General features: G+C 51.1%; 16 protein-coding genes, 3 long non-coding RNA genes and 1 other non-coding gene across 40 annotated transcripts in view; 9 read left to right on the top strand and 11 right to left on the bottom strand.

The window, feature by feature from the left end:
* Eci1 (enoyl-CoA delta isomerase 1) overlaps positions 1-9910 on the top strand; it is a 19980-nt gene extending 10070 nt beyond the window's left edge. The window contains exons 4-7 of the mRNA XM_052759119.1: positions 6383-6529; positions 7999-8120; positions 8196-8374; positions 9647-9910. Coding sequence (XP_052615079.1) covers positions 6383-6529; positions 7999-8120; positions 8196-8374; positions 9647-9813 — 615 coding nt within the window. The 3' untranslated portion in view covers positions 9814-9910. The remainder of the gene's footprint in view (positions 1-6382; positions 6530-7998; positions 8121-8195; positions 8375-9646) is intronic.
* A 1516-nt stretch (positions 9911-11426) lies between these two features.
* On the bottom strand, positions 11427-14902 carry Dnase1l2 (deoxyribonuclease 1 like 2). The gene is made up of 7 exons (XM_052759120.1): positions 13880-14902; positions 13679-13767; positions 13509-13592; positions 13332-13432; positions 13143-13255; positions 12786-13037; positions 11427-12480 (listed from the first exon to the last, which is right to left on the bottom strand). Exons 1-7 carry the CDS (start codon positions 14021-14023, stop codon positions 12427-12429), a joined length of 837 nt encoding a protein of 278 aa, XP_052615080.1. The 5' UTR covers positions 14024-14902; the 3' UTR covers positions 11427-12426.
* Positions 14903-15032: 130 nt separating this feature from the next.
* On the bottom strand, positions 15033-26658 carry E4f1 (E4F transcription factor 1). 3 transcript variants are annotated; one of them, XM_052759113.1, is made up of 15 exons: positions 26449-26550; positions 25974-26052; positions 22971-23122; positions 20942-21053; positions 18421-18614; positions 18212-18332; positions 17892-18044; positions 17629-17795; positions 17093-17302; positions 16619-16727; positions 16309-16526; positions 15973-16171; positions 15755-15897; positions 15625-15687; positions 15033-15545 (listed from the first exon to the last, which is right to left on the bottom strand). In XM_052759113.1, the coding sequence occupies exons 2-15, from the start codon at positions 26029-26031 to the stop codon at positions 15189-15191; spliced, it is 2256 nt and encodes a 751-aa protein (XP_052615073.1). In that variant the 5' UTR covers positions 26032-26052; positions 26449-26550; the 3' UTR covers positions 15033-15188. The 3 variants fall into 3 exon arrangements, with proteins under 3 accessions (XP_052615073.1, XP_052615072.1, XP_052615071.1); XM_052759112.1 differs by lacking the exon at positions 25974-26052 and having other exon boundaries at positions 16619-16724; positions 26449-26658; XM_052759111.1 differs by lacking the exon at positions 25974-26052 and having other exon boundaries at positions 26449-26657.
* A 14138-nt stretch (positions 26659-40796) lies between these two features.
* Positions 40797-43561, top strand: Pgp (phosphoglycolate phosphatase). The gene is made up of 2 exons (XM_052759117.1): positions 40797-41515; positions 41609-43561. The coding sequence occupies exons 1-2, from the start codon at positions 40876-40878 to the stop codon at positions 41932-41934; spliced, it is 966 nt and encodes a 321-aa protein (XP_052615077.1). The 5' UTR covers positions 40797-40875; the 3' UTR covers positions 41935-43561.
* Positions 43562-43691: 130 nt separating this feature from the next.
* Bricd5 (BRICHOS domain containing 5) lies at positions 43692-45992 on the top strand. The gene is made up of 5 exons (XM_052759122.1): positions 43692-44743; positions 44932-45087; positions 45160-45261; positions 45517-45670; positions 45765-45992. The coding sequence occupies exons 1-5, from the start codon at positions 44612-44614 to the stop codon at positions 45857-45859; spliced, it is 639 nt and encodes a 212-aa protein (XP_052615082.1). The 5' UTR covers positions 43692-44611; the 3' UTR covers positions 45860-45992.
* On the bottom strand, positions 45824-49648 carry Mlst8 (MTOR associated protein, LST8 homolog). The gene is made up of 9 exons (XM_052759118.1): positions 49518-49648; positions 48856-49057; positions 48643-48694; positions 48398-48560; positions 47992-48067; positions 47757-47909; positions 46881-47005; positions 46599-46762; positions 45824-46504 (listed from the first exon to the last, which is right to left on the bottom strand). Exons 2-9 carry the CDS (start codon positions 48982-48984, stop codon positions 46386-46388), a joined length of 981 nt encoding a protein of 326 aa, XP_052615078.1. The 5' UTR covers positions 48985-49057; positions 49518-49648; the 3' UTR covers positions 45824-46385.
* Positions 49649-56455: 6807 nt separating this feature from the next.
* Positions 56456-58177, bottom strand: LOC128123096 (uncharacterized). The gene is made up of 2 exons (XR_008222568.1): positions 57989-58177; positions 56456-57760 (listed from the first exon to the last, which is right to left on the bottom strand). It is a non-coding gene; the product is annotated as an uncharacterized LOC128123096 (long non-coding RNA).
* Positions 58178-58373: 196 nt separating this feature from the next.
* Positions 58374-78027, top strand: Caskin1 (CASK interacting protein 1). 2 transcript variants are annotated; one of them, XM_052759071.1, is made up of 20 exons: positions 58374-58659; positions 65577-65628; positions 65734-65831; positions 66026-66171; positions 66254-66349; positions 66460-66590; positions 68195-68303; positions 68397-68505; positions 68588-68682; positions 68830-68947; positions 70072-70173; positions 70266-70354; positions 70434-70518; positions 70603-70700; positions 71474-71584; positions 71675-71776; positions 73141-73279; positions 73362-75377; positions 75853-76267; positions 76449-78027. In XM_052759071.1, the coding sequence occupies exons 1-20, from the start codon at positions 58566-58568 to the stop codon at positions 76546-76548; spliced, it is 4305 nt and encodes a 1434-aa protein (XP_052615031.1). In that variant the 5' UTR covers positions 58374-58565; the 3' UTR covers positions 76549-78027. The 2 variants fall into 2 exon arrangements, with proteins under 2 accessions (XP_052615031.1, XP_052615032.1); XM_052759072.1 differs by lacking the exons at positions 71474-71584; positions 71675-71776 and having other exon boundaries at positions 58375-58659.
* Positions 78028-78224: 197 nt separating this feature from the next.
* On the bottom strand, positions 78225-97271 carry Traf7 (TNF receptor associated factor 7). Of its 5 annotated transcripts, none has more exons than XM_052759076.1 (21): positions 97155-97271; positions 89240-89355; positions 88929-88986; positions 86388-86482; positions 84450-84566; positions 83821-83913; positions 83573-83606; positions 82793-82976; positions 82555-82683; positions 81663-81880; positions 81512-81585; positions 81281-81329; positions 81079-81206; positions 80821-80903; positions 80057-80096; positions 79834-79950; positions 79620-79742; positions 79323-79442; positions 79098-79229; positions 78891-79010; positions 78225-78719 (listed from the first exon to the last, which is right to left on the bottom strand). In XM_052759076.1, the coding sequence occupies exons 2-21, from the start codon at positions 89315-89317 to the stop codon at positions 78705-78707; spliced, it is 2007 nt and encodes a 668-aa protein (XP_052615036.1). In that variant the 5' UTR covers positions 89318-89355; positions 97155-97271; the 3' UTR covers positions 78225-78704. The 5 variants fall into 5 exon arrangements, with proteins under 5 accessions (XP_052615036.1, XP_052615034.1, XP_052615033.1 ...); XM_052759074.1 differs by having other exon boundaries at positions 82549-82683; positions 86388-86479; positions 97155-97270; XM_052759073.1 differs by having other exon boundaries at positions 82549-82683; positions 97155-97269.
* A 380-nt stretch (positions 97272-97651) lies between these two features.
* LOC128123095 (uncharacterized) lies at positions 97652-98164 on the top strand. The gene is made up of 2 exons (XR_008222567.1): positions 97652-97827; positions 98027-98164. It is a non-coding gene; the product is annotated as an uncharacterized LOC128123095 (long non-coding RNA).
* On the top strand, positions 97867-97949 carry LOC128123552 (small nucleolar RNA SNORD60). The gene has a single exon (XR_008222727.1). It is a non-coding gene; the product is annotated as a small nucleolar RNA SNORD60 (small nucleolar RNA).
* A 355-nt stretch (positions 98165-98519) lies between the features above and the next one.
* Rab26 (RAB26, member RAS oncogene family) lies at positions 98520-103705 on the bottom strand. 3 transcript variants are annotated; one of them, XM_052759081.1, is made up of 9 exons: positions 103355-103705; positions 102176-102286; positions 100343-100384; positions 100196-100262; positions 99942-99994; positions 99554-99619; positions 99413-99469; positions 99237-99340; positions 98520-99130 (listed from the first exon to the last, which is right to left on the bottom strand). In XM_052759081.1, exons 1-9 carry the CDS (start codon positions 103550-103552, stop codon positions 99028-99030), a joined length of 801 nt encoding a protein of 266 aa, XP_052615041.1. In that variant the 5' UTR covers positions 103553-103705; the 3' UTR covers positions 98520-99027. The 3 variants fall into 3 exon arrangements, with proteins under 3 accessions (XP_052615041.1, XP_052615042.1, XP_052615039.1); XM_052759082.1 differs by having other exon boundaries at positions 99237-99313; positions 103355-103704; XM_052759079.1 differs by having other exon boundaries at positions 99237-99469.
* A 10989-nt stretch (positions 103706-114694) lies between these two features.
* LOC128123090 (uncharacterized) lies at positions 114695-118352 on the bottom strand. Its single transcript, XR_008222565.1, has 2 exons — positions 117271-118352; positions 114695-115006 (listed from the first exon to the last, which is right to left on the bottom strand). It is a non-coding gene; the product is annotated as an uncharacterized LOC128123090 (long non-coding RNA).
* Positions 118353-118542: 190 nt separating this feature from the next.
* Pkd1 (polycystin 1, transient receptor potential channel interacting) lies at positions 118543-171598 on the top strand. Of its 8 annotated transcripts, none has more exons than XM_052759066.1 (46): positions 118543-118950; positions 140200-140271; positions 140383-140454; positions 140631-140800; positions 141051-141722; positions 141838-142021; positions 143312-143532; positions 143795-143910; positions 144416-144542; positions 144840-145072; positions 145434-146186; positions 147329-147460; positions 147669-147844; positions 148179-148312; positions 148916-152538; positions 152709-152858; positions 153904-154047; positions 154132-154411; positions 154480-154693; positions 154763-154922; positions 155227-155379; positions 156283-156427; positions 156513-157133; positions 157453-157609; positions 157785-158037; positions 158164-158359; positions 160183-160353; positions 160430-160573; positions 160674-160884; positions 160968-161094; positions 161529-161642; positions 161750-161799; positions 162038-162222; positions 162316-162409; positions 165361-165479; positions 165557-165759; positions 165831-166025; positions 166428-166567; positions 167205-167317; positions 168362-168503; positions 168637-168762; positions 168975-169149; positions 169260-169550; positions 169635-169769; positions 169846-170151; positions 170246-171598. In XM_052759066.1, the coding sequence occupies exons 1-46, from the start codon at positions 118736-118738 to the stop codon at positions 170711-170713; spliced, it is 12882 nt and encodes a 4293-aa protein (XP_052615026.1). In that variant the 5' UTR covers positions 118543-118735; the 3' UTR covers positions 170714-171598. The 8 variants fall into 8 exon arrangements, with proteins under 8 accessions (XP_052615026.1, XP_052615020.1, XP_052615025.1 ...); XM_052759060.1 differs by having other exon boundaries at positions 154745-154922; positions 161529-161672; XM_052759065.1 differs by having other exon boundaries at positions 144837-145072.
* A 7-nt stretch (positions 171599-171605) lies between these two features.
* Positions 171606-208969, bottom strand: Tsc2 (TSC complex subunit 2). Its single transcript, XM_052759068.1, is given in 43 exon segments — positions 171606-171901; positions 171997-172095; positions 172183-172274; positions 172340-172418; positions 173359-173498; positions 173673-173859; positions 174499-174585; positions 174771-174846; positions 175079-175569; positions 175905-176035; positions 177091-177159; positions 177781-177984; positions 178735-178792; positions 178794-178948; positions 179456-179568; positions 179657-179806; positions 180002-180166; positions 181440-181568; positions 182693-182787; positions 182997-183099; positions 183303-183396; positions 184121-184310; positions 185410-185544; positions 186020-186142; positions 187250-187400; positions 187591-187697; positions 188413-188535; positions 190662-190778; positions 191963-192118; positions 193197-193278; positions 193578-193681; positions 194150-194287; positions 195168-195311; positions 196320-196446; positions 197503-197576; positions 197938-198063; positions 198359-198407; positions 199643-199760; positions 200987-201131; positions 201987-202097; positions 205766-205852; positions 208224-208390; positions 208849-208969. Coding segments are annotated over 42 exon segments (5427 nt in total). The 5' UTR covers positions 208362-208390; positions 208849-208969; the 3' UTR covers positions 171606-171736.
* A 36-nt stretch (positions 208970-209005) lies between these two features.
* On the top strand, positions 209006-215032 carry Nthl1 (nth like DNA glycosylase 1). Of its 2 annotated transcripts, none has more exons than XM_052759069.1 (6): positions 209006-209166; positions 210227-210465; positions 211094-211267; positions 211998-212157; positions 214601-214706; positions 214793-215032. In XM_052759069.1, exons 1-6 carry the CDS (start codon positions 209064-209066, stop codon positions 214914-214916), a joined length of 906 nt encoding a protein of 301 aa, XP_052615029.1. In that variant the 5' UTR covers positions 209006-209063; the 3' UTR covers positions 214917-215032. The 2 variants fall into 2 exon arrangements, with proteins under 2 accessions (XP_052615029.1, XP_052615030.1); XM_052759070.1 differs by having other exon boundaries at positions 209011-209166; positions 211097-211267.
* A 487-nt stretch (positions 215033-215519) lies between these two features.
* Nherf2 (NHERF family PDZ scaffold protein 2) lies at positions 215520-226168 on the bottom strand. Of its 2 annotated transcripts, XM_052759056.1 has the most exons (7): positions 225800-226168; positions 223284-223484; positions 218188-218367; positions 217826-217979; positions 217718-217761; positions 216900-216962; positions 215520-216695 (listed from the first exon to the last, which is right to left on the bottom strand). In XM_052759056.1, the coding sequence occupies exons 1-7, from the start codon at positions 226010-226012 to the stop codon at positions 216537-216539; spliced, it is 1014 nt and encodes a 337-aa protein (XP_052615016.1). In that variant the 5' UTR covers positions 226013-226168; the 3' UTR covers positions 215520-216536. The 2 variants fall into 2 exon arrangements, with proteins under 2 accessions (XP_052615016.1, XP_052615018.1); XM_052759058.1 differs by lacking the exons at positions 223284-223484; positions 225800-226168 and adding an exon at positions 220860-223267.
* A 7813-nt stretch (positions 226169-233981) lies between these two features.
* Positions 233982-235474, bottom strand: Npw (neuropeptide W). The gene is made up of 3 exons (XM_052758261.1): positions 235433-235474; positions 234681-235237; positions 233982-234191 (listed from the first exon to the last, which is right to left on the bottom strand). The coding sequence occupies exons 1-3, from the start codon at positions 235472-235474 to the stop codon at positions 234080-234082; spliced, it is 711 nt and encodes a 236-aa protein (XP_052614221.1). The 3' UTR covers positions 233982-234079.
* A 7811-nt stretch (positions 235475-243285) lies between these two features.
* On the bottom strand, positions 243286-254226 carry LOC128123085 (uncharacterized). Its single transcript, XM_052759055.1, has 2 exons — positions 253904-254226; positions 243286-248912 (listed from the first exon to the last, which is right to left on the bottom strand). Exon 2 carries the CDS (start codon positions 248434-248436, stop codon positions 244504-244506), a length of 3933 nt encoding a protein of 1310 aa, XP_052615015.1. The 5' UTR covers positions 248437-248912; positions 253904-254226; the 3' UTR covers positions 243286-244503.
* Positions 254227-257908: 3682 nt separating this feature from the next.
* Znf598 (zinc finger protein 598, E3 ubiquitin ligase) lies at positions 257909-270729 on the top strand. Of its 3 annotated transcripts, none has more exons than XM_052759047.1 (12): positions 257909-258130; positions 265266-265378; positions 265738-265867; positions 266113-266324; positions 266486-266703; positions 267223-267331; positions 267689-267876; positions 268002-268086; positions 268195-268952; positions 269311-269467; positions 269572-269722; positions 269808-270729. In XM_052759047.1, exons 1-12 carry the CDS (start codon positions 257909-257911, stop codon positions 270159-270161), a joined length of 2697 nt encoding a protein of 898 aa, XP_052615007.1. In that variant the 3' UTR covers positions 270162-270729. The 3 variants fall into 3 exon arrangements, with proteins under 3 accessions (XP_052615007.1, XP_052615006.1, XP_052615008.1); XM_052759046.1 differs by having other exon boundaries at positions 267223-267340; XM_052759048.1 differs by lacking the exon at positions 257909-258130 and having other exon boundaries at positions 265742-265867; positions 267223-267340.
* The last annotated feature ends 4973 nt before the right edge of the window (positions 270730-275702 follow it).

The raw sequence follows: 275702 nt of genomic DNA, 5'->3' as shown, positions 1-275702 counted from the left end.
CTTGTACCAGGCCTGGACAGTCCTCAGGAACCTGCTGAGCAGTCTCTGTGGAACTTTGTCTTCCCAGGAGCCCCCTGAGGTCATCTGGTCATTAGCAAATGTAGCCAGGGGCTCCCAGGGCACCTCTTCCCCAGGGGCTGCTGGTGCCTGAGCTAGCCCCAGCAGGGTACATGCCTTGAGAGCAAGTATTCTACTCACCTTTGGGCCATCTTAGGTCAGGTATCAGAGGGCAGATTCTGCTGCCCTCTGAATTCTTGAGGGGAACCTGGGCATTGCCTGCAAGTGCCGGCAAATGCCAGGCTCGGCATTGGTGAGGGCAGTGTCACTGAAGTCAGTAAATGGTCATGAGGGGAGGTTGTACAGTTGGAAAGGAAGTCTTCAGAGGTTTGGTCTCTGGCCAGACTGAGCATCACATCCCCTGCCCTCCTCAGTGACAGGACACAAAGTCACATGTGGATCGAGTTCATTTCTGCCCCTATGTTCTTGTTTTTGGAGTTAGGTTCTTGTATCCCAGACTAGGCTCCAACTTGTTACATAGTCAAGGCCAGAATGCCGCCGTACCAGTCTGCGAGGTGCTGAGAATCAAGCCCAGGCCTTGGGGATGCCAGGCAAGCACTATAATGATGTTGGGGGCTTTTCTTCCTTTCTTGGGGCTAATGCTGGAGATTGAACCCAGGGCCATCTGAATATTGGGCAAGTGTTCTGCCACTGAACGACTTCCCTCAGCCCTTTGGAATGACAGTGCCACTACCGTTTAAAGTATGGCTCCCTATGCTCTGTGTCGCAGTGATACAGAGATCACACTGGGCCATTGGCCAATAGCATGTCAGCATCGGCACGTCAGCATCATGTTCAGTAAAGGTGCAGGAAGCTGATAGTCATGAAGCCCCAAAGGGCCAGGAGGGAAGCGATCACTACCCATTGGGGTTTCAAAAGTTCAGGCAGGCACATGCTTTTAATCCCAACACCTGGGAGGCTGAGGCAGGTGGATCTTTGTGATTTCAAGGCCAGCCTGGTCTACAGAGCAAGTTCCAGAACAGCCAAGGCTACACAGAGAAACCCTGTCTTGTAAAAGAAACAAAAAACCACCACCAACACAAAAGTTCAGGCAGGAGCCTGGTGTGGTGGCGAGCACACCTTTGATTCCAGCACTCAGGAGACAGAGGCGAGCCTGGTCTTTAGACTGTATCTCATTAATTCTTATGCTTATTATCATTGAAACTGTTAGTTTATTTATTCAGTTCATGGCATTGGCAGTTGTCTCACAGCTAATGTCACAGCAGGCCACCTTTTGATGCATCTAGTTGTGGTGCTATATTAGTATTAATAAGCATTAGCCCACCAACTGCCGCAATTACATTCATTCTTCTTATCCTATTAACTGTCCTAGAATTTGCTGTAGCCCTTATTCAAGCCTGTTTTTATCCTCCTAGTTAGTCTTTATGTGATAACACACGCATACCACATAGTTAACCCAAGCCCAATACCACTAACTAGGGCCCTGTCTGCCCTTCGTCTGACCTCTGGCCTAGTAATATGATTCCATTTAAACTCTTTTTATCAGAGGGCTGAAGAGATGGCTCTGAGGTTAAGAGCACCAACTGTTCTTCCAAAGGACCTGGGTCAATTCCCAGCACCCACATGGTAGCACACAACTGTCTGTAGCTCCAGTTCCAGGGGACCTGACTCCCTCACACAGACACACATGCAGACAAAACACCAATGTTCATAAAAATAAATAAAATTGAAACTCTTATCTAACCATCCTTAGGTCTTATAGCAAATACTCTTACCGCATATTGATGATGTGACATACCAAGGCCACCTATTCTGCACCCCTGTTGTATAGAAAGGCCTTTATTACGGAATCATCTTTTTTTTTTTTTTAAGATTTATTTATTATGTATACAATGTTCTGTTTGCATGTATCCCTGCAGGCCAGAAGAGGGCACCAGATCTCACTACAGATGGCTGTGAGCCACCATGTGGTTGCTGGGAATTGAACTCAGGACCTTTGGAAGAGCAGCCAGTGCTCTTAACTGCTGAGCCATCTCTCCAGCCCCGGAATCATCTTATTTATTATAACTGAAGTCTCCCCAGCCCCACCCACCCCTGCAGATTTTTTCTGAACTTTTTTGTTTGTTTGTTTTTTGTTTTTCAAGACAGGGTTTCTCTGGATAGCTTTGGAGCCTTTCCTGGAACTTACTTTGTAGCCCAGGCTGGCCTCGAACTCAGAGACATCCGCCTGACTCTGCCTCCTGAGTGCTGGGATTAAAGGCATGCGCCACCACTGCCCGGCTTCTGAACTCTCTATCACTCCACCTTGTGTCTGCACATGACCTAGGTGGATGCTGACCACCTAGAGGAATTGTTCCACTTAACACACTTGAAGTCCCCTACTTACTACATCAGTCCTTCTAGCATCAGGGATTTCAATGCCATGAGCCCGCCATGGCTTAATAGAAGGAAAGTAAAGTCACATAAACCCAGCCTTCCTTAGTACAGTCATGTCAGAACTACACCATTCCCCGAGCCTCAGAACACTTCCAAACATCAGTTGGTTTGTTACTGTCCAGCATTTGTTGTCATTTTTTCTTTTTTCTTTTTCTTTTTCTTTTTTTTTTTTTTTTTTTTTGAGATAAGGGTTTCTCTGTGTAGTTTTGGTGCCTGTCCTGGATCTCACTCTGTAGACCAGGCTGGCCTCGAACTCACAGAGATCCGCCTGACTATGCCTCCCAAGTGCTGGGATTAAATGCGTGTGCCGCCACCCCACCCGGCTTGTCGTCATTTTATCTGTGGTAATAATAGCTGGAGGCTTTGGAAACTGGTCAACCCCCTTAATAATCAGAGCACCTGATGTGGCATTCCCCAGAAGTGTCGATGACTATTTTACGGAGAGGACCTTTGTTTGGAGGCAAAGACTTCTCAGATCGTAAAGATTACAGTGAGATGAATGATCCTGTGGAGGATCCCACATTTTGTTTGGTCTAAGTGTCTGGATAGTCAGAGTAGTGCCGTGGTATTCCTGAGAGCCCTAGAAAATGTTGAGGAAAAAATGTCATGTTTACTTCTACAAATATGATAAGAAATGAGCTTTTGATTATGTGTTGTCTAGAGTATACCCTGAAAAAGGTGGAAATTGGTGGACAGAACCAGTCGTAACAGTGAAGGCAGCTCGGATAGAGAAGACACGTGGACGGGAGCAGGAAGGATGATATCGAGAGGAGAGCTGGGAGAGAACAATTCCAGTGAGGCCCCTGTCTTAGGGTTTCTACTGCTGTGAGGAGACACCCCAGCCGTGGAATTGCTTATAAAAGGAAAAACATTTAATGGGGTGTCTTACATTTTCACAGGTTTAGTCCATTATCATTATGGTGTAACAAGGGGGCATGCAGGCAGACATGGTGCTGGAGAAGGAGCTATAGTGCCATTCCCTATGAACTCATGGGGGCCAATTACATTCAAACTTCCACAGCCCCTTGTTGTAAATAGGAAAGGGAAACCTAGGGCTCATAGTACAGCAGTAATGTTTCCCTGTGAAGTGTAGCAAGTCAGCTAAAACTCTAGTTCGAGTAGCAATAATTGTGGCTGAGGTGAAATGAACTTGAGTGTGTACTTCAAGGCCTACAGGGAGTATGTGACGACCTCAGAAGAGAAATCCTAAGAAACCAATAGATACCATAGCTCAAACTAGTCCTGTATATCCGAATGGTTCTTTTTTGCCTGAATAATAAATAATGATATGGAAAATAATTCTGAAGCCTGGAAGGATTAAAATGTAGACTTCTGATTGGCTACAAAATCAGAAAAGATGTTGCTAGAAAATAGTCTCTTCCTCCAGCAGAATCAAAGAAGATTGTGTTTTAAGTTTCGGGGAATTAAAAGTACAGAAATTCCTGCAGCAGGGGCTGGGGGGGAGGGAAATGGGCTGCTGTAATTAGGACAGATCACATGAATAATGGGGATTGATACTGTGTTATGGCTGGTGGTTTTATATTGACGATGGTAGTAATAAAGTCAATTGCACCCAGTATAGATGAAGCGCCAGCTAAATGAAGGGAGGAAGTAGATCTGTGCATGTTCCCGTGCAGGCTGGACCTCCAGCTAATGGAGGGTAAACAGTTCAGCCGCTACCTGCTCCCGCTTCCACTGTTGATGCCAGCAGGGGGAATGAAGGAGGAAGTCAAAAGCTTACGACGTTGCTTATTCATGGGAATAAACATTAGACTCTTCCTACGTAGGCCTTATTCACAGATACTAGAGGTAAGAATTGGAATGTGACTCAGGAGGCCACAGTTCACCAACAAGTGTATTGTCTTCCCAGATCACAAAAATGGGCTGACGCAGAACCCTTCAAATCTGTCTGGTATAACCAGGAGGAGTACTTTAGTTTATCTTTCCTCACACAAAATCTGCCTCTGGGGGCTAGAGAGGTGGCTCAGTGGTTAAGAGCACTGACTGCGCCGGGTGGCGGTGGTGGCGCACGCCTTTAATCCCAGCACTCGGGAGGCAGAGCCAGGTGGATCTCTGTGAGTTTGAGGCCAGCCTGGTCTACAAAGCGAGATCCAGCACAGGCACCAAAACTACAGGAAGAAACCCTGTCTCGAAAAACCAAAAAAATAAAAAAATAAAAGAGCACTGGCTGCTCTTATAGAGGACCTGGGTTCAATTCCCAGCACCCACAAGGGGACTCATAACCATCTGTAACTACAGTTCCAGGGCATCGGACACTCTCTTCTGGCCTCTGCAGGCACCAGGCACATGCAGACACAGCACTCAAATACATAAAACAAATAAAAATTTAAAAATAAAACCTAAATCTGCCACTGCCTTCCAAGTGCCGGAATTACAGACATTCGCCACCAAGACCAAGTTTTCTGTGCTCCTGTTGTTATTCCATGTGACCATTGTCCTCTCAGCCGTGTCCCTCTGCCATCTCTACCCAATGTGGAGATGACCCACAGGTCCACTGTACACAGTGTCATTAGAAGCATCTGAATAGGCCGTGCGTAATGGCCTTTATCTTTAATTTAATTAACTAATCCCAGCACTTGGAAGGCAGAGGCAGGAGGATCTCTATGAGTTTGAGGCCAGCCTGGTCTACAGAGTGAGTTCCAGGACAACCAGAGCTACATAGTGAGACCCTGAGGGCTGGGGGAGCATCTGAATCTTGTAGCCAGAGTTTTCCTGCCTGGCCCACAGTCAGGACAAATCTCTGTCACCCGCCAGTCCCACAGCCGCTCAGACCCAACCAAGTAAACACAGAGACTTATATTGCTTACAAACTATATGGCCGTGGCAGGCTTCTTGCTAACTGTTCTTATATCTTAAATTAATCCATTTCTATAAATCTATACCTTGCCTCGTGGCTTACCGGCATCTTCACATGTTGTTAGTCCTGGCGGCGGCTAGCAGTATCTCTGACTCAGCCTTCCACTTCCCAGAATTCTTCTCCTCCTTGTCCCACCTATACTTCCTCCTGCCTGGCTACTGGCCAATCAGTGTTTTATTTACTAACCAATCAGAGCGACACATTTGCCATACAGAACATCTCACTGCAGAATCTAGCAAAGTTGTCTCTGTTACATTATAGAAGAGGGATGCATTTCATAAATACACAAAGTGAGATCAACCCACAAGTATTGTGCATCATCAGTTCCTGTTCAAGAAAAATGTACTCAGCTGCACTGTGACTCCAAGGTCCCAGAGGATGGATGTGTGTCTGTGTCCACTCCCTCACCTCTTGACAGGAGGTGCTGTTGAGCAAACAAACATCTAGTTCTTGCTAGAGCAGGTGCTGCCCTGCACCAAGTCTACCACCCATGAACTCAGGCCTGACTAAGAAACCATGCAGAGGGGAAATCCTAAGTGAATTTTTTTACCTGGAACTCCTGAGCCACTTCCCAGGATTTGGTGCTGACCCTGGCACGTAGCTCTGTCCTTAATGCTTTCCTTATAGCCCACTGGCTCTTCCTCCACCTGTGCTCCCCTCACACCTCCTCTGGTGGCTGTGTCAGACCTGAGGCATCCAACTGAGGACCCACATGTGTGGCTATGCAGTTCTTCTAGATCTTTCTTCTGCCCCAGCACTTTCTGCCCTTGCTTGACCTTGGGAGGTAGAACAGAACATGTGCCTGGATTACAGAACCAAGTACAGAGAGGTGTGCTCAAGTGTCAGACAGCCTGGTACATATGTGTCTTGGAGTAGTACCCACCCTTACCTGTTTGGTTCTTTCTAGTTTGAAGCTAGAAAAGGAGAGACATTCCAGAAAGTAGCGTCAGTCCAGGGGAGGGTCCAAGCTATGTCCTTGACACCCTCAGTTCTGGATTCCTCAGAAGCAGCGTCTTACTGGCCAAGCATGACCCTGGCTTCTCCCGGCAGGACCGGCCAGGTGTTTTCTCAGCTGGCCTGGACTTGATGGAGATGTATGGCCGGAACCCAGCCCACTACGCTGAATACTGGAAGGCTGTGCAGGAGCTGTGGCTGAGGCTTTACCTGTCCAACCTGGTCTTAGTGGCTGCCATCAATGTGAGTGCCCCCACCCACACCCCCACACCCACAGTTCCCAAGGGCCTGCCCAGAAGCAGGAGACACTTAGACTCTGACATTCCTGGGCCAGACAGATATAGCAGAGAAAAAAAATTGGGGGGACCAGGGCCTGGCTGGCTGGAATGAGCCCTGAGCAGATCGACACTTTGGAAGTGATATTTTGATCTGACCTTGGAAAGTAGAGAAAGGGGGCTCAACTTCTAAAAGCAGGGTTTTTGTGGGGTGGTGGTGGTGCACACCTTTAATCAGCCAACCTGGTCTACGAAACAAGTTCCAGGGCAGCCAGGGCTACACAGGAAACTGTCTCAGGGGGGAAAAAAAAAAACAAAAAATGAAAAGAAAAAAAGCAGGGTTCTCTGAGGGGATAGCTCTAAGGATCAGAGTCACAGGAGCTAAAAGGAAGGATTGAAGAGAGGAAGTTAGGTGACAGTGTCCAGGCCTGGAGATGAGACACTGATAACCTGTCTTGGTATGGGGCACTAGGGTGCATGCAATGTGGACACTGCCATTTGGGAGTCCCCAGGCTTCCTGGTAGGCCTGGCTGCCAGGTGTGGTAACAGCCCTGTCTAAATACTTATTTTGAACATTAGCATCAGATAAAATCTACAAAAGGAGAGCCAACTTGCTATCCTAAAAGTCCTTTTTTGGCCCCTAAAAGCTAAAGAGTCACATGCCAAGGCCTTTGAGCCCATGGGCAAAACTTGAGGCTTTTAAAACCTCAGCTGCTGATCCCTGGGTGGCCAGTCTTGGTTTATATACCTATCCAGCATACTTGGCCCAGGTGCCAGTGCAGTGCCAAGAGCTCATGCCCACCCTCAGCCCTTGGAAGCTTGGGCACCTTCTTTCTACCTTGTCTAAGGAATATTACTGGGAATTGGAGCACCTACCTGTGGTGATATTTTGTTGTACTCTAATAAAACTTGCCTGAAGATCAGAGGACAGAGCCAGCCACAGAGTTAAACAGAGAGTCCAGGCAGTGGTAGCACACTCCTTTAATCCTAGTACTGGGAGGCAGAGATCTGTCTGGATCTCTGTGAGTTCAAGGCCACACTGGACTACATGAGACTGATCCAGTCTAGGAGAGAAACAGAGCCAGGCAGTGGTGGCACACACCTTTAACCCCAGTATTTGGGGAGCACACACGCCATTAATCCCAGCACTAGGAAGGTTGAGACAGGAAGTGAAATGGCTGGGCGGAGAAAGGTATATAAGGTGTGAGGAGACAGGAACGAGAGGCCCTTTCAGCTGAGGACTCAGGCTTTCAGTCTAAGGATTCATGGAGACAGGCTCTTCTCTTTTCAGCTGAGGAGTTGGTGAGGTGAGAAGTGACTGGCTTGTTTCCTCTGATCTTTCAGCATTTACCCCAATATCTGGCTCCGGGTTTTTATTATAAGACCATTTAGGATTCAGACAACACCTACAGACGGAGTCTCTTGCTTCCTCTTCAGGGTGCCTCTCCAGCTGGAGGCTGCCTCATGGCTCTTACCTGTGACTACCGGGTTATGGCTGACAACCCCAAGTATACTATAGGATTGAATGAGAGCCTGCTGGGCATTGTTGCCCCCTTCTGGTAAGACAAGGCACTGCATGCATACTCAACAACATCCAGCCCCCAGCACAGAATTGAAGGATGTTTTCATTCCAGGTTAAAAGACAACTTTGTGAACACCATTGGGCACCGAGCAGCAGAGCGTGCCCTTCAGCTGGGGATGCTCTTCCCACCAGCAGAGGCCCTCAAGCTGGGTGTTGTAGACGAGGTGGTGCCTGAGGACCAGGTACACAGCAAGGCTCGCTCAGTGATGGCCCAGTGGTTGGCCATTCCAGGTGAGGAGCAAGCAGCAGGCAGCTTTGGGGCAAATAAGATGGATCACCTTGCCGGGCGGTGGTGGCGCACGCCTTTAATCCCAGCACTCGGGAGGCAGAGCCAGGCGGATCTCTGTGAGTTCGAGGCCAGCCTGGGCTACCAAGTGAGTCCCAGGAAAGGCGCAAAGCTACACAGAGAAACCCTGTCTCGAAAAACCGAAAAAAAAAAAAAAAAAAAAAAGATGGATCACCTTTCCCATTCTGGTGATCCATCCTCATGAAACTAAAAGCTCTCACAAGTCAGGTCTGTGAAAGTGAGCTGTTTCTGTGATGCTGTGGAGCAAGTGAGCTTCACAGGTCATGAGATTGCTGTTGAGTATGGCTCTTATAGCAGCAGGGGAGCCATCAGGAACACAGCTGTGCCTGTGAATCTGCAGGCACACCAAGACTTTTTGGTGTTTGACCTTTTTAAGCAGGGTCACTGTGTAGCTAAGACTTCCCTGAACCAACCTACTTGCCCCAGGTCTTCAAATTTGGAATCCTCTTGCCTCCACTTCTCCAATGTTGAGATACAAGCATGTAACACCAGTTAAGACACTAAAACTTTAATGTCATGTATTTCCCAAATGCTACAGAGTATCCTTTTGAATTTCCCTAAAAAGAGCCATCTGGGCAGACCTCCTTGGAGCCCTCTTCTCTTATGAAGCCAATAGCCAGTCCCCACATGCATAAGCAAGTATATACTGATATGGAAAATGTGGTCAATAATACAATTCAACAAAAATGACATGTTGGTTATTTGAGGTGCTGGAGATGGAACTCGACCTGTGCACATGCTCTACCACTGACCTGTGTGCCCAGCCCTAACAATGACATAAAAAAGCAAATTTTAAGAGGCAGGCATAGTGGCATGTGCCTATAATCCTAGCACTCGGGACTAAAAAAGAAGGCCTACAAGTCAAAGACCACTCTGGGCTACAGAGAGACAGTCCCAGCAACATCAATAACAAAAGCTCTTGCAGTACCCTCCTGTCGGCTCCTACGTTTTATTTATGTTGGTTTGTTTAGACAGGGTGTTCATTTCAGGCTGGCCTTGAACTTGCTGTCCTGCCTTAGCTGCCCAAATGCTAAGATACCCAGTTTTCTCTGTGATTTCCTAAACTCTAGGAGTCTCTGTTTTAATGCTTGAAGAAAGTATTGTGCTCACCACGCTATCATGAGAGTTGGTAAAAAGCAAGGCATGGCCCCACATTCTCTGAAGGTGAGACTCACAGGTAACCCCATTTTCTTTAGACCACTCTCGGCAATTGACCAAGAGCATGATGAGAAAGGCCACGGCAGACAACCTGATCAAGCAGCGGGAGGCTGACATCCAGAATTTCATCAGCTTCATCTCCCGAGACTCTATCCAGAAGTCCCTGAACATGTACCTGGAAAAGCTGAAGCAGAAGAGGGGCTAAAGCAAGGCTGTCCCACAGTGTTTGGTCACATGTGCCTTCTGGGGACCCACTGGTCCCAAGGATTAGAAACAAGGTATTTTTTAACTTAAAAATTCTCTTTGCTCTTGTGTTCCTGACCTTAAAATATCCTGTTCCAGGACGGAGAGGTGGCTCGGTGGTTAAGGCCACCAGCTGCTCTTGCAGAGGACCCAGGTTCAATTCCCAGCACCCACATGGTGGCTCACAACCCTTTGTCACTCCAGTTCCAAGGGATCTGATACCCTCTCTGCTCTGAGGGTACTGGGTGCACGTGGTGCACATACACATATGCAGGCAAAGCACCCACACACATTTCACTTATATATATATACACACACACATATATATCTATACACATACACACATATATATCTATACACACACATATATATCTATACACACACACATATATATCTATATACACACATATATATATCTATACACACACATATATCTATATACACGCATACATATATCTATACACACACACATATATCTATACACACACATATATCTATACACACATATATCTATACACACACATATATCTATACACACACACATATATATCTATACACACACACATATATCTATACACACACACACATACATCTATACACATACATATATATACAGTCCTGTTAGCTGGGGGGATAGGTCTGTCAGTATTGTGCTCACCATGCTATCATGAGAGCATGGTAAAAAGCACGGCATGGTGGATGCACTTGTAATGCAGTACTGGATAGACAGGATCAGGCAGATCCCTGGATTCTCTGGCCAGCCAGTCTACCCTAATTAGTAAGTACCAGTGAGATACCTTGTCTCAAAACAAGGTAGATACCCCCTTGACCCCTGGCTTATACAAATGCACACACTCATACAAAGAAGCTGTTCCTTGAAGCCTAAGGTCCTACGACCCCAACCACAAGCACCTTTCTGCTTGGTGAGCACAAAAGTCACTCTGGACGCTCTAAGGTCACGCTGCACGCCCATCTTAAAGAACTGTGAACAATGCCTGCAGGTTGGCCTAACCCTGGCCTTTACTGACTGTCTTTTTGGAACCTTTAAGGCCAGACAGTCTCTGTCCTCAGTTACCCACCAGGACCTCCAGAGGAAATCCTTCTGGCCACATACGTTTTCATTGTGAAGGAGTAGACAGAGGAGCCTGAGGAACAGGAATGTGGAGAATAATGACTAAAGGGTTGCTTCCTTCCTTCCCCTGACCACCGCCATTCCTGCCCCAGACAGGGAGGGTCTCATGTCCCCAAGGTGACTTTCACCCTGTTTAGTTGAGGATTGATTGTCTTAAGTCCCCGAATCTCCTGCCCCCACCTTCTGAGTGCTGGATTACTGACGTGCACCACCACCACTGGCTTCTGTGGTGCTGGGGATCGAACCCACGGCTTCAGACACGCTAGACCAGCACTCTACCAACTGAGCTGCATCCCGAGCCCAGTATTGCTGATTCAGTGGCAAGAGCCTGAATGTTACCATGGATTTGGCAAGAACCAGACTTGTAGACTGAGCGTGCGGCTTGGTTGAACACCTACCTAGTATGCTCTGGCCCTTGGTTCAATTCCCAGAAATGCCAAACAAACAGAACCAAACTTTTCTAATTCGTCACGAGGGATTTTTTTCCATGTGATTCAGACCCATTTCTCTAATGCCACTAAAGATGTGTTATTGACCGTGGGACACAAAGATGAGAAGTTTTAACAACCAGAAACCTCATGAGAGCCTTGTGTCCACAGAGCTATTTCCTGCTCCTAATGTGATGGCCCACCTGAGCATAAAACCTCCATCCTCCCAAGGCCTTGCCCAGCCCAGGACTTCAGGGAAAAAGCTACAGAAGACACCTTTGAAGGGTGCAGGCTCTGGGCAGGACTTTAGTGCCAAGCAATTGCTCTTGTCTTGCTGGAGTTCCTTCCCAGAAAGTCCCAGAAGAGCTCGCTCACTGAGGAGGGGTGGGGGGGTGCAGCCTCTGCTTCAGATGAGCGTTTTAGGATTCCTGAAGGCAGAATGAGCACACCCCTCTCTGAAGTCCAGTAGGGTCCAGAAAGCCATTACTACCCAAACTGCTCTTGGGGTACAGTTAATGGAAGCATTTGAAGTTTGCACAAAGGAAGTAAGGAGAGGGAGCTGACGTGGTCTAGAGGTGGCTACTTCCTACCAGGCTGTGCAATGGACAAGCTAAGCCATCCAGTTCCCTGAGAGCAATGGAAACACAGATACTGGGCCTTAAGACCAAGTTTTGCAGCCTAGGGATAGAGGTCTCAGAAAGCATAGAGGCCTCATCCAATCTGTGGGTAGTCCTGGCAAGAGCAGCTTGTTTATTAAGCATGCAGCTATGTTCTTGATGCTGCTCTGGTACCTTTCGTGGGTACTCCCCACAGCAGCCCTGTGAGGTAGGTGATACCAGCACAGATGAGGAAATGGGCTTGAAGTAATCCTGTGATGTGGCCATAGCCATTGTCCACACCAGCTGGCCCTGCCCTGTGTTCTCAATGGGTGGGTAGCCTGCCACCCAGCAATCCATTATGGGGCCATTCCTTGTGGCCGGAGTCTGCAGGCGGTATATCCTGGAGGCCTTAGCTGTCAGTGAGACTTGAAGGTCACTTCCACAGGAAAATGGTCGCTGATGGCAAGAGCCTGGAAGGAGAGGGGTAGAGCCTCAGCAGTTATGCAGAGCAGCATGTCCCTTAGCTGTCTCCACCTAAGAAGGGGGGTGGTGAAGTCTGGGTGGCCACCCCTGGACCTCGTAGTGCCCCCATGTGACAAAGAACAGAAATCCACCAACAGTCCCTCTCTGGGCCCCTGGCACTCTAAGTATCCTTGGCTACAATTGCCTTTGCCAGAGGGAGCAGCAGAGCAAACTCAAGTATTTCTATGAACCCTCTCCCGAGCCGGCTAGCGTATCTCTGGATCCATCTTTACCCGCCCTATCCCACACTCACCTGGGTCTGATCCAGGCCAAATTCCTCCTGAAAGTTGTGCACAGAGGCTGACTGGGGCTTCAGGCTCCTGCGCAGGTGGGCCCCACTCACGACAATCCGGTCGTAGGCACAGTCTGAGTTTCCCACCGTGGTGTCCGCGCTGTCTGGGATGAGCCACTTAAATACCTCACTGCTGCGCAGGCGGATCGACCCCCAGTCATGTGCCTTCACGTACTTGCAATCAGCATTAAAGTCACCTAGAAACAGCATGTCCTGTGGGCAAGCACAGCAGGTAAATCTTAGCAATGCTCAGGGGTCCAGACCTCTGAGCACACCTTTAGTGTTCTGGGACGTGAGTTGGGGGTGGGGGTTGCCTACATCGGTGTTCCACTTGTCAATCACATCAAGGTACACATCGTAGAGGGCATCAATCTCTGCCACCGCCTGGTGTGGTGCTGCATGCAGGGGGATCAGCACTAGCTCCTTGGCAGCTGTGGAAGGTCAGAGTATGAGAGTCAAGGAGGGCCTGGCAGAGGGAGGTCTGGGAAAGGACAATATCAACCTCACCAGAGCTAGGAGCTGAAAATCTGACCACAAAAGGCTCTCGGCTGAAGGCATCCTCTGGGTCTGGATACTGGTATGTGCTCACAACCGACACTGTGTCTTTCCTGGGAACAGAGGACCAAGTTGTCTGTGGAGCTGGTCACCTCTGCCCATGTCCCCTCCCTTCACCGCACCCCTCACCTGTAGACAAACAGATACATTTCCTTGTATTGGTCGCGTCCGAGTGGCTTGCTGCTCACAAAACTGTATTCATGCTTGGATATTCTGTGAAGAGATAGGCCAGTCCCTGGTCAAGGCGCCAGACAAGCTTGTCACTGTGGCTGGGGTTGTGGTGCCGGGCCCTGCCACACCTGTTAATTTGCTCCATGAGCAAGGACACCGCACTCAGGTCTGGGTCTCGTACCTCCTGCACCAGGGCGATGTCATAGCCAGCCAGGATCTGAAGGAAGAAGCCACAGATGCGCTGTCCCAATCCTGGCCCCGTCTGCTCCAACCCCCCTCCCAAGCCCTTCCGTCCTCACCCCACCCTCCCCCACCCCTGCTTGGCTCACCTGTGCTATGACACTGCCGCAGTCTGCGTCTGACACTTTGTTGTCACCAAAGCTCTGGATGTTGAAGGCTCCAATGCGCAGTGCTGTGGCCCCCATGGCCCCCAGTGCCCCAAGTGCTGTCAGCAAGGCCCAGGGCCAACCCATGGCAAAGCAGAAAGCCTGGGGACAGGAATGTCCCAGAGTAACACCAGATCAGAGCTTCTCTGTAACCAACTAGGTCTGGTATCCATATTGACCTGCATTCCTACATTCTCCATGTTTCTTCAGAGTGTGTGTATGTGGGGGAGAGAGCATGATGATCTCTCATTGCAAGGATGGAAGGATTCTGTTCCCACCCAGCCTCCAGCCCAGCCCTCAGACTTACCTGGGCTGTAAATAAGGTAGTGTCCTGAGTCAGTGAGATTCAGTCCAGACTGAGGGCCTCTGTGGCCCAAGACGAACTGCAGTCTTGGACCTAAGGTAACTCTGATTCCAAAGCACCTACAGGTATTTGAAGCCCTGGACCAGGAAGGGGCTGGACTATAATGAGAACCGCCCCTTCCATGGAGTGGATTCCAGAACTGGCTCCCATTCCAGAGACCCAAGAGGGTAAGAGATGGGAGCATCTGCTTAGCCAATTCCACTGACTTAGAATCATGGCAGAAATCCCTGGGAGCCCCCTGGAGGGATCTCAACACTACAATGAGGGACATCAATGCCCACAGCCAGCCTCTCGTTGTCTCCACCTCTCCAGAAACTAGATGGCCCAGCATAAGGCACCTTGGGTGGCCTCCCATCAGGGAAACAGGCATGTGAATCAGGGAAGACCAGCCCCAGCCTGCTCTGTCCATCACAGAGGAAAGCATCAGCTACTCAGGCTGATCCAAGGTCCCAGGTCTTCAGACCAACCCCCTAACCCCTGGCAGTCCTAGATCTCATAGGTGAGAAGGAACACTCACACCTGTAAAAGCTGGAGTCACAGATCCTGCTAGGTAGGGCAGCATCAAGAGGCTGTCTGTCAACATGCCAGAGACACCCACGCGCCTTGAGGCGCCACCAGGGCTGGAAGCCAAGTGTGGCTAGAGGGTGGCCTGAGCAGGCAGGTGTGTCCAGAGGGTACCTATGAAGGCAGTGGTACCCGCCCAGAGGCTGCCTCAACTTCAACATCACAAGCTGCAGGTTTTCATGTTTTATTGTAAAGCAAAAACAAAACAAAATACTACATATTCACATTCTTATCTCCTTTGGGTGCCTGGACTTCAATGTCTTCTGACCAGGCAGGTGTGGGCAGGCACTCAGGGTCCTCACTACCACAGTAGAGGCCCTCAAGCTATACGATGACTGTCTGCACCTCAAGTTGGCCCTCTGGGGAAGCAATGACCAGCTCTCCTCCATGTTCAAGGATCTCTATGTCCTCTGATGACACCATTGTCACAGTGGCCTGTTCAGTACTGTTTGGACCTGCATGGGCTGTGAGCACTGTGCCCTCACTGATTGCTGAAGCCAGTGTCATGGCCACCTGCTCAGTCAGACTCTCAGGAGTGGCGATGGTGATGGTGTCAGCAGCAGCCGCCTCTGAGCCCAGTGCCGCCTCCTGGTCCATGGTCACGTTCTGCACGATGATCTGGTGCCCGGCACCAGCCTGGTGTACAATCTGCTGTACCACCTTCATGATGTGACTGTCCACCTGCAGGGACCACGGTGCAGCTGGAGAGGCTGCTGCTCAGCAGCCCGATGACCCTCCCATGCCTCACCCAGACCCTCACCTCCGTCTGGGTGCCCTCAATGATCTCAGTGGCTTCACTGGTCTCCGTGTCATCTGCAGTAGCCTGGAAAGTCACTTAGGTCAGCTCGGGCTGTCCTGAGTCCAGACCTGCCCATCAGCCCTGTACCCACCTCAATAATGTACTCTTGGGTGTCTGCTACCACAGATGAGAACTCCACCAGCACGGTGTGGGGGTCTTCTGCAAGCACGGTGGCAGCTGCAGAGGGGCTCTCCTCAGCTACCAGCAACTCCTCCACTTCCAGCAGGCAACCCCCTGCCGACAGGGAAGCTCAACTCAGTCAGGGCCAGCTGACCCCAGCCCTCACCCTCCTGCCACTGCGGCCCAGACCTTTGGTGCGCAGGTGCCGGTTGAGTGTGCCATGCTCCGCGAAACCACGGCCACACTTGTAGCACTTGAAAGGCTTCTCGCCCGTGTGGTGCCTCACGTGCCGCACCAGTGAGCCCTTCTCTCGGAAGCCTCGGCTGCAGAACTGGCACACGTGGGGCTTCTCTTCCAGATGTGTCCGGAAGTGCACCTGCTGGGCATTCTGGGGAGACCCTTCTCTGTGACATCCTGTTCCTAACCACAGCCCCCCACAGGTCTAGGCTAGAAAGGTGTGACGGACACAGCCAGGCCCCCAGTTAGACAAGGGAGGGCACAAGGATTCCAGGACCAAAGGCCTACCTTGGTTTTGTAACGCTTGCCACACTGGGGACAGGGGAAAGGCCGCTCGTCTGAGTGGACGCGCCGGTGGCCCCGCACATGCGCAATGGTCTTGTACAGCTTCCCACAGTCTCCACAGCGGAAGCGGCGCTCGTGCACGTGCACCTCCTGGTGCTTCTTGAGCAGGTAGGCTTTGGGGAAGGCCTTGCCACACTGTGTGCAGGTGAACGGCCTGGGCCCTGAAGCCACACCCGATGTTAGACCGTTGTCACCACCCACAAGCCCACCAGTTGCCAGCCCACAGGCCGCCCCCCACCTCCCTGCTACCCACCTATATGATCTCTCTTATGAGCCTCCAAGGTGGCTGCTGTTGGGAAAGTCTCACTGCACTGAGGGCACGGGTGTGTCCTAGGCACTGCTGAAGCTTCGCTGGCCACCTGCTGGGGGACCACAGACCAACCTCTAGCACCTACTGTAAGCTATGCTCCGAAGTGCCAAAAACAAGAGCCAGCCCTCTTCTCTCTCGGCCTTAGGTAAGGAAATTAACGGAGGACGAAGTTACGGCAGAAAACAATGCTACTTTCCGAGCTGGCACAGTGGTGCATGTCTGTAATTCCAGCGCTCAGTAGAAGCAGGAGGATCAAGAATTGAAGGCAACACTGGCTCCATAGTAAACTTGGGGCACCCTAGGTTACATTAGACTGTGTAAACCTGAATGCATGAGGGGGTGGCAGCCTCCGCTAGCATGGTAAGCGGACCCTGGCTCAACCTCACCAGAAGGGTCATGCCAAGAACAGAAACCTACTGTCTCTATCTGTTCCACCTCCAGCAGTGGCAGTTCTGGGGGTCCCTCTCCCAGGGACTGGGGGCTGGACCCAGAGGGAGGGGCTGGCTCCAGAGTACTCTCCTCCCCAGCAACCCGCTCGAGGACGATGCCAGAATTCTGCATGGCCTGATGTAGCAGGTTCTCACGGCTGTTCTCACTGGAACAGGGAAGCTCCTCAGGGTCTGGGGACTGTAAGGGAGGTAGAGGGAAAGAAGGAAGGAAGGAGGCCTGCCAGGCAGCCCAGCACAGGGTACCCATTCTCACCCATTCCATATGGCAGACTCATGTCAGGCCCATCCTTGGAGCCCCATGGTGCACTTCCAGCTGCCTCTGTTCTGAGTAAATTCCATCCCACTCTCCCTAGACTTCACCTCATTCCATGGCAGCTTCCCTGCCTTGGCATGCTATCTACTAAGGAGTTCTCCTCCCAACCCGATGTGCTTCCCAGGGTGGGCGTGAGGTGTAACTGTCCTGGGCCTGCTGAAGGCAGTTTCTGAACCCAGCCTGGCACCTACCTCAGGAGTCAGGGCTTTCATGCCCAAGGGAAGCTCCTGCATCTGGACATGGACTTCATGGATGACAGTGCCCTTGGCATCTGTCACCAGGTGAATCACAGGTGATGTCTCCATGGGTTCTCCTGCCACTGATGACGTAACTGTCCCCACAGTGGAGGCACTGGACCCTTTAAGGCAGAGTTCAATGACTCCCTGAAGAGCCTGAAAGCCAGTTTTGGCAACACCTGTCCCAGGAACTCAGGCAGCCTCCCCACCAAGCTGACCTGCAGGCACTTCCTCTTTGCCCACAACTGTGTCCTTGCTCATGCTGAAGCGGATCTTTTCTGTGCACGGAGTGAGAGATTTAAGGTGCCGAGTCAGCGCGCCGGACTCCCTGAAGCTCTTTCCACACTTGGCACATTTATAAGGGCGCTCATCTGTGAAAGCACAAGCAGCCCCCAGTGGGGTGGACAATGTCCTGCATTGAAAGGATTCCAGGCCTGGAGCTCCTGTCTCTTCATCCAGAAGGACACGGGCCAGCTGCAGGGTGCCCCCGAGCCAGTCAGCAGGCTACTTAGTGTAGTTCTAGCCCCAATTCACTCACCAGTGTGCCGCCTGTGGTGCCGGATGAGCGAGCCCTTGGTCCGAAAGGAGGCACCACAGAGCTTGCACTCGTGGTCCTTACGGCTGCTGTGTGTTACCATGTGGGCCTTGAGGATGCTGCCCTGTAGGGGAGGGGCAGTAAGACTCAAGGCACCTCCCTGGATAGGAGTAGGCAGGGGAGCCAACGGGCCCTTGGCCCCAGGGGCTCACCGTTTTGAAGGTCTTGTGACATAGCACGCACACGTAGCGGCCTTCCTTGTTCACCAGCAGCTTGACTTGGGCCTGCTCGCCCTCCCCAATAAGCCCAAGTTCCTGATGGTTAGGACTGCCTGGAGCCTCTGCCATCTCGCCATCCCCTGGCTCTGCCTCAGCAGCCACAATGACCTCTTTGATGTGCCCACTTCCTGAGGAGAGGCAAGTTAACATAAGCCTCGAGACCTATCACTACTACAGGCCCTGCCCATAGGGACCCCTCCACAGGAATCCACTGGAAGCCACAGAACTGCCTAGCCCACACACCACCCCAGCCCTAGGGCCTAGAACCTGGATCCACTCTGCACTGAGGGAAATCTATGCATCAGTTATTAGAGGCAGCCTGACATGTGGATAGACCATCTTCAATTCAGTAGAGCTGCCTAAAGATCAGGGCCCCCAGACTGTGCCCAAAATGGACACTCTCCCTGAGGAGACATCCAGTCCCCTAAACCAAGAGACACGGGGTCTTCTAACAGGATGCCCAGGTAAACAGGCAGTAGACATCCTAGTTCAGCTCCCTGCATTTTTTCTGCTGGATGCTCCAGTCCCAATATAAAGGAAAGATAATTCTGGGTGCTGCCCATTGGCCTGGGCTGCCAGTAGGTAGGCAGGCAGGCCTAGCCAGATCCCTGCCTAGAACTGACTGATAAACTAGACACCTGAGATGGCTAGAGAAAAGGAAGTCAGGTTTTTGCACTTCTCACAGGACGCTGAGGAATCTGACAATGTGCAAAGCCGTACTATAAACATACTTCACATTTTCTACTCACAAAAGTGATGAGTGGGAACTAGCTGTGAAACTACTTTTTAGAAACCATCTCCATCCAGCTGGTCTTGTTTTGACAAGCCATTCTCTCAAAACAGAATGAATGAGCACCATGACTCAGAAACAATTAAGGGCACTTCTCACCCATACTCCAGTCCAGTGCCCCAAAAGTACCTTCCCAAAGGACAGAGCCTGATGGGCGAAGAATACAAGTACACCAGCCCAAGAGGAAACTAGGCCAGATGCAAAAACCCTAGAGCTGCTACAGCCACTCCAAGCAGGCCTTCAGACCAACCCACCTCCTTCACTGCCCTTTCTTTACCCAGGCCATCAGCAATACTGGTGACCCCTGTCTCCCCTCCCCTTGATTCCTACAAAGGGTACAGGAGAAGCAGAGGGTCCTTGAAGAAAGGACTGTTGTGCTAAGCAAAAGCTTTAAACTACTGAAGGCTGGGAGTGGGTGGAAAAGGACCCAGCTGGCAGAGCCTAGCTATACACCAGAACCCAGTGAACTTGTTTTCCCAAATAACACCTCCCACCACAGAAACTAAACTCTGTGCCAGGGCAGGAGCATGGCCCCACCCCCACATGACAACATTCCTAAGTCTGACTGGCAAGGGGTGAGTCTCCCTGTTGCAGAAACATTGAGAAGGCAGTGGAAACTCAGGCAGGTGTCCAGATGCCTCCTTGGGAAGGGTAATGTGCTCAGAGGCTCCCTTCCCAAGCCCAAGGTTGGCTTTGTCAACAGATCCTCCCTCTTCCTGCCCCAGTTGATTCTCATAGCTTCTCAAGGTCAAGTTCTATCCATTGTCCCAATCACTTCCTGTCCACCTGCCCATTCACCCATCTGCCTTGGTCCCTGCAGGGCAATGATCATTCCTTTCCCAACATCCATCCACACTGGACTCAATCCAATCATCCTTCAATGGCTTTTGAACACTCAGCCAATCATCCCTTTCCTGAACTCAGTCCCTGGCTCTATTCACCTGTTCAAGCCCAGAATGCCCTTTGACTGCCCCCTGGATACTCAGCAGTCTCCAATTAATGAGCACTTGACCCAACCTAGGCCTCTCAGTAGCCCCTCTTCCCCTGCACATCAGTGAGTCAACTGAAAGCATCAGCCATTCAAGAGGCTTGGCGTTATATGCTCATAAAAAGAATCAGGGCAACACTCCACGCTAGTGTAAACAAGCAGAGGTATAAAACCCAAGATCAAGCCGCAAGTCAGGGCCAGCTGAAGCATCAGCAACACCCTGTCACCCCACTGACCCTCCAAAAGCAAATGCTGGGGCAAGGGGCCATGTTGGGGCACATTGATGGGTGCTGCGTAGGGGCAGGAAGGATGAATTGGGGTGGCAGAGAAGTGGAGAAGATGATAATAAGAACAGGGACAGAAACAGCCTGCAAAAGCACAGAAGAGGGACAAGTCCATGATGGTTCACAGACTGAAGATTCCCAAATGCTTCCAAGTACTCCAGGGCAGTAAGGAATGTCCTGGCTCCCCTTCCTCAAAGAGCATAATGGCTACTGACCCTCCTCCTGAAGGCCTGCCCAGAGGAAGGCTCACCCAAGGCATGAACCACTCTGTGAACAGGCCTTGCTCTTGGGAGAGTGGAGGATGTGCGCTATGGAGACCCTCCAGCCCTGACTACAATCAGCCATCAAGTCAATGCCTCAGAGTCGAGGGTGACCCATGGACAACTGGCTTACCAACAAGGTCAGGAGCATGGTTGATGTCTGCTGCCAGAGAGGTGGCCTCTACCACGATGTGGGCCACAGTGATGGGCTCCTCTGGACCTCCCTCTGCTGCAGATGGCACCACCTATCAATGGGGCCAAAAGACAAATGAGATGTGTCTGTGGGTTCCAGAATCGACAGAGAACTGCCTTCTGTGGAAGAGGGGGACTTGGGAAACACAGGCCTGGTCCATGTCCTACAGGAAGGCTGGGGGGAGGGGCTCTCCTCTTCCCTCTAAGGAACATGGCTCTAAGCCTGACTCACAGCTGTGTGTGTGTGTAGTGGGGGGCTCTCCTCTTCCCTCCAAGGAACATGGCTCTAAGCCTGACTCACAGCTGTGTGTGTGTGTAGGGGGGGGCTCTCCTCTTCCCTCCAAGGAACATGGCTCTAAGCCTGACCCACAGCTGTGTGTGTGTGTGTGGGGGGCTCTCCTCTTCCCTCCAAGGAACATGGCTCTAAGCCTGACCCACAGCTGTTGGAAGGCGGGGGCGGGGCGGGGCGGGGCTCTCCTCTTCCCTCCAAGGAACATGGCTCTAAGCCTGACCCACAGCCTGGCCCCAGAGTCAGGATTAGCTCCATCAGTCTACTGCCTCTGACCACCATGGCCTGGACACAGATCAGAGAGCGTATACAGCAAGGGACTCATAGCAGGCATGAAGCTGGGCGAGCTACAGGAGTGAGGGCACAGTGCCCACACACAGCTCAGCCAGCTGATCAGAAGAAAGGACCCCAGGGCTGTGGGACAGACCTTCCTGGAGGGCACTCAGTGAGGGGTAAGTAATAAGTGCAAGGCTGGAAAGTTAATCCTTTTCTAATGTCGCCTGAACAATTCCCTGCTGGTAGCCTGAGGCTACTGACTTTTCCTAGAGCAGTGGTTCTCAACCTTCCTAAGGCTGCGACCCTTTAATACTGTTCCTCATGTTGTGTGACCCCCAACCATCAATTATTTTCCTTGACTGTAATCTTGCTATTGTTATGAATCATAATGTAAGTATCTGTGTTTTCTCATGGTCTTAGGCGACCCCTGTAAGAAGGATGTTTGATAACCCAAAGGGGTTACCACTCACAGGTTAAGAACCACTGTCTAGAGCGAAGGTACTAGACACTGAACCTCTGTGCAGGTTAAGTAAACATTCCACTACTGAACTATATTCCTAGACCTCTTTTCATTAATAAACACATAAAAGATGTATTTATTTTTATGTACATGAATGTTTTGCTTATATGTATACCACATGCATGCCTAGCACCCACAGAGGCTGGGAAAAGGGCATCAGAATCCCCATAACTGGAGTAACAGATGGTCGTGAGACACCATACAGGTGCTAGGAATTGAACCTGAGTCCTCTGAAAGAGCAGCAAGTGCTTTTAACCACTGAGCCATCTCTCCAGCCTCCTTTAAAATGTTATTTTGAGTCTAAGTCATCTAAGGTAGCCCAAGCTGGCCTTGAACTTGAAATCCTTCTGCCTGAGCCTCCTTGGTAGCTGGGATTACAGGCCTATATTACCAAGCGTGGCCACAGCCTCTTCTAAATTCTACCCACTGATGGGAATGCTGTCTATGTGACAGCATTTAGGAGGACTATGTGAGCACATCCCAAAGCACATCACTGGGATTCAATCAAGTGGGCCATCTTCATATAGGTCCCAGGACACAGTAGGCCCTACTTCAACAGATCCCTAAGAACCATGTGCACAGGACAGGGGATAAGGAAAAAAAACAAAAGTTGCCATGATCTCTTAAGCTAAGATACCCCCTCAGACACAAGAAATGAAGGACCCCCGCCCCAAACTATGTACGCTGCTGAAGTCGAGCTACCCCAAGCCATCCAAAGCACCACTCCACTCCACTCCTGGTGGTACACCCACAGCCATGTCTGCTTTCTAACTGGCCACATGTCATAAAGCAGGTGTTCAGGCTGCCCAAACCACTGTTGCCTCTTCCTTCTGGGAGATGAGCCAAACTAGAGGAGTGTGGATGGGAGCAGCTGGTAGGGCTTACCTCTTGGCCCAGCAGTGCAGTGGCAGCAGGGGTGGTGGGCAGGGCCTCTTGAGGGGCCCTGTGGCAGGTCTTCTGAATCTTGTGCTGGACAAAGTCTTCCAAGGCAGTGAATTCCACCTGGCAGCGGCCACATCTATGCACATCATCCTCATCTGCAATAAGACTCATGTCAAGGGGATTGGAGGCAATCAGGGCCTCATCCAGCTTCCCTTCAAGGCTGAGATGATACCCAAGGATGGCACCCAAACCAGAGCTGGTATGCCTGCTCACCTGGGAGCTGCTGAGGACATACTGGAGTACATTCAGGTCTGGGGAACCCTAAGGTCTAACCTCATCCTTTAGAGGTCTACAGAAGCAAGGCCTAATAGGGAGACCAGCATTTTGCACAGGGTTTTCCTGACCACGAGTTTATCCTGCAAGGGCAAACTGAGGCTGTCATATCCAAAGTTCCTACACTCCAGAGCTGGGGAAAGAGGGGCTGGGAGACATAGGAGCTCACCTAAGCAAGTTTGGGGACAGCAGAAGACCCAGATTTACGAATTACTGGGGAGCTGAGGATGTAGCTCAGTGGTAGAACACTTGCCTAGCATGCATAAGACCCCAGAATCTGGAAAAAAAATTGAGGACCGCTGCTGATTTAATGTGTAGGCATCTCAATTGCCATCTCAAAGTTATCTCCACATCTTGAGAAAGATGAAATGGGTTAATGAGTTATGTATATCTATCTAGAGCACAACAGGGGCTCAGATGGATGTGCACAGAGCTATAGCTAATAGGCCAGCTTTTTAAAAATATCAGGAGCAGAACAGCAGGAGCCCTCACCCGACCAATCTTACTATTTTGTGCATCTGTGTATATGGTGCTGAAAATGAGCCTTGAACATGCTAAGCAAGCATTCTACCAGTGGGACATATCCACACTGTGATCACACTTTTATCTGATGCTACATTGGTCCCCATTGGGTAGCATCCTGCTCCAGAGTATACTCCAAAGATAAAGCGGTCCAGAGTGGCTACTCATCCCAGATACTGCATCTGGGTTCCTCAGTACCATTGCACCCCTTCCTGGACCTGCAGAAGTTACATGATGAGCATATAAGAATTGTTTTTCTTTTTCCCTTCTCTCCCCACCCCCTCTTTCTCTCTCTCTGAGACAGGGTCTCTCTACACAGCCCTGACTGTCCTAGAACTCACTATTTAGAACCAAGCTAGCTTCGAACTCAGAGATCCACCTGCCTCTGCCTCCCCAGTGCTGGTGTGAACCACCACTCCCAGCTGCCATTTTTCTTTCCTTTCAGATTCGTTTATTTTTACTTCAAGTGTGGGTGTTTCACCTGAATGAGTGTGCACTATATGTGTGCCACCACCACCCAGCTGCAACAAGTACTCTTAACCACTGAGCCTTCCTTTCAGCTCAGCACCTAAGAATTTAATCAAATCATTCTAGAACCCTGAGGAAAGGTATGACTAAGTCCATCCTAAAAAAAATTACTAAGGTTCAAGGTCACTCATCTGAACCAGCCAGACTCAGCTTCCACAACAGTCTGCTAGTTTCCACTGTCTTATACTCAGCCCCACATCAAAGTCAAACCCAGCCTGGTACAAGGGAGGAGTAAAGTCGATGACAAATTAACCGCCAAATAAAAGGGCAAACCCAAGCTATGACTGGCACACGGGCACCTGTAAGAGGGTGGTGCCCTCCACATGGCTCACAGGCACAAACCAAGCACTCAAGTGCCTACCATCCTCTGACCCCTCCCATTTACAGGCTGACTCAGCACCAAGATATTGCTACTGGCCGGACAGTGGTGGCACATGCCTTTTATTCCAGTACTCAGGAGGCAAAGGCAGTCAGATATCTATGAGTTTGAAGCCAGCCTGACTACGGAGCGAGTTCCAGGACAGCCAGGGCTACACAGAGAAACCCTGTCTAGAAAAAAAAAAAAAAGATATTGTTACTGAAAGAGCCCATGACCCACCAGAAAAGGACACATCTAGCCCATTTTACAATGAAAAAAGGCCATAGCCAGAGTGGTTCTCAACATGTGGGTCGCAACCCCTCTGGTGTTAGCTATCAGATATTTACATTACAATTCATAACAGTAGCAAAACTACAATTGTGGAGTAGCAATGAAATAATTTCTTTTGTCTGTGTAGCCCCGGCTGTCCTGGAACTCCCTCTGTAGACCAGCTGGCCTCAAACTCAGAGTTCCTCCTGCCTCTGCCTCCTCAGTGCTGAGATTAAAGGTGTGCGCCACCATGCCTGGCGAAAGGAAATAATTTTATGGTGGGGGTCACCACAACATGAGGAACTATATTAATGGGTCAAAGGGTGGCAGCATTAGGAAGGTTGAGAATCACTGCTATAAACAAAGAATCTACAAGCCAGCTGTGGTGGCTCATGCCTTTAATCCCAGCACTCGGGAGGCAGAGGCAGGAGGATCTCTAAGAGTTTGAGGCCAGCCTGGTCTACAGGTGAGTTCCAGGACAATGAGTGTTGTTACACAGAGAAACCCTGTCTCAAAAATCAAAACAACAACAACAAAAACAACAGAAGGAATCTCTAAAGAGATCCTTCTGAGGCTGTAACTGACCCTTTTCAAGCTGAAATAAGGGAGAAAAAAAATTAAAAAATTACAGCGAGACTGAATCCTGAGGGGATAAAGAGCAGCACCCTTATAACAATATTATTTGCCAAACCACTTCCTGTCTGATCACATCTACAGCTCCGTGGAACTAACTCAGAGTAGATATTTGAACCACCTCTGAAAGATACCAGTACCCAGAGAAGTAATCCTTAGTGTACCCAACACAGCCTTCGGCATAGACATGCTTTTAACTCTTTCCCATCCTCCTAGAGAAATTAAAGCGCTTAGGAGGAGTTACACAGTCCTGGCTCCAATCTGATCCCTGACAAGAACAAGATGAGTGACCCAACCATTTTACAATCCTTGAACCTCAATTATCCCTATCTCTGAAGTGAAGAGTAATTATAATAGCTCGCCTTTCGAGGTTGGTTTAAGGAATGGTAAAAGTCCATACAGCGGGAGTGTTCTGCACATTCCTGGAGTCCTTGCTCCACCCTGTAGTGGAGACCCAGGTCGTCAGTGGGGCGGTGCCGCCTCCCCAAGTCAGGTCCCTAATCCCTTTCTGACAGGGCCCTCCGGTCCCGCCCTCCGTCTCCAGCTCCTGCCGGGCCAAGCAAGGCCCCAGTGGCAAAGGAGGGGACGCAGGGCTGGTGAGCGCTGAAGAGGTTCGAGAGATGTTTGGCCCGTTCTACTCCAAGGGGCTGAAGAAATGGGGTCCCTGTGAACCCCTGGCCCTGGGCCCAGCGGGTTGGAGGGGCCCGCGGGGAAGCCCGTGAGAGTTGTGAAGGTTTGCAGACACTCGAGAAGCCTGGATCCTGGCGAGTCTGTACACCGCAGCCCGGGCAGAGCCGCCCGCACCCCGGCCGCACCGGGCTTCTGTAGCCTCGTTACCTTCCTCGCTGAAGGGCGCTGGGAGGCCAAGGAAGCCGCCGGAGGATAAGGCCGCCGCCGCCGCAACCCCGCCCTCGCCCGCTTCACGCCCGGCTTCGGCCCGGGCTTCTGCCGTATGAGCGGCCGTCACCCGCACTGCCATCGCGCCCTCCATGTCGCAACGCGCTACAGGAAGATGGCGGATTTACGACCATGTCGTCATAACAACGGGCCGCACCGAAGTCTGCGTGTAGTACAGTCAGGGGGCGGGACCAGGATGAGTTTGACAGACGGGCAAAGAGGGCGGGGACTGCAGGTTGTGGCCTAGAGCTTCAGTAGAGGTGGAGCCTGGCTCTCAGAGCCGCAAGGGCGGGAGGTTATTGAGGGCGGAAGTGGGCGTGGCTTATCGTGTTCCGTTGGCCGGACTTAGCTGCGGGTGAGCTATCCCTGAACTGAAGAATCTGACCACCCTCCCTCTCTCCTCCCCCCCTTTTTTAAAAATGTGAATGGATACTTTGTCTGCATGTATGTCTGTGCACCATGTACATGCCAGAAGAGGGCGTCTGATTTCCTGGAACTGGAATTACAAAGGAGTTACATGTAGGAGTTGAGAATTGAACCTAGGTCCTCTGGCTAAGAGCCTGTGCATTCTTAGCCGCTGTGCCATCTCTCCAGCCCAGAGAATCTGAACTCTTAGGGTCACTACCCAGCACACAGTCCTGGGCTCCGACCAGGTTTGCAATGTCAGAATTCCCTGATGATTACCCTGGTCATGAGAAGAGATCTCCAGTTGGGGATGGTTCGTGTGCCCCTTTCCAACAACTTTTAATTTTTCATATAGTTCTTAAGTTTTGAAAAGTACACAGAAAAATGGCCATTTGAGATACTTAGTATACCGACAGTATTGAGCACTCATCCCAAAATTTAGTACCCAAATTGATTAGTTGGTTTGAGACAGGGTCTGGCTTTGTAGCTCCCAGTGGCCTGTAACTCCGTGCTGGAAATATGCCTTATTTAGTTCCCAAACATTTTCATCATCAAAACCTGTACTGGGTCTGTAGCTCAGCTGGCAAATGGCTCACCTACCATGCACAAAGTGCTGGCTTCAATACCTAGCACCTAGCACTGCACAAAAAATGAGCAGAGTGGCTCAGGCCTTTAATTCCAACACTTGAGGAAAGTGGAGACAAGAGGATCAGAAGTTCACAATCACCCTTGGCTAAATAGGGAGTTCAAGGCCAGTGCGGAACACATAAGTCTGTCTCAATAAAGAAATAAAATTGCTAATATGACATTGTATGAACAATGCATTTATATTTCATTTATCACATTCTACTTGCCTATATCTTTTTTTTTTTTTTTTTTTTTTGAGACAGGGTTTCTCTTTGTAACAATCCAGGCTGTCCTGGAACTCACTCTGTAGACCAGACTGGCTTTGAACTCACAGAGATCTGCCTGCCTCTGCCTCCTGAGTGACAGGATTAAAGGTGTGTGCCACCGCCACCACCCAGCAACTTGCTTATATCTTTTTGGCTATTATGAAATGAATAGTGTTGCTCTGAATATTCTTATATAAGTTCCTTTTATATTTTTGTTTTGTTTCCAAGTTCCTTTTAATTCTATGAGATATTTAAGTAGCTTCTTGAAACTATTTTGTTGGATTAATCCTTTTAAGTTATCAGTTACTGGGCTGATTAGATAACTGCCTGCCACCGGCCACCAAGAACCTGAGTTTGATCCCCAGGACCAACAAAGAGGAAGTTGGCTTCTGAACTTTACATGCACCCTGTGGCGAACAAACTCCCATACAAATATACAACACTCACTTGCATGCACTCACACAAAAATAAAATGTAAGTTCTTCTGTCTTTGTTTTAAGATACCAATTATTAGAGGGCTCATCAGGTAAAAGCACTTCCCTCCTAGACTGATGACCTGGATTCAGTCCCTGGGACCCACATGATAGAAGAAGAAAACCAACACCCACAAGTTGTACTCTGACCTTCACACTTGTCATGGCACTTCAGGCCCACACATGTACACACAAACACACAAATAAGTAAATAAATAAATAAATGTGCACACACCTTTAATCCCATTACTCAGGAGGTAGAGACAGGTGGATCTCTGTGATTTCGAGGCCAGTCTGGTGTACAGAGCAAGTTCCAGGACAGCCAGAGCTACACAGAAACCCTGTCTTTAGAAATAAATAAATAGATAGATAGATAGATAGATAAATAAATAGGGGGCTGGAGATGGCTCAGGGGTTAAGAGTACTGGCTGCTCTTCCAGAGAACCTGGGTTCAATTCCCAGCACCCACATGGCAGCTCACAACTGTCTGTAGCTCTAAGAGCAGACAAACATGCGGGCAAAGCACCGATGCACATAAAATAAAAATAAATAAATTATTAAAAATATAAAAAAGGGATATAGACAGTCATAGGGAAAAGTAGTTTAAAAATAATAAAGTCTTTAAAGAGAGAGTAAAGTAAGGCCAGGCAGTGGTAGCACACCTTTAATCCCAGCACTCAGGAGGCAGAGCCAGGCAGATCTCTGTGAGTTCGAGGCCAGCCTGGGCTACAGATCAAGTTCCAAGACAGGCATCAAAACTACACAGAGAAACCCTGTCTCGAAAAAAAGGTAGATTGTTGAATATACTTTTAAACAACCACTAGTCTCAAATATTTTACATTGGTATGAATTTTTGCATATTGATACAAATTTAAGGTTATTTTTTGTTTAACTGTGTATTTGTTTCTATTCCTGTTTAAGGTATTGTATCAATGCAGCTCATTTAATAGGTTCTGTAAAGTTTTAATCTTTGAAAGCTACTTAGGATAATAAATACAGGTTAGTAGTCATCTATAACTACCAAACTTATAGTCATGTTAGGTATATTTTCAATGGCCTTACAGAGATATATTTTAGATAGATAGGTGATCTTCAAACATTTCAGAGGTCTACAGAATATGGCATTTAAAATGTTTTAACAACAACATAAGGCTTTTCATGACAATGAGACACTACTGACAGCACCAATTTATTTCAAAAAAGATGCTGGGCATTAAAGAACCTCCATATGGAGTTTGCTTTCTTTATGGCAAAAGCTAGTCATTTGGGCAAGAAACTGTTCTTGCCTCGACTGTTGACAGTATGCTGTCCAAACTGGACCAGCAGGACACAAGAAAAGTGACTGCTGAATTTTGCCAAGACAGAGTACGACAGTCCTTCAAAAAATTCCTGCTTCACAGGAAAGTCTGTCAGATATTCTAGGCCTGTAGGCCGAAGAGGAATGCCCCAGTGTCCAGGCAGCCAGGTGTTTCTGTCGTTTTAGTTTTCCTTAGTTGCAGTTTTCCTTAGTTATAATAAAATAAATTAGGTACAGAGCTTCGGACTCATCAAGATAGAATAAATAATGGAATATTCTCCAAATATGCCAAATACAAATGGACTGGACAATGTTAAGTATAATTCTTTTTTTTTTGGTTTTTCGAGACAGGGTTTCTCTGTGTAGCTTTGCGCCTTTCCTGGAACTCGCTTTGTAGACCAGGCTGGCCTCGAACTCACAGACATCCGTCTGCCTCTGCTTCCTGAGTGCTGGGATTAAAGGCATGCGCCGCCACCCGGCTTTTTATAGTTTTATTATGTTAAAGTTAAAACTTTTTATTTAGACAAAAAGGGAGAAATGTTGTGGAATATTCCTTTATAATGTATGAAGATAATTCACTGTGATTGGTTTAATAAAAAGCTAAACGGCCAGTAGGCAGGATTTAGGGGACAGAGAGAATGCTGGGAAGGAGAAGTTGAGAGAAGCCAGAATGATGAAGAATGAGCCTGACACAAAAATTGGGACAGAGGTAAAAGCCACATGGTAGAACGTAGTTTCATTAAAATATGGTTTAATTTAAGTTATAAGAGCTAGTTAGAAACAAGTCTAAGCTATCAGCCGAGCTTTCATAATTAATAAGAAATCTCTGTGTGGTTATTTGGGAACTGACAGGTGAGACAGAAAAAGTCCACTTACAGAGATGGCTCAGTAGTTAAGAGCACTGGTTATTCTCCCAGAGAACCGGGATTTGAATCATAGAACCCACATGGCATCTGACAACCATCTGTAACTCCACCTAATTTTACGAGATCTGATGCCCTCTTCTGGCCTCCCCAGATACCAGGCATATGTGATACAAAGACATACACACAGAAAAGTACTCATACACATAAAATAAAAATAACTAAATATTTAGACCAGGCTGGCCTCAAATTCCCAAGAGACTCATGTCTCTATTTCTGAATGCTGGGATTAAAGGCATGAGCCACTATATTTGGCCTAGTAAATTTATTTTATTAGGATAAAAATGAATTGGGGTTGGGATTTTAGCTCAGTGGTAGAGCGCTTGCCTAGCAAGCACAAGGCCCTGGGTTTGATCCTCAGCTCAAAAAAAAAAATTGAATAACAAATATATGTTAGTTTTTATTTTTCAAGACAGGGTTTCTCTGTGTAGCCCTGGCTATCCTAGAACTAGCTCTGTAGCCCAAGCTGGTCTCAAACTCACAGAGATCCACCTGCCTCTGCCTCCCAAGTGCTGGGATTAAAAGTGTGTCACACACACACACACACACCCATGAATAACAAGTATCTTAACATAGTATATGAAAGTGCAGCAACATGTTCTGTAAAGGAGGGATGATTGACACGTTTAACTCTCTCTCTTTTTTTTTTTTTTTTTTTTTTTTTTTTTTTTGAGACAGGGTTTCTCTGTGTTGCTTTGGAGCCTGTCCTGGAACTTGCTCTGTAGACCAGGCTGGCCTGGAACACACAGAGATCTGCCTGTCTCTGCCTTCCAAGTGCTGATATTAAAGCTGTGCTCCACCACTGCCTACTTTAACTCTCTTTCTTAGAAAAAAAAAAACAAAAACTATTATTTATTTAGACATATTTATTATTAATTTGTGTGTATGAGTGCTTTGCACCACATGCACACCTGATGCCCAAGGAGGTAAACTTCCATGTGGGTACAAGGAATCGAACCTGGGCCCTTTGAAAGAACAAGCGCTCTTAACCACTGAGCCAACTCTCCAGCCTAAAAAGGTTTTAGTTGATGTGTACGGGTGTTTTACCTGCACACCTGTCTATCCACCACATTTAAGCAGTGCCCACAATGGCCAGAAGAGGGTGTCGTATTTCATGGAACTGGAGTTACAGAAGGTTGTTAGCTACCATGTAGGTTCTGGAATTCAGACACCACCACTCCTTCCTCTGGAAGAACAACCAGTGTCCTTAACCACTAAGCCATCCCTCCAGCCCCAAGGCTGATCTACTTAGAGATTTCCAGACCAGCCAGGGCTTCCTAGTGAGACCCTGTCTAAAAAACAATAATAAATGATCCTACCAGCTAAGGAATTTTTTGTTCAAAATGTAATCCATTATCTCCATTTTGTTGTTTTCAAAAGTGAGAGCGAGCTTCATGTGTGTACATGTGTGTACAGTTGTGGAAGCCAGAGGGTGTCAGAGGGTCTCCTGCACCCCTCTTCACCTTATTCCCTTGAGACAAAATCTCTCACCATTTTTTGGCTAGGCTGGCAGCTAGAAAGCCCCAGTGATCCTCTTGTCTCTGCCTCCTCCACCAGCACTGGAATCACAAGTGTACACGGACATGATCAGTTTAGCTCTTTATAAACTTACATCCTCATGCTTGGAGACAAAGTCTTCTTTCGTTTGGTTTGGTTTGTTTTGTTTGAGTTTCACTGTGTAGCTCTGGCTGTCCTGAAACTCACTCTGTAGACCAGGCTGGCCTTGAACTCACAGAGATCTGCCTGCCTCTGCTTCCTGAGTGCTGGGATTAAAGGTGTGGGCCACCACTGCCAGCTGCAAGTCTTCTTACCCACTAAGCCATCTCTGCAGCCCCATCACCTTTATTTTGAAGATGAAAAGCCTGAAGTATACAGCTGTCAGGATACCTGCCCCAGGGCTGCTCTCAGAACTCTGATCCAGGCTGGGAGCTCAGAGAACTCTGCTAGCCTAGTGACTCCCCAGGAACCAGCAGGATGAAGTCTGAGATCCAGGGTGGATCAGACCCAGTCTCCAGGAAAGATGACACAAAGTACCAGGAAGAGCAGTGGATTCCTCAGCAGGAAGTAGGCAGCTTTGCCCCTGGAAGGGCACCGAGCAAAGGTTGTTTCCATGTTGTGATGTCAATTTGGGAGACTGAGACCTGGGACCTTTGGCTTGGTAGCAGCTGGGATGTATAAGAAACAGCTAAGGTCATCCCCGCTCAGGATAGGATAGACTAATGGTAGAACTGCCTACTGCAGGCAAATCACTCCCTACCACTATGTTTTATCAGAGTGTGTATTTCGGAAGGACCTCTGCCTGCCACCCAGAAGGACTTCAGGACCTAGCCAAAGCAGGAACTGAGCTCAGGAAGTGATGGGCTCCTCCAGACAGAGCTCTCTGAGAAGGGCAAATGAGAGAAGTAGCTGGTTGGGCTAGGTTTGAATGTTTTTGTTTAGTTGGTTGGTAGGGTGGCTTTTTTGTTTGGTTTGTTGTGCTCAAGAGCTTTCAGGGAAGAGATGAGCCCAGAATCCTGGAATCCTTCCCTTAAAGATGTACTGAAGAGTTGAAAAGCCAGCATCCAGGGAATATTGGAGGGAACACTGTCAAGAGAGAGAGAGAGCAGGACATGGGGATGTCCACCTATAATTCTAGCACTTGGGAGGCCGAGAGCAGAGGATCACCGTGAACTTGAAGCTACATAATAATGTGTTTACCAGCCCGGGTTACATAGGAAACCCCTATCTCACATAAGAAACAGAAAACAACTGGGGGGAAAATTGAATAAAAACCAATGGGAGATGACTTGGGTGTAGGTAAACATGCAGCTAGCCCAAGAAGACAGATAGTCTGCTGTGTGGGAACTCTCAAAGGCAGACCAAGATTCCTACTTGGCCACTCCCTAGAGGTCAAACAGGGGACCTTGACTATCGTGTCCTGGGTCCGTGCAGTTCAGGAATAAGTCACTCAGTTAGCAGGCAGCACAGACAGACTCCCTTACCTCAGATGGCCTCCTGTCCTGGACCCCAGCTGGACAAGTGTTGATGTTCCATGGTCATCATAGACAGGAACTCAAAAGTCCTCCTTTTTAATTTTTTGGGGGGCGTTGAGACAGGTTTCTTTATTTAGCCCCCAGAACTAGCTCTGTAGACCAGGCTGGCCTTGAGTTCACAGAGGTCTACCTGCCTCTCCCTCCACAGTGCTGAGATCAAAGGCATGTACCACTGCCACCACCACCACCCAGCGCTCTTTTAATTTTTTAAATTGGAGAATTTTTCTTTCCAGAGGGAACACAGATTTATTAAGGAAAAAATTATGAAAACTCCTGAGAATGGGAGTGGTTACAAGGAAGGAGTACCTGTTCTTTTCAATTTTGAGATAGAATCTTGATAAACTGTTATAGATGTTCTCAACCTCCTAGGATTTGGCCTGGCTTCAGATGTACCTTACATAACTAATCCATGTAGAAGAGTGTGTTCCCTCCCCCACAAGGTCTTATATATCTGAAGCTGGCCTTGAACTCCCTATGTAGTAAATGATGACCTTGAACTTATTACTTTTTAAGATTTATTTATGATTGTTTAGCTGTATGTATGTGTGACTATACCATTTGTGTACCTGGTAGATGCCCTCAGAGGCACTGAATCCCCTAGAACTGTAATTAAAGACACTTATGAACCACCATGTGTGTCCTGGGAACCGAACCTGGGTCCTCCACAAGAGCAACAGTGCTTTTAACCACTAAGCCATCCTTCCAGCCCTTCTGATCCTCTTGCCTCCACTTTCCAAGTTCTGGTATCGTAGGTATGTACCACCACACCCTGTTTTTGCTGGGGATGGAACTCAGGTCCTATCATGCTAGGCAAGCACTCTACCACTGAGCTGTATCCTCAACCCCCGTTTTACTTTGTAGCTGCATGCTGGCCTGGAGCTCACAGAAATCCCTCTGCTGGGCAGGCGAGATGGCAAGCAGGTAAGAGCACTAGCCACTCAAGCTTGCCACAGTGAGTCTGCTCCCTGGAATTCGTGATGGTAGAACCAGCTTTTAAAAGTCGTCCTCTGACCTCACGTGCACACTGTGGTACTCATGTGCTTACACTCACTCACACACACCATGTACACATCATATTCATCTTCTCTCCCTCCCTCCCTCCTCCCTCCCTCTCTCTCTCTCTCTCTCTCTCTCTCTCTCTCTCTCTCTCTCACACACACACACACACACACACACACACACACACACACACACACAGAGTAAAAAAAAAAAAATGAGGAGCCAAGTGTGGTGGTACACACCTTTAATCTCAGCACTCGGAAGGCAGAAGCCTATGAGTTCAAGCCCATTCTGGTCTACATAATAAGACACTATATCAAAAAAATAAAATAAAGCCAGGTGGTGGTGGTGGTGGTGGTGGTGGTGACGGTGACATACACACCTTTAATCCTAGGACTCAGGAGGCAGAGGCAGGCAGATCTCTGAGTTCGAGGACAGCCTGGTCTACAGAGCAAGTTCCAGGACAGCCAAGGCTACACAGAGCAATCCTATCTTGAAACAAAACAAAACAAAATTAATAATAAATAAATACAATAAACCATCTTGCCTCAAATTCCTGAGCTTTGGGATTATTAAGTGTGAGCCACTATGCCTAGCTCTGGCCCTCCTTCGTGCTTAGATCATTGAAGCACTAACACTGATAATAACGCCTACATGTGTTCTAAAGCACTGTACACTTATGCAACTATTACAATTAGTGTCTCTGGGCCAAGTGGTGGTGGTGGTGGTGGCGGTGGCGGAGGCGGAGGCGGCGGCGGCGGCGGCGGTGCAGGCCTTTAATCTAAAGGCAGAGGCAGGGATCTCTGAGTTCGAGGCTAACCTGGTCTACAAATTGAGTTCTAGGACAGCCAGGATTACACAGAGAAACCCTGTCTTAAAATAATAATAATTTAAAAACAAAAAACAAAACAAAACAAAAAAATCAATTAGTGTCTCTGTATTAGTACTTAATCTTAATCTCATCACTGTGATCAATACCTGACAAGCAGAATTTACCATCGTAAGAAGGGTTTACTTTGGCTCCTAATTTGATGGAACACTCCATAATAGCAGCAGAAATGGTTGGTGGTGTAGCTCAGTTGATAGAATGCTTTCCTAGAATGCAGAAGCCCCAGGTTCAATATTCACCGTCGGCTAAAGCAGGCATGGTGTCTTATGCCTGTAGTTTTAGCAGTGAGGAAACGGGGCAGGAAGGCAAGAGGATCAGAAACTAGAGATTATCCTCAGCTCTGTCACCAGCTCTAAGACGGCCTTGGATACATGAGATTCTGTCTAAAACAAAACCAGCTCAGGGTGGTGGTGCGCCTTTAATACCAACACTCAGGAGGCAAAGCCAGGGAGATCTCTGTGAGTTTGAGGCCAGCCTGGTCTTTAGATCGAGTTCCAGGATAGCCAGGGCTACACAGAGAAACCCTGTCTCAAACAAACAAACAAAACCCCCCAGCAATTAACAATGAAGATCAACTACCACAGTCTATCCTGTACCACTGCCTGTACCACTTACGGGATGTTCCTCACGTGGGAGGCCATGACACTGGTGCCATCTACTAGAGGATATATACTGAGTACCAACTGTGCCACTCCACCATGAAGGCCACTGTCCCCTCCAGACTCTTCCAGGACCTTATCCACAGCCATCTTCTCTCCTCTGTACTTCTTCCACTACACAGGCAGTCCCTTTCACTCAGCAGGTGTGGCAGTGTTCAGTTTTGGAGTCAAGAGTGTTTCATCCCTGTTCTGCGTTCTCTAGCTGGCGGCTCTTTGTTGTTCAGTTTCCTCACTGTGACACGTGTGTACTAACAGTAGCTACTTCTCAGGACTGTCCTGTGATTCTGGCGGCAGGAGTGGGGTTTGTTGTCTGCATACTTACTGAGTACCAAGTATAAACCAAGGCCATCAGGTCAGTGTTTCAGAAATCTGGTCCCATCTGTACGCAACTGGCATTTTCCATTGTGGCCTGTACACCAAATCAATTTGGGGTTTCTAAGTGATAAAATCGGTATTTGTAATCTTTTGTTAGGTGCAGCTCTTCTCAGGGTCAGCACAGCTCCCTAAATAAATGTGAAATCAGGGGGACGAAGGAGTTCTCCTAGGTAGTATGTACTTCAGGCAGGAACCCTGCAGTCCCTGCCCTCCAAGGCTGTGGTCCTTGTCCTTCAGGTTTTCCAGGCCAGCAGAGATAGGACGTTCCATAAATAGGACCCTTAGTAGTATTGAGGTCATTGGGTTTGTCTGATGAGTTTGAAGGTAGAAGTGATTCAGAAAAAAACTATGGAGAACTGGGGTTCAAGAGCAAAGCAAGATGTTGACCCATTGGGAATTGGGAGTCTTCATGGCATAGTGTAGGCCCTCAGGAAACTGGGAACTACTGTTATTCAGACACCCAGTCTAGTCAAAGTGATACTGGTACCACATCTCCCCTATGTCCTAGCAACTCCACTCCAAATGATACACCCAAGATATGGGAACATATGTCCACACATTCATACATGTTCAAGAATCTTCACAGGGACATTACAAGAGCCTTAAACTAGAAATGACTGAGTGTTCATCAACAAGAAAACAGATAAAACCACAGGTTTTTACAATGGTCCAAGAGATAATTCAATAAAAATTAAAAGTAAACTGAGGATAGATTTCACAGGCATTATGTTGAGTTAAGCATTATAACCAAGGGAACCTCTCACTTATAAGATGTTCCTAGAGCAGACACGGTAGCTCATGCCTGTAATCCCAGCACTTAGAAGGCTGAGGCAGGAGGACTGCCAAAAGTTCCAGGCCAGCCCAGGCTACAGAGTAGAAAGTTTGTCTTGGAAAACAAACAAACAAACAAAAGGGGTCTGGGGGTGTGGCTCACTGATAGAGGTTTGCCTGGCATGCACACTATCTGTGGCACAAGTCTGTGATCTCAACACTTGGGAGACTCAGACAGAACAGAAATTCAAGGTCACCCTCAGTTACATATAGAATTGAGGCTGGCTTCAGTTTTATAAAGCCCCATCTCCAAACAAACAAACAGGACCAGTGAGATGGCACTTATAGTCAAGTCTGCCAAGCTGATTGGAATCCCTAGGCCCCACCGGGTGGGAGGAAAGAACTGACTCCTGCAAGGTGTCCTCTGAGCTCCACATGCATGGCATGAGTACATATGTACCAAATTAAAAGAGAGAGAGAGAGAAACAGAGAGAGAGAGAGACAGAGACAGAGACAGAGACAGAGACAGAGACAGAGAGGGGAAGGAAGGAAGGAAGGAAGGAAGGAAGGAAGGAAGGAAGGAAGGAAGGAAGATACTTTTCAAAAGATTTTACACAGACACACATTATTATGTTTGTTGAGACAGGGTTTCTCTGTGTAACAGCCCTGGCAGTTCTGAAATTTGCTTTGTAGACCAGGATGACCTCACAGAGACCCTTCTACCTCTGCCTCCGAGTCCTGAGATTAAAGATGTGAGCCACCATGCTGGCCATTCTGTTCTTAGCACCTGAATGAAAGCTTACAACAGCCTGGAACTTCAGTTCCAGAGGAGCTCACTTCTTCTGGTCTTCAAGGTCACCACAAATGTAGGCAAACACTCATATGCAAAAATAAAAAATAGCCGGGCGGTGGTGGCGCACGCCTTTAATCCCAGCACTCGGGAGGCAGAGCCAGGCAGATCTCTGTGAGTTCGAGGCCAGCCTGGGCTACCAAGTGAGTTCCAGGAAAGGCGCAAAGCTACACAGAGAAACCCTGTCTTGAAAAATCAAAAAAAAAAAAAAAATAATAATAATAATAAAAAAAATAAAAAATAAATCTTCAAAAATATTACTTTTAATTATGTGTGGGTATGTGCATGTGTGTGTAGGTGTCCACAGAGGCCAGAAGAAGCCCCCAATCCCTTGCAGCTGGAGTTACAGGCACTTGTGAACTGCCCAACTTGAGTGCTTGGGAACTGAACTCAGGGTGTTCTGCAAGAGGAGTAGAGAAGGGGGGGGTTGTGGGGGGGTTGTGGGGGGATGGGAACATGAGGGATCGGGTTGGTCGAGTTGGGGGAGATATGGAGGGGGAGAGGAATGAAAGAGATATCTTGATAGAGGAGGCTATTTGGGGGTTAGGGAGGAACCTGGTGTCAGGGAAACTCCCGGGAATCCACAAGGATGGCCTCAGCTAAGACTTCTTGCAATAGTGGAGAGGGTGCCTGAACTGGCCTCCTAAAATCAGATTGGCGACTACCCCAATTGTCATCAGAGAGCCTTCACCCAGTAACTGATGGAAGCGGACGCAGAGACCCACAGCCAAGCACTGGGCCAAGCTCCAGGAGTCCTGCTGACAAGAGGGAGGAGGGATTGTATGAGCAAGGGGGAGTCAAGATCATGACAGGGGAACCCACAGAGACAGCTGACCTGAGCTAGTGGGAGATCACAGACTCTGGACTGACAGCTAGAGAGCCTGCACTGGACCGACCTAGGCTCTCTGCATGTGGGTGACAGTTGTGTAGCTTGATCTGTTTGTGGGGCCCCTAGCAGTGGGATCAGGACATGAGCCTGATCCCCACTCTGGGATGCCTGGCCCAGCCTTGATGCAGGGGGAGGAGCTTGGTTCTCCTTCAACTTGATAAACCATGCTTTGTTGACTCTCACGGGAGGCCTGTCCTTTTTTAAATAGGGAGGGGGTTAGATGGGAGGTGAGGGGAGGGAACAGGAAGAGAGGAGGGAGGGGAAACTGGTTCGTATGTAAAATAAATGAAAAAAATTGAAAATAATATATATTATTAAAACAAAAAAGGAATGAAGAACCAGCCTGCCTCTATCTTAGGCTTAAAAGCCATCTTATAGTAAAGATAAACTAGGTTGATTACTATTTATGATTAAATCTGTTTCTCACGGATTGGGCTATGCCTACTTGTGATCTTAACTGCACATGGTTCTGGACTGCCTGTTCCAGGAATGGCAATCATGTCTTTGTTTCCCAAGTTGTTTATAACCTCTTGCACCATACCTTTGTTTCAAAAGGTTATATGGCCACCCGTGACTACCTTGTTATGCCTACCCTGCAACCATGTCTTTGTTTCAGGAGGTCGTTAGGACCTTATGTTCTGTTACTATAACCTGACCTATTTTGCCTGCCAAATCTCCCATTTGGAAACCCCCTACCTCTGAGCTTTATAAAAGCCTGGTTTTCCACACATCCAATGCTGACCTCTTGAACCCTGCCTCAGGGGGAGGCAGCCCATGTACACGAATAAAAAAGCTTGGTTTAACTAATTGTTTGCTTTAGTTAATTTGGCCATGATGATCTGGGTCTGTGATATTTCTCCTCCTGTCTCTGGGATTAAGAGTACGATCTTTAGTCGAAATTCCTCTAGTCCAAAGGCAAGAATTTCAAAAACACTAGAACAAACAAATTAGAGTGAATATATAATCGAAGCCAGAAATGTGGTTGGGGGATATCCGTTATTGACCAGACAGTAATATAAGAGGACTTTTGTGAAATGTTGGAATTATGTTATATCTGATACTTGACACATGAGCATATTAATATGTAAAAATTGAATTGATCTGTACTTAAGACTTAAGCCCATCATTGTATACTATGTCTCAATAAAAGTGTTCTAGTTGATGAGGACGATAATAGCTACCAGTTGCTGAGTATCATACTGTCGGCAATGTCCCCCTGGATCTGAATCCCACTGCTTTGCCATTACTGGTTCATGTCACTTCGAGGTCCTGGGAAACCGTCTTGAAGAACTGAAGGTGGGAACGCAAGTACCTTTGGGAAAGGAAGTTCCCAAAGACTCCAAAGACTCAAGGTTCAAGCGCCGACTTCTCGGCTAAGGCGCTTACGTGACTGCGGTGCTGGTGGCCCCTCCCGCCGTGCTCCTGCAGATAGCCCCGCCCAAGCAAGGCCTCCAGAAGAAGTAGCCAATCAGCAGCCGGCCTGGCCCGGGGTCACTGACCTGGAGTCTCCGTCACCTAGGCTGACCACCAGTTTCCAATGAGCGAGCTACCCCGCGGCCATCCACGATCAGCCTCCTTATGTCCCGTGCCATTCGCGGCCCGCAGCGTTTCCGCAGAGTACGCTTTACCCTTGCCGGTTGGCGCTGCGCCAGCCAATCATTGGTGTTTCCGGGCCAGACAGCCAATGGCCGTCCGCCTCCGCGCCGGCCTCGCGACGGTCGCGGCTATGCGCCTTGCTGCTCGCGGGAAACGGAGGTGGATTGGCGCAAGCAGGGGCCAATGGGCGGTGCGCACGAGGAGCGGGGCCAATGAGCGCTCCAGAGGCGGGGCGGGCGCCGCGGCGGGCGGCTGCGAGGAGCGGCCGGTAGTGGTGGCGGCGGTGGCGGGTGGCGGCAGCGGTCAGCGGTCGGCCATGGCGGAGGCGGAGGCCGGCGGCGACGAAGTCCGCTGCGTGCGGCTGAACGCCGAGCGGGCCAAGGTACTGCTGGCCGACGTAGACACGCTGCTGTTCGACTGCGATGGCGTGCTGTGGCGCGGCGAGACGGCTGTGCCCGGCGCGCCGGAGACGCTGCGGGCGCTGCGGGCCCGCGGCAAGCGCCTGGGCTTCATCACCAACAACAGCAGCAAGACTCGCAGGGCCTACGCGGAGAAGCTAAGGAGCTTGGGTTTCGGCGGCCCGGTGGGACCCGACGCGGGCCTCGAGGTCTTCGGCACGGCCTACTGCAGCGCGCTCTATCTGCGCCAGCGCCTGGCCGGCGTGCCGGACCCCAAGGCCTACGTGCTGGGCAGCCCGGCCTTAGCCGCCGAGCTGGAGGCCGTGGGTGTCTCCAGCGTGGGTGTGGGCCCGGAGGCGTTGGAAGGCGAAGGTCCGGGCGACTGGCTGGCCGCGCCGCTCGAACCCAACGTGCGCGCGGTAGTGGTGGGCTTCGACCCACACTTCAACTACATGAAACTCACCAAGGCCGTGCGGTACCTGCAGCAGCCCGACTGTCTGTTCGTGGGCACCAACATGGACAACCGGCTCCCGCTGGAGAACGGCCGTTTCCTTTCGGGTCCGTGCGCCTAGGGGCTGGAGGTTGGAGGGCGGGCCCAGCCCTTCCGTGTCTTCTGACCCCCAGCGTCCCCTTCCCTCCTTCGCCCTGCAGGTACCGGCTGTCTGGTGCGAGCCGTGGAGATGGCCGCCCAGCGCCAGGCGGACATCATCGGGAAGCCTAGCCGCTTCATCTTCGACTGCGTGTCCCAGGAGTATGGCATCAACCCGGACCGCACCGTCATGGTGGGAGACCGCCTGGACACAGACATCCTCCTGGGCACCACCTGTAGCATGAAGACTATCCTGACCCTCACCGGAGTCTCCAGTCTTGAGGATGTGAAGACTAATCAGGAAAGTGACTGCATGTACAAGAAGAAAATGGTCCCTGACTTTTATGTTGACAGCATAGCCGACCTCTTGCCTGCCCTTCAAGGTTAAAGATCTAGTATCTTTAATCTCTGGAATAAAAAAAAAATGAAAATCAGTTACCTAAATTAATAGGTGGGGCTTACAAATGGCTCAGTTAGGTTGCTACAGGTTAATTGGAGTTAAGCAAAGGCAGTAGTTAACCTTGTAAGGTTAAAGTAAGTAAACTTTGGGGGGGGGTGTTGTTTACAGATGATTGTATTTTAAGATGCACTTTTAAACTTGGAAGGCATTATGGGGTGGGCCCTGGGCTTTATATGTATTGGCAGGGGTGGGCATAGCGTCTCCCCGGGATTCAGGTTACCTGAAGTGGGTCAAGGGTTTTGTGTCGTGCTTTATACTGAAAAATGTTTTCAGAGATCAGACCCTAGGGTGGGCGAAGAGGAAAGGGCGGACTCTTGATGAGACTCGTGTGCCCACCAAGAACTGAAGTTTCCCCCAATGTCATCCTGCAGCAGAGAAGCCTGCTGCTGTGCATTTCCTCACCTGCAGGGTGGGGGTGGGGAAGCTACTCCCAGGTGGGATCACTGTTGTTGGGGTTTAGTATGCTGCCCTTGACAACTTCCACTCACCCCTACTTCCTTGAAAACCTCTTTGATGTCACAATTGTCTGTTTCAGATGCCCAGCACTACAGCCCCTCATGCACAGTAACAGCCTAGCTAAATTTTGGCTCTCTTGTGTGAATTTAAACCCACATGTGTCACTGAGTGTGGTCTGCTGAGCAGCCAGGCGGGTATGGATGCTTGCACTGAACTCCATACTGCTGTACAGGAATCTTAAAACTGTTTATTTTTTAAAAAAATTTTTTTTCTTCTTAAACTACTGAACAACATTGTCAAGTGTGGAATTGGATCTTAAGTGTATGGATTAATAGCTGTGCTGACTCAAGGGTAAATCCAACTGAAGAAATCTCACACCCCAGTCAGCAGCATAGCTCGTGTGCAAGCCAAGGATTGCCTTGTTTCCCAGAGTGCCCTCTGGGTATGGAAGGAAAGAAGTCCTGAGAATAGTCTCTAACAACACATCCAACCTCCCTTGCCTGTGTCCTTTGGGTTGTGGCTGGGTTATATGTCGGTGCTCCACAAAACCATCTATTTCCAGCCAGAAGGCCCACCTTACCAACCAGTTGGCTTCTCAGCATCTCTGGCCTTTTCCTCGGCTCTGCAAGTCTCTGACCTTTAGCAGTCTACTGAGCAGACTGGGCAGCGTTCATGGGGCAAGCCCAGGAAGCTGTTCCTTTTGGCTTAGTCCTTCCTTCCTGGCACCTTGCCCTGTACCAAGTGGCTACTCATGATCACAGCACTTCACCTGTTCACCAGGTTCTCAACAATAAAATGTATCCCATGCCTGAAGCTGCTCCCAGGTCAGGGGTGGCTGGGAGTGGAATAGTGCCATAATTCAACTGAAGGCAGCAGTGCCTGTGACACTGGCGGGGCAGATCCTCTGTGAGGGTGGCTCCGTGAATCTGGGTAACGCACAGACCTGTCACGGCATTATCACCCACATTAGGAGCACTCAGCAGATGCAGCAGCAAGGATTGCCCCTTCTAGTACTGAGCAGCCCGAGAACCTGTGTGTGTTAACTGCTGGCTTGTTTCACTGTGTGAACTCAAATGCACATTAAACTCTCAAACCCGCACTGCCTTCCTCTATCTATTTTGAGTAGCAGCTGTCTAGCTATGGGTGGAGAGCAAGGCAGGAATACTGAGGGTGGGCTGGGATCCCAGCTCCAAAATCTTACACAGTGGACATGACCCTGCAGCCCCACCCTTCTTGTGAGGAACAGGTCCTGAGGAAACAGGAAGTATTAGCATAAAAGCAGAGTTGAATAAAGCTACTGGGTAAAACATGTGGATGTGTGTACAGCTGACCTATCCTGTCAAATAGCTAAGACAGAACAAGGACCAGAACAGTTAACAGCTTGGTTAGAAAAAACATGATAGCGAACAGGCTGGCCTAGACCCTGATGTGCAGCAAGCCGTTGCTGTAGTCCAGCCTGGAGCCCACTTGTCACACACAGGAATATCCGCAGCCCCATCTGGTGTTCATAGGGTCTGGAAAGAGGCTTGGGAGTTTGTGGCGAAAGTAAGAAAGCAATTAGCCTCATACTGATGGTTCATTGAACATTTATTGATGGTTCATGTGTCTAGCTCAGGAGTCCAGATATAACTGACTCCCAAGGAAAAAAATCTGCCCAACCAGACAAAATGATCCTGGACAAGACCTAGCCAGTTGTTCTGACTTCCCACCAAGGCCTGCTTTCACCTGCTCACAGAAACCATGTTCTGCATAGGCCAGCTGTCCAGAGACATGCCTGGTGACCAGTAATCACAGTGGAGAGAGGGCTGTCCTGGCTCTGACCCGGGCTATCAGATACTGGGAGGAAGCAGTGGGATCAGGAGGGGAGGATACAGTTTGACTCATCAAAGGCATCCTGAGGTTTCCCTGGCTGACTCCTCCAAGGGGCCGTAGACAATCAGTGCATTGTCAGCGGCTGTAGCATGGAGCGAGGGCACATCCACACTGAAAGCCTCAGGTCCAGGCTTCTTGAGGTAAGTGTCTCTACCATCCCCACACAAGAACACAGGGATAGATACCGCAGGAGACAGGAGTGTTACCATCCACCATCAACCCTTTCCCTGAGGAAGTGGGATCCCTGGTCTCTAACCCAGAAGCCCCACTGACAGTAATGTGCCCCCAGGTGAAGACTAAAACCTGCCCTAGGGGCTGGAGAGCTGCAGGCCTGCTGCTACTGCTGACACTGGCCACTGCAGGGGCCCTAGCTGGAGGGCTTCTTGGCTTCCTGTACAGCCCTCCCAAGGTGAGCCACTCCTCAAGCCCAGGGGTATACGGAGTGGGAAGGGGGCAAGAAGGCCAGTACCTGTTAATCCTCCCATAGGGCCAGGCCTAAACACTAGCCTTGAGCAGACCGAGAACCAAAAGGAACAAAGGCCTACTCTGGTGATGTGGAAATACAGATGTCAGGGCTGAATTCCAAATACCCCTTAGCCATTGTTGCAGATGCTCCAAAAGACCTTCTCAAGCTCCAGGGTGCCCTGGCCCAACCAAACCACTCTAGTGGACGTGGCCCAGAACATGGCAACTATCGTGGTGTCTCCGCTTCAGAACAACCACAGCTGGGCCGTGCTGTTCGACGGGCAAAGTGTGAGTAGGCTTGGGAGGGGGACAGAGTGGAGGTATCAGGGGTGGCCTTGACTTACCTATCTGCCTTCCCAGGGCTACATCTGTTACCGCCCTGCAGAGCACCAGGCCTGCTTCCTCCGTCTGATGGAAGCCCAAGATTGGGAGACCCTACGGCTGCTGGTGAACACTTCCAGGGTGAGCAGTACCACTTGGCTTGCCGCCCCTCCCACCCACCCCCAAGGCCAGGGGACAAACAAAAGGTCCTCTGTGCAGCCCGGCTGGGCCAGCCAAGGCTCTGGTTTCAGGGGAACAGAAAGCTCTATCTTCCCCTCACTAAGGTTGTTGACAGGAGCAGGTGGAAGGGCCATCAGGCTGGGGCGGAATATGGATGCCCCACCCAGCCAGGACCAAGGAAACACTATATGGTGGCCCACTAGAGTCTTTCTGCAGGCCCAAGAATCCCGTGTACCTGGCCAAGACACCCACTATGCCCAGGAGCTGCTGGCAGTTTTAGGGGGCCATACCGTGGACCCTGCCCAAGTGGGAGCTTCGGTGCAACACCTTTGCGTGGATACTCCCATCTACTGGGCCCGACGAGCAGAGGGTGAGTTGGGGTAGGTTGAGCAAAGAGGCCTATGGCTCCTGCAGGACAGTACTGGGTGGGAGCCCTTGGGACTCATGAGTTCCCTTCTCCCCAGGGCCCCAGAGACAGCGGCTGATCTACCTCTGCATTGACATCTGCTTCCCGAGCAACATCTGTGTGTCCGTCTGCTTTTATTACCTTCCAGACTAAGCCCCCTACCGAGCCCTCATGGCCTTTGGTCCCACAGGCCACTCCTGTCCCTACAGGTCAGCAAGCTGGTCAGGTCACCAGCACCAACAAAGGGCAGCTGACAGTGGGGACAAATAAACCCAGATTACCCGGCCATAGTGGTAATTTCTGGGGGCCTCAGGACCTATACAGGGGTAGAGAGGGACAAAAGTGGGGGGTAACGTACCTGGGAAATGGGCACCAACCTCGGATCTCAACCGTTCCAAGCCCTCTGGGTCTAGCCTCTAAAGGGAGAAAAGACTCCCAGTCCAGGCCCATGGAGTCTGGCTTAGTGAGCCTTCTGACAACAAACTGGGCATGGAGAGTCCCAGGGTAGAGTGGCCAACAGTCTAGGTTGGCCAAAAGGGGCCAGGGTAGTCTGGTCAGGTCCAGCTGGCCTGACATGCAGAGGCTGACCTGAGAGGCCAGGATATTGTTCAGGTACATCCTGTTAGAGCCACTATACCAGGCAGTTCTGACTGCCCAACGCAGCCTCAAGGGGTAGAGGCTAACCCAGCACGCTGTCATTGAAGGCCAAGCAGACGACAGCTTTCTGATGGCCACCATACTCTCTCTTGATCTCTCCAGTCTCTACACACCAGAGCCGGGCCAGGTTGTCAGAGGAAGCTGCAAGAAGGGTCAGGCAGAAGGAAAGCAGCAACCATGAATGACCTCTCTAGAGGCCTAGGCAATCGGGGGGAGACAGGAGGGCAGGGCTCACCTGTGACTATATACTGGGAGTCCCCTGAGAAGGCACAGCCCCACATCCAGCCACGAGATGACTCTCCAGGGTTACTACTCTTGATGCTGAGCTCCGTCATCAGGGAGAAGTTGGATGTCCTCCAAATTTTACATGTCTGGTCAGCTGAACAGGTAGCAAGGAGCCTGGGGTTGGACATTGGGTATCTCAGCAGCTACTACTACCCTGTATCCACTTACCACACACCAGGTAGTGTCCCCAGCCCCTGCATATGCCCCCTCCCCCCAGGACCCTAACACGCACGTGGAGTCAGGGCTGAAGCGACATTGCAGGGCATAGCGTGTGTGGGCTGGGATCTTGGTCTTGGGAATGAGCTGAGTCACCTCGTCACCAATGCCCCCTGTCAGGTTCCAGACATAGCAGTTTCCCTATAGGATAGGAGGGCAGTCATTCAAAACCCAGACCCTCAGCTCTGGCCTTGGATCCAGGGATGCCTGGGCCAGGGTAGGAAGGTTGGCATCTTGGGTCAGATCTATAGAAAGCTTGGCCCCAACAAGGAACAATGCCGAGCCAGCCAAAAGCAGGAGGCCACACAGGCTAAGGACTTAAACACAGCTCCCTTGAGGCTGCTGCTGGCCAACAGAGATGTGCAGGAGAGGAGGTGGTAAGGAGGGCACCCAAATAGATGTAACAACCCAAGGCTGGGAAGAAGGAGTGCAAGGATGTGGAACAAGTGATGTTCTGGGATTTAAAAGGAGAAAATGAGACTAGAGATGAAAGCAGGGATCAAACCAAAGCATCCTGCAGTCCATGAGGAGCCAGAGCACCTTAAGAAGAGTACAGCCTGCCATAAGGCTAAAGGACACTTCTACAGTTGAAGGAGAACAAACCAGGTATCCCAGGAAGGCCACAGAGAAGTCTGTCAGTATCAGGGAAGGTCAAAGTCATGGACAGGAACATAAAAGAAAAGGAGGAATAACCGGCCCTGAGAAATCTGGTGAGGTGCCGAGTGTGGGTAGGCTATGGCAGACAGCAAGGTGGACATCAGGAGTGGTACCCAAGTGCCTGACTTTGGGAGCTGGGTGGAAAACGTAGAGGGGCCTGAGGGACAACCAGGGAGTCAACTCCTCTGCAGAAGAGGAGGGACTAGGTGCTGCTGCACCCAATCCCAGTACTCACAGCACTATTGACGGCTGCCATGTAGCTGGCATCGGGGTCAATGTGGGCAGACGTGATGGAAACCTCAGGCTCAGGGATCAGCTGCTCGTTGTGGTCTGTCTTCAGGTCCCAGATGTGGATAGCACCGCTCTGGTCACCCACAATGAGTTCTGCCTGGGATGTAGTGGGGGTAAGACGTGGCACTATCTCTGCCCTCCAAAGCCCCTAGGTACCTGGCCCCATGAGCGCTTCTCACCTGGTTGGGATGCAGACACACACAGTTAATGGGCGCGTTCACCTGGAAGATGCGTTGGCACTGCAGGTTCCTGGACCTGGGGGTCAGGGTTGCGCACGGTGTCTGTTACCAGTGTCCCACCAAAAGCCCCCTTCCCTGCTAGTAAGAGTTGCTTCCACCTTAGGAGCTTGTGGAATTTGGCTCATCCCCACAGATGGTAGTGTGAGCCCAGTAAAAAGGGAATGAAAGTCCGGCCGCTAGCCTGAAGGCAGGGCTGGCTCTTTGATGTCCATCCTGGTTTCCTTCTTCCCTCAAAGGCCCACTCAAAGCCCCCTTGATTAGTCTGTTCATAGAACACCTGCCCAAGGACAGTCCCCTGGCAGCCCTCTCCCCAGGCAGCCATCCTCTCCAGCCCAGCACTCGACACCTGAGGTCCCAGATTCGAGCCGTGCAGTCCTCTCCGCCCGTGTACATCCAGCGGCCATCCTCATGAAAGCCCACAGATGCAATGTTCTTATTGACTCCGTCATAACTGATGATGGGGTTGGGGTTATTGGAGTTGAGATCATACATGCGGATATGTTGATAACCTAGGGACACAGTCTGAATTGAAGCATGGGTGCCAGGTAGTCCTGCCACCAGGCAAGGGCAGAGGTCAAGAATCTTAGGTACCTGCAGCAGCAATCATGCTTCGGTCTGGTGTGATCTCCAATGCATTCACCTGCTGAGTATGTTAAGGGTGATAGGAAGGGAACCCTGGAAAGGGAGGCCTTGTGGCCATAGGCCATCAAGACCTCCACGACCTGGCCTGAGTTTCCCCAGGCACTTGTCATTCATACTTAATCCTGGCCAGCACCACCCTGCCTGCTCCCAAGTGGAGGATACGGAGTCCTGATGCTGCACTGTTCGAGTGCAGATGCCACTATGCGCCTGCCAAAAGCGCACAGTGTGGTCATAGCCTGCAGTTGCCAAGATGACAGGGTCACTGCCCACTGTGCCTGGGGTGGTGTTCATTGTTTGATAGCAGGGAAAAATGAGGCCTGCACTGGGCCAAGAGCTGATAGGCAAGGTCCAAAGGTCAAAACATCTACAGGAAAAGATGTATGTATGAGAAAACAATCTGCACACTACACAGAGTATTATCTCTTTAAAGATAAGAAAAATGAGAGAGGCGACTCAGCTCCTCTGCTTCCCTGCATGCGCATGCATTCCTTCAGCTTCACCAGCAGGGATGGAGACGTCACCCCGCCTGCAGCCAGCAGGAGGCAGTCACACATAGAGGGCAATCACAGGGGCGCCGTCTGCCGCAAGGGTAGGCAACGCATGCGCAGGGCGACTTGGGGAAAAGCCGGGCAACGCTGCTGCTGCGCATGCGTAGCTGACCGGCATTGGGATCTGATGGGTGGGGGCACTATGTGGCAAGACCCCCGAGCTCCCCTGTGCTGTGCAGACCGCCCTGGCTCTGTCCTACCAGCTTGATTCCCCCGACCGCACCCTCCTAGCCACCCAGCGGCTGGTACGCAGCCCTTGTCCCGCGGCCTCCGTACCTTACACACGCTCAGCACTCTGCCTTGGTCCAGGACTGCGAGGCGAGTAGGAGCGAGTCGATAGAAGCCGGGCCGAACCTAGAGTTATCGATAGCTGCTCTGGGCGAGACCATGAGTCCGGGGAGTGGGGGAATGGGCAGAGATACCAAAGTTCTGAAACGAGGAACTGCAGAAGCGGTCACGCGCGGAGTGGGCGTCAGCCGTGACCCCAGCCTTGTACTCACTGGACATCACAGCCATGGTGCGGATGCCTATTTCCAGGCTTGGTTCCCAGGAAGGATCGCACTGTCGTTGTCCCCCTACCCCTGCGCACATATACAGTCCCCTACCCTACCTATCAAGCTACAATTTCCAGGCAAATACAAAACTTTCAGATTAAAAAAAAAATTTTTTTTTTGTATAGACATATCTCAAACGTTGTACTAAAAGAATTACTTTCTTACAAGAAGCTCAAATGCAACTGGGCATTCTGTACTTCTATTTGCTTTATCTGGTAACCCTAGTCTGGGCCCTTTCAGACCTGTCCAGCCCCAGTCTGACCCTCAGTGCATACAAGTTAGCCTAGGAACTCCTTTAAAACTGCAGATTCTCATGCCTCCATTTTTTTTGTGGGGGGGAGGGAGTTCGAGACAGGGTTTCTCTGTGTAGTTTTGATGCCTGTCCTGGAACTTGCTCTGTAGACCAAGCTGGCCTCGAACTCACAGAGATCCCCCTGGCTGTGCCTCCCGAGTGATGGGATTAAAGGCATGCGCCACCACGCCAGGCGCCTCCATTTTTATTACAGCCCTCCGAACTCCACGAAGTTAGCCTTGTTTTCCCATGATTCCTTCCCACAGCACCTATAGATGGGGCTGCAAACCCCTTTTTCCTCTGACCACAGAAAGGTTGAGTCCAGATCCTCGGCTAAAGCCAATTCCTGTCCATGCACCCAGGTCCTTGATCATAGACACCCCCCCCCCCCCCCCCGCGCTTCCTTTTCCCAGGCCCTCTTTACCTTTACCTCCTTAGCTTGTTCTCTCCCTCCCTCTCTCTCTCTCTCTCTCTGTTTTTTTTGAGACAGAGTTTCTCCGTGCTAGCCTCGAACTCACAGAGATCCACCTGCCTCTACCTCCTGAGATTAAAGGTGTGCACCACCACCACCTGGCTTTGTTTTTTCAACCAGGGTTTGTTTGGTATCCCACAGTGGCTTCAAACTTATGTAGGCAGGATGACCTTGAACTTTAAGTCCCCTGTCCCTCACCGTAGGCTTTGCACATGCTAGGCAAGTACACTACCATCTGAGTGTCAATGCTAATTCCAGCCTCCCCTTACTTAGCGTTTTAGAACTAAAAACAATCCCAATACTCTTTCCAGCTCAACTCTCTCCTCCAAAGAGCTGTCCTCACTGTGTTGGTAGCTCCACTTGCTACCTCCCCCTCATTCCTCAAGCTTTACCCCCAGCTCTTTGGAGAAATTCCTCAAGGCCACTGCCCAGCTTAATCTGCCAAGCCTGGTAGATACTTTCTTTCCACCTCTTGACCCTTGTGTACTGTGGATGACAGAAAATCTCATCTCCTGCTTTGTGCCCTAGTACCAGTACCAGATCTACCTCAATGGGCTCTCTTCCTTTCCCCTCCTCCTCCTGACACTCCCCTTTTCTCTTTGCCTTACCCGAGAGGCTCTGTGGCTTCCTATGCCATCTTTAGTCTGGTGTCCCGCCACTTTAATCTCCAACTTCCAGGCTCTTGAAGCACATCTAGTTCTCTGTTAAATATGGCACACAATGGCCAGGCGGTGGTGGCACACACCTTTAATCCAGATCTCTGTGAGTTTGAGGCCAGCCTGGTCTACAGAGCGAGTTCCAGGACAGCCAGGGCTACACAGAGAAATCCTGTCTTGAAAAACCAAAAAAAAAAAAAAAAAAAAAAAAAAAAAGGCACACAAATACACACATGCCGCACAGAGCACACCACCTCTCATGCCTAGGGTAACCCCTCAGGGACCAGTTATCCTGTGTGAGCAGTGTCCAACTCTGTGTTATAACTGGCTATAATCTGAGTACATCCCTCATCCTTGCCATTTTCAGCCAACGATTTCACCCGGCACCCACCTCCTCACATCTTTTTTTCCCCTAGACAGGGTTTCTCTGTGTAGCCCTGGCTGTCCTGGATCTCTCTTTGTAAGCCAAGCTGGCCTCGAACTCACAGAGATCCACCTGCCTCTGTCTCCCGAGTGCTGGGATTAAAGGCGTGCACCGCCACCGCCACCACCCACCCGCACATCTTGGGAAGCCCTGTTCTAGTCCCCCTTTAACAGTCAGCCTGTTTGCCACACCCTCTTCTTTCTCCTCCTCCTCTTCTTCACATCATTTCATGCATCCCAGGCTGGTTGCTCGGTAACTAAAGATGACCCTGACCTCCTCCTGCCACCACAAGTGCCGGAGTCACAGATGTGCCTGTGTGGTCTTTTGCAAACTGAAATCTGGCCTTATTAATCCACAAGAGTCTTCAGGGGTTCTGGAAACCTTCCAGGTTCCTGGGTCTAGCCCTAATCTCTCCTCCCCTCAGGCCACTGGTTCAGTGGAGGATGTGACAGTCTTTCACCACACCCTGACTTAGGTCCTTTGCCTATGCCTAGGCTGTTCTTCCCTCCACCCCTTCACCTACCCAGCTCTTGGCTCTCTCATAAAGCAACCTTCACTTTATGAGCTTGTTCTTTGTGGGACTTTGTGCTGGTTCAGGTGAAACACACAAAGCATAAAATTGTCCCTTTATTAAAGGTTTGTTTTTATTTATGGGTATGTGTGTGTGTCCATGTTATTATGCATACATGCATGCAGGTGCCTTCAGAGGCCAGGAAAGAGTATATGATCCCCTAGAGCTGGGGGTTACAGGTAGTAATGAGCTACCTGATTATAAGTGCATTGGTGTTTTGCCTGCATGTATGTCTGTGTGAAGGTGTCAGATCTCTTGGAACTGGAGTTACAGACAGTTGTGAACTGCCATGTGGGGGCTGGAAACTGAACTCAGATCCTCTGCAAAAACAGAATTGCTCCTAACTGATGAACCATCTCTCTAGTCGCACAATTGGCCATTTAAATTGAACAGTTCAGGCAAGGGATGCAAATCAGTAGTAGAGAGACTGCCTGGTACATTCTAGGCCATCCCAGCAATACATAAATAAAAACAGAATGAATAATTTAGTCAACATGACAATCCTGGCACTTGGGAACCTGAGTTAGGAGGATCGTGAGTTCAAGGCCAGCCTCACTTGTCTACATAATGAGAACCTGTATTTAAAAAAGAATCGGAGCCGGGCGGTGGTGGCGCACGCCTTTAATCCCAGCACTCGGGAGGCAGAGGCAGGCGGATCTCTGTGAGTTCGAGGCCAGCCTGGACTACCAAGTGAGTTCCAGGAAAGGCGCAAAGCTACACAGAGAAACCCTGTCTCGAAAAACCAAAAAAAAAAAAAAAAAAAAAGAATCGGATCCGGGCGGTGGTGGCGCACGCCTTTAATCCCAGCACTCGGGAGGCAGAGGCAGGCGGATCTCTGTGAGTTCGAGGCCAGCCTGGTCTACAGCGCGAGATCCAGGAAAGGCACAAAGCTACACAGAGAAACCCTGTCTCGAAAAACCAAAAAAAAAAAATAAAAAATAAATAAATAAATAAATAAAAAAGAATCGGGCTGGAGATATGGCTCAGCAGTTAAGAGCAGTGGCTGCTCTTCCAGATGACCCGGGTTCGATTCCCAGCACCCATATGGCAGCACACAACTGTCTATAACTCAAGTTCCAAGGGATCTGACACCTTCACACAGACATACATGCAGGCAAAACACCAATGCACATATAATAAAAAGAAGATAAAAAAAAAAGAATCAGCTGGGCGGTGGTGGCGCACGCCTTTAATCCCAGCACTCGGGAGGCAGAGCCAGGCGGATCTCTGTGAGTTCGAGGCCAGCCTGGGCTACCAAGTGAGTCCCAGGAAAGGTGCAAAGCTACACAGAGAAACCTTGTCTCGAAAAATCAAAAAAAAAAAAAAAAAAGAATCAATTCAATGGTACAGTGACTTAGTGCATTGACACTGTGCAACTACTACCTCTACGTGGCTACCAGATGTTTCCATCCTTCCCTTAAAAGAATAAGCAGAAGCCGGGCGGTAGTGACACACGCCTTTAATCCCAGCGCTGGGGAGGCAGAGCCAGGCAGATCTCTGAGTTTGAGGCCAGCCTGGGCTACAGAGTGAGTTCCAGGACAGCAGGGATGCATGCTGAAACCCTGTCTTGAAGAGAGAGAGCATAGGCAGTTACTCCCACCCTCTTTCCCCAACCCAGGCCCTGGAAACCACTAACCTTGTCTCTGTGAATTGGCCTCTGCTGGACATTTCCTATCAATGGAAAGACAAATTTATAGCCTTTTGTATCTTGTTTCTCTACTTAGCATTGTGTTCTCAAGGTTCATTCAGTGGTATGGGTCACTATGTCATTCCTTTCTGTGGCTAAACAGTATCCCATTGTGTGCATGGACCTCGTTTTATTTGTTTGATGATGGACAACTGAGTTATTTCCTTCTTTCAGCCATTGTGACATAGCGCTGCTATAAATGTTTGTGTATGCAAGCATTTGTGTGCATACATGTTTTCATGTGACTTGGAACTATTTTAGGGATGTGTGGTGATATATTGTGTATCAACTAAAGCTTGCCTGAGGGTCAGAGGACAGAGCCAGCCACTTGATTAAACATAGAGGCCAGGCAGTGGTGGCACACACCTTTAATCCTAGCACTCAGAAGGCAGAGATCCATCTGGATCTTTGTGAGTTCAAAGCCACCCTGAACTATATGAGAGTGATTCAGTCTAGGAGAGAAACAGAGCCAGGCAGTGGTGGCACACACCTTTAACCCTGGTACTTGGGAGTCACACACCTTCAATCACAGCACTTGAGATCTCACACCTTTGCTACCAATATTTGGGAAGCACAAGCCATTAATCCCAGCACTAGGAAGGAAGTGAAATGACTGGGCAGAGAAAGGCATATAAGGCAGAGGAGAGAGGAACTAGGTCTTTCAGCTGAGGACTCCGAGGCTTTCAGTCAGAGGATTCCTGGAGATAGGATCTCGCCTTCCATTTGGCCTGAGGTTTTGGTAGTGGTGAGAAGTTTCTCTAGTGGCTTGTTCCTTTGTCTCTCTGATCTTTCAGCATTTACCCCAATATCTGGCTCTAGGTTTTTATTTTAAAGCCATTTAAGATTCGTGCGACAGGAATGGAATTACTGGGTCACGTTAGCTCTATGTTCAGCCACTGAGACATTTCTCCAGCCTGCTATGTTCAACTTTTTGAGGAACTGTCAACACATGATGAGTGTTTTCACTACATCATACTTAGTGTTCTATAGTGACTTCGCTCAGGAGGCTCAGTCCCCCATCTGGGGACATCTTGTCAGAAAACAGGCCCAGAGCTGCAGAATTGCTGTCAAAGGCTCATGACTGCAAGATGGTGGACCCCAGTTTGGCTCAGCTGCAGTCCAGACCCCACTCTCTTCTGACCTCATCCTTTCTGGCCAGCTGAGGAGACTGATCCACAGGGACCCTGCACCTCGTCTACCTTACTTATCTTCCTTTTGATGAAGCATAAGCTCCCCAAAAGCAGCTCCACTGAAGTTCAGAGGCAGCTATGGTGAGTCCTGGGCATGCTGGATGGAAGAGGAGAGCCAGCATCAGAAGGATGTTTGAATCAGTATCAGTCAGGATGGGTGGGACCCACGAACACAGGAGAAGAGTGGCCAGATGTGTGTTCCTGAGCTGTTGTCCTTTCTTCGGGACTCTGGGTGGGGCCAGGAACTAAAGGCTGGGATGCTGCAGATGGTCCAACTCAGAGACTGCTGTTAAACTGGGCGTGGCCCTGAGCATTCTGAGCAGCTTCAGCATCTCTGTGGGGTAGGAGGAATCTGGAGCGTGTGGCTTTTGAGCCTTTGTGAGATACTACTCACCGGCATAGCACTTCACAGAGGTGATACCCACAAAAATGACACCTGACATATGCTTCCAGCAGCCCATGAGAAGGCACACTCAACATCACCATTGTCTATGTGAGGGCTGGGTACCAGTGCTTGGGGGATGCCCTGAGCAGGCACACAGCTGACAGGCAGAGGCAGGGGCTGCGGGCTGGCTGGCGGCAGCTAAGCATCCGGGAAGAAAGCCAGTCAGGGCTGCAGTGAAGACGCCATCAGCTCAGCAATTCTGCTGGCTCAGCGGCCCCTCCTCCCAGGATCTTCTTCAGAGGTCTGACATCCTGGAGGGCTGCCCCAGACCCACTGCATCCTTTGCCCCCCAGGGGTAGATGACAGCCTGCTGTGCTGCCCTCATCGCCAGGTGGATGGGGAGGGCATCCAGGCAGGTGAACAACTCTGTATCCATGAAGACATTCCCATCAGCCCTCCAGAGAGAGCTGCTGTCCCATTTTACTGACCGAGCAGCTGAACACCAGGAGCTTGTCCATTATGGTCACTAGTTAACAGCCCCTTGGTCTCCTGGATCCCCCCTGGGCTCTAGACTGACCTAGCAGGGGAAGCCTCTGGCTTTCCTTCTGCCACTGCCCACCCTGTGAAGTAAGGAATCACTGGATCCAGAAGCCCACTGGAGTCCAGATGTCCCTTCCAGACCACAGTATGAATATTTAACTGGGACCCTTGAATTTCCTGCCCCAAAGGATCTAGTCAATTTCTGTGGTCTGCACATCCCTCTTCCCGGGCAGGCGGGCGGGCTATACAATGGGATGCCCACACCTGGCCTGAGGAGTGGCTCAGGGGTTCCTGTTTATGGGGTGTAGCTGATGCTGAAGCTGGACAGAGAACAAGAATATGACAGCTACAGGCAAGGGCCAGTTCTTTACCCAAAAGCAGTCCAAGAATTCTAAATTTAAACTTGCCCTTTCAGGTCTTGGTGAAGGTATATTTGTCAAAGGTAGGAGGCTAGAACATATTTTATTTAATAGGTTATTAGTGTGAGTTACAACATTGAAATAGACATTTGGTGAGTGGGCTTCTGTTTGTATTTTTGCCCTAGGTCCTACAAAGATTATTTACCTTAGCAGCTCCAAACACAGCAATAATAGTCATGATAATAGCTGTTTTCTTTTTATATATTTACTTCTTTTTGTGGTGCTTCCTGTGTGCTTGGCACTGTATCATGTGAAGATGAATCCGATACAGTTGCAATTCCTGCAGGGGGACAGACCCACGAACAGCACACTATTCACAGCAGCTATTTGCTGGGCATTTACTATATCCAGGATTAACTGTGAGGACAGCATCACAATTCACCCTGGAGTGGATGGAGGGGATACATTGTTGACCCACCTTTGACAGAGAGGGTAGATAAAAGACTCGGAAAGACAACGTGACCAGTTCAGGCTGACAAAACAGTAAGGAGAAGAACTGAGGCAGGAATCAATGTAGGTTCAAAGTCCAGACTCATGACCTTGAGACCCAGGGACCTTGTAGCACACACTCAGGAAAAATGGGGACAGTAAATTCAGCTTTATCCCAAATGAGCATCACAGCACCTGACCCTGTGAGAACCATGAATTGGTCACTGTAAAGGATTAGAGGAAGGATTTCTGCATTCAGAGACCTCTTCTGAGAGCCCAACACATTCGAGAAGGCACATTCCCTGAGCCTCATGAGATACTCTACTATGATCAGAATTACATGATCCTGGAAATCCCTGTGCCAGCTGCTTCTCCTCCTCTGCCGTCCTGGACCTGCTGTATGGTCCAGAACCGCAATAAAGTGTGTCAGGCGTGCATATGTGAACCCTCACCAGATTCTCTGTACTGTCTTGCTGGGTTGGGCTGATGCTCTGCTCCTGCTTGTAAATAAGGAAACCGAGGGAGCAGAGCCTTACCCAAGACATGGAGCTCAACTAATGTGTGTCCACAGTGCTGCAGGCAAGATAAGGAGAGGCCTGGAGCAGCCCTGGACTCCAGGCAGGCAGGAGAAAGGTGAGACCTCTCGAGGTGTTGGTCAAGCAGGAAGATCCTGACTGGGAACCTGTTGTGGCTGGAGATTGTTTGGGCTAGGCTAGAATGGTGCGGGGCAGGGCTGGGCTGGGCCTTCAGTGATGCAGAAGCTGGAAGGTTAAGTTCCTTCTCGCTGAACACAGACAGTTACATCCTAGTCGATGCTGAGAGTGGCGAAGTCAAGCTCCCTTCCAGGCTGTCCTCGAAGGAGAACTGTCATCCTGCATTGTTGTAGAGAGAAGCCAGAGGCTGCCAGGGAAGAAGGTGTAGTTGGGGGGAGGGGGTACGGGTTCCCTGACACCGAATTCATTATTGGGAGATTCCTCTTCGCAATCCCTCAACACCTCCCACAGGAACCACGGGCCAGAAATGTCTGACAGCCTCTGGAGGGCCGACACCGGTGGCACTGGTGCCCGACTCCCCGCCCGCCCACTGCCTCCGAGTCCCTCCCCCTCAGGTCCCGCAGCCTCGAGAAACCTCTCCTAGGTTTAGCCTTGCGTCGCCGCCGCCGCCGCCGTGTCGGTGCTCCGCGGCCAGCCCCCCTGCGCACCGTCCCCTGTCCCCGGCGGTCATCCTCGGTTCCCCGCTGTCCGCAGAGGCCTAGCCTGACCCGCGCACCCAAACGTGGGGAGGGGGCGTCGGGAGTGGGGGGGGGGGAGGGCCAATGCGGGGGCGGAGCCTCGGAGCCGGGCGCGCGGCCGGCGCGGGCTGACGGAGGTCAGCGGCCGCGGGAGCGGACCCAGGCGTCCGGGAGGCGGCTCAGACGCGGCGCGCCACCGGGTGCCCGCCGCCGCCGCCGGCTCCCGCCCCTGGGCCGCCCCCCGCCCGTGACGCGCCATCCGTCCCTCCGCGTCGGAGCCCCAGCCCCAGTCCGAGCCCGAACCCTCAGCCCGAGCCCGAACCCGAGCCCGAACCCGAACCCGCGGAGAGCTCTGGGCGGCGGGCGGCGCAGGCAGCGCGGTCTGGAAAGGATGCGATCGCAGACGCGGGGCCGCCGCTGCGTCTGAGCCGCCGAGAGCACCGAGCGCCGCGTCGCTGCGGGCCCGGCGGCGCCATGGGGAAGGAGCAGGAGCTGGTGCAGGCGGTGAAGGCGGAGGACGTGGGGACCGCGCAGAGGCTGCTGCAGAGGCCGCGGCCGGGGAAGGCCAGTGAGTGCGGGGGGCGCGCGGGGCGCGGGCGGGGCCCCCACCGCCTGGGTGCAGGGCGGGGAAGGGATGCTGTGGGTCTCCGGGGGTGGGGCGGGGCCAGGAGCGCCCAGACCCTTGGTCCGCGCCCCCCCTTTCTCGCCCCAGCTCTGGAGGAGGGGCGGCAACGGGCGCCGGACCGTCCGCCCAGCCCCCTGCGGGCACCTGCGGCACCCACGGTCCCCTGAGGCCGTTGGCGATCACATCCTCCCTCGGATCCCCTCCCTTCCCAGGCTGCGGGCTGATGATTTCTACTTGGGCTTTTAAGGGCGAGGCGGATTCCCCCCACCCCCAGACACACTGTGGAGAGAGGGAGGGGCCCTTCCAGTGAGGGGCGACCCAGAGGCTAACAATCTCCGTCAGACCTCTGCTCCCCACCCTATGTTTAATAACAGGCTTTGCAGGGAAAGGGGTGGGGGAGGACCACGCTGGGGGTGTGGCTGCCCAGGCATGGCCAGTGGGGGCCATTTACTGATGAGGGAGTGAGGCAGAGGCCCAAGGTCGCCCAGCCCTGGGGCAGGTTGGGCTTCATGCAGGAAGAGCCTGGGGGATAAGGACTGTAGGTTTCTACAGACCTTGGTCATTCCTGTCTTCTCTGCTGGGAAAGGGGGCCAAGGATCAGTAAAGGAGCTCCCACACCATCCCTGGCTTGTGCCCTAGGGGTCCAGAGAAGGATTGGGAGCTTGGAGCTTCAATTCTAGCTCGTAACTCTGCTCATCCTGGAGCCTCCCTAGGGGCCTCTGGAGATGGACCAATGGGTGTGTGGACTAGCCGAGTGTGCAGCTGCGCACGTATGACCGTGTCAGTGTGTCAGGGCACCTGGGCAGGCATGAGCTGGGCTCTGTAGGTCAACACATGGGACCTGTGGGCCTTCACTCCCTACCCACCACCAGAGACTGCATATAAGCTGGGGGAAGGGGAGTCCCATTTCTCCAGGGGGCTGCTGAGACATGGGACTGTCTGGAATGGCTCCTGTCTACTTTACTGTTGGTGAGAAGGACACTGGTGCCTCCAGGCCACACAGGCTGGCTGGGAAGCTCCACTCACTAGGGTTGGCATTAGGGCCTCAAGACTGAGTGGAGGAGCTTCTAGGGAGAGGCAGATGGAAGAGGGTAAGGCACAGCTTTCCACCTAGCGGCCCTGTGTCCTTGGTCTTACTGACTCTCTAGGCCTTAATGGCCTTATCTGTAGGATGGAATATCTGTGGTCCCTGCCACCCCACAGCATTGTGGAAACAGTAAGAAGGCACTGATGAAGAGGAGACACTTAGTTCAGTAAATGCTAATGGTGCTGGCTTTTTTCTGCTGCCAGTCAGTGGGAACCACAAATATGGGGCTCCTCTTCCCTTCCCTTTGGCTGTTGTGGGGAGGTAAGAGGTACCTGGGTCTCTACCTCTGCCTCTGACTGGTGTGGTCTCAGAGACAAGCAGAGGCACCTGTCTTGGCCCTTATGTCTGTACTCTCTGAGTCAGAGGGGCGGTGCAATAAATCAGACAGAGAAATCCCTCCATGAATTAGCTCGGTTGTCATGGCAACACTGGCCTGCTTTGGAGTAAGATGTATTTTGATTTAGCAAAGTACAGCTGGAGTTTGGGCCATGGGGTGGGGGGTGTCCATAAGTATCCTCGAGAGTGTGTTCCCCCACACACACCAGTCAGGCGTAGTGGCGCACGCCTTTAGTCCTAGTGATTGGGAGGCAGAGACACACAGATCTCTGTGAGTTCAAGGCCAGCCTGGTCTACATAGTGAGTTCTAGAGATGCTGTCTCAAAAAACAAAAACAAAACAAAAAAGAGTGTGTTCCCCAGCCCAGCCTAGAGGTTTTCCCACCGTCTTGCTCTTGAGTCTTTTTGGGTGCCCAGCTCTTCCCTCCAGCCCATGGCTCTGTTAGCCACCACCTCACCTCTAAGGGAACCTGCACATGTGTGCTCACTTAGCAGTTAGCCTTGAGAGAAGAAGAGACAACTTTGGAGGGCAGATGTTAGCAGGGGCTGCCCTGCTGCTGCTGGTAAGGGGTTCCTGTCTAGTTTTGTGGCCTAGCCTCCCTCCCCAAGGCAGGCTGAGGACACCCTGTAGGAATTCCCAGAACCTATCTCTCTTTCATCTTGGCCCACTAAGAATTCCCTTCTGGCATACACACCTTTAATCCTAGTGCTTTGGAGACCAAGTTAGGATCTCTGTGAGTTCTAGGCCACTCTGGTCTACATAGTGAGTTCCAGGCTAGCCAGGACAGCATAGTAAGATCTGTGTTTGTATCTGGCCTCAGGCTGGTCTCTGGAGAGCAGCTTGAATTCTGGGGTCACAAGAAACAGGGGCAAGGTTTGTGCACTATTTGTGTGTGTGTGTGTGTGTGTGTGTGTGTGTGTGTGTGTGTGTGTGTGGTCCTGGAGATAGAATCCAGAGCTTCATGAATGCTAAGTAAGCTCTCTATCAGGAAGCTGCATCCCATGCCTGTGTACTGTATTGATGCAGACCCCTATTAAAAAGTGAAAGGGGGCCAGGCTGTGGTGGCACACACCTCTTTAATCCCAACCCTGGGGGGCAGAGGCCGGCAGATCTCTGAGTTCGAGGCCAGCCTGGTCTACAGAGTCAGTTTCAGGACAGGCAGGGCTACACAGAGAAACCCTGTCTCGAAAACCAAACCAAACCAAGTGAAAGGGTCTCTCTCCTGAGGCCTTCATCTCGGCCACCACTTGCCCCCTCCTCAGTTCCCAGGCCACCAACCAGCTATCTTTTCCCCCTGATTCATTCTCAGAGCCTGTCCTGCTGTGGGATGGCCACCCCAGCCCTACCCCTTCTTCAGTACCTTCTGCAGGCACTGGGGATGCCCTGAGACCTCAAACTGCCCTCCAAGCACTTTACACTACTCCCCTCCCTAGGGGACTGTGGATTTGTGTCCTTGGAAAGGTGACCCTCCCCACATGGGGAGCAGTTCCTTTTTTTAAAAAAAATTAACTAATTTTCTTTTGAAACACTCTCACTGTGAAATCCTAGCTGGCTAGCTGGCTACATAGGCCAGGCTGGCCTTGAATTCATCTATCTACTTCTGCTTCCTAAGTGCTGGGATTAAAAGCATACACCACAGTGCCGGGCAGTGGTGGTGCTTGCCTTTAATCCCAGTACTCGGGAGGCAGAGGCAGGCGGATCTCTATGAGTTCGAGGCCAGCCTGGTCTACAGAGTGAGATCCAGGACAGGCACCAAAACTACACAGAGAAACCCTGTCTCAAAAAAAAAAAAAAAAAAAAAAAAAAACCGAGCCGGGCGGTGGTGGCGCACGCCTTTAATCCCAGCACTTGGGAGGCAGAGCCAGGTGGATCTCTGTGAGTTCGAGGCCAGCCTGGTCTCCAAAGCGAGTTCCAGGAAAGGCGCAAAGCTACACAGAGAAACCCTGTCTCGAAAAACCAAGAAAAAAAAAAAGCGTACACCACCGCTGCCTGTTGTTGTTGTTGTTTTAAAAAACAAGCATTTATTTATTTATTTATCTATCTATTTATTTATTTATTATTGGCGCTGACTTTTTTTTTTTTTTTTTTTTTTTTTTTTTTGGTTTTTCGAGATAGAGTTCTCTGTGTAGTTTTGGTGCCTGTCCCGGATCTCGCTCTGTAGACCAGGCTGGCCTGGCCTGGAGCTCACAGAGATCTGCCTGGCTCTGCCTTCCGAGTGCTGGGATTAAAGGCGTGTGCCACCACCGCCCGGTGACGGTCCCATTCTTGATGGAGCCCTCCCTCCTCTCTTGTGTCTTTTTCTGAGTCTTGACCTCTCTACCCCTTAGAACATTAGCTTCTGCTTGTCTGACCTCAGAGCAGCTTGCCTGGGGCTTCCACTCCCTAAACCTGACTGTGTAGCTGCCTGGAAGCCCCTTGGTGGAGGGAGAACAGGAATTTAGAAACCTTGGAGACCCTGAGACCTGACTGTATTACAGTTGAGAAGAACGGGGCAAAGTGTCTTGAGCATGGCTCTGGAGGGGATGCCATGGAACGGTGACATCAGTTCATAGCACGGGACTGTAGCAGACCCAGCGGTAGGTAGTTTTCAGGGCCTTGTGTAAGATGCTAATGTAGGACCCTTATCTGAAATCGAAGTATTCAAGTAGGGGACCTTTCTCAGTAACTTCACAGGTCACCTACCCATGAAGCTGACCCTAAAGATGGACAGAGGGCATGTAGGATGGAGATGGCATTGTTTAGCCACCAAAGCCATGAAGAAAACTGACGTGATACCCTGGGTGGTGAAGAGGTCTAGGGAGAAAACCACAACCAGGTCGGAAAGGGCAGCATTTTGGATGAGAGACCTTGAGAATAGGTTCCATCTGAACGAACTGAAGTGTGTGAAGGAGGGTGTGATGCAAAGGCCCTGTGGCCCTGGTGGCCTGTATGTTAGAGGACATCAAGGTGGCTGTGCAGCTGGAGCAGGATGATGAAAACAGAGGAATGGGAAGAGGTCCGAGCAAAAGCAAGGGCCAATCACGTGAGACATTGCAGCCTCAGCCTCCACCCCAGTGAAACAGCACTGAAGGGTTTCCAGGAGGTCTATGTTGTTGTTTCCCGCTGGTGGGGTTTTGCTTTGAGACAGGGTCTCACTATTTCACTGGACCAGGCTAGCCTTACAGAGCTCCATCTGCCCTTGCTTCCAAGCACTGGGATTAAAGGCCTGGACCACCATACCTGGCTCTTTTTTGTTTTTTTTTTTCCCGAGACACGTGTGTGCCTGCACGTGCCATGGCGCATGTGACGTAGGACAATTTGCATGAGTCCATTTTCACTCTCCACCAGGTGGGTTTCAAGGCTTGAATTCAAGTTGTTAGCCTTGCTGGCAAGCGCCTTTACCTGGTGAGCCACCTCAGGTGTGGCCCCACTCCCCAATGGATTTTTTTTTTTTTTTTTGAGACGGGACCTCATCTGCAACCCCAGGTGAGCTGGAGCTGGGAACCCTCCTGCCTTCACCTCCAAAGTGCTGCAATGGCAGGCACACGCACCACGTCTGACTGTGACTTGTGGTTTTCGGAAGTTTTGTTTTGCCTGCTTCCCTCCCTCCCTCCCTTTTTTTCTTTCTTGTTACAGCATCTTATGTAGCCCAGGTTAGCCTCAAACTTACTATGTAGTCGAGTCTGAACTCCTGATCCCCCTCCCTCTATCCCCTGAGTGCTGAGATTAAACGTGGATGCCGCTATGTCGGGGGGCTGTGACTTGCATCTGAACAGTCTCCGACTCACTTGTGCAGAGGAGAAACCAAGGGTCCGAGGAGTCAGGAGGACACCAATGGGAAGGCAGTGGCAGGGGTCCTGCCGGGAGCACCAGTCAGGCCCATGGTGATAACCATGGTAATGTTGAAAAGCATGGGACCTGGATGTGCTTTGAGTGCATCTTCAGGGAGAGTCAGGGGACTTGCCTGAGAACATGACTTGGGTCCATGAGAAAGACCCCCAGAGTTGAGTCTTTTTTATTTCTTACTTTTTGAGACAGGGTCTGTGACTCTGGCTGTACTGAAACTTTTTTTTTTCGAGACAGGGTTTCTCTGTGTAGTTTTTGGTGCCTGTCCTGGAACTCACTCTGTAGACCAGGCTGGCCCTGAACTCTCAGGGATTGGCCTGCCTCTGCCTCCCGAGTGCTGGGATTAAAGGCGTGTGTCACTACACCTGGCTACCAGGGCTGACCCTTGATGCCAAGGCTTGGTCTGGCTAACCACCGGGGAAGTGGCATACAGTTGATGAACTGGTGCCGCTAGTATCTGAGAATATGGGAACAACCAGAAGGTGGCAGCACCTTCACTCTAGCCAGGAGAGGCCCTGCGAGATGTGGGGTCTGTCCAGCTGCTGTTAGTGGGCCTAGTGTTCAAGAAATGCTCCAAGTCTCATCAGCTCAGGTGACAGGTGCCGTCTTTTCTAGCTCATAGACGAGACCAGTGGCCAAGGCCACAGGACTAGGAAGTGTCAGAACAAAGATTCAAATTTAGGTGCAGCTGGCTTCCCGGACTTCAGGGATTGTCAAGAGACCCACATGCTGTGCCCAGTGGCTGAAGCTGAGCCAATCCGAGCTAAGCCCTACAGCCAGCCCACTGTGACTCTACTCTCTTGGCTCCCCTGCCTTTGGGTCTCCGTCCGCCACCCCCACCCCTGGCCTGAGCCTGGACAAAGGGGCTTCTGTCCTTCTAGCCCCCCCTCACAGAGTGACTGACCCACAAATGGGTTATATAACCATGGCCCAGACAGGCAGGGGGTTGGCAAGAGTCCTGTGGACAAGGGCCCACTGGGATGGCTTTGGTGGGCTCTCTCTTCTGAAAGCTCTAGAGAAGGCCAGGGTGAGGGAGGCCACAGGATAAGAGAGACCCTCAGAAGGAGAGTGTGGACCCTGGTGCTCAAGTCCATCCGAACATTGCTTTTGTGGGCAAGGTGGCTATTGGCATGGGTCACCTGGAGGTCCTTGCCCACAAGCCAACCTCTCCTTCTCCCTCTCCCTGCAGGGTTGTAGGGCTTATCCACATGGCAGCCAGAGCTGGCAGCAGAGTGCTTGGAGATGTAGTCCTTTCCCCCAGAAATACCCCATTTCCGGGTGTTCCAGCCTCCTCAACCACCCCCGGCCCCATCTGGGTCCTTCTGAGAGACAGATGGGGCCGGCTCTCTCCCTCCCACCAATGACAGGTGCTGAGCCAGCGTCCCAAGGGAGGGGTGCATGTGCACATGTGTGTGCCCATGTGGGTGCATGGTCTGATCTGTCGTTCTCAGATGAGGACAGGTTGAGCACCTAGAGCTGAGTCCCTGCTTATCTGAATGCGTGACTATAGACTAAGACCTTGCTCCAACAGGCAGGCAGATCACTACCACCCTCCCCTGCTCTTAAGAGGGTCTGGACCACCTCTCCTCACTGGGTCTCTCTCTCTTTACAGAGCTTCTCGGCTCTACCAAGAAGATCAATGTCAATTTCCAGGACCCAGATGGGTGAGTTGTGAGCTTGGGCAGTAGCAGTGTGGACCCTGGGGTAGGTGGGCCCCAGGGAGGGCTGGGTGCTGCCTTCACTCCTAGATCTGTCCTTCACCTACCCAGCTTCTCAGCCCTGCACCATGCTGCCCTGAATGGCAACACGGAATTGATCTCTCTTCTGCTGGAGGCTCAGGCTGCTGTAGACATCAAGGACAACAAAGGCAAGCCTGGTCTGGGGGGCCTTGAAGCTGAGGGCAGGGGACAAAGTCAAGGGTGGAAGGAATCCTGGCAGCCTTCAGCCCAAGGCATCTGCCTGGGTTAAGACAGAACCTTAGAGATGGTGACATATCCTCTTTAGTGAGGGTTGGATTTAGGGGTCAGGACTTAGTTTCCAACAATCCATACCTGTCCCCAGGCATGCGGCCACTGCACTATGCAGCCTGGCAGGGCCGGAAGGAGCCCATGAAGCTGGTACTGAAGGCAGGCTCAGCAGTGAATGTCCCATCTGATGAGGGCCACATACCTCTGCATTTGGCCGCCCAGCATGGTCACTACGATGTGGTAAGGCCTCATGGGGAGTCTGTGTGGGCAGTCAGGCAGAGGGTTGGGTGACCCCAGGGATAACCAGACCCTTGTCCTGCAGTCAGAGATGCTATTGCAGCATCAGTCCAATCCTTGCATGGTAGACAACTCCGGAAAGACACCTCTGGACCTGGCCTGTGAATTTGGACGAGTAGGGGTAAGTTTCCCCCAGAGGTGGGTGGGGTGCCTCCTGCCTGTCCTTCTCACCTGTGGTGGGGCCAGGGGCAGCCCCAAGCCAGGACCACCTACCTCGATCCTTCCTTCAAGGTGGTCCAGCTGCTACTAAGTAGCAACATGTGTGCAGCCTTGCTGGAGCCCAGACCAGGGGACACGACTGACCCCAACGGCACCAGCCCCCTGCACCTGGCAGCCAAGAATGGCCACATCGACATCATCAGGTACAGCCAGGAACAGGAATGCAGCCAGCCTCAGACCTCCAGGCATGGTGGTATCCAGGGGCACAAGGCTCCTAGGAATTCCTGGCTTGGGAATAAGAAAGGAGCCCCCAGTATGGTGGCACAGGTCTGTTAGGCTCGTCACTTGAGGCAGGAGGATAGAGAGTTCAAAGCTAACCTTAGGCAACTTAGCAACATCCTGCCTGAAAATGAAAAATAAAGGCCTTGAGTCAGATGTGGTGGTACATATCTATAATCCCAGTACTGAGTGGGGGTGGAGCCAGGAAGATCAAGAGTTCAGGATCCTCCTCTGCTACATAATGAGTTTGATGCCAGCGTGGGCCACCTGAGGCCCTGTCCTTAAGGGGGGTGGTGTGCTGGTGAGATGGCTCGGTTAGTAGAGGGCTTGTCATGCAATCATGAGACTTGGGTTTTCCACGTAAAAACCAGACGTGGCAGCAGGTGCCTATGATCTCATTACTGGGGAGGTAGAGACAAGAGGGTCGGTCCCTGAGGCTTGCTGGTCAGCTAGTATTGCTGAACCAGAGAGCTCAGGTTTCTGTGAAAGATCTTGTCTCAAACAATAAGGGGGAGGGAAGCCGGGCGGTGGTGGCGCACGCCTTTAATCCCAGCACTCGGGAGGCAGAGCCAGGCGGATCTCTGTGAGTTCGAGGCCAGCCTGGGCTACCAAGTGAGTTCCAGGAAAGGCGCAAAGCTACACAGAGAAACCCTGTCTCGAAAAACAAAAAAAACAAAACAAAAAAAATAAAATAAGGGGGAAGGGATTAGAGAGATGGTTCAGCAGTTAAGAGAATTTGCTGCTCTTCCAGAGGACCCAATGTTGGGCAGCTTACAACCTCCTATAACTCCAGCTCCAGGGAATCACACTGCACTCATTCACACGCACACACTCACTCACTTGTACAGAGCCATTTGCAGACACATGTACACATACATATAAATTTAAAAAAAATAAAAAGGTGAAGGGTGATTGAAGACACCCAGCATCGACCTCTGACCTCTATACACATGTGCACATATGTGAATGTGCACTCACACACTTGTACATTACAAATGGACATGTATGGACACAAAAAATGGCTGGGATATAGCTCTGGTGGAGTGCTTCCTAGCATTCGTGAGGCCTTGGGTTCAATCCCTAGCACGCGCACACACACAACACACACAAGATACCTAAAGGGAGGCGCAGAGTTGTGGTCACCCGAGTGTGCCCAGATAAAGAAAAGACTGGGGTGGCTGGAGAAGATGCTTCTGTGCCTTCTCAGTCCTGGCTCTGACATGATCTTGCCACCTGCCGAAATCTCATAGACGCATTTAGCCTCCCAGTTTCCTCATCTATAAAGAGGGCCCCCCAACATTGCCTACCCTAGGATTGAACAAAACAATAGCTGTGAAAACTCAGCCATGGACAGGTCTTCTGCCAGTCGTCCGAAATAGCGGACATCATATCATGACACAAGGGCAGGGTGGCTTGTCATCCAGCCCCAGCAGACAGTCAGTTAGAGTCAAGGGCTGGTTTGAGGGTACCGAGGAGAAGGACTCTGGCTAAAAGGCCTTGCCTGCTCTCTCTGCCTTTGCGTTATTAGACTCCTTCTTCAGGCCGGCATCGACATTAACCGCCAGACCAAGTCTGGCACAGCCCTTCATGAGGCTGCACTCTGTGGGAAGACAGAAGTGGTTCGGCTGCTGCTGGATGTGAGTCTGGTGACCCAGGACACAGAGAGGAAGGTTGGGGACAAGTGGGGGCATGGGAACCTCTGACAAGGCCCTGGCCTTTGGTGTATGCAGAGTGGGATCAATGCCCAGGTGAGGAATACCTACAACCAGACAGCACTGGACATTGTACACCAGTTCACTACATCCCAGGCCGGCAAGGAGATCAAGCAACTGCTTCGAGGTGGGGCCTGGGTGGGACTGAGGGCCGGGCCGGGCTGGGGAGGGCGGCTCCCAGGACTGGGGTCTGTTCCCTGTATCTCCAGAGGCCTCAGCAGCTCTACAGGTCCGGGCCACCAAGGATTACTGTAACAATTATGACCTAACCAGTCTCAATGTGAAGGCTGGGGACATTATCACGGTGAGGACAGTTCCTGGGCGCTGTGGCAGGGATGGGAGGGACTCTGGCATGCTTTGAACATCCTCCTGCAGCAGTTGGGGGAGGGTACAGGGTAGCAGGCCTCACCTGCTGAGGTGTCTCCCTGAACACACCCATTTGTTTGGTCAGGTACTTGAACAGCATCCGGATGGCCGGTGGAAAGGCTGTATCCATGACAACCGGACAGGCAATGACAGGGTGGGCTACTTCCCATCCTCCCTGGGCGAGGCTATCGTCAAACGAGCAGGTAAGTCCTCCCCCTCTGGAGGGAGGCAATCAAGGGTCACTCAGCCCGAGTCTGGAGACCAGAAAGGAAGAAGTATACTCTAGGATGTTGGTGGCAGAGCCAGTTTGAGTTCTAGCCGTGGCCAGGACCAGCACCCAGTAACCCCTCGCCCTGGCCCACTCTCAGCAGGGTACCATGTGCATTCCTTCACTTGGCCCACCACGCCTTCCATAGTCCAATATTCTCTCTCTCTGTCTCTCTCTCATTTACTGGCTTTTCGAGACAAGGTTTCTCTGTGTATTCTCTGTGTAGCACTGACTGTCTTGCAATTAGCTCTGTAGACCAGGTTGGCCTCAAACTCAGAGATTCACTTGCCTCTGCCTCCTGAGTGCTGGGATTAAAGGTGTGTGCCACCAATTCTCAGGTGGCCACTAGACACACAGGGTCCCAGGCAGACAGTGGTCTTGTCCTTGGGAAGGAGCAAGAAACTTTGATGTTCACACAGGAAAAGAAACAACCACTTTCACAGAGAAAGTGAAGCAAGGCTTTCCTTAGTTAGGGAGGTCAGAGAAGCCTCTGAAGGGTGTAGAGGCCAGGTCATGAGCAACACCATCCTGGCAACATGAACCATATGTGCAGGGGCCGTGGGGCAGGATCTCAGCACCTAGTGGATAGGAGGCCAGCGTGGCAGAGCACGTGGGAGGGGTGCAGGAACAAGTGGAAAACCCCATTGTATGGTTTAGAGAGGCTGGAGGTAGGGTAGGGATGGGGCTGATTTATCTAGAGTGGCCATAGATGGGAATTAGCGGGTGGGGCAAGAGGGCCAGGTAGAAGGTGTGGTCACCCACATCTGGTTTGATTTGGCCTTAGGCCACTGGGTGGCTCCTTACTTGTCCCCTAGCACAGAGAAAGTCAACATTCCAGTGATCTTCAGCCCCTTTGCCGATAGGGCCGTAAGGGTAGTGGTAGGACACCTGACCCCAAACCTCTGCCACTCTGACCTGGTCTCAGACATTCAGGGTCTCTCGGGTTACTGGAGACAGCAAGGTGGAAGGTGGTATAGAGTAGCCTCTACGCTGCTTCCTCTCCGTGTACGGCTGTGCCTGGGCTGCCCAGGGTTCAGGAAGGCTGTGTTTGGCCTACAGGTTCCCGAACAGGCAGCGAGCCAAGCCCACCCCAGGGAGGTGGCTCCTTGGGGTCCTCTGCACCCCCGGAGGAGATCTGGGTGCTGAGGAAGCCTTTTGCAGGTAGGCCAGGGGCCTCCAGAGCACTGGGGCAGTAGTTTTGCTGCTGGGTACCACTGTGGGGCCAGCATACTTCATGGTCCCTGTCCTGGCAGGTGGAGACCGCAGTGGCAGCTTGAGCAATGTGGCTGGGGGCAGAAGCAGTGGGGGCCATGCCCTGCATGCAAGCTCCGAAGGCGTTAAGGTGAGTGAGCAGGGAGGGCTGGTCAGGTTGGGGAGGTCAGACCTGGAGCAGTGATAGCAAGTGGCCTTTTGGGTTCCAGCTCCTGGCAACAGTGCTTTCCCAGAAGTCGGTCTCTGATTCCAGCCCAGGAGACAGCCCCGTCAAGCCTCCAGAGGGCTCTGCAGGTAAGAGCAAGGATCAGCTTTGCTGGCCTGGCAGGCAGGTGGCTCTTATATAGCCCTTTCTCTGCCACTTTCTCTCATCACCAGGTGCTGCCCGGTCCCAGCCTCCAGCAGCCCATGCTGGGCAGGTGTACGGGGAGCAGCCACCCAAGAAGTTGGAATCTGCCTCGGCCTCAGAGGGCAAGGTACAGGGCCTGGTCAGCTCCAGGCCTGGACTTGGGAGGGATGGGGTTAACAGTCTGACAGGCATACTTGGCCACAGCAGCTACTGCAGGCCTTGACAGACCAGACTCTGTCCTTCTGTCTGTCTGTGTCCTATGTACACGCACACACGAGTGTACAGGTGTTGTCTATTGTGTAGGCTGTGAGCTAGTGTGTGCACATTTGTAGACGTATGTAGGGTGTTGTGTGGATGTGGCACGGTCAACTATGAGCTGGGCATACATGTGTGTGGTTGCATAGATGGAAGGGGATGGGTGTGAGGCACACAAATGTGTATGTGGGTGCAGTGGGTCATGTGTGTATGCACCTGTGTGGCTGGGAGGCATGATCTGATGGCTGAATCCCACACAGCAGAGGAGGCGAGGGACTTCTGACTAGGGCACAGAGCCCACCTTCCAGGGAGCAGTCCTACCTGAAGCCCTCCCCCCAGAGTCCCCTCCTATGGGGCCACATCTGCATCTCTAAGGTGGTATGGGTATCATTGGTACAGACATGGGGTGGGGGGAGGCCACGGCGCAGACTCAGCAGGACCTTCCTGGTGGAGCTTCCAGAAGAAGGCTGGAGGGCTGCAGACGCTGTATCCAGGAGGACAGACTTGGAATGCTGGTGCAATGGACACAGCGGCGGCGGCGGACCCAGCACTCTGGCCGTGAACCAAGCAGAGAAGGCGGCACAGTGGAGGTTGGGGCGCAGCCCAGCAGTGGACAGGCTGCAGTTGGTGCCTTGTGTCTTGCAGAATGCTGAGGCGGTCAATCAGTGGCTTGCCACATTCCAGCTACAGCTCTATGCCCCCAACTTCACCAGTGCTGGCTATGACCTGCCCACCATCAGCCGTATGACCCCCGAGGTGAGCCGCAGTGGGCTGGTGGCCAGCTGCTTCCCTTCCAAAAGGCAGATCCCTTCTACTTGCCAGTTAATGGGCCTCCTCTTTGCCTAGGACCTCACAGCCATTGGTGTTACCAAGCCAGGCCACCGTAAGAAGATCACAGCCGAGATCAGCGGCCTGAACATTCCTGACTGGCTGCCTGAACACAAACCTGTAAGGCTCCTTGCGCCCTGGTGGCTGAGCCAGGACCAGCAGGCAGATGGACAGACAGACAGGCTGCCTCCCTGGCTACAGCCCTCATCTGCCTTCTGGGGTCCTAGGAAGTGGAGTTGAGTATGGAGCCAGGCCTGGTGGTACAGGGACTCAGTACTCAGAGAGGCTGAGGCAGGAGGATCATGAACTTAAGGCCTGCCTGGGCTACAGAGGCGGCCAGTTAGCAGGGAGATATTTGGACAGCCTGTTTGTCCATTACGGGGCCCAACTCCCTAGACAGGCTCATGGCTAAGACTCTAGGGGGCGGGAGGGGAACCTGGAGCCAGGAGGGTATGCCTTCTCTACTCATGGCCAGCACCCCATCGCACTGCCTTTTACTCATGTGGACTGCAGATGGGCTGGTGTCGGACATGCTTGCCACACACATGCACAGGGGTCCCACTGCACGTGCTGGCCTGTGCTAGTGGCTGACAACCCTCTGGTGGCTTCTGCACCCAGTGGCCTTTGCTCTTATTATGAGGAGATGCCGATATATGGGCTTCGGGGCTGAAACTGGCCCTCTGGGTTGCACACTAGCTCTGTTCTCCCATCCATCCATGAGAGAGGTGTTGCTGGCTACCCAAACCCTGCCCTCCCCAGGGCCCTGGTTCTGTTGGCAAGCAGGGCTGCATTCATCTGCCCCACCTCGACACCCAGACAGCAGCACATCTGGGTCTCATGGACCTCGCCTCACTCTGTTACCTGCATGACTGAAGGTGCTGAGTGTGGGTTCGAGAGTGGCATCAGCTGGGAGCTTGGGACGACTGGGCCGTTCTGGGTGGACACCAGGTGTTTGCACATTCCTAGTATGGCTGTGTGGCGAATGTGTAACGAGTGCGTGATCATGCATCTGCTGCGGGTGGGGAAACATTGTGAGGGTGATCGAGAGAGGTGCCTGTGTTTTGTATAGCTGGAAGCAGCATGCAGGGTGTGCAGTGTGTGTACATGCATCTTATGTGGCATTGTGTGTGTGTGTCTGTGTCTGGCGTATGGGTGCGTCTCTTCAGGACACTGCCTGTGGCCACCTGATGAGGCAAGGAAGCACTTTCTTACACCTGAAACTGTGTCCAGATGATAGGTATCCCAAGTGTGTTTGCATGTGTTAACCTGTGTGTATCCTAGTGTACAGATGGCATGTTGAGGAGCTGGCCTGCAGTTCCCACCAAGGCTGTGCCTAGGCTGTCTGCAATACTGACATTTCAGGCCTGTCTGTTTGTCCTTCTGTCTGTCTGTGCCCCACAGGCCCATCTTCTAATAGTCCCAAGTAGGTGGTCGTGGTGTGAGCAGCCGGCTCGGACTGCCCCTCTCTGTCCCCCTCTCCATAGGCTAACCTGGCTGTGTGGCTGTCCATGATCGGTCTGGCCCAGTATTACAAGGTGCTGGTGGACAACGGCTATGAGAACATTGATTTCATCACTGACATCACTTGGGAGGATCTGCAGGAGATTGGCATCACCAAGCTGGGTAAGGTTCCAGCCTGCCCCTCCCTATTTGCCTGTGCCTACAGGTCCTCCTGACCAGCCCCTTCCCCCACCCCCCAACTCAGGACACCAAAAGAAACTGATGCTGGCTGTGAGGAAACTGGCGGAGCTGCAGAAGGCAGAATACTCCAAGTATGAGGGGGGACCCCTGCGCCGAAAGGCACCCCAGTCACTTGAAATGATGGTTATTGAGTCACCTCCCCCATCTGAGCCTGCGGCTGCCGCAGATTGCCAGTCTCCTAAGATGACCACCTTCCAGGACAGTGAACTCAGCGGGGAGCTGCAGGCTGCGCTCTCTGGCCCAGCGGAAGCAGGTGCAGCCGCTGCTGAGAAGGCCTCCAACCACCTGCCACCCACTCCAAGGGCCACCTTGCGACAGGAGTCCGGCCTGGGTGGACGGGCTCGGCACATGAGCAGCTCTCAGGAGCTGTTGGGTGATGGGCCCCAAGGACCTGGCAGCCCTATGTCTCGAAGTCAGGAATACCTGCTGGATGAGGGGCCGGCCCCTGGCACCCCACCCAAGGAGGTTCGGGCTGGCCGCCACAGCCACAGTGTCAAGAGGGCCAGTGTGCCCCCAGTGCCGGGCAAGCCTCGGCAGGTCCTTCCATCAGGTGCCAGCCACTTCACACCCCCACAGACACCCACCAAAGCTCAGCCAGGTTCCCCTCAGGCTCTTGGAGGACCTCATGGTCCAGCCACAGCCAAGGTGAAGCCCACCCCACAGCTGCTGCCACCGACAGACCGACCCATGTCACCCCGTTCCCTGCCTCAGTCACCCACGCACCGTGGCTTTGCCTATGTGCTGCCCCAGCCAGTTGAGGGCGAGGCGGGGCCAGCTGCTCCAGGACCTGCACTCCCAGCGGCACCAGCGGCTCCAGCAGCCGTGCCCACACTATGCCTGCCCCCAGACGCTGATGTGGAGCCTGGGCGGCCCAAGAAACGTGCCCACAGCCTGAATCGCTATGCAGCGTCTGACAGTGAGCCGGAGCGGGATGAGCTGCTGGTGCCTGCTGCTGCCGGACCCTACGCCACAGTCCAGCGGCGTGTGGGTCGGAGCCATTCGGTGAGGGCTCCCGCCGGCACCGACAAGAATGTTAACCGCAGTCAGTCCTTTGCTGTGCGGCCGCGTAAGAAGGGGCCCCCACCACCTCCACCCAAGCGCTCCAGCTCAGCCATGGCCAGTGCCAACCTAGCTGATGAGCCGGCTCCAGATGCTGAGACGGACGATGGCCGGCTGGGGGTCCGGGCACAGCGCCGGCGGGCCAGTGATCTGACTGGCAGTGTGGACACAGGCAGTGCTGGAAGTGTGAAGAGCATTGCAGCCATGTTGGAGCTGTCTTCCATTGGGGGCGGGGGGCGGGCTATCCGCAGGCCCCCTGAAGGCCACCCCACACCGCGTCCTGCCAGTCCAGAACCGGGTCGGGTAGCTACTGTGTTAGCCTCCGTGAAGCACAAAGAGGCCATTGGGCCTGATGGTGAAGTGGTGAACCGGCGCCGTACACTCAGTGGCCCGGTCACTGGACTTTTGGCCACTGCTCGCCGGGGACCTGGGGAACCAGCAGAGCAGAGTCATTTTATGGAGGATGGCACAGCCCGGCAACGGCCTCGAGGTCCCGCCAAGGGGGAGGCAAGTGTGGAGGGCCCTCCCCTTGCCCGGGTAGAGGCCAGTGCCACACTCAAGAGGCGCATCCGGGCCAAGCAGAGCCAGCAAGAGAATGTCAAGTTCATACTGACCGAGTCTGACACCGTCAAGCGCAGGCCTAAGGCGAAAGAGCGCGACACCGGGCCTGAGCCACCCCCACCGCTGTCTGTGTATCAGAATGGCACAGCCACCGTTCGCCGACGGCCGGCCTCCGAACAGGCTGGACCCCCAGAGCTGCCCCCCCCTCCTCCACCTGCTGAGCCCCCACCTGCTGACCTGACGCAGCTGCCTCCACTGCCCCTGCCTGATGGCAATGCCCGGAAGCCCGTGAAGCCACCTGTCTCTCCCAAGCCCATCCTGGCTCAGCCTGTGACCAAGATCCAGGGCTCCCCTACACCTGCCTCTAAGAAGGTGCCACTGCCAGGCCCTGGCAGCCCAGGTAAGTACAGAAAGCCAGCTAAGAAAGAACACAGGGTCTCAGGACAGGCCCCTTGCCTGCTACCCTATTTCATAGTCTGGTTTTCCTTTTTGGGTTTGATGAAGCCCAGGTGGTGTGGGATACATACGACTATCTACAGATCTTATCTGTCCACTGTGGGACAGCCCTGCCACCCTGTAGTGGACATGCCTCTTGTTCAGTGAAGGAGGTGCAGAAGATCAAGACTAGTGGTACACATACAGGAGAGGATAGGTTTCCAGAGAGGCCATCAGTGCAAGGGTGCTGAGACAACCATTTGGCTGCATACATCAGGCCGCATCTGGAGGAGCTTAGGAAACAGTGACACATTTTGCAGTGAAATTGCATACCCTAGCGGCTGCAGCGAGAATAGGGCCGACTACAGCATCTCTCCTGCTCGATGGAGGGAACACAGGGTTGTTATTCCCGGGTACCAGCGTTGTCCTCTTCCATGCAGAAGTAAAGCGCGCTCACGGCACGCCACCGCCTGTGTCACCCAAGCCTCCGCCGCCACCCACAGCACCCAAGCCAGCCAAGGCTGTGGCGGGACTACAGTCCAGCAGCGCCACCACCTCGCCTGTGCCCTCGCCGGCACGCCAGCCGCCAGCAGCCCTTGTCAAGCCGGCTAGCTCACCGCCCTCGCAGAGCGCCAGTCCCGCCAAGCCCCCTTCCCCAGGGGCACCCGCGCTGCACGTACCCGCCAAGCCCCCTCGCGCTGCCGCTTCAGTGGCCTCCGGACCCCCAGTAGCTCCAGACTGTGCTTCGCCCGGGGACAGCGCTCGGCAGAAGCTGGAGGAGACTAGTGCGTGTTTGGCTGCAGCGTTGCAGGCCGTGGAGGAGAAGATCCGGCAGGAGGATGGGCAAGGCCCTCGGTAGGTACCTCGGGCCTGGGGTGGGGAGTTCTGGTCCAGCACAGGGCGTGGCTCTTGGGTGGACTGGTAGGGATAGGCGGAGCCATCCAGCCGGGTTTAAGAGTGGGTTGCTGTGGAGCCACCAAGCCTTGAGTAAGGGGACCTGTGCTGCCCCACCCTACTGATGCATGCCCACCCTTAGCCCCTCCTCCATCGAGGAGAAGAGCACTGGCAGCATCCTGGAGGACATCGGCAGCATGTTCGACGACCTGGCCGACCAGCTGGACGCCATGCTGGAGTGAGGCGGCCACCCATATGGGCCCACCGTACTCCCAGCTCTGGCCCGCACTTTGACCTTTACCTCAGGATGGGCACCTCGGAGTGGTGGGCGGGGGCCGAGTGGGCGGGGCATGCCCAGCTCTGCACAAGCACAACTCCCACTCCTGGCCCAGGCTGGTTGTCAGCCCCCCGGCACGGGGGTGGGCGACGCTCCAAGGGCTCTGGGCAGATGTGCTGCCCGCTGGTGCCCATCCTTGTCTGCTGCCCCCTGTGCGACAACTGCTGGGCCCTACCCTTGCAGGCTTGCTCTGCTTGTGGAGGGCTGTTCCTCCCTTGCCCTAGGCAGACTGAGCACCAAGGGAAGAGGAGGGGGGCGGCCACTGTGGCCCTCTCCCCAATCTGTGGCAGAGCACAGGCCTATGCCCAGCACAGAACTGCCCATTGGGGAACCTCTGCCAGCCGCTCTGGCACAGCACAAGGGACAGGGGGCCAAGGTTGGGCTCGCCCCACTGCACCCCAGAATATAAGCTATCAAGAGTATTAATTTATCGGGAATGAGCTGAGGCAGATTTCCCCAGAGAAACAAAAAGATAACTTTAACAAATATATATTTAAAGAGAAGAAATATTATTGATTCTATAGAAACCATTTACCAACAGAAAGGACACAAGTCCAGCTTGAAGCTAAAGCCGTCAGGCTGAGGCCACCTGTCTGCCCTACTCTTTCATCTAGGAATGGCCTTGTCCTTGGTCCCGAGCACACACCCCGGGGGCACAGTCTGGAGGAGTGGTTCTGCCCAGGGCCTCTCCTCCACTCTTCTAGCTTCTGAGAGTCTGAAGAACTTGAAGGATGTGCCTTGCTCTCTCCTGTTCCTCTCCATGCCCCATAGACCTCGGGGAGGGCTTCTTCCTTCTGGGTGTGGCCATGCCCTTGGGGTGCCAGTGTGAGGGTGCACCCCGTGTGAACCCTGTGTGAACGTGGGCATGAGTGCAAGGGCATGCATGCCACACTATGGGCAGATGTGTGTTCAAGGTTGTGTGTGCCCCCGCCTCCCACAAGGCAGCCTTGTACAGGCAGCCAACCTGCCCATCTTGAATTCCCATGGACAGTTTTGCTCATGGTCTGAGGCTGTGTTGTGTAGTACTTCTCACCCTTTTCCTCCCTACAAAAAATACTGACTGGTCTCCTCTTTCGTGTTTGCTGATCCACAAGTGTTGGGCATAACATTGACATTTCTTTAAAAAACAAAAAAAAAAAAAAAAAAAACAAAAAAAAAATAACTTGCCAAAACCATAATTGTGGTGTAGGCTGGTGGAGGGGGCCAACTAAGGTAGTGTGGACATGGGCCTTCAACTGTCATTCCTGGCGCTTCCTTGTCAGTGAACATGCTGGCCACTCAGCAGCCTCCTCTGTACAGGTGGCCCGGGCTAGGGCTCTAGGAAGTGGGGAGGGGGTCTGGACAGAGAGCTGCTGTCAGCCGTCAATAAACAGCAGAAATCAGAGCTGCCTGGCTCACTCTTTGGGGGCGTGTGTGGTGGGGACAGCGAAGCCCAGAGACTGGAGGCTGGGGGCCAAGGATGACAACCGCCTCCTGCAGGGAAGCAAAGTCCAACCTTCCTCCCGCCCATCTCGTGCCTGGGCACACCCAGCTGCTTCAGCCCTGTGAATCATGGTCCCAGAAGCTATCTCCACTCACAACCACAGTCTGTGCAGCTTTTATTTCAACAGGGAAGTAATAAAATCTATATACAGTCTAAAACCAGTAGAAAAGGTGAGTAAAAAGACCCACGGTCCATCTGGGTCCTGCCAGGAGTGGTGGTGCAAGCCTTTAATCCCAGCACTGGGGAGGTGGAGGCAAGCCTGGTTGACATAGTGAGTTCCAGGAAAGCCAGAGCTACATAGTGAGACCCTGTCTCAAAACAAAAATCTGTGGAGTGATGAATGGTGGGCCGGGCAAGCATCGTACCTGGCGCCCAGAGGTGGCCTGGGCATTTCTCTGGTAGAAGTAAGAGCGGGTCCTAAAGAAGATCCCTCTCCAAGCACAGGGCGGAGATGGCACTGCCTAGCTGTTTGAGCCTGTCTACCTGTCTCCACAAAACAGGCGGAAATTCCAAGGCCATCATGTAGGACCAGCCTGACTGACAGACCCAAAGGGAGCCAAAGCTTGGCTTGGATTCTGTTAGCATGTCCAAACCTGCAAAGAAAGGGTCTGTTTCAGATCCCCTGTGGCCCAAGGATTCCCTTCTGGCCAGTCTAAGTCTCCCAGCCCTCTACTTTTACCTGCCTGGACCACTTGCCCCTCACCCGCTCTCAGAGCTCCATCCTATACAAGCCCTGGCAACAGCCTGAGCCCTGAAGCACTGACCTTCACGGTGCTATCCACAGCCCCTGAGAAGAGCCGGCCCCGGGAAACAGCCAGAGCAGTGACGCTGCCCTGATGGCGCAGCAGTGTCTGTGTGCAGATCATGTTGTCCATACTCCAGACCTGGGGACGGGGGAACAGGGGCTATGAGGGCCTACCCTGGCCCAGCCACTTCTGGACTGCCTCCTCCCGCTCCTGGGCAGCACATACCCTGAGGGACCGGTCATAGGATGCACTGAAGACTTTGGTCTGGTCTGGTGTTGAAATGACTGCCAGGGCATATACTGTGCCCACATGGCCCGTTAGGGTCCGCACCTGCTCTTTGGACTCAATGTCCCATACCTGAAAGGGGGAAGGCCCAAATGAGTTAGAGCTAGGGACCTAAAACAAGGGCAGGAGAGATGGAGGCCTGCTACAGGGTTGCCTAGCCCTTACATGAATGAGGTTCTCGTAGGTGCCACAGACAATGTGGTGATTTGTCACAGCAATGGAATAGACACTGCCACCAGATGTCTGCAGGACATGGATGCAGTCAAGGGTCCGAATGTCCCAGATCTAGGGAAAAGTGTGTCACTTACTCTCAGGCCAGGCACTTACCTTGGGCCTCTGGGATTCAGGAGCAGACAGCCTCAGAGCATGTCCAAGAGTAGGGAAAGGGCAGAAGGAGCTCTAGGACACCCTAAGAAGTACAGCAGAGGGCAAGTCCCTGCCCCCAGGGGTGGCTTGGCACACCTTGATTGTCTGGTAAGAGCCACTGTACAGATAGCTCTGTGCTGCCACCAGGGCCCGCACCCAGTGGTTGAGGCCTGTGAGCTCCTTCTTCAACTTTAGCTCAGTGCCCACGATGTCCCAGACCTGTAGGGATGGACAGGAGCCTGGGCTAGAAAGGCATCCACTGCCCCAGGACCCCCCCCCCCCCCCATACACACACACCCCTTGCCTATACCTTGATGGCCTTCAGGGAGCCGCTGAAGAGCATGTTATGGGAGGACACCAGTGTGCACACAGGGTTGTCGTGGGCACGGATGGTGTTGACCTTCTGCAGGTTCTGGATGTCCCACACCTGTAGGGGGTGACAGTAAACCTCAGGACTCGAGGTTAGCCAGGAAGGAAAGAACACTGGGCTGTCCCTGTCCCTGCCCCCCACCCCCATCCTGCGCTCTACTCACAATGATGGTGCAGTCTGCAGACCCACTGTACAGTTTACACCTGGGGAAGCAAAGTCAGCACGTGGAAGCGAGAGAAGCTACCACACTTGGGCACGATACCCTGGTTGGCCCCAGGAACGAACTTGGCTTGTCCCAGGGCCACTGCTGTTCCCTACTGCTGAGCCCCATTCTCAGTCTGCATAGTTGGATGTGAACAACCAGCCTGGGAAACATTTGATGGCTAAGCTGATCTAGCGGGGAGGCCTATACTGAATATCGAGTCCCAGGGAGGCTACCACCACCAGTGAAAAGTGAGGAAGGCCCTTGCCCTCAATACCTAGTATGACCACACACAGCCCAGCGCAACACGAGAAAGGAGGGCCAGGCTTGGGAAGAGCCTACTGAGAAGTTAAGCATGGTAACTGCCACATGGACTATAAACCAGAGTTAAGCTCAAGGTACTTGTCATCCTGGTGACAGTTGAGCTGTCCTACCCTCTAAGAGTGCTACCTCTGGCTTCTAGCCACCTGACATGCTAGGGCAGGGCCAGGCCCTGCTGTGAGTTCGCAGACTGTCACCTGACATGCTAGGGCAGGGCCAGGCCCTGCTGTGAGTTCACAGACTGCCGTCACTTAGGAACCCAGCATTACTGAGGTGTGAGTGTCCCATAGGTGGATAGGACATAAGCTACCCAGACTCCAATACAGGCCCAGGGTCCACAGGGCATCAGTACAGCACCTCCTGGCCCTGGCCCTGTGGTCAGTAGGTCCAATATCAAGACTCACCCCTGGATGCAGAGCGCCAGCACAATACCATCATGACCCTCCAGTGTCTTTTGGCACTTGTAAGTGGTACACGTGTCCCACACCTGCAGAGATCAGGCCAGACCAGGGCCCCGCAGGGTCAGTCCAGTGCCAAAAGGACAGGATAGCAGCCATCAGGGGAGAAGACCCAACCATGGGTAGGAGGTAGCAGAGGCTGCCATGCAATGCCCACCTGAGCCCAGCCATGATGCGGAGCTTGTGGAATGGGACCCCACTCACCTTGATCGTCTTGTCAGAAGAGCCACTGAAGAGCAGGTCACCCATGGAATAGACACAGAGGCACCAGACAGGGCCCTGGTGGCCCACAAAGGTCCCTTTGCACTTGAAGATCTGCTGAGGGTCATAGGCTACAAATGGGAGAAGTTAGTGAGGGACTGGTAGGGCTCTGGAGACAGTGTTAGCAGCAGTGGGCTATACTCACATCCAAGGATGCCCATGTTCAGGCGTGCATTGATGTGAGAGAGCTCGTCCTGCAAGACCAAGAGCAGAGCAGGGAACGGGTGGGTGGAACCGACATGTGCTCTGGGGAAGCTATGGAGCCCCAGGCTTAGGGTCAGTTCTTCCTGGAACCCTGAGCACTAGGGGCCAAGGGCAGAGGAGGGACTCTAATCTTTCCTCCCGTGTCTCACCACTGCAACCCTCCTACACTCACGTTCAACATGGATGCATCCCTCCGGAACTCCATGAGGTCCTCACTGAGCTTGCTCTGGTTCTCATCAAGGACATCTGAACAACAAGAACAGAAAGGTATCACTGGGGTCCAGAACAGTGCTGAACCCCATGTTCTCTGGACTAGATCTTACCAAACTTGAGCTCAAGGCTCTTCTCCAGCTGGTCAATCTTCTCTGAGAGCTTGCCCAGCATGGAGCGGAGGAAGGCGATCTCTTGGTCCTTCTGGGCCAGCGCCACATGCATCTCATGGAAGCGGTCATCAGTCTGCTGCAGGAACTCCTTCAGGCCCTCAAAGCGGCACGTTTCCAGGTGCGTCTCATATGTGTCCTGATTCCCGATGAATGTGCACCTGGGGGAACAGGACAGCTGCCCACCTACCTGCCTGGCAAGACTGACCCTTAACCTCCCTAACCCCATGAAATCCTTCAAGTCATCACAGATACGCCCATGTCCCCCCAGATCCGGCTACCTTCCCATCCCCCACCACCCAGCAGTTAGATCACTTCACCAATGAAATCTTTTTTGTTTGTTTATTTTTTGAGACAGAGTTTCTCCGTGTAATCACTCTGGCTGTCCTGGAACTCGCTTTATGGAAATCCACCTGCCTTTACCTCCTGAGTGCTGGGATTAAAGGCATGCAACACCACCATCCAGTTCACTAGTGAAATTTTATCACATACTTTCAGAATGCCTCAAGAATCCTTCCCTCCCTGAGGAAAACCTCTGCCCATCAACAGCCTCCCTGCTCTCAACCGCTGGGCAGGATGCTCCTTACCTTTTGTCCCTGCTTCCCCTCCATTCCATTTGTTCAAATCTATGCCCCTTACCCACCTTCCCTGTCACCCCACTTCCAACCTGTTCGGTCCTCTCTGTTCTCCTGGGCACCTGGATATGGGCTGTGACGGCAGTCATTGGTATGGCTCCCAGCTCTGGTCCATCTCCCAGGCACCAGCTCCCAGAAGCCCTCAGCTGCTGAACTCAAACCCACCAGCCCACACCCCGCCCCCGCCCACTCACCCGTACTTAGAGTGGGGACACTTGATGTGCTCGCATTCTTTCAGGTGGGCCTCCAGGTTCATCTTGAGAAGGGGAGGGCAGCTGGGGTTGTTGGGGCAGCGCACAGGCCTGTAGTCACAGCTACTCTCGTGGTCCCTGTGCACATACAGGACATGGGGGCTGAGCCGAGACCCCCACAATGGAGCCCCAGAGAGGTAAATGAGCTCAGCAACCCCAGGGGGATGGAGGATCAGGAGGTACTCACTTCCGGGCACTAAGCTTGATGGTGAAGGGGCAGCCCCTCGGGTCTACCTCAAAGACGCCAGGCTTTGCAGTGCCCGCCGCCTGGCAGCCATGCCGGCAGTGTATGAAGAGCTCTCCAATCTGCTCAGCTACTGCGATGTTGTTCACGACCACTGTCAGCTTGGCATTGTCCACAGGACACTTCTCTGGGAGAGGAGGACACACTGAGCCCACCACCTGCCCAGCCACCTCTCCCCCGGCAGCATGGCCCAGTGGGAAGCCAAGTCTTGGGGAAGGGGGTGCAATGGCAGGACGGGTCACCAGAAGCCTGCTGGGTGCCTTGTCCACTCTCATCTGCCCCAAGGTGCCCGTGCAGGAAAAACTGCACAGAAGACCTCCCATACGATGAGCGGGTAGCGAAAGAGGTCTCTTAGCTGGCCCAGTAGTCTTGGGCAGGGTCAAGGGGTAGTGGACAGAAGGGCAATCAGCTTGGTGTGAGACAGAAGCAGGGACTGCCATGGACAAGAGCATCTGCTGGAGCCCGAGCCTTCACCCTGGGACCCATCCCATGTCCACCACGGCAAAGGCTCTGAGGCTGGAGACACCAGGAATTTGGGGCCCTTCGCCTGCCAGGCTTGGGCCCTTGCAACAACACTATTCCAGCCCAACAAGGAGAGGCCACACATGCCTGGATGGGAAACCAGTGGCCTCTGCTGGCAGATCGGGAAATAGCAGGGTGGAGACCACCCACTACCCACTACCCACTACCCTCCCCGGGGCTGCATGGGAGGCACAGACCTACCTGACTTCAAGGCGCATCGTCTGCAGAATGTGTGCTGTGGGGACAAAAAGTGGACTTAAGGGAGAGTTGTGGTTGTTGTCCCTCTAAGTCAAGGTCAGTGGTAGCCCAAAGCTCACCCCATCCCACACCACTGCAAAGAGCACCTGCCTGCCAGCCAGTTTAGGACTATGAGCAAGGCCAGCAACCCACGGGCCTGAGCGTCAAAGGGAGCACCTGGGGTTGTGGAGGAAGAGGGTCTGTGACCTCACCCCACATGTAGTGATCACAGGGTCCTTGAACACACTGCAACAGAGCTGACAACACAGTTTTACTGAGGGCTGCTCGGCAAATACCAACGGTTCCTAGACAGAGCAGAGCAAAAGTCAGATGATCAGGAGGTGGGCCTGGAGTGCTGGGGCGGGGGTTTCGGGAAAAGACCCTCAGCAACATTAACTACCCAAGCCACCTGCATGTCCACCCTGTCCGGGGCTGTTCTCCAGGGCTGGGCCTATCCTGTTGGAGGTGCTGCTGAATCTGGAGACCCACAAGAGGACCAAGGAGAATAAGCAAGGGGTGTAGCTCAGAGGCCGGCTATAAGCAGGGACCAGCCACACATACAGGTCTGCACATTGTCTCAGCCAGCCGTACTGGCCTCTTCCTGGCATACGGACTAGAAAAGTGCCCTTCTGAGCCCCACCTTTCCTCACTCATCCCCAGGCAGCCTGCAGATAGGAGTGGGAGATGGAGCCCTCGGAGTCTCAACATGGACCAGAAGCCCTAACCAGGTCTCACCTACCCTCACCGTGGGCTACATTGGTGGGCCTGAGGGGAAAGGGCCCGTGCCACGGCAGCGGTGACAATCCTGGAAGATGGTTCCTGTCAAGCCTACCACACCTACCGGCTCCTCCTCCTCCTCAGGCAGCGAGAACGTGGAGCGCAGGGACATGCTGGACTCGGAGTGTAGGGAGCGGACAGAGATGGCTGAGTCAGAGCGGCGAGGAGTGTTGATAGGGGGCTGCAGAGATGGAGGCAGCCCATCAGGGGGTGGAGCCCTGTGGAGGCAGGGGTGCCCCTAAGCCACCCCACTTCCATCAAGCCCACCAGGCTGCGGACTGAGTGGGAGGCTGGTGTGGCCTCGGTCCCTGCTGCCTGTGGTGGCCGGCCCTGGCCTTTGGTGCTGGGCTGCCTGCTCTTGCCTGCCAATTTTCTTTGTGTAAATGGAGAGATTTCCTGCTATTCAATTCTACAGGACATGCTCAGGCTTCTTCCTGCTTCCCGTGAGGGAATGTGGGCTGCAGAGAGGCTGCATCCACCAGCCAATCCTGGGGCAGTTAAGACCACAGATTACTGAACAGAAAAGAGTAGAAGCCTGGCCAAGGAGAGGTGGCCATGAACTGAGCTGCCTTTTTGGCCAGGAAGACACTAGACCCAACTAAGGAGGTTCATTGTAATGACAGGAATGTCCTACCAGAGGCTGACCTAGCCTCCTGAGACCTGAGGGAAGCAACCTTTGTGAGGTCCTGGGGAAGAGAGGCACAGTATCCAAGAGCCGCTGCTGCTACAGCTCTTCCCTTCAGGCTGACAAGACACCCGCAGCCCCATTTGTGAGCAATAACCTGTCTTGGGCCCAATGTCCTGGGCCCACCTGCCACCTTTGAGCCTGGGTCCAGAACAGGGGGCAGAGGCTGACACATACTTCACTCACCAGGGCAGTGCCCATCTCCTTTAACTATGGTGTCCCAAGTGACACCCGGCATGGGAATGCCATGTGGAGTCCAGAGGACAAAGTTAAAGGAAGGGAGTCAAGCATTCCCAAAGGCAGCAGTGGCAGGCAGAGGAGCAGGGAGCACGTGGCAGGAGCTGGTACAGAGCTGCACCCTCTCCTCTGCCGACTGGCCAGAGCAGTTCTTAGGCTGCCACCCTGAGCACAGAAACTGAGAGGTCAGGCCAGTGGGATGGGGTGGGCATGGCTGCCCATCGTCCCACAGCAAACGGAAGATTCCAGTACATCTTTAAAGTTACTGTAACCTCTCAGCTGCCCCAGGGTATCCAAAACCAGCGGCAGAATGAATCCAGTTCTGAGGCCCAGGCTGCAGTTAGAGGAGTGGAGTGGTGTGGTGGCTGAGATAGGTCCCACTGTGGGGAGCAGGAACACAGACGACTCATCCTTGGGCTCAGTGCAGTGCCAGCCCACAATATGCCTATTCAGCTTTTATCTTCCTATTGAAAAGGGAAAAGGGCTGGGCACAGTGGCACACGTCTTTAACCTCAGCACTCAGGAGACAGATAGGCAGATCTCTAAGTTCAAGGACATCCTGGTCTACACAGTGAGTTCTAGAACAGTGAGGGTGATGTAGAGAGACCCTGTCTCAAAAAACGAAAACAAACAAACAAAAGAACACTACCAAAAATAAAAAAATAAAAGCAAAATGGAAAAAAAAAAAAAAAAGTCCAGTGCCTCTGCCTTCTGCCTGGCCTGCCCTCCAAGCAGACTGCCGTTCTGCCAGCTGTCCTCTGGCCCACTGGCAGACTCACCGGAGTGAACCTTTTGTGGCTCCCACCTCACTTAAGATGGAAGCAAAACTGCCTGACCTTGGCCTTCAGGGGTCATCCCTAAAGCCCAGTCCCACAAACTGGCTGCTCCCTGCCTCCATCCAGCTACAGGAAGGAGCTTCCTCTTAGTTTCAGGAATGTGACAAGTGCTCAAACCTCAGGGGGGTTCACTGTTCCCACTCTCTGCTCTCTTCTCAGCTCTTCCCGAGACCTGGTCCGCAGAGTGCGGGGCCTGGTAGGAGACTGAGGAGTCACAGGAGGCTCCTGCGTCGTGAGGACCTACCATGCTGTCCTCTTCATCCCGTGGCGAATAGGCAAGGGTGCTAGAGGAGGAAGGCGTCCTGCGATGCTGTTTGTATGTGCTGGTCCCATCAGCTGCTAAAAAGAGGCCAAGGGCGGAGTGACATGACTGTCATGGAGGGAGGGACTGAGACGATGGGGACAGCAGTCTGCGGCAGAGCCTATGTCTACGGGACCCCTCGGATTGTCTCTAGTTTTCAGCTTCCCTAGCAGCCAGAGGTTCCTGGAATGGGACACGGGTATCTGGGATTGTCTTCCAAGGTAAGACCAGTACTGGCAGTGTGACCCTGGCTCATCAGTCCGGCCCTGCAGATAACTGAGGATGGGTACTGCTAGCTGCCCCACCCCGCTTACCAACTGGAGACTTTCAAATTATTTATTTCCCTCCTCTGGCAGGAGAACCAGGACCGAGCTCACGCTAATCAAGAGTACTGCATCCCCAGCCCTTGTTTTTCTTTTTTTAATTTTATGTGTGTGAGTGTTTTGCCTACATGTAGGTCTGTGCACCACACATGTGTCTGGTACCCACGGAGGCCAGAAGATGGCCTCAATCTCCTAGAATTGGAGTTACAGGTTGATGTGTGCTAAGATCGGAACCTGGGTCCTCTGGAAGAACCACTAAGACATCTCTCTAGATCCAGTTCTTGCTTGAGTTGGACTTTTTGAGACAGAATCTCACTACGTAGCCTTAACTGGTTTGGATTTATTATGTAGACCAGGCTGACCTGGAACTCATAGGAAATCTACATGTCTCTATCTCTCAAAGGGCTGAGATTAGTGGTGTGCACCACCATGCCTGGTTCAGCCCCTGTTTTTTTTTTAAAGATTTATTTTCATTTATTATGTATACAGTATTCTGCCTGCATGTGTCCCTGCAGGCCAGAAGAGGGCACCAGATCTCATTACAAGTGGTTGTGAGCCACCATGTGGTTGCTGAGAATTGAACTCAGGACCTCTGGAAGAGCAGTCGGTGCTCTTAACCACTGAGCCATCTCTCCAGCCCTCAGCCCGTTTTAAGACAGGATCTCTCTATGTAGCTCAGGGTTACTTCAAATGCATTATTTTCCTGCCTCCATCTCAGGAGCGCTAGGATGACAGGCAAGCACCGCCATGCCCAGCTAACACCCTTCCTTCACAGCCTACAAGGTTCTACTCTTCAGCCTGACAAGGGCCCTTCCATGCCTAGTTGGGTGCACAATCAACCCCATTGGTGCGTGAGTGACATGACATCTTTTCTAGGGTAGATCGCTTGGGGACATCTGTTTGACCTTCAAGGTAGCTCTACCAGGCTGAGTTCTCTGACAGCTTTAGTTCAGAAGAGGAAACTGAGGCACAGAGAGACTGAAGGATCTCAGCTAATATAGGGCCAGGTTAATAGGACATTCTGGTAGCCTAGGTCCTCCTGCCTCCTGCCTGGCACAACCAGATTCAGGAACTAGGACTAGCTAGCCTTGTTGGCCTCCCTCCTCTTGCCCACAGAATATCCTGCCCAGCCCGGGCCAGAAGGCAGGGAGGAGCTCCTGGAGAATGAAATGTCAAGGGTCCACATGGGAACCAGAGAACCACGTCATAGACCCTACAGGCTACAGCACTGGAGCCAGGCTACAACCAGCCCAGGTTCAAACAGATCCTGATGTCATAGCAACCAGAATCCTAAACACCTCCATTCAAGATCGGAAATATGACCATCTATCCTGTGATTGGGCCTCAGTTTCTCCATCTGTAATGAGAATGGCCAGATGAGGCAAGTACTGGCACCTCATTGCCTAGCTGATGACCCCTAGCCACCCAGAAACCAGGGTACAGCAGACCACATGCCATTTTGGCTCTGGAACCCTCAACAGTAGTGACAGATACTGTGTAGTCTCCAAAGATAGGTAAGACGTTAAGCAACAGCCTCCTGGATAAGGGGTGTGGGAGAAGAGGCCCCTTCAGAGCCCTCTGAGGTCATCCAGGATTAAAAGACACTTATGTGCACCTGGTAGCCCTGTGCCTGCAGCCATGGGAAGGCAATTAAAAAACCAATTAGTAGCTGGGGCACCCCTGCAGTGGAGTACTAGAAAAGCAGCACATAATGCCCCAGAACCCTGGCCCTCCCTAGCCTTCGGCAAGGATGCTGCCCCACTGCCCCAACCTGTGCTAGGATCTCTTGGAGTACATTGTCTGATAGCACCAGACCACCTTAGAAAAGATGCTATGCCAATCATACCCTCTTGGATGCTAGGAGCCCGTGGCTGGGATGAGGCATGAGTCACTGTGATAACATATAGGTATAACTGGTGGTACTCTGCTCCCCAGAGGGGATGGACAAGTTTTTGGAAAGGAGGTAGGGGGCAACTAATAACAAAGGTGAGGCACAGGAGCGGGACTGCCTGACTCTGCCCAGCTGGTAGTTGAGACATGGCAAGAAACAGGCCAGGAGACCAACAACGCTCCTTCACCAACACAATTACCCACTGCCCATCCACCAGGACATGTCCCTAGATCCCAGTAGAGTACAGATTCTTCCTGATGACAGGCTCACCTTTGGTGATGGTCGTGACGGTCGAGAAGGTAGGCCCAAAGGTCGTTTCCATTCTGGTCTAATAGATAATGGAAAGGACTTAATGCAGTATGAACAGGGTCACACACAGCGACATGCTTACCTGCCGGAGGCTCACCTGCATGCATATACAGGGACACACCGTCAACAGGCACAGGCTGTCCTGAGGGACCCTCCAAGGAGGGAAAGCACTACCAGCAGCTCCGCCCTCAGTGCCAAGTTATACATAGCATGCTGGGGTCTGGGGTGTGGTATGCAGAGGGCAGACCCTCACCCTCAGGTGCCTCTCTTACCCCACTGCTGTCTGGGGAGGGAAGGTTGGCAGGCCCCCCAGAGAAGCGGTTGTAGCGGGCACTCTTGGCTGAGCTCATGCTCTAGAGAGGCATCCAGGTTCCTCGGGCAGTGTCCCCTATGGGTAGAACACAAACGAGGGGCTTCAGAGGTGGCATCCTGGGTACCTAGAAGTCAAGTTTCTCCACCTGGTAGACCTCTGGCTAGTCCATCACAGGGCAGGTCTTAACTTCTTCCTACCTCCGATGCCTTGTTGGTAGTACCACAGTGGGCAAGGGCCTGACTGCCCCCTCCTTCAAAGTTGCTAAGGCCCCAGGTATAGGAAAGGAGGCCCCCAAGGACAGGTGACATTTACTGGTACCATCCATTCAGGCCTGGACCTTTTGAGGAAACACCCAGCTCCATCCCTGAAGTGAAAAACCCCATCTGTGTTGGTCAATCCTCTGGTCCTGATCAATCACTGCTCATCACTTTGAGCGCTGCCAAAGGCTGGGTCTTGATTTCTACCCATCCATTAGACTGGACCTAAGGTGTAGCACACACATACCAGGACTTAGTTGCATGGGGCCCCTCCAGAGCAACATGAATGTGTTCTCTGCCATAGCAGATGCTATCAGTATCCAGCCAGGACCACCAAGACCCCATGGGCAAAGTCACTTGAGCCTGTCTCCCAACTGTGGTCACACAAGGCAAGTCACAGGAAAAAGATGAACCCTAGATCCCAACCCATGGCAGTCACCCATACCAACTGTGCCATTCAAGGTTTAGGGTAGCAGAAGGCACAAGGGAAGCATACAAGGACCATGTCCCTGCTCTGCGCAGAAGATTAGAAAGAGACCCAGTCAGCATGTCATACTCAGGACAGGTCCAGGACACCACCCACCCTGTGACACTACAGCTGTATACACTGCAGGGACATAGCACTGTCAGAAGACATCCCCTAAGGGTTCCCCCCTCAGGACTCTGCAAGGAGCACTACTATTCAATAAACAAACAAGCAGCAGCCTTATTTAAGCCCCAGAGAGCGCCCTGTAAGGAGCAGGGTTGTTGTGGAATAGAACATTTATTTAACTATATAAAGATGTGTTGCTGTTTTACCTTGCCTGCCTAAGGAACCTGATTGGTCTAATAAGAAGCTGAATGGCCAATAGCTAGGCAATAGAGGGACAGGCGGGGCTGGTAGCAGAGAGAAAAGGGGAGCCAGCCAGCCAGGGGCCAGCCAGCCAGACACGGAAAAAGCAGGAAAGCAGGATGGACAATACACAGATGTGGTAAACGAGCCTCAGGGCAGCACAAAGATTAATAGAAATGGGTTCATTTAAGTTAAGAAGCAAGCTAGAAACAAGCCAAGGCCAAGCATTCACAATTAAGTCTCCATGTCATGATTTGGGGGCTGGCGCTCCAAGAAAGCCTACACAGTGTCACAATCAACTGTGCACTCTCCCTCTCGTAGGCCACCTAGTGATTCATACCACAGGCTCACTGCCCAAGTGGAGCCTTTGAAGCCACCTTTTAGGGAGACATGGCAGTGGAGTATCCATTCCACAGCCCATCACAGGTGGCTTGGTTTGTGCCAAGGCCGTCGAGGACAGAAAAGGGACAGGAGGAGAGGGAGCTCAGAGGGGTCTAGTGAACCATGTGCTAAACCTAGGCCCTAGATCAAGGTGAGACAGACCGTTTCTACGCCAGCTCCCTAGGAATACTGCACATGGGCAGCTCCTCCACTTTCTCCCTCAGGTCCTCCTGACTCTGTCTCTTCAGGAAAGCCACAAAGTCTGTCCTGCTTTATTCAGAGGTGTTTAGCCCCACCCAGAGGGCTCTGAGGAAGGGCTGGCTCCCAGCCTGTCTGCAACCCCTGCCGATTGCTGGTCCTTTCCTTTTACTGCCCAGGCCTTACCTACCTCTTCAGCCGCCACCTGCAATTCCATCTACCTGCCATGGACCCACTTAACCTTTGGGCCTTAGGCCTCAACATTCCATCTCACAGATCAGGGGAGCTTCTGGCCCCTGTAACTGGCAGTCAGGCCCTTGCCATCTGTCACTCTAGACACCCTCAACTGCAGGTAAGTGGCTTACCTTTCATGCCACACAGCTGCCATGACAGTTGCCAGTGTAAACCAGAAGCTCTATGGTAATTGCTTCCCTCCCTCCCACTGCACCCATCTCAATACCCCCAGATACCCCCAGGCCCATCTGTGGTTCTAGGGCCTGGCAAGCTCCGAGGAGGTAGGCCTGGTCAGGGATGTGAATAAGGCCTGCAGGCAACCCTGTACTCTTCTGCCTCTTTCCCCAGTAGTCTCCTCCCTGAGCAGGAAGGTCCTCGAGAGCTGCCCTGTTGACTTAGATGAAAACTCCTTTGCCACAGGGACTTCCAACCAGCCTAAACCTGGGGGCTTCAGGCTTGTTCCATCAGTGTGAAAGATTTGGAGAAAACCCAGGAGGTGGGCTCACAGGGTGGTATTAAGAGACAGACCTACATTCCACAGAGTCGTTTCCTAGCACCTGTTGCTTTGGGCTGGGAGCCCAGGACCACAGTGCCTGGCTTCTCTCGGGCTCTATTGTAAGGTTAAAAAAGAAAAAGTACACTTGGCAACATGCAAATCAGCGGCCAGTCCATAGAGCCAGTACAGGGGAATAGAACTAGTCTGAAAGGAAGTAGAGAGCCAAACTGAGCTGGAAAGGAGGGAGGCAGATTGCTCTGGGCTTGGAAAGCAGCTTCCTAGTTCACGCGGTTTCAGCCTCCTTCAGGGACAGAGGGTAGGCTAACCTCAGGCTAGAGTCCAGAATCCCCATCTGTGCACCACCCACAAGGCAGCCACCACCATAGCACAGGATTGAGCAACACACTGAAGGCACTCTTTGGGTCAGTTCCCCAGGGCCTGAGCTTTGCAATAACAGGATTCCCCAGCTGGTGGAGGCAGGCTGAGGCAGCAGGGAGAGCGTCACGTAGGCCAAACAAACCAGAAGCTGGAGCCTACACTCTGCCGAGACTCTGGAAGAAAGCTGTCAATTCGAGTAGGAACTCCTTAGGAGTTATGTGTCCGAGAAGCCTGATCTCTCCTGTCCTCTAATTCCCAGGGTTGGAAGGACAGATTTCCACAAGGTTGGTAGCCTATTCTCAAGCTAGAAAAAGCTATGGGCAGTGGGTTAAGTCAGGACTTGTCACCTAAGCTCCCTTGCCGCTTTCCCAAGTCCAAGAAGACCACTTCCCTGTCGGTGAGCCCAGGACATAATGGCCTAAGAAACAGAATCTTACTTTTTTATTTTGCTGTTTTCCTTGTTCACATTATTTTCCCCCCACTTACTTTTCTGTACGTGTGCATCTGTATATGTGTGTGCCTCTGTCCCTGCCATGAGTGTACAGAGGTCAGAAAACCAACTGTAGAAGTAGGTTCTCTCCTTCCACTCAGGTCGCCGTCTACCCCACAAGGCGGCATTTACTTACTTATTTATTTATTTCAATTTATTTATTGCGTGTGAGCAGGAGCGCATGTGCTATGGCACACATGTGGAAGTCAGAAGACAACTTGGGGGGGCGGGGGGGTTGGTTCTCTTCCTTCCATTATGTGGGTCCCAGGAATTGACCTCAGGTCATCTTTGGTAGTAAGTTTCCATATCTGCTGAGCGATCTCACCAGCCAAAGATTTATCTTTTTAAAAAAATTTTGTTTATTTTTATTATTTTACATGTATGAGTGTTTCACCTCTGTGTGTGTGTCTGTGCGCTACATTCACGCTGGTGCTCGAGGAGATGCTGAGCCTGCCTCCCTGTGGGTGCTAGGAACCCAACCCAGTTCTGTGCAACAAAACAAGTGCTCTTAATCATTGAGCCAACTCTCCAGCCCCCCAAGATTTATCTTAAAAAGAAGAAAAAAAGTGTGTGTGTGTGTGTGTGTGAAAGTGTGTGAGAGAGAGAGACCGTGAGTGTTTAAGCGCGCATGTGTACTGGTACCTACAGAAATCAAAAAGGAGAGTGGTGGATCCCAGAGTTAGAGTTGTAGGTGTTTGTGAGCCGACCACTGTAAACACGAGGACCTGACTCCAGACTACCGCCAGAGCAGAAAGTGCTCTTACTAAACCCCCAAGATTCATTTTGTAAAATTTATTTAATTTTATGTGTGTGAATGTTTTGCCTACATGTATGTCTGTGCACCATAAACAGAGTGCTCACAAAGGCCAAAAGAGAGCATCGGATCCCCTAGAACTGGAGTTACAAACAGCTGTGACCTGCCATGTGCCGAGAACTGAACCTGGGTCCTCTGTAAGAGCAAGTGCTCTTAATCACTGAGCCATCTTTCCAGCCCCGATTTGGTCTTTTTAAAGACAAAAAGTTTGAAAGCCTGAGGCAGGAGAATCGCTTGGAAGCTAAGGCCAGCTTGAATACACAGTGAAAACCTGTGTCTTGAAGACAGACAGGCAGACACAGACACACATATACACACACACTATCTACTTTGGCTGTTACCAGTAGAAAAGTAGCCCAAGGCTTGTTTGAGCTGTGGGTAGCCAACAGGCTGGACCTCAGCCAGAGCATCCTCTGGTTATACTTGCCGGAGTTCCGAGCATATCTCCCGGCATAAGGAAGCCAGTGCAGGGACCTGAAGAATGTCCAGCCCCTAATTCAGCTCCCTCAGCTCAAAACCAGATCTGGCTGCCAAATCCTATAGAAACAGACTTGGTTGCCATAGCAAAGCTACAGACACTTTCCCTGGCTTTTCCCTTGACATCCCCTTAGCACATCTTTTCCATCCCAAACAGGCAGGGCCAGACAGCCAGGGCCGGAGAGCCAGTGTCGGGGAGCCAGGGTCGGGGAGCCAGGGCCGGGGAGCCAGGGTCCCCAGGGCCCCCAGAGTGTCTTTGCTTGCCTCAGATTTGAAGATCTCACAGAATCTCTAAACCCCTAGGCAGAAGCCTGTTCTGATTCCTTCCCTCCCAGCACCCAGCCTGACTTCTACCCCCAGTTTTCCTGCTGTCTACACCCACAGCTCCAACTCTGCCTGGGTCCCTTAGCTGGCTTCTCCTTCCCCAAATTCTGCCTCTTTCTTACAACCTGTATCCAGACTCCACATCTTCCCTGCCCAGGCTGAACCTCTTCAGAGTTCAGGGAGTGAACGTCAACACCTGTCCTGCCAGTGGCACTCGCCTGACCTCACTGTCCTTCCTTCCCAACTCCGTGGTATAGGACTCAGGATCTGTCTAGACAGGCAGGGGGCTTCCCAGAGGAGGAGACCAGTCAGATCCAGAGCAGACAGAGCTCCTGAGGTGTGTGTCATCCCATCTGAGTGCCCTGCTATCTCAAACAATCCAAATGGTGGCAAACTTGTGATAACAGGTCCAGGTATCTGCTTCTCCAAGTGACCCTGATTCCCTGGTGTATTCTTCCCACCCACAGACGCCGGGGTCCAGTCACTAAAGTCCCAGGCGCAGAGACCTGTCCAGCCCTGCCCCACACTGTATACCTGTTTCTGGCACTCACAGCAGCTCCACCCCTCAATCCTGGGTTTCAAGGTTGCTCCCCTGTACCCTCCCACCATACAATGGATATCACCCGTGGATCTCTTGTATGGCCCTATTTCTTGGTTTCTACCCTGTGACCTTCTTCTACCTGCGACTTTCAAGCATCAAGTCCTACATTATCAGCTCATTCCTAGTGATCTGTTTCCCTTCAGCCATATGACTCTTCCCTAGGACTAGTGTTCTGGGGACACTGGGGCTATCTATTGAAGGATGGGGGACTGGCAGGTTCCTCTCCAAGGGTTTCTCATGAACAAGCCAATCAGAGAGCTGATAAAGTGCTAGGTGCCCACTTGCTGGTAAGACCAGACTTACAGGAACCCTGGTCCACAGTAAGATACAACCAGCTGGTAAGTTTTAAAGGTGGGCACAGGCTGGCACTACCCACACAGTACCTGTGACAGAGTGATTCTGACCATGGGCCCCAGACTCAGACAGACCTGGGTTCAAATTCTACTTTACCATTCAAGAGAGGAGTGACTGGGTAAGTGGCGTGACTTTGATGGAGACTGGATTTTTCACTATAACACACTGTAATGGATCCAAGTCTGAAAGGAGCTGTCAGGGATAACACATAACTAAGAGCTACGGATACACCAACAGCAGCAGCGCTGAGAGACTGGAGTGGAGGCTGAGAAAGGTCCAAAGGCTGGCCCACAGACAAGCCAGTGTGGGGACACAAAAAGGCTGAGCCAAGCTTTGTTCCTTCTGCCCCCACCATCACTAACCAGGAGCCCCAGTGCAGCCTCGGGCCAGTCCCCTGCTGAGCTGAGCCAGGCAGCCATCAGAAACTAAGCGGCCTATACTTTCTGCCCATCTTAGATCCTCCACCAGCTGTATTTCCCACACCATGCATTGCTTCATCCAAGATTCATACCCACTGGGCGCTAGAGAATAGGGAGACCTCCAAAGACTGTTTAGTCTGACCCCTGAGGAGCCAGAAGCTGGGAGGCAAGGGTAGAGAGCTCCATTTATTTCTTGTCCATCTGCCACTGATCAGAACTAAAGACTCAGATTTGTGATTCATTTCCAGCAAGACTCTGATATAACCGCTACAAGAAGTTACAGCAAAGAACGTCTCCGATTTGGACATCTCTCTTGGCCACTCCTTCCTGGTCTGTGGTCACCTTAGTCAGGCTGCATACAGAAGTTCTCACTTCCTGAAGTGACAGCGGTAAATAAATGCAGGAACCTCAGGGTACAGAGACTGGAGTTTCCACAGAGAATCATGAATGCATGGAGCATCTTCTAGAGTGTCTTTATGACTGAGGCATCGCGTGCCACATAGACGCCCAAGAAAGATATCTGGGCATAGAGAAGCCCAAAGAAGACTGAAGAACAAGGCTGAATGGTTACTGAATCAAGGCCAGCAGTGAACAAAGGAATGAACCCGTGTGTGCACAGGAAGGGGCTTCAGGAGAGATGAGATTGAAGTGGCAGGTATCTCTAGACTTCAGCCTCATCTGATCATCTTGGCCTGCCTCAAAAAAATCTAGGCTGGGACAACTGGCCAGGTGAGGGTTAGAAGGCGATGATTCAAGCTTCCTCACCTTTTCCTGCATCTCACCTGAATCATAAAGTTCATCATTATGCATACCAGAAGGCTCTCAGACTTTGCCCGGATCTGTCTCCTACCTCACCTATCCCTTCCTAGTGTTTGCTAGCTTGCTCCAAGCCCTTTCTCATAGGGCCTTTATCCCTCTGGCTCCCTCTGCCTGTAAGGCACGTTCGGCAATGTCTCAGGACTGATTGCTTCTCCATTAGGTCTTTGGGCTAACTGTAGCGCTCCCTACCAAACGATTTAAGAGCGCTCAACACTCACTTTAACTGCGCTCAGTTTTGTTGGTTTTTTTCCCCCGTAATATTTATCACAGTTCCTCATGATTTTTAACTTCTGTCAGTCACTCGCTCCTTTTAGAATAACAGTTGTGGAAGGTGAGTCGCCACAAGGAGACATTTATCAAAGTCTTGGGACATTTTTGTTGTAACAAAACAGGGCTGTGGGTATTACTACCGTCCAGGGGACAAATCCAGAAATGCTGCTACAATGCACAGGATTCCTAGAGGCAGAATGATCTGTCTCGAAATCGAGTACCAGATGAGCTTATCAGTTTGGAATCCTGTTCCCTGCCGACTCTCCAGAGCCTAGGATACTTTCTGGCACACAGGCAGCGCCCTATAAATGTAGGAGAGCAAAAGGAACTAGAGAGAGAGTGAAGGAAAGGACTGACAGACGAGTCTACGGAGAGTCAAGCAGACTTAGGAACGCTGAGACCCCAGCAGTTTCAGTCCCGCCCCCCAGGCTAGGCCCACGACCGCTCGTGACGCTCCCATACCAGCCCGCGCCCTGCCACACTGAAGGGGAGAACGAGCCCCAGGTCCAGCGCGCGGCGCGCACACTCACCCGCCCGCGGCTGCCTGGGAGCAGCGGCTACACCCTCCGGCATCATCTTGCCCCCTCGGCCCGCGGCCCGGAAAGGTACGGGATACAGGAGCCGGAAGGGCCCGTGCGCTGTGCACGTCGGAATTTGTAGTCCACGGACTCCTGGAACTCCGGGGACTGCTTCACACTTTGAGTTTCCTAAACTACGACTTCCGGCGACCTCGGCACTGCAGGACCGGACTGGTGGCTTCAGAATCACTCTATGTTGCAGATCGGAATTTGATTGGCTAAATGCACTTGCCGCTCATGTTCTCAACGACTCTACAAAGGGGAGGATCTTCGAGCGACCCAAGATACCGCCTCCAAAAGAAAGTCTACGGTATGATTGGTGGAAACTGCATGATAGCTTGAGGAGCATATCAGCAGCGAAGGAAGGTGGGCACTTCCTCACAGACTGCCCAATCACATAAGGAGCAGTTCTATAAATGCTTGCGCTTCGGCCGAGGGCGTTCTTTTTGGAGAACTGGAAGGTGTCGTTTGGTCGGGTTTTGTGAAGCACGGTTTGCCGTTACTAGTCGCGAAGTGGAACTCGAAGGGCCCCTCGACTGCAGGCCAGCCTTCCTCGAGTGCTGCGGTGGTCTGGGCTCTGCTTTAGTCCTTTTTCCCCCTCCATCTTCTGACTCCCTTTTTGCAGGTAAGACCGAGTCGGGCCTGGCTTTCCTTTGCCGCACCAAGCCTGTGATGAATTGCTTTAATTTCTGACACCTCGTATGAAAACTGCATGTGCAGTCTGATTACATTGCAAGACTGAGGCTTGGGGGCTCTGCCTTTAATCGGAAGGGCCGGGAATGAAAAGTTACCAAAAGTAAAAATTTCTGGTGTTTGACTTTCAGAGCATTGGTGAGTCGGCGGCAGACCTTGACGGTAAATCAGCTGCGTCCAGAGTCTTAACAATGGGCAGGAGGGTTTGCTGGTAAGCTGGGCATCTGTGTATCTGAATTGCTTTGCAATAAAGTGGAAGTCCAATCTTGGTTTTCAAATGTCGTTATTTCACGTACTGCACAAGGCCTAGTTTGTCCTCAGGTGGTCTGCACAGGGCCAAGTCATGAATGTAAGGCCTGTTTAGAGCTCTGCTCTAGGGTGAGCGTTTAGCCTGTTGTTTCAGTAATGGGTTATGGGGCACTCTAATCTTGATAATCCAGGTTCCGTGGGGGACTATTTTGGTGAGGGCATTTGCACATGTGGAAGTCAGAATAACCCACAGGAGTCCGTGCTTCCACCAGGTGAATTCTGGGGATATTAAGTCAGGCTTTCTTGTGAATGCCTTTATCCCCACGAAGCCATCCTGCTGGCCCTGGAAGGTGATTTCCCACAGATGACACAAACTCCAGAAAACATCTTTATTAATAAAGACTTTGGGGATGGGTTTTAACTCGAGTTTGTGGCTTGGGCCAGTCTGCTGAATGGTGACTAGGTTGTGTCCTGTGGTTTCCTGCCTACGTGCTAGTTTCCTCTTAGAGCTCCACAGTGGGCAGAAAGCAGGCTGCTGTGGCCTTGGGGCTAACAAATGGAGAATGATGGGTGATGAAGCCGGTCCTGCCTGGGCAGTATGCAATAAGCATGGTTTTTTTTAGAAGCTCAGCACAATACATGATGCTGTCCTCTCCACCGCAAATGCCCAGAAGAGGGCAGCAGAGTGCCATGGCATGGTTTGTATGCTAAAAGACCATTTCTGTGATGGCCACTGGGGCAAAAAGGGTGAGCATCAGCCTCAAGAGTCTTGAAAATGGGTACACTGGGGGCATCCATTGGGTCAGGTCAAGACTATACAGACTCCATACAACTTAACAAGGCAGGGTTGCTTCCTCAAGAGTGGGACTGAAGTCGGCCAGGTTCAGAGTCGACAGCAGGACACCCCTTGACCCTCCCTCTTGACGTAGTCGTGCAGCCTGAAGTGCGGCTCCCTGGGAGGCTGTGTGGATCGCTGTTTCAGCTCCCTGAAGAGCAGGGGTGACAACAGAGCACAATGCAGCCTGTACAGCCTCTTCCAGGCTTATGCCCTGGAACATGCGGGCGCTGTTTCTGTTCACTGCCAGGACTTACTTTGCTATGGCTGTGAAAGCCAAGTCGACGTTGAGGCCGGTCTTTGCGCTGGTTTCCATGAAAGGCAGCCCATACTCCTGCAAACAGCTGCTGCCAGCTAGGTGCTGGCCGAATGGGGGCAGCCCAAGAGTTACAGCCTTAAGGACACCCTCGTCACCCACCCTGTTTGGACTCACCTTGGCCAATTTCTCCCCATCTTCCCTCTTTACCACGCGTTCTTGGGCAGAATCAACCTGGTCCAGGCACAGAAATTTTGTTAACGCTTGCCCGGCTTGACCTGTTGGGCCAGGCTGGAGAGGACAGGCTCAGACTCCCACCTTGTTTCCCAGCAGCATGAGTACCACGTCCTGCTGGGCATATTCCTGGATCTCTGTCAACCAGGCCTGTGTGGGGAAAGCTGGGACCAGTCTCAAGGCTGGTCTTTGCCCTCTTGTGCCACACCTCTTTGGGTGCCTTTTCCTAGAAGTCCTCCCATGTGTGGACTAGAGGTACCCACCTCACTGGTACCTTATTCAGGTAACCCTGGTGATGGAGCCAAGTGTCACCCAGGCCTGTTGGGTTAGTGACTAACGAACCTGGCCACCATGAGCTCACAGGGGTTCTCTAGTTTCTATCCTTCCTATTAGCAGGGGTTTTTAGAACTGTAGGGACCTTGATGCCATCTAGACAACCTGGGCCCATTCCCTCGCCAGGAAGGCCACTGACCTGGATGTTGTCGAAGGAGTCTTTGTTGGTGATGTCATAGAGCAGCAACAGTGCTGGATACAGAAAGTAATGAGGATATCCCTGGGCCCAGTGGCTCCTTCATTACCCACATACTTTTAGACATTCCAAGTCACAGGACATTACATCACCCTCTCCTGCTGTCCCACAGTGTACCTTCTCACCCCCTGCCCCCATGCACTAGGTCACCCAGACTCCCTGTGGAGGAGAGCTGGTCCCCATATCTATGGGCTTACCATGAGCATCCCGGTAGTAGGCATGGGTGACACTTCGGAACCGCTCCTGACCAGCTGTGTCCCAGATCTGTGGCAACAGGCACTGGTCATACTGCCCAACCTCTCCCTGGTGTCTCCAGCCCCAAACCTGCATCCCTGTAACCTCACCTGTAGCTTCACCTTCATGCCATCCACGTCCAGAACTTTATTCTGAAACAGAACCAGCCAGCAACAGTGAGGATGCCTGCTAACCTCTGGCCTGGGGGCTCCTGAGGTTGAAGTAGGAGAGGGAGTCATGCAAGCCGTGACTGAACCCCCATGAGGGGAGGTTGGGGGACCCCTGTCCCACTTCTACGGCACCTGGTTCTCTTTCTGCTCTGAGAACTTAAACCAGACTACAGGTCACATTTATGTTTAAAATCAGATGCTCCTGGCAGCTGCCTGGTACTCCCTGCCACTGCCTCCAGCATCAACCCCCAGGGAGGGGATCCTCTCAGGTGACCCTGCCTGGGCCCTTCCTCAGATGGCTGCCCTGATAGTAGGTTATCATGGCCAGCTATGTCCACTTTGGGCCCTTGCTTACCCCCACTACCACCACTCCCAAGCACCAGGTCCCACACAGGTTCCGACTTGCCAAGAGTGTACTGGTCAGTGCATTACTAGTGCACTGTTCCTGCTTAAAGACTTCAACTGGCTTAAAGTCAGTGATGGTATAAACGGTACACTGTGCCTCAGTTTCCCCACCTGTAGACAGGGCACCTTTAACTTAGTAAGCTACTGTGTACACTAAGAACTACATCCTGCCTAGGAAAGCTAATTTCACTGCCCACCCCCACTTCAACCACTGGGATACCTATTCCTAAGGTGCTGGACTTAAGCCTGCCTGACTCTGTACTGTGCCCACAGATCACAGAACTATGGCTGGTACATAGGCAATATTCATAAACTTGCTGTCTGCAGGTCTAGACTTTTCAAGATTAGACACCAGGCTGGAGTGCCCACCCACCTGTCACCCCAGAGAAGGGTTGACTACAGGCTGGGGCCATGGGAGGCTAGGCCTGGCTCCCCTTCTCCAGAGCTCCTGCTCTGAGTGCTTCTAGGTCTCCAGGGAACCAGGCTCAGCCATCTGCCTGGCGAGGGAGGATACTTTGCCTTTCCTGCACCCTGAACAGGGGTGCAAACCACACAGTTCTACCTCCCTCACCTTCCACCCAGGAGCCAAGAGGATGGGGGTGGGGGGAGACCAGGATAGGCAAGAAACACCTGCTCAAGCTTGTCCTGCTCTCTCTGGCACTTCAACCTTTACATCATCCTGGACTCCAGGACCTAGAGGGCTTGAGGAGACCTGCAATCCTCAATAAAGAACAGTCCCCACTAGGAGGACCCCCCTTTCCTGTCCCCAGAATGGGCCTTCCTCCCAACCTCCTGCTAACTGGGTCTAATTAAAGGGTGAGAAAAATGCAAATTCAGGATTTGCCAAGAACACACCAGCACCCCAGCACATGAGATTCAGACTGGGCAGGGGGGTTGGGAAGGCTTTGATGCTGGAGCTCCCAGGACCCTGCCTGGGATCCTAAGGAGGTCTCTTCCAAGCGACACTGCATTGTAGGACCTAGAGAGTTCCCAGTACCTCCCATGGCCTTGGGTGCCCTCTTTGGCGGGAGAGCAGCATTGGCCTCCTGAGTGAATGAACAGGCCTTGAGTTCCCTCTCATTGTCACTACCCTAGGGCACAGGTATAGCTCAGTATAGCATCAGCCCATGGTAAGAGTAGAACTCTGTGCTGCAGTTGAATGCAGCTACTACCTTGGGTACTAGGAGGCTTCCCCAGGCCCCTCAGGTGTTGGAAGGCAGCTGGTTTGGTAGCTAAGCTCTCATTCCTGGGCCTATGGACACATCAGGAGGTGGAGAATCAGTGCCCGGGGTACTGGGAGGATTATGTATAAGAACCATCGTACAGCTGGACCCAGTCGGAGCTCAGGAGCTCAGCCTCCATTCTCACCCGGAAGTCGATGCCCACAGTGGAGATGAAGGTACCAGCCAGGAAAGCCCCATCCTTGAAGCGCACAAGCAGGCAGGTCTTCCCCACACCGGAATCCCCTACCAGCATGACCTAGAGCAGACAGGGGTCAGAGGAGTCAAGCTTGGAGCTGAGGGCCTCACCCACCTAAAGATGCTTGTGGTCTGCCTTGAGCCGTGGGGGAGGGGCGGGAGAGGAGATGAGTGTTCCAGGCCTGTAGGTTCAGCATAGCTTGGGGAAACACAGCAGCCATGGTCCCCAATAGTTTAGATGCTCAGCTTTTCTGCCGCTGGTAGTCGCGTGTCACCTCTCCCTCCAACAATGCCACCTCAATCAATGGGGAGTGAGGACCGCTGTCCCCATACAAGATCTTACCTACCCCTCCTCCATAGACATCATGCTTGATCTTGGAGGGCAGCATTTGGGGCCTATGGGGAGCAGAGCACGAGAGTGCAGCTGGAACCTCCTAAGAGACCTGTGGGGACTCAGTGCCAGGGGCTTCTTCAGTTCCAGCCAAGACACAAATCTCAGCAGCAAGGCTCAGTAAAGCTGTTCCAGACACACTGCTTTTGAAGTGAAAGAGGGACTAGGGACGATCTGTGGGCCCGAGGGGCAGACTGGCGAAGTCTCTCCCTCCCCCCACCAGCCCTGCTGCCCAAAGCTCCAAAACCCAACGATGGCCCTGACAGCAGAGGTCAGATTTACACAGCTTCAATTTTGGTCTGGGGGTGGCCTCTTTCCCCTCCCTCCCAGAAAAAGGAGACTTACAGCCCCCTGGAGGAGAGGGAAGGCAGCATATGGATGGGAATTGATGAGAGTGGAGTACCGGTAGGGCCCCAGGGTCGGGGAGACACAGCTTCAGGACTTGATCTTTCAGAACCCCTTGCTTGGTCTTACAGTAGGTGGAGTGGGGGCAGGCCCTGCCAGCTGTTGAATACCCCAGACCCGAGCCTAATAGTTGTGTGTGTGTGTGTACACGCCGGCATGCACGCGCGCGCGCGCAACAATCTAAGGTGCTGCCTGGCTAGCTGAGAGGTACTGCTCTGGTCAGTTCAGCAGCAAGGAGCCGCACGGCCCTGCACTCTTCCCCGAGGCCCTCCCAGTAGTCTAGTATCCAACGACACCTGCTGCACTCCCATGGCGGGGAGGTGCCTAGCTCACCTTGAAAGCAACGTCGTAGAGGTCTCCAGTGCCACCAAGTGAGGGCCGGCCGGACTGTGGGGGCCCGTTGGGTAGCGCCTCCGGGCCAGGACGCGCAGTCCTGGGACCTGCCAGACGGGGCCGATTGGCGGCGGTGGGCAGCGTAGAGGCAGCAGGCACACTCCCCGCCTTGCTCTTTGGGGTCTTCTTCCTGGACATGGTTCTCAGTGTGCTCCTGCTGCTGCCACCGCGCCCTGGGTCGTCCCACGCCCCGTGCCCGCCAAGCCAGACTCGGAACCGAACCCGTCCCGCAGCAGCAGCAGAAGCAGCAGCAGTGGCAGCATCTCCAACACTCGGCGCCTGCCCCGCCCCCGCCTCCCTGGCGGCGCAGCCACTCAGGCCCGGCCTCTCGCCGCCGCAGCCAATGGCCGCTCTGGGGCGGAGCCATGCAAATAACCCGCCGCTCCGGGGGCGGAGTCAGGAGGTCCCAGCAAGGCTCTAGGTGTTCACCGGAGGAGCATGCTCTGGTGCTCTGTGCCTTAGGGCCCCAGCTGTCTACATCTAGTGTGAAGAAGTACCAGGATCCTTTATCCTCGCGGCGCACTGTTCCTTACCCCAGTCTTCAATGTCCCAGCTCAGTAACCTAGCTCAAAAGACTGGGCCCCAGACCGGAGACGGGTGTGTTCTGAGGTGAGGGTGCTGGGGCAGAAGGTTTGCATGAGTAGACAGCCTGAGATTCTATTTCTTCTCAACAAGAGATGCCAGCCACCTGACCCACTTGTTCTCAGTGCTGCACCCTCCAGAGCAGGCACATCCAGGAAGCTCCTACACTCAGGCTTCACAAACAATCACTGCTGTGCCTGAGCACTTGGGGCTCGGCTGATCAAAGGCATGGTTGGTACGGTTCACTTTGCCACCTGCGCTGAAGCATGGGCATCTGAGGGGGGAAAGGAAGTGGGTATCACAGCCAGCATCAGGCCCCCTGAGATAACCCTTGCAATACCCCTGCCCTGAGAGCCTAGGAGATAGGAGGTTCCTTCCCCAGAAGTGACTGGTCCACAATCTTTCCATCCTAGGTTCATCCAAAAGTGATCAGTGTTGATTCTCTAGACCCCCAAACTGGTCTGGGACCTGCTGTACCCACCCCCAGGATCTGATCCTGCTGCCTCACCTACGCTGACCTGAGGAGCGCTCTCTGAAGCCACTCACCCAAGACACTCCAGTCTGGAGAATGAGACTTCAATGATCTGAGATGAGCCCAGTGGGTGCAGGAGGGTGGTACCTTTGAGACAGGGCATTTCTTGGTGTTCCTCTGGAGTGGCCTAACTGTCCTCCAAGAGGATTGCTGTCACCAAAACTCTAGTCTCTTGGAGGCCTCCTGAGCCTTCTCTGCTGGCAGTGGCCAGAGCATGAATAATTCACTACCTCTGGGACTCAAGGCCTAGAAGGACCCAGATGGAGGCATACTGTCTAGAGTATTTCCTAGACAGGACCTTGCTATGGCCTGCACAGCAGAGGCCTTGGAAAGCTTCCCTACACTGACTGCTGACATGTGTTAGGTGTACTAGTCTGTGTGGTGGGTATTGCTACAGTCCCCAATGGTCAGATGGGAAAACTGAGGCCCAGAAAGGCAACAAAAGGAGATGCTGTCCATGATCATCAGGCCAGCACATGGCAGAGATAAGGCTGCTCTGGGAAATTCTGGCTTCATGTCCTATGGCTCAGCTTCACCCTTCAGAGACCTATTATTGTAGAGCAAACCCAGGGAAGCCCTAGGTCTCCTTTCCTTGTCTCCTTTTACTGGCTTCCTACCTCTTTCAGGCAAGTCTCAAGATCTGTAAGTCCTGACCTAGAGTGGGGGTACTGGGCTCCTACTGTGGCATTCCCTGAGGATGCCAGATACCCCATTCTCACAAAGCCAGCCTCAGCTGGGAACCTCATCAGCCTGTGCCTACTTGCTCTAGGAAGTAGATCATACAGTCTCCTTCCAGCTGCTGCCCAAAATATGTCCAGTACGTGGGATAAAAACAAAGAGTTCAAGTTTGGATGCTCTGGGGTAGGGGCTGCAAGTGGGGAATTCTGGATGTGAGTAGTGAATATAAGGCAGGGAACTAGGAAGAGAGAAGGAACAAGCAAGCTAGGAAAGGTCAGAGGGCAGCAGAGGAGGGGAGCTTCCAGCTGCAGAGGAGACAGACTTGCCTTTAAAATGAGAAGCATCAAGCCCCACAGTTCTGCTCATCTTTGATCACTGTATCTCATGGCTCTTCTGGTTCCATCTGTTTCTCACCCTGGAATGTAAGCTTTCTGGGCACAGGAAGCAGCTTGTCTTGGTCACTGCCATATCCCTGGCAGCCAGCTCCTGGCCTCAATAAGCAGTTACTAAATTGGTGAAAGAAATGTAAGTTATAAATTAGGCATGGAGGTGCAAGTCTTTAATCCTAGTACTTACGAGGTAGAAGTAGGCAGTTCTCTGTGAGTTAAAGGTGAGCCTGATCTACACAGCAAATTCCAGGCCTGGCAGGGCTACACAAGGAAAACCTGTTGTGGAATATTTGTTTAACTAGACAAAGATGTGTTGCATTTGTTTATGTTGCGGAAGATTGCTTTTACTATGTAAAGGTGTGTTACATTTGTTTACACTGCATTTGTATAATGGTATAAAGATGTGTTGCTTTGCCTGCCTAAGGCCCCTGATTGGTCTTATAAAAAGCTGAATGGCCAATAGCTAGGCAGTAGAGGGATAGGTGGGGCTGGCAGCAGAGAGAGTAAGTAGAAGAAGGCATCTAGGCTCAAGAGGAGAGAACAGAGAGAGTGAAACACCTGGAGCCAGCTAGGCAGCCGCCAGATGGACAGACAGACATGGAAAAAGCAGGAAAAGTAGGTCACACAGAATGAAGGAAAGGTAAAAAGCCCCAGGGCAAAAACGTAGATAAAGAGAAACAGGTTAAAATAGGTTATAAGAGCCAGTGGGACAAGCATAAGATAAGGCCAAGCGTTCATAATTAATATTAAGTCTCCATGTCATGATTTGGGGACTGGTGGTCCAAGAAAGCCTGATGCAAAACCCTGTCTCAAAGTTAATTAATTAAATAATTAAAATAAAAATAAAAATAAAGAGTTGGGTGTGAGGGGCATGCCTTTAATCTCAGCACTTGGGAGGCAGAGGCAAGTGGATCAAGGCCAACCTGACCTACACAGTGAGTTCCAGGACAGCCAAGGCTATATTGAGACCCCGCCTCAAAGTACAAAACAACAACAAAAGAAGATGGATAATTCTTTGGTATTTTTCCCAGTGGGTGGGTCTATGTCTCCTGCCCTTGAATCTGAGCAAGAGCAATGATACAACAGACGTGACCCCATGTTTCTTGTACCCTAAGACAGTAGTTTCCAGAAGCTGGCTGCCATGATTAGAAAATGCCCAAGCAGCCAGTGGAGAAAAACTGAATAAGCCAGATCTCTGATAGACGACACACAAGCTCAGTGGATGATGCCATGCAAGATTTTGCTATGTAGCCCAGACTGGCCTCAAACTCACAATCTTCCGGCCTTAGCCTTCCGAGTGCTGGGATTATAGCAGGCCACTATTCTCTTCTAGAGACGAGGCTTTTTAAACCGTGGTTTCCTATGTATTTGGGAGATGTTTGTTACATAGCAATAAATAACTAATGACAGCTCAGAGCAAACCTGAGGGAAGGGGCCAGTTTGGTGAGAAAGGGTCAGGAGGGTGTGAGAGCCTCAGTCTGGCCTGGAGTCCCCCAGTCTCTTAGAGGAGCAGTGCTGGCAGTGACCAGCCCCCAAGGCAGGGAGTTAGGACTGGCTATATGTGCCCCCCTGGGAAGTGTGGTCCAATCTTGGAATGGAAAGATGGCTCCATGCTTAAAAAAATAAATAAATAAAATAAATGGAGCCACCCAGGTCTCCTTGAATCTTGCCTTTGAATCCTCTTACAGCCCAGACTTCTGGTCTTCTCATGCCCCTTCGCTCCTGAAACCTTTTTCATTTAACAGTTTTACTTTATTTTTTTATTTTATTTATTATTATTATTATTATTATTATTATTATTATTATTATTATTTTTGGTGGGATAGGGCTTCTCTGTGTAACAGTTCTGGCTGTCCTGGAACTAGCTCTGTAGACCTGGCTAGCCTGGAACTCAGAGATCCACCTACCTCTGCCTCCCAAGTGCTGGGATTAAAGGTGTGTGCCACTTAGCCTGGCTTCCTGTAACATTCTAAGTGGTCTTTCTGGGAGTCCAAGCCCTTAGCTCTGGTGCAGCATGTGCCATGAGTCCCCAGCCCAGCCTCTTTCAGGGTCTCCATTTTCCCTAGGCTTCCAGCTTTACCCCCACACCAGAATTTGGACTGTGCCGGAGTACAGTGCAGGCAGGAATAAGAGCCATCTTCTTGACCTTACAGGTTCTGCTTGGAACCCTGCTTCCCAGGTTCCTCCTGCCCCTATTTCCTGCACCCTGGATGCCCTCCAGTGGTTCTCTGGAAGCTAGCTCTGTGGCCTCTGTACCCATCTGAAAACTTCTTGAGGACAGATTCTATGCTGTCTGCTCCTGTCCTCACTGGCACTGAAGGGAATGGCCTGTGATAAAGCAGCAGAAAGCTAGACTGGACTTCAGGGGTCCTCTAGCAGGGGTCCTTTGGCAGAGCTCCCAAAGTGTTCTCAGAGCACTTCATGAGGAGTCAGACCCACAAAACTCAGCTATCTAAAAGCCATAGGACAGAGGTCCCTTTCTTGCTGTGTGACCCTGGATATTTGGCATCGCCTATCTGGACCTACTTCCTGTTCTGTGAAATGTGGAGGAGGAGTTGATCTCCAAGGGCCCTTCCTGCTCAAACACCTTATGTTCTATGAAATCCTTGTGAAAGTTGCCATGGAAACATCAGAAGAACTGCAACAGCCCTGAATTATATGAGAGAGAGAGAGAGAGAGAGAGAGAGAGAGAGAGAGAGAGAGAGAGAGAGAGAGAGAGAACACTGAGTCACCCTAGAAAGCAGGTGATGTCAGAGGAATGTTGACTCTGGCACCCAAATGTAAAGAGGCCACATATATTCTGCTCCTGAAAAGACACCCCCAGTAGCCTACTCATTTTGGTGGTCCTAATATCCTGGGTTCTGGTAGTAAGAGGTGAGTGACCATCTGCCTGAAGAACCATCTGTATGGGGTCCAAGCAGAGAGTAGCCCCTTCGCAGGTTAAGACCACAGTGGCTTATTCTGCAGAGATGCTTCTCTACAAATGAAGGTGAGCTTTTGCACAAGTCACTTTCACAGGACTGGGGTGTAGCTGGTGCAGAGCTCTCACTTGGCACGCAAGAGGCCCTGGATTTCATCACTAGCACTGAGCATAAAAGTCACCTTCCCAATTTTCTTGAGGGTCATGGTCCCTAAGTCTGTACTCCTATGGAGTCAGGGACCACTTCTCAGTAGTGCTGTCTTCCAGCTTCTGAGTAAAACCCTCTTGTCAGCATGGGGGCTGTGTGGATCCATATTCCCGAACAACATTGGAGAGCCTGAAATGACCAAACAGTCCCTTGCTTTACCACATAATCAGAGCCACCACTGATTGACTTCTGTGTGACTGACTTGCACTGTGCCTTCTTTCTTTCTTCTTTTCTTTATAGCGGGGGAGTGGGAGGTGCTGTTTGATTCAGGGCCTATGTTGTCTGGTTTTGTCAAAAATAGTTTTATGAGTATCTAGTTTTAATATATCAATAACTGCGTATGTTTGAAGTGTACAAGTTGGGGGGCTAGGGAGATGGCTTAATGGGTAATGATGTGTAAGTTGGGCAAGCTTGAGGACCTGAATTTTGATTTCCAGCACCCATATTCAAAAAACAAAAACAAAACCAAAAAAACAGCCTTGGCAACATGTGTCTGTAACGCCAGAGCTGGCAAACGGAAATGGGAATTCCAGGGATTCAATGATAATCTAGTCTAGCTGAAACATTGACCTCCAGGTTCAATGAGAGACTGTCTCAAAAGCTAGGACAGGGGCTGGAGAGATGACTCCGTGGGTAGGAACAGTTGACAGCTGCTGCTCTTGCAAAGGACCTGGGTTCAGTTTCCAGAAGACAATTTACAGCGGTCTATAACTCCTGTTCTAGAAGATCCAGTGCCCTCTTCTGGGCTCTGTGGGGACTGCATACATGTAATGCACTTAACATATATACAAGTAAAACAGTCATGCAGAAAGAATACAAATAAATAAATCACTTTTTAAAAAAGAGTGTCCTGATATCACATACCTTTAATCCCAGCACTCAGGAGGCAGAGGCAGGTGGATCTCTGTGAGTTTGAGGTCAGCCTAGTCTACAGAGGGTGTTCCAGGATAGCCAGGCCATACAGAGCAAACCTGTCTCAAAAAACCAAAAAAAAAAAAACAAAAAACAAAAAACAAAAAAACAACAACAACAAAAACCCGGGGGTGGTAGTGGGGAGTAGCTGGGAGTGATGGTGCAGGCCTTTAATCTCAGCACTTGGGAGGCAGGAGCAGGAGGATCTTTATGAGTTCAAGGCCAGCTGGGTCCACCTAGTGAGTTCCAGGACAGTCAGAGCTACATAGTGAGACCCTGTCTCAAAAAAAAAAGAGTGAGGAGTGAGAGGGAGGAAAACCCAGAGTTGTATCTACATGCACACACACACATCACATGTATATGCACACACACAGAGCATACAGTTTAATAATGTGGGACTTTGTCATCTGGGCAAAACATGACCATCATCATCTTGAAACCAAAGAATTGTGGTTATCCTCATGAGACCCTTACAAGATTGTATCCCTTAACATTGCCTCATAAGAGGAGTTGGGGAAAGTTTATATACACAAGACACACAAAGTCCCTCTTCTCCCAGGAAAAGGCTCTTCCTCTTTCTCAGGGGTAGAGTTGCCTGTACATTGCTCATGCTCCTATTAGTAACCCTAGTTACATTCATTAGTTCCATCCAGCTAGACTTGGGTGAATTCTATCTTGGCCTATTATTGCTCTCTCTGTCTAAGGTATAGAAATAGAACCCCCAGGGAAAGTCATGCAACAGGTCAGTTTTAGTATTTTTATGCCTCAAGAAACCATCATGAGCATACAATAACCAAGACAAAAACACACCTATCGCCGGGCGGTGGTGGTGCACGCCTTTAATCCCAGCACTCGGGAGGCAGAGCCAGGCGGATCTCTGTGAGTTCGAGGCCGGCCTGGGCTACCAAGTGAGTTCCAGGAAAAGGCGCACAGAGAAACCCTGTCTCGAAAAACCAAAAAAAAAAACAAAAAAAAAACAAAAAACACACACACACCTATCACTCAGTTTCACTTGATACTGGGATATAGAGCTTTGTCCCAAGATCTGTAGAGAACTCTTAGGCCTCCCTACAAAGGTGGAAGTATCTGGTTTCAGCCTTAGGGAGCCTTAGTGGAACATCTGTCCCTCAGTGGCCAAGGTGTAAAGAACCTAAAAGAACCTGTAGGGGCGGTATTGCCGCAGGCCTTGCTCTGACTGCTAACAGGGGTGCTGGCCTGCAGCCTTGCTCTGACTGCTAACAGGGGTGCTGGCCTGCAGCCTTGCCCTGACTGCTAACGGGGGTGTCGGCCTGCAGCCTTGCCCTGACTGCTAACGGGGGTGTCGGCCTGCAGCCTTGCCCTGACTGCTAACGGGGGTGCTGGCCTGCAGCCTTGCCCTGACTGCTAACGGGGGTGCTGGCCTGCAGCCTTGCCCTGACTGCTAACGGGGGTGTCGGCCTGCAGCCTTGCCCTGACTGCTAACGGGGGTGTCGGCCTGCAGCCTTGCCCTGACTGCTAACGGGGGTGTCGGCCTGCAGCCTTGCCCTGACTGCTAACGGGGGTGCTGGCCTGCAGCCTTGCCCTGACTGCTAACGGGGGTGCTGGCCTGCAGCCTTGCTCTGACTGCTAACGGGGGTGCTGGCCTGCAGCCTTGCCCTGACTGCTAACGGGGGTGTCGGCCTGCAGCCTTGCCCTGACTGCTAACGGGGGTGTCGGCCTGCAGCCTTGCCCTGACTGCTAACGGGGGTGTCGGCCTGCAGCCTTGCCCTGACTGCTAACGGGGGTGCTGGCCTGCAGCCTTGCCCTGACTGCTAACGGGGGTGCTGGCCTGCAGCCTTGCCCTGACTGCTAACGGGGGTGCTGGCCTGCAGCCTTGCCCTGACTGCTAACGGGGGTGCTGGCCTGCAGCCTTGCCCTGACTGCTAACGGGGGTGTCGGCCTGCAGCCTTGCTCCTGTCTAAGCATTTCTTCTGACCTTGCCAAGTATCTGCGTTGCCAGAATATACTGAAAAAAATAGGATGTATTGAATAGAAATGGAATATCTGCATTTCTAGAATAGAATGGAATACAGGGTTTCTCTGGGTAGCCCTGGCTGTCCTGGAACTCACTCTATACCAGCTGGCCTTGAACTCAGAGATCTGCCTGCCTCTGTCTTCCTAAAGGGATTAAAGGCATGTGCTACTACTTCCATGTTATTCCATTTTATTTTATTTTATTTTATGGTTTTTCAAGACAGGATTTCTCTGTGTAGCTTTGGAGCCTGTCCTGGAACTTGCTCTGTAGACCAGGCTGGCCTTGAACTCACAGAGATCTGCCTGTCTCTGCCTCCCGAGTGCTGGGATCAAAGGCGTGCGCCACCACTGCCCGGCTTCCATTTTCTATATGACATGAAAACTGTAGTCCTTAACTTGTTCATATCTACATTTTCCTATCCCGTGTGTGTGTTCAATTTATATATATGGGTGTTTTGCCTGCATTTATGTCCATGTACCATGTATAGCCCACAAAGGCCAGAAGAGAGCATCAGATCTTCTGAAACTAGAGTTACAGACAGTTCTGAGCCATCATGTGGGTGTTGGGAGCCAAACCCCAGTCTTCTGGAAAAGAGTCAGTGCTTTTAACCACCCAACCATCTCTTCATCTCTTATTTTGTGTGTTTTGATGAACAAACCGATCTGATCTTCTGATCTTTCTTTCTTTTTTTTTTTTTGAGACAGCTTGCCTTGAGCATACACTGTTATTTCTATTTTTAGTCCTTTCCCCGAACTGATCATACTTTCTTGTTTCTTTTTTGCCTTTATAATTTTCTAGTTTATTTTATGTTAATAGTTACCACTGTTTATTTTGAAAAACTTTATATATTGGGCAAATATATATATTCCAAGCACTCCAGAGCCTAGTTGGGAGAATTGCTGCAAGTCTAAGGCCAGACTGAGCTACAGAGTGAACCTCTGCTTAAAAAAAAAAAAAATAGTAAATTAATCAGGGCAGTGGTGGACACACTATTATTCTTAGCACTTGGAAGGTAGAGGCAGGCAATCTCTGTGAGTTTGAGGCCAGCCTGCTCTACAGAGTGAGTTCCAGGACAGCCAGGGCTGCACAGAGAAACCCTGTCTCTAAACCCCCCACAAAAAATAAAATAAAATGATTAATTAATAAGAAAAATAAAAGAAGCTGGGCATACAGTCCTATGCCTTTAATCCCAGTATTCTGGAGCCAAAAGGCAGATGGATCTCTGAGTTCAAGGCCAGCTTTGTCTGCAGAGTGAGTTCAAGGATAGACAGTCAGGGCTACACAGAGAAACCCTGTATATATACAAAACAAACAAATAAGAAAAACAAAAGCAAAAACCCTGAAAGTGTCTGTGTAACAAAATGCAATTTTTGTAAAATGTTATTTATTTATTTGTTTGTTTGTTTGTTTTTGAGACAGGGTTTCTCTGTTTAGCCCTGGCTGTCCTGGAACTCACTCTGTAGACCAGGCTGACCTCAAATTCAGAGGTCCATTGGCCTCTGCCTCCAGAGTGCTGGGATTAAAGGCATGTGCCAGCATGCCTGTCTGGAAAATAAGTTTTAAAACACAAAAGACCCATTATTTTACTTTATTATGTGTATGGGTGTTTTGCCTACATATATGTCTGCCCCACATGTGTGTAGCTGGTGCCCATGGAGACCAGAAGAGGGCATTGTTTCCACTGTAACTGGAGTTACAAATGGTTGTGAGTTGCCACCTGGGTCCTGGGACTTGAATCCAGGTCCTCTGAAAGAACAGTCAATATTCTTAAACTCTGGGCCTTCTCTCCAGGCCCCAATACATATGGTTTGTTTGTTTATTTTTTATTTATTTTTCTTTTTTCTTTTCTTTTCTTTTTTTTTTTTTTTTTTAGATTTATTCATTTATTATGTATACAGCATGTATGACTGCAGGTCAGAAGAGGGCACCAGATCTCATTACAGATAGTTGTGAGCCACCATGTGGTTCTAGGACAGCCAAGCCTACACAGAGAGACCTTGTCTTGAAAAACCAAAGGGAGGGGGAAGAAAAGAAAGAAAAAAGTGTATTGTGTGGAAATGGGATTAAAGGCATGTACCACCACATCCAAACACAGACACTTCAGTATTTAGAGAAAATTATTCTGGGCCTGCATGGCACATGCCCTTAATCCTAGTACTCCAATTCCAGGACAGCCTGGTCCACATAGTTCCACATAGTGAGACTCTGTCTTTTTAAAAAAGTGGTAGGGGGGCTGGAGAGGTGGCTCAGAGCTTAAGAGCACCAGCAGGCAGCTCTTCCAGAGGTCCTGAGTTCAATTCCCAGCAACCACGTGGTGGCTCACAACCATCTATAATGAGATCTGGTGCCCTCTTCTGGCATGCAGGCATACATGCAGGCAGAACACTGCATATAATTAATGAATAAATAAATCTTTTTAATAAAAAAAAAAGTGGTAGAAGTCAGGCATAGTGGCACACGCCTTTAATCCCAGCACTCAGGAGGCAGAGGCATGTAGAGTTCAAGCATAGCCTGGTCTACATAGTGAATTTCAGGACAACCAGAGCTATATAGTGAGACTCTGTCTTGAAACAACAACAAAATAATAATAAGAAGAAGAATGAAAAAGGGGGTGGAGCTTGAGAGATGGCTCTGCAGTTAAGAGTGTGTACTGTTAAGCCGGGCGGTGGTGGCGCACGCCTTTAATCGGGAGGCAGAGCCAGGCGGATCTCTGTGAGTTCGAGGCCAGCCTGGGCTACCAAGTGAGTTCCAGGAAAGGCGCAAAGCTACACAGAGAAACCCTGTCTCGAAAAACCAAAAACCAAAAACCAAAAACCAAAAAAAAAAAAAAAAAAGAGTGTGTACTGTCTAAACAGAAGACTCCAGTTCGGTTCTCAGTACCCATGTCAGGTGTAACTCCAGCTCCAGGGAATCCTACACCCTCTTCTGGCCTACACGGAACCTGTACACATGTGAGATGCACTCACACAGACACACACCACACATATACACAGAAATTAATAAAAATAAATATTTTTTAAAAGCATAGCTGATTAATTTGTTTTACTTATTTACTTAGTTTCACTGTTTTCTTTCTTTTGTTTTTTGCTTATGAACTAGGTAGAATCTCATTATGCTAGCCTTGAGATCTGCCTGGCTCTACCTCTGGGATTAAAAGCATGTGCCACTCTGCTTCACTGTTTCCTTGTGGGTGTATCTTTCTGCCCTCTGAGTTCTCGAATCTTAAAAATCTGTCATCTGACTGCAGTGAAAAGCTTGGACTTTGAACATAATTCTAACCCTGCTACTTACCTGCTGTGTGACCTGGAACATTTCTTGACATCTCTGTTTCTTCGGTAATCTCATTTCATAAAGGAGTAACAATGGTCTCAGCTACAGCTGTTGAAATTCAACAGAATACAGCAATGAAAGAGGAGGTGAGGAAGTGTGGGATGTGGGGTCCCTTCCTCCCATCTCTCAAGATGTCCTCACTGCTCTCCTGTTCACCTCTTTGCGGCATGCTTCCCTTAACCTGTAAAAAAACCTTTCCCATGGTAAGAAAAAGACTAGGTACTGCTCTGTCCTTCCTCACCCCATGCTGCTCTCCTTCCCCAAACATGGAGGCTATTCAGGACAGACCACAGACTTTGTTTACAGTCCTTACATGCCGCCAACTTGCTGGCATGTGGCTTCCTGCCAAGTCTTCCATTCAAAATGCCTTCTATAAAGGTCACTTCCTCACATCTTTCCTTTTGCAATGCACAGGTGACATGGCCAGGGCCGAGATGACCTTGGGAAACCCAGTCTCTGGGGTTCTGACAAACTTGGGACAAAGGCTGTCTAGGTGACTGGTAAATATGTGTCCTTTCAGTCCTCATGTCAGTGTTCTCAAGCCATTTCTAGAACACTTTCCATACACTATACTAACTTCCTCCTCCCTTACATCTGGCAAAGAAGTTGAACTTGAGAATTGGACTACGTTCCTCCCTCAGTCCAGGCTTCTGGGTGGAGACATTGTGTTTGCTTCCAGGTTATTCGACCTCAAGGACCCAGCCCACTATTTGCTTACTGTTCATCTCTGCCTTCTGCCTGTGTGGCATCTACCTGCTCTTCTTTGGGACTGGTTGTACCAAACATTTTAGTTTATCCCTAAAATGTGGAATCATGCATTTGATTGGTATCTGCTTATCTCCTGGGAAATTGCAGAGCTCTGTGTGGCTCAAGGCCCCAGCCAGCATCGACTGACTGACTGACTTCCACATGTGAGCGCGTGCACACACACACACACACACACACACACACACACACACACACACTCATAAAGTTAAAAAATATTTTTTGAGACAAGGCCTCAAGTTGTGCAGACTAGGCTGGCCTTGAACTCAAAGAGATCCTCCTTCCTTTGCCTCACCAGTGCTGCAGTTAAAGAAGTGTGGCACCACTATGCCTAGCCCAATAAAAATTAAAAAATAATTGCTGGGTGTGCTTGTGCACAACTTTAATTCCAGCACTCCGGAGGCAGAGGCAGGTGGGTTTCTGTGAGTTCAAGGCCAGCTTGGTCTACATAAGGAGCTCCAGATCAGCCAGGGCTACTACGTGGTGCAACATTATCTTAAAAAGAAAAAAATTTAAAAGCCTTATCCATAAAGTATAAGTGTTTGTCAGATATGATGGTTTATGCTTATAATCCCAAATTTTAAGAGACTGAGGCAGGGGGATTGCCATAAATTGAAGCCAGCCTAGACTACATAGTTCCAGGCCAGCCTGGGCTACAGTGTGAAAAAAACAACAACATGACAAAATCCCCAAACTAGGCAGATGTGGAAGGAGCATGCCGTTAGTCTGGAGGCAGAGGCAGGGGCAGGCCAATATCTGCAAGCCTCAAGCCAGCTGCATAGTGAGACATTGTCCAAAACCACACACACACACACACACACACACACACACACACACACACACACACACACGGACAAAACATTGAGATACAGTTCATCAAGCATGGTATCTAGTATTCTTCTAAAGACAACTTATTTATTTATTTATTTTGTGCGGTTTTGTTATCTATGTACTCTCAGGAGGTTGAGGACAGAAGGACAACCTTGGAATCCCCTGCTTATATGCTGCCATGGGTGCTCTGAACTGAACACTTGTCTTCTAGAGCTCTTAACAGCTAACCCTCTATTTCTCCAGCTCCACCCTCATACCACCCCAGTGTGTGTGTGTGTGTGTGTGTGTGTGTGTGTGTGTGTGTGTGTGTATTTTGTATTTTTTTTCTTTCTTTCTTTTTTTTTTTTTTCTTGTTTTGAGTTTTCCAGACAGGGTTTCTCTGTGGAGTCCTGGGGGTCCTGGAATTCATGCTGTAGACCAGGCAGAGATGCCTGCCTTTACCTCCCAAGTGCTGGGATTAAAGGAGTATGCCACCACCATCCTGCAGTGTGTGTATGTTTTTGAGAGACTCATTAAATAGCTTTGTTAGGTTATGGAATGTATTAAGTAGGTAGGATGACCTTGAGCTTTCGGGAATCCTCCTGCCTCTCATTCCGGAGCGTTGGCCTTAGTAACGTGTGCCACCACGACCTAGGCATCTTAATATATTTAATAAGTCTGTTCAATCACCTTTACTAATTCCAGAACATGCTTATTGGCCCCAAAGAAACTCTCACCTCTTTCCCTCTAGCTTACAGCACTCATCAACTTCCTCTCTTCGTGGACTTTCCTCTTTTGAATACTTCTTGTAAATGGAAACACAGAACATGTAGTTCTTGTTATTCGTCATCTAAGCATGTTTTCAAGGTTTATTCAAAGTACTGGGTTTGGAGTATTTTCTTTCACGTTAGTTTTGTCTTAGGTCCTGCGCACAAGGAAGGATCTGTAGTGGTCTAAGTCTAAAGACTGGAGCTGCTTGCGGGGCGGGAGGGACAGCAGCTTCCCAGCACCTCAGCAGCCGCAGGGTGGGCTGAGCGTGGGGTTGGAGGGCACCGCGATGAGCTTCACCCACTCCAGGTGAGCGCTGTCTTGTGCATCACTTCTGAGCCTCTGCAGCATCCTCTGGCAGAGGTCCATGAGATGACGCAGCAAGTATTTATTGGTTATCTACTGTGTAGGCTCAGGGGCAGAAGACTTGCGGAGTGGAAACGCATACAGAGGACACCCAGAAACAGTAGGCCGCAGGTTTTTTTTTTTGTTTTTAATTTATTACTAGTGCAGGGAGAGTGCTATGGCGAGGGTGTAGGACAACTTTGTGTAAGTTCATCTTTACGTGGGTTTCGGGATCGAGCTCAGGTCAACAGGCTTTGCACCGCTAGTTCCTTTATCTGCTGAAGCATCGCTCCCGCAGCTATTGGTGTTTTCAATGCTGTGACTGTGGATTACTGAAGGCTGGGAGCAGAGAAACCTACTGACGCCGGGGAAGCCTCAACAGCCAGAGGACCTCACAAGGGAGCTCGGGAAGGCGGGCTGAGTAGGCTGACGCCCTCCGGTCTCACACCGCCTCTTCTCAGTAGCGGGTAGGGGACTGACCCTTATAATAACTCCGCCCACGCGCGCCGTGACTCTTACAGCAGCTTGATGGGTGGGGCTTCTTAACGCTGCAGCAGAAGGGACGCAGCCTCCTCCACTCTCTAGTCTTGTCTATAGCGGGCCCAGCAGAGCAGAGGGCGGAGCCTTTGAAGGCCACCCCCCTCTTAGAAGGCCCCGCCCCCAACGATCCTCGAGTACTGGGCGGAGCCTAGTTGGATGCCCTTCTTTCAGGGCCCGCCTACTGCAGGATCTGCAGTGCAGAGGGCGGAACCTGTGACGGCCTTCCCTTCATCCAGGCCCGCCTACGGCCGACTTGGAAGCGCAGGGGCGGAGCCTGGGGACGTACCGCCTCGCGCCGCGCCGGGGGTGGGGTAGGAGGAGGAGCCGGCGCTGGGTCTGCAGTGCAGCGCGAATGCGCGAGCTGGCGGCCAAGGCCCTGAGGTGCGGCCTGCCCCAGAGCGCTGAGCAGCTGTCGCACGGCAGACAGGCCACGGCGGCCGCGGCATCCTGTCCCGGGCCGTACCATGAGGTCTGCGGGCCCCTCCTGAACTGCGGCTGCCGGCGCACGGGGCCTCGGGGAGCCGGGGCCATGCGCGGGCTGCGCTGACGATGCCGCCCGGCGCGCCCGCTCGCCTGGCGCTGGCCCTAGGCCTGGGCCTGTGGCTCGGAGCGCTGGCCGGAGACCCTGGGCGCGGCTGCGGGCCTTGCCCGCTCCCCTGTTTCTGCAGTCTGGCACCCGACTCCGCCTGCCGCGTCAATTGCTCGGGCCGCTGGCTGCAGACGCTTGAGCCGAGTCTGCGCATCCCTGCTGACGCCACCGCGCTGTGAGTAGCTGCGCCGAGGCAGTGCTGGCGGACGGGCGGTTGCCATGGCGGCGGGCGGCCTGGCTAGAGCATCACGGCTGGGTTCTGCGGGAGCAGAGCGGAGGTAGATAGGGCCCTTCTGGAGCGTCGCTGCGCTGTCGGCCGCAGGGCGTGGGCGCGGTCCGGAGCTTGGGCCGCAAGACGCAGCGGGGCCTGGCCGCTCCCAGGGCGAGGCTCCAGTAGGGATGTCGGCCCGACTAAATAAGGAAAACCTTGGACCTCAGCCGGCGTGACCCAGAAGGGTAGCCAAAAATCCCGGTTTCTGTAAGACTGATGTCTTACTCTGCGGGGCTCCTCAAACAGGAGCTACAACAAGCGCGTGGGGCGTGGTAGGAGGTTTTGGAATAAACGTTAGGGACTACTTGAGATGCGTCCTGGGGTTGGGGATTTCTGTCAGGGCTCAGAGCTAGCATCCAGGGGAGGGGGCCAGACAAGAATTTGATAAATGTGTAAGAATTGTCTATGCTTAAGGGACAAAGTGGGTCCAGCGTACTGCAGGCTGGTCTTGGCCACTTATGGTGACTGCTTGAGAAGTGTGAGGGAGTAGAGGGTATGATGGGAGTGGGCCTCAGGTAGGGCTTCCTTTTACTAGGAATTTAAGGAAGGGAAATTGCCAGGAGGGGTTACAACAGTTGAGACCGGGCCAGTTTTGCATTCTGAAAGTAATACAGTCTCACTGAGAGATTGCCTTGAGCCAGGCTTAACTAGGCTCTTTTTATAGAATATCACACTTAATTCTTAGTCTAATTCTCTGGAGGGTGGTAGAGCTAGACCCTTGTTTTACAGGTGAGGAAACAGGGTTGGAGATGTGATGTAATTTGTTCAAGGTAACACATCCTAGACACGATAGCCTGAGGTTTGGACCTTTTGTAGTGCTAGGGACCAGGGTTGGATCAAGCAAGATGAGGAGGACAGGTTGCAGATATTTGTCTCAGGGCCTGCTGATTACAATCCCTTAGATTTCCTGGGCACTTCAGCTCCAGAAGTCCCTGCTGAAGTCCCCTCAGGAACTTATTACATGCCCAGGCTCATTAAAGTAGAGCCGGGTCCTTTCGTTGGGTTTTATAATGCTCTTGGGTGACTCCACCTTAGTAAGGAAGCCCTGTGTCCTTTGGAGCTGAGATTTGGGGCTTCCCCGGCCTGTCATCGTGTTTGTTCCTTGACCACTGTAGCATTTGTGGTGCAGCTGTGTCTGGATACGGAGCCCCTCCAGTTATCTATCAGTACCCACAGAATTGCATCAGATTCACCCTACCTTTTATTTATGGATGCTGTGAATAAGGGCACTTCTTTTTCTGCTGGCTTGGCATCTCTGGGCGTCAGGCCCAGCTCCTGTTGGTTCCTCCTTCTCCAGCCCCTACTGGCTTCCTAGGAACTGTCTAGGGAATGAAGGATGAAGGCCTGTGGGCTCTGCAAAACAGTGAAGCCTGAGCTGTTGCTCTGGGTTTTGGTGCAAGAGGTTTTCTGAGAGCTGATAACCTGGCCTAGCCTGAGCTCATAGATTTCTCAAAGTGTTAGCCTCTCACACTCTGTGAAGAGATGTCAGCATAACCTCATGTGGATAGATGGGAAAAGACTCCACATTTTTCTTTTTACCTTCAACACTGCTTCTAAGGGACTTACAGAGCTGGGAGAACCAACTGAGAGGAAGCTGAAGCCTCAGGGGCAGGCGTTGAGTTCCCCCTGCTGGTTCTCGAGGCCAGTCTGTGTCCAGTAGGCTGTCCATCCTACAGACTGCTGCACATCAGATAGATGGTTTTCGCTGAGGGAGAAGGACACAGAGTTAAGGCCATTGTTTAGGTGCTCAAGGAACATTGTCTTCTTTCCGACTATGGTCAGGCCCTTCTGTATGTGTGTGGCTCCTTGGCAGGACAGCTGTGTCCTGGTAGTAGGACAGCTGGTCTTCTGCGAGCATAGCTTCCCATCATTTCTTGGCTTAGAACCACACTGCTGCTTAAGAAAGGTGACATTACTGGCAGGGTGCTGCTACTTGACTGACTTTGGGCTTTACCACGGAGCATTTAAAGCCTTGTTATTGTGAAAAGTATATAGATCAGAGTAATGGATCTCACCCTTCTTGCCTGTCATTCTTGCCCTATGTTTTGAGCCAAAGACCAGCATCTTAGTGTTTTATAAAAACTATGAATGTTTTAATACCCCAAACACATAATCTATCCTAATATCCAAAACACATACTCTATCCTAATACTCAAACACATAATCTATCCTGATACCCAAACACAATCTATCCTAATACCCAAAACACATAATCTATCCTGATACCCAAACACATAATCTATCCTGATACCCAAACACATAATCTATCCTGATACCCAAACACATAATCTATCCTAATACCCAAACACATAATCTATCCTGATACCCAAAACACATAATCTATCCTAATACCCAAAACACATAATCTATCCTGATACCCAAACACACCTAAACTAGGGCATGCTTCCTCAGTTCTGTTGGATGTCAATTGTGGGCATTTTTGGTTGTCTCTCTTTTAAAGTTTGTTTTGTTTTAGGTGTATGTGTATCTGTTTTGGTTTTTCTAGACAGGGTTTCTCTGTGTAGCCCTGGCTGTCCTGGAACTTGCTCTGTAGACCAAGCTGACCTCAAACTTAGAGATCTGCCTGCTTCTGCCTGCTGAGTGCTGGGACTAAAGGTGTGTGCCACTATGCCCAGCTGTTTGGATTTTTTTTCTTTTTTCTTTTTTGAGACAGGGTCTCATGTAGCCCAGGCTATGGTTGAACCTTCAAACCTTTGATCTCTTGCTCCAGTCTTCCTAGAGCTGGAATTACAGATGTGTACCACCAGGCCTGGCTCTGGATTTTTGGTAGTTTAAATTAGGGTCCAAATGAGGTCTACACACTACAACTAGTTGATGGCCTGAGTCTAGCTAATGGTTAGGCATTTTCTCACAGTTCTCTTTTTCTAATTTTTGACTTACAGAAGAAACTAACTCCTTTATCATTAGGTTTCTGACTGATAGAGCTGTGAGCTCTTGGCATGTCTCTGTCCTCTGTGTCTTCAGCTCTGTTGTGGAGGGCCACAATTTTTTTTTTTCGAGACAGGGTTTCTCTGTGTAGCTTTGTGCCTTTCCTGGAACTCACTTGGTAGCCCAGGCTGGCCTCGAACTCACAGAGATCCGCCTAGCTCTGCCTCCCAGTGCTGGGATTAAAGGCATGTGCCACCACCGCCTGGCGGAGGGCCACAATTCTTGTAAGGGTCTCTGGGGCCTCTGGGGCTAGTGACTATAGGCAGGAAGGACATTCTGTTATTGAAGAAAGCTCTGTGGGACATCCACCTGACATTAGGTGTAAACTGTCTTTTGGCTTCAGATGTTGTTTTAGATACCATTTCTGAGTGATATGTGCTGTACATTTTGGTCAGGATAATTTTGAGGTCAAACCAGCCTAAGCTACATAGATAGGCCTTGTCTTAAACAAAACAAACAAAAATAGGAAAAAACACATAGTGATTTGGTACCACTCTATTAGTACCAAAAATAGTCTGCTAGTATCAAAAAAGATGGAAGGAGCTGGGAACTCCGGAGGCAGGAAGACACTGAGTTCCAGGACAGCCAGGGCTACACACAGAGAAACCCCATCTTGAAAAGCAAAAACCCAAAACATAACCCTTTTGAAAAAAGGGTTAAGGAAGGCCGGGGCGGTGGTGGCGCACGTCTTTAATCCCAGCACTCAGGAGGCAGAGGCAGGTGGATCTCTGTGAGTTTGAGGCCGAGGCCAGCCTGGTCTACAAAGCAAGATCCAGGACAGGCACCAAAGCCACACAGAGAAACCCTGTCTCCAAAAAACCAAACCAAGAAAAACCAAACCAAAAAAAAAAAGTTCAGAGCCAGGCGGATCTCTGTGAGTTTGAGGCCAGCCTGGGCTACCAAGTGAGTCCCAGGAAAGGCGCAAAGCTACACAGAGAAACCCTGTCTCGAAAAACCAAAAAAAAAAAAAAAAAAAAAAAAAAAGTTAAGGAAAGGTAAATCTATGGAGACAGAAAAAGATTCATAGGGTAGTGAGGGTAGATGGCCAAGGATTGTGGGGCTTCTTTTGGAATGATGAAAATATTGTGAAATTAGTGGTGATGGTACCCAGGCTTGTGAAGATACTAAAAAGCATCAAATTGTAAATTTTGAAAAGGTGTGAACTTCATAGTATTTGAATTTTGTTGTTGATGAAAATAAGCTTTAATTAGACAAAGTAATAAATACATACGAAGATGTAGAGTTTGGTCGTTGGGAGATCAAGTGTGGTAGTACACACTATCGTCCTAGCACTAGGGGACGCAGAAGCAGGATTGCTGCAAATTCGGGTCCAGCCTGGTTTATATAAGGAGACTCCCCCCCTCCCCCCGCCACTGCCCAGCTTGAGAGACCAGGAAAACCAGTCTCTAAGGAGAATACCCAGGAGATGCACTCCAGAGCTTGTGTCTTGTCTGTCATTATCTTTCTGTGGGGCTGTGGGATGGATTCTCTCGCTTCTTCTGTTGTACTGACCATGAGACTGAGGCGCCCAGATCAACGTTGAAGTACTTTTTAGAGTCATGTATTGGCGTGTCGCCAAAGAAGTGAAGTGGTCAGAATGTTTTACAGCTGACCCCAAAGACTGCACTCAGGTTGGTTAATATATTAGGGCCTCCTCTTGTGGGCCCAGGGGGACCTTTGAAGTATACACCCAGGGGATCGGATGGATTGTTGAGGTACTTTCTCCCCCAACCCCACCCCCGCCTTTTTTTTTTTTGACACAGGGTTTCTCTGTGTAACAGCTGTCCTGGAATTCACAATGTAGACCAGACTGGCCACAAACTGGCAGAGATCCACCTGCTTCTGCCTCCTGAGAGTTGAGTACTGAGATTAAAGATGTGTGCCACCATGCCACCCCCTCTTTTTTAATATATCTTTTTCAAGATAGTATCTCACTATGTAACTCTGGCTGTCCAGGAACCCACTATGTAGACCATGCTGGCCTCGAACTCACAGAGATCTGCTTGCACTCTGCCTCCTGAGTGCTGGGATTAAAGACACACACCACTATTCCCAGCTTCTCCCCAGTTTCTATATGTGCTCCTTGCAGGTTCCTAAGCTTGCTCTGTTCCCCTTGCCCCAGTTCCTTTTTTCTGGAGAGAGGCATGGGAATCTGTTATCAGTCTTGGGGTTATGTCCCAGCTTTTGCACTTCCTGTGTGACCTTGGCTCAGCCATTCAGCCTATCTGAGTCTCAATTTCCTTGCCTGTAAGGTGGGTTGTGGGGTCTCAGAGGTAAGGGTTTGGGTTGCATGGATAGGTTCAGGCACTAGCAGCATGCCAACACTACAGCTGTTTAGATAGGTCCCCTTTCTTTTCCATGTTTCCTGGGGGCTGTTCCCTTGTCCTCAAGTACCAGCCACCAGGAAATATACCTCAAGACCATTCTGCTGCATTACAGACAGAATGTGGGAACCTGAGTGTGGGATGTGTGTTCAGGCCAGATGTTGTACAGATAGGAGAAGCACAGACCACTGTGAGCAGGCAAACTCCTATTCATATCCTATTCATACCTCAACATCTAGGTCAAGGAGACCAGAAGTCCAACCTCAAAAGATACCTTTAACAATATGAGGATGCATTTAGATCTACTCCTAGCCCAGTACCCACTCACCTCTGGGTGTGGTATGGGGCAGGTGTGGTGGTGGTGGTGGTGGTGGTGGTGGTGGTGGTGGTGGTGGTGGTGGTGGTGATGGTGGTGTTGGTGGTGTTGGTGTGTGTGTGTGTGTGTGTGTGTGTGTGTGTGTGTGTGTGTGTGAGAGAGAGAGAGAGAGAGTGATGGGGTTCTTGCTCTATTGCCCAGGCTGGTCTTGAATGGGCTCAAGAAATCCTCTTGTCTCAGCCTACCACGTACTGAAACTACAGGCATGCATCAAGTATGCTGGGCTCCCTCTAATTTTTTTGTTTTGTTTTTTGAGACAAGTTCTTACTATATAACTCTGGGTAGCCTAGAGTTTGACTTGAAGATGTCTCAGCCTCTTGAGTGCTGAGGTTACAGGTATGAAGCACTACACCCAGTTTCTTTTTTTTTAATTTATATTTTCTTTAAAATATTATTTTACTCTATATTTTATTTATTGATTTTTTTTTTTTTTTTTTTTTTTTTGGTTTTTCGAGACAGGGTTTCTCTGTGTAGCTTTGCGCCTTTCCTGGATCTTGCTCTGTAGAACAGGCTGGCCTCGAACTCACAGAGATCCGCCTGCCTCTGCCTCCTGAGTGCTGGGATTAAAGGCGTGCGCCACCACCGCCCGGCGATTTATTGATTTTTTTGAGGCAAGGTTTCTCTGTATAGCCCTGGCTGTCCTGGAACTTGTTTTGTATCCCTCGCTGGCCTGGAACTCAGAGATTCACCTGTCTCTGCCTCCGAGAGCCTAAATTAAAGGCATGTGCCACCACCACAGCCGCCCAGCTCTAGATTTTGTTTTTATTCATGTGTATGTGTGATGTGTTTGTGTAAGTGTCTGCCACATATGTATGAGTACCCGTAGAGGCCAAAAGAGAGTGTCAGATCTCCTGGAACTCGAGTTATAGTCAACATGGTTGCTTGAAATTGAACTTAGAACCTCTGGAAGGCACCATGAGCTCTTAGCTGCTGAGCCATTTCTGCGCTCCCCAATTTTATTTCATTTTTTTGAGACAGGGTCTCATGTTGGCCTCAAATGTATTATAAAGTCAAGAGGGGCCTTGAACTTCTGATTCTCCTGCCTCCATTTCTCTCATGCAGGGATTGCAAGTATGAGCTACTGTGCTTATCTTCTTTTTTGTCTGTTTTCTTTTTCACTTTTTTTTTCTTTTTGTTTTGTTTTGGTTTTTTTGAGAAAAGGTCTTACTGTCTCATTCTGTATCTCTTACTGGCCTAGAACTTAGTATGTCGAGCAGGCTGGCTTCTCACATGGCATCAGTGACTGCTTCTGTCTCACTGGTGCTGGGATTATAGTGGAAAACCAACATACCTAGCTTTCCTCTTACTAACCCCAGCTTTTATTGTCTTTTTATACACTGAAGGGCCTGTATGAAGCAGTAAGGCTGTGTTGAAAGCACACCATAGCATCTGCTGTCCCAGTTCACCTCATTCTCTGATTTGGGTGTTAATGTGATACTGCTATGCATTCTGCTCCCATGTGCCCAGTGAACCTTGGCTTGCAGTGCTGGGCTCTTACGGGTTTTAGGAAACCCAAAATGTATGTGAACCTCAGTTTCCCTTTCCTGTTTTTGTTTTGAGGAAGAGTCTCACTGGATACCCCTGCTTGACTTTGCACTTGGCATCAGTCTTCCTGCCTGGGGTTTCAGTACCTGAGCCACCATGCTGGGCTTCCCCTTCTGGGTTCTCCAAACAAGGTGGGCACACAGAGTGTCTCCACATAGGCTTCCTGTGTAGCCGCCTTCTGCCTTCTCCGCCTGCCTTCTGCCATCATGTGACTCTCACTGAGTAATGCCTGATCCTCCCTGAACCTTCCTGGGGCATAAGGGGCCATTCACTCCCTCTTTTCTTTATCCCAGGGTGTCTTTGCTGAGAGGGAGAGGAGCATAGTGACCCTGGCTCCTGAGGGAAACCCTGGCTTGGGTTGGGTTTCAATTGAGGAAGCCATTTTGGATGGAGACACATTTTCCTTTCCGGAACATTGCTGTGGCCAACATGAGCAGCAGGAGCCCAGACAGCCGGCCCGCCTAGTGCTCTGGAATGAAAACACCCTGCTTCTCCTGCTGCTGCTGTCTGGGCTCCATGCTCAGGCCTGGCCTGCCTCAGCTGTCCGTATGGCTCCAGCTGGCCTGGTGTGGGCGCCACAGGGCGTGAGCAGTCTCTCTGAAGGACGAGCTACAGCTGGAAAATGCAGCTCATGTCTTTTCTCGGAACACCTCGTTCTTTCTGGCTTGGCAGAAGTCTTCTTCATAAAGAGGCCTTGTGATGCCCAGGCACTAATTGCCAAGGAGAGGGGTGCACTTGGGGGTTAAGGTAGGTAGTGCTTCCTCTCCCTGATCAACTCCTGTGGGTTGGATCTGGCAAAATGTGGTATCCCTAGTGCTAAGAAGGCAGGTTGGATCCTATGAGGCCACCTTGGAAAGGACTTTGTCCCTCTGGCAGTGGCAGAAGCCAACTTCTCTTGGTTGCAGTCTTTAGGGTAAGGGTTATAGTAAGGGACCACCTTGCAGCTGGAGTAGTAGAGAGGCCTCAAGGGTCCTGAGTCCCCATACTGCTTCATTGCCCTGGTATTGTGCTGGTTCTTGCCACTGGCCATGCTGATCCCCAAGTGGCTGAGGTGTGACTATGGCTGGACTGAGGCTCCTGCCCACTACAGGATACCACAGCCCTTAGAAAACCAGGGCAGCAATCGAGTCCCATCTGCCTGTTGATACCCTTTCGAGAGCTTGAATCTACTGGCTGCTGTGGACAATGTCAGGTAGTGTGGAGGAGGTGGCAGGCTCTTTGAACCTTGAGATCAGGGTTGGAGCAGCTCCTGCCCTTGCTGAGTGTAATGGGACACGAGCAGCCACAAATGGTCCTGGCATTGTGTCATGGTGCATGGACATCAGGAAGTGGTCTGGAGGGAGGGTAGTGGCTCCAATGCTGGTTCTTTTTCTTCTTTTGATCTGAATAAGTGGCCTCAACGCCTAATTTGTATTTGGAGGTGAGCAGACCTTCCTTCCCAACTGTCTTATTAACATAAGACAGTGAACAGCTCTTGGAACAGCCATTTCTTGGGCTAGGCTGGACTTGTCCCTCAGTATGAGAAGGACGCACTGCTTATCACATTCCTTCTGGTTATGGAGCCTGAGTCTTTAATCTCTGTTCTTGCTTATAGGTCCCAAGAAAATCCTAGACAAGTCATGTCATCCCCAGCATCTCATCCTGGTGATAGTTTAGTTGTGGGAGAACTTAGTACTTGTGACAAAGGGCTTTGTAATGACATAAAGAACCTACAGAACATCTTGTACCAATGTGGGACCTCTTCTACTCCCCAGGCCCTGGAACTATGAGGTCCTACAGCCTGACTGAGGGACTTTAACATGGGCATTTCCACTGCCTGAATAGTCACCTCTGAGGCTGAGCTCCCCACTGGGGGCCTAGTCCTGGTTTGGAGCCAGTTGAGAGACAGGCCTCAAGGTGCATGCAGAAGTGATGGGAGGTATGGCCGTCCTCTTTGACCCTTCTCCCTGGAAAAACAGTTGGTACAGTCCAGAGACTGTCCTTCCCACCACCAGTGTGCTGGGGTGTTTTTCTTCAACTCCCCCTTTCCTAAACTTGAATTCATTAACTTAAACATCATTTCCGGCCCTAGAAGCCAGCCTTGCTTGCCATAAATAGAAGGGAACGAAAAGCAAAGAGAACAAAAACAGAGTGAGGCTATTAGACTCAGCTGGCTCTGCTGCTGGACTCTGAAAGGCACCCAGAGTGAGGCCAGCCCAGGGCCTCTGCCACTCCGCCCAGACCTAGGACTCTCCCCTCATGGTAGCTTCCATTTCCCTTTGCTCTGGCTCTGTTTGGAGATGTTTACGGGGATCATCCTTGCTGGTTGAGGGGACTCTGTTTTCCCAGAGAGAGGATGCAGCTGAGCCTTGGAGGAGTACTGGGGGCTTCCTCCTTACCACGCTGGCCTAGCCTGCCAGAGGGAGGAGGCAGCTGGCTCCTGTGGGGTGGGTTACATAACGTCCACAAGCCGCCCCTCAGAGCTGTTCCCCTTGAGCCCTGTTTCCAGCATGGCGGCCAGCAATGGGCTGGGGGAGTGGTGGCTGGCACTCGCCCGCCTGTTGACCACATGCGTCTGGAATGTGCAGATGTTTCCTTTGGGGCTCCAGCTGGCCCTTAAATCCCCCCCTACCCTCTACATCTAGACTAAGGAGCGGGCACCTAGGCCATTCTCCACAGCAAAGGAGGAAACCAAGGCTGCTTAGCCATAGGTCTGGGTTGCATCTTGTTGTGGGCAGCCTATTGAGGGTCTCCTATTACAGCTCTGGAATAGGGCTGCTTCTCACAACTGGCACATCTTGGTAAGGGCTTGCAGTGTTCACAATGACCCTCCTTGATCTCCACTTTTGCATAGACCTGCACGCTTGCTTTTGTACTATTGCTGTCCTGTTTGCAGAGAGTTGCCCTGAGATTGCCTGCTTTCCCTGTCTCACAGCAGCACCCCAACTTGTATAGCCTGTATGTGGAGGCTCGGAGAGCCCCCTGTTCCTCTTTATTAGAAGAAATTGGGAGTCAGAAACACGATGTCTCTTGTGGGATATGTGAGCCCATGGACATACACTTGGGGGGGCTGGCGTCCCTCCCATCAGGTCAGATAGCCCCATAGAGATGGCAGTATGGGGACATGAGTTGTCCTCGGTCCCTTACCCCATCAGAGTATCTGATCTGAAAGATAGGGGCCCACATGCATAGAGTATAGAAGATCTTTATTCAGCATTCACAACATAGTCACCCATTGTGGAAAAGAAGTGGGGGTAGCAGATAGCCAAGCTAGAAGCACTCCATATCCATGTAGAAACAGGTTATGTCTGTCCCAGTGATGCAAGCAGTATGGAGATGGCCTGCTAGACTGAGAGATAGTATGAGTATTTGCCTGCCACCCCAGTGTGTGAGTCCCAGATCAGGTCCCTCTAGCCTTGACTGTGGGGGTATCTATAAATTGCTGGCTTAGGTCTTAGAGGGTCCAGAGTACCCAGCCTATGCCCTCTCAGGGTTTTCTAGGTAGGCTGCTGGCTTACCTCCTCATGGCAGGTAAGGGACCAGTGGTGCTGCCCCTTCTTCTGTGTGCCTTCTGCCAGGATACCTTGTGTCTGCCTTTGTCTTGTCCCTGATCCTTACAGGGAATCCAAATATGGTTCCTGGACATCAGACTATAGTGACATCATCTGGCAGGAAGTCAGGCCATCAAAGATGGGGCTAGTCAGGTCTTGGCCATATTCTTAGAACAGTGATGGCAACAACAGATGGAGACATGGAAAATTTCTGTTCAGGGCCTCTGGGAAGGGACCTTATGTGTCCCTCTACGTTTCCCCACGTCCCCTCGTACCACCCTGTCTGTTGTACTGATCTCTAACCCTGGGGGTATGAGTCAGAGTCCTGTCCAAGCTGTCTTGTCCACTACCCTGGCTTTGGGAGCTTGTCTGAACAGAGTCTCTAGGCTCTGTTTCTTTTCTGGGCCATAACCCAAGTCCAGGCGAGGTCTGGGGAGAAGTACTACAAAGCAGCCTCTTGGGAGAGGAGCCTCAGTGCTTCCATTGAGCTTGGTATCACTGGAGGGCCTGGTTGGATAAGGAATTGAAGTATTCTTAGATGAAGGAGGAGTGTCAGTACCCTGAGGCTGATGCTCTCCCCCACCTGGTTTCTTAGGTGACCATAGCAACTAACACTCAGGGTGGCTTTCTGAGAAAATGAAACTTCCCTTCTCTTACTCCTCCAGTCTTGGAGGCTGTACTAGACTCCATGTTAGGGGAAAATGTAAGAGCCTGCCTATATTGGTCTCTGTCCCTGCCTCACCAGCCTTTCCAGGGTCACTGCTACTCAGTCTACACCCTGGTTCCTCCAAAAAGTACAGGTTTCTGTGCTATCATCACTGTAGCCTCTGGAAAGCCTTTGATTAGATTTAGCTGATGTTTCCCCTGGCATGACCATTGCCTCTCATGTGGGAGCCAGGGTGGTGTTAGGAGCATGCTTAGGGATGGAGGCCAGGCCAGGAAGACCCTGGCCTTTGGCTTCAGCAAGTGGGTAAACATGTTACCAAGTTCAGTCTTGGGATGGTTCCCATTTGTACATGATTTTTTTCTGTCTCACCTGTCAGTTCCCAAATAACCACACAGAGATTTCTTATTAATTATGAAAGCTTGGCTGATAGCTTAGGCTTGTTTCTAACTAGCTCTTATAACTTAAATCAACTCATTTCTATTAATCTATGTGCTGCCCTGAGGTTTGTTTCTCTCATCTACACGTACTATCCATCCTACTTTCCTGCTTCCTCTATGTCTTCTCACATCTCTGCCCTTCTTCCCAGGAAATCCTGCCTAGCTATTGTCCATTCAGCTTTCTTTCTTTTTTGGTCTGAGACAGGGTTTCTCTGTTTAGTTTTGGTGCCTGTCCTGGAGCTCGCTCTGTAGGCCAGCTGGCCTCGAACTCACAGAGATCCGCCTAGCTCTGCCTCCCAAGTGCTGGGATTAAAGGAGTGCACCACTACTGCCCAGCCCCATTCAGCTCTTTATTAAACCAATCAGAGTGACAGAGCTTCACAGTGTACAAAAAGATTATTCCACAACATTTCCCATTTTGTCTAAATCAAAAGGAAAGGTTTTTAATTTTAACAAATGAAACTATATACAATAAGAACAGTCATCACAGAGCCAGGCGGATCTCTGTGAGTTCAAGGCCAGCCTGGGCTACAGAGTGAGTTCCAAGAAAGGTGCAAAGCTACACAGAGAAACTCTGTCTCAAAAAACCAAAAAAAAAAAAAAAAAAAAAAAAGTCATCAACTAAGAATTACATTTATCATGGGGCTGGAGAGATGGTTCAGCAGTTAAGAGCACTGGCTGTTCTTCCAGAGGTTCTGAGTTCAATTCCTAGCAACCACATGGTGGCTCACAACCATCTATAGTGGGATCTGATGCCCTCTTCTGGCATAAAGTTGTACATGCAGATAGAGCACCATATACATTAAATAAATAAATAAATCTTTAAAAAAAAGAATTACATTTATCATGTCCAGTCTATTTGTATTTGACAAATTCAGAGAAGATAATTCCATTATCTATCCTCTCATGATGAGTCCAAAGTTTTGTACCTAATTTATCTTCTATCATAACTAAAGAAAGCTATAACTATCTAGTCTTCAATTCCATCAAAGACTCCAGAAGGATATAATATTACCTGAGTAAACGGGAAGTGCAGTGCAAACCACTTCCAAAACTAAGAAACAGAGACATCTGGCTGCCTGGATAGTCACTCCGAGGCTCATCTACAATGTTGGGGCATCCATCTTCAGCCTACAGGTCTAGAATATCTGACAGACTTTTTTGTGAAGCAGGAATTTTGAAGGACTGCCCTGCCTTATCTTGGCAAAGTCCAACAGTCTTTTTCCTTTATGTCCTGCTTGTCCAGTTTGTACAACATACTTTTAGCAGTAAAGACAAGAGCCATTTCTTGCCCAAATGGCTAGTTTTGCCACATTGAAAGCAAACTCCATATGGAATTTCTTCAGTGCCCATCATCTTCTCTGAAGTAAATTGGTGCTGCCAGGAGCAGATGTGTCTTTCTTTCATGAAAAGCCCTGTGTTAACAAAACATTTTAAGCCAGGCATGGTGGCACATGCCTTTAATATCAGCGCTCAGGAGGCAGAGGCAAGCGGATCTTCTGTGACTTTGAGGCCAGCTTGGTCTATAAAGTGAGTTCCAGGGCAGCCAGAGCTGTCACACAGAGAATCCCTGTCTTGAAAAAACAAAAACAAACAAACAAAAACCAAAAAAATTTAAATGCCATATTCTGTAGGTCTTTGAAGCATTTGAAGACCATCTATCTATCTAAAATATACCTCTGTTTGACCTTGAAAACATGCCTAACATGACTATAAGTTTGTTACAGGTGACTGACTGCTAACCTGTATTTTTTTTTTTCTGTTCAGAGAGCTATGTTTTACTTAAGTTGTATAAGTGAGGTTCCTATTCATCTCCCCCTCCACTATTTGATTTATGGCAGACATTTTTCTATAGGCTAGTCCATAATCTAAAAAGATTTTAGTTTCCCCTCCTGAAAGTACAACCAGCATAACCTTTCATCAGCTTGATACAGTACAAATTCTTATTCTAGTATTGAAATGTTTCACAAAGCTTGCCCAGTGATTGGGCAAAACCAAAACTTATTATAAGCCACAGTCATCCTAGGGTCCCCCCTCCTAGGTAGCCTCCCTGGTTCTGTGGGTTGCAGTCTGATTGTCCTTTGCTTTATATCTAGTATCCACTTATGAGTGAGTACATACCATGTTTGTCCTCCTGGGTTTGGGTTACCTCACTCAGGATGATATTTTCTAGTTCCATCCATTTGCCTGCAAATTTCATGATGTCGGGCTGGAGAGATGGCTTAGTGGTTAAGAGCACCGGCTGCTCTTCCAGAGGACCTAGGTTCAAATCCCAGCAACCACATGGCAGCTCAAAACTGTCTGTAACTCCAGTTCCAGGAGTTCCCACACCCTCATACAGACATATATTGAGGCAAATACCAATGCACATAAAATAAAATAAAAATTAATAAATTATTTTAAAAAAATTTCATGATGTCATTATTTTTCTCTGCTGAGTACTACTCCATTGTGTATATGTACCACATTTTCTTAATCCATTCCTCAGTTGACGGGCATCTAGGTTGTTTTCAGGTTCTGGCTATTAGGAATAATGCTTCTATGAACATAGTTGAGCATGCTAACCTGTATTTATTTATTATCCTAAAAAGTTTGTAATAATAACCTTCAAAGACTGGAAATTTACATTACATTGTTAAATGAGCTGCATAAGTACAATATCCTAAGCAAGAGTAGAAACGTATATAAGTATGTCCTAACAAAAATGACATTAAATTTGTATCAATATACAAAAATCCATACCAATGTAAAATATTCAAGACTAGTGGCTGTTCAAAAGTAGACTCAACAATCTACCTTTTTTTTTTTTTTTTTTTTTTTTTGGTTTTTCGAGACAGGGTTTCTCTGTGTAGCTTTGCGCCTGTCCTGGAACTCACTTGGTAGTCCAGGCTGGCCTCGAACTCACAGAGATCCGCCTGGCTCTGCCTCCCGAGTGCTGGGATTAAAGGCGTGCGCCACCACCGCCCGGCAACAATCTACCTTTTTAATCTCATAATTTTTATACTGTATCTCCTCTTTTTCTCTTCAGAAACAGATCTCCGAATCTAATCTCCTTGGTTCAGTTTTTTTTCTGACCATGACCAATAACAATTTGTAGCCAACTCCCTTAAACAATGACAAACATCTATAGCCCACCAAATGACCAAAAACCACCCACCCCCACCTCTTTGGATGTGGCTGTTGTGTTCTCTGGACTGCTTCTTGTTGTGTGTGGGTACTTGCATCTTTGGGGGACCCTGAAAAAATTAAGATAGTGGTCAAGTCCTGGCTAGAATAGTCTGTGAGGCTGGACCATCTTAGCCAGCAGCCTTGAAGCTGTTCTGGATGCAGAACTCTGAGGAAACTGAAACAGAGGTACTCTGAGAGGCTGGATCACCTGGGCACCCGTTTTCATTGGTGTCTGGAACCCTTGTTCTGAAAACACACAAACTTTCAAAGGTAATACACATATCTGCTTTAACACAGGTATGGACTATGTGTTGTGCATAAACCAGCCAAAGATGATTTTGTTGTTGTTGGTTTATGTTTGACCAGGTTAAATATACATCACCTGTCTTGTTATTTTTCTAGGTTTATTTCTTTATGTCTATAACCAGGCTTTTCAGGGGGTCTCCCCCGATCAAATTAAATCTCTAGCAGTCTTGAATGAATCCACAGCCTTTCATTTTCTGTGGAAACAAAAGCATAACCTCAGCCGGGCGGTGGTGGCGCACGCCTTTAATCCCAGCACTCGGGAGGCAGAGCCAGGCGGATCTCTGTGAGTTCGAGGCCAGCCTGGTCTCCAAAGCGAGTTCCAGGAAAGGCGCAAAGCTACACAGAGAAACCCTGTCTCGAAAAACCAAAAAAAAAAAAAAAAAAAAAAAGCATAACCTCTTCCCAACATAACATATTTTTTGACTTCCATTTTGAAGTTAAGACATTTTAAAAATATATAGGTTGGTTTAATTTAGTATTTTTTTTTTATTTTTTTTATTTTTTTTTTAATTTTTTTTTTTTAAAGATTTATTTATTTATTTATTATGTATACAGTGTTCTGTCTGCACATATCCCTGCAAGCCAGAAGAGGGCACCAGATCTCATTACAGATGGTTGTGAGCCACCATGTGGTTGCCGGGAATTGAACTCAGGACCTTTGGAAGAACAAGCAGTGCTCTTAACCTCTGAGCCATCTCTCCAGCCCCAATTTAGTATTTTTTTATAATCCAGTGTTTATCAACAGCTAGTGTTTGCTCATCAGCAATCAAAAAATTTAAAGTCAATACAACACCATACAGGATCCAGACTCGCTGTGTATTTCCCATCTCTACATGGCTTATTTTTTTATTATTTATAAACAATTTAGTTTTTTCTGTGACTGTCTATACCCATTTTCTTTCTTTCCTTTTTTTTTTTCCAGAGCTGAGGACTGAACCCAGGGCCTTGTGCTTGGTAGGCAAGCGCTCTACCACTGAGCTAAATCTCCCAACTCCCCCCCCCCAATTTTCTTTCTTAAGTCTACACTCATTTTTAAACACACTGTAACCTGTTTAGAGGGTTTTTTTTTCCCCTGTCTGGACCTACTTTTCTGTGTATCTGTAACCTTTTCTGTCTGCATGAGCAAAACTTAAACTGCTGTGCAGCTTAGCTCATGGCATGCTACCTGCATGCAGCAGCTAGGAGAGGTGTCTCTGTACTGAGGCTGCATGAGAGACTGCAGGACTAGGAAGCCATGTTTGGCTCTGTTTTTGTGTGTTTGGAACCTTTTTTTTTTTTAAGCTTTTCCAGGTGTTATGTGGAAATATGTGCCCTGTGGTGGGTGCCATTTGTAGGTGGATTTTTCTGTCCCACCTACAAATTCCCCAGCTCCAAATTTGGAGACTTCCTATTAATTATGAAAGCTCACTTGATAGCTTAGGCTTGTTTCTAATTAGCTCTTTTTTTTCCTTCCGAAACAGGGTTTCTCTGTGTAGCTTTGTGCCTTTCCTGGAATTCACTTGGTAGCCTGGGCTAGCCTCAAACTCACAGAGATCCACCTGGCTGTGCCTCCCGAGTGCTGGGATTAAAGGCGTGCGCCACCACTGACCAGCTTCTAATTAGCTCTTAAAACTTAAATTAACCCATTTCTATTCATCTATGTGCTGCCCTAAGGCTTGTTTCCCTCATCTACGTACTGTCCATTCTATTTTCCTGCTTCCTCTGTGTTTTCTCGCATCTCTGCCCTTCTTCCCAGCATCCTCTGTGCCTGGAAATCTTGCCAGGCTATTGGCCATTCAGCTTTTTTATTAAGCCAATCAGAATGACACGTCTTCACAGTGCACAAAAAGATTATTCCACAGCACCCATTGATCTTTATATGCTTTGAGTGCCGCCTTTATCTCCCACATGCTGGGATTAAGCCCAGCAAGGTGTTTCTTAGATTTTCTCTCTCCAATTCTGGAAGGGGATGAAGGAGATCCTTTACAAGAGGCCTGTTCTTGTTGAGATGCCATCACCACCAGAAAACTAAGTACAATCTTGTGGAGAATGTGGATCACATGAATCAAGAGACTGTGGAGTGGTGTATAGACCTGGAAGGGCCCAAAAGTGTCCACTGAGTCAGGGTGATGCAGGGTCTCCTGTCCCAGAAGCCTCATTGGACAGTGGAGTATGTATACAGAGAGAGCTCAAGACATGGATGGCAGCTTGACTGAGGGTTACCAAGACCCTGGAGCTGGAGGGTAGGCAGGTTTTTGGATGGAGCTTGACACTGGAAATACCTCCTAAAAGAGCCTAGCAATGCCAAGGTTATTTGGTTTCGTAGGTGAAGCCTAAGTTACCTACCTTCCTATTGTTAGAGTTGGGGCCTAGACTTCTGACATAACATAGCTACAAATTTAGTAGATGAAAAGCATGATTGCATTGTTTTCATCGGTACTTGTAAAGTTATGAAAACTTTCTTTAATTCTTCCTTTTGATTGGAGTTGTTAGCTACTGAGCTACATCACTAGCCTAAAAAGGAATCATTGACACTTGCTGAATAGTTTATTTAATAGTGTTTGCAGCGAGGGTGTGATTGGGCAGTTAGTGGGTTAGATGAAGTACTAGTGCATTTCCAAGCCTAGGGTTTAGTTATTGTTTTGAGGCATCTTTCTGCATTCCTGGACCTTCATTGGCTTACTGTACGCACCTGCCTCAGCCTTCTGAGCAGCTGTCAGTCCAGATGTTTGCTGCTGCAGTAGTTCCAACCTATAGTTTGATTCTTTATTTTATCCACGATCTTTTGTGTAGACGTTGCTTGTTTTGGAATGTAGTTAGGTCTGTTAGGTTTTAGTTTGTTTTTAGATGGGATCTCACTCTATAGCCCTGGCTGCTCTAGAACTTGGAGCAATTTTCCTGCCTTAGCTTCTGTGTATGTTTGTGTGTGTGCTACCAGACCTGGCTATGTCTATTGTCTTAAAAAACAAAACAAAACAAAAAAACTACCTTATTTTAAAAATTTTTTTATTTGTGTGTATGTGTGTGTGTTGTTAGTCTGCCATGTGTGTGCAGGTTCCTAGAAGCCAGAGAAGGTGTGGGGTCCCCTTGGACTAGAGTTACAAGTGGTTGTAAGCTGCCCAACACGAGTGCTGGGAACCAAATTTGGATTCTCTGGAACAGCAGCAAGTGTTGTAAACTGCCGAGTCGTCTCTCCAGCCCCATGTCTCTTGTCTTTTTTTTTTTTTTTTTTTTTTTTTTTTGGTTTTTTGAGACAGGGTTTCTCTGTGTAGCTTTGCGCCTTTCTTGGAACTCACTTGGTAACCCAGGCTGGCCTCGAACTCACAGAGATCCGCCTGGCTCTGCCTCCCAAGTGCTGGGATTAAAGGCATGTGCCACCACCGCCCGGCTCATGTCTCTTGTCTTGATGCTTTGTTTTTGTGTGTGCACAGGTCTATGCTTTGCAAATGCCTGTCTGGCCCAGTGATAGCATGTTCTGGCTCTGTCACAGGTTACAGGTGACTTGAGTTGCAGGGCCAGGCTCTGACTCTTCCCAGTGCAGTTGTTCTCATCTTGCTTTTCTCCTGAGGCTCCCAAAGGCCAATGTCTTTCTGTGACTCCTTCCTCTCTGTCAGTCTCTCTGTCAGTCTGTCTACTCCAGTTTAAAGTGCAGTAGAAAGTGGCACAGTTCATGTTCCCATATGTCTTTATTTTTACAATGTATTTTTATTTTATGTCAATGAGTGTTTTTTCCTGCGTTTATTTCAGTGCCCCACATGTGTGTAGTGCCCACAGAGGGCAGAAGAGGGCATTGGATCCCCTGGAACTGGAGTTACAGATGGTTGTTAGCCACCATGGAGATGGTGGGGACTGAACTTGGGTCCTCCGCAAGAGCAGAACAGCAAATGCTCTGAACCTCTGAGCCAACATTTCCCTCCCCCTTCCTCTCTTTCTATCTGTCTGTCTGTCTATATAGGCCAAAGGACAACTTCAGTTGTCACTCCTTAGGAATACTATCCACCTGCTGGGTGTGGTAGCACACGCCTTTAATCTTAGCACTTGGGAGTGGTGGATCTCTGTGAGTTCGAGGCCAGCCTGGTCCACATAGTGAGTTCTAGGACAGCCAGGGCTACATAGTGAGACACTGTCTCAAAAAAACAAAACAAAACAAAACAAAGGAATACTGTGCACTATATTTTCAGGCAGGGTCTCTCATGGGTCTGGAGCTTGTATAATTAGGACAGACTGTCTAGCTAGCAAATCCTAGGGATCTGCATGTCTTTACCTCCCTAGTATTGGATTACAGATATGCACTACCACAGCTGGCTTTTTAAAAATTAGTTAATTAATTATTTAAAATTACACTCATGATATTAATTACATTTGTGGTATTCATTGATTACATTCGTAATATTCATTCAATACCTATATTTATGATATTCATTAATTACATTAATTGTATTGATTTATTACATTCATGATATTATGTCCTGATACTACTATTGGTTTGTGGGGTTTTTCCATCATACAGAACAGAGATTCTGTACTTAGGAAAGCATTGCTATATATTCCTTTCTTCTCCATCTTCAGATAACGACTAATCTTTCTGTCTCTATGAATTTGTATATTCTATATATTTCATGTAATACAATTCTATATAGTATTTGTCCCTTTTTTTAAATGTTAAAACATTTTATGTACAACTGCAGGAGAAATAATACACAGAGAGCTTGAACATAAAAACAGATTATAATTCAAAAGTCCAGGGTTATTTGAAACAGGAAAATATTTTCTCTGTAGAAAATAGTAAATATGATTACATTTCCCAGTAAGCCCTTTTAAGCCAAATAATAGCTGAATTATACATATAAATATTGATTAGATTCTGGATATATTAGAAACATATTTTCATCTGTTCAGAGAGCTAGCTATGTTTTACTTAAGTTGTGTAAGTGAGATTCCTATTCATCTTCCCCTTCACTGTTTGATTTACGGCAGGCATTTTCCTATAGGCTAATCTATAATCTAAAAAGATTTTAGCCTCCCCTCCTGAAAGTACAGCCAGCATATCCTTTCATGAGCTTGATACGGTACAAATTCTTATCCTAATAGTGAAATGTTTCAATAACGCTTGCCCAGTGATTTTCTCAAAGGATAAGATCAAAGGATAAGATCTCAATCAAACCCAGAGCTTGCCAGTATGGCTAGTCTCACTAGCCAGCATTTATGAAGGTTCTGGAGATCAGAACTCCAGTCCTCTTGCTTCCGAGGCAAGTGCTTTAATGGTACTGAGTTATCTCCCAAGCCCTGAATTTAGAGTTTTTGATGGTTTGTTTAGGGAGATCTGGTGTTTGCCATCACCAGGACTGTGGCATGTATGGGGTGTCAAGCAGGACTCTTTCTCCTTCATCTCATCTTTGTACCCCCACTGCATCTTGGACACATCTTGAAGACTCTCTTCTACTACCAACTAGGTTCCCAGCCTGGTGAACCCTGAATCTTACATAAAGGGTGTAAGTAACCAGTCCTTGATGATGTGGGACTCTTCTGTTGTACTGGAGACAGCCCAAGGCTCTCCTTTGGGAGAAGTGCTGCAGAGGCCACATGGGAGGCTTTTAGGTCAGTTATTCTGTATAGCTCTGCTGTGTGGTCCTCAGTGCAGGGCCGACGTGTTGACAGAATTCTGAGGTCTTTAGCTCTTCTATCTTAGTTTCCCCAGATTAAGTCTTCCCCATATCTTTCACAAGAAAAGCCCTCTTGGGGCCTGTGAGAATGGGGGGCTTGTGGGGTTGAGAAGCTATAGCTTTGGATGCTAGGAAGCTCCTGGTGAGAACCAAGTATGCCTTCAACTAGCCCAGAGTTCCTGTCCTGACCACAATCTCTTGTTCTTCAGAGACCTGTCCCACAACCTACTCCAGACGCTGGACATCGGGCTCCTGGTGAACCTCTCAGCACTGGTGGAGCTGTGAGTGTCCCCTCCCCATTATGCCTGCCACACTAGAGGTTACTCAGGGCAGTCAGGAAGTGCTACCTGTCACCAAAGGGTCACACCTCGTCCAATCCTTCTTTCTTGCAGGGACATAAGCAACAATAGGATTTCTACATTAGAAGAAGGAGTGTTTGCTAATTTATTTAATTTAAGTGAAATGTAAGTTGCTTTGTTTTTAGTGGGTTTATCAGTAACTGGTCGGTCTCTTGTCCCCAATACCTCCTCTGTCTACCTGCCCTGTCCCCTACCCCTCCCAGTTTTGAGAGCTGTGGGCAGTGGGAAGCTGATCTGTATCCCTGCTGGCTTGGTACCCCACACCTACCCCTCCCCTGCAGAAACCTGAGTGGGAACCCATTTGAGTGCAACTGTGGTCTGGTGTGGCTGCCACGCTGGGCAAAGGAACGACGGGTACATGTAGTACAGCCTGAGGCAGCTACGTGCAGGGGGCCCATTCCACTGGCTGGCCAACCTCTCCTCAGTTTCCCCTTATTGGACAGTGCCTGTGGTGAGTGCAGGGGATGTGGGGCAAGAGGACAAGAATGACATTGTTTTTCCCTACTGGGCAGGACCCAGGGAGAGTGGAGTGGCAGATGAGGCCCAGGGAAAGGCATTCATGGGAAGACAGTGGCCAGATAGGGTTTAGAAGGCCTCTTTGGAGGTGGGGGCTCTGCCATGGAGTTTAAAGCAAGTGGTGAGGAAACGATGCAGCCAGGAGAAGGTAAGGCCCTGGGACCCAGTGGGTCTGTCTGTTCCAGGTGAGGAGTATGTGGCCTGCCTCCCTGACAACAGCTCGGGTGCAGTGGCAGCGGTTCCCTTCCTCTTCGCTCATGAGGGACCGCTGGAGTCCGAGGCCTGCAGTGCCTTCTGCTTCTCAGCTGGGGAGAGCCTTGCGGCGCTCTCAAAACAGAACCAGTGCTTCTGCGGGGCAGGCCAGCCCTCCAACACTTCTGCAGCCTGCTCCTCCTGGTGTTCCAGCATCTCGCTGTCCCTCAGCTCTGCCTGTGGGGGGCCCATCTTGCTCCAGCACATCTTTCCTGCCTCCCCAGGGGCTGCCCTGGTGGGGCCCCATGGACCCCTGGCCTCTGGCCAGCCAGCAGACTTCCACATCACTTCTCCCCTACCCATCAGCTCCACACGCTGGAACTTTGGAGATGGCTCCCCTGAGGTGGACATGGCTGGCCCTGCTGTCACCCACTCCTATGTGCTACCTGGGAGCTATCACGTGATAGTTGTACTGGCCTTGGGGACTGCCTCAGCTCTGCTGGAGACAGAGGTCCAAGTAGAAGCGGCACCTGCTGTCCTGGAGCTTGTGTGCCCATCCTCTGTGCACAGTGATGAGAGCCTTGACCTTGGCATACGGCACCGAGGAGGCTCAGCCCTCGAGGTTACCTATAGCATCCTGGCCTTGGAGAAGGAGCCTCCCCAAGGTGCTTGCCCTGGTTCACCCCTCATGCTTCCTCTTCTATGCTGGGGTAGGGTAGAGCCTGGTATTCCAGCATCAGGCATACCTTGATGTCTTGGTCTTTGCTTACCATCTCCTAGTGGTGCACCCACTCTGCCCCTCGGACACAGAGATCTTCCCTGACAATGGACACTGCTACCGCCTGGTGGCAGAGAAGGCACCCTGGTTGCAAGCACAGGAGCAATGTCAGACCTGGGCTGGAGCTGCTCTGGCTATGGTAGACAGTCCTGCTATCCAGCACTTCCTGGTCTCCCAGGTTACCAGGTACCTGTCCCCAAATTCTAGAAAGGCCAAAGTGGGTGGAGGTTGCTGAGGATGCTGGGTGTGGGCAGAGCCTGAGGCCTGTAGGGCTTAGGAGTTGAGCTGGGAGCAGCTGGGCCTTTGGTTTTTTTTGTGTGTTTTTTTTTTTTTGTTTTTCGAGACAGGGTTTCTCTGTGTAGCTTTGCGCCTTTCCTGGAACTCACTTGGTAGTCCAGGCTGGCCTCGAACTCACAGAGATCCGCCTGGCTCTGCCTCCCAAGTGCTGGGATTAAAAGCGTGTGCCACCACCGCCCAGCAGCTGGGCCTTTGTATCCTGCCCCACAGGTGGCCATTGCTGGCAGCTCTGCATATATAAAGATGGATGTGGATGGGAGCGGCTTCCCTTAGGGGAAGTGTCATAGGTTGAACTTGGTCCAGGGCCTCTTGTCTTTCCTGTCCCCTCTAGGGGAGGGCCCTGGGTCCTGCTGGCTGTACTAGTTCTTGATCACTACCAGGATATAATTCCTCCTTCTCATACCCTATGCTCACCTCCCTCTCATACACAGTGAGTGGCAGTGCTATCCATCCTTGGAAAGCCTGTCAGGCTCCTGTGCCTTGTCCAGGCTTGTTGGGACATACTCTGAGGCCCTACAGTCCTCTGTGTCAGGGGTGGACAGTAAGGGCACACTTCACCTCTCTTGGGATCTGTTTCCTGGGTGGGGTGGGAACTCCTGTCTTATGGGTGGTTACTTACATCCTTCACATTCCCTGTGTTGAGAAGGGGAATAGAGGTCCAGAGTGGTTAAGGACCCTCTCCACCAGAATCATCCAGTTAGTGGGTGACTATCCTTATTACATGGAACCAGGGCTCCATCATGACTCCTTCCCAGTATGTGTGTCCAGGCTTGTGCCTACACCTGAGCACCACCGTGTGTACTTGTGCATATATATTCCTGTGTATGTATGTACCTGTGCCCAAGCTGGGCCATGGACCTCTAAACCTTGCCTGTAGAAGGGCCTTTCTGCCTTGGTAGAATTATCAGGTAGGACCCATAGGCGAGACAGTCTTGGTCCTCTGCTGCAGCACTCAGTTTCCCTTCGGGGCATGATCCTGGGCCAAATCTGAGGTCTCCAAGAAGAGCTGGTCGTACACATATGATTCTGGTTAAATGTGGTCCTTGCTGGGTAATGTTTCTGAGGTTGGAAAATGAGAGTGATATGGCCCATCTAGCAGGGTGTTGTGAAGAGTATGTCCCTAGAGGTAAGGCAGAGCTACTTCCTGATGGCCTGGTCCTCCCTTGAATCTGCCCACAGGAGCCTGGATGTGTGGATTGGCTTCTCATCTGTGGAGGGGGCAGAAGAAGGCCTGGATCCTCAGGGTGAGGCCTTCAACCTGGAAAGCTGCCAGAACTGGCTGCCTGGGGAGCCACACCCAGCCACAGCGGAGCATTGTGTGCGGCTGGGGCCAGCTGGGCAGTGCAACACAGACCTGTGTTCGGCACCACATAGTTATGTCTGCGAGCTGAGGCCCGGAGGTATGGACTGCTGGGTGGCACTCCCGCCACCCTTCCCTCTTTTTATCTTCTCAGGCCCAGTATTGACCATGTGTTTGCTGAGTGTTTGTTCTTGTGCCTGGGTTGGGGCTGAACCAGAGGAAATAAAGACAGAGGGAGCAAGATGAGGGGGGCCAGGTGGTTCTGCCAGGTGACTCAGCCCTAGGTCCGGCCCCCACTGGATATTTCGCCAGTGTCTCCTCTGCCTGGCCTTGGCACCTCACTGCATACTTACCACCCCCAGGGCCTCTGTGGGATGCTGAGAGCTTTCTTGTGGGAGTGTCTGGTGGAGGCCTGTCTGGACCCCTGCATCCACTGGCACAGCAGGAAACTCTCCAGGGCCCCCTGCAGCCTGTGGAGGTAGGCCAGTCCTTTTGTACTCTAGAACCTAAAGGCCTTGCATTTTTCCTGGCCCAGAGGCCTTGCGTTACTGTCTCCAATCAGGTTGGGGGCTGGGGATATGGCACAGTAGTAGAGCAGGTATCTAGCATTAATGAGGATCTGGGTTCAGTTCCTAGCACCCTAACCCTTTAAAAACAAAAACAAAACAAACAAAAAAAACCCTCAGGTGGGTTTTGATAGAGCTTGTTAAAATTGTTGGTGTGCCCAGTGTGACATTTAGAAAAATACTCAAGAGGGCAGAGATGACAAGCATCTAATTCCATTATCTGAAGAAGTCTTGCTGTGTAGCCCAGGCAGGCCTTGAACTCATGACCTTGCTTCAGCCTTCTTGTTGTTGACAGATGGTTTTGTTCTGATTGTTCTTCTCAAGTGATATGAAATGAGGTTAATGGTGGCCTAGAGAGGGCTATACTTGCACCCCAAGGGATAGATCTTTGAGCTGAGGCAGTCCCATCTCCTCCAGGTCATGGTGTTCCCTGGCCTGAGCCCTAGCCGTGAAGCCTTTCTGACTGCAGCAGAGTTTGAGACTGTGGAGCTTGAAGGGTCTGTCCAGCTGCGTCTGCAGGTGTATCGACCATCGAGAGAAGCAGGTAGGGCTCTGTAAGGGATAGGAGTTGGGGGCTTAGGTGGGCTATCTGAATTCTCTCATGCCTTCTGATCCCAGCTTCAAGGTAGACTGATGACAGGTTCTCAGAGTTGCCAACTCCTGTTCCCTTGTCCCAAAGATAGACTGGGTAGTGCCTGCTTGGGCATGGTCTAGTGGCAGGGGAGTGATGATGGAAACTGAGGAACTGCTTATCCAGGTCCGGTTTGTGGTGGGTAAGTGGGGCCTCCTTAACAGTATCTTGTTAGTGAATTAGGCTCCTGACATCCTTCCTCTCCAGCAGTGGCCCCAGAAGGCAGCATTGGACCTGACAGCAGGACTGAGCTGGCCCCCAAGTGTGTGCCCGAGGAACACTGGTGTCCTGGAGCCAATGTCTGCGTACCTTTTGATGCCTCCTGCAGCCCTCATGTCTGCGTGAATGGGTCCATGGCAGGGCTGGGACTTCCCAGGGCCAACTACACACTGTGGAAGGAGTTCCTCTTCTCTGTGCCTGCAGGGCCTCCCACACGGTACTTGGTATGTGTCCTGGTGTGGGCCTGTATGTCTCTGACCTACTCCTGAGGCCACTTCCCCCATTTGCCCAGGATCCTGGTCTCTCAGCAGATACTGTGCAGGCTTCCTGTGTGTGCCCAACAGCCTTGCCCTGATGCTCTTGTCTGCATCCTGCTTCAGAGCCCCTGTCTCATCTCCTTTTCAGGGCCTCTGTCCTTGTGTCTTTTAAGGGGGAACTCTTGTTTTCTCTTGGAGCAGCTACTGCTTTCTATCCTTATATCCCCGAGAAAGTTCTTTTCACTTGTGGTGGTCACTCTTGTTACTCAGTAATTCCTATAGTCTTTTATCGTGGGGACATGACACAATACTGTTCCCTCTTCTGTAGGTCACTCTCCATGGCCAGGATGTCCCTGTGCTCCCTGGTGACCTCATTGGCATACAGCATGATGCTGGCCCAGGTACCCTTCTACACTGTCCTGTGGCTTCCAGCTGTCCTGGCCAAGCCCTGTACCTTTCCACCAATGCCTCAGATTGGCTGACTCACCTGCCTATCCATCTGGAAGAAGCTTGGGCTGGCTCTGCCTGCTCTCTCCAGCTGCTCTTGGTCACAGAGCAGTTCACCCCCCTGCTGGGCCTTGAGTCTAACCCTGGATTACAGCATCCTGGGCGCTATGAGGTCCGGGCTACAGTGGGCAACAGTGTGTCCAGGCACAATTTGTCCTGCAGCTTCAATGTGGTCTCCCCAGTGGCTGGGCTGAGAGTCATTCACCCCATTTCCCGTGATGGCCACCTCTATGTGCCAACCAACGGCTCAGCCTTGGTGCTTCAGGTGGACTCTGGTGCTAATGCCACCGCCACGGCTCATTGGTTTGGGGGCAACGTTAGTGCTCCCTTTGAGGATGCCTGCCCTCTTGAGATGGGTATTCTCCAGCAAGACTGCACTGAAGAGTCTAACAGCACCCTGTTCTCAGTGCTGCTGTTGCCCAGGCTCACGGAAGGTGATCATGCAGTGGAGATTGTGGCACAGAATGGAGCCAGCCAGGCCAATCTCAGCTTGAGGGTGACAGCTGAGGAGCCCATCTCTGGCCTTGGTGCTGTGCCAAGCCCTGAGGCCCGTGTGCTGCAAGGCATCCTAGTGGTAAGTATGGTCTGCAACCTAGCCCTCTAAATGATGAGAACAGGGAGCCTCCTCCTGCTGAGGAAGCCCTTCAGCTGTCCTCTAGAGATGAGAGTTTCTATTGCATGGTTTCCACGTGAGACGTGTTGGGGAGCCTTTGTCTACTTAGTGATTCTCTCTCTCCTTAGTGGTGCTGGAATGGACCCTAGGGACTCATGTACGGTAGGCAGATTCTATTGCTGTGAGCTGCACCCCAGCACCATTTAGAAATTTGTAAGTTACTGAAGGGCACAGCTAGAGCTGCTCTAGACTCTCTCAGGTATTTTTCTATTCCAGGCTTCAGGGTTTGTTGTTGTTGTTGTTCAAGACAGGGTTTCTTTGTGTAGCCTTGGCTGTCCTGGGTCCTGGACCATGCTCTATAGACCAAGCTGGCCTCAAACTCACAGAGATCACCTGCCTCTGGGATTAAAGGCCTGAGCTACCACCACCAGGCTACTCTTAAGATTTTTCAGGGTTTATGAAACATGTCATCACTCTTGACCCCACCCTTCACTGAGCCTCTGTGAATCCCCATGTGTTTCTGGGCTATCTTCTGTGCTTGTAGCTACCTGATGCATGTGCCTGTTGAAATGGGATCTGAAACCTCAAAGGGTAACTGCTAACTACCTTAGTACCCTAGGAGGATGGTGCCATCCTCATTGGCATGTCTGCCCTAGCACCAGCAGTCGTTGAAAGGGCCATTTCTAGCCAGGCGATGGTGGCACCCACCTTTAATCCTAGCACTTGGGAGGCATAGGCAGGTGGATCTCTGAGTTTGAGGTCTACAGAGCAAGTTCCAGGACAGCCAAGGCTATAGAAAGTTACCCTGTCTCAAAAAAACCAAAAAAAGGGGCCATTTCTGTCCATCTCCTACGACTTGTCCAGTTGTATACTTTGGCTTCCTCTGTGGCTACACCTGCTCTGCACTGACCTGGGTCAACATCTGAGACTGTGAATATGGGTGTCTTACAATCAGGGTTCAGCTGGTAGACCCATATTGTCCACTCTGCACCACACACAAAATTCTCCAGTAAGTCTGGGGGCGACAGATGGGGTCAGGGACAGAGTCAGCTCCAGGCTGGGGCAAAGTCATAGCTTTGGCCCATGTCATGTCCTTTCCCTAGCGGTATAGCCCCATAGTGGAGGCTGGCTCGGATGTGACCTTCCGGTGGACCATTGATGACAAGCCATCCCTGACTTTCCACAATACTGTCTTCAATGTGATCTACCAGACTGCTGCCGTCTTCAAGCTCTCGGTAGGCAGAGGCCAGTGGAGGGAGGCGTGGGGTCCTGGGGTATCTGGGTGCTCACTTTGCCTTCTGTTCTGCTTTGCTTTGCCCCTGAGGACCCTGCTGCAGCTGTGGGTGAGTGTGGGGAGGCTGCTGAGTCGGGGCTCGAGGCCTTTCACCCATTGGTCTGTCCTTGCTGCCTCTGGGCCATACCCACTGATGCCTGTCTCCTCAGCTGACAGCCTCGAACCATGTGAGCAACGTCACCGTGAACTACAATGTCACTGTGGAGCGGATGAACAAGATGCGGGGGCTGTGGGTATCCGCAGTGCCTGCTGTGTTGCCCCCCAATGCCACATTGGTACTGACAGGTGGTGTGCTGGTGGACTCAGCTGTGGAGGTGGCCTTCCTGTGAGTGCCTCTGGGCCTAGAGAGGGGGAGTGGCTAGCTAAACAGGGCCTGGGTTGGTGCTGGCATCGGGTTCTCATTTCAGCCCCTAGCATTTATCGTGGAATCCTGGCTCAGAGCTACAGTTTCCTCTTCTATTGGGAGTACTGGTGGGTAGGACCATGTGAGGGGCAGAGGTCTGGTGTAATAGAGTATATAGTATATAATATATATATAGTACATAGTATACCTTGAACCCATGAACCAGGAACAAAGGATTGTAGAAGTTGCATTCAGAGCCAGGGGTCACCCTATCTACTCATCTTGCCTGCTCACTGTCTGCCTGCTGCCCTGGCAGGTGGAACTTTGGGGATGGGGAGCAGGTACTCCGCCAGTTCAAGCCTCCATACGACGAGTCCTTCCAGGTCCCGGACCCCACAGTGGCCCAGGTGCTGGTAGAGCACAATACCACGCATGTTTACGCCAGTCCAGGTGAGGGGGGGGGCCATTGCCTTTCAGGTCCTGAGCTTAGACAGCTTACCTTTGAGTGTGACATTCCCTGTCACTGCCACTTTGACCCAGCCTGGCTTGGTAGTGGAGAACAGCCCTTACTTGGGTAAAGGAGAGCACCTAGACATTGAGGAGCGGGGCGGGTTGACAGGGTCCCTGAGGCCTCAGTTTAAATTTGCAAGGAACGGCGTCCTCTAGTCTTTATTTTCAGCCCTTTGGGGAGAGGAGAGTAGGATGGGGTCATTGTGTAATTGTTTCAAAAGCTCCTGAGGCTGCACACTGTGATATCCCCACTCTACCACTTGGCATGTGACACTCAGGCCGTGTGCTCCCTCTTGCTTGTGCTGGTATTCCCTTCAGTGTTCACCCTTGTGGAGTTGTGCCTAAGAAACAGCCTTGTCCATTATCTTGCTCATTGTGGACTCGTGGGTGCTCTGCCCTGTTCATGGCCTGGGTATGAACACCTTCTGGGCCTGGTCCAAGAGCATAGCTGTTCAAGCTTTGGGAAGGATTGTCCCCATGCAGTAACAGGTGCTAGGTGGGGATTTTGTGGGCAGAAAGTCCTACTTGGGCCTGTCTCCACAGGTGAGTACAACTTGACCGTCCTTGTGTTCAATACCTATGAGAACCTGACGCAGCAGGTGCCCGTGAGTGTACGCACTGTGCTCCCCAGTGTGGCTATTGGCATGAGCAGCAACGTCCTGGTGGCCGGCCGACCCATCACCTTTTCCCCATACCCACTGCCCTCAGCTGATGGTGTCCTATATACATGGGACTTCGGGGATGGATCCCCTGTCCTAATACAGAGCCAACCAGCACTCAACCACACCTACACCATGACGGGCACCTACAGAGTCACCTTGGAGGTAAACAACACAGTGAGCAGTGTGGCAGCACATGTAGACATCCATGTCTTCCAGGAGTTGCGTGGTCTGACTGTGTGTTTGAGCCCATCTGTGGAACAGGGAGCCCCCATGGTAGTCAGTGCTACTGTGGAGTCAGGTGACAACATTACATGGACATTTGACATGGGAGATGGCACAGTATTCAAAGGCCCTGAGGCCACAGTGCAGCATGTGTATCTGCGGGCCCAGAACTGCACAGTGACAGTAGTAGCAGCCAGTCCTCTTGGCCACTTGTCCCAGAGTTTGCATGTGCAAGTGTTTGTCCTGGAGGTATTACGCATAGAGCCCTCTACCTGCATCCCCACGCAGCCCAGTGCCCAGCTTATGGCCCATGTCACCGGGAACCCTGCCGATTATCTCTTTGATTGGACCTTTGGGGATGGCTCCTCCAATGTGACTGTCTATGGGCATCCAGTAGTGACACACAACTTCACTCGGAGTGGCACGTTCCCATTGGCATTGGTCCTTTCAAGCCATGTGAACAAGGCGCATTACTTTACCAGCATCTGTGTGGAACCAGAGATACGAAACATCACCCTGCAGCCTGAGAGGCAGTTTGTGAAGCTTGGGGATGAAGCCTGGCTGGTTGCCTACTCTTGGCCTCCATTCCCCTACCACTACACCTGGGACTTTGGCACTGAAGATGCTACCCACACCCATACTGGGGGCTCTGAAGTGACATTTGTCTACCGAGAACCAGGTTCCTACTTGGTGATAGTCACTGTGTCCAACAACATCTCTGCTACCAATGACTCGGCTTTCGTGGAGGTACAGGAACCTGTGTTAGTCACTGGTATCAGGATCAATGGGTCCCGTGTGCTGGAGCTGCAGCAGCCTTATCTGTTCTCAGCAGTGGGCAGTGGGAGCCCTGCCACCTACCTGTGGGAACTGGGAGATGGTAGCCAGCGAGAGGGCCCTGAGGTCACCCATATCTACAGCAGCACTGGTGACTTCACTGTCAGGGTGTCTGGGTGGAATGAGGTGAGCCGAAGTGAGGCCCAACTCAACATCACAGTGAAGCAGCGTGTTCAGGGGCTCACCATCAATGCCAGCCGCACAGTGGTACCCTTAAATGGCAGTGTAAGCTTTAGCACCTTGTTGGAGGTGGGTAGTGATGTTCACTACTCCTGGGTGCTCTGTGACCGATGTACACCCATTCCAGGCGGCCCCACTATTTCCTACACCTTCCGCTCAGTGGGTACTTTCAATATTATTGTCACAGCTGAGAATGAGGTGGGTTCTGCTCAGGACAGCATCTTCATCTATGTTCTGCAGCTCATTGAGGGGCTGCAGGTAGTGGGAGGTAGTGGCAGCTGCTGCTTCCCCACCAATTACACACTTCAGCTGCAAGCTGCAGTTAGGGATGGCACCAACATCTCCTACAGCTGGACAGCCCAGCAGGATGGCGGCCTCATCCTCACTGGAAGTGGCAAGAGCTTTTCGCTCACTGCACTCAAGGCTAGCACCTACCATATCCATCTCAGAGCCACCAACATGTTGGGCAGTGCCTCAGCCAACCGCACCATAGACTTTGTGGAGCCTGTGGAGTGTCTAATCCTGTCTGCATCCCCCAATCCAGCTGCTGTCAACGTAAGCCTCACCCTTGGTGCTGAGGTGACTGGTGGCAGTGGTATTGTTTATACTTGGTACCTGGAGGAAGGACTGAGCTGGGAGACTTTGACACCATCCACCACCCATGCCTTTGCTACAGCTGGCCTGCACATGGTCAGAGTCACAGCTGAGAACCAGTTGGGCTCAGTTAATGCCACAATTGAAGTGGCCATACAGGTGCCTGTGGGTGGCCTGAGCATCAGAACCAGTGAGCCAGATAAGATCTTTGTGGCGGCTGGCTCCACTGTACCCTTTTGGGGTCAGCTGGCTGCGGGTACCAATGTGAGTTGGTGCTGGACCTTGCCGGGTGGCAATAAGCACGGCCAATACATTGCTGTGCGCCTCCCCACTTCTGGCAATTTCTCTGTGCAGCTTAATGCTTCCAATGCTGTCAGCTGGGCCTCAGCCATGTACAATCTCACAGTAGAGGAGCCCATTGTGAGCCTGGTACTATGGACCAGCACCAAGGTGGTGGCACCTGGGCAGCCAGTCCACTTTCAAATCTTGCTGGCTGCTGGCTCTGCAGTTACTTTCCGACTTCAGGTTGGTGGATCTATCCCTGAAGTGCTCCCTGGTCCCCACTTCTCCCATAGCTTCTTTCGGGTCGGAGACCATATGGTAAATGTGCAGGCTGAGAACCATGTGAGCCGTGCCCAGGCACAGGTTCGTATCTTAGTGCTGGAGGCTGTTGTTGGGCTGCAGGTACCCAACTGCTGTGAGCCAGGCATGGCCACAGGCACTGAGAAGAACTTCACAGCCCGGGTGCAGCGGGGCTCCCGGGTTGCCTATGCCTGGTACTTCTCCTTGCAAAAGGTTCAGGGTGACTCGTTGGTCATTCTGTCGGGTCGCGATGTCACCTACACACCTGTGGCTGCAGGATTACTGGAGATCCATGTGCGTGCCTTCAATGAATTGGGTGGCGTGAACCTCACACTAATGGTGGAAGTCCAGGATATTATCCAGTATGTAAGACTTCAAAGTGGCCGCTGCTTTACCAACCGCTCAGCCCGGTTTGAGGCTGCTACAAGTCCCAGTCCCCGGCGTGTAGCCTACCACTGGGACTTTGGGGACGGGACTCCAGTACAGCATACAGATGTGTCCTGGGCTGACCACTACTACCTCCATCCTGGGGACTACCGTGTAGAAGTGAATGCCACAAACCTAGTGAGTTTTTTTGTGGCGCAGGCCACAGTGACTGTCCAGGTGCTGGCCTGCAGGGAGCCCGAGGTGGAGGTCGCACTGCCTTTGCAGGTGCTCATGCGGCGCTCCCAGCGCAACTACCTGGAGGCCCATGTTGATCTACGCAACTGTGTCTCCTACCAAACTGAGTACCGCTGGGAGATATACCGTGCTGCCAGCTGTCAGCGGCCAGGGCGAACGGCTCAAATGGTACTTCCTGGTGTAGATGTGAGCCGGCCCCAGCTGGTGGTGCCACGGCTGGCTTTGCCTGTGGGCCACTATTGCTTTGTGTTTGTGGTTTCATTTGGGGATACACCATTGGCACGGAGCATCCAGGCCAACGTGACAGTCGCTGCTGAACGTCTGGTACCCATCATTGAAGGTGGCTCATACCGGGTATGGTCAGATACACAGGACTTGGTGCTGGATGGGAGCAAGTCCTATGACCCTAATCTGGAGGATGGTGACCAGACACCACTCAACTTCCATTGGGCCTGCGTGGCTTCAACACAGGTCAGCCATGGGTCCTCCCTGCCTCCTCTGTCTCATGCATCCATGTCCAGTAAGTGCCTAGCACTTGGATTATTCTTGGGGTGGGTCTTAGCCCTAGCACAGGAAAAGGTCTTCTAAGCTAGGACACTAGTTAGAGGTCTTGTACCCATTTCCTTTATTTGCTGCCATAGAGTGAGACAGGTGGCTGTGTGCTGAACTTCGGGCCCCGTGGGAGCAGTGTGGTCACCATCCCCCTGGAGCGCCTAGAAGCTGGTGTGGAATATACCTTCAACCTCATAGTGTGGAAAGCAGGCCGGAAGGAGGAAGCCACCAACCAGACGGTGGGTTGTGCCCCCACACCTCTCAGTGTAGCCTCACACCAGGACAGTACCTGCCCCAGCCTGGTTTCTGTCAGTCTTAGCTGTAGTATCCCCAGGGGCTGTGAGTTCTCTCTAACCTAGTGCTGATTTTGGTAAATTACCAACTTAATTTACCAAAATTACCAAATTAGCATTGCTTCTATCTGAAAATCCAGGACACAACTTAGTGTGAATTTTTGGAGGACAGGTAGGCATGACAGCACACTGCTGTGTGATCCTAGCACTTAGAGAGTGGAGGTAGGAAGACCAAGGGTTCTGCTCTGATCTCAGCAACATAATGATAACCTGTGTCCAAAAGCCAAAACAAAGTCTTAAGTCACACAAACACCATGGTTTTCAAAAAACCCCCAGCATGAAAGGCAAATAGTGAGAAACTAAGTCCTTTGCCTACCTGGATAGCAGCACCTGTCCACAAAGCCTGTCCTTGCCTCTGGGGCAGTGAGCCAGTTCTTGTTCAGACATCTGCCCTGGACTTTTATGGTCCATGAAGGTAAGAACCACTGTGCAAGTGATGGCCACTGTGTTGCTGGGGGATGGATCCTGCCAGTGTGTGTAGAGGGGTGCTGGGCTATTCTGGTACCTCAGATTGAGGTTTTCTCCCCAGCACCAGACCTCCTCAGGTTACCTACCTGGAGCTAGTCCTACCTAGTCAAGTGTTCTGGAGTGGGCACTCAGCAGACTGCCTGACTGAGCTCACCCAGGTCCCACCCAGGTCAGCAAGCATGTCTGGGACAGGACTATGAAAAAAAACAACTAACCTTGACTTCCTGGGTACTTTGCTTCCATCATGCACCATCAGTGGTTTCCATGCTTCCTGCTGCCAGGCCAGCAAGGCACTGGTATAAACCAGCTGGCAAGTCCTTCTGGATTTTGTTGGTCAGCTCACTTGATTCATTCACCCAGAGGTACAACCTGGAATTTAGGCCAAATAGGAGTGGCCTGGTTTAGGAAGCTTTCTGGGCATGCAAGAGGGTGGAGCCTCCTGTGACACTCTTGTCTCTTCCAGGTGCTGATCCGAAGCGGACGAGTCCCCATTGTGTCTCTTGAGTGTGTATCCTGCAAGGCACAAGCCGTGTATGAAGTGAGCCGTAGTTCCTATGTGTACTTGGAGGGTCACTGTGACAACTGCAGCAGTGGCTCCAAGCAAGGGGTGAGTAGCAGTCAGATGGCAAGTCTCCTGGGAAGGTACCCAGGGTACCACTCTCACCCTGTCCTCCATGCTTTCATCATGCAGCGCTGGGCAGCACGAACCTTTAGCAATAAGACTCTGGTGCTGGATGAGACAACAACATCCACGGGTAGCACTGGCATGCATCTGGTGGTGCGGCGGGGTGCGCTTCGTGATGGGGAGGGCTACATCTTCACACTCACTGTGCTGGGCCATTCAGGCGAGGAGGAGGGCTGTGCCTCCATCCGCCTCTCGCCCAACCGCCCTCCACTTGGAGGCTCCTGTCGCCTGTTCCCGTTGGATGCTGTACGTGGCCTCACCACCAAGGTGCACTTCGAATGCACAGGTGAGTGTGGGTCACCTGGAGAGGCTGGTGTGGGCCTGGACTCTGTGCTGATTCTAATATGTCCACAGGCTGGCGTGATGCAGAGGATGCTGGAGCTCCACTGGTATATGCCCTATTGCTGAGGCGCTGTCGCCAGAGCTACTGTGAGGACTTTTGCATCTACAAGGGCAGTCTCTCCACCTATGGTGCTGTCCTGCCTCCTGGATTCCGGCCTCTTTTTGTTGTGGGCCTGGCTGTGGTTGTACAAGACCAGTTTGGTGCTGCTGTGGTTGCACTCAACAGGTGAGCTGAACCCTGGGGAGGGAACACAAGCTGACCACCACCTGCTTACAGTCTACCTCCACCCTCCAGGTCTCTGCCTATTGTCCTGCCAGAACCCAGTGGTAATCCTGCAGACCTCATACCCTGGCTGTACAGCCTGACTGCCAGTGTGCTGCCTGGACTACTGAGGCAGGCTGACCCCCAGCATGTCATCGAGTACTCTCTAGCCCTCATTACTGTGCTCAATGAGGTCAGTGCATATGAACAGAAAAGGATCCCTCAGGTGTGCTCAGTGAGTGGGCAGAAACCATGCACCTCAGACCAATAAAGTTCCCCAATGTCTTCGAATGCTAATGCCTACCCTTCATAGCTACTGCACACGAGGCCCTTCCCAAAGGTCAGCTTTCCCACGGGATCCTCTTGATACCCTGAACCCTATAAATGACCTTTAAATCCCTGCCCATGCCTCATAACTGTACTCTAGCACCCCTCCTAAAGATCACAGGGAGGCCTGTCCTCTCTCATGGTTCTTGTATGTTCTCTGCCTCCTCCAGTATGAGCAGGCTCCAGATATGGTATCAGAACCCAACCATGAGCAGCAGCTTCGAGCCCAAATACGAAAGAACATCACAGAGACCCTGATTTCCCTGCGGGTCAACACTGTGGATGACATCCAGCAGATCACTGCTGCACTGGCCCAGTGCATGGTAAGACAGATGTAGCCTTACACCCCATGCACAGACCCTGTGCAGCATGAGCAGGGCTTACGGGCTGGGGGCTCTTTATGACCTGTGCCAGTTTTGTGCAGCCTCCCTGTTGTCTCCCAGTATGAGCCCACCTGCTCTTCTGGTGCCTATAGGGTGTCTGGATGGAAAGAGTAGTCCAGGTATGTGTGCCCTCTCAGCAGGCCTGTAGTCATGTCCCACTTAACTAGGCTTACCTGACATGGCCTTAGTGACCTATGAGGTAGCCATTTTCCAAGCTGTAGACTTGTAAGCCAAACGACCCATATCTAATAGGAAGGCACTCTGTCAGGATGGGGGTTGGTATAGGGACCAATAGAACAGACAAGTCCTCAGAGGACAGAGATTCAGAGAGCTCTGGGTAGAGGTCACTGTCACCATGTGGCTGCTATGCCCTTGAGTATATCTAGATTTGGACTCTAGACATCTGCCTTGCTTTTAGCCGTGGAAGCAGATAGCTGGGGGGATTAGTATGGAGGCCCCAGGAAGAACTTGGCTGTATCCTTGCATTGGGAGGAGTCATAGAAGAAGTCTTAGTGGGGGCTGGAGAGATGGCTCAGCAGTTAAGAGCACTGGCTGCTCTTCCAGAGGTCCCGAGTTCAATTCCCAGTAACTACACAGTGGCTACCAACCATCTGTAAGGGGATCTGTCGCCCTCTTCTGGTATGGGTGAAAACGAAGCACTTTTAAACATAAAAAGAAGTCTTAGCAAGCAAAGCCTTGAAGACAGGTTAGAGGCAGGAAGCTGCCTAGAATCCCACCCAGTGTGAGGAGACAGCCATTTAGTGATGTGGGGGTGGGAACCATAGATGCCATGAGTCTCTGTGCTGCGGATGGGTCTGGAGGCCATGCTGATCTCCCTCGAAGGTATCCAGCAGGGAGCTCATGTGCCGTTCATGCCTGAAGAAGATGCTGCAGAAGCTGGAGGGCATGATGCGCATCTTGCAAGCTGAAACCACTGAGGGTACCGTAACACCCACTACCATTGCTGACAGCATCCTCAATATCACAGGTGTACAAGCTGCCCCCCACCCCCTCCCTCCCCTCCAGCTCTTACCACTTTTTCTCAACTTCCCTTTCTTCTTGGCCTGTCCCAGGTGACCTCATCCACCTGGCCAGCTTGGATCTGCAGGGCCCACAGCCCTTGGAGCTGGGGGCTGAGCCGCCCTCACTGATGGTGGCATCCAAGGCCTACAACCTCTCGTCAGCCCTCATGTGTATCCTTATGCGTTCCCGAGTACTCAATGAGGAGCCTTTGGCCCTGGTGGGCGAGGAGATTGTGGCCCTGGGCAAGCGCTCAGACCCACTCAGCCTTCTGTGTTATGGCAAAACCTTGGGACCCAGCTGCCATTTCTCCATTCCTGAGGCCTTCAGTGGGGCCCTGTCCAACCTCAGTGATGTAGTGCAACTCATCTTCCTTGTGGATTCCAACCCCTTTCCCTTCGGCTACATTAGCAACTACACTGTCTCCACCAAAGTGGCATCTATGGCGTTCCAGACGCAGACTGGTACCCAGATCCCTATTGAGCGGCTGGCCTCAGAGCGTGCCATCACAGTGAAGGTGCCAAACAACTCAGACCAGGCTGCCCAGGGCTCCCACAACCCTGCAGGCTCTACCATCATACAGCCCCAGGCCTCAGTCAGTGCTGTGGTCACTGCAGACAACAGCAACCCTCAAGCTGGGCTGCATCTGAGGATCACTTACACAGTGCTTAATGGTGGGTGTTAGGGGTAGGCACATGACCTGCCTGTCCTTCTTCCATCTTTGTCCCTGGGGAGGGTGTATTTATGCAGATAGCATTAAGTTTACAGTCACTGGTCCTGGGGACCTGGCTAACACTCAGTTCTTCTGTTGCCCTCATTCCATAAAGCCCATAGACCTGTAGCCCCAGAGAAGCATGTGTTGACTTCCATGTGGAGGTTCTTATAATCTTCTGCTTAGGTGGCCTTCATGCCCTATGACAACAACTTGCAGGGTGTCCTTAGAGTTACGAGCTTTTTGGAGGGGGTCTGATACTGTGTGTGTGTGACCCCCAGAGCGCTACCTATCTGAGGAGCCTGAGCCCTACCTGGCTGTCTACTTGCACTCCGCGTCCCAGCCCAATGAGGACAACTGCTCGGCCAGCAGGAGGATCAGCCTGGAGGTGCTTGAGGGTGCTGATCACAGGCCCTACACCTTCTTCATTGCCCCAGGGTGAGTGCCTCCCACTGGGACCACACAAGTGGGGATTGCAGAGGGGAAGGAGGTGGGGAAAGGGTGACTGCAGCTTGTCCTGCATTAATTAATTATGGAACCAGGGCAACAGGAAGGCTGGTCGTGACACTCAGGGCCTTGGAGTCTGGCAGTGACACCTCTCTGTCTCTTGTAGGACTGGGTCACTGGGCAGGAGTTACTACCTGAACCTGACGAGCCATTTCCACTGGTCTGCACTGGAGGTGTCTGTTGGTCTGTATACATCCCTGTGCCAGTACTTCAGTGAAGAAATGATGATGTGGAGAACTGAGGGGATTGTACCACTGGAGGAGACCTCACCCAGTCAGGCTGTCTGCCTTACCCGCCACCTCACTGCCTTTGGGGCCAGCCTTTTTGTGCCTCCCAGCCATGTCCAGTTCATCTTTCCTGTGAGTGATGCTCCTGTTCCTAGATCTTTTTCCATATTGAGAGAGCCTAGGGCATCCTCATTACATCTTTGGAAACTGAGGTGCGTGAGCTGAAGCCACCAGTTCCTGATGAGTCTTTCTTCTCAGGAACCTTCTGCTAACGTTAACTCCATTGTCCTGCTGACATACACCACATGTCTGGTGACCTATGTGGTCATGGCTGTGATCCTGCGCAAGCTGGACCAGCTGGATGTTAGCCGAGTCCGTGTCATCCCGTTCTGTGGGAAGGGGGGCCGCTTCAAATACGAAATCCTGGTCAAGACTGGCTGGAGCCGAGGTTCAGGTAAGGAAAGGGGTGATTAGGGGTGGGGATATGGAGTCTACCCTGGCCTAGACTTGGCAGTCACAATCCTGGACCCCATTTGGTGATTGTGGATGTAGCTCAGGGGCAGAACACTTGCCTAGGATGCAAAGGCCCTGGGTTCTATCCACAGCACCGCACAAACACAGAGCAGTTGATGTTCATGTGTCTTTCCTGAGAAAGACAACAAGTCCAAGAGCCTAGAAGGCACTTCTCACTTCCGAGTGGAGCAGGCCTCACATACACAAGTTCAAACCGCTCTATTGTAATTGCTCTGTAGCCCTTAGTGTTTGTTTATTTATTTATTGGCTGGGGTAGGGTGCAGTCTCACTATGTAGCTCTGGGTGGCCTAGAACCCACTCTGTAGATCAGGCTGGCTTCTTGAGATCCACCTGACTCTGCCTCCCGAGTGCTGGGATTAAAGGCGTGCGCCGCCGCCACCACCCAGCCAGCCAATACTCTTAACCACTGAGCCATCTCTCCAGCCCCTGAAACCCTGTCTTGGGGGCGGGGGCAGCTCACAAGCCTAGGCTTTATAACAAGACCCTGTCCCAAACATAGACGTACAGACACACCCTGGAAGTGAAAGCATTTGGAAACTTCAAAATAGTGTGATTACAGCTACTCTGTGACTTCTCGGACAGAGTAAGCTCTGGCAAGTATCACAGTCCAAGTCTGAATTGCCTTCCAGCATTTTTCTTTTTGCTGTGAACATTGTGAAATTTCCCTGGGAACTCTTTGGGAAGCCTTCATCAACATTTTCTGTGGAGATGGCCCCTCCTTTCTTGTGACAACTTCCCTTGTTTACATGCAAAGTCTCTTTGCTGACAAATTCCAAGGCAAGAGCTTATTTCAACAATTTTGTTTATTTTTTATTCTAATTTTATTTCCAGTGTTGCAATTTTTCACTCATTTTTTTTATGCGCACTTGAGATGGACCCAGGGCCTCCTGCTGAGCACATATTCTGCCCCTGAGCTCTACTCTAAACCCACCAATTTTTTGTTGTTGTTGTTGTTTTTGTTTTTTTCGAGACAGGGTTTCTCTGTATAGTTTTGGTGCCTGTCCTGGAGCTTGCTCTGTAGACCAGGCTGGCCTCGAACTCACAGAGATCCACTGGCTGGGATTAAAGGTGTGCACCACCACTGCTCGGCTAAACCCACCTATTTTTATTTTTTTACCATGCTTTCATTATTGCTGGCCAGTTTTCTCTTCTGAGTGTCCAGTTTTTAAAGCTGTGAGTTCGTCTCTAGAGAGTAGACTACCTAGCCACATAGCTGTTACCTGTGTGACTGAACTGCAGATGTGCCTGGTCACTGGTACATGTAGCCTGTCACATGACAGGCTGGCCAGGTTTACAGCTCTGAGCTCAGCACATACACCCTGGACACTGGAAGCCATGCTGTTGTGGACTTGGTGTTTGTTAACAGATTGAGGAACCTGGAATTTGGGTCTGTTTGAACTCTACAAACTGGACCTGGTTTTGCAGGCCTGTAATCCTAGCTACTTGGGAGGCTGAGGGGATCACAAACTCAGGCAAATGAGGGCAAGTTACAGACTAGTTTGAGTGACTTAATGAGATCCTGTGCTAAAATAAAATGTCTTTTAAAAAATGATTAGGGATGGAACTCAGAGGTAGGATACTTGCCTGTCATTCATATGGTTCTGGGTTCAATCCGCATTACTATAAAAGTAAAAATTTCAAAACCTGTTCAAAGCTAAGGGCTACCTGTATTGTTGGCTGACAGGATGACTGATAGGAGTTTCAATGTGTTGAATAGCAAACCCAGAGTCCTCTGCTCTCCAGGTACCACGGCTCACGTCGGCATCATGTTGTATGGAGAGGACAACCGGAGTGGTCACCGGCACTTAGATGGGGACAGAGCTTTTCATCGAAACAGCCTGGACATCTTCCAGATTGCTACCCCGCACAGCCTGGGCAGCGTGTGGAAGATTAGAGTGTGGCATGACAACAAAGGTCTGAGTAAGAACTGTTGCCACCCCTGCATCCTGCCAGTCCGCTTCAGTCCTTACCTGGGTCCCTTTCTCCCCAGGGCTCAGCCCCGCCTGGTTCCTGCAGCACATCATCGTCAGGGACCTGCAGAGTGCCCGAAGCACCTTCTTCCTGGTCAACGACTGGCTGTCTGTGGAGACTGAGGCCAACGGGGGCCTAGTGGAGAAGGAGGTGCTTGCGGCAAGTAAGGCTGCCCACCTGCCCTGGGAGTGGAGACAGGGAGAGGGGATGATAATGGTGGGTGGCTGACCCAGCTTCCCTGCTGGAAATCTGAATCCTCCCAGATGAAGCTGCCTTGTGGCAGTTCCAGCGCCTCCTAGTGGCCGAACTGCAGAGAGGCTTCTTTGACAAGCACATCTGGCTGTCCCTATGGGACAGACCTCCTCGGAGCCGCTTCACTCGAGTCCAGAGGGTTACCTGCTGTGTCCTCCTGCTCTGCCTGTTCCTGGCTGCCAATGCTGTGTGGTATGGGGTCGTGGGAGATAGCACATACAGGTAGGTCCTGTGAGGTTTGCTGCCCCCGGCTGACTTTGTTCTAGTCCTCTCCCTAACCCACCCTGTCTTCTCTGTCACCTCAGCATGGGGCCTGTATCCAGTCTGATCCCACCAAGTGTTGACACAGTTGCTATTGGCCTTGTGTCCAGTGTTGTGGTCTACCCTGTCTACTTGGCTGTCCTGTTCCTCTTTCGGATGTCACGGAGTAAGGTGAGCTGGGCAAGGGTCTCGGAACTCTGAGGTGGAGTGTGGTTTGTGTTGTTTGGTGTAGCAACCAGAGGGAAAATCTAGAAACCAAAAGTGATTCTATGAAAGGATGGACAGAACTCATAAGCCACCAGCTAGATTGACCGAAGGGGAAGAGATTCAAGTTACCAAACCATGAGTTAGAGGAGACATCCCCTCCAGAGAAATAGATGGGGCTTGGAAGCAAATTCCATGAGCAGCTATACACCAGAGGGGTGAGGGACCTAGAGGAAAGTTGATTGCTAGAAAGACACAAACTGCCAAAACCAATTCAAAAAGAATTCAAGTAGCCCTAGAGCCAGTAAATCATTCAGAATCATCACAGACAGAAACCAGGCCAGTAGCTTCCGGCCCTGTTCGACCAGCCATTGAGACTGAAATCACCCTTCTGTCCTCAGGTGTCTGGTGACCAACACCCCCCCCACACAGGGCAGCAGGCCCTCGATGTTGACAGCTACCTGGACCCATCCGTGCTGGACAGCTCCCTCCTCACACTCTCTGGCCTCACGGAGGTGAAGACTCCCCCAGGGACTCAGGGCAGGGTGAGCTGGTTAGGGCTGGTTGGGCTGTCACTCCTGCTGCTGCAGACCACACTGAGGCACTTTCCCCTTCTCAGCAGGCCCTCGCTGGGCAAGTGAAGGATGACTTGTTTCTGGAAGATGCTAAAAGGTGAGGCTGCCTAGAGAGTCTGGGAGCTTCAGCTGAGTCAGCAGCAGTGCCTGGCAGGCCATGCGAGGGTGGTCGGCTGTGTGTCCCCATCCTCTTTCGGCTGTCTCTGGTTGTTGTCATATAAGGTCCCAGGAGTGGGGCTGCTCCAAAGCTGGTGTGTCCTTGTGTGTGTGGCTTCCTGTGCTTGTGTGAGTAGGCTTGGATCAGGTACATTTAACAATGTCTGTGTTTCCCACAGCCTCGTGTGCTGGCCATCCAGTGAGGGCACTCTCAGTTGGCCAGACCTGCTCAGTGACCCATCTGTCGTGAGCAGCACACTGCAGCAATTGGTACAGAATAGACCTGGCCACATCTTGGGCCCAGAGGAAGATGGCGTCTCTCTGGTTAGCCCTTCCTTGCCTGCTAAATACTTGTCAGCATCAGGTGAGCCAGAAGTGGGAAGGAATGATTTCTAAACTCTAGGAGAACGCAAGTTTTTTAAGTGTCATGCCACTTACATACTTTTGTTCCCTCTAGATGAAGACCTGATCCAGCAGGTCCTGGCCGATGGGACCAGCAACCTGATTCCTACCCAGGATGCCCTCATAGAAACTGACCTGCTTACTAGCCTGTGAGTGCCTGGCATGGTTGAAAGGAGGTGGGGTGTTTGTGGTGGTTGTTGGGGCCCTGCGCCTGCCTCAGGAAGTTGAGGCTATCCTGGCTGTCCTGTTACCCATGTGGACTGTGCCTCTGTTGCTTGACTGCTCTGAGCCTACACTTCGCCACCTGTGGAGGAGAGCTCATGGGAACCCGGGGCCCAGCACATCATCCCTTTGGAGAAGGGGTGGAAGCGGGATGCATTAGACAGTGGAGAAGCCACCAGTATGGACCTCAGGGCCTTGGTCTGGGAAGAAATTTTGTTTTTGTTTTGAGGCAGGGTCTCACTCACTGTGTAGCCATAAAGGAATTTTGACTTGGTATCAAAACTGAAAAATCATGGAAAAGTTTTTAAATATCATATTTTCATTTTGAGACTCTTTTGATTATTTTAATGCTTAAAAATGATCAAGTTTCTTGGTTTTTCCCAATTCAGTGAGAAGAGTTCACATAGAATATATATTCTTTTTCTCATCTACATCTATTTCACTATCCACATTTTCATTCTAAATTTCAAACAATCATAAATTAGTGATGTATGAACTATACCAGAATATAGAAAAGGAGAATTCTCTGAGTTACTTGACTATGGCAGGAAAGGCTTAACAGTGACAGGGAATTGCTGGCCGGTGCCACCGGCCTACCACCTGAAGCTCTCCCACAGCTGAACTGCCCAGAGTCAACCCAGGGCTGAGTCCCCAGAAGTATTATGTCCCTCCTGCCTCCTCTCTCTAGTGGACTGAGACAAATCTGGGCTCTGTGACTGTTTTTGCCATCATTCTTTAATAAATACTCTCAGCTTCTTTCCAAATGCAGGCATGAGTGTGTTCCCAGGTGCACCTCCATTTCATGCCTTTTCTGCCTGGACCATCACTAGGGCCTGCTCCATAGGTAGTCTGTACCTCCTCAGTAGTTCTCCAACCCTGCTCTCCTGGCACCTCGTTTTCTTGCTGTATCACATACCACTACCTTGTATTTAGTGCTTAAAAGGACAGTGGGAGCCGGGCGGTGGTGGCGCCGCACGCCTTTAATCCCAGCACTCGGGAGGCAGAGCCAGGCGGATCTCTGTGAGTTCGAGGCCAGCCTGGGCTACCAAGTGAGTTCCAGGAAAGGCGCAAAGCTACACAGAGAAACCCTGTCTCGAAAAACCAAAAAAAAAAAAAAAAAGGACAGTGGGTACACTGGCCAGGCTGTCGGCAGACTCCGCTTATCCCCATGTCAGCTTCACTGTGGGGCGGATGGCCATTGCCAGCTAATACCCTTAGGAGTACGCGGTCTCCTAGTGCAAGGTTAGAAGCCACATCTTTTATTACAAGCCCCGTTAATAGCACACTGTTGGTTCTGCAGATACCCTCTCAGTTACTCTGGAAGGGATCTACACAGGGGAAGAGTTGTTGGGGGCCATCTTATAGGTGGCCTCCCACAGTGATGCAGTCCTGGTACCATACAGAGCTAAAGGCCCTTCCACTCCACCTCTCCGCATACCTCTTCCCCGGCGTCGTCTCCTGCATCTGCTGGTCCCTCTGCCCACAGTCCCCTTCCCCAGAGGTGTTTCGTTTGCTTTGCTTTGATGTGGCTTGAACAGGGCCTGTCGTTACCTGGTGTGGATGCAGTGAAGTCTCACAACATGTACCTAAGTGTGTCTTACATGTGCTACACCTTTCCAGGCCCTCCCTGCTCCCAAAACAGTGACCTATTTCTGCTGTTGGTGAGCAGTACACTGAGTGCAGAGACTTTGTTCTTTCACTGTCCTACACTCAGAGTGTCCAGCCGTGCCTGGCATCCAGTTAGGAATGGACCAGTACCGGGTCACTGATTGTACAGTGACAGGCACAGCTTGCTCATGCAGCTGCGTCTGATGACAGCCTGATGCTCTGTGCTAATGCATCTTACCAGTGTCTGTCCCTATATACATTCTGTAGACAGCCACACAGTGAATGACTAGGAAGAACTATTAATGTGCCTCTTCCTCAGCACATTGGGAATGCTGATATTAAATGTCCTCAATTTTTGTTTTTGTTTTTGTTTTTGAAGACGGGGTTTCTCAGTGTAGCCTTGGCTGTCCTGGAACTCGATCTGTAGACCAGGCTGGCCTCGAACTCCCAGAGATCCGCCTGCTTCTGTCTCCTGAATGCTGGAATTAAAGGCATGCGCCACTACCGTCTGACAAATTTTAAACTCTTAGCTAAATGCTTTGTAACTTCTGTGTTCAGCAAAGTCAGTCTAAAGAAAAAACATTTCCATTATTTGCTATTCTGTGAGTGCTTGCCTGATAAACTCACATGCTTTTGCTCACTAAGTAGCACAGATCCAGAGATACCTGGCAAGGCTCAGTGGCAGGTGCACACTTGGTGTGGACCATGTATTTAACAGTCTCTGGGGCACGGGAAGCACCAATACCACGGGGACTTTCCCCTCAGGCGGCATGGCAGTCTCATGTCTTCTTTTACCCTCTCAGCTTTGCTTCCTTATTTATTTACTCGTTTGTTTTTGAGACAAGGTCTCACTGTGTATCCCTGGCTGGCCTAGAACTCACTGTGTAGACCAGACTGGCCTTTTTAAAAGCAGAACCACACAGGAATGTGCACCTCAGTAACATTCTACAGGGCAGGGCTTGGAGAGTGCATGCAAGGTTTAGAACACAGTCCTGTGTGGCTGGTATGAGATTGAAGAAGGGCCATTGGGTCATGCCAGTACAGAACATATAAGATAAGGACTTACTAGTCCCTTAGTTGGGCCCTGGGCAGTGGGTGTATATACAGGAAGCAAGCAAGGACAATGACCAGGGTGTCATCCATGCCAGCACCACATTCACTTGGTTTAGGACTCTGAGATGCTGAAGGACCCCAGATGAATGCAGACTGATACTACTGCCCCTTCTCCCTGGGGGGATGCACAAAACTCATGGCCCTGCCCTGTGCCCAGGTCCAGTGTTCCTGGGGAGAAAACAGAAACGCTGATGCTGCAGACATTGGGGGAGAAGAGGCCACCCAGCATGGGCCTGACCTGGGAACAGCCCCTGGTGACAAGGCTCTCGAGGACAGGTATGCTCACACAGACCAGGACATCCCTCCTAGGCCCACCTGGCTTGGCAGCCATGCAGCTGTCTGTGTGTCTCCAGGAATGGTGGAAGGTCTTCGGAAGCGACTGTTGCCTGCCTGGTGTGCGCCCCTGGCCCATGGGCTCAGCCTACTCTTGGTAGCAGTGGCTGTAGCGGTCTCGGGGTGGATTGGTGCCAGCTTCCCCCCCAGCGTGAGTGTCATGTGGCTTCTCTCAAGCAGCTCCAGCTTCCTGGCCTCATTTCTTGGCTGGGAGCCCCTTAAGGTGAGAAGATTCGTAGAGGGGAGGGGGTCTGCCAGTCTCATGCTTGCCAGCTGATTGCACTGCCACCCTAGGTCCTGCTGGAAGCTCTTTACTTCTCCCTGGTAGCCAAGCGGCTACACCCTGATGAAGATGACACTCTGGTAGAAAGCCCCGCTGTGACACCTGTGAGTGAACGTGTGCCCCGTGTGCGGCCCCCCCATGGGTTTGCACTCTTCTTGGCAAAAGAGGAAGCCCGAAAGGTCAAGAAGCTCCATGACATGTTGAAGGTGAGCTCTGACCACAGATCACCTCTGCTCCCTCTCCAGTTGTTTGCGCCACACCTGACCAACAGTGGGCATTCGGGGCTTTGTAGCTCTGCCCTGCTATCACCTGCTACCCCCCATCTCAAGTTCCTGCTTTTACCTGGCCTTGAGGGCGCTAGGCACAGCTGTTCTAGTTCTCAGAGCCTATCTCTGTGTCTGGGTTTCTCTTTTTTCCTGGCCTTCCTGGAACTCGCTTTGTAGACCAGGCTAACCACAAACTCAGAGATCCACCTGCCTCTGCCTTCTGAGTACTGAGATTAAAGGCGTGCGCCACCACCGCCGGGCACCACTGGGTAGTCTTAAAGCCTTGCGCTGGCCCTGTGGGATGGGATTAGCTGATCAGAGCCGTCTCTCCTTGTCATGCAGAGCCTCTTGGTGTACATGCTTTTCTTACTGGTGACGCTCCTGGCCAACTATGGGGATGCTTCTTGCCATGGTCACGCCTATCGACTGCAGAGTGCCATCAAGCAGGAGCTGGATAGCCAAGCCTTTCTGGCCATCACCCGGTAGGGACACTCAGGACACACACATCCATGCATTGGGCCAGGGTGGCACTGGTGCCCACCAAGGCCCATATTTGTTTTGTCTTTAGTCCAGCCCAGCCTTTAGGGAACATTTGGAAGTGTCTGGAATCAAAGGTGTCCTACCGTTCATGAGCCACATGTAACTCAGGGCAGCTATGAATGAATCCCAGCACAAAATCCTAAGTCTGCTATTTAAAGCATGAGATGTTTTATGTTTGATTTTGTTTTGTTTTTATAACTCAACTGAACTTTGTAGACAACAATATAATCACAATTATATTCATATGAAATGAGCCTGTGTAATGCTTTTGAAACCTGTAGGCTGTGGATTAGAATCCCCTGTGTGGCCCAGATAAGCTAAAAGATTGGACCTTCCTGATCTAGATTCCTGTTTGGTTGTCAGGACCAGAGTACATGCTGGGGTATACAGTGGGTAGAGAATTGGCACACTGCTTAGTCTTCTGTGGTACACAGCACAACATCAGGATGGAATTCTCTGCCCCAAATGCCAGCAGTCCAAGAGTAGGGAACATGGGCCCAGCATTACCCCCGAGACCGCTGCAGCAGCGCCTCCTGGGCTCTGACAGCCTTGACCTCAGAGATTGACATTTGCTGGCAGGTCTGATGAGTTCTGGCCATGGATGTCACATGTCCTCTTGCCCTATGTCCATGGGAACCAGTCTAGTCCTGAGCTGGGACCCCCACGGTTGCGGCAGGTGCGGCTACAGGAAGGTAAGCTGGAGACCGCAGTCTGTGCTTTTTACCCTGTTCCTTCCATTGCAGCCTGCAGCTGAGCTGTTTGACCTCTGCTTAACCTTTGTCCTCTTCTTTAGTTTTCTTTCATTGCCTTTCTATAACTGATAAAATAATGTTTGCTTTATGGGACTTTTGTTTGTTTGTTTGTTTGTTTTATGCCGAATGCCGTTTATTGAAGGAGGGAGGAGGTCTTAAATACAGGCTTACAGCACAATGGGAGAACCCCGGAGGGCAGAAGTTCACTACCGATGTTTGACAATCTTGCATCTAAGCTGTTAGCGCCCATTATGCAGGATACACAGACAAGGAACTTCCCTTAAGCATTCAGGAGGGTGGAAACCGGCAGGGAATTAGCATAGGGAGGAGGTCAAGGTCAAGGTCAGCAAGCAAGGCAACAGTTACCCAAAACGGGGGCCAGGGCCCTACAGGTTCCCCTTTTACTAAAAAATGAGCTTCTGACTTCGGTTGCGTGGGATGTTATTTTTAACAAAATCTCAATCGTTCAATTTTACCAATAAAGACTCTGGAGCCAGATGCTGGGGTGAAAGCCTGCTAGCTCAGAGAGGCCGAGAAAGCAGCCCGCTGACCTTCCTCCTCAGTTGCTGTCCCACCTCTCTCTTCCTCCACTGTCTCAAACCCCCTCGAACTCAAATGTCCCTCCTCTTACTTCCTGTGTGTCTGTCTGTCTTCCTCACTCTTCTTACTCTTTTTTTTTTAATAATCCTAAATTCACTTCCTTGTCAAATGGTTGCTTGCTCTGCCTCTTGACCCATGCATGGTTGACTTTATTTAATTCTGTTTACAATATTCAAGCAGAAAGCTCTTGGATTAAAGGTGTGTGCTACGGCTGAGCCACACCACAACTAGAGACAGTTTTTCCGGTAAAGAAGCAATCTCAGGGTTCACAGCATGATCAGATATCCTGCACAGCAGGTGGCTGGGAGGACTCAGGGAGGTTCAGCACAGGAGCTCACCCATTGCGTCACAGCATGTCCTGAGCCCTGGCCCTCTGCTTTCTAGCATTCTGCCCAGAGCCTTCGAGCCCAGAGCACATGTGTTCAGCCACAGGAAGCTTGAGCACCAGTGACTATGGCATTGGCTGGCAGAGTGTGGCTCAAAATGGTTCTGAGACATGGTCCTACTCTGCACCTGACTTGCTGGGGTGAGTAGAGCAAGGGCCTAAGGTCCCAGCTGGGTGATGGAAGTTCTTCAGAGGATCTTCTGGCCCCCTTAGGGGCATGCTTGCCAGATGCTCTCAAGGCTGGGGAGTTTCCAATACTGCCCTGTCTCCACAGCGCCTGGTACTGGGGCTACTGTGCAGTGTATGACAGTGGGGGCTATGTACAGGAGCTAGGCCTGAGTCTGGAGGAGAGCCGTGCACGGCTGGGCTTCCTGCAGCTGCACAACTGGCTTGACAGCAGGTGGGTGCTGAGGGGGAAGCGAGCAGGAGTCTGGATCCCTTGGCAGGCCTCTGAGCCCCACTCCTGGCCAGCTGTCCCCATGCCCAGCCCTGAATCCCCTGGGGCCCTCCCTCCCAGGCCTGTGTAACTGACCAAATACAGTAGCGCTTCCCATCTCGTACCCTGTGCTCCTGCACACACGGCCCCTCCTGCTGACAGCACCCTCCATGCAGGAGCCGTGCAGTGTTTGTGGAACTCACGCGCTACAGCCCTGCTGTGGGGCTACATGCTGCTGTCACACTGCGCCTCGAGTTCCCTGTAGCAGGCCATGCACTGGCTGCCTTCAGTGTCCGCCCGTTTGCATTACGGCGACTCAGCACCGGCCTGTCACTGCCGCTACTCACCTCGGTATGCCCTTCCATTTGACACCTGTCCTCGCTCCTGATCATGCCCCACAGGAATCTGACCACACCCCTGCCACTCTTGGCCACGCCCCTCACAGACATCCCCTCCCACAGGCGTGCTTGCTGCTCTTCGCCCTGTACTTCTCCGTGGCTGAGGTGCAGGCCTGGCGCAGAGAGGGGTGTGCACGCACAGCACAGCCTGGCGCCTGGGCACGGTGGCTGCTGGTGATGCTGACGGCAGCCGCAGGACTGGTGCGCCTGGCCCAGCTGGGCATTGCTGACCGCCAGTGGACCCATTTTGTGCATGACCACCCACGCCACTTCACTAGCTTTGACCAGGTGGCTCAGCTGGGCTCTGTGGCCCGTGGGCTGGCAGCCTCACTACTCTTCGTGCTCTTGATCAAGGTAAGGGCCGAAGGGCTGGTGGCCGACTAGGATCAGACCCCGGGAGCTGGTGAAAGCTGACAAAATGCCTTCTGTCCTCCGCAGGCTGCCCAGCAGCTGCGGTTTGTGCGCCAGTGGTCTGTTTTTGGCAAGACGTTGTGCCGGGCCCTGCCAGAGCTCATGGGAGCCACCTTGGGCCTGGTGGTGCTCGGTGTGGCCTATGCTCAGATGGCTGTTCTGGTAGGTTGCTGTTCTGGGGTGTGCCGGGGAAGGACCTCAATCAGGGCATGCCTTTACCCGTGTCTCTTTCCCATAGCTTATTTCCTCTGGTGCTGACACTCTCCACAACATGGCCCGAGCCTTCCTGGTCTTGTGTCCTGGGGCCAGGGCCCCTGCTCTGTGCCCTTCTGAGTCCTGGTACCTGTCCCCTCTGCTGTGTGTGGGGCTCTGGGCTCTGCGGATGTGGGGTGCCCTGAGGCTAGGGGCTGTCCTCCTGCGTTGGCGGTACCATGCCCTGCGTGGGGAGCTCTACCGCCCAGCCTGGGAGCCTCAGGACTACGAGATGGTGGAGCTTTTTCTGCGTAGGCTTCGGCTCTGGATGGGCTTCAGCAAGGTCAAGGAGGTGGGTACGGCCCAGTGGGGGGGAGAGGGACACACCCTGGGTCTCGCGAGCCCAGGGTGCAGCCGGACTGACCGAGCCCCTGTGCCGCCCCCAGTTTCGCCACAAAGTCCGGTTTGAAGGAATGGAGCCACTGCCCTCCCGCTCATCCAGGGGCTCCAAGTCATCCCCGGTTGTGCCTCCACCCAGCGCAGGCTCAGATGCTTCACACCCTTCCACCTCATCCAGCCAGCCAGATGGGCTGAGTGCAGGCTTCAGCCGCTCAGCGTTGAGGCTGGAGCCAGAGCCCTCACGCCTACATACTGTGTTTGAAACCCTGCTTGTCCAGTTTGACCGACTCAACCAGGCCACAGAGGACGTCTACCAGCTGGAGCAACAACTCCAGAGCCTTCGAGGTCATGGACACAGCGGACCACCTCTCTCACCTTCCCCTGGCTGCTTCCCAGGCCCTCAGACAGCTCTGCCCAGCCGCCTTGCTAGGTCCAGTCAGGGGCTAGACCAGGCAGTAGGCCCCAGCAAGGTGTCCCTGCGGTCTAATAACAAGGTCCACCCCAGCAGCACTTAGGCACTAAGCTCCTGGCCATTCCCTTTCCTGGGAAGGCCTGTGGCTTCACACTGGCCACTCAGAGCCAGGGTGGACACCACTCAGTATTACCTTCTGATACCCTCAAGGTTGAGCCAGAGTGGCTACATACAAGTTCCTTAGGGTCTGTCTGCCTATGGGCTTCAGCACTTTAAAAAGGCTGCGTAGCCAGCCAGGACCTCGGTCCCCTCCCTACAGGAGGATACAGCAGTATTGGACCAAGTGAGTACCCAGCCTCCAAGATGCTAATTTATTTCCCGAGTCCTCAGGTACAGCGGGCTGTGCCCGGCTCTACCCCTAGGCGGCCATCTCCCCTTGCTAGAGATCCAAGCTCGAGAGAGGGCTAAGCTCCACTTCTTCCCTGTCCGTCCCCTAAGTTATTACCTCCTGTTCGTGCAGCATACTTGCCTCTAGCCGCCGTCCCTTTTGTATGTCCACCGCCAGTAATTTATACGGGGTTCAAATGTATATATTTTTGTATGTCACTATTTTCCACTTGGGCTGAAGTTACCCATGGTAGGGTGCAGGGGAAGCTGCAGCCATTTACTGGATCCGAGTCTGGCCTTGGGCAGGTGCTGGACGGTATTGGGGCCACCATGGCTTCCTTTTCCTCCCTTGTCTGGGGCCAGGCAGCACCCAGATCTGCTGGTATCAGGTCTGAGCAAGGCCAGGACTACTGTGGGTTGAAAGATGCCGAGAAGTTATTGGACAAGACCCCTGCTGGGGCTGGCCCCCAGGGTTGGGGGAAGAGAATGTGTGTGATAGCACCTGCCTGCTTCTGTGGGCTCAGCTGCAGCTCTAGCCTCGATCCTGCCCCAACCCCAGACAGACAAGACAAAGTCAAATAAAGAAGCTGACTGACTGCTATCCGTGCTTCTCTGAACTCCAAGGGCCAGGTGGACACGCCCAGTTTATTTCATGTGAGAGTACAGCCTAGTCAGGTGGTGGTATCAGACAGGGAAGGGCCAGCTGCATGGCTCTGGCACCTCAGGAGCCCTAGTGGCCTCACACAAACTCTGTGAAGTCATCCACGGAGGAGATGAGGCGTTTCCGCTGGCCTGTCTCGTAGTTGGGTGTAGGCTCAGCAGGGGCCTGAGCTGGCGCTTTGGTGTGGGATGGAGGGTGCATGAGAGGCAAGCTTGGGTTTGAATAGTGCACCTCCTCACGGATCTACAGAGAGAGAGAGAGAGAAGGCTTTGGCAGTGAGCCCAGAAGTTCTGTCCCCAGATTCAGCCATCACATCTCTGAAGCCCTGTCCTCCTTACCCGGTGGCGGAGACGCTTAATGTGGCGGAGCCTGGCGATCCACTTGGAGGGATAGATGTCAGTGGGGTTGGAGCGGCTGTGGTGTACCTGAGAGGCCATCTGGGGACCCCAAAGCAGGATGGTGAGTTCCCATCCAGGAGCACCCACACACCCATCTCCTTCTTGGTCCTAGCAGCTACCACTCACATTTGCATGTAGGGCCATCTGTCGGGCCACGAAGGACAGGTTTCGGTCAGACACGATCTTGGCCACGCTGGTGTCCACAAGGCCCTCCATGTCTGTGGAGAAACAGTGCTCATACCTGACTCAGGCCAGCCATTACCCTACCCAGCCTGGGCCTCACCTTTCCTGCACTGCAGGGTCAGCAGGTTGCATTTGTAGTCCAGCGGTGTGATGATCACGTGGACAAAGTTGAACTGGCCCTGCTCAGACGAGAGGGACGTCAGCCTGGCAAGGCATGTGCTGAAGGCCACTGTGTCACTGCTGTGTCAGAGGTCTGTCACCTCAATAGGCAGCACTGGCCACCTGCCTTCGTCTTCATCTCTGGCTAAATGCAACCTACTCTGCATATGGGCCCAACACAGACTTGCTTACAGTTTATAACCTGTCTGCAGGCTGCCTGGCACTCCTAGAGTGAACCCCCCACACACACACACACACATGCGCATACAGTTCATACATAGAGAGAGAACTTCCACACCGCCTTACTAACAACTCTCAAGATGACACTGCTCATGTGCCCCATCTCAGTGAGCTGTACTAGCTTTTCCCAGAGTCCTGCCTCATCTTCCCTCACTCGACCTGGAAGCAGCTGCCCTGGAGTCTCACCAGACATTCACAAGGACCGCAGTCACCCCAGATTGCCCTCCTCAGGCCCTGCTGTGGCCTCTATGGCCTCTGGCAGTCTGGGCACTTGCTGCTGTGCTGCAGACTTGCCAGCTTGGGCTGTACCAGGCTCTCAACATCCCAGTGCCCACAAGTCATGAACCCACAGGTGACACTAGTGCTGACCCACGGGTACTGAGATGTGTCCAGCAAGGACCCTTAGAAACCATTCCAAGCAGACACCACGCTCCCTTTGGGCACCGCACACCCACACAGGCACACGTTCACCTAGCTACTCCTCGTGAGGGTACAGCTGATCCTACAGATGCAGAAACTGGTTTTGTGATCATGTCTCCTTGGGTCCCTGACAGCATCTCATGAGGCTCCCAAGAAGGACTACCTCTCAGGGCACGCAAGGCCAATTCAAGATACACCAGCAAGCATTTTCACAGATGGCCTGGGCTGCTGATCAGTCTGGTGGTGTACGTGGCAGAACTCAGCCACTGCCTGGGTATCCTGCACATGGATCCCACTCACCTTGATGGTGCCCAGCTTGAAGTCCTCACCAGAGTCATTGTAGATGATAGAAACAAAGTCATTGCCCAGGTGCCGTTTCTTGTCACAGCGGTGCTTGTCCACATCCTTGGTGGGCATCAGGGTGGCGATGTGGAAAACAGCTGTAGGGTGGGTGACACTGGGCTGGGTACCAGGGCAGGACATCTTATGCTGGGAGTAAAGGCCCAGGTTGAGATCTCTGTATCCCTCCAGATTCCCCTTGTTTTTTCCAGAAGCTCTTGGCTCCTCTCCCAGAGAGCAGGGCTTGGAAGAGGCCAGCCTAGAGCAGTACACACCTTGCATGATGTCATCATGCCAGCAGTAGGTGAACTGGCCGTCCTCGCCACACACATCTAGTCCACCCAAGTACACCTTGTCTGGCTGGCAGTCCTTGAGTTCGATGAGCCGGCCCAGGCCCGTCAGGAACTCTGTGTACCTGTAGGAGCCATGCTCATTGGATAGGATGGCCAGCTCGCTGCTGCTCTGTGGAAGAGTCCAGAGGAGGGAGAACAGTCGGGCAGACTTGTCCCCGATGGGAAGCCAGGGGGCTATTACCATCTCCTACTCAGTACGTCGTGCTCACAGCTATCCGGTCCACACACACCTGTGTCACCTGCCCCCCTCCACCCACACATTCAGCTAGCAAAGTTAACACACCCAGAACTCGAGCACTGCTCAGCAACCTACAACCAAACCCAAGCCTGTTCCTCTCGCTTGGAAGGTCATCACCTAACTTCATCTCGGCTCTAAACAGCAGCCAGAGGGATACTTTCAAAACGCTGGTGTTAATGGTGACCCCTTGTCTCAAAGTAGTCCAGTGTCTCCACCTCACTCAGAAGAGAAGTACAGCCCATGTCCATGATGGCCCTCTGCCTCCTGCCACTTAGCTCCATTCACTTAGTGGCTCACCCCAGGGCCTCAGTAGTCCGCTATTGCAAGCATGCACCCTGCAGCCCTCACAGCTCTGCATACCAACACATTGGCCTGTCATCTCACAGCGGTGCCTCTGGCTCAGGGCTCAATAAGCTCCCAGTGCTCCAGAGCATCAAAGAACCAGAGACTGAACTCTGAGGCGGGAGACACCTGAGACCAGATGATTCTATGCTCGCCCTATGGCCTTACCTGGCCTTCTCCCACATACAGGACAGCAATTTTGTGGGTGTCATAGGACGGGATCTGATCAAGGAGCTGCACTGACCGCTCGAAGGACTGTAATCACAGAGCCTATATGAGTTCAGGACAGAGACTACCCCGCCACCAGCCACCAACCCAGATCACACACCCAGCACCCATTCTCAGGATGACTGTCTACTCAAACAGAAGACAGCCTGCTGCCACTAGGGGCCAGACTCTCTTGTGACCCACCCTACAGTGGAGAGGGAAGGCAGGCCTACCTCATTGGGCAGCAGGATGGGCTTATTGGACTCATCACCAAAAAAGGGTGAATGGTAGAGCTGTAGAAACACAAAGCTGCAGAGAAAGCCTTGGTCAGGGCAGGGCAGGATGGAGGCCCTGTCCCACCTGCAGAGTACCGGGACCTAAACTTGGGCCAAGAACCCACCCTCCTTATGGTTCCCACCAGCCACGGGGAAGACACAAGAATTTCCATGTATGCCTATTCTGCCTAGGCAGTGTCTGGAAGCTCCAGCCAAGAGGAAAATGTATCCCTCGGAGTTGGTGGCAATTTGGGATTTGTGCCCACCTAGGGTTGATGCCTGGTACTTTCTCAGCACTGGAGGCCGCAGCTCTGCTCTTGAAGGTATCCCTCTCCACCCTCTTGCCCCTTCGTGATGGGGCTGAATCAGAGATGGTATAGCCTCGGGGCCGGAGGCCACTAGGGGAGCGGGGAGAACTGGAAGGCAGGGGACCTTCAGGTGGGACTGTGACACGGCCTTCTTCACCTGGGGCTGACCAGGTAGCCGCTTCCCCATCCAGGATCCCTGACTGGGACCGGACCTTAGACTCGGGACTCAGCCGTCCAATGTCAGCCTTGTCTCCTAGGTCTCCAAGGATGTCCTGTAAGGTCTGCAACTCAGGAGAAGAGCTAGACTTGCTCAAGGGTTGCGAGGGTTGGAAGGAGAGGTCCACTGAAGGCCGAGCCCCCTCAGAGGAGATGGCCCGCTCGATGGGGATACCCCCGGCAGCCAGCTCCTCCAAGTGGGACTTTTCTTCCTGGCTAGATGCTGAGGATGACTGCAGAGACAGTTTGGAGGAAACGCTGTTAGGAGGCACTCAAGCACCAGGTTCTTCTGGCTCCCCTCCAACCCTCTGCCTGTGCCTGCCAATGCTTTCTCGTTTGTCCCTTCTCCTGAGCAGAGAAGCCAAGAGCCCCACAGACTGAAAAAGTCCTACAATAAAGGTCACTCAGATGGAGGGTGACAGACCCAGGTGGCCTGAGCAGGGGGACATGGAGGAAGAACTAGCCATTTCTTAGTCAAGGAGAGGAACTATCAAGGTCACAGCAAGTTTGTAGTACAGAGTCTGGGATGGAAGCTGTCACCTGTCCCATGCCTTCCCACGGCACTCACCCTGCTGTAGGTGTCAGGACGCTGGCAGTGCCTGTCTGTACCTAATGCTGCCTCAAAATCCTCCAATTCGGGGGGCTCCCCTGGCACATGAGCCTCTCCTGGACCTCCTTCCTCAAGAACCACGGCAGAGTCTGGGGGGACACAGACAGGGCTGCTTGCTGTGTGCTGGGCAGGGCTGGACGCTCATGTGGCCTCTGAACACCAGCTTCCTCCTGCCCAAGGGCAGCACCCTGCAGAGCTTTCCACCCTTGTCCTTTGGCTGCCACTGGAACAGGCTGGAGATGGACTCTGAAGGCCTGGGGAGCCCTGGCTCTAGTGCCTCCTGCAGGCCAGTGGGCAGCAGCTCCGCCCACTCCTGCATCACCAGTAAGGCAAGTAGGAGAGCGGGGCCACTCAGGAAGGGCTCCAGCTTGGGAAGGTATATTTCTGAAGCCAGCTCTGAGGCTAAGGAAAAGGGCTAGTTCCTCCAGGACCTTGGATCTGAGGAGGAAGCTAACAGGATGTTCCCATATGCAGACTTGCAACCCACTCTGAGGACAGAGGCTTCAAGTCGGGTACTTGAGGGAAGGAAGGGATGAAGTCCGCAAGCAGCACTTCCCAGGCTACCATGGGGCAGGGTGTGGGTAAGAAGCAATCAAGGGTCAATGCAGCCTGTGACACCCTCCCCTAGCTCTTGCCCACACTCCAGCAGCCATGCATACACTGCAATTCCAAAGCTGGCTCCTGTACACATGAGGGAATCTGCAGGGCAACTTTCAAGAGCCAGTGGAAAAGAGGTAGGGCCTTGTCACCAAGGTCCTTGGCCAGCTATGATGAAAGGGAGATGCACAAAACAATCAGATCATTAGTAGCTAGAGGTCAGCTCTACTGAGCCTTAAGGCCAGGCTCAACCCCAATAGCTCCACCCACAGGGATCAAGGGGACCTACCCAACCTGTCAGCCAGAAGCCTCATACACCTCAGAAGCAGAGCTCAGCTCAGGACACATGTCTAAAGGTTCCCTTGGGCTAAGCACAGGTGTCCTACACAGATGTCCTCATGTCAGCCAGGACCCTGCTCCCCAAGGGCGATGAGAGGCTCAGCCAGCCATGGAGGGGTGACCAGATGAGGGACGATGAGAACAGCGTCTAGGAGGCAGAGTGGTGCTCTGCAGACCACATGGCTTCCTCACAGGGACGCGCCAATACCTGCCCAGGAAATGCTCCTGTGCAGCTGTCCTTGGCAGCTGGACTGGTACAGGGAGGAGAAAGAAGCCACTGCAAGGTAACCACGCGTGTAGCCTCGTCAGCGGCAGAGACTGCACAAGGCCGAGCAGAGGATGGGCACAGCCCCGGGCCTGGAGAGGAGAGAGGGGAGGGCCAGCGGCGGCCAGGGCCGGCACACAGGGCTCCCAGCTCTCCAAACAGCATGCACAGCCTTTGGGAGGTCAGTGCTGGCCAGCTTCTGACACATAGACGTCCTCAGCCTCCAAGTACCATCTATGGCCACATATCCACGGGCCTAGCTGGGCAGGGTTGGCAAGCAGGCAGGCAGGCTCAGGCATCCCACCCCAGGCCCGGGGGATGCTCAGCTGCCCGTAGTGCCTCCTCACCCAGAGCTATGCCCATCATGGAAGTGCTGGCAAAGGCTCCAGAGAGCTCCACCCAGACACTGCCAACTCCAGTAGCAACCTGGTCGTGGCAGCAGGCACCCGTCTCCAAGGAAGAGGGTTTCTTCAGCAGGCATGAGCCTGCTCCTAAACTTTAGAGACCTGAACACTAGACTAGTGTCTCCCCAAAAGACCCTGAAAATTGTGCGTGGGAAGCCTCAGTGGAGGGAAACATGCTGCCATCAGACAAGGCATCTGAGTCCAGCACTGCCCATGCTCCCGTGTTCACCTGTGTTAGAGCGTGGGAGAGGAGGCGGCTTGGCTGTGCCAGCGGCTGGCACTGACAGAGACTTGTACAGGGCTGTGTCTCGGTGCTCCTTGAAGCGCTCAGCAGCCATAAGAGCATTGGACAGCTCTTGCAGGGGCATGTTGTTGATGTCTGAGGAGAAGGGGCTGAGCGGGTTCTCCAAGCTCATCAGCCAGCTGGTGTTCCCTGGGGGCAGGCAGTACCTTAAGCCTTAGGCCAGACTTCTCGCAGCCACACCCGACTCCTAGCACCATCTCCAACAGCCTATACCCATTCCCACCCTCTGTTGCTCGAGATGAACACTACACTGGGGCCAGGCAGGCCAGGCAGGCCAGGCAGGCCAGGCAGGCCAGGCTCAGACACACATCAGGGCAGAGGCTCCTGAGACTGCCTGGGCGCCCACAGCTAGGCCCTTCCTTATGTACCACATCCCCACAGCACCTGTTCCTAGGCTTGGGGATCTTTGTTAAGCCTTCTCGTGACTGTCATGCCGCTGTTGCAAGCTAAACTCGTATGCTGAACTCGAACCCAGGACCTCAGAAAGTGACTATGTGGAAATGGTAAAGAGGTGAACGAGGCCAAGTGAAATCGCATGGGTGCGCCCCAAGCTTATGACTGGTGTCCACATAATAAAGGATTTGGGCTCAACCTTGAGGACAAGGAGGAAAGGCAGCCACCTGCAGGCTCAGGAGAGGCCTCAGAAGGAATCAGCCCTGCCCACATCTACTCTCATCTTTTGGTCTCCACACGGAGAGACTAAAGATCCGTAGACTGAGCTGCCCTGGTTGGTACTCGGCAAGTGCCTCAGGCACCGCCCACCTCTGAAGGTCAGGCTGAGTGAACGCCTCAATAACCCTAGGCTTGTTGCTCCGGGTCTTCAGCCTGGAGGTCATGGACACTCGCTTAGGAATTCCAGTTTCCCTCCTTTCTCAGTACCTGTGGGCCTGCGGACCAAGATTTCAGCCCAGCCCTGGGTCAGCAAAGGCACATAGGCCTGCCAGATTCGTCTTCTCTGCTTTTGGAATCTGGGTTCCTGCAGAGGCCTTCTCGGGTTTTGCTGCTGGTGCAGTTTGTGGTCCCAGAGAAGCAGGGCCACCTGGGGTGTGGGGAGCTGGAGTGTCCAGGGCACCAACTCGAAGGCCATGGCCCCCTAAAGACAAGGGGGTTGAGAACTGATGACCATCACTTGCCCAGTACAAAGTACTCAGCACAGAGCAGACCCTTAGACACAGAGTCCAGCCAGCCTGGAAGCACCTGGCCCATGCCCAAGGAAGGCTGGAGCAGGACAGCCTCAGCCCCTAGTTCTGGCCCTTTAAGGGTGGTGGCCTCTGGGCTGAGAGCAGCAAAAGAGACCCAAGGCTTGCCCACTGGACCACAACTCTTTCCATCAAAGCAGAGGAAGCTCTGGGGGAGCTGGGCTGCAGGCCCTTCAGCTGCAGGGGCCTTACTCCACTGATAAGCAGAGGTGCTATGCCTCTACACACAGACTGAGACAAGTATACCGCGGGGATCCTACCTGAGGGTCCTCAGGAAGTAGCCATTCATAAAGCCAGCCAGCAGTCCCTCAGCTCTGAGGGGTCTTCACACACTGGGCCAAAGTGAGAGGCAGCTGAGGACTAATGGGCATCTGCCAGGAGCTGGCCAGGTAGAAACTCACCTGACATGGAGCGGACCCGGTCCCGGGCCCCGCGGGACACCTGCTGCCCAGCCTGGGACTCCAATTTGGCTGGTGCTTCCTTTGTCTGCCTCACATGTACAGTGGGATCAGAGCTAAGGATGTAAGTGCCCAAACACAGAGTCAGCCATGTTCCCCAGGGTTTCCAGGACCACAGTGTACACAGAAGGAAAGGACAGTCACCTTGACTCTGGGCCACCCTGCAGATCCGAGTCCAGGCCCAGCAATGATCGAGTGCCAGTTCCCACACTTGTTGTCACAGTGACAAGCTTATTTCCAACCAGCCAGGTTTTGGTCCTCCCTCCTGCCAGGAGGAATTCTCCCACAGGGGACCTAAACGAGAAAAAGTGTCACCTCCTTTGCAAGTGCAGGGTCAAAGGGAACTCTAGGCAGTGGATCTTGGCTCCTGAGGGCTAGCAGGGCCTCAGGAGCCCAGAGCAGCCGCCGCCATGGGCATCCAGTTCAGCTACAGAGGAACCACTGGACAGCTGCCCTCCCTGAGTGCCCGTCCTGTAGTACAGCACACACCTCTTGGGGACCGCAGTGAAGTTGGAGAACACATATCGGGCCATCATGTCCAGACACGTTTCTGTGAGTTCCAAGTGGAGGTTCTTCAAGTTGTCATCAGCCTGGGCCATGGAGTTCTCATCTGCAGACCCTAGGCTAGCGCTGGTGAGGGATGTCTGTATTCTGCTAGAGGAAGAAACCATACCTGGGTCAGGTCAGGGCTAAGAGAAGAAGCATGCTGAGTCACCTACCACCAGGAGCCAAAGCTCAATGCATGCATGGCCAGGATGGCCTTGCTCAGAAAGCCCACCAGGCCCAGGGTGCGGCAGCCAGTAGAGCTACACCCCACAAGCCATGGGGACCATGTCTTCCCAGAGAGGAAGGGAGATAGGTGCCTCACAGCAAAGCCCCTCTGGTTGGAACAGAGCTGAGAGACCGTCGAGACGGAACACCCTCTACCCAAAGCACACAGGAGTTAGCCATGGCTGCAGCACAAGGCTTAGTCATGCAGACTTCGAGAACACAGGAGGACAGAGCAAGATTGCATTCTGCCCACAGGGCCACTTCCTGTCACAGACGGGGAGTGGCTGGGCCTTGTGGATAGCCTGGGCTAAGTGAACTGGGATGACTGTTCAAGTTCCACTCACGCCCCAAGGACCAGAGGAAGGCCTTTTGTAGGTTTGGTTCTGATGTGAGTACCAGAGCTCTTTAGTCACATTTTACTTCTAAGGAATCTGCCAGGAAAAGAAGAGTTGAGAGGGGATTCTACTGAGCACCTCACTGTCCCCAGCTATCAGAAGCCACACTGAGGTTGGTGCCCAAGGCAGGCACTAGCAAGGACCTGGATCTCAGGGTGGTAGAAACCACATCCATGAAGGGCTTGAAGGTCAGGGAAAGCTGCCCATCACTAGACAAAACTCACAGGGAGATGCTGCGCCTAACCCTGGGCCCAACCTCCCCTCCTAGGCTGGCCTCTACACCAGATCCCTACACAGAAGCCTCTAATTCCCCTTAGAATGAAGCCCAAGAAGGAAACCTGCCCTACAGAATGTGAGGCCAAACTTAGGAGAGTGTATGTCTGCCAATCCTGCACAAGTGCAACTTGGATTTACAAGGCTCTTGCTTGCTCTTGCCTTTGAGGTCCAAGCCTGCGGGGGCTGGCACTAGCCTCCCAGTGTTCTCAGAGCAGCTACCCTAGCTCTAGTAAGGGCTCGGATGATAATCTCTGAGGAGGCTGTGCAGCCAACTATGCTAGGACAGGACATGGACAGAATGCAACCTTCCCTCCCCCTTCGCCACCAGGCTCTGTGAGGCTGGGACCAGGTTGTCCTCCAGCTCTGGTCAGGGAGAGCCGCCAGCAGGCGAGGAGGTCATGCATGCAGCCCCATGCACCACCACCCGGGTGCTCACGGGGCCAAGCTCCAGGGTCTGTGCCCCCCGCCCAACACAGCCCCACTACCTGCGGACCACATGTTCAGACACACTGATGCTGCGGCACCGGAAGGCCTCGGCTGCACAGCTCTCTTTGAATTCTTTCACAGGTGGAGAGTTATTCAGGCCTTGTTTGGGGGCTCTGGCTATCCTCAAACTACCGGGCGAGGAAGGAAGCCCCAAGCCCCAGAGAGCCCAGCTCCCGGGAATGGGAGAACAAGCCATTGGAGGGGTGAGGAGGAAAGGTCCCAGGCCACAGGGTCAAGATGGAGAGGTCCCGAGGGTGAGATGAACAAAAGAACCATGCCAAAGGACAGTGAGCAGGGGAGGAAACAGAAAACAAAAATGCATAAAAATACAGCTTGTAAATGCGACTGAGAAAATGTAAGGTTTCACGCATGATACCAAAACAAAAGACATTAGTGCAAATTAAATGTATGTGGATCGCCCCACACGGCAGATTCCAGGCTATGCTGACCAGACATCCCTGCCTACCCCGCAGAGAGACCTTGGAGGCCAGGCCCTGGAACTCACTGTGGAAAGAGGCTAGTTCTCAACACAGGGCCCAAGAGCCCCTAAGAGGAGGAGGCTCTGGCCAAAGACGGCCAAACTGACAATCTTCAGCCCCAGCCATGGGCTTGAATAGAGGCTGCACTGGAAAGTGCCGTATCCCACCCAGGGAGAGCTGAAACGGCCCGCAGGAAGCGGGGCAGGCAGGGCAGCAGGGCAATGAGGTGCAAACGAGAACATGAGGACGGGCACAGCTCTGCTCTCAGGCTTGGCACAAGCGGCTGTGATGGTGAGGAGCGTGTCCCTGGTGAGCAAGCTCTGAGGAAGGGGGTGGCTCTGGCCGAGAGCTGGGCTAACCAGAGACCATGGGCCAAGGAGTAGACATCTCTATGTCTCTGCGTTCTCCCTGGCCAGGCCCAAGTCACAGCCGCCATGATGCATTCTTTTACTCCTCCTCCAGCGCAGCGAGAATCAGCCCTATACATCCTGACCTCCAACACGACAATGTGTAACCCCAGGCCAGAGAAGCCAGGATGCTGGCACATGGGCTCCACAGGGCTGCAGATTATAAGCCAGTCTAGCAAATGGGAGGTACTAGCAACATTTGCAGGTCCTGCTCAAGGGGATCTTAGGCCCAGGTCACCATGCATGGTGACACCCCCTCATTCCTAGTCCCATGTTCAGTGGCCTAAAGGTCACTAATCACAAGTCGCAGCATAGGTTCCCACCCCACTTGATACCAGGCAAGGAAGGCCCCAGCAGACCCCGAACCTTTTAGGCCTCTCATTGAGACTGGTGCTCCGTGCTCTGAAACTGTCCTTCTCAGGGGTATCATCAAAAGACAGGAGGACATTGGAACGCAGGCCCTGGAGTGGGGGTGGAGACATAAGCTATGAGGGGGACCATGATAAAGCCAATCAGAAGTTCTCTCCCTATGCCTACCTCAGGTTGAGTCCAGTTAGCCAGCTCAGCAGAGCCAGCTCCTGGGTACCACAGAGCCTCAACCACTTCCCACCTCCATCCCTGGCCCTGTTCATTGCCTATGTCCCACTCCATCCATGGCCCCTCGGCTAACCTTAGTGATATAAGGGACAAAATCCTTCCGGAAGGGCAGTCGGCATCTAATGAACCACATCGCTATGACATGATGGGCCAGACACACGATGTACTGATTGAACCTGGGGTGAGAAAGCACAACTCTAGCCTCGCTCCTGACATCAGTGGGAAAACACCACTGGGCTCAAAGTTCAGAACAGAGGTGCTAGGGCATCAGGAGACTCGTGAGCTTGCAGCCCAGACTGACTTTCTGGTGCTCTATACTAAAACTGGAATGACTTTCTGGACCACGGCTGAGAAGGGGACCCAGGGCAGCCAGACTTACTTGGAGGGGTTGGTGTATGGCAGGGAGATGGCAAACACACTTGCGTATTGCTCTGCAGCGAAGTTTCTGTAGAGGTGGGGCAGCCTGGCCAGAGCTGTGACACAAGGGACACCCGTCAGGGGAGCCCAGGCCAGCCAGCAAGGACCACAGCTGCAGTGGCTGGCACCAGTATCCTGCGCTTTATTTCTAAACGTCAGGGCAACTATCCACAGCCACCTAAATAGAACCTTCCAGACCCAGGGACAGCAAGCTATGGTTCCTAGACCAAATCTAGCCCATGGCCTCCAGCTCTACACTCCATGCAGTACCAACTCCCCACTCTGACCCTTCCCACCAGGTGCTGACCTAGCTGTCTCGTATCTCAAGATCTAAGGCTGATGCTCCAGATACACAAGGAGGTAGAAAAAAGGGGCCGGTACAATACCCTGAAATTCTGGAAGTTCTGACAAGGGAGAGACCAAACAATGAAATTGGCAAAATCCAAATGTCTGAGGGCAGAAAAGAGGCTAAAAAAGAACCAGTCTGGGCATGGGCAGGGTCTGAGGATGCCAGGCTGCGTGTAGGCAGAAAGAAAAGGAATGGGTGCCCCAGACCACACAGCAGAGCGCCTGGGAAGCTGACAGGAAGGCCAAGACCCTGAGGCAGTAGAGGCGCCAAGACCTGGGTTCCCCCGGGAGACCGACCTGTGTGCACTCAGGAGGGCTGGAGAAGTCACAGGGTGTCGTTTATAGGCACAGGCTGGAATTCAAGTGTCCACCCCACACAGCTGCCCACAGACACATATGCACAGGTGTATACAGGCAGAACCCCACACTCACTGGACAGGAACTCCAGGAGGGGGATGGCCATGCTGGCCGTGGCGGAAATGTGCGTCAACTTCACTACCAGGACAGGTAGTGCCTTGATGATGATGTCGGGCATCTCTACACTGCAGATGGCCAAGGCCACCACACACTGGCTGGCACAACGGTAGATGAGGCCTTGCTCCAGGCAGTAAACCATCTCACGCTGACGGAAACAAGATGTGAGATACAATGAGTCTACCTGCCACCAACTGGCATGGTACTCCTAAGCCCTGCCCAGCAGCCAGGCTGCTCAGGTACACCAGGTACTTCCGAGGTCTTGTTTCCTTCTTTTGCCTGCTTTGAGATGATTCTTGGAGGAGAGTGGGAGCAAGTCTTAGAAATGCCCTCAGTGCCTAAGTGAGCCCATCCTCACAGATGGTCCCCACCCTATGGCCAAAAGGATGAAACCACATGTCCAGGGGTCACACTCCCATCATTCTGGCCTCCCAAAGGACTAGCCCTGAGGAGAAGCACCAACTGATGTGACAAGTACCTCCTGGTTGGTGTCCTCTATGAAGGCAACAGCAGAGTAGTGGCCCAGGCCACAGACGGGGCTCGACGCCCCAGAATACTTCTGCTTCCTTAGGCTAGCCCTCAGAAACATCTTAGATTCAGAGAGCCTCCATGACCTTTGACCTGGCTTAGACAGCTCCCCTTTGGCATAATGCCAGTGGGGGTTATGGAACACACCCCAACACACAGGGCCATTTCCTTCAAGCTGGGCCTGTGGATGAAGCTGCAGCGTCAGTACCGGACTGTGCTGCAGTCAGGAACCCGGGCTCGGGAAAGACAGGCCTGAACTGCGCCCCTCTCCGGGCTGCCAGCACCGTGAGCAGGCTCCTGACCTCACCAATAGCTCCATTCTGTCATAAGACAGAGTAGAATCTAGGGGACATACAGCGGGTGGTAGAGAACAGTATGGGATGACAGGAAATGAGCACACTGTGACTCTTGACAGAGAAGTGACATCCAGGAGTCCTGACCAACCTACCACACTTCTTAAAGCTGGTCTGGTCAGCTGTCCCCAAACCTAGCAGAAAGAGCTTGAGGAGGCGGAGACCTGCTGGGGCGGGGGGTGGGGTGGGGGACAATGGGCACAGCCAAGGGCCATCTCAAAGCCCAGAGCTTATAGAAAACTTCCAAGTTCTGTGCCTGGGATTCAGCTGCCCTCAGTCCCTGGAACAAAGCCAGCGGACCTCACCCTGGCCCAGCAGCCAGCTTAGAGTGCTCTTTGTCCCACTGTCCCTCTCCCCAGGTCTCACCTGTTTGGTCTTGTCCAAATAGTTGTGGTAAGATATTAACGCCGTTAGTACAGGAACCACAGCCAAGTGCAGATCCGTTCTCGAGAAGCCTTCTGGGGTACCTCGGAGCCGCTCAAGGGTCTTTGGATCTGAAAGCTACCATATAAAACACAGTCCTGAAACCTCTGCTCGAAGCAATGTTCCTCAGGCCAGGGGGTGTGAGGCAAGCCCAGAAGGTCCCCTACTTCCTTCCTGGCAGAGATCTCCCTGAGAAAACTCTCAGCTTGTGACAGTGCAGCAGGAACATGACTATCACAGGTGTCCTAGGAGAGCAGAGACTCGGGGCATATATACTCAGTAACAGGTCCTTGATCAGGGACCTCCAATGCACATATTTGGAATGTGGTGAGATGTGATCCCTAGGGCATTTTTGGCATTATAGCCTCTGTTGGCCCCAGGAGCATGGTCTGGAGCCAAGGCTCATTCTGAAAGACAGATTCCTAGCTGGGTAGTGGCAGGCATCTGTGAGGAACATCCTCTGTTTTGGAGGAGAAAGCCTGGATTATAGCCTACTACAAAGGCCCACCCCAAACGACACAGGAGGAGCATGCAGGGGCTACAGCAGGCATACCATGGAGCAGAGGGCCGAAGACAGCTGGTCGACATTGCAGGGGGAGGTGAAAATGAGGACTTTGTAGCGCAGTGACTCGGGCAGCTTGTTGAGCACCAGCTTCAGCACCTTCCAGTCAGTCTCCTAGGAGGGGAGAGGGTTAAGGGAGCGGCTTATTAGACCTTGGCGGCAGAAGGCTCCATCAGTACTTGAGCTGTGTGTGCTGGTACACAGCTACAAGGCTTCTGTGTTTCTGCTCCCTTGCCCACGGGGTATTTATTGAACCTTGATCCGTGTCCAGTAGCCACTTCTCAGAGAGCCTGGGACAATGGACAGTACCTTGGACAGTGGTGGCCACCCTCCAGAGGCCAGGCTGAGTGGAGACCCAGCAGAGAGCAGTGCCTCCTCCATCTTAGTAGTTTAGGGCGTCCCCAGGCCTGGCTCTCCCTCAGCTGCCAGTGATGGCAAAGTAACTGCCTGTCCCTGCCTCTGCACTGTACTGAGGAGTCCCCACCCCTGAACGTCTGCACCAGCCAAGCTTCTTCTACAACACGGACACTATGGCAGAAGAAGAGCAGAATTATGGCTGAGGGTGGAAGAGAGCACAACAATCCATAGGCCAAGACTGCTGCCAGAGTGTCAGCCTAAGGCCACAGCTGCAGAGAGGACATGAGTCATGGCTCTGACTTCTGCCTGCATATGTCCATGAAGGAAGCCGAGTCCCAGGGCCAAATCCTAAGCAGTCCTGAACCCTCGACACTCTGACAGGAGGCCATGATACTTCCAGAAAACAATCTGCCAGCATCTCCAGGGACTCTGCGCCTTCCAGCCCCTCCAGGGCCCCCCACTCTCTCTCCTCCCCCTCCAGGGCCCCCCACTCTCTCTCTGCCTCGGTCCTTGCCTGGCATCTTTAGCACCTCTCACTGCACAAAACCATACTACCTGCTTCCAGCCTTTGCTGACTCCTGTCTCTAGAACCTTCTCTACTTACCAGACCTGACCTCAGCTTACCTGGTAGATGTCCCTCAGGCATGACTGTACTCACTCTTACGCTACACTGACCACTTGTGCCCTCCCCATGAGGTGCATGTTGATCTAGGGTTACTGTTATCTGGCTACATATCTGAGTCCTGCTGCAAAACTTCACTCATACAAGGGTGAAAATTTTGATTTATTTCAAGAATTTGATACCCTCAGGGCAGGGGCAGCTCAGACTGCCCTAATGGAGCCCGGGGAATGGGCCCATCTCACCTGCTTCAAACACTGCAGCAAGACTCGGAAGAGCAGGGAGTAGGGCAGGTGGCCGAGCCGTACAGCAGGGCCCGTGGGCACAGGGCCAGGTGGCCCAGCTGGAGGTGAAAGGGGCCCACTGGCCTTCTTCTCAGAGGCCCTCTCCAGTTCCCTGTGGACAGGTGGGACACGCAACTGAGCCAGTACCACGAGTTAGAACAGACAGGGTCCCTCCTGACGCAGCTTTAACAGCATCCCTTCTGGAGAGTTCCTCTTACATGAGACTAACGGGGGCAGGGAGCACCCAGCTCCATCTAATGAACAGCCCACCCCTGGAGCACGAGAGGCGCTGGTACACATACATGCAGTCACAGACGCAGTAGGGGCTGAATCTCACGACCCCATCCTTGTTGGGCAGGCCCAGACGGTGGAGCGAGTCAGCCCGCAGCAGCAGCAGGAAGTCAAAAGCCTGCCGGGGGAGCAAAACGGTCATCAGTCAAGCCAGCAGCGCGACTCTAGGACTGCAGAGAAATCCAACCACTCAGCACTCTGAAGAAATCGAAGCCCGCACTTCTAAGCTGGTGTCCTACAGAAGGAGACTTCTTCCCAGGAGCTATGTGGTTCCCCAGACACCATACAGCCACCAACACCAAACTGCCAATTATTCTCAGAGCCCCATCACTTCCCTCCAGTGACCAACTAGTCTGGGTCCTTGAAGAACAGGCTCCACACTGGGCCTGGGAGGCCTCAGGGCTTTCTTCTTAGTGACCTCCACTCATTGGAGGCATCAATACGGCAAGTTGTCAGCAGCCGTCAGGCCTCGCCCAGCCCTCCCCTCCCTTCTCTCTACTAGCTCTACCCAAGGGAGCCCATGCTACGGGATACTGGAGATTGTTCCGCACCAGGAGCCCTGGAACTATATGCCAACCCTAGAAACCAATGTGCCCCTCTCCTGGACAACTGTGTGACTTCAGCGTGATAAGCCACAAAGGTACAAGAATAGGCCAAGGAAAGGCAGTAGGGCCTTGGCAAAACAGATGCAGCAGATGCTAAGGAGAAAAGTGTCTTGAAGAGGACCCTCCCTAGGCCACCTACTGTCTCTCTAGACTGTTGTAACACATCTGCCAAGCCTAAGGCAGCATGCTGGGCCCCCCAAAAACTGGTCACCCGCCTGGCATTCTCACCTGTAGCCGGATGCTGCTGGCAATGGGCAGGGAGTAGCCATGCTTGTAGTGGAGCTGGATGTGGCTAATGAGCGTCTCATACACCCGAGTGGCATGGCTGGCAGGTAAAGTGTATAGCTTGGTCTGCAGAGAAAGAGTGTACCAATCCTTCGACAGCAGCCAGGGAGATGGCACCCCTGACTCGGGAGAGGAAACAGCATCACTTCTCCAAGACTAGGCAGCAGCCTCCGCCATGCTGTCCTCTGTCCCCTTCAGTCATCTCTCTGTGCCCATCTCATCAGCAGGGCATCGGGTAGCAAATCAGGAAACACATCCAGTGAGTCCCGGACAGCAGTGCCTGACCGTGTGCACATTCCTCATATGCCCTAAAGGGGTTTTCAGTCCTCCAAGACTAAGCAAGTCAACAAGGAGAGTCTGGGTGGGGGAAATACACTACAAGCGCCATCATCCCACTGAAAGGGCCCCTCAGCCCATCCCAACAAGGCCCTGGCCCTCCCACTGGGAGCACGGCCCCTCAAGCACATACCATCCCAACAAGGTTCTGGCCCTCCCTGGCAGGTGACAGGCAATCCCAGGAGAAAGGCCTTGATGCTGCCAGCAGCTCTGGGGAACCCCAGGGGCCTTCACAGTCTCTGAGCCTTGGAGGTGAGTAGTGGGCACAGATAAACTCATCACTGTTTTTGGTTGTTGTTTGGTTGGTTGGCTGATTTGGGTTTTGGTTGTTGCTTTTTCCTGGCTTGCCTGGAATTCTCTGTATTCGCTGGCCTTGAACTCATAGAGATCCACCCGTCTCTTCCTCCAGAGTGCTGGGACAGAAGGTGTGTACCACACTCAACTCTCTTCTTGTAAAGACAACTAATACAGCTATTTTCCCTAGTCTCAGAACACACCATCCAAAGCCCTGCCCTAGATGACTTGAGGGGACAAATTTTTTTTCAAGACAGGGTTTCTCTGTATAGCCCTGGCTGTCCTGAAACTCACATAGAGTTGGCTTTGTAGCTAAAGGCATCGCCAACATGCCCAATGACCTGAGTTTGACTCCTGTAATACACAGAGCCAAAGTAGAAAATCAACTCCCATAAAAGGTGTCTGTCCTTGGCCAGGCGGTGGTGGTGATGCCTTTAATTCCAGCACTCGGGAGGCAGAGGCAGGCAGATCTCTGTGAGTTCAAGGCCAGCCTGGTCTACAGAGCGAGATCTAGGACAGGCACTAAAATTACTCGGAGAAACCCTGTCTTGAAAAACAAAATAATAACAGACTGGAGAGATGGCTCAGAGGTTAAGAGCACTGACTGCCCTTCCAGAGGTCCTGAGTTCAATTCCCAGCACCCACATGGTGGCTCACAACCATCTGTAATGAGATCTGGTGCCCTCTTCTGGCCTGCAGAAATACATGCTGTAGTAAATAAATCGTTAAAAAATAATAATAATAACAAAAGAGGTGGGGCTCTGGAGATGGAGTGGGAAAGTACGTGCTCCACAAGCACAAGGACCGGCCTTTGGATCCCAGAACCCACACAGTGGGCTGTGGCAGCATACAACTGTACTCCAGAGCTCCTATGGGAAGACTGTGACAGAGACAGGAGCGTCCCTGCAAGCTCCTAGGCCAGCTAGCTGGGAGCAGTCAGTGGTGAACAAGAGACTGTCTCAGATAAGGTGGACAACGAGGACTGTCACCTCAAGCTGTTCTCTAACCTCCAAGTGCACACTGTGGCATGATGTGTCTACACTCACACACAAACGAACACACTAAAAAACAACACAAAACCAAACCTGTGACAGCTCCTCACATGTATATTATGTTGATGCAGCGTCTCATTATATAGCCCAGGTTGACTGTGGGGACAGCTACACAGCCTTGTGAACATATGTGTAATCAAAGAGTTCTTCATTGTAAACAGAAGGAATTATATGATATGTGAAGTAATTCCAATAAAGCTCTCTCAAAATGAAAATAGCTATAGTGCAAGCATAGGCTTTCTCTACACAGCAGCTGTAGTGGGAACAAGTAATACAGGAATACAGAGGTAGCTCTGGGCAGCACAGACTAAACAGCTGTAAATAGCAAAGGACTTACTGCACACTGCAGGCCTCTCATACATTGATCACATCTCCATACTGCTGCCCATTCTTACCACCCAAGCCCTGTAACCCTGTCAGAGCTGGGTCTTCCAGGAGCTACACCTCTTTAGAGAAGTTTCCAGCAAGAGTACACAAAAACTCGTCTTCTCTCCCTTCCAGAGCACCCACCTGCAGGATGACCAGGAGCCCCAGGACCGCAGTCTTCACATCCTCCAGAGAGGCTGAGTACACTGCCATGTCCCTTTCTTCCAGATCCAGGGGTGGAGAAAGAGAGCGTGCCATCACCTTCCAAGAGACCAACACATAGGTTCCAAATTCAGGGATCCCAGGCAATTACCCACAGATCTAACTCTACCAAAAACCCCTTCTCTTGTACTTCTCAGAAGGACAGATACACTTTTACACAGTGACTGTTCACAAACTACATTTCTTTTTTTTTTTTTTCGAGACAGGGTTTCTCTGTATAGCTTTGCGTCTTTCCTGGAACTCACTTGGTAGCCCAGGCTGGCCTCGAACTCACAGAGATCCGCCTGGCTCTGCTTCCCGAGTGCTGGGATTAAAGGCGTGCGCCACCACCACCCGGCACAAACTACATTTCAAAACTCAAAGCAAAGTGAGTATGCCGGCAGGAGGAGGGCCACAGCCCTGTATCCCATCTCTGCGCTATTATTCTTCAGATGTCCAGCCCTAATCCCTAATCCCTGAGAATGACAAAATACTCATTTGCAAGGTGCTGCAGGCAGGACACTGGCCAAGCAGCAAGGTGGCTCAACATGGCCTCTTGACATCACACATCTCTGCTGAGAGGAATGCTCCTGTCCACTGAAAGAGCCACCAGTCACAACGATAAGAATGGGGCAGACCAGCGCCACTTTGAGATCTTTGGCAGCAGTTAACTCTGCAGCTCACACACGATTGAGCCTGTATGATAATGAGTATTCAGAGACAGGTAATGTCTGGGGGGCGCTCACCAACCTAAGACCGAGCGCCTGTGTGGCCTGGGCAGGCGTCTCCATGAAGGGTAAGGTGACCTGCTGACGTCCCACGAAACCTAAGTCAGAAGCTCATTTTTTAGTAAAAGGGGGACCTGTAGGGTCCTGGCCCCCGTTTTGGGTAACTGTTGCCTTGCTTGCTGACCTTGACCTTGACCTCCTCCCTATGCTAATTCCCTGTTGGGTTCCACCCTCCTGAATGCTTAAGGGAAGTTCCTTGTCTATGTATCCTGCACAATGGGCATTAACAGCTTAGATGCAAGATTGGAAAACATCTTAGCAAACTTCCACCCTCCAGGGTTCTCCCATTGTGCTGTAAGCCTGTATTTAAGACCTCCTCCCTCCTTCAATAAACGGCATTGGGCATTTAAAAAAAATAATAAAATTAAAAAAAAAAAAAGAATGGGGCAGAATCCAAGGGATGCTCTGTCCACGGGACTTTGTCCACACCAGCCCAGACATCTAGATGGCTCTCACTTTTTCAATGATGTCCAGCAGACTGTTGAAGTGGTGAGTGTGGCAGCCCTCAGCCAGGTCCACCAGCAGCTGGGTGGCCAGCTTTCGGACCTGGTGGTCTTTATCCTCAGGGATGTGGGAGAGCTGAGAGATGACCACCGAGTTAATCAGTTCCTCCTGCATTGGGCACAAGTTGGAAAAGGTGAGCTTCCAATCCCACAGTGGGGCACATTTCAGCGACACACTGTGACTCCTTCAAGCAGTTAAGGTGTCACTAAAGACTGCAGAAAAGCTGGACAATGACAGACACTTCCTTTAGCCTTTGTAAGACCCTGGATTCCATCTCCAAACCACACATATACAAAGAACCCTCCTCAGTGGAGGGCCATGCATCAGTATGAGTGTATGTATGTGTTGGGCAAAAGGAAACCCTGACATCGGACACTGTGATGAGAGCTGGGACTGGGAAAAGACAACAAGAAGAGGATACATGAAGACCAACTCTGGTAAGAAAGAACAGAGAGTCCAGAGGGCCTTTTTGAAAGAGCACTGAGCTCCACCCTGAGCAAGGATGGACGGGACTGTGTAGAGATAAGCGAGGGGCACAGAAAGGCTGGGAGGGGAGAGAAAGTGAGGAAGCTGGGAAGTCAGGCTGCCTGAGGGGCATGCACACGGAGAGAGATCTGTCTGAGGTGCAAAAAAAGCCACACAAAACATCAAGCACTGACACTGCTCCCCAAAGCAAGAATGCCACAGACTCCAGGAAGGGAGGAGAGGGGACGGCACAACAAGATGACCTAGTGGAGCCTAGGGCAGCCGGGAATGGTGGATGGTGGAAATGATCACAGAAACACACCACACACTAGACTGTTCTGGAGGCTGCAAGTATGGGTCAGTGGCAGGGCACTTGCTTAACACGTGTAGGACCTGGGCTCCTTCCCCAGAACACAGATACAAGAAGATTTCTGAAGTCAGACCAGACTTTTCAAACTCCCGGGTTCTGAGTGGGGCCTAGGCCAGAATGCCACAAGTACCGGCCTCGCTTCTTGGCAGCCTCTAGGCCCAGCACAGGCCTGACCAGGAACCACAAGATAAATAAACCATTGTGTGCACAGGGAGGGAGAAAGCCAGCTGGAAGCATGCCATAAAGGGGAGCCAGGAGGACCCCCAACAGAAACCAGCTCAGCTGGAGCGTGTCCAAGGTCCAGGTGGGGTGGAACCCAGAGCCGGCCACCCCCAGCACATGAATACACACCTCATAGAACTGCCTGTTGATAAGCAGCACGAAGGACAGCACGTCCAGCACCTTGATGCGCACGGCACTGCGGCACTCATTCCTGGGAGAGGAGCAAACCTGCTTCAGCTGGCTGAGAACCCTCGCACCCCCGTACATGTGCACTGGGCAGGGAGGTCCAACTGTGGACTACCCTCATGGAATCCATCAACAGCCGGACCGAGACCAAGGAACAGGGCTGGCTGCCTTCTGAGAGGCCGTCTTTATGAACCACCATGTGGACACGAGGACACTGTCCTAGTGAAAGGCCAACCTTCCCACTCAACAACTGCGATTCTGGAGACTCTCCCTGAGATCTTGGACAGGCCCCTGGTGACAAAGGGATCACAGAGGCTCTGCTACCTGAAGAACCTGTCCATCAACAGCTGCAAGTTCTGGATCCAGCCATCCTTGGCCGGGTGGATGGACTGGGCTCTGTAGGATATCAAGTTTAAGAGAGAAGACTCCTGTCAAAGGAAATAATTCAAGGTCAGTGAGTCACTGGCCCTTCTGCAGATGCTACCAACCTGCTACTAGGCTGATGACCCAGGAGAACCCAGTTTGCTCAGAGATTAGCTGCCTCACGGCCCAGTAGGGAATTAGCAAAAACGAAGATCTGGAAGTGAGAAACTCATGTCAAATCCAGGGAACAGCCTGGCAGTAGGAGAGTAATCCTAGTAAAATGACTGCTGCCCTCTGGGAGAACTGGTCTCTGTAGAACCAACCCAGAACCTCTCTCCACATAGGTGGGAGGAAATTGATGGTTAGGCTAGCACAAAGCTCTTTAACAAACCCACACAAGCCTGCTAGCTGATGCCTGCCAGGCTTCCTGCTAGAGCACAGATCCAGGAACATAGCAACCTGTCCATCTTTTACTTGAAAATCAGAAACCATGGGAACCATTCTCCACAGCCCCACCAGGAAAGGGTCCTTACAGGTCTCTGATCTGCATAGCTCTCCACCAGTTCATAGTATCTTTCCTGAGAGCCATGGAACTCATTCTGGTCACAGAGCTCCTCCACAGTGGTCAGCAGGTCATGGACAATGGTCCTGAGTTCTGGGCTGTCCAGGTTCTGTAGTACCAAGATAGACCACATAAACTCATTTCCTTTACCCTCTGAACACAGCCTGAGAGGAGCTACATACAAACACACCCATGCACCCACACCCACACATATACACACATTTTTAGCTAGGCTATCTGAGAGAGATGGAAACCATTGCTATGGCCCATTTCCTACCACAGGAATGGAAGGGGAGCCTATGAAACCTGGTCTGGAAAGGAGACCAAACAGGAGGTGAAAATACTACACCCCCAAACCCTTGCAAGCTTCTCCCAGTTTCTAGTACCTTTCAGTTTCAGGAGCATGGCCTCCTCCCTCCTCTACTAAGCCCAAAGCACCTCCTAGTCAGTTCATTTGACCGACCAACAACTCAACTTGGACCTTGCCAAGTCCGTTTTCCCTTCCACTGGCATGTCCTTATCATCAGCTGTCCCAGGCTAAGCTCATGCTGGACCCTGACCTCATCCCCTCTGCGTTCATGGGAATGTATGGCCCTGGTGTTTTCTTTAGCTCTGTGGTCAGCTCTCACTAATGTTGTCCTCCAAAGTCACAACGGCAGTGTGGTGCTCTGGAGACTGCCTTGGGGCCTGCTCAAGCATGGAAGCAACTGCCCCTGTCACTTGCTCTGCATTGGACAACTAGCTCAGCCCTTGCTCACCTACTGCACATTCCTCTCTAGAGCCAAAATAATGGTGCACACTTGGAAAAACAAGATCTGTCCTTCAATGGAAGACAAGTCAGCCCCACCAAGAACCACCAGCAAACAGCCACACCAAGCTCTCGGACCCCAAGGAAGGCCCAAATGCACGGAAGGGATGCATGCATGCCTCCCATCAGGGACAAGCCTGCCTGTCTGGGGTCTTAGTCCTTTCTGGCATTCCTGCCTTACCTGGAGTTGCTGAAGCAGCCGTTCAATAATGTCCAGCAGAATGTCCCATGTCACAGCCTGGAGCTCCTTTCTATACTTCTTGATGAGTCTTGTTATGGACAGGACAATCTCATATGATACCACCTCATTAGGACAGGTCATAGCCTGAAACACAGCGAGACGGAGCACAGAAGATCGGCTGGTTTTTGCTCACATAGAGGAAGTCCCCCGCATCCTGTCTTAGAGCCGAGTGTAAAATGCATGGATGTGTAGCACCTACCACACATGCCCACAAAGCATATATGGAGCCCAGAAAGGAATCTGTTGTGTAAGACCCAAGACTCAAAGCCCCTCCCTCCAAAAGGCCTCACTTGGAGTCAGTAACTTCAAATTCCAGATAGGAGTACTGTCACAGCACAAACGGACAGGTGCTAAGTTCTGGTGCAAGCAATGTAATGTGCAAAGACCACACCCTGCACCAGCCCTGCAAGACCCCTGCAGATCAGGAGACTGTACAACCAGATGAAAAGCAGTTTGTCTGAGCAGTTCTGCTCTAAGATGAGGATCCCAGCTCACCATGAGCCATGAGAACTAACTACAAGCACATCCAGGAACCTCTGGACACCACAGGGTATCCAGAACAGAAGCAATGCAGTGGACATCATCCAGAGATGCAAGATTACTACTTGACAAACCGGGCCCAGCACTGAGAGGAGGAAGGCTGTCCCGGGGCAACACTAATGGGCAAGCAATGAAATTCAAAAATAAAATGGTTTTCTTCTTTCTTTTCCTTCCTTCCTTCCTTCCTTCCTTCCTTCCTTCCTTCCTTCCTTCCTTTCTTTCTTTAATTTTTTCGAGACAGGGTTTCACTGTGTAGCTTTGGAGCCTGTCCTGGATCTCACTCTGTGAACCAGACTGTCCTCGAACTCACAGAGATCCACCTGCCTCTGCCTCCTGAGTGCTGGAATTAAAGGCATGCGCCACCACCGCCTGGTGATAAAACATTTTGAGAATAAATCTGTTCATAGCCCCAAATCTCATCCATAGTTACAAGCCAAGGACTAGAAGCAGCTGCTCAGCTGCAGCCCAGTAAGCTCCAGCCGGACAAGGGGGCAAACCTGATGTGAGCTCTCCCACTCTTCCCAGCCCACTGTGGCACAGAAAACCCTTTACCTCATAAAAAGATGGCAACACAGATGTGGGGGAGTTCTTGAGAGAATAGAGTCGGTGAGCTCCCCAGAGTGCCATCCCTACAAAGAACACGGCTCCTCTCAGCAGCGGGGCATCTTCCATGTAGGATCTGAAAATGTTCCCAGGAGACTGATGTGAGCAGAGTCCCAGGCCAGTGTGGGGCCCAAGGTGGAGCCCCGGAGACACCTTGCACTTACGGTGCAGAAGTGTAATTGGGGACATGCACAGGGAAACAGAGGTCAGCGGCAACTACATTTCCTCCACAACGTGTTCAGGTGGCCACTGCTGATCACCACGGGTTATGGTTCACATTCGACAAAGGAACTCCAATGTGAGTGAGGGACAAGACCCAAGCCTCATGGTGCTAACACCATGGTGGAATACAGAGACTCAAGAATCCCACAATGCTACACCTGAGAGGCCGTGGACATAGTGAAAACTACTCCAAGAAGCCAGGCACTAACCACCACATCAGCACCTCATAGAACATTCAGGACTCAGCACAGGTAGGAAGAACATTTTACCAGGAGTAAAGTGTATATGTAGACCCTTAGCAGGAGGGGGAATACCAAGAAAGAAAAGGCAAGAGGTTTATGGGACTAAGATAGGGTTAAGACATCCTGTGGGTCTGTTTCATAGGAGAGACCATGATGATTTCAGACAAAGGGCAACATGGTCAGATCTCTGTAAGGGAAACTCCATTTGGTGCTATACAACAGTAAGCTTCAGGAGGCAACGATGGAGCTCAGGGAGCAGCAGAAAGGGGAGCTCTGGTGTTGGTTCCACCAGACAGTGGGCAAATCTGAGCCACCCCTCGGGATAAAAGCAACAAGACTTATAATGGCTTGGCTAAAGGGGTGAAGGTGAGGCCAACATCAAGTCAGTGCCATAAATCTAGATTTGTAGCAGGGTAGGAAGGAGGCCACACTATGGCCATCAGGGCTGGAAAGAAAGCCTGGAGTCTAAATGTGAACATTCTGATTGGACTGGTAGAAGCAGAAGATGGCAGTCAGATCCACATTGGAGAACAGCTACCCAAAAGGAACAGGAAAATCCCAAGCTCATCAATGGTAGCCAAGCTTAGTCTAAAGCTTTCCCCCGATCCTACCCACCCATCCTCAGCAGGCCCCTCAGCAGGCCCCTCAGCAGGCATGCTCACACTCGCCTGTCCTCCAGGATGCGGCACATGGTGTAGATGGCGCTGTGGCCCAGGTGGGTGCCTAGAAGATTCCGCATCAGCTGAGAGACAGAACACACACATACCATAAGGGTTAACTCTTAGACGACCCGGGCTCAAGGGGAAGCAGCCCCAGCCTCTGCCTGCCTTGCAATGGACACTGCTCTGCAGTCCCACCAGGAAATAGCTCACTGTGTCCTCCTTCCAAATGCAAAAAACCAGAGCCCTCAACACATCTCCCAAACCTGGGTTTCAGCTCAACCACCTCAAATGGCCAGCAAGACGCCCTCAATGGGTCACTGCCTGGTGATCCCAAAAGTCTAGCAGCATTCATTGCAGACAACACAGCCCTATCCTGCCAGGTGCTGGCAGCAGACATTTCCTGGGGAAGGAGCTGCCAGAAATGGCCCAGGAGACACCCACCTTCCAGCAAGGCTCGCACAGCTCCTTGACATTGATGGTGCGGCAGAGGGTGATAATGAACAGAGGGAGGCTCTCAGCTGGCAGGCAGTTATAGCAGACCACAGCATCCAGCACTTGCAAGGACACCTGCAGAAGGGGTAGAGCATCATGCTGGTGCCCCCAACCCTTACCTTCCTCCCTACTGCCCAAGCAGCCTCTGTAGGAACCATAGTACAAGTGAGCAAGAGTGAGTGTGCACTTGGGAGGCACCATTACACACCATCACATCCTAAGCTGTTACTCCATGATGTAGACAACCCAACTGTACACTCTTACAGGTCAGCGGACTGAGCAGCCTCCAGAACCCACACAGCCAGAGAATGGCAAACAGGGCTTGACATCACACCCCAGCCTCCCGAAAATAAAGCTGAGAGTTACTGACCTCAATGTCTACAGAAGACACTGTCTGGATGCATAACAGACAAATCATGCTAGAGGAGAAAAACAAAAAACACCAAAGTCAGTGCAAATAGTGTTTCCCGGAAGACTCTGTGACTGTATCTCATTTTTGTTCAATGTGTAGTATCAGTTATTTGAATGGCTTGTCCATAGTGTGCCTACCCTGTGCCAACCACAGGCCTAGTGTTGAGTGCATGGTGTAAGTAAGAGAAAGCCTCTACTTTCATGGATATATACAAAATGGTCTAAAAAAAAATTCGGGCTCAGTGGCTAAGAGCACTGTCTGCTCTTCTGGAAGACTCAGGTTCAGTTCCCAGTACCCAAATAGTGGCTCTCAAACATCTTTAACTCCAGGACCAGAGTATCTGATGCCTTCTTCTGGTCTCTGCAGGCACTGCATACACACGGTGCACAGACATATATGCAAGTAAAACACCCATATACATGAATAAATTAATTAAAATAATTTTTTTAAAATGACAAAAAGAAGCTGGGCAGTGGTGGCACACACACTTTAATCCCAGCCCTCAGGAGGCAGAGGCAGGGGGATCAGTCTGAGTTGGAGGCCAGCCTGGTCTACAGAGTGAGTTCCAAGACAGCCAGGACTGTATAGTGTGACCCTGTCTAAAAATCAACCACAACATAAAAAAAATTACTAAAAGGGGGCTGTCGAGATGGCTCAGTGGGAACTTCCTCCACTTGAGTTTTCTCCTCAGAACATACACAAAAGTGGGAAGGAAAAACACAGACTTCACAGTTGTCCTCTGACCTCCACACATGAGTCATGGCACATGTGCAAACACAATAAAAAAAGGAAAATATAAAAATAAAAATATGGTCTGGAGAGGTGGCTCAGACGTTAAGAACACTGGCTGCTCTTCCAGAGGCCCTGAGTTCAATTCCCAGCACCCACATGGTGGCTCACAACCATCCATAATGAGATCTGGCGCCCTCTTCTGGCCTGCAGGGATACATGCAAACAGAACATTGTATACATAATAAATAAATCTTTAAAAAATATATATATATATATATATATATACACATATGGCTATGTCCACTGCCAACCTCCTATCTGGTAGTATCACCCACTTTATTCACCCTGCAGAGCTAAGCTTAAGACCCAAGACAGTGGAACAGTCACCAAAGTAACATTAAGGTTCTTTTCTTTCTTCTGGAGCTGAGGTGGAATCCAGGGTCTCTGGCATGCTAGCAACAGCTCTGACACTCAGCTTCATCGTAGCCCTTCATTCATTTTTTTACTTACTGAACCATTGATGCGATGTATTCGTCAAGGTAACAGCTGTTGAATTTGACTAGATTCACGAGTACCAGAAGGAATTCTGAGGACAAGCCGACATCCATCCACTGCAGGACAAACTCGGCTGCAGGAGAAAAGTGGAAGCTATACTCCTCCCCCCAGGAGAACAAGCCTGCATCCCGTTACCGCAACACACTAGACCCAAGGAGGCGCGACAGGAGTCTGAGCAACCCGGCGCAGATACTGGCTCTGCCTGGGTGCTGGGGCTGCATTGATAGAAGAAGCAAGCATTCCTTTTATTTTAGTTTAGTTTGGTTTCTCGAGACAGGGTTTCTCTGTGTATCCCTGGCTGTCCTGGAACTTGCTCTGTAGACCAGGTGACCTCCAACTCAGAGATCCGCCTGCCTCTGCCTCCCAAGTGCTGGGATTAAAGGCCTGTGCCACCACCGCCCGGCAGAAGCAAGCATTCCATTCAAGGCCTGACTCCATAACAGGGGCACAGACATTACAACGATTGCTCAGGAGGCAGGTTCTTTTCTCTTTCTTTCTTTTTTTTCTTCCAAGACAGGGTTTCTCTGTGTAGTTTTGGTGCCTGTCCTGGATCTCGCTCTGTAGACCAGGCTGGCCTTGAACTCACAGAAATCCTCCTGGCTCTGCCTCTCGAGCTCAGTGGGGACTAAAGGTGTGTGCCACCACCCCAGCAGGTTCTTAAGAAGTGCCCACCCCACAAGAATCTCTGGATAGACACTGGCAAGGCTGCAGGCCACACAGCCTGAGAAAATCTGGCAGCAAACTCAGTGACAGCCCCTGTCCAGAGGCAGACCCACTGCTGAGGCCCACTTCCGGGCATCAGAACGGGCCCATGCTGAATTACTCCCCAATCTTTCCGTTTTCCCTCCCCAAAGGGAAACGAGGTCTTAACCTTACTGAAACCTGTCATATGACAGGAGGAAGGGAGGGCAGAAACAAGGGTGGGATGTCAAGCAACACTAATGCAGCAGTGACATCACAGACCCACTGGTAATAAGGAAGACAGGGAGCCAGGCACTTAGGTTGAGACCAGGTCAGCAGCACCCTCTCCAAAGACAAATGCACCACCCATCTCAAAGGCACCGTCTGGCCCTGCCAGTCAAAGGCTTCAAGCAACAAGTCTTGAGTGAATCCCATGAGTGCATCTGTAATCAGCCCCCAAGACAAAGGAATCCAGATGAGCAGGGACAACAGAGTCCCGTGCTCCTTGCAGGTCACCTCATAAACTGCAGCACTCCTCCAGGTTCGGGGGGGCTTTCTCATCCCAGAGACCTCTGATTCCCAAGGCCAGAGGAACCTCATGCTCTGCATGGCACCTACCCAGTTCTTCTTCCAAGTACGTAATGTGCCTTCCATTGTCTGTGAGGGCCTTAAAAACTTCTAGCCTTTCATGGAGGTCTTCATTGGAGGGATAGTCCTTGATCACTTTGAAGAAGAGAGCTCTGAGGACCCCCAAACGGTCACCCTAAAGACAAAACCATGAAGTCAATAGAGTCCTGTCAGCATCTCCCACACAGCTATCAAAAAGCCAAAAACTGCATCGGCTCCCAAGACTCCAGGCATGCTCTGTTTTCCCTCTAGAAGCACTTCTGAATGATAGGTCAGCAGTATCATAGGGCTCACACAGGGCTCGGCCAGAAGCACTGGCCGACAGCTGACTGGCATGCATAATCCACCTAAAGCATCAAGCTCTGGTCACGGACAGGCAGACAGGAGTGACCATAAAGCTCCTGCTCTGGCCCAACTCAAGATTCAGGATAGGTAACTGTGTACTCATAATGTGAGGACAAAGATCTACCCCAGAAGAGGTGCCACAGCCCTTAGGAGACACCACAGCCTGAGCACAGTAAGAGTAAGGAGAAGCCTAAGAGGCCAGACTATTCAGAAAGAGAGTGGCCTAGAGGAAGACCTGTCCAGGGATGAACAGAGAGGGGCCGTGGGCATTAAAGGGTCAGCTGGGACCTAAGTGGCTAGAGACTAATAAGCAGGGGAAGTGGCCGTAACTGGAAAACTGGTCAAAAAGAGCACGCTAATGACGGCCGTACTCCAGACATCCTGCACGAACTTCCTTGTGCCATCCCCAGAAGAAAGATACAGCTATCCGTCTCTACTCTCAGTAAGGTGGAGGTGCAGGGAGCTAGTGACTGGCCAAGATCACCAGCCATGAGTTGTGACACCAGGATGTCCTCACACACACTTAGGCTCGAGAGCCTCTGTTAACCACTAGACCCTGCCCCTGGCAGATCCCCAGAGACAGGAATCCAAACAGTGATGGCCTGCCTTCATCCCATAGGCTCATCCAGCTCTGCCCCTTCCTTACCTGTCCCTGCACGATGGCCTTCAACAAGGCAAGAACTGCATGTCGGGCCTCTGGTGGCCGCTCTGGCTGTAGCAAGTCTGAGACAGCCTTCCAAAGTGCCTCCACTGCGTGCTGCCACAACCAAGAGAGGCCAGTGATAAGAGTGTGATCTCCAAGAACCTTAGCCCCTCAATTAAGAACAGCACTGGTAGCCGGGCGGTGGTGGCGCACGCCTTTAATCCCAGCACTCGGGAGGCAGAGCCAGGCGGATCTCTGTGAGTTCGAGGCCAGCCTGGTCTCCAAAGCGAGTTCCAGGAAAGGCGCAAAGCTACACAGAGAAACCCTGTCTCGAAAAACCAAAAAAAAAAAAAAAAAAAAAAAAAAAAAAAGAACAGCACTGGTGACCACAGACTCTGAGACCATTCCAAACCCAAGTCTCCCTCTCTCTCTCTCTCTTTCTGGTTTTTCAAGACAGTGTTTCTCTGTGTAGCCCTGGCTGTCCGCGAACTTGCTCTATAGGCCAAGCTGGCCTCGAACTCACAGAGATCCACCTACCTCTGCCTCCTGAGTGCTGGGATTAAAGGCCTGTACTACCATGCTCGGCATTCAGCCAAGTCTCTATAACAGGCCCCAGGTCACAGGCTGGGGAAAGGAAACCAGCCAGGACAGGTGAGCAGTGCTAGCCTCCCCAAGACTGCCAGGGAACTCCCTGTAAATCTCTTCAGACTCAGAGGCATCATGGTGCTCAGAATAAGCACAGATGAGCCCTAAACATGCACCTGCCTGTTCAGTCACAAGCTCAACATGTATCTAAAACTTTTATGTCATTTTATAAGTAGGCCTCAAAGGAGTAAAAGAGTCATAAAAACCTAGACCCACTCCACAGAGGTCGAAAGGACCCCAGATGAGGATTCCTAAAGATGGTATTTTTCCTCTCTCCTGGTCTTGGGACTACTGCTTTTCCCATTACTAAGGGCATGGACCTAAGGGTTCCAAATAAGTTTATGAATTTTAACTTCTGTTCCTAGTTTAAATCTGTCTCAACAGATTTCTACTTGGCTGGCAGACACCTCCAAGTTTCAGTTGCTGACTCCACTGCTCCAGACGACTGTGGGCTCTGGACTTGCTAAAGGCTAACGTGGACCAGCCCAGCTAACAGGATTCCTCTCTGTCCCTATGGGGTCAGGCAGCTACATGCTACTGACAAATGCCCCCTTGCCCAGTCTTTGACCAGCTTTTCAGCCTTTTGGGGGGGAGGGCCTGACAACAGCGCCCCAATGCCAGCTCGAAGCAGTTCCAGAAGAGAATACATCTTCCCATATTCCTTGTTCAGAAAAGGCTGGAATGCTGGGTCAAAAGAAAACTCCCTGGGGCTGGAGAGATGGCTCAGAGGTTAAGAGCACTGACTGCTCTTCCAGAGGTCCTGAGTTCAATTCCCAGCAACCACAGGGTGGCTCACAACCATCTGTAACGTGATCTGGTGCCCTCTTCTGGCCAGCAGTCATACATGCTGTATACTAAATAAATAAATCTTTAAAAAAAAAAAAAAAAAAAAAAAAAAGAAAACTCCCTGGCATAGAGATAAGATGGCTAATTATACATGGACTATGCATGGCCATTACAGGCCATGAGTTAATGTAATACCATAATTTTAAGATTAAAATTTGCAAAAAGAAATTGGGGGAAATGAAAGACCCTAACCCTTTAGGCTTACACCCCCCCCCCCCCCAAGCCCCAGGAGAATAAGGAACTAAAAAGAAGTTCCAAGGGCCACCTGACTCAGCCATTATTCAACCTGTAACAATGTAACAATGTAAAAAGATTTCTGTTAAGAGATGTGCTCAGCTGTGACTGGGAAAATTGTAAATGTTCCAGGAAGGACCACCGTGACGTGTATACTAAACTCCACTCCCACCCTGATAACCCCCTTGAGGTTTCAAGAAAAATGTGCACACTGACGTAACTGTATCCCCCTCTGTGATCACTCTGTAACCAGACAATGATTTTATGAAATTAACTTCTAGACATAAATCAATCAAAATGACATTATATGGAAATTGTAATCTTGTGGGTTTTTCCTTTAGAAGCCCAGGCTGCAGTAAGATGCGGCTCTTGCTCTTAGGAGCAGAGTTTGCCCTTCTGTACAGAAGTTTCAATAAATTCCTCATACTGTTGCATCAACTGGACTGGAGTCTGGGTTCTTGGGGCACCCACTTGAGACCCTAAACTTTGGGGTCCAACACTGCCCAGAAACCTTCCTCCAAGGTGTTCCTGTGTGAGTCACCCATGCTAAGTGTTACAAATCTACTTTGAGAGACCCAATGTGTGTGTGTTGTGGGGGCGTGTCCCAGCTACATCACACATCGAAAAACTGGTGAATATGTAGCAAGTCACTTCCCTTGGTGCATCTGCATCTTCCCCTAAATCTCGCACATAAATGCTAGACAAGGATGATGAAACTCCCAGGTGTCGTATGGCAACTCTGACTTCCAGAAGGAAAACTGTTCACTGGACACATAACATCAAAAAAATCTGAAAATGTTGAACCAAAATAAACCAGCTTTGTGTGTTCTGTGAGGCTGCCTGATGCCATCAACCAGCTGCCTTTCTTTCTGGTGTGCCTTGATTTATTCTCTGAGGCCATACCCTAACCTGGTAATCCTTATCCCGTGTGTTCTAAGAGAGGTGAGAATGTGGGTGTAAGTTCAAGGCCAGCCTGGCCTACATAGTGAGTTCTAGGTGAGCCATGGTGAGTCCCTGTCTCTTTTCTTTTTTTGCTTCTTCTGAGACAGAGTCTCACCTGGCTGTCCTTGAACTCACTCTGTAGACGAGGCTGACCTCAAACTCAAAGATCTGCCTGCCTCTGCCTCCTAAGTGCTGGGATTAAATGAGTGAGCCACCGCCGCCCAGCACCTGCCTCAACCCCAATCCCCCGCCCACCAAAAAAGTGGATGAGCAGACATGCATATCCATAACCCTTTCCAGGAATTCAGGGGGAAACCCGTCCCTCTTGCTGTCACCAAGACAAGTCTCTCAGGGTTGTACTTGGGTCATTTCTAGAAGCTTCCACACCACTAAGATGAAATTTAAATCTCTCTAAAATGGTAAAAACTGAATCATTACAATTCAGTGGTGGTGTATGACTTTAATCCCAGCACTCAGGAGGCAAAGACAGGTAGATGTCTGAGCTCCAGGCCAGCCTGGTTTACAAAGCAAGTTCCAGGACAGCCAGGGCTACACGAAGAAACCCTTTCTCAAAAAAACAAAAAACAAAAAAACACGAAAGCTATCCGTCTGACATACACTTGTAATCCTATATTACACTGACGAGGCAGAGGAAGGAGGACCAGATCAAGTTCAAGGCCAGCTCGGACTACATATCAAGTCTCAGAAACAAAAAAAGAGAGCTCTTTCCATGGTTTGTAGAGAAACATTTTTAAGTGTGCAAGTAGTACAGTTTTTATTAAGTTTGCCCCACACTTGATCTATGGCCGAGGGTAACCTTGAACTTCTGATCCTCCTACCACTGCCACCTGGTTTATGTGGTGCTGAGGATTGGACCCGCGCCTCTGTGAGTGCTAGGCAAGCACTCTGCCAACTAGCTACATCCCCAGTCCTGGTTTTTAAATTTTTGTTGTAAATCTACTTGGAATTTCTGTTGCTTCAATAAATAACCTAAAATTAAAAAAAAATTAAAAAAGAGAGAGAGAGAGAGCTCAAGGAAACAACAGCAAATTGAAGCTTCTAAACAGCCTACAGCTGGATGCACAACTCCCGCGGTATAACTGAGGCAAACCTACCTCTTCAAATTTCTTAGTTTTTGCCACATCACATATCTGTGCTATCATACGGATGCGATTACTGAGGCCACATTCACCACTCAGTTCCTAGAGAACAGAAAAAAGGGAAAGGGGCAATGGTTAGAAAGGGTCCACTTAGCCGGGCCGGGCCATGGTGGTGCACGCCTTTAATCCCAGCACTCGGGAGGCAGAGGCGGGCCTGGTCTACAGAGGGAATTCCAGGAAAGGCACCAAAACTACACAGAGAAACCCTGTCTCAAGAAAGAAAAAAAAGAAAAAAGAAAAAGAAAGAAAAGGGTCTAAACCGTCAGTCACAAACCACCTATCCTTGAACTCACATTACAGCCCAGGCCAACCTTAAACATATGGCAATTCTTCTGCCTCAGCCTCACAAGTACTGGGACTACAAGGGAAAAGCCACCATGTCCAACTGTAGACCTTTTCTCATTTTGTTTTTATTTGTTGTGTATGTAGTCCTAGGTGGCCCAGAACTCACTGTGAGGACAAGTCTGGCTTCAAACTCATAGAGATCTGCCTGCCTCTGCCTCTACAGTGCTGGTATGAAAGGCATGTGCCACCAAACCTGGCCAGCTGCAGACCAGAATTCATGGAAGAGTTTACTTCTCCAGCTCTTGGAGTGACAAGAGGCACCTTTGTTTCCCTAACTGGAAGTTTTGTTAGATAAAACTCACATAACGCCGGGCGGTGGTGGCGCACGCCTTTAATCCCAGCACTCGGGAGGCAGAGCCAGGCGGATCTCTGTGAGTTCGAGGCCAGCCTGGACTACCAAGTGAGTTCCAGGAAAGGCGCAAAGCTACACAGAGAAACCCTGTCTCGAAAAACCAAAAAAAAAAAAAAAAAAAAAAAAAACAAAAAAAAAAAAAACTCACATAACATAAAATATAGCATTATGACAATTTTATTTATTTATTCACAGTATCTTCCTGTGTGACCCTAGCTAGCCTGGAACTCAGACCCAGACTATGTATGAGCTGAAGGTAGTCTTCCTGCCTCAGACTCCCAAGTGCTGGGATTACGGGCATGAACAACCAGCCTGGCCATTGTAATAATTTTAAACTGCAAACTTCAAGATTATTACAATGCTTACAATCATCTCCACTATTTCAAGAATGTTTTAAACCACATACCAATTCCTTCCTCCTTCCAGCTCCCACAGCCTCCTCTATGGATTTGCCTATTCTGGACATATTTCGCACACTGGACTCACAAGGCTGTCTATGACCCGCTTTCCTTCATGCAGCATGTTTTCAGTGTTCCTTCACGTTGGGGCATGTGTTACTATTTGATGTTTTCTTCTGTTAAACCATAGCCCATTGTACACAGATGCACTGTATTTGTTTACAACCCTCATTTAATGAGGGGTCTGTTAAATCATACCCCACTGCATACAGATGTATCACATTTATTTACAACCCTCATCCAATGAGGAGTATTTGGTTTGTATCTGAGTGGAAAATGTTCCAAGTATAAAAGTTCAACAATTACTTATGGGTAAGACATACATGCAGGCAAGAAACCCATACACAGCCGGGCAGTGGTGGCACTCGCCTTTAACCCCAGCACTTGGGAGGCAGATCGAGGAAGATCTCTGTGAGTTTGAGGCCAGCCTGGTCTACAGAACAAGTTCCAGGACAGCCAGGACTACACAGAGAAACTCTGTCTCAAAAAGAAAGAAAGAAACTCATACATATAAAATAAAAATTAAAAGTAAATAAACAAGTGGACAAACTTGAGTTAAGGTCTTTGGTACCACGTGTGAGAGCAAGTATGCTGCTACATCTCCAGCACCAAAACACTTCATTTGAGACACCAATTAATATCTCATCATATTCCTAACCCTGGGAAAAGGATGATTTTCAGGTCACATCTAGAAAAGTGGGCTTTCTTTTCTGTGTTTTGTTTTTTGCCTTTTTTGAGACAGAGTTTCGGCGTAGCCCTGGCTGTTCTGAAATCCTGTAGACCAGGCTGACCTCAAACTCAGAGATCTGCCTGCCTCTGCCTCTTGGAGTTCTGCAATTAAAGGCCTGTGCCCCCACTGCCTAGCATTTTTTTTTCTGGTTTGTTTGTTTGTTTGTTTGTTTGAAGACTAGGTCTCAGTATTGTTGCTCAGGTTAGTCTAGAATTATGTTGCTCCAGGCTGGCCTCCAACTTCATAATCCTATCTCCTCAGCCTCCCATATGCTGAGAGTACAGGGCATCCACCATGACTCTAGACAAAGTAAGTGTTCATGCATTACCTAAATCCTAAAGCAGGTGAGCTAGGGCAAAGTCACCAAGATCCTGAGGAAGGACGTGTATATGTCTCCATAGTACTGGGGACAGCAGCCCTGTGCAGACAGTCACCAGCAACTCATCTCCCACAGAACCCAATGACAGACATACCCAGCCTTCCTTGCACTTTGTGCGGGGCTAGCCAAAAGAGAGGCTGCTCACTCACTCTCAAGATTTCCGACGTGATGATAAACTCCGTCTGTTTGCCTTCTGCACACCTGGGATTTGGCCTTGATGTTCCCAGTCCCAGCAGTGTCTTGAACTTCTCCTTCAAGCCTGAATCTTTGCTTGCTGGTTTGGCCATGGTGGGCAGGGCAGTACTAGAGAACTGCTCTGTGCAGAAGAAACATATTATGTGATACACCCGAGGAAGGGCTATGCCCTCCTGCCCTTGAGATGAACCTCCAGTTGCCAGGATCCTAGATCTAAGATAGGCCATAACCTGTCCTCCCTATAACCCCTGGGGCAACTCGATCCAACCAAGAGGGACTCCGCCACAAATCAGCCCAGTATAGGCCTGATCTAGGGAGCCGCCTGCCGCCGCGGGGTGCACAGAGCCATGCTGTTTGCCATTAGTTTTCTCCTTATGTAGAGGAGGAGGTGTGGCGAGGACAACAGAAGCAGAGGCCCGCTCACACACGCAATGGATGGCTTGGAGCACAAGGACTTGTCAGCGGTGGGCGCGGCCGAGGCCTGGATACTGAAAGGCCAGCTCCCCTTCACCCCATCGCGACGCGGCCACACAATCACCCCGACCCGCACCAGCGGTCAGAGCCTTGCGGGATACTCACCCCGCGCGCGCCTCCCGCGCGCAGGACCTCCTGCAGCCAGGAAGGGCGCACACCCCCGGCCCGGAGCAGCTGCCGGAAGCGCAATCTGCACTTCCGGGGGTGAGGCTTTGCGGACTATCTGATTTGAGTTCTCTGGGAATTGTAGTTCCGCGTGCGCGTAGAGCAAGTAGCGGGACCGCGGAGCCCACCGGGATGTGTAGTTTACAGCCCTAGGCATGAACACGGGCATTCGGATGGTGACTCGCAGTCGGAGCCGCGCGCCCAGGATCGCGGCAGAAGGGTGTGGGGAGGAGCTCACGCCGCGAGAAGCTGCTGCAGGTAGCGCTGCGCCTGGAAGGGTTTTGGAGGAAAGGCGGACGTGGAACTTTAGCTCCAAGCTGAGTTCCCGGGCCGCACGATCTGACCTAAACTCTAGGCGCCGCGTAGTAGGCGGTCGCCCACAAATTCTTGAGTCTCACGTGCCCATGCCCCCACCCTAGCTTCTTCCGTGGGGCTGGGACCCGCAGGATCTGCAGGGGTCCGTAAAACTGGGTTCTGGACGTGTCCATTCATCCACCCTTGTCGCCAGCGAAAAGTTTCAGTCCCCCAGCCTAGCTTGGGACATTTACTTGTTCCAGGCTGATTGTGGGGCACTGCAGCCCGTCCTCAGAACAGCCTCTCGTAGGACCAGGCTGTATGCCAAGAACACACTCAGCCAGAAGTTTTCTCCCCCAGCTGGTCGGTGGTTCTGAAAGAAAACAGGCCCTTAGCAAAAACAGGAAAGGGTATGGCACTCATTACATTTGTTCTGTAGCCGTTAAGGACCTACTATGCTCCAAGTAGCGGTACTCAGGGAGCAGTTATCAGAGCCCCTGCACAGTTCCGCTGGGACTTAAGCATAAGTGATTGGAGCAAGAATGTGCATAGACACCAATAGCCCCAGAAGCATTCAGTCATGGAGACCCACTGGGACCCAGGCTGAGACTCAGCAAGAGCCAAGTGCCACCGAAGGAGAACAAGTGTTGGTACTGTTAGGGCAGCAAATGCTTTGCTGTTAGGAGAGTTTGGAACTCATCCTGAGGGCAAAGGTTTCTGAAAGTGGAGTAGCACAGTCCGGTTTGGGTGTTATGAGTTTCTCTTAAATGCAGCTCAAAGGACATGGGACAAGGGAAAGGTTGCACCATTCCGGAGGCTTTTACTAGTGTCTTGGTGTGCTAACGGGCACTTTGTCAGACTGTCACGTCATGTTGTGACCAGGGCAGAGCACTTCTACACACACACCATGGTAGATGACGGACAGTTGTGCAAATAAATGGGGGAGAAGTGAATTGGCAGGTAAGCAGCACCCTTACCCTCATATAAAGCTCAGGTTCCAAAGACTGGATGGCATTTTTTGCAGAAGGAAGAAAAGGCCGCCAGCCTGTGAAACGTCCACAGAAGACACAGAAACTACATGTGGCCTATGAAGTTTCTAATGGTGAGAAAGGTGAGGATGCTGAGCCCCTCAAAGTGCCAATTTGGGAGCCCCAGAACTGGCAGCAGCAACTGGCCAACATCCGAACCATGAGAAGCAAGAAAGATGCACCCGTGGACCAGCTAGGCGCCGAGCACTGCTATGATGCCGGTGCCCCCGCAAAGGTAGGCAGAACCCCACCCCTGCCCAGGGGATTCCTTGTTTTTCCATCTGATCTCTACTAAAAAAAAACCAGACCAAGACCTGCCAGCTCTCTCAGCTGACACCATCCTCTCCAGGCTGCACCTAAGAGGATGTGCTCTTGCTACCTTAGAGCACTGGACAGCATGCATCTTCTGTCATTCATTGTGCCCACTGTGCATGCCAGGAGTGCCTGTGACTTGAGGCCTCATGCATAGTGGTGACATTTGGAAACATTCAGTAATGGGAGACTTACATTGCACTGGTTGCTTAGACTAACCTTAGTTCTAACCGCCTTCTATCCTGGATGGCTCGAGTACTTGTGTCTCTGGGCCTTCTTGTGTATAAAATGATTAGTGTTATCATTGACCAAGCAATAACAGTAACAGTAGTAGCCAATAGTTGTCTAATATGGACTCCGTACTAGGTATGATTCCACGTCACTCATTGGAGCCTCACACTACTCTATAGAGGCAGATAATTCGTCCATGTTAGGTGTGACAAGACAGACCCCACGACCCCAGATGGGTAAGAGGTCCAGGATAACAAGTCAAAGCGGTTAAGGAACTTGACAGGGGTCAGTCACCATCCTGACCTCTGTCGTTGCACAAGCAGGTGCAGAGGTACCAGGTACTCCTGTCGCTGATGCTCTCCAGCCAGACCAAAGACCAGGTGACAGCGGGTGCCATGCAGCGCCTACGGGCCCGGGGCTTGACTGTGGAAAGCATCCTGCAGACAGATGATGACATGCTGGGCAGGCTCATCTACCCTGTGGGCTTCTGGAGGGTAAGCCTTACCCTTGGCAACAGAGCCAAGAGGGGACACTGGTCCGGAGATGGTGGGCAGGCATTTCTGACTACAGAGGCCTTTCCTGCTTCTGACCTGCCAGGAGCTCCTGGGACTTGCCTGTTTATAACCCTTCATTCCTCTACCCTCCCACCTAGCTGCCTGCCCTTCCCCCTTCTCCCCCCCCCCCCCAGGCTCCCTGGAGTGCACTACTCCAAAGAGGCTGCTCCCCTACTCTGCAGAAGCCGGGGTGGCGGGTGGATCTGTTGAAAGCGGCTCTGTGGGTGGGGCTGCTTCCCCTTGGCACTGCGTGGGCCACGTCCATCAGATTGGTTTTAAATAGCCCTCTCCACTCAGGCACAGGATGGGAACCACCCAGCTGGTCTGCCAGTTGCTTGGGGGAGCCCCAGGCTCCAGCCTTCCTTCCTGAAGGTCCAGGTGCTACTGAGTCGAGGTCCTAGGGAGGGAAAGCTGAGGCAGGGGTCCCAGGCTGGTTCCCACACACGTCACTGGCCCACTTCAGTGGGCGCAAGTTCTAGGCATGTACTGGAGTCCTGCTAGGGGCTCCATCAAGCCTCTCTGCTGCCTTTGGCTCTTCCCCTGGAGAGGTGGGGCAGATGGATACCTGTACATGAGGCATGGGCAGGTGATGGACAGCTCTGGATACCTGTGGGTCCTCCCTGATAAACTATGCCTCACCCCAAGGCTGAGCCACACCATCTTCTTTCAGAACAAGGTGAAGTTCATCAAGCAGACCACCGCCATCCTGCAGCAGCGTTATGAAGGGGACATCCCTGCTACTGTGGCAGAGCTGGTAGCCTTGCCGGGTGTTGGGCCCAAGATGGCACACTTGGCTATGGCTGTGGCCTGGGGGACCACATCAGGCATCGGTGAGTGGTTTGTGCCACAAGGATGGAGAAGTTAACTCTGAGCTTGCTTGCTTCTGTTGGAGTTCCCCAAATTTTTTGTGACTCAAACCAGAGTATCAAAAGGGTATTCTCAGTGCTGAGCAAGCCAGCCTGCTCACAGCTGGGCACTGACGACAAGAACTCACTTTTGCTGTTCCTCTGGCATGCCCATCTCTGTGAGGGACCTTGGGATTAAAGGCGTGTGCCACCACCGCCCATGCTCCTGCCTCAGCTTCTTAAGTCCTGGGATTATAGTCATGCACTGCTGTGCCTAACTCCAGGAAATCTTTCTGAGGTCATGTTTCAGTTTAGAGCTTCTGGAGAGTTAGCCAGACCAAGAGGTACAAGTATGCCCCAGGCAGAAGGAATAGCAGCTGTACGGCTGAGTAACGAAGCCGAAGCCGGAAGCTCTAGAACGGGTGGGGTACGTCAGGAAGACCGAGGTGGAGGAGGAGGGTGGGTCTTCTGGGATGGGGAAGGAGGGTCATTTCTGGAATCCCTTTTCTGAGTATCATCACCTAGCATTTGGAGCACCTCTGTGTAACTAGGTTGAAGACATACTCCCTGGGGCAGGGACAGAAATACTGCCTTCTCAGAACTTTGCCCAGAGTAGTTGGGGGCTCCTGTGGTCACATAGAAACCAAAATCTTTAGCCGTGACCTCTCTTTGGGCCCCCAACCCCTGACTCCTGCATGTGCCTGGTGGAAGGGCTCCTTCAGCCTGTCTCTAAGCCTGTAGTGTGGTAGTACTGCCCAGTGGGTAGAGGGCAGCTAGGGGCCCAGGACTTTGACTGGGACCAGGTGACCAACTGTTGAGACTGGAGAACAGCAAGCCTTAGAAGGGCCTGACAGGTAGGAAGTGGGTGAGGCCTACCCACCTCAGTCTCCTCGGCAGCAGCCTTAGTCGACACTTGAGCTTATCTAGACACTGTCCTCAGCTGCCTGTGTCCTGGGAGTGCTGTGCTGGGCAGCTCTGTGGGGGAAGGGCCTCTCTGGGGAAATGTGCTTCCAGTGGACAGGGCAGTATCTGAATGCCACCCACTTCTCTGGAGTCTGAGGGCCTGGCTACCTTCAGTGAGACCCCAGGGCTGCCTCCTCTGGAGTCTGAGGGCCTGGCTACCTTCAGTGAGACCCCAGGGCTGCCTCCTAAGGAGAAAAGATATCCTCTCAACTAAAAAGCTAGGACTGTGGAGATCTGACCCTTGCACCTGGGTGGCCTTAGGTCACACACTTGACCTTTTTGAACTTGAGTTCACAGCCAATGAAGGAGTAATTGCACCCTCCGTAACAACACAGATGTAGCGGAAGCCCCTCTGGCCACCATAGAAAGAAGGCTCATCCATGATGTGGTCCTGGATTGGGCCTCTGGGGTTCTAAGTAATATGATCACCCCTGTGTTACAGAGAAGGAAACTGAGGCTTAACGCTTCCATGATGTGACCCCCTCAGCCTGCACCCCTTTTCCCAGGCAGTTAGCTGGTGTGGGGGAGCGGCTAATTGTTGGACACACCTCGGGGAAAGGCAGGGAAGGCACTGCCATTGGCCGGGTGGCTTGGCAGGTGACCCCAGTGAAGGCATGGGGCTGCATCCCTGTCATGGCCAGCTGATGGGAGCACAGCTGTCGCCAGCCTGACCCTGCTCTCCACTCTGTCCCCAGTAGCTCAGTAACAGTGACCTCAGGCCAACCCACTGGACCAAGCTGCCGCCACCCAGGCCAGTGCTCACAGCCGGTGGATAAGCCGGTGGGGGGCTTAGAACCCCGGGAGATGGCAGAGGAAGCAGAGCAAGCCCTCCCTGATCCGGCCCCGATTCTTGAGGAGGCTTTGGATCAAGAGTACACACTTTAGGGTTTGGTGTTTTTTGTTTTTCCCAGGATAGGGAGTTGGAGAGTCTTACTCTGTAGCCCAAGTTACCCTTGAACTCAGAGCAGTTTCAAGTGCCAGGGTTATGGATGGGGACCACCATGCCTGCCTCATGCGTTGTTTTGTTTTAAAACAGTTTCCCTGTGCAGCCCTGGCTGTCCTGGAACTCGCTTTGTAGAACAGGCTGCCTTCGAACTCAGAGATCCACCTGCAAGCCTGTAATCCCAGCCCTTGGGAGGCAGAGGCAGGTGTATCTTTAAGTTTGAGGCCAGCCTGGTCTATAGAGTTAGTTCCAGGACAGTCAGGGTCATGAAGAGAGACCCTGTCTCCAAAACAAAACAAGGAACAGGCTGCCTGCACCCCAGATTGAGGGCTCAAACTCAGCCAGCCATGCGGATGCAGCCCCTTTCTCTCAGGCTCCATGGTTCCCATCTTGTTTAGAGATCCAGGTAGGAAAGGCCCTGGGCTCCGTCTCCTAGCCACACTTGCCTAGGACTGGAGCTAGGGCTGGGGCACAGTCCAGCTGGCAGAATGCCCTTCTTCACCCTACCCTGTCTCCAAGCAGCAGTGGACACACATGTGCACAGAATCACCAACCGACTGAGGTGGACCAAGAAGGTGACCAAGTCCCCAGAGGAGACACGCACAGCCTTGGAGGAGTGGCTTCCCAGGTACAGTGTAGCCGGCTGAGTCTCAGAGAGGGAGCAGTCCTGCCCTCTGTGTCCAACAGACACTGACCTGTCCCTTACCCTCACAGGGAGCTGTGGAGTGAGATCAATGGACTGCTGGTGGGCTTCGGCCAACAGATCTGCCTTCCAGTCCATCCTCAATGCCAGGCCTGTCTCAACCAGGCCCTGTGTCCTGCTGCCCAGCACCGCTAAGGGTCATAGGGCTTCCTCTGGCCAGTGTCTGTGAAGTGCCTTTGTGGGGAGGGGTAATAAAGTCTGGGGGTTGTTTGCAGGGTGTGTAATAAAGCTGGTGGGTTATTTACACTTGACTTCTGGCCCAGTTCATTTAGGATTAGGCCAAGAAGCATGTATGTGAATGCAGCGAGTGCAGTGTGTTCACATGTCAGGGGCAGGACTGTCCGGGAGGCTGCATGGGGACATACTGTATCCTGGGGAGTGCAGGAGGGAGGGAAGAGAGGGGTGTATAAATCCAGGAGGGAGGAAATAGAGCCAGCCAGCTGCAGCCAGCTGTTGGGAAGCCTGCAGCGGGGGTGGGGGTGGGGGGGTGTTGTCCTTGTGAACTCTCACACTCTGTCCTGCAGCCCCAGCACTTCCCTGAACCTTCTAGCTTCTGAACTTCTGCTCAGCCTGTGCCAGGAACCCACCCCATGTTAACAGAACTCTGGAGACCTAGACTCTGGGCTGCTGGACACAAGGCTTAGCAGGACGGGTCTTGGAGAAGTAGGAGGAGATGATGTTGTCATTCCTCACCCCTGCCCCTCAACTGAAGACTCAGAAAAGACACAGGCGCCAGAGTCCAAGGCAAGGCCTGTTTAATTTGAGGGTGCGCGCGCGCGTGCGCTATGGCTTATGAGGCAGACTGCAGTGCCGATAAGTGAGTTTGGGCGTTGAGAGCACTGAGGAAAGGTTAGAGGGTGGGTGCCAGGTAGGCATAAGGCAGGGGCCAGGCCCAGGAGCCCAGGATCATCTGGGAATGGCTCACACAGACCCACCATCTCCAGGTTCGGGAGCTGCAGAGCAGGATAAGGAGCTGGTCCAGAGGCTTCCCTCTTGGAGTCATGGAACCGCCATCCTCTGGCCCCTCAGAGAGCCTAGGCTTTGCATTCCAGAACCCAGCATGTGGGAGGCAGCACAGGGGTAGCCAGGCAGGGAAGAGAGGCCTGGCGTAGGGACCGTGCCTCGCTAGGGATGCTAGGGATGGGACAGAGTGTAAGCTCCTACACACACAGCTGGCCCTGAGGGCCCCTGGTGGCTGCTCCCTAGAGTCCCTGGTCTCTGCTCAGGATGGCGCTGCTGACAGGGTGGGTAAGAAAGGGTTTGCAGAGAAAGGTTTGTTTTATTGCAATTATTTAGAGAGTGAGTCCCAAGGGGTTGGGGGAGGGGGCTCCACTATTAACTAGAAACATATGTGGAGCTGGAGACCTTTTAGGAAAAAAAGCAAAAACATGAATTCCTTTCAGTCAGCAGGCCTGAGGCAGAACAGCAAAGGCCCTTGGCAGACCACCATTCACAGCTCCTCCCTCTCTCTCTGTCTCTCTGTCTCTCTGTCTGTCTCTGTCTGTCTGTCTGTCCGTTTTTGTCTCTGTCTCTCTCTCTCTCTCTCTCTCTCTCTCATCTCCGGGTTTCTCTCTTCCCTCATCTTGCTATGACAGCCGCAGCACCCAGTGGACAAGACAAGGGTTCGTGGGGTCATGGGTTGTTTCCTGGGTGGCGTGATACCACCCTCCAGTCTGCTGAGGCTTGGGGAGCTCTGGAAAGGCCCAAGGTCCGTGCAGGAAGAGACCCTGGGGCCCCGGACAGGCAGAGAGGGGCTCAGAAGTTGCTGAAGATCTCTCGCTTCCGGTTCCAGTCCATCTGTGGTGCCCGCTTGTTGACCCGGGTGGCTCGAGCCTTTTCCTTGGCTTCAGCTGCTGTGGGACTCAGGTGGAGGCCGCTCTCCTGGAAGGGGTCTCGCTTCCAGGCACTGCCATCCTGGGTACAAGTAAAGTGCAGTGAGTCATATCCCTGGCAGCTACCTTCCCAAGGAACTTACACCAGAGGCCACCTCAGGGCCTACGACAACCAGCCCAAGAGGCTGCTTGGAAATGGCAGCCCCACTGTCCTGGTAGGTATTTCCATGGAGATTAACTCCTAAGCCCTCTGAAACCCCATGTGTGAGCACCACAGCAGAATTACCTCATTGTCCTTCTCTGAGCCTGGCAGGTCACTTCGGGATGAGCACACGGAGCCACCGTTGAGCTGGGAAACCAAGGGTAGGTTGTGGTTCCAGCGTCCCCACCCTGGTGCGCCTAGAACTTCACACTCGCGCACACACACGCACGCACGCACGCACGCACGCACACACACACACACACACACACACACACACACACACACACGGCACAGCTTCATCTGTTCCTTGTTCAGCAGTATCACACTTCTGTCACCGTCTAGGCCAGGGCATAACGGGCAGCCAGCAGTGAACAGGCGAGCCCGACCTGGCCAGTCATGATAGGGGAGAGCAGCTGTAGCAGTGGGAGTCAGCTAGGTGAATGTCACCTGATGTCCAGCCAGGGCTGGTGTCCCAAGAAGGCAAGGACTGAAGACTGCTCGGTAGTCATGAAGGAACAAAGCATGGAGGGGCAGTCTAGGACCCCAGGTACCCTCCCACCGTGTCAGCCTCAGTGCTGACCCCACACAGGAGTCACAGTGGGTATTTGTTTTGTCTTGAGACAAGGTCTCTCTATGTAGTCCTGGCTGTCCTGGAACTCGCTCTGGAGACCAGGCTGGCCTCAAAACTTAGAGATCCACCTGCCTCTGCCTCCCAAGTGCTAGGATTAATGGTGTATACCATCATGCCCGGCTAGCACAGTGGGTATTTTTGAGATGACCAGGCCAAATAGGTTTCACAACTGTACATCCTCAAGTGCAGAGATCTCCCCGAGAAGCAACCTCTGTCATATCTGGGGACACAGGCAGAGGTACACTATGGTCACTTGGGCCCACTCTCTCACCTGAGCAGAACTGGTCCCGTTTGTGACTGGTGATGGCAGTGGACCTGTGGGAATAGCATGTTAGTGACTGCACTGACCCTACCCTGTGCCCCTAAGACAGTAGCCTACCTTCTACATGATCCTCAGTGGGTGTGACCCGCAACCTCTTGAAGTGTTCATCAGTCTCAGGATCTACCACCAGCAACCGGGCCTCATCCTCCCGTGCCTTGATTCTGGCAACAACTTCGGCGTGGCGCAGCCCCTCCACATTCTGCCCGTTCACCTGCCACCACCCACACAGGGTCAGAAAGGCCTGAGGGGCCCAGGCGGCCCGATGCCACCCAGCCAGGTGTGCCATCAAATATTCATCAAAGCCACCACCAGCCGAGGCAGCAAGAGGAATACCAGCTCAAGTTCCCTCTGTCTCCCCTCCTCCTGCAGGGACCCAGGGCCCAGACATGGACACACAAATACACAGGGACCCAGGGTACCTCAATGAGCCGGTCCTGGGCACGGAGGCCAGAGTGGGAAGCAGGCGAACCCGGATCCACAGAGCGGATGTATTGACCAGGCCGGGACTTGTCACTATGCAGGTTGAACCCATAGCCCTGGGGTCCCCTTCGTAAGTGGCAGAGCCGGGGACGCAGCTCTCTTGGGGGCCCATTGACATCCTGTAGACACATAGGAGGTGAGATCAGGCTCTACCCCGCAGCCTCCCAGCCCTGTGCTCTCAGGAACCAATCCTAGGTTTCATTGCCAAACACTCTATGTGCCCCCTGACTGAGGGGCTTAGTAAAGCTGCCTGTAACACAGCTTTAGCTGTGGGGTGAGTGACAAAGCCTGTCCCCAAACATGTAAACATCTAAGGAGAGAGCTGCTGGCAGGAGCCATGGAAGAATGCATAGGGGTCACTGTACAGCTTGGGAGACCAGATGGGATAACGCCCCCCATCACAGGACCTGGCAAGACTGTGTGCCTTTAGGTCTCACAGCCTCCTCCTCCTCCTACTCCTTTGCCTCCCTTTTGTAGGGCTGGTGCCTTGGAGGCCTGAGCAGCTTTGTTTTCTCTTCAAGGCCTCCAAGAGGCTCCCTGGGCTGTGTGGCAGCTGTTTGCTTTTGAATTCCAACACTACCTGGAACCACTGCCCCCACCCCATGGGCCCAGAAAGAAGAGGCTTCAAGTAGGAAAGATCCAGGGACAGCCACTCCCAGACTACAATGGTTCCTAGCCCACAACATGGAAGGGCTCATGGTGCCCACAGGGAACCCCCACCACTGCCCCAGGCTGCCTTTCTTTACCTCTGGCATCCTGCAGAAGATCTCTGGGCCAGGAAGCTATGCAGCCAGGGGCCAGCCTTTTGACCCCCAACCCCAGCCAAGGGCCAAGCCAGAGACTGCTGCTGAATGGCCAGCGGCTGCCGGTGCCCAATTACAAAGGGCCAGCGGCTGGGGTGGGCAGGCAGGTGGCAGCTCAGGTTTCTGGGTGTGTGTCCAGGTGACAAGGCTGGGGGCATTTCCCTCATCTTCCACTACCACCCCTGCCCCTGCATGTCTGATGGCTGGGGGACCATAGAGCAGGGAGGGTCCTTCAGGTCTCAGGGCAGATCCCTAAATCTCAGGCACCTGTCTTCCCCCAACCCAGACTACGTCTAACTATCCCAGCTGCCCACTGTACCGCCCTTGTTGGTGTTTTGGCCCCACACTGTAACTCAGGCTATCCTCAAACTCAAAACTCAAAGTGATCTTTTGTTTTAGCTTCTGAGTACTGGAATTATAGGCATATGTCCCCATGCCTAGCTCCAAACCCTAAATGTGGTATTATCCATGTCCATGGGTAGCAGCCAGATGCAGGAGTAAGTACATCCTTCCATGCAGGGCCACTCCTGGCTTTCGGGTTCTGGGATGTCCCTTCAACATAGATACCCTCTTTTGGTCTGGCCTGCACTCAGGACCCCTTCCTTGACCCCAAAGCCCAGCTGGAGTCTCCTGTTGACCCTTGGTACACAGCCACCATCTGCCCCATCACACCAAGGATTACAGACGTTAAACTGTCCCCTAGTCCCCCAGGGGCTCAGCTAGACAATGTTGGCTGAATTCAGGCTTGTAAGGCCTCAGAGATCTTCAGAACCCCACTGCACAGATTTGTCAGCTCGAAAGGACACAGCTGAAGGTCTAGGGCTTTGGGGCAAGGCCCTGATAGCCCCTAACAGAGGTACCCATCAAAACAGCCTGGGACAGCCAGAGACTAGTTCACAAGGGAGAGAACTGGAGTAGACAGTGTCAAAACAGTGCAAGAAAATGTGTGACCACTCCTGGCCAAAGTCATGTCCTAGGAGGCAGGGCCACATCATGTGGCCAGAGAGACAAGACATCCAAGCTCACACTCATAAACAAGCAGCAAGGACACACACAGCCACCCACACACGCAAGCTTATGTCCATGGCACTCGCCCCGGTGGCCTCTTCCCACGGCCTCTGTGGTAGCCTACAGGGCAGGGTTTCTTGGGGCTCCCAGACGGGAAGCAGGACTTGGCAAGCTATTGTGACCATGAAACTAGGGGCCATTCCTGAGGGGCTGTTCTGGCCAACCCCCAGCCTCAAGCCAGACCAGCCACCTCTCAGCACAGGCTGAAAGATCCCTTTTGCCAACTAGCCTAAACCATCTCTGGCCACAAGCAGTGTCCAAGTGGTGCCAGGCCTGGCATAAGGCCCTCAAGTATAAGGACTGCAGCGCACCCTCAAGCCTGTGGGGTAGAGGGGGCCAGCTAGAGCAAGCAAGTGGGGGTAGGATGCCCCCATGAGCAGTGGGAGGGGTGCATTGCTGGAATTCTTCCTCCCAGCCCTAGCTGTGAGCACACTTCCTGCCTTCTTCAGACAGGCCCTCTGGCTCCCACGGGCTCTGAGACACAGAGCCATAGAGCTGGGCGAGCCCCAGTACCCCTGCTGAGCCTATAGCCAAACAAAGGCTGATATGGGGGTGCCCTAGGAACCAAGCTCTGCCCCCCCCACCAGATAATGACTCACCAGCCCCAGCAGAGAAAGGCCCCCATTGTTGCTTGGGGTCCGTCTTGTAGGCACAAACATCCCCAAGTTCTCTGTCCCTTCCCAGAGATTGAGCTAAGGCTGGGGTCCTGACAGCCCATCTCTGCCCCAACTCCACCTGACCTGAACAAACCCTCGATGGAAGTTCTGTGGAGGAGCTCCTGGGGCTGAGGCAGGCAGCATGGTATTCCTGGAGCGAGCCATGAGAGGTGGGCTAGGAACGGCAAACAGGAGGTGACCAGCCTGGAGTGGCCTGAGCTCTTGGGCCAGCCGAGGAGACTGCCACCCTACTTATCTACCTCCCACTGTGGCCCAGGTTCCCTGGGGATGGGTGGGGACGTAGGGCTGACTCACTTTGGGTAGCAGGGTGGTTACTGAACCCCCTCCCCTGTCCGGCGCCCCCCACACCCTGCTGGGTTTCCGTCCCAAGAAAGGAAGGAAGGAAGCTGCTGGGAGGCCCTGCCCTGCTCCAGGACCCAGGGCAGTGGAGACAGGGAGTCAAGGGAGGGGACCTTGGCTGGAGAACAGAAGACAGTGGATGAGGGGGAGAGAAAAGAGGGCAGAAAGAACCAGGGGAGTCCCCAAAGCATGCTGCTATCACTTTGTTCCACACCATCCTGGACCACGAAGCCACCACCTGCAGAGTTACAGCACCCTGACTCAGTCCCCAAGTCCTCCAGGAGGGACGGGCAGGGTAGGCCGAAGGGGGTGGAAAGGCATGGTCTATCACTACCTCCCCGTCCCTGGCACTGCTGGCTGCTGGGTCTCTGTTTGGGGGCAGTCCCTGTCATCACTAGAATCAGCTCACTGCAGCTGCAGCCACCCCCAGCCCTGAATGGCCCCGGGCTGAGTCACCACTGACTAGGCTTTCCCGCCTCCAAAGGGAGGGGCAGAGCATATCCGCATTCTCCCCTGGCCCACCTCCCCTAGCCTGCAGGCTGGGACAGAGGACACAAGTTCAGGGAGGCCGAGAAAGCCCTAACCTCCCATGGGGTCACCCAGTGGACACCCCCACCCTGCAGAGCAGAGGCATACCTGTCTGTCCAGCCCCCAGTGCCCCAACCCTCTCAGGCTCCCACACCCAAACTGAGGCAGGCTGTCTTAAGCTTGGTTTGTAGAGGTCATATGAGGCTCCCCTTTCTCTTCCAGGGGAACACTGTCTCTTAGGCTCCTATACCTCCTCGAGTCCTTGTCCCTAGATCTGACCCATCTACCATGGGACAGCCCATTGTACCCCTTTTGTTCCTCTAAAAATACGCCCAGAGGAAGCCCCCTCCTAGGGCTTCCTGCAGCCCCTCCAAGCCTGAAATAGCAATGACGGGGAAGGACCCACCCACAGCCAAGGGGCCTGGGCCACCCCATCTGCAGATAAGGCCCCAGGGTGGATTTTTCCACAGGAAGGTGAATAGGGCTGTTTGCATCTAAATGAATGGACAGGCGAGGAACAACAGGACTTCTTCCTACGGAGGGGAAAGGGGTGCTTGGGAAAAAGGGAGGCTCTTAGTCCTCAGCCAGAGGAAGATGGGCCTGGCCCCATCTTGTTCCCTCAAGATTCCTTCTAAAGACTCCTGATCTTAAACAGCCAGAGGGCAGAATCTAGATCCCAGGACTTGGCACCTGCCCTCAGGTCTCTAAGAAAGAAAAGAATCCCACAGGTTCAAAGCAGACACCTTTGCCCAGGTTGGCCTTACCACTGGGAATGTCATCTCCCAGCCTCCAGACAGGTCCCTCGGGGATCCGCACAGGCCCAATCAGCTCAAGGAAGAGACATTTGGGTGAGGTCAAAGGCAAATGTCACCTGACCCTCCAGCAACCCCCAGCCAATGGTTCTCCGAGTTGGATGTGGGGAGCCCTTGGCTCAAATAATAATTACAAGATGTGAGAGACAGTAACACCAGAGCCTCCAAGAAACAGGACAAACAGCCTCGGGCCCTTCCTCTTGCCCCAGGTTCCTCCTAAATTAGCTACTGAGGAGGTGGAACAGACCTTCCCTTGTTTCTTCCAGGTCTCCTATCCTGGAAGGGGACAAGAGGGAGGTGCTACCTAACAGGGGCCACGCGACAACAGCACACAAGGACTCCCTAGGGAGGGGAATCAAGGGAAGGACTCATCCCAGAAACTCCTTAGGAGGAGCCACATGGAGCTCACCTGGATGCCAGTCCCTGTCCCTGTTCCCATTTCCCTGGAGCCCTCCACCCCACTGCAGCAGGATCTAATCCACCCAAGGCCTTCAGAGCACACTGGATGGCTTAGACAGAGACATGGACAGAGCCCAGGACGACAGACATCTAACAGACACTCCGTCCTTTCCTGTGCCAGCAGCTCCTCCCAAGGCTCCTCAGCCACTGGAATCTGAAGTAGAGGGAACAAAGACAGAAGAGTGGCCACAAGTGGCCAGCAAGGGCACAGAGTGTGGCCTACTGCAGTAGGCAAAGAGTCCCGCGAAGAAATGGAGGCTAGAGACTTGATCAAAGCGAGGATTATTATTAGGGGCAGTGGTGGGAGTTCTGGAAAAGGCTCATTGTCCCCAGACATAGCCCACCATACCTTCTGGCCAGTGTCCGAGCCAAGGCTGCCGGAGCATGCCCAGTCGTGCTTTGGCTCCCAGGGGTGGTGGGCTGGTGGAAGCCCTCGGTGGACCATCTCCTCAGTGCAGGTCAGTTGTCGCCTGCAGAGTTCCTCATCTGTCTCCTTGTCCACCACAAGCAGCTGAGTCTGCCCCTCCACAGCCTTGATCCTCTGTACCACCTGGAATGGGTGGGTAGCAGGACCGGGTCAGCAGCCAACACCCTGGGCAGCACACGGATAGGGCACCACTTGGAAAGGGCACCACTCCCGGCTAGGCATGGCTCACAGACAGCAGGCAGGAGTTGGCCTGCCGTGAGTGGGCAGCTGAACTGAGAGGCCTGCGGGCTCCACCCCCCACCCCCAGGTTCCAGTAGCTCCCTCCCTCTTCTCCCTGGAGCTGGAGCCCAGGCTGCTAGTACTTCAGGATCCTCTTGCGGCCTTTCACTCAGCTCAGGTAAGGACAGGAAGGAGCTGCCAGGAGCAGCCAGATGGGAGAGTCAGAAACTGTTCAGTTGAGCTTCAGGATTTCAGTCTAGTCTATGCATGTGTGTGTGCATGCTTACCTGTATGTATGCACATGTGTGTGTGCTTTTGTGTGTGTGTGTGTGTCTGTATGTTTGTCTATTTTAAAATCTGTCTGTTGGTATAGATGTAGGAGAGAGCAACTCAGTTGGCCCCAATGTGAGTATTTGGGTCTATTTCTTTCTCTGAGATGCAATGTGAATCTAATACCCAGCAAGATCTAGAACTCCAGTTTGCCTCCAGACCAGGACCAGAAACCCATTCCTGCTGGACCTGCAAAGAGGTGAAGACCTAGGGATTCTACCTAAGATGCTCAGATATATCAGGTAAGCAGGACTCCACTCCAGCAGGTAAGGCGAACAGTTGCAGGTACAGCAGTGAACAGGTGTGGCTTACAGCCATCTGTGTGTCTGGATGGGTGCCTGTGACGTGGAGAGCCACCATGGATCATGCAGGATGTTAGTATGAGTTCAAAGGGAGACATGCCCACCGGACATCTGAAGGGCAGGAAGCGTTAACAAGTGCACCCCCACGGCCTGGGGGTGAAGAGACAGGATCCCCACCATTACTTCACTTAGTACATGCTATCACAGACAGAAGGTCCGACCCAAGGCCATCTTCACCTGGCCCCTCAGTGATCATCCTCTCTCCCCATGACCAACAGAGCAGAAGGATCCCAGCACCCAAAGCTTTCTGGCATGGGAACCAAGCCAGTCACCCACTATCTCTCAGTAAAATGGGAGTTATGGTTTTACTTTCTATCTTCCCGAGCAGTAGTTCTAATGTGGCTCTCTGTAAAACTCTTTGGAGACTAGCACCCTAGAAACCTGGGATAAACAGGTGGATTCCAGCAACTGCTCAAGGCAGATGACACCAACTCTGCTGGGCTCTCCCTTGCCTGTGGGCCAACCTTTGGGCTCCACTCCCAACCTCTGCAGCAGCACACAACCAAATCCAGTGGTCACTGTAGGTAGAAAGCAGACCCCTGGAGGAGACAGGAATTCAACTTGTGGCCCAGCCAAGAATCACCCTGCTTTCTCCAGGCTCCAGGACTGACCACATGGGTAGGTCATGGACATGCTTGGTACTGGAGATCCAGAACAGAAACGGTGGAGGGAGGCTGGACTCTAGTCAAGGTCTGAGGTGTGTCTACCCCTCGGTGGGATACAGAGACCCCAGGGGTAGAACCTGCCTAGAGAACAGCCTTCCTCTAGCTGCAGGAGACAAGAGCTGGACAGTGACCTCTACAGGGCCATGCAGCCTCTCAGGAGGAGGCTGTTTCTGAAACCAAAGAATATGCTGCCACTAGAGCTGACTCCTCCAGACCCAGACATACGGGCCCACGAGAAGTACACTAGTATAACCAGGCACTCGGGGACACACACTCACACACATACACACACACACACACACTCACACACACACACAGCTGGCACACATGCTTGATGGGGCCACACAACCCTAGACACACGTTCCAGCACTGACACAATCATGCTTTCACCCTCTCCTGAAACAGTTGGGTAGTGTGTTCATATGGATGACCCCAGAGAGACCTGCAAGCACACACACACACACACACACACACACACACACACACACACACACACTGACAGAAAAGCATCTGTACCACAAGGCCACAAGGTGCCTTAGCCACCTCCTCCCCCTCCATGGCACACAGAGGCCAAAACTAGCAGAAGCAGCCAGGGCCCTGGCCAGAGTAGCCGCAGTGCGGCCCCTCCCTACCAGGATGTCCTCCCTCCCCCGCTAGTGCAGGACTGAGCTTCCTCACCAGGAGGCCAGCTGGCCGGCCACGTCCCACACCTCGACACCGAGCCCAAGCAGGCCCCTGCGCGACCCTTGCCGGGTCCCACCATACGGCACGCAGAAGCGGGGGGCCGTTGGCATCTTGGCCAGCGCTGTAGGGACGCGCCCCCAGGAGGGAGCCGGGGGCGGGGCGCAGCGCAGGGACCCACCTGGTGATGCGTCTCGCCCTCTACGTTGACGCCGTTGACCTCAACCAGGCGGTCCCCGGCGCGCAGCGCGGCCGCCTCGGCTGGGGAGCCTGGCTCCACGCGCCGGATGAACTGGCCACGGCGGCCCTTCTCGCCATGCAGGTGGAAGCCGTAGCCTTGCTCGCCGCGCACCAGGCGACACAGGCGGGGCCGCAGCGACTCCGGCGCGGCCATGGCACCGCTGCCCCCTGGCTGGCCGCGACTGGCCACGGCTCACACCACCCGCGGGCTGGAGCGCGGAGGTGGCGGGGGCGCGGGCGGGAGAGCAGGCAGCGGCCTCGGTGGCTCCCGCTCAGCTCGCGTCGCCTCGGGCTCCGGCTTCGGCTCTGGCCCTGGCCCCTGCTCCTGCTGCAGCGCCGCCCCCGCGCCCGCCCCTTCCCCGCCCTCCTGGCTGCCCCCGCCCGAGCCCAAGCCCCGCTAGCTAGGCCCCTGCCTCGGCGCCCAGAAACCCTGGAGGACCAGGGAGTGAGGATTGCATGGTCAGGCAACTCCGGAGTCCCTGGAACTCCTATCTCATCCCATTTTGACCACCCTCCGTAGCACCAGCACCTTCGCCTTCTGTTCCAGGAACCACTCTTTTAGACACCTGCATACCCTACACTCAAGAGGTTCCTGAAATGGGGAGCTTAGAGAAAGGGTCCAGTGTGAGACACCCTGCACAGAGACCAGAGGGGAAGAGCAGGGGCCGCTGCGCTCCTTCCTCAGAATGCACCCTCTACCCACCGGACCTGCTCTGCCTGCTCCTACTTTGCCCTCTGAATCTAGATCCCCGAAGTTGTCCTGGTCCAACCCAGAGTGCAACAGGCAAAAATACGAGTTTAAAGAGACATGACAGTAACCTAGGACCTTAGAGCCAGTGACTAGGTGACCCCTTCCCCTTCCCAGGAAGTGTTTGTCCACTAAACATCCTGTCCCCACATTCCCTGCTTTTCGGGGACGTGAGTTTATCTGGCAGAGATGGGAGGGTATTTGCTGCCTTCCTCTTGACCTGGTATGAACTGTGTTGAGGACGGACTTCGGCCCCTGAGCTCTAGGTGGTGATCAGCTGTCCCATATTAAGCCCCTGTAGATCCCCCATCCCCTGTCCCCATACATTCTTGCTTTCACAATTGCGTAAGTTCTCACCTACCCCTGCGGGACAATAGTCCCTCAGAGAATCACTTCCGCATTCCTGTATAGTTTCCCCCAGAACAACCCTAGAGGAAACAGGCCATTTTACAGACCGGGAAACTGAGGCCTGGAGAAGGGAGGTCCTGCACCTCTGCTGGGGCCCAGTATTGTGACCTTGAAGTATCTTCTCCCTTACCTACGGCAGCCGGGATCCAGTCTGCATCTCCCCACCCACTGCTCCTCACTTACCTGGTCCCCCTGGGTCAGGAAAAGCCAGTTCAGACAATTCCCCATGTGGATAGGAGATGCAGCCCTAGCTCAGTGTTCTCCTGTCCCTCTCCTCTCTCCAGAGCCCTTAGCTTGGGCTCTCCTCCACCCAAGCACCAGGACCCGCCTCTGAGCAGCATCCTAGGCAGCAGCCCCTTGGGTACCCACACCCTAGTGGCTGCCCCTGAAAGGCACTTAGGCTGAGGATGCTCTGTTGCTCCCTGCCCCCAAGCCTCTCTGCAGATTCCAGCTGATGCTGCCATAGGCTCTGGCCAGCTGGCTATCTCTGTCTGTCTGCCTGTCTGCTTTAGGACTGGTCTCTCTGGGCCCAGCCTAATGCTGTTACCCATGGAGATTGTGAGATAATGTGTATAAGCAGTGTGCTTGCTGTATATCCCACCTGTGTGGAACTTGGAAGTTGTCTCCCAACAACCAGGAACACCCAGACTTACTAACTGCAGCTTTGTGGTCACACTGAGGAGGTTGGCAAGATGGGAGTTTTCCAGGCCAGGAGTTGAGGAAGGTCGGGGACTTCTCACCTCAACCTTGGGCCCTCACTGGCTTTCTGCCATCAAGGACTCGGCCCATGAATAAAAATGGGATGAGAATAAAACCAGACCAGGAACATGTGGTCACAGAGGGGCCAGGAACCAGGATGCCACAGCAGAGTAGTAACAAAGGCGTTCCCAAAGCAAAAGGCTGAAAAGTACCAAGGAAGGTGACAGTGACCAGGCAGCATCTTTGGCGTTGGCTTGAGCCACCGAGGAAGGCTGGGCCAGCAGTGGGGGGCAACAAGGGAAGAGGCAGCGCCTCTGTAATCCCACCACTCAGGAGGCTGAGGCAAGAGGATGACAAGTCTATAGTCAGCCTGGATATCATGTGTCAAGAACAAGAACAAAGGATATGGCTGGCGAGATGGCTCAGTCTTTGAGAGGACCAGGGTTTGATTCCAGTACCCACATGGCAGTGTACAACCATCTATAATGGGATCCAGTGCCCTCCTCTGGTGTGCAGACATATATGCAGACAAAGCCCTATATACATCAAATACATAAACAAATAAATTCCACACACACAGGGTTTCTCTGTGTAGCCCTGGTTGTCCTAGAACTTGCTCTGTAGACCAGGCTGGCCTTGAACTCACAGAGATCCACCTGCCTCTGCCTCCCGAGTGCTGGGATTAAAGGTATGTGCCATCAGGTCCAGCTCCGGCACACACCTTTAATTTCAGCATTTGGGAAGTAGAGGAAGTCGGATCTCTGTGAGTTCAAGGCCAGCCTGCGGATCTCTGTGAGTTCAAGGCCAGCCTGCGGATCTCTGTGAGTTCAAGGCCAGCTTGGTCTACAGAGCAAGTTCTAGGACAACCAGGGCTACACCGAGAAATCTTGTCTTGGGGGAAAAAAAAAGATGTGTGCCACCAACACCTGGCAACAAATTATATATATATATATATTTTTTTTGAGACAGTGTTTCTCTGTGTAGCCCTAGATGTCGGGAACTAGCTCTGTAGACCAGTCTGACCTGGAACTCACAGAGATCCACCTGTCTCTGCCTCCTGAGTGCTAGGATTAAAGATAAGTGCCACCACCACCTGACAACAAATAAATCTTTTTAAAAAATAAACAAACTGCCAGGCAGTGGTGGTGCACGCCTTTAATCCCAGCACTCGGGAGGCAGAGGCAGGCAGATCTCTGTGAGTTCGAGGCCAGCCTGGGCTACCAAGTGAGTTCCAGGACAGGCTCCAGAGCGACACAGAGAAACCCTGTCTTGAAAAACAAAACAAAACAAACAAACAAAAAATGTTTTGAAAGCCATCATTTAAGAAAAATGGGACTTTAGGGTTAAAAAGATGTCTCAGCAGTTAAAGAGCCCTTGGAGCATTTATGGATCTTGCAAGAGACCTGGGTTTGACTTCCAGGACTCACATGTCAACTCATAACCATTCATAATTCCAGTTCTAGGGGGTCCCACACCCTCCTGGCACCAGTCATGCAAGTGGAGCACATATATGTATGCAGGCCAAACACTCACACACATGAAAAGAAATAATTCTTAAAAAAATTTTTTAAAGACTTTCTTTTTTTGTTTTTTGTTTTGTTTTGTTTTGTTTTTTCGAGACAGGGTTTCTTTGTGTAGCTTTGGAGCCTGTCCTGGAGCTCACTTTGTAGACCAGGCTGGACTCAAACTCACAGAGATCCGCCTGGCTCTGCCTCCCGAGTGCTGGGATTAAAGGCGTGCGCCACCACCGCAGGGTTTAAAGACTTTAAAATCAGACTAATGGAAGCTGAGGTACTGAGGTAGGATTGCCATGGGTTAGAGGTCAGGCTAAGCTACAGGAAGACCCTGTCTCAAAAACTTAAACACAGGGGGTTGAGCACTGGCTGTTCTTGCAGATGTCCTGAGTTTAATTCCCATCAACCACATGGTGGCTCACAACCATCTGTAATGAGATCTGGCGCCCTCTTCTGGCATGCAGGCGGACATACAGGCAAATCACTGTATACATACATGATAGATAGATAGACAGACCTAACACACACACACACACACACACACACACACACACACAGGGTTGAGAGTGTAGCTCAGCTGGAAGAGTGCTTGCTTAGCATGCAGGAAGCCCTAAGTTGGATCTCTACCACTCCATAAACCTGTCATGTGTGCTTGTAATCTGAACACTTGGGAGGTAAAGTCAGGAGGATGAGAAGTTCAAGATCATCTTCAACTACATAGTGACTTTGAGGACAGCCTGGGCTACATGAGAATCTGACTCAAGAAAAAAAATAAAGCAGGGACTGAAGAGATGGCTTAGTGTTGCAGAGGACCTGGATTTGGTTCCTCCAGCTCTAGGGGAATTCAACGCCCTCTCCTGGCCTTTGCACCCCCCACACAGACACATATGCATAATTAAAATACACATACCCCACAAATCAAACTGGACAAGAAAACACCTATTTAAACAACAAAATAGAACCTGGTGTGGTGGCGCACGCCTTTAATCCCAGCACTAGGGAAGCAGAGGCAGTTGGAGCTCTGTGAGTTCCAGGCCAGTCAGGACTACAAAGTGAGATCCTGTCTCAAAATGAAAACAGCCAGGACAGAGCAAGGGGAACCATTTTTCAAGGGAGAGCAGGAATGAGTGTCAGGCATATTGGAAGAGTGGAGGCCTGGTGTGGTGGAGGTGGGGGTGATCCAAGTCTCTAAGATCACTTATCCTAGATCTGCTTCTCTAATCCTCCCAGAGGCTTTAGGCAGACAGGACACCCCATAGACCTGAGTGGCAGGTAGAGTAGCCAGTAGAAACAGACCAACAAGGCATGAAGGTCTACCTGGCCATGGTGTTCGGGCCTCAGAGAATGGGATAGGACTGTGGTCAAAGAAGCCATAAGAGTCCAGCAGACTTTATTTTTCTAGTTTTTTGTTTTTTTTCTAGACAGGGTTTTCCTGTGTCGTCTTGGCTGTCCTGGACCTCGCTCTGTAGACCAGGCTGGCCTCGAACTCACTCAGCCTCCAGAGTGCTGGGATTAAAGGCGTGCACCACCACTGCCCGGCATTTTTCATCCCTTAAGAAGGTCATCAGAAGCTTTGAGGAATGTCACCCACTCGGCTACACCCTATCCTACAGCTTACTATCCAAGTGGGTCACCTGTGTGACAAAGAGCTGGCCTATCTGACCTCTCAACCCTCCCCTCTTTTGGATTATCTAAGCGTAACCTAGACTGGGCTGCCCTACAACCCTGGTGGGACAAAGGGTCTTTCACTAAACATTGAAAAATGTATATGCATCTCTCTTGAAAGAGGCAAAGCTGAGTGTGGGCGGGGCCTGGGAAATGCTGTCCCTGGGGAGGAGCCATTATCCTGACACTGGGAAGAGGCTGGGATCGTCCTGGCAAAGCGCTCCTACCCTAATGGGCAGTAATGGTCCTGCACGCATCTATCAGGTCTCACTAAGGCCTTCTCCCTTAGACTACATGGCGCCTCTCTTTGGAACCCCAAATTGGAGCAGGCGAGATCAGCGTAACGAAAGGAGAAAGAACAGAAATCCAGAGAAAATGAGACAGGGCAGGAAGAGAAAGAGTGGAAAAGAAGGACAGGAAACTGGCCACCTTCAAGGATTCCGAGACCTCGCCCCGCCCCCTTCCCCGCTTGCGCCCGCCCTTGGCTGTGGACCGCCAACAGCAGTTGCTTAGCGCCACCTGGTGGAAATGAAAGCGATTGCGCCATCGCGGGGAAGAACGGGGTCGGGTTGGGGGCGGGCAGGGGGTGGGCAGGGGGTGGGCAGTGGGTGAGGAGGCAGAAAAGCCCACCTCAGCCCTCACTTCCCTGATTTAGACCAATTCCAATTCTGCGGAGTTGGAATTTGGTTGAGGCCCTGGGGCTGGTTACACCATCCAAGCATAGGAACGCGGGCCTTGGAGAGTAACAGGCAGAGAAGCCTGGCCTCTAATAGGCCTCAGCTAGCTTTGCCCTTCACCCTGGACCTGGCACCTACTTTTCTAGAATGGGATAGCTCTAGGTAACCTAATCAAGTGCCCCAGCCCCTGTGACCAAACATTTGCTAACTACTTGGCGTTCGGCACCAGTACTGGCAAGCACTGAGTAAACATTGCTCAGACCCAAGGAAACAGGTTTGTGTACCTTGGCCTAAGCATGCGAGGCCCAGAGCTGGAGAAGCCACCAAAGAAGCCTGAAGCCCTGAAGAGTCTTTTGTAGTGTACACCCGAGGCTGCTCTGGAATCTGCTCATGGATCTTACAAGCTTCAGTAGGCGTTAAGGAGGACAGGAAATAAGTGTAGCTGAGTATACGGCGTGAGGGCGTTAAGCTTATCCCACGGGCAGTGGAAAGCCCGTGGAGTATTGTGTATCCAGGGATGACAAGGTCAGGTCACTGATGTCTTGGAAGGTTAAATTTGTTGAAGATCACAGTCAAAACTCGGGGAAACTGGATTAGATGTGATGGCACACACCTTTAGTCCCAGCATTCAGGAGGCAGAGACAGGAGGATCTCTGTGAGTTCGAGGCCAGCCTGGTCTACAGAGTGAGTTCCAGGACAGTCGAGGCTACACAGAGAAACCTTGTCTCAAGAAAAGAAAAAAAAAAGTAGTTTTACTTGAGGAGTTGGTAACTTCCCGTTCTCCTGGAGAACTGGATACCAAGGTAAATGAATTTAGGGCTCCACAAGAATTAGGATAAGGCAGTATTCCTGGGCCAGCAAAAAGGCAGTTGCTACCAAAGCTGATAACCTGAGTTTGATCCCTGGGACTTACATGGAAGAAAAAGGGAACCATCTCCTGCAAGTTGTCCTCTGACAGCTACACACTGGCCTTGGAAGATGTACAGCCACACAAATAAAAGAATAGATAGAATAAATGTCAAAAAACATTCAAAGAACTGGTGATATACCTCAGTGGGTGCCCAGTCTGATGACCTAAATTTGTTCCCTGGGACCCGCACGGTAGAAAGAGAGAATCAATTTTAGCATGTGGTCTTCTGCCCTCCAGAGGTGTGTGCACACACACGAGGAAGAAACACAAGAACAAAAATAAAGAAGTAAAATAGAGGTTGGGGATTTAGCTCAGTGGTAGTTCGCTTGCCTAGCAAGCCCAAGGCTCTGGGTTCGGTCCTCAGCTCCGGGAAAGAAAGAGAGAGAGAGAGAGAGAGAGAGAGAGAGAGAGAGAGAGAGAGAGAAGATCCTGCAACACATATACAGGAGGGTTCTAACAGCAGGTGACAGGGAGGTTTACTGTCACACAGGCAATCCCAACACTCAGATCTGAGGAAAGACAGATTGAAGAGTTTGAAGAGGCAGCAAACAGTGAAGGGTCCCAGGTGTGTGAAGCCAAAGATGTGTGTGTGTGTGTGTGTGTGTGTGTGTGTGTGTGTGTGTGTGTGTGCATGTGTTTGTGCGTGTGCGTGTGTGTGTGTGCATGTGTTTGTGCGTGTGCGTGTGTGTGGTGTGCATGTGTTTGTGTGTGTGTGCGTGTGTTTTGCTCCCACCTAGCCTGGAAATTACTATGTAACTCGGGATTGCTCAAATTTACAGCAATCCTCCTGCCTCAGGCTGCAAAGTGCTAGGATTATAGGCCTGTGGCAATGCACAGCTTGGCAAAGTGAGTTTGTGTGGGACCAGAGCAAATGACTGGAAATGCAGAGGCGGATGAGAAGTGAGACGTGAGGGCTGCGGGGCTTCCTTCCTAGAGTGGAAGCCTAACTATAAAGAAAGCTGACATCTGCTTACCCTCCAGGTGCTGAGGGGACGAAAGGGCTCGAGAAAATTCAGGCTTAAAACTAATACCAGGCAGTGGGCAAAAGTCCTGGTGGGTTGCCTGTGCGAGAGGCAAAGCTCACAGTGCAGAGAAGTCTCCTCAGTCTAGACAGAGGGCAGAGTGAGGGCCACCTGGAGAATCCACTCATTAGGTTCCCCCTCCTGTATGCTTCAATGAACAGGCGGGACCACCCCACCCCCACCCCGGCCAGGTGTCTTGCCCTGATCCCTGTAGGAGTCTGTAGGATGGGTCACCACATTCTGGACCCTGAACTGACGTATGCACCCATAAACGGAAGGGAATCACTATGGAGGAAGCAACCCAAGGACCGGAAGCATCTCAGCCTTACTCTCCCCGGACTGTGCCCCTGAGGACTGATTGATGAGCTGGTCTGGTCAGGGAGGGGGTTCTTGACATTTGCCAGGGCGTGGGCGCGTGGCTATGTACGCCCTGAAGCTAGACGCAAAGTACACATCGGAGAGAAAGGGTCACACGCGGAGGCGCAGGAATCAGGCTGGTTTTATTGACCAGACCACAAGGCCTGGCTGAAGCCATAAGCTGCGCTCCCTGGAAACAGCCGTAACTGCTCCCGCCTAGGTCAGGCATGGGGCCGCCGTAAGTTCTTGGGACGATCCTGGAGCCTGACAGGGTCCGCAATGAGGATGTGCTGCAGGAACCATGGCTGGGCGCGAAGCGTCTCTCCGAAGGCTCTAGAAAGAACAGAGCAGGACTCTGGAAACAGGAACAAAGCTCTCCATCCTGTCCTGAGAATGATAGGGAAATGACTCTGGGGAATTCTCCCAACATAATGGGAGACAGACTGGGTAGAGAGGGTGGGGGCGTGGTGGCCACACTTGTAAAACCAGCACCCAGGAGGATGGGGAAGAATAATCGCTAACAAAACAAAACAAAACCAACAAACAAGGGCTGGAGACACAGCTCAATGGGCAGCGTGCTTGCTCAGGTCCTAGGTTCCATTCCTAGCACCACATAAACCGAGTGTGGCGGTGCACACCCGTAATCCTACCATTTGGTAGGTGAGAGCAGAATCGGAGAGAGTTGGGTCTGAGCTACAGGGTAAAAAACAGACAAACAAAAACACCAGCACGCAGGGGCTAGTGGTCCCAGACCCCTGGAAACTCCCTTGGCGGCTGCCATCCCTGCCTCCTCCTCCTCCTCCTCCTCCTTCTCCCACTTACCTAGCAGACTCCGCTGGGATCCAGGAACGCAGGCTTAGCGACTGCTCGGGTTGGCGGCCTCGCTCCAGGTCCCGCGGACTCCGGGGCGCATAGACGGGGGTCCCAGCCCGCCAGCTCCTGCGTCGCGCCTCCCACAGCTCCTGCGCCGGTGCAGAAAGCAGGAGGAGAGCGCCGCCGGCGACCGGCCCCGGGACCAGAGAGTCCCGGGAGAGCGGTCCAACGACCCCGCCCAGAGCACGGCGCCACAGGTAGGGCGAGCGGCGCAGCCCCATGAGCAGACCCGAGGCGCGACCCACGGTGTGATAGCGGGGACTCGCCACGTGCTTGTACCAGGCCCCGGCGGGCAGCGGCAGCAGGAGCAGAAGCAGCAGCAGCAGCGACAGCAGGGGCCGGTTCACCGGAGCCCCCGGCCCGGGGCCCCGCACTTCTCCGCTCGGCGCCAGCGCGCTCACGTCTATGGCCCCTTGGCGGGCTAGGCCAAGAACAGGGTTTGTGCCTGCAGTGGAATTAGGACGTCGGAGCTCAGGAGGCTGGAGAAGAATAGTCAGTCCGTGCGACTACAGTCTCTCAGTGGCCACGCCCCGGCTCGCCCCCGCGGCACCTGCCTCGCTCACCCAAGGGAGAGGATGATGGAGAGAGCGAGGGAGGGAGAAGAGGGAACTCAGGCAGCTAGAAGCATCTCACTGAGTAGGTCGCCAGCTGGAGTGCTCTTGAGGCTCCAGTGGGGATGTCCCTGCTTACCCTTCCCTCACCCCCAGGAAGGGAACTGTCAGGGAGGTAGTCCTGGGTGCCATGGTCTCAGAATACAAGGACCGGCCAGTGGCAAAGGGATGTGCCCTTGTATATGGTTGCTACAGCTGGAGTGCCCACTGAAAGGAGACTGGCAGAACTCTGGGAGCCCGGGGCCTCCCTTCCCTGAGGGCTGTCCCTCTTCCTGTTACAGCTCTTAAGTTCCCACACAGACCCATTCTCCACCACAGGTGGGTGAATGCTTGGAGAACTTGAGTTTAGAACCACCGAGGCATGGGAGCACAGTTCTATAATCCCAGCATGGATCCTGAGTTCGAGGCCAGTTTGGGCTACATAGTGAACCTGAGCTATGAAACCCTGTCTCTAGGAAAGGGCAAGAGATAAAGGAGGGATAGAGGGAGGGAAAGGAAGGAAGGCAGGGAGGCAGACAGGCAGGACAGTTGGGCCACATGAAGCCACCATCCCTGTGGTTTCCGGAGACCTAGAAGGTTAAGAGACAGCCTCTCCTGGAACCCTCAGCCTCAGCAGGCTTTACTGGGCCCTACCAAACGACAGAGCTCCTGCTGAGGCTGCCTCTTCACAAGACCTCTTCCGAGCTAAGCTCAACTCAGGGGGAGGTCTTAACCCCACAGCCTGCGATTTCTTCACTTGTCTCTCTTCCCAGCAGACTCCCACAAATCCTTCAGGACACCACTGGAATGGCTTTGGTGGAGAAGTCCGCCCCCCTCCCCCCCGGGAGAGCCCTGATGTAGTCTTTCCTGACCGTTCAAATCCATCCTTCATAATAACTAGGACTCCCACACTCCACAAACAAGCCATTCCTGGTACGCCATTCAGAAGCTCAACACCAGGGGGTGGGGATCATCTTTTTTTTTTTTAATTTTTCAGTGTATTTTATTTATGTACATGATTGTATTGCCACCATGTGCACAACTGGTACCTGTGGAGGTAGGAAGAGGGTGTTGGATCTAGAACTGGAGTTACATACAGACGGTTATGAGCTACTGTGTGGCTTCTGGGAACCACACCTGGTTCCTCTGCAGGAGCAGCAAATGCTCTTACTCAAGGAGCCATCCCTCCAGGCCCCTTGTCTTTTTTTTTTTTAAGATTTATTTTTGGATCTGGAGAGATAGCTCATCAGTGAGGACCTGAGATTGCTTCCTGGCACCCACATCAGGTAGCTCACAGTTACCTGTAACTCCAGCTCCAGGGGTCTGAGGCTCTGACCTCCAGTGGGTACCTCTACTCACTTGCACATACCCATATACAGACACACACACCTACATATAATTTAAAATAATAAAAATAAACCTTTAAAACTTTTATTTTTATATTTTTTAAAATTGTGTGTGTGTGTATTTAAGAGCAGGTGCCGGCCGGGCGGTGGTGGCGCACGCCTTTAATCCCAGCACTCGGGAGGCAGAGGCAGGCGGATCTCTGTGAGTTCGAGGCCAGCCTGGACTACCAAGTGAGTCCGAGGAAAGGCGCAAAGCTACACAGAGAAACCCTGTCTCGAAAAACCAAAAAAAAAAAAAAAAAAAAAAAAAAAAAAAGAGCAGGTGCCATAGGAGTTGGATACCCCTGGAGTAAGATGGGCACAGTAACTAGGAGCATGCTATACCTCTTCAGAAAGGTCTCTCATTAAAAATATAGCCATTGTCCAGATGTAGTGATGTGCCCCTATAATCCCAGCGCTCAGGAGGCTGAGGCAGGAGGGTTACGATGATTTTGAAGCCAATCTGAGCTCTTAACCACCAAGCTATCTCTCCAGGCCCCTGGTTTTGGCTTCTTGAGAAGTTATCATGTATCCCAGGCTAGCCTCAAACATGCCATGCAGCTTAGGATGACTTTGAACTCCTGATCCTCCTGTTTCTAGCTCCAATGCTAGGGTACAGATACATGTCACCATTCCCAGCTTGAGATACCTTGTTTGGATCTTCAAACAAGAGGAATGGGATGGAGAGGCTGGAGAGATGGTTCAGCAGGTAGGAGAACTGACTGCTCTTCAGAGGACCTAGGTTTGATTCTCAACACCTATATAGTGACTCACAACAGTCCATAACTCTGGTTCCTCTCTGGGCCTCTTCAGGCACCAGGCGTGAATGAAGGTAGCATGGACACAGACATGTGAGACAAATACCCATACGTACAAAATAACAAACATTTTAAAGACTGATTTTCTAAAGAGGGAATGGAGGAGGAAAGGGAGTCACCTACTCCAGAGGCAGAAGCGCCCCAGGGGTTCCAGCAGGTTCTCTAGGCTTCCCTCACTTGGAGAACCTGACTTTGGGTCTGGGTGGCTGGGTTCACATCTGCCCCAGACTTGATGCTGATGAAGGTGGAGAGAGTGAGTGCCACAATCTCCCCCACCTCAGTTTCCTCCTTTTAAATGAGGGAATGGTTGCCGGGCAGTGGTGGCGCACACCTTTAATCCCAGCACTGAGGAGGCAGAGGCATGCGGATCTCTGTGAGTTCAAGGCCAGCCTGGTCTACAGAGTGAGTTCCAGGACAGCCAGGGCTACAAAGAGAAACCTTGTCTCGAAAAACAAACAAACAAAAAACGTGAAATGAGGGAGTGGTGACAGTGGTCACTTCATCTTGTATTTATAAACAAACGATGCCAGGTGTGAACAGTACATGCCTGCCACCCAAGCTCTTGGGAGGGTGGGGCAGGAAGACGGTGAGCCCCTGGCCTGCTTCAGTTACATAGCGAGGACCTGATTTATATTCCAGGCTAGCCAGGTCTACATAGCTAGTTTCAGACTAATAAGATCCTGTATCTAACCAAATAAATATAAAAAATACACACACATCAGCAAGGTGTGGGTCTTGGCATCATATCTGACACACAGTAGGCACTCAGTGCTTGTAGAGGAGATTTATTGTTGCCGCTTTAACAGCTCTGGGCCTGTCAAAGTGAACACTTCCATGGGGCGGGCAGAGGATGCAGAGGGAGCGGGCTGTTCGGCATGAGGACCTTCGAGATCAGACAGGCGTCAATGAAAGCCGCCCCCGTCAACCGCCGTGCTCCTATGGGAGCCCTAGTCTTGGAGAGAGTGGCCTGGAGAGTGCTGTGGGCGGCGGCTAGGCACGACTCAGGCTACTGCCAGGCCACTGAGGTCCCCAGGCGCTGCTGCTCACTCCACATCAGGGACCTCAGGGAATAGCAATGGAGCAGGAAGGTGTGAAGCGCCCCCTGGAGATAGTCTGGGAAATGCAGATCTATATGACCATATCAATTGTGTGGTCCATCTTGGGACTGGCACCTAGGAAAGCTTGATGGAGCAAATCTGTAACCACAAGTGCTAGGCGGGCTGTGCTTAGCAGGATATGTGACCTTGAAGTGCTGATCCTCCTGCCTCCGTCTTCCAAGTTCTGAAATTGCAGGTGAGTATGTGCTACTAGGGATTGAATCCAGAACTTCATCCGTGCTAGGAAATCATTTTTACCAATTAAACTGTATTCCTTCTCAGCCTTTAAGCCACTAAATACTGCTTTTTTTTGGGGGGGGGGTGAGTGTTAGCATTTTGTTTTGTTTTGTTTTTGTTTTTTTTGTTTTTCGAGACAGGGTTTCTCTGTGTAGCTTTGCGCCTTTCCTGGAACTCACTTGGCAGTCCAGGCTGGCCTCGAACTCACAGAGATCTGCCTGGCTCTTCCTCCTGAGTGCTGGGATTAAAGGCGTGCGCCACCACCGCCCGGCGTTAACATTTTTTTAGTAGGGACGGGCATAGAGTCACAGCACTCATTCGGAGGTCAGATAGCTTGCTTACAGTTTATTCTCTCCTTTCGCTCTATGGGACCTAGGGATCGAACTCGGGTCCTTAAGCTATGCAACAATCACCTACCTACTGAGCCAGCTAGCCATTCTATAGTTTTTAGGTTTCCGTTTTGGTTTTTAGTTTTTCGAGACAGGATTTCTCTGTGTAAGCCCTGGCTGTCCTGGAACTTGCTTTGTGGACCAGGCTGATCTTGAACTCACAGAGAGCCACCTGCCTCTGCCTCCTGAGTGCTGGGATTAAAGGTGTGTGCCGCCACCACCTGGTATTTATTTATCGATTGATTGATTGATTGTATGTGTATGGGTGTTTTGTCTGCATGCATGTCTGTGCACCATGTACATGCCTGGTGCCCAAGGAGGCCAGAAGAGAGCACCAGATCCTCTTGAGTTGGAGTTTCAAACACCTGTGAGCTGCCTGATGTGGGTGCTGGGACCAAACCCAGGTCCTCTGGAAGAGCAGCAAGTGCTCTTCACTGCTGAACCATCTCTCCAGTCCCCGAGCAGTAAACTATCTACATTTTCTTTCTTTCTGAAAGCTATGTTATTTTTCTTTGTTTTTCTATACCCTAATTTTGATATTTCCCTAAATATTCCAATAGCTGATAAACTTCTTTGCAGTAACTTTTCCCAGTCTCCAAGCCCCTGAATGACGACCCATGACAGCAGTCCTACTCAAGAGACTCAGGAGTTTTCCTCAGAGAGTTCATAGCTGCTGGCTGTAGTCTGGATCTCTGCTCAAAAAGCCTCTACAATACCCGTGACTTCAGCTCAGGTTGGAATCCTGTTTTCTGAACTCTGAGTCTTCCAAGGTGTGCTTCCTAATTTTGGAGAAGCCAGTCCTGCAGGATCTCAGGGAATTCTAGCTTCCAGTGTTCTATGTTCATAAGTCCACTGTCATCTTTATATTTTTTCTTTTATTTAGTTAACATTTTTTGTATCTTTTTTTTTTTTCTTGGTAGTTCTGGGGTTTGAACTCACTGTCTTTGGCATGGTAGGCAGGCAGGCATTCTGCTACAAGCTACACTCCCAAATCTGCCATTTTGATTATTTAAATTTTTGTTACTTATTTTGCGTGCACACGTGTGTGCATGGTGTGTATGCCATGATGTGCAAGGGGAAGCCGGAAGAAAACTCACAGGAGTCAGTTCTCTTCCTCTACCATGCAGGTCCCAGGTTGTTAAGCTTGGTGACAGGCACCTTCACCTCCTGCGCTATCTCATAGGCCCCTATTCTGATTCTAGCCCCCTTTAAAATGTTTTATTTATTTTCATTTTATGTGTTGAGTGTTTTGCCTGCATGTATGTGCTCTACATGCATGCCTGGTGCCCACAGAGTCCAGAAGAAGGGGTCAGATCCCCTGAAACTGGAGTTACAAATGATTATGAGCTGCCCTATGGGTGCTGGGAAGCCAACCCAGGTCCTCTGCATGAGCAGACAGTGCTCTTAACTATTGAACCAGCATCTCTCCAGTCCACATTGATTCGCGTGTCCATGTCCAGGTGTGTGTGGTTAGGGGACAAGTTGCAGGAGTTGGTTCTCTCCAGTATCATATGATAGCTCTGCCCGGACTTCACAAGACTTCCAGTAACACTTCTTTCTTTCTTGTCTTTGTTTTTAAACATTTATTTATTGTATTTTATGTCTGTGAGTGTTCGCTGCATGTATGTATGTGCACTCTGTCCATGCCTGGGGCGTGCAGAGGTCAGATCCACTGGAACTAGAGGGTATGGATGGCTGTGAGCCAGCGTATGGGTGCTGACGAGAGAGAAAGCCTCAGCCTTGGTCCTTGCCTTCCACCTTGTTTGAGACAGGTGTGTATCAAATTGACAAAGATGTGTATGCCAGACTAGTTGGCCTGAGAGCTTTTCCCCAGAAGAAGCTTGTCTCTATCTCCCCAGCACTGGGATTATAAGATACTCAACTTTATCATCATCATCATCATCATCATCATCATCATCATCGTCATTGTCGTCGTCGTCATCATCATCATTATCTGAAATGTATAACGTGGAGGTCAGAGGACAACTTCCAAGAGTTGGTTTTCCCTTCCACCATGGGTTTGATGCCATCTAGGAGCACAGGGATGCGATCTTCTGTCTGCCAATTAAAGACTTAAGACAGTAAAGAGGCCAGATGTGGTGGCACATGCCTTTAATCCCAGCACTCAGACGACAGAGAAAGGCAGATTTCTGTGTGTTTGAGGTCACTACATGGGGAGTTCCAGAACAGCCGAGGCCACACAGGGAGACCCTGTCTCAAAAAAAAAAGGGGGGGAGGGGGGGAGGACAGGATGTTTTGGAATACTCCTTTGGTTAGTACAAGCCTAAGCTATTAGCCAAGTTTATAATTAATAAATCTCCATGTCATTACTGGGGAGCCGGCAGTCCCAACAAAAAAGTCCACCACCAACAGAACTGTAGAGTTGGCTCAGTGGTTGAGAGGATTTATTGCTCTTGCAGAGGACCCTGGTTCAATTCTCAGCACCTACATGGTGGCTCCCAATCATCCATACCCTCTAGTTCCGGTGGATCTGACCTCTGCTTCTGACCTCCGTGGCACCAGGCATGGACACAGTGCACATACATACAATGTAGGCAAACACTCAGAGACATAAAATAAAATTTAAAACAAAACAAAACAAAACAGGAAAGAAAGAAGTGTTACTGGAAGTCTTGTGAAGTCCCATCATACAATACTGGGAAAATTAAGGACCCCACTTGGTGTTCTTAGTCTCATTAATAAAATAATGGAATGGAAACTGAAGGACAAAGAAGAGACTCAAATAAAACTTCAGGACAAGCCGGGCGGTGGTGGCGCACACCTTTAATCCCAGCACTCGGGAGGCAGAGGCAGGCGGATCTCTGTGAGTTCGAGGTCAGCCTGGTCTACAGAGTGAGATCCAGGACAGGTACCAAAGCTACACAAAGAAACCCTGTCTCGAAAACAAACAAACAAACAAACAAACAAAAACTTCGGGACAATTTGAATTTGAACGGAAAACCTTTCCAGGTGGTGGTGGCATATACCTTTAATGCCAGCACTTGGAAGGCAGAGGCAGGTGGACCTCTGTGAGTTCAAGACCAGCCTGCTCTACAGAGAGAGTTCCAGGACAGCCAAGGCTACAAAGAGAAACTTTGTCTCAAAAAAAAAAAAAATCTTAGGTAGGCAAACTAAATCTCACAGATGTCCAGAGGATAACAGAGGCCATAGTGGGCATGAAGGTCAGCTATATGGTATCAAGCATCCATTCAGAGGCAAGGGGAGCTTCAGAAGAGCACTAAGGAAGCCCAAAGCATTAGGGAATGTAAAGGCATGTTTAGGCTTTGGGCAGCATCCAAAAGAAAAAGACAGAAGAAAATAACCAAACCCTTATGGGGCTCCTAGGAACTATACTAGGGGATAGGAATTCTGGAAAGAAAAGATATGAAGGTGAACCTGCACATGCAGGGTGTGATGGCTCACACCTTTAATCCCAGCACTTGGAGGCAGAGGCAGGTGGATCTCTGTGAATTCAAGGCCAACCTGGTCTTTAAAGTGAGTTATAGGACAGCCAGGGCTGTCACACAGAGAAACCTTGTCTCGGGGTGTGGGGGAGAAGGAAAAAGAAAAGGAGATAGATAGATAGATAGACAGACAGAGACAGACAAACAGCCTGCTGAACCTGACTGGCCTCACTGCCTTCGCCCTCAATGAAGGAGAAAAGAGCATGTGTACACCTAGAAATAGATTCCATTCCTTTTTTTTTTTTTTTTTTGGTTTTTCGAGACAGGGTTTCTCTGTATAGCTTTGTGCCTTTCCTGGATCTCTCTCTGTAGACCAGGCTGGCCTCGAACTCACAAAGACCCATCTGCCTCTGCCTCCCGAGTGCTAGGATTAAGGGCGTGTGCCACCACCGCCCGGCTAGATTCCATTCTTTACAGGTTCGGGGGAATTGAACTTAGCTCTTCAGGCTTGTCCTACAAATACCTGCTGAACCACTGCACCAGCTCCACACCCAGCATTTTACAGGGATTCTAGAGATCTGTAGCGAGCACCTACCCCAGTTACGGGGGAGGAATAATCACTCTTGATTCAGACTTGGTATAACACTCATTTATTCACACAGTAAGATTACAAGCAATATTCATCCTGTCTTCCAAATGGAAGCAGGAGTACCTCTCCGGGTATACAGGTCCGGACTCGCCACGTCTGTTCCTCTGGATCTTGGGTCAGCCTTCCTCAGGTCAGCCACGTCTGCACTGGGGACAGGATCTCACGTCTCTGGCAGAGGAGAGTCGTCTCGCGCGAGGGCCTGACGAGCTCTGTTGGTCGGGTCTGAGGCTTCATCTTTTATATTCTTTCCTGGCTAGGTTTCTAGTCTTATCCCTACTTCCACACATAGCTTATAGCTTATCACTACTCCATTTGTGGTTTACTTACATCATTCTATTGCTTATCATTCCTGACCAGGGTTGTTCACCCTAGGCCTTACATGTGTTCCTTACATTCCATCCCCTGATGCCTGAAATGTCTTCAACATAAAAGGCATCACATGAGGTCGCAGCCTGGAGATTTACAATATGTTATCCTAATTTGTTAATCCTAGCATTCTTATCCTTCTCATTCTGGGTGGTTTATTTTTATGTTTTTTCTCTATATATGCATTATATAACTTCAACCAAGTGCTATAAGCTGCAAATTCTTTTAACACATCTATAACAAAATCTCTACACAATATTCTAGTACATATGCTTTGTAAATACATTGGTTCTCCTGTTTCCCACTGTGGGTCATTCAGGAAATCTTTATCAATGCTTATTATTGCTTCATCAGGATTATGTTTTAGCCATGTTCTATATGTTTCATATATTCTGTGATTACCGCGGCCCACATATGCTGCAGCTAAAGCTGCGCTTATATGTAGGGCTGCATCCATGTTATTTCTGTGTATTTTGTACATTCCATTCACTTTATATACACTAGATTGTATGGTTCCATAATATCTCATGTATCCATCTCCAATTAATCTCATATCATGTATACCTCCTTCTATTGTCAAGTGGAACGTTAAGTGCATCAAGAGCATTGGGAGGTTGTCTACCTCACCTGGTTCTGATAGGTAGAACATTGCATATTTATGGGTGCAGTATTTGCATCCCTGTATCGTTCCTGCCATAGATAATATACCTATTCTATAGAAAATATCAGACAATGGTTCCATATATTTTTGGTATGTGGTATATAGTAAATTACTCATTCCATTTTTACTAAGTAAATCGAAGCGTCTGCCTGACGGATTCCAAAGTGGGTTTCCTGTTACTTGATTCCTGTAAGACATCTTAAGCATGGAGTTATTATCAAGCATTTGATTTTTTTAGACAAACATAAAGCAATACTTATCCCTAAAATTACTAAAAACCAAAAGGTTGCTAACTTTATCCAGTGCCACCATGTGTAAATTGGTGTACATATTAGATCTAATCTGACTAGTCTGCCTAAATAATCCCAAAAGCTGCATTTCTGCATCTGTTTTGCCCAGTCTTTATGTATGTATGTATTTGTTCTTAACAGATTCACTAGATTGTGCGTTTGTGCTTGTGATGTATGTATGGCTGCATCTTGTTCTTTAATTTTGTTATGTATGGATTCCAGTTGTTTCTGATTGAAATCTGCAATGTGCTGTAACTCCATTGCTTGTTTTACAAATGTTTGGTGATGTTCTAATTCTGTTGGGTCATTAAATAAGTGTGAGCCATCAAAATAATGTTTTTCTTCTAGTGTTAATGTGGTCACTCTTTGTTTGGTTATGTTTTTACCATCATAATTAGTGAAATTCATTTGTAGGATGCTACAGTTGTGTACCATATAGCATCCTGATTCTGTAATATTGAATGTTGTGATATCATCATTCATTGTGGTTTCATTAAGATTTATGCAGCTAACTAAAGTAGGTAAATATTTAGCACATATCAAGAAAGTGTAATCTCCCGTATCTTCTAGTGACTGTGTGATAGTAGTTACTGCCAATTGACTAGTTTCAAGTGTGCTTTCTGGTAAATGTGGATAAACGTATGTATTTGCTCCTAATGATATGGAGTCTTCTAATGGTATGTACACTGGTGTGTCATTCATATTGGTCCATAAGTAATGGTCTATGGGTACTAAGTATTGGTGGTTCCATTCTGATACTCCTGTTCTTTCAGTATATAGCTGTGGTATCGCCTTGGAATGATATGCTGAAAATGAATTTTGTAAGAAGATCTGTACTAAATGTATATTGCATAATCCATCTGTGCATGAGCTTTCATATTCAGGGTTTAGTATACTTTGATATTCTCTTGTTCTTCTCCCTAACCCTGTGCTAAATAAACTATTTAATTCATTATTCATATTACTGACTTGAGTTCGATACATTTGACACATCATCATGTTATGGTTAGTATTAATAAGTTTTGCTTGATAGGAGAATTGTTCCTTATAAAGGTCTTGTGACATTTTTATCTCGCCTTGCATAGTTTGTATTAGTGTATGCATGCCATCTATAGAATTTGATATAGCTGCTAAAGCTTCTGCTGTTTTCTTATTTACTTCTTGTATGTGGTATATTTCTGCCTTTATTGGTTCTATCATTGCTGCTGATACTCCTCCACCCATTATTCCACCTAAAATTGCTCCTGCCATAAAGGCTGCTACTGCCATTGCTTGTAGTGGTTTTCTTCCTACTCTTGTTGGTGATGAGTAGTCTAAATCAAATCTAAAATTCACATCACTACAATATTCTATAGGTGGTTTCAGTGCTGTCAAATCTATTGTAATTTCAATTTTTCTAATCCTAGGGTATAAAACTAATTTAGCTGGACTTTTTAGGTCTGGTATAATAGCTGGTGCCTTGACTACTGTTGGGGTTCCTTCTGGTGGTATTAGGTATCCTTTTAGAAAATGAGCTGTATATAATCCAATATTTTCTTTATTTGGTCTGGTCATATTTCCTCTAAATATAATTAATGGTGTGTTGGAATGTTCGCTGAGAAAATCCTTATTTCTTGATATCGGGAGATAATATATTTTATCCCAATATTGTGTATGTGATTTCATTGATCCTCTAGGTTTGTGTGCTACCCATTCAGCCTTATTCCATTCTTTATATTGTGGATTTGGCATTAACATGTAGAAATAATATGGGAGATTATGGTGCTGTAATTCAATTACTCTATCCATTTCATAATCCAAAGTTTGCCAAAAACTCCCTGATCTAGTTATCCCATTTTTATAATGTACCATTAGGTCATCTGGATCCATAACCTTATTGATTCTCATAGCCTTTGTCATTTGTACATATGGTGGGATATATTCTACCTCCCTTATACCTGTGAAATTGTATGCCTTTTGTTCAATTGCCCTATTAAATATGAAAATATTTTTTGCTGCTACTTCATCTGTAGTAACATTGGCACTGACTTCCCAGGGTATGGGCATGTCCAGTAAGTCTTTAGATTCGTGAAACCAGCAAATTGATATCTTACTGCCACCTAGCATGTTATGTATTTTATGTTTTGGTTCATGTATCATGCCTATGGTTAATATTGGTGTGCTGTCAAATTTTACTAGTGACATATGTTTGTTTATTATGGTAATTTTACCATATATATTCAAATTTATTATTGTGGTTGCTTTATTTGTGGTACAGTTAGTCCGTACCGCTGTATTATTTGTTTCGGTAAAGCATGATAATTTGTTTCTCAAGCTTGTGGTACCTTGTGTTAGTGATTTTGCTAAGGTTAGGTTAAAAAATCCCAAATTATTTGCTTGCGTAAAATATGTTGGATATGACTGTTGGTCGTCATTAAATCTCATTATTGCCTGGACCTGTTTAGTAGCTGTTATATTTGCAGTACTGTCCACAAAAATTCCTAGCCATGGTATTTTCTGGCCTATTATATCTGTGATTGCTATTAAATCTTGTACTGACCTTGATGTTCTTCCAGTAAATAAAGGTCCTACATGTAGGTCCACTATAGTCTTTGTATTGTTGTTTTGTCTAATGTTTGTATTTGCTTCGGACATATTTATACATGCATATGCAAAAGAGTGTTTTTCCCTGTGTAATGTGGAATTTACTGTAAGTATGCAAATGTGTGTTATGGTGTCTGTGTTGCAATCATATTTAGGTTTCATTGTGTGTCTCATTGAAGCCCAAGGTTGTTGTATAATATCTGTAAGTATGATTGGGAATCTCCAATGTTCTACTCCTAATTGCAATATTTTTGTCCAGTCATCCCATTTCCATTCCTTTCCTTTTACTGATGGGTTATCTGTGCTATATAATACAGAGAAGTTACCATAGAATGGTAAATTGGGATAGTCTGCTACGCATAACCAGTTAGTATTATTTTGTCCTGGTACATCTAGCTTATGTTTTTGAATGTATCTCCATAAGTTATTGGGACATCTATTTCCCCAGGGTTTGGGTAATGGTATTATTCCAGATACTACTGGCCATGGTTTTACCATTTCACCATCATTGCATACTGTCCAATTCATAGGGTTGCATGGGTTTATAGGTGTTGTAGTTACTTTAGGTGTTGTACTAGCAGGGTAATCACCATCATAATAGTCATCATTGTAATTATACACTTGTTCTTCCCACCTTTCTGATGTCTTATTATACAGCATACCTATATCCTCCATTTGTTGTGCTATTACTGGTGCGAAATATTGTCTCACAAAGGAGCTATTCATGCCTAGTTCGCAGTCAAATTCTGGTTCTGTCTCTATTCCCATTGTATTGGTCCTATAGTGTGAGTTTACCCTTAATGTGTTTGTTCTGATATGTGAATTCTTTGTCCAATACATGTTGTATATGGCTGCGTGATTGGTAATGTTGGTCCATAATTCATTGTAATGGCATTTTAACGGGTTCTGCTCATGTATGTTGGTGTTAACATCATCCCCTGATTCTAACATATATTCTTTGTTTGGATGGTATATGCTAAGTGCCATTCTATATTGATCGCAACCCTTATACCAGGCATATGTTAAACATGCTGCATATTTTTGCCAAAAACTGTGTGTTTTTCCTATGTAATGTGTAAATCTTCTCTCTGCTGACCAATATAGCGGTAATTTGCCTTCTAGATCATAAATTGTTGGTGTAGCAACGGTATTCTGTTTCCTAGTGCCCACTTGTATAACATGTGGTGTGGTGGTGGGTCTGTTTGTTGTGGGTGTACTGTCCAATAGGGCTGGCATTGGTATGCTGTTATTGCCATCACATCTGCTAACCTGAGACAGAAAAATGAGCACACAAAGGCTCCAATAGCATATAGCTTGCTTGCCTTCAATGTGCACATCACCTTTGCTATTCTTATTGCCTCCTGTGCAGATAGTGTATCCAGCATACCGTGAAGTTGGCTGTTCTGGATGCTGCAGAAGCGTATCCAGGATTGGTATTGTTGACTATGTTGTATGAGTAGCTTCTTTGGTAAATGATGTTACAGAAGGGAAAAACAAATTCTAAGATTGGCAGTACTATGTATACTGCAATAGCTATTAGCCAAATCGTCAGGAGGGTTGCCCTTATGAATATCACCTCCCTGACACACATTTATGCTATATCCTCCAGCCTGACTAATTTCAAGTCCTTTTTACCTTGAGTTATCCACACGTTGTTTCCTGTTCCTGGTGCTATTATTTCTGCTGGGGATAATTTGTTATTCTTCCGGTTCCTGTAAAGGCAATTAGGATTCCTTATTACTTCTCTATCTATAACTGTAGGATAATCTATTGTGTGTTGTTTTTGTATAGCTTCTTCTATTGGTGACTTCCTATTTATTCTGGGTCTGGTATTCAATTCATAAGTTGCTATTTTTATTGCTAATGACAGTGGTATTCCCTTATGCATCTCTAGCTGTTTTTTAATCATTCCGTTCCATCTTTCTATTGCTCCAGCTGCTGTCGGTGTATAGGCTCTATGGAAGTCCCATTGAATGTTTAAGTTTCTAGCCATTCTTTGTGTTTTGGCTCCTGTGAAATGAGTTCCTTGATCTGATTGTATTATATCAGGTATTCCATATGCTGCACACCATCCCCAGACTGTAAGTATTGTTGTGTTTTGGTCTGGGTGTGTGCTTTCTCGGGCCATCCCGAGACCTGTTGTTATGTCTACTAGGGTGCAGCAATATTTCCCCTTGAAGCTGTTTAACGGTCCTATGAAGTCTATTTGTAGGATTCTATTAAAATCCATTCGGTGTCCTATTATCCCTTGGTAATTGTGTGTTAATCTTGTAATAGCCTTTGGGCAATTGTTGCAACTATTGATTGCTTTCCTTATTGTCTGCCATGTTATCTTAAGATTTCTTTTATCGAACCAACTTTTTAGTGCATGTGTACCTATATGTCCTAACTGCTCATGGATTTTCAGTATCTCTTCTGTACTTATAGGTATGTCCTTAGTTGATGGTCTTACCTGTATCCATTCTCTCTGTATTTTACCTTTTCCTGTTTCTGGATCAATGTTTGCCTTCCATGTACCTTTTAACTTTATACTTAACGCTGAAGCTAGTTTGTCTACTACTTCATTGTTTTTACTTGTCTCATCCTGTTTCTTGGTATGTGCATCTACATGGTATACTATGATTTTGATTAGTCTGCTTGCTGCATCCAATTCCTGCCATGCTGCCTTTGACCATATGTCTTTACCATTAATTTTCCATCCATTATTTCTCCATTTACCTGACCATACTGCTATGCCATTTGCCACACACCATGAATCGGTGTATAAATAAATTTGTTTATAATTGTCCTTTATAGTTTGTCTTATCGCCAATAGTGCGGCTATAACTTCTGCATGTTGGGCTGATTTATCAGTGCCCTGGTCTGTAATGACCATTCCATCCCCAGGTCTATAAGCGGCTGCTCTCCATCTCACTTTGTTGTTCACCGTGGTTGCTGATCCATCGGTGAACCAGGCATTAACCAGAGAGGGATCGTACTCTCTAGTCCCCCAATGGCCCATTGGTACCTGTTTCTGGGGAGGGGTTGAGGTTGGGAAAATGTATCCCTCTGGAGTCATGGGCCTGTCGGACTGAAGTATCGACTCCGATACCGCTGGTACCGACCCCTTTGCTGACAGAGGTGTTGATCGAAGGAACTCCTGAAGGTACCATTTCCATTGAAGTACCTTTCCTTCCATGGGTAGTCCAGCCCATGCCTCTCCTGGTGCCTTTACCCAGTCCAAAATGGGTATATGTGATCGGAGAGTCACATGGTTCTCTTTGAGCAGTGAGTGGATTGTCCTGAATGCCTCGTAGGCTGTCCATATGGTTCTTTCGAACAGCGAATATTTGTTCTCTGACCATGGGAATTTCTTGCAGTAGAAGCCTATTGGCGTTTCCCTGTCTTTATTTTTTGAAAATATATTCCAATTACCATAACCCTGCATATACAAGATGTCCACAAATACGTGGTCACCGGGCTGTATATAATATAGGTGGCTATACTGGTTTATATATTCCAGTACCAATTTAACGGCATTTTCGCAGTTTTGGTCCCATTCAAAATCCTGTGCTTTCTTTGTTATTTTATATAAAGGCTGTAATATGATCTGTAAGTATGGAATATGTTGCCTCCAATATGCAAATAGGCCAATTAGATGTTGTACCTCAGTTTTATTCTGGGGTCGCTTAATTTGTTTTAATTTATCTATTATTGTTTCGGGTATTGTTGGTCCTTCTGTAGTCCAATGTACCCCTAAGAATTTTACTTCTGTTCCTGCTTTATTTACTTTTTCTAGGTTTATAGTCCATCCTTCATTTCTCAAATGTTGAATTAGTTTCTCTAATGTACTTTGTACTTTGTCAATGGCTTGTCCTACTATCATTATATCATCTACATAGGTATATATGTTACAGTCTGATTCTGGTTCGAAGTTCTTTAATGTAGTTGTTAAGGTGTTGTGTGCAATAATAGGACTGTTCAAATACCCTTGAGGGAGTCTCAAGAATTGATATTGCTGTCCTTGCCATGTAAATGTAGTAAGTTCCCTAGATGTTGGGTGTAATGGGATTCCAAAGAACATATCACTTAAGTCTATAGTTGCCATTGCCTTTGGAGCTGAATTTTTAATTCTAAGAAAGATGTCTTCCACATCAGGAAGTTGTCCTGGAAGTTTAGGTGTTTTTTCATTTATTCTCCTGAAGTCAACTGTAAATCTCCATTTGCCATTAGGTTTCAGCACCGGCCATACTGGGCTGTTATAATTGAATGATTGAGATTTCTCTATAATGCCTTCTTTTAGCAAAGTTTGTATAGTCTCTGTTATTTCCTTAATACCTCCTTTGATAGGGTATTGTGCCGTGAAGGTCGGGGGTGTGTGTGGTAATTTAATAGGTTGTATTTTTACTTCTGCTAGATTACATCTGACCTTAGCTATTCTCTTATTATTTAGAAAGTCTGGGAATAATTTTCTTATTTCTTTAATGCCTAGGATATTACAGGGTGCATTGAAGCTAGCTGCTTCAATCTCATATTCCTTATTATATAATTTGAGTCTTAATTTTATTACTGGTACTTCTGTTTCTGCTGCTACTCCCTGTATTATAATCCTTTTATCAGTTTTAAAATGTTCTGTAAATTCCGTTATTATACTAATTTCAGAACCTGTATCTATTAGCCATTTTACTATTCTCGGCCCTTTGTTAGTTATTATAGGTATAGCTACGAATGGTCTACCAGCCGGGTTGATCAAGTCCGTCTTGGTATGTAGCGTCTGGGGGGTCCTGCTCTTGGGGGCCTGTGATTGTTCTGATTGAAAAATTTTGGTCTGAAATTTGGTTTGAAATTTCGATTGCCTAAAAAAGGTTTTGGTTGGCATGTCTGTCTCCATGGGTTGCTCTGTGTCTCTCTCCATGGGATATTTTTCCTTCCTGTCAATCTTCTAATTGGGTTCCATGGTTTATTTGCATTCTGTCTTATGGGCATTTGATTAGCTTTCCCAAATGGTCTTATGTTCGAAAACCGCGGTGTAAATTTCTTCTTGTCCTGTTTCTTATTAACATTGAATGATACTACCTTGTCTATGTCCATTTCCCTGTAAGATTTAAAGAATTCCATGGCATCTGAGATGGTTTGACATGCCTGCAGGGGTCCAGCTAGGCTCATTTTAAGGTGTGCTGGAGCTCCTTTAATAATGATCTTTTTAAATTGTGGTGTAAAAGGTGCGGCTTGAGGTGTGGGTACCTGGTTGTATATGAAATACAATATGCCTAATTTTCTACATTGTTTTATGGCTTGTGCATATGTTGTCCACTGTGCTGCTGATTCAAATTGAGTGAGGTCTAATGTTGGAAATGCAAATCTCCAAGCTGCAGTAATCCAATCTAATAGTGGATGTGTATCGCCTTTTGATGTCTCAATTACATGCTCTAGAGCTTCTGATACTGAGGGGTTCTCTACTATGTTTCTGATCTTTCTCATTTCTAGATCAGTTAACATGACTGTGTCAGCTCCCTTTTCCCACAGTCGGCACATATATTCTGCGTCTTTCTGTCCATTTTGGGCATAATCTTTCCGTAATTCTGAGATCTCCTGAGGAGTATATGGCCTGATTTCCTCAAACTTCGTTCCCATTTCAAATTTGGGACGATTACTACCTCCTCCAGTGCTGAAGGGGTTCAGAGCTGATATAGTACTTCTAATAGGAGTTCTCTTACTTTGGGTAGAGACAGGAAATGATGGTACGGTGTTACATCCATTCCATCCAGGAGTAGCGCTACGCTCCTGTTCCTTCCTCACTATGTTTAAGGCTAGCCTTTTGCCCATTAATCTGTCCTTATCAATATCCTGCACCGTTTTCATAAGCAGTGCGGTAGTTTGTGCCTTGCTACATCCCTCTAATTCTTGTTCTACCACATCCGGATTTGTTAATGTGTTAGTTACATTTACTGATTTCATGCCGGCCTTATTTTTAACCTTGGAGGCTACTTTTCCCCACTGTTCTTCAACCTCATCTTGGTATTCTCTACCTGTCACTGGGGAGATGTTAGTCTTCTTAAATTTCTTAATTAATCTATTCATTGTAAGTGGTATACCAAGCCGTACAAAAATTTAATTAATTTTTTCCTACGGTACCACTCCCAGTCACTAATTCGTTTAGACTGATTCAAAGAATCAGTTATCAATTTTTCAAATTTCAAATCCGCAATCCTTTCTATCCTTTTGGCCAGCCAGCGCCTCATTTAGCTCTTTCCCAGCACCTTCCGCTCTTCCCCAGGGGTCTGGGTTGGCATCAAGGTGTCCGGTATTCTTTCGGTACTCCGCACCCTTAGGGAGGGTGGTGTTTCCCGTCTGCTTCTGATACTCTCTCTCCTACCAGTTCTTCCTCCTTGGACCTTCAGATTTTCTTTAGGTCCTCAGAGTTGACTTCGAGGAGTTGATTTCTCAGAGCGGCTTTGAGGTCACTTGCTAGTTTATTTGGTTTCCTGTAATTTGTTACTCCACCAGAGTAATAGCCAATTCTTTTGTACATTCCTCAGTGCTCAGTGGTCAAGGAGGCTTTAAGCCCAATATCCTGCCGACTACGCCAACTGTAGCGAGCACCTACCCCAGTTACGGGGGAGGAATAATCACTCTTGATTCAGACTTGGTATAACACTCATTTATTCACACAGTAAGATTACAAGCAATATTCATCCTGTCTTCCAAATGGAAGCAGGAGTACCTCTCCGGGTATACAGGTCCGGACTCGCCACGTCTGTTCCTCTGGATCTTGGGTCAGCCTTCCTCAGGTCAGCCACGTCTGCACTGGGGACAGGATCTCACGTCTCTGGCAGAGGAGAGTCGTCTCGCGCGAGGGCCTGACGAGCTCTGTTGGTCGGGTCTGAGGCTTCATCTTTTATATTCTTTCCTGGCTAGGTTTCTAGTCTTATCCCTACTTCCACACATAGCTTATAGCTTATCACTACTCCATTTGTGGTTTACTTACATCATTCTATTGCTTATCATTCCTGACCAGGGTTGTTCACCCTAGGCCTTACATGTGTTCCTTACAAGATCGAACCTGGGTCTTATATTTGCACAGTGTCTTAGTCAGTGTTCTATTGCTGTGAAGAGACACCATGACCATGGGAACTCTCTCTCTCTCTCTTTTTTTTTTTTTTGAGACAGGGTTTCTCTGTGTAGTTTTAGTGCCTGTCCTGGATCTCTCTCTGTAGACCAGGCTGGCCTTGAACTCCTGGCTCTGCCTCCTGAGTGCTGGGATTAAAGGCGTGCGCCACCACGGCCCGGCGACCATGGGAACTCTTACAAAGGAAAACATTTGATTGGGGCTGGCTTACAGTTTCAGAGGTTTACTTCGTTGTCATCATGGTGGGAAGCATCACACAGCACGTACGTTAGGACTGGTCTAGTTCCTAAGCCTCCAAGAGACCTCCCTGTTTGACTGTTTTGTAGTTGTTGTTGTTCTAGGCTCATATTATAGGCCCAGTCTTTTCCATGAACATCCAATGGAGGTCCTTCTGCTTCCTTTGGCTCTGTCAGTCTGTCTCTTACAGTTTGTCTGTTTGGCTTTTTTTTTTTTGGTTTTTCGAGACAGGGTTTCTCTGTGTAGCTTTGGAGCCTGTCCTGGAACTCACTTGGTAGCCCAGGCTGGCCTCGAACTCACAGAGATCCTCCTGCCTCTGCCTCCCGAGTGCTGGGATTAAAGGTGTGTGCCACCACCGCCCGCCCTTTTTTTTTTTAAAGGCAGGTGTCTCTGGTTGTCCTGAAGCTTACTATGTAGACCAGGCTGGCCTTGATCTTACTAGCTCTGTCTACCTCTGCCTCTGCTCCTAAGTACTGGAATTAAAATCACATGCTACAATGCCTTTTTTGTTTGTTTGTTTGTTTTGGTTTGGTTTGGTTATGGTTTTTTGAGACAGGGTTTCTCTATGGAGCCCTGCCTGTCCTGGAACTCGCTTTGTAAGCCAGAGCCTCCAACTCAGAGATCCAGCTGCTTCTGCCTCCTGAGTGCTGGAATTAAAGGCATGTGCCACCACTGCCCGGCATTCATTTGTCTTTTATTCTACAGGCTCTCCTTATGAATCTGTGAGGCTTAAATGTTTGCATGGAGCCCCCTCTGACCTGTCACACAGCAGACTGCATGACCATCTATGCCCCTGCGTGGTGCTGATTGTTCTGTGGTGCCACAGCTACCGATCTGTTGTTTCTTTGTGCCATGGATTCAGCCAGCTCTACTAAAAGTAGGTAAGAACAGACCCCTGTAGAGAAGCCTTTTACTGAATCCAAAGTGGCAGCACCAGAGGAGGCAGTAAAGCAAGGCCTCCCGTGACTCACCGCAGAGCGGGAACAGCTAACTTGCTTACATGGCTGAGAATAATGTTTGCACCAACCACAGCCTTGTCTCCTCTGTCACAGTAGTCCCTCTGCTGGACCATCAGGGGAAATTCCTCTAAAATGTCTGGTGCAAACAGCTCTGCTCGAGGCTATATGCCTTTAGGAGAAAGGGTAGTCAGTCAACTTTGATCATTGTTTTCTCAAGGGAGGTCTAGGGAGTGTTCAAAATGGTGGCAGGTGGATAGTCTGGCTGGATGTTTGACTGTCAGTCCCTTTGTGAAAAGTATCAGAGCAGCAAGGAAGAGTCCAAAGTTGCCAGTTAGGGAGTCACATGGCTCTATCCCTCAGTCTTCACTTATTTGCAGAAACAGGAACTTATCATTAGAATCTAAAGAGCTTCCCATTAACATTCAATTATTTTCTCAGAATTTTTTCATTTTTAAATTTTATATTTATTTATTTATTTATTTATTTATTTATTTATTTATTTATTTATTTTTGGTTTTTTGAGACAGGGTTTCTGTGTGGCTTTGGAACCTGTCCTGGAACTTGCTTTGTAGACCAGGCTGGCCTTGAACTCAAAGAGATCCACCTGCCTCTGCCTCCCAAATGCTGGGATCAAAGGAGTACGCCATCACTGCCCAGCTTAATTTTTTTTTTTTAATTTTGTTTTTATAATCAGTCAGTGGTGGCGCAGGCCTTTGATCCCAGCACTTGGGAGGCAGAGGCAGGTGGATCTCTGAATTTGAGGCCAACCTGGTCTACAGAGTGAGTTCCAAGATAGACCTAGCTTCACAGAAAAACTGTCTCAGAAATAAATAAATAAATAAATAAATAAATAAATATGAATTTATTTTATATGGATAGATGTTTTGTCTTCATTGCCTGTGTATTACATGTGTGCCTGGTACCCCCAGAGAGCAAGAAACCAGAAGAAGATATTAAATCCCCTAGAACTGAAGTTACAGACAGTTGTGAGCCTTCATGTGGTTGCCAGGAATTGAACCTAGGACCTCTGCAAGAACAGCCAGTGCTCTTAACTGCTGAGCCATCTCTCTAGCCCCCCCATTTTAACAGATTTTTTTTTTTGAGACAGTGTCTCACCATGTAGCATTGGCTGCCCTGGAACTCTTTATGTAAACCAGGCTGGCCTCAAACTCACAGAGATATGCCTAGCTCTACCTATGAGTACTGGAATTAAAAGTGTGTGTGACCATATCCAGTCATTTTAACAGGCTTTTCTGTGTAGCCTTGGCTGTCTTGGAACTCAATCTGTAGACCAGGCTAGCCTCAAACTCACAGAGATCTGCCTGCCATTGCCTCTCAAGTGATGGGATTAAAGGTGTGCACCACCACTGCCAGACTTCATTTCAACAGATTTTAACAGTACTCAACATCTGTCCTAGGGAGAGATAAATCCCCCTCATCTGTCTGAAGATGGCAATTGTATGTAGCCCAGTCCACTTTAGTTAACTGGTATGGTGACCCCAGTTTTACAAATGAGGAAGTTACAGGCTTCAGTGGACCAACCAAGTTCACAAGCACGTAAGTACTAGAATTGGGGGGGTTCAAGCCCGTATCTCTCTGATTCTAGCTATAGGCACACACATACCACCTCCCACACACAATATACTGCCTCTTTCTAGAAAGGTTCAGGCTTGAACCCATCTTACTTCACCACAACAGATGCAGAGACTTGAATCCTAAAGTTCACCACTAGCCATTCAGGCGCTTCCATAGTTCTAGGTACTATGCCAGGCTGGGTGTGTCCTACACCAAAAGAACACGAGGTTTCTTCTCTAGCAGGACTGGGTGAGAATACTTGGATGACATCTTTCCTGATAAGGATTTGCAGCTTATTAGAGCGGTGGCAGAGGCTTGCATTCCAGGCTATAGAAAGATAGGTTCCTGAAAAGGTTGCTGGATCCATTCATTACTAGCTTAATCACTTATATATGTATTTTGTGCTGGGAATGGAACCCCAGAGCCTCGTGTATGGTAGGTAAGTCTCCAGTTAAATTTGCATTTCAGATAGGAATATAATACGCCCAAGTATGGCCCATCAGTGTTTGTGTGATACTTAGCCTTCGTGATTTATGGGAAATACTGGAGGCCCTGTGCTTCCGCCGGCGTCTCTAGAACTACGGCCGGGGGAAGGAGAAGAGACCCAACGTTTGAAAGACCAGGAAGGTTTTAGGAGGAGTCACAACATAGAATGCCTGGAACCGATCCCTGCTCTGGAGCGCACCAGGCCCGGGAGGAAGTCGCAGCGCGCACTTCCGCCAGGCGGGGCGGCTGCCGGGAGGGGCGGTGACGTCGACGGAAGGGGCGGGCCTGCCGGGAGCCAGGCCGCGCCGTGTCGCGCCGGCCGGGAGGGGGCCGGAGCCCGGCCATGGCGGCGGCGGCGGCGGCGGGCCCCGAGGGGCGGCGCGCGGCTCTGGAGGCGGTGGCAGCGCCCGAGCGGGGCGGCGGGAGCTGCGTGCTGTGCTGCGGCGACCTGGAGGCTACGGCGCTGGGCCGCTGCGATCACCCGGTGTGCTACCGGTGCTCTACCAAGATGCGGGTGCTGTGCGAGCAGCGCTACTGCGCCGTGTGCCGCGAGGAGCTGCGCCAGGTACGCCAGCGGGGCGCGCGACGGGGCGCGGGGAGGACGGGCTCCTGATGGCTTTGCCTGCTCGGTGTCCGGCCGCGGCCTGGCCGCGCCCGCTCCCGCCGGAGGCCCGGTGCTCGGTCCGAGCGGCATGCGATTGCCTGGCCTCCTGGGACTGGGGAAGCCAGAGGCGGTTGGGTCGAGGGAGGAGGAGCGATGCCTGTGGGAACTCATCTCAGCCTGGGTACTTTCCCCTGTGACCCTCCGCGGGAAGGGCAGGGTCAGGTCGAGAGCCCTCTTGTGTGTTAGTGCTCATTTTTTCGAGATCGTCACTGAGGTGGAGGAGACAGCCAGGGGGAGCCTCCAGCCAGGGACTGTCTATCCTGGAAACTGGCTGTTCTGTAAAAAAAAAAAAAAAAAAAAAGGTTAAACTGGACATTACCAGACTAGTTGGACTTCTGGGCCCCACCGGTCAGCTCCTGAGACAGTGTTTCCATTTGTGGAGTGGAGGTGATACCAGGACTTGATTCCCAGGTGCTTGGCGGCGGTCTACAGTGTTAGAAAGTTTTCCTCCTCCATACTAGTTCTAGTTCTGGGGTTTCCTTCCAGAGTGGAGGGAAGGGGATGTTTCTTATTGTCTAGACTTGGAAACCCCTGAGGGGGTCAGAGGGCGCGTGGAGCGTTCCCCCACACTCCAGCAATGCCAGCTGTTGGTGGGGAGTGTCCAGCTGGACTTCCTTTGGTTTGCTGCTCTTAGAGATCTGTTTGCTCCCAGCATTGTGAAATTACCTTGGTTGGTTCATGGAAGGCTTTGCCTAGTGCTGTCTGCCAGGGAATCTCGCTTTCCTGTTCTTAGAAGGGATGTAGAGATAGCAATAATGCCAAGAAATAGGTTTTTCTTTTCTTTCATTTTCTCTCTCTCTCTCTCTCTCTCTCTCTCTCTCTCTCTCTCTCTCTCTCTCTTTCTTTCTTTCTTTCTTTCTTCGAGACAGGGTTTCTTTATAGCTTTGGCTGCCCTGGAACTAGTTCTGTAGACCAAGCTGACCTCAACTCAGAGATCATTCTGCCTGCCTTCCGAGTGGTGTGCCACCACCACCGGCCTTCTACTTCAGTTTCTGCCTTCAAATTTTTGATTTGAGTTCTGCCCTGGCTCTTTCTTTTTGAGACAGGGTCTCAACTATGTAGTCCTGGCTGGCCTGGAACTTGTTATGTTGACCATGTTTGGCCTCAAAACCAGACATCTACCTGTGTCTGCCTCCTGAGTGTTGGGATTAAAGGCAGTGCGCCACCATGTCCCACATGTTTTTTTGTTTTGTTTTGTTTCAAGATGGGGTCTTACTATGTAGCTCTGGCTATCCTGGAACTCACTATGTAGGCCAGGTTGGCCTTGAACTCAGAGATAGATCCACCTACCTCTGCCTCCCAAGTGCTGGGATTAAGGGTGTGTGCCACTATGCCCTGCTTTTCTTTCTTAGTATTTATGTCAAAGGAGTCAGCTGAAATCCTTGAGCATTCCCTAAGCATCTGCCTGTGTCATACTGGAGAGAGAAACTGGAAGAACTCAGTCTGTAATGTGGTGGAAGGAGCCATACACTACTGGGTGAAGTCTGGGGTTCAGAAACATTCCAGGAAGCCTTTGGTTGGTGGCCTGCCTACTCAGAGGGCCTTGCTGGAGCTTGCTTTGCTGGCCAGCCTTGCATATACTGACGGAAAGTCAAACACTAGGGTTTTCCAGCACACCTTTAGCTTCCTTTTAGGAAGGAAGACATTTTGGAGGCCTTTACATATGTAGTCCTAGCCTGGGCTTTGGATCTCATTCAGGAAGTGAGTGAACACACATATGTCAGCTGTAACCCGTGTCTGCCCTCCCTCATTCCATGTGGGCCCCACACCCTCTAAGAGCTCTGTGGCAGGGGCTGTTGACATGAGCTGTCAGCTTGCCTTGGCTGGGGTGTGGTTTGGCACTGGGCGCCCCTGGCCAATCCTGGGCTCCCACTTGGGCTTGCAGCACCATGTTGGGCAGCAAGAGTTCTTGGGGAGTTGGGTGAGGTGATACTGCCCAGCTCAGCCTCTCCATTCACCCTGCTTTCTTCACCTGTAGCTTGCCGCTTCACCCTCGTCCCTCCTTGTCCCTTCCTGAGTCCTGCATTACCCTTTGTCTTGTGTTCATACCCAGAATCCCACAGTGACCCTTAGTCCCTGAACTCTGCCCTTCCCTGCCCTTAATAGGACTAAGTGAAAATTAGGAGGGATGTGTGTTAAGATGTTGTATGGAGCCTTTAGGTGGTGGCACTCGCCTTTAATCCCTGCACTTGGGAGGCAGAGGCATGTGGATCCCCAAGTTTGAGGCCAGCCAGAGCTACACAGAGAAACCCTGTCTCCAGAAGCAAAACAAACAAACAAAAAACAAAACCAAAAGTCCCCAGCTTTGCTGGGTGGTTCTGTAAACCTTCATCTTCCATGTACAGACTGGAGTGGGGTCTAGGTGTAGCAGAGAGACAGTGCACAACTTTGAATTTGAATTTGCGTCTGGTGAAGAACCAGGGCAATCCGGACTTTTCAGCACAGCAGCTTAGGTGGGCTGACATCTGGTGTGAGGCTGTGGAGGTGGTGGACAAAACTGATTCAATGCTGGGTGGTGGAGAGCCTTGTGTCCAGTCTTTGGCACTGGAGAGAGAGACACCAGCACACCCTGGTGATCAAGCCTTTAGGAGCTTCTTGTATTCCTCTGGACACATCTCTCTACAGCCTTTTATCCTGTTGCTCTCGATCGTCATGTCTCTGTACAGGCCACACCCCCACCCACAAGCGGGAAGTGGGTGGGGAATGCTGAAGGCCTTCCCAGGATTACTCCAAGGTCCAGGTCAGCAGGCAGTACCTGATGACTCATTGGTATTTTTCTGTTGTGAATGCTCTGTTTGTCATCTGTGGTCCTTCCCACTCTCCCTTCCTTTCTTTGGACAGTCTCACTATATACACAGGCTAGCCTGGAACTCAGAGATCTACCTGTCCCTGTCTCCTGAGTGCTGAGATTAAATGTCAGTACCACTATGCCTGGTGATCCTGGTCTTCCCAGAAGTTGTCTCTGCTCCTGTCAGTTGGACTCCCACCAGGAGATCCAACATCCATTTCTATCATCTGTGAGCACCACGCATGAACATGGTGTACAAGCATACATGCAGGCATCTATACACATAAAATAGTAATATTTTAATTAAAAGATTCATTTTTCTTTTATGTGTATGCATGTCTGTTCTTCCAGAAGAAGATGTTGGATCCTCTAGAACTGCTGTTACAAATGGTTGTAAGCCTCTATGTGGGTGCTGTGAACCGAACCCAAGTTCTCTAGAAGAGAAGCAAGCTCTCTTAACCACTGAGCCATCTTTCCAGACCCCCTCCCACTCCCCCATTGTACACTCTTGATGCATGATGTCCCACCTGTCTTTTTGGGGGTGGGTTTCCAGACAGCATTTCTTTGTCTGTCCTGGAACCAGCTCTAGACCAGGCTGGCCTCCAGCTCACAAAGATCTGCCTGCCTCTGCTTCCCAAGTGTTGGGATTAAAGGCGTGCGCCACCAATACCTGGCTTTATCTGCTCTTTATTGAGTGCATGTTGGAAGTAAGGAGTAGCAAGGCAGACACCAGCTGAGCAAGCTTCCCACTCCCTCAGTCTCCTCTGGAACTGGGCTGCCAGTCCCACACGGCCGATTCAGAAGCATCCCTGCCTGACCCTCTGGATCCTATGCCGCCTAGCCCACCCAGGACTCCTCAGTCCAGCCTCACACTCAGACCTGACCTAAGCTTTCTCCTCAGATCGTTACCCTTTTGTGGGACTCTTCTCTCCCTAGCTCCTTGTTTTTGTCCCTTTACAGCCCAGGCAGACCCTTTGTCCCCACCTAGCCTCCCAGGAATGTCTCCAGGAAGGGTCTTCTAGTTGGACTCCTGCCTTACCCTCTGCTGGAAGTGCTTCAGGATGCCCTGCTGTTCCATCACCTACCCAGGCAGTCTAGATGGACAATCTTGGCCTTTGCCTGAAGAGGGGCACGTTTTTGTTGTTGTTTTTTTTTCTGTCTAGAGCTCCAGGTTTACTGGCTTCAGACTCAACATACCTAGCCTTTGGCCTGCCCTGCCCATGAACCCTTTCCTAAGCCTTTTTCTGTATTTCCATTCACTTCTCAAACCATTCCTGTGTCTCCTTGCATGCCTCTCAGCCTGACTCAGGTGTGTGCAGGTTAGACCACCTCCACCAAATTGGTCCACCTGGACCCTGATGGCCCTCTGTTTCTGCTTGGCAGATCCCCATCCCACTCCCCATTCAGACTTGGCTTGGCTGCCCCTTGACATCACCTCTGCCTGAAGCTGATATCATGGTTTTGGTTCTTAGCCTGGGTGGCAGAAGGTAAAGTGGGTCTGGTTCCCTTGTACTCTCCCAGTCCTCTGGTTCCCAGCAGGCCCTTCGTAAGGAACTCTGTTTGGCTTCTGGTCCTACTCATTGCAGGATGTGTGCTATCTCCCGTCTCTGAGATACCACGAAGAGTACATCCAAGTGCACAGCTGAGAGAGGTCCCTGGAGCTAGTGGCAGGGACGGGGGCGTCCCTGGCGCTGCTTCCTTTAGGGAAGGAAGTTGATCCTCCGCTACGTCTGTTGGGCTTGGATGCTTTTTGGCAGCTCTAGGGAGTTTCCTCAGACTGCTCTTCTGCCTGCCCTGGAGGAGCTAAGGGGGGTATGGCTGTGCCTGCCCTGGAGGAGCTAAGGGGGGTATGGCTGTGCCTGTCCTGGAGGAGCTAAGGGGGGGTATGGCTGTGCCTGCCCTGGAGGAGCTAAGGGGGGTATGGCTGTGCCTGACGCCGCCTGCTTGCTTGTGTTCAGGAGAGTTCAAGCTTTGTTTCTACCAGCACTCTGCCTGGTTCATAGCCCTGAGCTCTTTTTTTTTTTTTTTTTTCAAGACAGGGTTTCTCTGTAGCCCTGGCTGTTCTGGAACTTGCTCTGTAGGCCAGGCCTCAAACTCAGAGATCCGCCAACTTGTCTGTCTACCCAAGCACTGGGATTAAAGATGTGCACCACCAATGGCTGGCAACCTAAGCTCCTTTTGGAGCTGGAGTGGAGAGGCAACCTAGGGAATAGTTAGAAAGCGTAGCTCAATGTGAGCCTGCCCCTAGAATGCTTGCAAAGAAACCTGAGTCTAGGGATTTTGTCCATATTTGGGACCTGGAAAGGAGCTTCCAGGGAGCAAGAAAGCTGGACTGTGGAGGGGGCAACATAGCCCATGTGAGGAATCCCCACTGTGGTTGCTTTGCCGTTAAGGAGGGCACAGCTGTGGCTGCCATTTAAGGGTGGCCTTTAAGCCTGGTATGGAAGCACATGCCTGTAATTTGGACACTTTGAAAGCAGAGGCAAGATTGTTTTTTAAGACAGGGTTTCTCTGTGTTACAACCCTGGCTGCCTGGAACTTGCTCTGTAGACCAGGCTAGCCTCCAACTCTCTGAGATCCACCTGCCTCTGCCTTCCCAATGTTTGGATTAAAGGCGTGTGCCACCACCGCCCGGCTTTTTTTTTTTTTTTTTTTTAAATAGGTCAGTCAGGACTACTTAGTAAGACACTGTCTAAATAAATAAAAGTCCAGATGGTCTTAAACCAGGTAGGTGATACACTCCTGTAATTCTAGTACTTGGTAGGTGGAGGCAGGAAGGTTCAAGAATTCAGGACCAACTACGGCAACATAGCATGTTTCTGGCAAGCCTGGGTTCTACAAAACCCTGTCTCAAAAAAAACTAAATGAAGATGATGTTGGGGGCACAGCTGCATCCAGGGTACCTACTTGCATCCAGCCTTACCAAATGTGACGGTGAGGCTTTTTGGGCCACTGCTGACTTTTCCCATCCCTAGGAGGGATGTGGCTGGATCGTGGAGCATCCCTTGGCTCCTGATTAAGGGCCAGTTAGAGGAGTAGATGTCTATGTGCTATTTCCAAGTATATCATGACAAAGTGGAACTGGACTCTCCCCCAGCTTCTCCAGAGAACCAGCTTTAGTTGTTTTGATGCTTGGGGCCCTATGTGTGGGCTGTGGGGGGGGGGGGGGGGCTGTGTGTATGAGTGGGCATGTGTGTGTGTGTGTGTGGGGGTCCTATGTGTGGACCGTGTGTGTGTGCGTGTGTGTGTGCGCGCGCGTGCACGTGTGTGTGTGTGCCCTCTTTTCCTGATCACTCCTGAGCTGCCCCAAATTCTTCTACATTTTGGTTCAAAATACCCTCCTGGGCTAAGTCTAGACATAACAGATGACCTTGGTGTGACCTTCCCCAATGCAGGGATGTACTGAAAAGGCCTCAGCTGCTTTCAGGGCTGACCTGAAGCATGTGACCAATGCCAGATATGGGGCGCAGTAGCAAAAAGGTACCTGGGTGAGGGCTTGAGACAGAGAGGTGTGATAGTGAGGGTCATTGGAGTTGGCGCTGCAGATGACCACCTGAAGACTTCATGGAGAGAAGAGCCGTGTGTGTGTGTGTGTGTGTGTGTGTGTGTGTGTGTGTGTGTGTGTGTGTGTGTGTGTGTGTGGTGGGGGGTACAGAGAAGGCTTAGATGTCCAGATCCTTCTCCCAGAGCACCCAATGTCTCTAAGCCTTGCCCTGTGCCTTCTAAGGCCCCTTCTCCAGTGGCTGCAGTATGTGTGGCTCATGCCTGGGATTTAGGCAGCCTACAACAAGCAGAAGTCATGGGGAAGCCTACAACAAGCAGAAGACTGGAGTGGTCAGGTCCAGAGGCAGTCTTGTGAGAGCCCCTTTCTCCTGTGGCATCATGGAAACAGGGTAGCCAGGCATGGTACAAGGACACCTGACAGCTGCCATGTAACATTTGCAATTTCCTAGTTGTTCTTTAGAATGCATGTCCTCCAACTCCACACCACCCTATTAAAGTTCTCTGTACCTTTAGGGTGGAGCTGAGTGGATACCAGGCCTACAGGGAGCATGGCTGCCTCCTGGTGGAGAGCCTGGATATTACATCTATTCTATAGTTCTTTAGGCAGCTTGGGATGAGAGTGGAGGCCTAGGCTATCTATGGAACCAGGCTGCTGCCCACTCAGGACTGTGAGGGCTCCTCTTCTGTCTCTGCTTGGTCCTTGGCCATCCCATCCAGACCCTGCTCACCACTCTCTCTCTCCAGGTGGTCTTTGGGAAGAAGCTCCCAGCTTTTGCCATGATCCCCATCCACCAGCTCCAGCATGAGAAGAAATACGACATCTATTTTGCAGATGGAAAGGTGTTTGCACTATACAGGTGAGGGGCCCTCAGCTGCAGGGTCTCCAGCTGTCTTACATATGTGTGACCCCTCAGAATCAGGAATGGGAGTTCATGGTGCTGGTGACCTCAGGCCCATCTTGTGAGGCAGGGAGCTCCTTGCTCTCCACCGGGGTGCCAGTGGAAATGAGGAAGTTTAGCTGTTTTAGTCTTTTGAGGGACACAAGAGTATGCACTTAGGGTCCCCCAAGCCCCCAAAAGGGCTAGAACCACAGGCTTGGGTCCCATGTCCTGTGAGCACAGTCATCGTCTCCCTGGGTGGGGGCCTGGCATGCGGCTCTGTTCTGGACAGCAACACTTAGAGCCCAGCATGGTGGGTGGCTCTGGTGTCTCCCCAGGCAGCTGCTGCAGCATGAATGCCCTCGGTGCCCCCACCTGCCATCCTTCGGCCTCTTCGGGGACTTGGAGCAGCACATGCGGAAGCAACACGAGCTCTTCTGCTGCAAGTTGTGCCTCAAGCACCTCAAGGTGCGCCCTGGGGTGGGGGGCCTGCCCTGGGGAACCCCCAGAAATTGCCAGGCCCCTACAGAGCCTTCGGTTGCTTATGGCTGGGCAAGGAGGGGTTCCCAGTGGCTGCAAGAATTCTCCATCCTTCAGTGGGATCTAGGTCACAGTTGGTGCTGTCAGGGCCCTCTCAGTGGCTGTGATGCTCCACTGTGAACTCAGGAGACTTGGGAGCCCCAACTATGTGTCCAGCCCTGTGTTCTCTGCAGATCTTCACCTATGAGCGCAAGTGGTACTCACGCAAGGACCTGGCTCGGCACCGCATGCAGGGTGACCCTGATGATACATCCCATCGGGGACATCCACTCTGTAAGTTCTGTGATGAGCGTTACCTGGACAATGATGAGCTGCTCAAGCACCTGCGCCGTGACCACTACTTCTGCCACTTCTGTGACTCCGATGGGGCCCAGGACTACTATAGGTGGGTGGGCCGGGACTGCTTCAGAGATGGGGCCTGGAAGTACTGTAGTGGGCAGGACCCGGGATGCTGCAGGGAGTGCAGCAGTGATGTTCCTAGGACTTTTCTGGGAGTTATCTGGTTATGCAGTAGGTGATCTGGCTTCTGCTGACTCTGTCTGCCAGTGATTATGCATACCTGCGGGAGCACTTCCGGGAGAAGCACTTCCTATGTGAGGAGGGCCGTTGCAGCACTGAGCAGTTCACCCATGCCTTCCGCACTGAGATCGACCTCAAGGCTCATAAAACAGCTTGCCACAGCCGCAGCCGGGCAGAGGCACGCCAGAACCGTCAGATTGACCTTCAGTTTAGCTTTGCACCACGGCACTCACGCCGGAATGAGGGTGAGCTAGGTGCCCATAGGCACAGCCAGGCTTAGGTACTGTGGCCTTCTGTGAGTACCTGCTTCCCAGACCTCAGACCCAGGTCCCGGTCAGACTCCTTCCGCTCAACCCAGGAGGCATGCACTCAGCCTTGCTCTGAGCACCTAACTTAGCCATGGTCCGGAGCTTCTTGCCCGGGCACTTCCGCCCTCTCTGGTGTTTTGCGTCTTTGGCTCTGGAGTCCCTAGGGTACTTCTCTGACTCAGGAGACTCTCACCGAGGCCCACTCTGTATTTCCCATCTCCAAAGGTAGGGCCCAGGCCCCTGTCCTTGCACCAACTGAGTACCAGTTTCTAGAGGTCATAGCTGGTTTGGATTCTGCATCGTTTGGCCTATTCTTGTGGATCATAAGCTGTGGGGGTGGGGAAGCCGCTGCCTTCCAGACAGGAGAATGGGCCTCAGTGTGGTCTGGACAGCAGGCTTTGGTCCTGCTGCTCTGTCCATCTGGGACAATGACAGGTTATGTACTACCGACCACAGGAGTTGTCAGTGGTGAGGACTACGAGGAGGTGGACAGGTACAACCGCCAGGGTCGAGCTGGCCGGGCCAGCGGGCGAGGAGCCCAGCAGAACCGCCGGGGAAGCTGGAGGTACAAGAGGTGGGAGGATTTGCATACCACTGACATTCTCTTGGCACCGCCTCCACATGGTGGCAGCTGCCAGCAGGCAAGCTGGGAATAGGCATGAGGTCAGTGGGGTCCAGCCAGAGTTCCTGGGGTCCTGAGGGTGGCAACAATGTCTGCTCAGCAAGTAGAACGTTCTTACTTCTTTATCTATTGCTAGCGAGAGACAACAGAATCTGGGGGGAGGAACGGCCATCAGGAGCAGGGTGCAGTTGTGCCAGGAAGTACCTGCAAAGCAAGCATGTGCCCAGACACTGCCCATCTGAGGCTGTGCCTTTGGGTCTTGCCTAGTCTGAGGTCTTCCCCCACCCTGCTCCATTCTAGGGAAGAAGAAGACCGAGAAGTGGCAGCTGCGATCCGGGCCTCTGTGGCTGCTCAACAGCAAGAGGAGACTCACAGGGCTGAGGACCGGGAAGAGGGTAGCAGGCCCAAGAAAGAGGAAGTAGCAGCCAGGGGCCCTGAGGAGCCCCGTGGCTCCCGGCGCCTACCCCGGGCTCAGGGTGAAGGCCCAGGTAACTGAGTCCTACCTAATGGCAACCCTGCCTGGGCTTGGGGAAAGCTGCCAACTCCTAGTCAACATCTCCTATTCCCCAAGGCTACCCTCACAGCCTTACCTGGACTCATCTCATGTCTATAGGCTCCAAGGAAGCCTCAACAAACGGTCCTATAAGCCAAGAAGCCTTCCCAGCCACAGGCCCAGGCCCAGTGGCTGCCCCCTCAAAGTATGTTTGGGAACTGGGAAGGAGGGTGTGGTATCTATGATAGCAGGGGCAGATTTGACCAAGTCCTGGCGATGAGCCACTGACCAGTTCTCTCCTCCCTGGATCCAGCACCCTCCCACCGCCTAACCCCAAACTCAAGGATGAAGACTTCCCCAGTCTCTGTGCCTCAACTTCCTCCTGCTGCACAGCGGTTACCCCAGGCTCTGTGGGCCTGGCACTGGCTTATCCTCCCAGGGGCAAGAACACCTTCCAGGAAGAGGACTTCCCTGCCTTGGTTTCCTCATTACCCAAGCCCAGCAGTGTGCCGTCTAGCCTCGTTTCAGCTTGGAACAGCAGCTGTAGCAAGAAAGGGAACCCACCCACACCAGGGGCCCAGGCCGTAGTTGGTGGCACCCAGGCTCCCCGGAAGGCAGGGAAGGGGGGCAGGGGTGGCCGGAAGGGGGGCCCAGCCCCAGTGGATGAGGAGGAGGGTGGTGGCCTTACTGTGCAGGAGCTTCGGAGTGTGCCCACTACAGTGGCTGTCTCTTCTTTGCTGGCACCAGCTGCCAACCAGAGTTCCACCAAGGCTGGCAAGAAGAAAAAGGTGGGCTCTGAGAAGACTGGAGCCACATCACCCCCACTGTTGCCCCCTGATCATACCCCAAAGCCCTCTGGGGCTGAGCAGGTCCCTGAATCCCCTTTGAGCAAAGCTGAAGTGCCAGTAGCCATCGTCAATGGACATTCAGAGGGGCCAGCTCTGGCAAGGAGCACCCCAAAGGAGCCTCCAGGGCTTCCAAGGCCCCTGGGTCCCCTCCCCTGCCCTATACCACAGGAAGACTTCCCAGCACTTGGAGGACCTTGTCCACCCAGGATGCCTCCTCCCCCAGGTATGTGTGCCCAATACCAGTGGGTTCTTTAGGTTTCTGAGAATTGCTGGAGTCCTGGTGTCAGGCTGGAGGCCAGCCTCAGGTGGGAATGTGTGGTAGACTGACTCCCAGTTCTGTAGAGGAAATTTGCATGCTGCTGTGGTCAGTGTGGACGCAGGTGCCACCTGAGCTGCCACAGTTAACTCCTTGACCCTACTTTGTAGGGCTTGGAGTTGCCTACAGTGGCGAGCCCACCCCATAGGGTTCTGGTCGTGAGCCTGCTGTGGGGCTAGATGTGGACAGGTCAACCCACTGGGGCTGGACACTCGGAAAAACTGGGCCAGCTGGGACCACATTGAGGTTCTTCTATCACCTACAGGCTTTAACACCGTGGTGCTCTTGAAGGGCACGCCATCTCCACCCCCACTCCCACCAGGCCTGGTGCCTCCCATCAGCAAGCCACCCCCTGGCTTCTCCAGTTTCCTGCCCAGCTCCCACTCAACTTGTGTCCCGAGTCCCACCACCACCATGAAAGCGTAAGTGGGGTGGCTGCCTGACCTGCCACTGGTCACTGGGTGCTGGTGGGAGGGTACTAGCTAAGCCCCACCCTAAAGGCTAAAGCCTCCTTATCTGACCTCAGACCCCGGCTAACACCCACACCACGAGCCTACTTAGTTCCCGAGAACTTCCGGGAGAGGAACCTACAGCTCATCCAGTCCATCAAGGACTTTCTGCAGAGTGACGAGGCCTGCTTCAGCAAGTTTAAGAGCCATTCAGGGGAGTTCAGACAGGTGAGGTGGGGGCAGTTGGGAGGCCGGCCGGCCGGCCTGCCTTTGCCCAGGGTGAGATGACTGGCTGTGGCTCTCTGGGTGGCAGGGCATGATCTCTGCGGCTCAGTACTACAAAAGCTGCCGGGACCTGCTCGGGGAAAACTTCCAGAAGGTCTTCAGTGAGCTGCTGGCGCTCCTGCCGGACACAGCCAAACAGCAGGAGCTGCTGACGGCGCACACAGACTTCCGCAGCCGTGAGAAGCCGCCTAACTCCAAGTCTAAGAAGAGCAAGAAGAACGTGTGGCAGACCAGCACCCAACAGTTGGACCTGGACTGCTGTGTGTGCCCCACCTGCCAGCAGGTACTGGCCCACGGTGACATCGGCAGCCACCAGGCCCTGCACGCTGCCCGGGACGATGACTTCCCCTCCCTCCAAGCCATTGCCAGGATCATTACGTAGCTCCTGCTGGCGAGGGCAAGAGCTGTCACACCCTAGCGCCTCCTGTCTCCTTCCTTCCTCTTCCCAGCTGCCAGGCAGCTAGGTTGGGCCCTGGGAAGGCTGAGGCTCGGCCCTCCTGGTTGTCCAGGCCTGCCAGGAGGGCCTCAGGGGAGGTTACCCTGTGCACCATCACTCCTGAGTTCTGTTCCCTGCTTGGCAGAGAGCCAGTCTTGGTTTGTAGTCTTGTGATTTTCCAATGTGCCAGGGGAGGGAAGGACTAGAATGTCGGGACCTGAGTCTGTGGTCATAGCCAGATGCCTCAGTGGCCCGAAGAGAGTCCTCCTGAGTCAAGCCTACAGCCCCAGAGCTGACAGCTTCGGGTCCACTGGTGCTGGAGTCAGATGTCTAGTGTGTTGTGTAAACAATTGGCTGTTCAGAGAGAATGTTCCAGATTAAAAACAGACACAAAATTGTGCTTACTTGAAGTTCAATCTTTTTATGAGACAAGTTAAATCTAAGATCTCAAATTGCCTCTGACATTTTATAAAAGACAGTTTATCTTCAAATAAATTTATTTTGCAGTACTGCACATAGCTGGTGTCCTGAGTATCTCTGCCTCTGAAGGGATCAGGAAGCCTGGGTACATATGCTTATTATACGCCATGATGCAAGGAGGCCTAGAGGAGTGACTTGGCAGCAGGGTTAGTTCCCAGGAAGAAGTTGGCAGCCCTGGGACCCACATGGAGCTAAGGCACTGCCTAGAACAGACCTGGCCGTTCATGACCTAACAATTGAGTACCCATGAAACTGCCTTTCAAAAATAGGGGTACATGACTGGGAGGTGGTGGTGCATGCTTTTAATCCCAGCACTTGGGAGGCAAGAGCAGGTGGATCTCAGTTCAAGGCCAGCCTGGTCTACAGAGTCAGTTCCAGGACGCCAGGGCTACACAGAGAAACCCAGTTCTGAAAAATAAATAAGGGATCGGGGAGGGGACAGGGCCAGCAAAATGGTTCAGTGGATGAAGGTGCTTGCTGCCAAGCTTGACAGCTTGAGTTTGCCCTCTAGAACCTACGTAATGGAAGGAGACACAACTACAAGTTATTCTCTAACGTTTACATGCATGCACACAAAGTTGTTTGAGTTTTTGTTTTGAGACAGTGTCTCTACATAATCCTGGTTGCTTTGGAACTTGCTTTGTAAATCAGGCTGGCCTTGAACTCACAGAGATCCACCTCCCCCTGCCTCCTGAGTGCTGGGATTAAAAGGCGTGCACCACTATGCCTGGCGCCAAACATAAAGTTAAAAAAGGAAGAGGCCCAGATCTCACGTTTACAGATAGTTACAGGGATGGTTAAAGGACAGCCAGGCCTAGATGAGCCCTATCTCTAACAACACACACACACACATATACAAAAGGCGGGGGTGGGGGTGGGGGGGGTGGGCAGGAGAGGAGAGTAGCTAGGTGTGTGCCTGTGCAGTTGAACCCCCTGGAACTGGAGTTACAGATGGTTGTGAGCGGCTGTGTAGGTGCTGGAAATTGAATCTGGGTCTTCTGGAAGAGCAACCAATGTTCTTAAAATTGCTGACCCATCCTTCCAAGTCCCAGGTTTATTTTTTTATTTTATTTTATTTTTTTTTTTTTGGTTTTTCGAGACAGGGTTTCTCTGTGTAGTTTTGCGCCTTTCCTGGGACTCACTTGGTAGCCCAGGCTGGCCTCGAACTCACAGAGATCCGCCTGGCTCTGCCTCCCGAGTGCTGGGATTAAAGGCGTGCGCCACCACCGCCCGGCTCCCAGGTTTATTTTTATTTTACATGTATGAGTGTTTTTGCCTGCACATATGTATGTTATGTGTGTGCCTGGTGTCTGAAGAAGCCAGAAGAGGGCACTGGATCACCTAGAACTGAAGGTACAGACTTGTAAGTTGTCATGTGGTTGCTGTGATGTTTTTAACCTCTGGATCATTTTTCTAATTCCCTTTTTTTTAATTGATTTTTTTATTCATGTATTTTTTTTTTTAGGTATGAGTACTCTGTCTACATGCTTGATAGTGAGCTTCAAATCCCATTACAGATGATTGTGAGCTACCATCTGGTTGCTGGGAATTGAACTCAGAACCTTTGGAAGACCTGCTAGTGCTCTTAACCACTGAGCCATCTCTCCAGCCCCCCTGTTTCTTTTTAAAAAGATGTGTCTTTTTTTTATTTTGTGTAAGTACACTGTGTGTGCCTGGTACCCTTGGAGGCCACAAGAGTGTGTGGATCCCCTGGAACTGGAGTTAAGGGTGGTTGTAAGCCACCATATGGGTGCTGAAAATCAAGCCCCAGTCCTCTACAAGAGCAGAAGTACTCTTAACTGCTAAACCGGCTCTGCAGCGCCCCCACCACCACCTTTTAACGCATGTGCAGGGCTTGGGTATGTGCATGCAGAGGCTGGAGGACAACCTCAGGTTTCACCCTTAGGAATGCCATTTACCTCTTTTAAGAAAGGATCTTAGTGGTTAAGAACGCTGGCTGCTCTTCCAGAGGACCCAGGTTCAGTTCCTAACATCTACATGGTACCTCACAACTCTCTCTAGTCCAGGCAGAACAACAATGCACATAAAATAAAGAGGAATAACTCTTTTTTTTTTTCAAGATTTATTTATTGTGTATACAGTGTTCTGCCTGCATGTATGCCTGCAGGCCAGAAGAGGGCACCAGATCTCAATACAGGTGGGTGTGAGCCACCACGTGGTTGCTGGGAATTGAACTCGGGTCCTCTGGAAGAGCAGTAAGTGCACTTAACCACTGAGCCATCCCTCCAGCCCGAAATTAATCTTTTTTAGAAAGAAAGGGTCTCTTGCCAGGTGGTGGTGGCATACATCTTTATTCCCAGTACTCAGGAGGCAGAGGCAGGCGGATCTTGTGAGTTCAAGGCCAGCCTGGGCTACAGAGCGAGTTCTAGGACAGGGCTACAAAGAGAAAACCTGTCCTGAAAAACTTTAAAAAGAGAGAGAGAGAGAGTTTCTCATTGGCCTGGAGTTTACCAATTAAGCTAAACTGACTGGCCAGTGAGCCCCAGGGATCCTCCTGTCTTAACCTCTCTTAACAGTCCTGTAATTATAACCATATAGCAACCTATCCAGCATTTTTGTGGGGGTTATGGGGTCATTCAGGTCCTCATGCTTGTAAGGCAAGTACTTTACCAACTGACCACATCTCACATTATCACCCCTCCTCTTTTTCTGTTTTGAAACAGTCTTGTGTAGCTCAGGTTGGCCTCCAACTCACCATGTAGCTGATGATAGCCTAGAACAAGGCCTGATATTCCTCCTACCTCCTAAGTGCCAGAATTACAAATGTATACCACCACACATGACTTAGATCTCCCCCCCCCCTTTTTTTTTTTTTTCTCTTTTAGACGGGGTTTCTCTGTATAGCCCTGGCTATCCTGAAACTTGCTTTGTACACTAGACTGGCTTCGAACTCACAGGCCTGTGCCTCTGCCTCCCTAGCGCTGGGATCAAAGGTGTGCAACACCACTGCCTAGCTAAGTCTAGCTTTCTTAACAGAAGACTGAGGAAAGAGCCCAGGGGAACTAGAAAGTGCTACAGAGATCAAATTAAGTCAGGAATTTAGGAAGGTGACCCCAGAAAATCATGAGGCTAAAAACTCAGGCCCCAAAATGTCCATATACCCTACAGACTTTGCCACTAATCTGGTACCAGACTGGACACTGGAGTGTTCACACGGGCCAGGTCTGAATAACACCATAACATCAAAAACAGACTGAGAGTCACCCAATGGAAGGAGAGGCCTGGGGGCAACCGGGTCAGTTACTTACCAAAGCAAAAATACAGACACTTCAAAGGAGTGAAAAAGACATGAGCCTGGCGGTGGTGGCGAGTGCCTTTAATCCCAGCACTGGGAGGCAGTGACAGGAGAATCTCTGAGTTCTAGGCTGGGATGTAGCTCAGTTTGGAGTGTGCTTACCTAGCAAGCACAAAGCCATGGGTTCAAAACAGATATGGTGATTGATGCAAGCCTGTAATCCCAGCAGTTAGCAATTAGAGTCAAGGGGATCATCATAAGTTTGAGGCCAGCCTGATCTACACATCAATTTCTAAGCCAACCAGGACTATATAATGAGACTCTGACCATCTCAAGAAAGACAAATTTTGTGTGATTCCATTTGTATGAACTATTTAGCATAAATTAGAGGTTACTATGGGTGTGGTGGCACACACCATTAATCCTAGCAGAGGCAGGTGGATCTCAAGGCCAGTCTGGTTTACATAGCAATTTCCTGGACAGCCAGGACTATATGGAGAGACCTTGTCTCAAAAGGGGGTTGAGAACTGGAGAGATGGCTTAGTGGTTAAGAGCAATTACTGCTCCTGTAGAGAACTCAGGTTCAGTCCCCAGCACCCACATCAAGCAGCTTATAACTGCTTGTAACTCCAGTTCCAGGAAATCCAGAGTCTTCTTCAGGTTTCCACAGGTACCAGCACAAATGTGACATACATGTGCACATAAATGAAAATAAATCTTTTTTTAAAGGGTGGGCAGGGCATGGTCAAACACACCTTCAATCCTAGCACTTGGGAGGCAGAGGCAAGCAGATCTCTTGAGTTCTAGGCCAGCTTGGTGTACAGAGTGAGTTCCAGGACAGCCAGGGCTACACAGAGAAACCCTGTCTTAAAACAAAACATACACATACACATACACACACACACACACACACACACACACACACACACACACAAAACCACCACCACAAAAAAAAAAACTGCAGTTGGCTATTTTTACTCTTTGCTCTTTGGGGGCTGCCACCCAGCTCCCAAATTAATACACAGAGACTTAGTCTTTCTTATGAATGTCCAGCCTTAGCTTGGCTTATTTCTAGCCAGCGTTTTTTAACTTAAATTATTCCATCTACCTTTTGCCTTTGGGCTTTTACCTTTCTTTATTCTGTATGTCTTCACTTACTCTTTGGCTGGCTGTGTGCCTGTGGCTGGCCCCTGGCACCCTCCTCTCTTTTTTTTTTTTTTTTTTTTTTTTTTTTTTTTTGGTTTTTTTGGAGACAGGGTTTCTCTGTGCAGCTTTGTGCCTTTCCTGGATCTCACTCTGTAGACCAGGCTGGCCTCGAACTCACAAAGATCCGCCTGCCTCTGCCTTCCCCAGTGCTGGGATTAAAGGCGTGTGCCACCACCGCCCGGCTCCTCCTTTTTCTTGCTCCTTCTAATTATTCTCTCTGCCTGGAAGCCCTGCCTACTTCTCTTTCCTGCCTACCTATTCATCATTTAGTTCTTTATTAGCCCAATCAGATGTTTTAAGACAGGCAAAATAACGCAGCTTAATAAAGTTAAACAAATGCAACATTAAAGAATGCATCTTTGGGGGTTGGGGATTTAGCTCAGTGGTAGAGCCCTTGCCTAGCAAGCGCAAGGCCCTGGGTTCAGTCCTCAGCTCTGGAAAATAAAAAAAAATAAAAAATAAAAAGAATGCATCTTTGTATCATTAAACAAATATTCCACAGCATAAACAAATGTAACACATCTTCAACTAATATTCTACAACAG

The sequence above is a fragment of the Peromyscus californicus genome, unplaced genomic scaffold, assembly GCF_007827085.1.
Source record: "Peromyscus californicus insignis strain IS unplaced genomic scaffold, ASM782708v3 Scaffold_3__1_contigs__length_106647218, whole genome shotgun sequence".
In the NCBI taxonomy this organism is placed as follows: Eukaryota; Metazoa; Chordata; class Mammalia; order Rodentia; family Cricetidae; genus Peromyscus; species Peromyscus californicus.
Note: the sequence above shows the minus strand (reverse complement) of the source record. Positions and strands in the feature narration are given on the sequence as shown.

Coding starts and splice junctions, on each gene's coding strand:
- Dnase1l2 (XM_052759120.1), bottom strand. CDS start 14,023: ATGGGTTGGCCCTGGGCCTTGCTGACAGCACTTGGGGCACTGGGGGCC. Junction 13,256..13,331: donor ATTTTCAGCTCCTAGCTCTG/GTGAGGTTGATA, acceptor GACCTTCCACAG/CTGCCAAGGAGCTAGTGCTG. Junction 13,038..13,142: donor TTGACAAGTGGAACACCGAT/GTAGGCAACCCC, acceptor GCTTGCCCACAG/GACATGCTGTTTCTAGGTGA.
- E4f1 (XM_052759111.1), bottom strand. CDS start 26,602: ATGGAGGGCGCGATGGCAGTGCGGGTGACGGCCGCTCATACGGCAGAA. Junction 15,898..15,972: donor CCGGCACCTGCGCACCAAAG/GTCTGGGCCGCA, acceptor CCCTGTCGGCAG/GGGGTTGCCTGCTGGAAGTG. Junction 15,546..15,624: donor TTGAGGGCACCCAGACGGAG/GTGAGGGTCTGG, acceptor TGGTCCCTGCAG/GTGGACAGTCACATCATGAA.
- Pgp (XM_052759117.1), top strand. CDS start 40,876: ATGGCGGAGGCGGAGGCCGGCGGCGACGAAGTCCGCTGCGTGCGGCTG. Junction 41,516..41,608: donor GAACGGCCGTTTCCTTTCGG/GTCCGTGCGCCT, acceptor TTCGCCCTGCAG/GTACCGGCTGTCTGGTGCGA.
- Bricd5 (XM_052759122.1), top strand. CDS start 44,612: ATGTGCCCCCAGGTGAAGACTAAAACCTGCCCTAGGGGCTGGAGAGCT. Junction 44,744..44,931: donor TCCTGTACAGCCCTCCCAAG/GTGAGCCACTCC, acceptor AATACCCCTTAG/CCATTGTTGCAGATGCTCCA. Junction 45,088..45,159: donor TGCTGTTCGACGGGCAAAGT/GTGAGTAGGCTT, acceptor CTGCCTTCCCAG/GGCTACATCTGTTACCGCCC.
- Mlst8 (XM_052759118.1), bottom strand. CDS start 48,984: ATGAACACCACCCCAGGCACAGTGGGCAGTGACCCTGTCATCTTGGCA. Junction 48,561..48,642: donor AAGCATGATTGCTGCTGCAG/GTACCTAAGATT, acceptor CTGTGTCCCTAG/GTTATCAACATATCCGCATG. Junction 47,006..47,756: donor TGGCAGCCGTCAATAGTGCT/GTGAGTACTGGG, acceptor CCTATCCTATAG/GGAAACTGCTATGTCTGGAA.
- Caskin1 (XM_052759071.1), top strand. CDS start 58,566: ATGGGGAAGGAGCAGGAGCTGGTGCAGGCGGTGAAGGCGGAGGACGTG. Junction 71,777..73,140: donor GGCTGCCTGAACACAAACCT/GTAAGGCTCCTT, acceptor CCCTCTCCATAG/GCTAACCTGGCTGTGTGGCT. Junction 75,378..75,852: donor GCCAGGCCCTGGCAGCCCAG/GTAAGTACAGAA, acceptor TCTTCCATGCAG/AAGTAAAGCGCGCTCACGGC.
- Traf7 (XM_052759073.1), bottom strand. CDS start 89,317: ATGAGCTCAGCCAAGAGTGCCCGCTACAACCGCTTCTCTGGGGGGCCT. Junction 82,684..82,792: donor ATCAAGCTTAGTGCCCGGAA/GTGAGTACCTCC, acceptor GTATGTGCACAG/GGACCACGAGAGTAGCTGTG. Junction 79,743..79,833: donor GCTCCCTGAAGGCCATCAAG/GTATAGGCAAGG, acceptor CCATCCCTACAG/GTCTGGGACATCGTGGGCAC.
- Rab26 (XM_052759079.1), bottom strand. CDS start 103,552: ATGTCCAGGAAGAAGACCCCAAAGAGCAAGGCGGGGAGTGTGCCTGCT. Junction 99,995..100,195: donor CTACTACCGGGATGCTCATG/GTAAGCCCATAG, acceptor TTCTGTATCCAG/CACTGTTGCTGCTCTATGAC. Junction 99,620..99,941: donor ACTCCTTCGACAACATCCAG/GTCAGTGGCCTT, acceptor TTCCCCACACAG/GCCTGGTTGACAGAGATCCA.
- Pkd1 (XM_052759059.1), top strand. CDS start 118,736: ATGCCGCCCGGCGCGCCCGCTCGCCTGGCGCTGGCCCTAGGCCTGGGC. Junction 143,911..144,415: donor GCCCCCTGCAGCCTGTGGAG/GTAGGCCAGTCC, acceptor CATCTCCTCCAG/GTCATGGTGTTCCCTGGCCT. Junction 167,318..168,361: donor GCAGGTGCGGCTACAGGAAG/GTAAGCTGGAGA, acceptor TCTGCTTTCTAG/CATTCTGCCCAGAGCCTTCG.
- Nthl1 (XM_052759069.1), top strand. CDS start 209,064: ATGAACACGGGCATTCGGATGGTGACTCGCAGTCGGAGCCGCGCGCCC. Junction 209,167..210,226: donor GCCGCGAGAAGCTGCTGCAG/GTAGCGCTGCGC, acceptor CATTTTTTGCAG/AAGGAAGAAAAGGCCGCCAG. Junction 214,707..214,792: donor TTGGAGGAGTGGCTTCCCAG/GTACAGTGTAGC, acceptor TTACCCTCACAG/GGAGCTGTGGAGTGAGATCA.
- Nherf2 (XM_052759056.1), bottom strand. CDS start 226,012: ATGGCCGCGCCGGAGTCGCTGCGGCCCCGCCTGTGTCGCCTGGTGCGC. Junction 217,980..218,187: donor CCCAGGACCGGCTCATTGAG/GTACCCTGGGTC, acceptor GGGTGGTGGCAG/GTGAACGGGCAGAATGTGGA. Junction 216,963..217,717: donor ACGGGACCAGTTCTGCTCAG/GTGAGAGAGTGG, acceptor TTGGTTTCCCAG/CTCAACGGTGGCTCCGTGTG.
- Npw (XM_052758261.1), bottom strand. CDS start 235,474: ATGGCACCCAGGACTACCTCCCTGACAGTTCCCTTCCTGGGG. Junction 235,238..235,432: donor TGACAGTTCCCTTCCTGGGG/GTGAGGGAAGGG, acceptor GAGAGACTGTAG/TCGCACGGACTGACTATTCT. Junction 234,192..234,680: donor ATCCCAGCGGAGTCTGCTAG/GTAAGTGGGAGA, acceptor TGTTCTTTCTAG/AGCCTTCGGAGAGACGCTTC.
- LOC128123085 (XM_052759055.1), bottom strand. CDS start 248,436: ATGCCAGCCCTATTGGACAGTACACCCACAACAAACAGACCCACCACC.
- Znf598 (XM_052759046.1), top strand. CDS start 257,909: ATGGCGGCGGCGGCGGCGGCGGGCCCCGAGGGGCGGCGCGCGGCTCTG. Junction 265,379..265,737: donor AAGGTGTTTGCACTATACAG/GTGAGGGGCCCT, acceptor GTGTCTCCCCAG/GCAGCTGCTGCAGCATGAAT. Junction 269,468..269,571: donor CCCACCACCACCATGAAAGC/GTAAGTGGGGTG, acceptor ATCTGACCTCAG/ACCCCGGCTAACACCCACAC.